The sequence below is a fragment of the Cherax quadricarinatus genome, chromosome 68 (genome assembly GCF_038502225.1).
Source record: "Cherax quadricarinatus isolate ZL_2023a chromosome 68, ASM3850222v1, whole genome shotgun sequence".
Classification (NCBI taxonomy): domain Eukaryota; kingdom Metazoa; phylum Arthropoda; class Malacostraca; order Decapoda; family Parastacidae; genus Cherax; species Cherax quadricarinatus.
Window position 1 is genome coordinate 7,529,276 of NC_091359.1, and position 260,258 is coordinate 7,789,533.

The following is a 260,258-nucleotide window of genomic DNA, read 5'->3' on the forward strand; positions in this document are numbered from 1 at the left end:
GTGATCATAAGTGAAAAGGCTAGGAAGTTGCATAAGGATTTAATTAAAAAAATGCCTGCAACTAGTGATGATGTGAGTGAATTTAAGGCCAGCAAATGTTGGTTTAAGAGATTTAAGAAGTGTAGTGGCATACATAGTGTGATAAGGCATGGTGAGGCTGCCAGTTTGGACCACAAAGCAGCTGAAAAATATGTGCAAGAATTCAAGGAGTACATAGACAGTGAAGGACTGAAACCTGAACAAGTGTTTAATTGTGATGAAACAGGCCTGTTTTGGAAGAAAATGCCAAGCAGGATCTACATTACTTAGGAGGAAAAGGCACTCCCAGGACATAAGCCTATGAAAGACAGGTTTACTCTTGTCATGTGTTCCAATGCTAGTGGTGATTGCAAAGTGAAGCCTTTATTAGTGTATCACTCTGAAACTCCCAGAGCGGCGCTCAGGCAAAAGAATATCCTCAAGGGTAATTTGTGTGTGCTGTGGAGGGCAAACAGTAAGGCATGGGTCACTAAGGACTTTTTCTATGACTGGTTACACCAAGCATTTGCCCCCATTGTGAAAAATTACCTAACTGAAAAGAAATTAGACCTTAAGTGCCTCCTGGTATTAGACAATGCCCCTGGTCATCCTACAGACGTGGCAGAGCGATTTTGTGGGGACATGAGCTTCCTTAAGGTGAAGTTTTTGCCTCCTAATACCACTCCTCTCCTGCAGCCCATGGACCAGCAGGTTATTGCAAACTTGAAAAAACTGTACACAAAAGCTCTGTTTGAAAGGTGCTTTGTAGTGACTTTAGAAACTCAATTGACTCTTAAGAGAGTTTTGGAGAGATCAATTTAATATCCTCAATTGTGTAAACCTTATAGGTAAGGCTTGGGAGGGAGTGACTAAGAGGACCTTGAACTCTACTTGGAAGAAACTGTGGCCAGAATGTGTAGACCAAAGGGATTTTGAAGGGTTTGAGGCTAACCATGGGAATCCTATGCCAGTTGAGGAATCCATTGTGGCATTGTGTTTGACGTATCTATATGCATAAATTCTAGCGGCTTCAAATCAAGCAGGAGAAAGCTGGTAGGCCCACATGTGAGAGAATGGGTCTCCATGGTTAGTGTGCAGCATATAAAAAAAATCGGGGAGCCAGTGGTGCATTGTGGGAATACCATTTCAGTCGTCCTTTTTCAGCATGTCTAGCGTTAGTTAGTTTAATATATTTATTATTCACCCCATACCCATCCTGTGTGCGGTAGTCAAAAGATTACAGAGGTACATAATTGGTCCAGGGACGACTCAAAAGTTTTGATAGCTGAGCAAGTTACAGAGGTAATGAATTTACAATTTACAAAGGTAATGAACTCACAAATTACAAAGGTAATGAACTCCGGGTAGGTCTAGTCACAATCATGACAAGTTACAAAGGTATTTACAGATTACAGAGGTGCGTAATGGATCCAGGGACTGGGCCCCAAAGTTTGGATGGCTGAATTAGGTACAAGGTAATGAACTCACAAGTTACAAAGGTAATGAATACTGTAAGAATGGTTACTTACGTTTATACATGGCTACAATCATGAACAAATTATAGTGTAGTGAGCAATTCACACTTCCACACCCGGTCATAACTGTAATGAGTTATTGGTGCAAATATTGATTGTTGAGTCACACACACACATGCACACATGTGGTAATACTTTATTTACAGCTAGCAAAGTCATGGTATTTCTCCAGAATGGTCTGCAATATACCACTGTGGATAAAATACTTTGCCATTTCTTGAACATTTCTGAGTGAGTTGTTTCTAAATTCATTAATTTTATCACACTCCAGTACATAATGACGCAGGGTGTGACAATAGTCCATCTGGCAAAGTTTACATTTCGTTTGGTCTACATCTGGTGGTGGTGATGATGATGATGATGATGATGATGATTTAACCTGCCAAAGATACTTGTAACCCAGCCGGAGCTGGGCAGTAGTGACATCCAAGAGTCTGCTTATTTTGTTGGATGCACCATAGACATGTGGCTCCTCCTGCATGATAGAGTGATGATAGATGGACTCACTGGTGTCAATCTCCCTGAGCCTTAAGTCCATAAAATTCAGTTGAAGTTCTTTTCGTATTATTGTTCTCAAACTACTACCTGACAAGCCAAGATTGTAATCTACTCCCTCTTTGAAAGCATACAGCTTAGCCAATTTATCAGTTGTATTATGCATCTGAAGACCAATGTGAGATGGAATCCACAGCATATGCACTCTGACTCCACTGTCCACAATCCTACCATACCTGTGTCTGGCTTCTGACACAAGCATGCCACAATTTATGCTTAATGAGTTGAGAGCATTTATGGATGACAGAGAATCAATTCCAATTAAACTGTCAATCTTTGATACATAGATGTATTTCAGTGCAAGGAGTATGGCAAACAGTTGTGTCTGAAGGGTAGAGGCCCAATTATTGATGCGTGCTTCAATTTCTTTAAGAGAGCCATCACTCTACGACAACAGCAGCAGCAGCAGCACTACCAGCTGCACCAGTGGATTGGTGAACAGAACCATCAGCGTAAATAATTTGCGAGAGTGTGTGTGTGTTGTGTGACTAAGTTATCAATACAGCTTAAGGCCTCATGTTTGGCTTCAAGGCGAAGTTTTGGTTATGATTTAAGAAGTAGTTAAGTGAGGAAATTGAGTGGTAAATACTCTCCTGACCCGGCTCCTGTTCTACGGGTCACTGGTGTTGATATAGCAAACCCTCTCGACGTTGCCATTGAACTTGGCACACATCTGGTCCGTATTTCCCGAGGGCTCCATCTATGCCCCTCGTTTCTTTCCTCAAAGTCTGCCAGAGAGTTAGTACCCTTGGACTTTTCTTCTCTCGGAGAAGAACAGTATAATGTGCCTTTTACACTTCAAGAACTGGAGGCAACGCTCTCAGCTTGCCGATCATCGGCAGCTGGGCCTGATGACATTCATATTCGTATGTTACAACATTTACATCGGTCAGCCCTTGTAGTCCTCTTACACCTCTTCAATCTTATTTGGGCACAAGGAGTTCTTCCCCAGCTGTGGAAATCTGCCATTGTTCTCCCTTTCCGCAAACCGGGTACTACAGGACATGATGCCTCCCACTATCGCCCCATCGCTCTTACAAGTGCAGTTTGCAAAGTGATGGAACGCCTCGTAAATCGACGTTTAATGTGGTATTTAGAGACTCACAACAGTCTCTCCGCTAGTCAATATGGCTTTCGTAAGGGTCGTTCTACCATAGACCCCTTACTACGCTTGGATACGTATGTTCGTAATGCCTTTGCGAATAATCACTCAGTTATTGCCATATTTTTTGACCTTGAGAAGGCATATGACACAACTTGGAGGTATAATATTTTGGCCCAGGCCCATTCCTTAGGCCTCCGAGGCAATCTACCATCCTTCCTTAAGAACTTTTTAACTGACAGACATTTCCGTGTTCGAGTCAATAATGTTCTTTCCCCGGACTTCGTCCAAGCTGAAGGTGTCCCTCAGGGATGTGTTCTAAGCACAACACTTTTTCTCCTTGCTATAAATGATTTGGCCTCTGTTCTTCCACCCAATATTTGGTCATCACTCTATGTTGATGACTTCGCTATTGCTTGTGCAGGCGCTGACTGTCACCTTATTGCAGTTTCTCTCCAGCATGCGGTCGACCGTGTTTCCACTTGGGCCACCACACATGGGTTTAAATTTTCAAGTACCAAAACTCACCAAATTACTTTCACTAGACGCTCTGTTATCTCCGATCATCCTTTGTATCTCTATGGCTCCCGTATCCCCGAACGTGATACAGTCAGGTTTCTAGGCCTTCTCTTTGACCGTCGGTTAACCTGGAAACCTCACATTACCTCTCTGAAGGCAACTTGTCACAGCCGGCTAAACCTTCTTAAAACCCTTGCTCATCTTTCCTGGGGAGCTGATCGTCGAACTCTGCTTCGCCTACATTCAGCCCTCGTTTTATCGAAACTCGATTATGGTGACCAGATTTATTCCGCGGCCTCTCCTGCTACTCTCTCTAGCCTTAACTCTATCCATCACCAAGGCTTACGTTTGTGCCTTGGTGCTTTTCGCTCTTCCCCTGTTGAGAGCCTCTATACAGAAGCAAATGTTCCATCCTTGTCTGATCGCCGTGATGCCCATTGCCTTCGTTACTATGTACGCTCTCACGATCTACACAATCCTTCCATTTATAGAATGGTCACCGATATTAGTAGACATTCTTTATTCGTTCGCCGCCCCTGTTTGCTCCGTCCCTTTTCTCTTCGCCTACATTCACTCTTGTCTTCCCTTCAGTTACCACCTTTATATGTTCATGTAGCATCTCACTTTTCCCTACCCCCCTGGGAAGTTCCAGCTGTTCGGGTCTGTTCTTTCTCACTCCCTTGCTCGAAAGCTCAACTGCCTACGGTGGCTTCCCGCTCTCTTTTTCTTGATCACTTCCACTCCCATTCTCATGCCACCGCTGTGTACACAGATGGCTCTAAGTCTTCAGACGGCGTCGGATTCGCAGCAGTGTTTCCGGACAGCGTCGTACGAGGGCATTTACTATCTTCAGCTAGCATTTTTACTGCTGAACTGTATGCCATTCTTGCAGCACTTATTCGTATCGCATCTATGCCTGTGTCATCATTTGTAGTAGTCTCAGACTCCCTTAGTGCTCTACAGGCTATATGAAACTTTGATACATCTCATCCCCTAGTTCTCCGTATCCAACTTTGGCTACGCCGTATCTCTACCAAACATAAAGATATTGTTTTTTGTTGGGTCCCTGGTCATGTCGACGTACAGGGCAATGAACAGGCAGACACTGCTGCGCGGTCAGCAGTATATGACCTACCAATTTCCTATCGAGGTGTTCCATTTCTGGACTATTTTGCTGCAATAGCTACCCACCTTCGCACCCGTTGGCAACAACGTTGGTCAACTCTGCTCGGTAACAAACTTCATTCTATTAAACCGAGCATAGGTTACTGGCCGTCTTCTTGTCATCAGTGCCGAAGTTGGGAGACCACTCTCTCCCGCCTTCGCATTGGCCACACTCGTCTTACTCATGGGTATCTCATGGAGAGGCACCCTGTTCCTGTCTGTGAGCAGTGTCAAGTTCCAGTATCGATTAGCCACATTCTGTTAGACTGCCCTCTCTATCAACGAGCACGCAGAATTTACCTCCAACGTCGTCTTCGTTCTACTACTCTCTCTTTACCTTCCCTTCTTGCTGATGGACCCTCCTTTAATCCTGACTCTCTCATTGACTTCTTGACAACGACTGATTTACTCCACAAACTCTGATGATACTTTTCGCACTCCCCTCAGCCCTTTCTGGTTCAGTCTCTTGCTGCCCTTTACCCTTTCACCATCCACTGCCCCGCTGTTATCCGTAACCTGTTGCTCATCCATCTCCCTTTTGCCACCTGATGCCCTCACTTCCTTCCTGCCCTGCAGCGCTGTATAGTCCTTGTGGCTTAGCGCTTCTTTTTGATTATAATAATAATAATTAAGAAGTAGTTTGGGGGGAAATGGAGGAATGGTAGTTTGGAATGGGGTAATATTCCATGGAGTGGAGAAGTGCCGCTGTTGCCTTACTTGACATAGATCATGTATCTGATTCATGCGGAGGTCGGTTCCAGTTTTTTCGATCCATCTGGAGGAGTGTTCACCAGTGCTGAGGAAAGTTTGGATGGCTTCTGTGCAGGGGTTTGAATGAGCTTGTCTGAGCATATTAATTAACCCCAATTAGGATATTTCTTTCAGTAACACGATCTCTGATGCTTTGAATATCAAGTTCTTTTTGCATATTTAAAATTTTGGCAGTACGAGGGCATCCTAAAATGATCCTCATTACTTCATTCTGCAGTTTTTCCAGCCCTCCAAGCCAGACACAAGAGCAAGTAGTGGCGCAGCATAATCAACCAATGATCTAATATAAGGAAGATACATCATTTTCACAATTTTAACATTAGCACCATACCTGGGGTGAAACCCAGCCACAACTCTAAGTGCTCTTAGTCTTTCTTTGTATTGGCGACAAAGTCTTGTTACAACAGGTCCAAGTAGTGGAACCTCAAAGCCTAGATACCTGTATCTGCTTACATATTCTAGAAGAGACCCATCATGCAACTTGATCTGACGAACTGTGCCTCTCTGTCGAGGAGGACGCCTATTGAGTATCTTTTTTTTTGTCAGTAGAGATTATCAACCCCAGGTCCTGACACGAGGCTAGTACATGATTAAGAATGTTTTGGGTATTGGAGAATTCGGTGGTGTGAATCATTATATCATCAGCAAAACTAATCATATAATGATGGGGCTGACTAGGCATAGCATTAAGTAATGCATTAATTAGAATATTGAACAGTGTGGGACTGAGCACACCTCCCTGTGGTGTTCCTAATTCAAAGTCTTTAGTTACACTTGTATGTCCCTGGAACAACACAGACGATTTTCTGTTTGACAGGTAGCTTTTAATCCAGTGGAGAAGCCATCCTCCAACATCCATTCTGGCAAGTTCACTAATGATTACATGTCGGTTGGCTACATCGAAAGCGGATTTAAGGTCAAGGAAGGTAGTATATGAGTTGTCAGTGTGCAGAGTGAGAAATGTGGCTATGCAATGATGCACGCTCCTTCCATACATGAAACCATGTAACCGGGGAGACAAAAATTATTTGATTCTGTACATAGGCGATTAAGAATCATTCTCTCAAATGTTTTACACAAGCAGCTAGTAAGAGATATTGGGCGAAATACATTTTATTGATTGGGCTTAGGAATTGGAATGATGAGGCTATTGGTCAAAGATTGAGGGAGCTCCCCAGTTACATAGCTCATGTTATATAATTCAAGTAATGGATTACCTGGTACTCGACACAGCAATCTGAGTATGTTGTAAGTAATACGATCCTCACCAGGCGACGTGGAGTTGCCCTTAGTGCTGCATCAAGTTCATAATTAGTGAAAGGAATGTTGCAATCATCTGCCTTGCTGAGCATAAAGCAAACAAGTCTCTCCCTTGCATCATATTTGTCATTTAATTTTGCCTGTGTGGTATTGTGAAGATTAACATAGCTAGATGTAGCAGCCCAAGCATTGACTAACTCATTCGCCCTATGTAAGGGATGAGGGTGCGCGATCTGCCCAGTTCTGTTACCCTTAATTCTATTTATGTCCCTCCATGCTCGGCTAAGTGGGGTGTGAGCATTAAGACCGTTGACAAATTTTTCCCAGTCTGTCTATCGGTAAGAAATATGTGACTCCCCAGCAAATCTGGGACTCTTCTCTTCCCATGTGATGCTCTAACATAGATGGAAGTGTCATTGAAGATCAATTTCATGATTTCGAGGAGTTTGAGACCAAAAGCAATGGAGGAGGAGGAGGAGGAAGGAAGAGGAAGAAGAGGAGGAGGAAAGGAGGAGGAGGAGGAGGAAGGAGGGAGGTGGAGGAAGGAGGGAGGTGGAGGAAGGAGGGAGGAGGAGGAGGAGGAGGAGGAGGAGGAGGAATAATAATAATAATATGTAATATGTTCCCTTGAGGCATGAAAACAGTTCACCCCATGACAGTGACAAGATAAGGGGAGATAACATTTGATAAGAGTTGACCTTTGATGAGCGTAAACGAGGGTGGAGGGAGGGAGGGAGGCAGCTGTCCATCTGTCAAGAGCCAGGAGGAGGAAGAGGAGAAGGAGAAGAAGGAGGAGGAGAAGGAAGAGAAGGAGGAGAAGACAACGACGAACAAACATTTGTCTGTCTGCCAAGCTCCCTGTCTATCCGTCTAGCTCTGTCTCAGAGAGCCATAAGACTGTGTCATCACGTTTACTCACATCATCAAGCAGAGTATAGCATTTTGTCAACATTGACAACATGCCTATGCACTCACCCCTAGGCCCAGACTCGTGGAACTCTGTTTTCATTAAGAACTGCAAGAAACCCCTATCGCGTGCCCTAAGTACACTATGGAGGAGGAGCTTGGAAATGGGTGAAATTCCACAGTCACTTAAAACAACGGATATAACTGCACTCCATAAAGGTGGCAGCAAAGCATTAGCTAAGAACTATAGACCAATAGCTCTGACGTCCCACATCATAAAAGTCTTTGAAAGAGTGCTACGAAGCAGGATTGCAAATCATCTGGATTCCCAAAATCTGCACAATCCAGGGCAACATGGGTTCAGGGCAGGTCGCTTCTGCCTCTCACAACTACTGGATCACTATGACATGGCCTTGGATGCACTGGAAGAAAATCAGAATGCAGATGTAATATACACAGACTTTGCAAAAGCATTTGACAAATGCGATCATGGCGTAATAGCCCATAAAATATGTGCTAAAGGAATATCTGGGAAAGTGGGGAGATAGATGGATCTTCAACTTCCTAACAAATCGAACACAAAGAGTAGTGGTCAACAGAGTTAAATCGGAGGCTGCCATAGTGAAGAGCTCTGTTCCACAAGGCACAGTACTCGCCCCCATCTTATTCCTTATCCTCATATCAGACATAAACAGAGATATACACCACAGCACCGTATCATCCTTTGCGGATGATACTAGGATCTGCATGAGGGTGTCATCTGCTGAGGACGCGGTTAACCTCCAAGAAGATATAAACAAAGTTTTCCAGTGGGCAACGGTAAACAATATGATGTTCAATGAGGACAAATTCCAACTACTCCGTTATGGAAAACTGGAGGAGATAATAACTAGAACAAAGTATACTACTGACTCCGGTCATACAATAGAGGGGAAAAATAATGTAAGGGACCTGGGAATAGTAATGTCTGAGGATCTCACTTTCAAGGATCACAACAGTGCCACGATTGCACGTGCAAAGAAAATGATAGGATGGATAATGAGAACTTTCAAAACGAGAGATGTCAAGCCCATGATGATCCTTTTCAAATCATTTGTTCTCTCTAGGCTAGAATACTGCTGTACATTAACATCTCCATACAAAGCAGGTGAAATCGCAGGTCTAGAGAGTGTACAGAGACCCTTTACTGCACGTATAAGTTCTGTCAAGTACCTTAACTACTGGGAACGCTTGGAAGGACTTGACTTGTACTCGTTGGAACGCAGGAGGGAGAGATATATCATAATCTACACTTTGAAAATCTTGGAAGGAATGGTCCCAAATCTGCACACATAAATCACTCCCTACGAAAGTAAAAGACTGGGCAGGTGATGCAAAATGCTGCCAGTAAAAAGTAGGGGCGCCATTGGTACACTAAGAGAAAACACCATGAGTGTCTGGGGCCCAAAAGTGTTCAACAGCCTCCCATCAAGCATTAGGGGAATTGCCAATAAACCCCTGGCTGCCTTCAAGAGAGAGCTGTACAGATACCTAAAGTCAGTGCCGGATCAGCTGGGATGTGGCTCGTATGTCAGACTGTGTGCGGCCAGCAGTAACAGTCTAGTTGATCAGGCCCTGATCCATTGGGAGGCCTGGTCATAGACCGGGCCGCGGGGGCGTTGATCCCTGGAATAACCTCCAAGTATCCTAGGTAATTTACACTATATATACTTGTATTTATGTGTACCTATGAGACAGAGATAGACAGAGAGAAAGAGAGAGAGAGAGAGATAGAATGTAGGGGAAGCAGCATCCGACCCCATTGTTTTGACAGGCGGGAGGGGGAGTGAGTAATGAGACAATATGTCATTTTGACAGCTACCGACTCCTGACTCAAAACAATTATAAGCCACATACTCACACACAAGACAAGCTTGCTGAATGGTGATAATAGCAATTTTATGAAAGTATTTAGTGACTATATATGTATATATATATATATTATAGAAATGAGAAGCAAGAAGGGAAGGCAGGAATGAAGGAAGGACTAGATGAAAGGAAGGAAAAAAGTAAAGAAGGACAGGTGGAATGCCCTCCAGGTAGCCTCCAGGTAGGAAAGGAATGAAGGAAATTAGAAAGGAAGGAATGATAACCCACGACCATTTACCTAGGATAACTACATAACACAACTGCCTGCTAATAATTTGAAGAAAACTTCTCAGACGAGGTGTTTTGTCTTTACACATAAAAAAAAACTTGCACAAAAATGCACACACACTGATTTTATGTGCGAGGAGTGTAAAACACCACTGTGTATGACACCATGTTTTATGTGTGAGGAGTGTAAAATACCACTGTGTATGACACCATGTTTTATGTGTGAGGAGTGTAAAACAGTACTGTGTATGACACCATGTTTCAAAGAGTTGCACAAGCTGCAGAATTTTTAGGAATATGTTCAGTGACTGTATATTGGTATATATATTATAGAACAATAGTAATAAACAATTTTTTGTATTGTTTGTTTTTGTAAACAAGTTTTGTAAACAATATGTTGATAATTACGTTTGTATGCTTATTGTGTTGTATACAACGAGTGTATATATGTACATTGCACCTTACTTTGTTCTCACAGGGCACATAAATTATGTGAAAAAATAAAATAGTGAAAAAAACAACAAACCTTCAAATACAAGTAAACCAAAGTTTACCGGGTGAGCGGCAGTCGCCGCTGTTGCCATACGCGGTTGATTTTCTGCAAACTTGATGCCTCTATATCTGGGTAAGTACTGATAGGAAAATTTTTTGTTTTGGGACTAAAACAATCAGAAAAATAATTTTAAACATTTTGATAAGAAAAAAGAATTTATTTTTTCGAATATTTTGCGACACCAGGAGACACTTGAGGATTGGGCCTTTCGACAGTCAAAGGGTTAATAATGATTATACGTGGTAGTGTTATGAACTTTGAATTGATTCCATGTCATAAATATGTAATTAGGTCATGTATTGTATAGTGAAGACTTGTATTAGTTGTGGAGTTATGATTTTGTGTAACTGATGTATTGTACATGAAGTTTTTAAATAAAATATAAGAAAGAAAATTTGAGTAGTTGGAGGGGGTCGAGTCAGAGTGGTTGGCACTGGTTCTTTACTGGTCACTACGAGGTGACTGTGATCCTGTTATTTATTAACATTATTATTCTGTTTTTGTTAATTTTAGTATTTTATATGTCGTTGTAATCGGTGTTTATATGATTATAATATAATCCCTAGCAGTGGCATAATTAATTTGATGGTAGTAAGTGGTTTGGCAGGGGTCTTTGATTTGTACTAGAGGCAGAGGTAGGAGTGTTGATGGTATGTATATATGTATGGATAGGTTTAGTGTTTTCCCCTTTATTATAATTAATATTTTTGTTTTGCTATCCATACCTATTGTGTGGGTGGTAATGAAAAATATTACAGAATGGTGGGGTTCAAAGTTTTCAACAAGTTAATTAGATAAGGTAATGAGTCATGTGCGAGATTATACACAGCTGTAATGTTGAAGAAATTACAAAGTAATGAGCTGTATAGCCCTTGTGGCTTGCTTAGCGTTTCTTTTTGATTATAATAATAATACAAAGTAATGAAACGTTTACATGTGCACACGTGGTCATAAGTAATTCAAAGAAAGATTAATTTGGTATTTTTTTGATATAGCAGTGGTATGTTATGAATCATTTGTCGAATAGTTGAGGGAATTGTTTTTGAAGTTATTAATTTTTTTACCATTGTAGTATGTAACGATTGAAAAGTATACATCTGGTGGTGATGATTTCATGGCCCTTAAGATAGTAACTGTTACGAAAGCAGAATCCTACTCTTTTTTTGCCATTTGATATCCCCGCTTCCTTCCTTGCTGCGCTGTATAGCCCTTGTGGTTTAGCGCTTCTTTTTTATTATAATAATAGGGAAGCAGAAAAGAGAATTGGGGAAGTCACTAAGTCACTGACTGACTGACTGACTGACTGACTGACTGACTGACTGATTACCTGCCAGAAACACCAAAGTAGACATTCAGCAATGCCCAGCGTGACGTCATTTTAGTTTATGTCGAGGCTGGTGAAGCAACCTCATCGAGTGTCTTTGTTTACCACATTTCACCGAGTGTATTGGCCTCGTTCATTTTATTTTAAAAAGTGTGTTATGTACAGGTCAGCGAAAGTTAAGACGTCATGCATAACGTGTATTTAGCATGACTTGAATTTGCTGGTAACGTCTCGTGTTGACAGGGAAAGTTTGCTGTTGGGAACATGGACTGTTTACTGATGGTAGTGATTAGATTTAGTTGGTTTGATGCTGGGAATGATTGTAATTTTATTGATGACACTGAATAATTTAGTTTCTTGCCGAGTGACTAATTTATTAGTTACGGAGTTTGATGTATATAGAGACAAGGGTTTAATGTGCTACAGGAGAGAAGGCGTGTTATAACAGTGTTACAATGGGGTCGTATATCATAGTTGTGACATTGGGGTTTGTGATGTGGTAATTGTGATAATTTTGGTTGTGAGAAAATGAAAGTAAAAAGAATATAATTTGCTGTTCTTTTATAATGCTTATATTGTATAATTTACTAATAAAGATTAAAAGTATTGCCTATATATTTGTAGTACCGGACGGATAATGTTAGTACAGTTTGGACGATGGGTAAAGATTATTATAATTAACAAGGTAGTTGAAGTTTTAGCCATCCAGATTGTAATAATTTATGACGTAGCGGGAGATGATGGGTAATATTGATATAGAAGAATTTATTTTGTTGGAAGCACTATAGATATGTGGCTTATTGTATACGACGAAGAATGAATGGATGGATGGATGGACCGACTGACTGACTGACGTCAATGTTTCAGAGTCTAAAGTTAATGGTGTCTATTTGAAGTTTGTTGAAATTAAGTAACAGAGCGAGTATCCAAGGGCGTAATGTATTAATGGGACTTTGAAAGAGTATATGTAGTTTCGTTGAATCAGTTTTAATATGCATGGGAGATTGAGTGGAGATTGTTATTATAATCAAAGTGTTTGTTATTATTATTATTATCAAGGGGGAAGCGCTAAACCCGGAGGATTATACAGCGCCTGGGGGGGGGGGGATGTGGAAAGCATTCAGGCTTAATTCGGGGAACTGGAACACAGATCCAATTCCCTAAATCAAGAGCCCCTCACCAACATAAAGGGACGTTCCTTGAGGGGCCAAAGAAAGTATTAAACTTATAAGGGTCCTACAGGGATGGAATATAGGAAGTGTGTGTTTTAGCGATTCCACTAGAGAATTTTATGATTTTTTTTTTTTTTTTTTGGGGGGGGGGGTCTATGACAATAGTGGTGATTAATAGTTTTAATTTACTGGTTCAAAAATGCTTCGCGTTTTTATTACAATTAGAGCTGTCTGGAAACAAACAAGCAGCCACAACTGTTGTTTCTGTCAAGCGTTTTTTATATGAACATGTATTACTCATTATTAAAGTACAGATGGGCTTGTAGACGTTTGCACATTTGTTTAAAAATATTAGACGAATTTTGAATATTGAGGAATGTCACAGAAACAACGTTAAACAGGATTATGCGCAAGTTTATTGGTGCATATACAAATATTTGCATACATTATGGTATATAGGAGCACGTGTATAGATGGAAGTCCTTTGATGACAAATTTTGACGAGTTAGTCAAAAGATTACAGACGTAATTAGATAATGGGTCTACGGAGTGGGTGTTAAACTTTTGATAGGTGAAGTAAATTGAAAATTAATGACTATTGAACACATTATAGAGTAAGGAGTCATTTACATGTCGAAGCTTGGTGAACTGTTTTAAACGTTAATTGTTTATTGGGTCTCACAGACACCAATAGGCGAGTATATATACACTTTGAGTATACATGGACGAGTAGAAGCACTCGCATATATAAGAGTACATAAAGTACAAATGCAAATATACATACAGAAGCACGCCTACACACTGACGTGGTAATGTTTTCTAGTAACAGATTCGCGACTAAAATAATGTCTTGAGGTAGACTAATGACAAGTTAATAATAGTGGTATTGCATGGCCGTGGTGGTAAGAGGTTCCTTTATGGTTTAGCGAGAGATTTTTGATACAAGGAATGTGATGTTAACCGCTTTGACGTAAAGTTATTCTGTCAGGTGGTGTATGAAGTGTAGTAATTGTAGTAGTAATTTGAGCAGAGGTTGGAAGGAAGCACCGGGATCACTTGTTTTTGTTGTGTGTAGCACTAGAATTGTTGAACTGAGCGTCGTCGGTGTGTTGGTGGTTGGCCATTACACCTTTGATTTGAGCTCTGGTGGTGATAGCACGAGTTAGTTTAGGTAACAAGCTAACTTCCAATATAGCGCATTAATATGATGAAGGATAATTAATGGCATTAGTCAGAAGTGTAATGTGGAAGGTGAAGGTGAGTTAGATTCAGTTGAAGAATTGCTTTTGTAGGGGGAATAAGTTATTTGTTTATGGTGTTTATACGATTTAATATTTGATTTTTTGGATATGTAAGTATTGTGTGGTAAATTAGTTTTAGCTATAAGAGCAGGGTTAAGTTTGACGTTTTCTTGCAGTGTGTAGGAGTTTGGTGAGTAAATTGTTCGAATTAACGGTGGGGTTTCGATGTGAGGAATTAGAGGTAGTTGCGTTTAGGAGTAGTATGATATTTAAAGTAAAGGAATTTAAACTGATAGATTATAGAGTTGTGGGTGTTTGTGGGAAACAATCAATCAATCAATCAATCAGGGTGCAGCATTGGGGTTAAAAAGAGCAGTTATTACCGGGAGACCTCAGTGATATATTTAAAAAACAATATTGAAAATGAAGTTGGTAGTAATTGTAAATGAATTGATGAACAAAGAGAGATAGAGGGCAACGAGTGACTATGTCGTTTAAGGTTTACTGCACAAATAGTAAGAGTTTAAGAAATGAGATGGACGAGGTAAGATTACTTTCAAGTAATATAGATATTATTATTATTATTATAAGAGAGACGTGGTTCAACTTGAAAGATAGAAAAATGCCTTCTGAATGCAACGTAGTTATAAAGTATTGCACAGTGATATGGTGAACAGGAAGGGTGGTGGAGTGGCAATATATGTCAGAGAGAATTGAAATTATCTTAGACATGATATAAGATTAGAAATATGGAACACAGAATCTTTCTGGCTACAGTTTATCGAGGGATTTGACAAATTAATTTTGGGTGAGATTTATAGGTCCCGCAAATATTGATAGGGAGTGCAGTTTTTATGGGACGAAATTCATAAGGCATCTAGATTTGAAAATGTTGTGATAATGTGAGATTTTAACTTGAGACAAATTGATTAGACCAATATGAGAGGAAATATTGAGTCTAGTGAGTGTTGACACGGTTCAGGATTACTTTTTATAACAGGTTATGACAACCAATTAGAGGAAAATGTGCTTTAGTTGATTTTTGCCAACAAAGATTCAGTAGTTAATAATGAAGTTATGGAAAGTGATGACAAATGTCTTAGTTTCAATATATCTTGGAATTACCCAGATAACTAACTAACTAACTAACTGCAATGAAATGTCTGTCCGTCCTAGAATTTCGCTTGGCCGACTTGCTACTTAAAAATGACTTTGGTGGGATAAATTGGGATGTCCTGACTATGGGTCAGGTAGGTGATGTTTGTTGCTAGTATGACTTTTTGAGCATAGTTGTAGGTGTCCAGACAATTTTTTTTGAGAGTAGGGAAATTAGATGTAACAAAAGTGATGGTAAATGGATGAACGATAGATTAAAACATGTTATTGGTCAAAAGAGGTGTATATAGGCGTATCCAAAGAGGGGATGGGCAGTTTAGAAATGAATATATTCAATTAAAGAGAAATAAAGGAATAAGAAAAGTAAAAAGGGATTTTGAGGCTAAGGTGGCAGGGGGGGATTCAAAGACTAACCCAAAAGGGTTGTTTCAGGTATACAGAAATAAGATTAGGGACAAGATTGGCTCACTTGAGAGTAACTAACTGGTCAGATGAGTGATAGTGATAAGGATATGTTTAAAATTATAAATAGCTACTTACTCGATGTTTTCACTTGTGAAAATACTAGTGATTGATATTCCTGAAATAATAATAATTATGTAGAACAGGATGATAAACCATGTACGATTGGGGTAACTAGTGACAGTCCTCAGACAAACTAAAACCTAACAAATGCCCAGGTCGTGATGAATTAAGTTTTTGCAAGGGTGTTAAAGGAATATAAAGAGGAACTTGGCCTACCTTTGGCTAACGTTTTTAACATATCATACAAACTGGCATAATGCGTTATAAGTAGAAAATGGCAAATATAATAATACCTATTTACAAGGCAGGTGAGAGGTCCTTGGGTTGGAAGTATAGACCAATAAGTGTTAGGTCCATAGTGGGGAAAATTTATGGAATCGATAATTGTTGAAGCAATTCGTAGACATCTTGATAGGCACAGATTGACTAATAAATTTCAATACTGTTTTAGAAAGGGGCGTTCCTGTTTTGTTAATTTCCTAACATTTTTCACTAGGTGTTTGTTTGTTTGAGGAGGTAGATCATGGTAATGAATATATTATTTATATAGACTTTGTTTTTGATAGTTGCACACCAGAGGCTATTGAGGAAACTTAAGGCACATGGAACAGGAGAAAATTTTTGCTTGGTAGAGGCATGGCTGATAAATAGGCAGCATAGAATTTTCATAAATGGGGAGAAATGAGAATTGGGGCACGTCGCAAGCGGTCAATGTTGGGCCCGTTGTTGTTTTTGTTGTTAACAATTTACGTAAAGGACATAGATGAGGAAAGAAATAGCGACATGAGCAATTTGGTGATGATACTATAATAGGCCATGCAATTTATTTTAATGATATTAGAGCACTCTATGATGATTTGAATAGACTGATGCAATGATCGGAGAAGTGGCAGATGCAGTTTAATATTGACACATGCAAAGTTGTAAATGTTTGAGAGTTGAATAACCATGCCACATATAAAGTAAATAATTTAGATGTTAATAGTATTGGTTTCGAAAATGATTTAAGAGTTGTGGTTAGTAGTAATGTAAAAGGAAGACAATAGTGCATTAGAGTTTGCAATAAAGGTAACAGAATTCTTGGCTTGATATCTAAAAGTATAAATAATAGAAGTCATCAATTTGTTGAACTCTGTATATCATTAGTTAGGCCTCTTTTAGACTATGCTGCTCAGTTCTGGTCACCGTATTACAGAATGGATATAAATGCTCTGGAAAACTTAGAGGAGGAGGATGACAAAGATGATCCCGTGTATTAGAAATATTTGGTGTGAGGGTAGACTGATGGCCCTGAATGCGCCCTCTTTAGAAAGGTGTAGAATTGGGCGGGGATACGATGTAGGTGTATAAATGGAAAACAGGAATAAATAAAGGGGATGTAAACAGCGTATTGAAAATTTACAGCCAAGACAGGACTCGTAGCAATGGTTTAAAGTGTGAAAAATTCAGAATTGGGAAGGATATAGGAAAGCAGTGGTTTGGTAATAGTCATGGATAAGTGGAACAAAGTGTCGAGTACTGTTATTGAGGCTAAAACGTCGTATAGTTTTAAAAATAGGTTAGATAAATAAGAGTGATTGATTGGGCATGGGTGGGTATGAGTTGGAGCTGGCTAACTTGTACTACTGGGTCTGGTGCCGTTCTTTATCCTTTAGTGGAGTTGACCAGACTGGGTGTGTCATTGGGTTTATGGGGGGGGGGGGATTGACCTGCTGTGCATGGGTCGGTAGGCTTGTAGTGCTCCTTATGTTCTTAAATTTAAGAACATAAGGAGCACTGTAACAGCCCCACTGACCCATGTTGAGGAGGTCCATGTCTAGCTCTCGTCCCCCATCTTCTTCCCCCTCCCCCGATTAGCCCAATGATGCACGCAGTCTCGTCACCTTTACTACAGAAAATAGCACGGTACTAGACCCAGCAGCACAAGCTAGTCAGGTCTGACTCTCGCCCACGTACGCTCACTTGTGTATTTATGAAACTTATTTTTTAAATTGTATAAAGTTTTAGCCATAATAATTGTACTTGTGAGTTTATTGCACTCATCCACAAGTGTATTACCCAAACAGTTGTTTCGTGTATTTTTCTTAAGTTTGAATTGTTACAATTTGAAAGCATTGTTGCAATTCCTGTCTTGGCTAGATATTTTCATCAGGGCATTTACAAGTTTTATTTATTCATGTTTTCCATTTGTAAAAGTGTATCATATCCCTTGTATTTATATGGCTTTAGAGAGTGCAAATTCAATGATCTGATTCTATCCTTATAGGGAGGGTTTGTGATGGTTTAGACACGTAAGCAAACACTGACATGTGCATATTAGAATTGATTAAGGCTCCAGGTCTGAAACGTTTTCTAATAAATATCAGTGTTTACGTGTATTTGTAAATTGGTATTTATTGCAAATGATTATACCAGGATTTGTGATACATGGGATCGGTGACCAGAACTGAGCAGCATAGTGTAAATGAGGCCTAACCAAGGATATATAGTTGAACAACCTGAAGATTTGTATTATTTATACTTTAGGTTAATGTTAAGCATAAATCGATATATTTTTTAGAAATTATTGTAATAAGATTTACATTTAGTTTGTGGTATGGTTATTTTTGTAGCTAAGAAACATTTAGGAATTTGTATTTCTGTCCAACTGCATGTGCTAATTGTCTGAGTATTACATCAGTTTATTTGAATCGTCGTGGAGTGCTCTAGTGTCTTTGTTAGAAATATTTTTAGGGCGTATTTTGGTTTCATGAGCAAATTTGATTATGTCGCTATTATCATGTGTGTCATTTATGTAAATTTTGAAAGAGTAAGAAGGGGCCCAACACTGAACCTTAAAGAATATTGCTTATGATGTGGCCGCATTCTGATTTGTTGTCATTTATGTAAGGTACCTGTTTCATATTTTTCTGTGATGCCTGTAACCAGGAAAAAATATATAGTGTTATTCTATGTTTTAAGTTTTCTCAATAGCCTCTGATGTGTAAGTGTATCGAAATATTATTTTTGATTTAAAACTAGGACTACACTAAATAAATAAAAGCATTGTCAGATATTTCGCATATAAGAATATCATAATGACAACAAAGTATGTGTTACACTGCCTTTAGAAAATTTTGTCTTGATATGACTGGGTACAACCCCCAAGACGTGTGAAAAAGATTACACAATATACCAGACATGAATGGATCAGATCATTTAAAGTTACAATAATATGTTGGTACACTGCATACACCTGATACATGTAAAATGACTTTACAGGTTTCCCTCAACATTAATGTTTTCAGCTTTTGTGGGCTTGACACATTTGTGAATTGCCAACCGCCAAATCATATTTAAGTTTCCCGCCACTTGTGAGTCTCTACTACTCTCCCACCGATCCCTGCAACTGGCAGCCAGCCAGCCACCCAGCCACCCAGCCAGCCAGCCAGCCAGCCAGCCAGCCAGCCAGCCAGCCAGCCACCCAGCCAGCCCTCCCACCACTCAGTGTGGTGAGTGTTTTATTTGTTCATTATTTACTATTAAAGTACAGTATAAATAATGTAAACAAACACATTCATGATTGCATATTAGAATGGCTATTTGAACAGGTATTGGACGGTGACATCATGTGTTTACTTGACTTAAGAAATCGTAATGACACGATTGCAAATAAACCATACCCCCGGCCGGGATTGAACCCGCGGTCATAGTCTCAAAACTCCAGCCCGTCGCGCTAGCCACTAGACCAGCCAGCCACAATAAGATTCATCCAACTAGGTATATTTCTACACCATAGGAAAGTTAGCACAGGCACCTCTGTGACCACAAATGCAAGTTTTTACAGACGAATCTCCAGCTAGCGTGGCCGTGGCGAACTCTAGCTCAAGCCCCTTCACAGAGGTGCCTGTGCTAACTTTCCTATGGTGTAGAAATATAACTAGTTGGATGAATCTTATTGTGGCTGGCTGGTCTAGTGGCTAGCGCGACGGGCTGGAGTTTTGAGACTCTATGACCGCGGGTTCAATCCCGGGCGGGGGTATGGTTTATTTGCAATCGTGTCATTACGATTTCTTAAGTCATGTTGACGGCAGTGAAGGGACTTGAGCTAGAGTTCGCCACGGCCACGCTAGCTGGAGATTCGTCTGTAAAAACTTGCATTTGTGGTCACAGAGGTGCCTGTGCTAACTTTCCTATGGTGTAGAAATATACCTAGTTGGATGAATCTTATTGTGGCTGGCTGGTCTAGTGGCTAGCGCGACGGGCTGGAGTTTTGAGACTCTATGACCGCGGGTTCAATCCCGGCCGGGGGTATGGTTTATGTGTTTACTCTTTAACACAGCAAAGAATCAAAATTTGTACTAATGCTAATAACGGTAGTAGTAATAATAATAATACTAATAATAATAATTAATGATAATATGATATAATTGAAGAAGGAAAATGTACAAAAATATGAGGGAGTGGTTAATACATTGTCAGTGTGGGTTTATTTATGCTTGAGTGAACATTAGTCTCCCTGCTTTTCCAAACATTTCACAAGAATTTATTTTTTGATACTTGTAGAGTGAGTGCGACTGCAATGGTAGAGGCAGTGATATTTACTAACATATATTATAAATAATAATAGTAAATTATGAATAATATTTATTATTATTATAAATGTTATTAATATTAACATATACGCATGTTATAAATAATAATAGTACATGTTAATAAATAGCACTGCCTCTATTACTTGTTCAACTGTTGAATTATTTTGAAATATTTGGAAGAGCAGGGAGACTAATGTTCACTCCAGCATAAACAAAGCCACATTTACTATATGTCAACCACTCCATTTTATTTTTGTACAATTTCCTTCTTCAATTATCTTATTATTATTATTATTATTATTACTACTATTGTTATTATTAGCAGTAGCAGAAATGTTTGATTATTTTTTGTGTTCAAGAGTAAACACATGTCAGCGTCCAATACCTGTTCAAATAGCTGTTCCAATATGCAGTCATGAATGTGTTTACATTATTTATACTATAGTTAAATAGCAAATAATGAACAAACAAAACACTCACCACGGAGGGAGGGTAGTAGGGACTCTCAGTAGTTAAGGCATTGGTGGAGTTTATGGTATTTAATAACATACATGTTATTAAAGCCAAACATGTATATATTTAGTACAACTTAGGACGTTTACATGTATTTGGTTGAAAAAGTTAAGGAAGTAGTATTGTATTATATTTCCCTACAATATAATGGGGCACCAAACATTCATAGTTTTTGAACATTTGCGAGGCTTGTGATCCCCTAACTCTCGCGAATATTGAGGGACACGTGTATACCAAAACAGAAGTGTGCAAGCAATACTAATTAAAAACAAATTTCACTTATGCTCTATCAATGATATTGACTAATTAAGTACATATAAGAAAATGTTTGAGCAGTACACTCACAACACCAAACCTCTGTCCCCTCTCCCCATTTTTTATCTCAAATCATACCATTATTCATTCGCTGCCTGACTACGGTGGAGTGCGGTTATGCCCAGCACCCCTCTGCTGTTTTTCAGGCGAGCTACCACAGTACATCAACAACCATTGAGTAGTGTGGATGTGCGCTGCTCATTTTGGGATATCAAAATGGCTGAACATACAGTACGGAGAGTAAATACTATCTGCATAGAGCTGGTTCGTGGTACATTAAGTGGAGATACGACGAACGTACTTGTCCCTAACATCATCAGGGACACGTACGGTATCCCCAACGAGGAATTATATGGCGTCGCTCTTAATGGTTTGACAAGAATCTTTGTGAAATTTCCGAGAGCCGGCTTCTACACAAGAATTGTCGAGCAGCACCAGGAACAACGCACGAGTGTGAATTCAGCGATGGATGTTGTGTTACATGACGTTTCTAAGTACTTGACGTGGGTGAAGGTACGGAATGTACCCTTCGAGGCTACGGCGTATGGACTACAGGATTTTTTTTGCAGTTATGGGACGGTGCATTCTGCAACCATGGGGGTATGGAGGGATGGTCTGTATGAAGGAATGCCGGAAGGTTCTTACACCCTTAAAATGTCTTTAACAAGGCCTATACCATCCTATGTAACAATGACCGGTTGTAGAACACAGGTTTATGTGTACTATGCGGGTCAGAGAAAAACATGTCGTCTGTGCAGCTCTTACGAGCACATGGCAGCCCAGTTTCCTAGGAGGCGGGCTCCTCGAATTCTGGAAATGCCGATTGTGATTCAACAGTCGTGCTGCGATTTGGTGCCTCGCTCCGTTGCCTCGGGGGGCCGGAGGCCCGATCTCTGGAGCAAGGAGGTCGACCGGGAGGTGGCGGAGGAGGAGACGTGCGTCACTATCCCAGGGGAGTCGGGGGAGTCGAAGGCGTTATCCGATGAGTCTTTAGTCCAGGAAGCTTCGACTCGGGAGGGTTTACTGGCAGATGTCATCAAGGATTTTTTGGATGGGGATGAGCCCGGTGCAGAAGGTGTCCTCAGTTTATGTGAAGTTGGAGAGCTGGAGGGACAAGAAATTGTGGAGAAAGACTCGAGTAAGAAAAGGCTGGAGCGTGTGGTGGCCGTGGAGGTACACCAGGAGGATTCGTCTGAGGGCGAGATGTGTGTAAGTGGAAGTTCTAGAAAAAGAACTACGGCATCAGAGATAGACGAGGTTATTACCCCGGGGCAGAGGCCGGGGGAGAAGTCACGGGCAGTGGTTGTGGAGCCGATGCCACGTAGTTGTAGAGGTGCGCCTGAGTTGCACAGTGGGAGAGGGAAGGGGGAGGCGACTGCACAGGATAACTCGAGTGGTAAGGGAATACGTAATGTGAAAAGTTCAGCGAGTAAATCCCAGCGGCATAGGGGAAAGCCGCCACTTGTATAATTTTCAGAAGTGTCACGCTTAATGTCAATGGACTTAAGACTGAGGTTAAGAAAGTTTTGTTGGAGTGGTTTTTACGGCGGTTTGATGTAGATATTTGCTTTTTGCAAGAGCATAATCATAGGGCTGGTTGTGTGTTGCTGTTAAAAGGATATTGGATGTATGTTGCCAGTGGTTTGCAATTGAAAGGTGGGGTAGCAGTGGCGATAAAGGAGACCAGCCCTTTGTGTGTCATCGGCTGGGAAGAGGGGGGGGGGTGGGAGGGTCATGAGGGTGGATGGTGTCTGGGGTGAGAGTGGAGCTAGTTTTGTAGGAGTTTACATGCCAACAACTAGCAATACCAGGGTAAAGTAGATTTTATCAGAGAGGTATTGCTGTATCACTTGAGAGGTTTGCCTGCTATAACAATAATAGGTGGTGATTGGAATTGTGTGATTAGGAGTCGTGATGTCGAACCGAGAGGGGCGGGTTGTGTGCCGAGTGTGCTGAGGGATGTATTGGGAGATATTGGGGTTGTTGATGTGGTGGGGAGGGGGGGATACCTAGTGGAGCACACGTTTGTCTGTAGGGGATATGAAGCGCGATTGGACAGAATTTATATTAAGCAGGGTATAGATGTTGTGAGGGTGCAATCCTTCGATGTGGGGTTTTCGGATCACAGGGCGGTAATAGCAGATTTGATGTGGGATGGAGTGGTGTGTATTTCTTCTGGGTACTGGAAATTAAATGTAAGGCTTCTTAAGGAGGAGGAGGAGGAGGAGGAGGAGGGGCCTTTTTTCAGTGATTGGTGGTTGTCTTTTTGGGAGGCTAGGGAAAGGGGGAGAGATCTGTTAGATTGGTGGGAAATGCAGGCAAAATCGGGAATAGCGAATTTTTTTAAGGTTAGGGGACGGGAAGAGGCGAGGTGGCGTTTTGGGTTGCAAAATTATCTGGAGGGACAGTTGCAAGATTGTTATGTTGGGGGAGGTGGTAGGAGGGACGACATGGACAGTCTGCGGAGCAGGATCGCTGAAATACACAATGATAGGTTTGATGCAATTAGGGTTAGGGCGGGGTTAGAGGATGTATTGTGGGGCGATAAGCCGTCTGGGTTTTATTTTACGTAAATTTAGGGACCGACAGAGTGTAACCACCATTCTACAATTGGAGACAAGCCCTGGGGTGGGAGGGTATCCAGTGGGTCGAGTCCTATCCAATACGGAAAGTACGAGTCTCTATGCCGATAGTTGGTTTAGGGAGAAATGGAGTTGGAGGGAGGGGGTTCCTGGGAGGGTATTTTTGAAGGGGGGTTCCATAGCGTTTTAAGTGAGCAGGATAGAGTGGGGGTTGGAGGTTGGTACAAGTGAGGTCGAGGTGGAAGAGGCAGTTTTCGGGACGAGTACCGGGAAAACACCAGGGATAGACGGTATATCAAATGATTTTTATAGAGCACATTGAGGGTGTATTAGGCAGTGCTTTGTTAGGCTATTGGATCATATGTTAACTAGTGGGAAGTTGGGCACATCGCAAAGTACGGGTGTCATAGTTTTGGTGCCAAAGAAGAGGGGGGGGAAGAGAGTCGAGTGTTTACCGAGCAATATCTTTGACGTGTGCAGACGAGAAGGTTTTTGCGAAAATTTTGGGTAATAGACTGAAGGTCATGGGGTCGGTGATACACGGGGGACAATTTGGTATCCCGGGGAGGAGTATGTGGGTAGGTCGTGGACGTATTCGGGATTTCCTCGAGGGTATTAGTAAGGGAGGTATTCTAGGTCTGGATTGGGAGAAAGCTTATGATTATGTGGATAGGGACTTTTTGTTTGAGAGTATGGTGATAATGGGTTTTGGAGGGAGGGTGGTTGGATGGGTGAGGACATTGTATGAGAATGCATCGATGAGAGTACAGGTAAATGGTAGGTTGGGTAGTTCAATAAGCATGGGGAGGGGTTTAAGGCAGGGGTGTCCACTCTCCCAAATACTCTTTGCATGTATGCAGAATCCTTTCTATGTTCTGCTTGATGGTGGGATGGGAAGGATGGGGGAGATAGGTGGATTTTATGGGAATATTGTTGGTTTTGTAGATGATACAATTGTTTTACTTAATGAGATAGAAGATTTAAGTAAAGTGGGAAGGGTAATTGAGATTTTTGGGAATGCTACTGGGATGAGAGTTAATAAGCAGAAATCACGGTTGCTGGAGGTAGGCAATTGGGTAGGAGGGACCTTGGGGGAGGAGTTTGGATGGATAACTGTAGATAGGCTAAATATTTGTGGGATTTCATATTTAGCAGATGTACAGGAGAGCAGGAGGGTTAATTCAGAAATGGTAATGGACAGAGCTTTGAGTAGGCTCAGGAGTCTAAGGGCCGGGGATGTAACCTTGCATCAAAGGGTTGCAGTGGTAAATACGCTGATTTATAGTAAGGTGTGGGGAGTGGCGGAAATTTACCCCTTAAGAAGTCAGGATATTATGGAATTACAAAGAAGAGCCTTAAGGTATGTGTGGGGTTTTGGGAGGGCGTGGTTGGGTAAAGATGTGGTAATGACTGTGGTAAGACAGGGAGGATTGGGATTGATGGCATTAGGGTCTAGGGTGAAGGCGCTATATGTGAAGCAGAGGTATATTCGGGCAGCGGGGGGAAAGGGGTCTTCGTGTGGGGGAGGCGATGGGGCATATCCGCAAATGGTGGGGTGGCAGGGAGTTAGTGGAGTGTGAAGATACGTTGCGGTTTATGTTAAAGGTACGCAATGTTAAAAAACTCAAGGTAAAACGGTCAGTGGGTGTGGGTCGTTGTCAGGAATCAATGCAAGGGATGGCAGTGTATCCCACATATGATTGGAGAGTGATACGGGTGGAATTTAGTAAATTAAGAATACCGGCAAGAGCGAGGGAATTAGTTTATAGATTTCTTACGGGGACGTTAGCATCGAAAGAGGTGCCAAGACGAATGGGTTTTGTGAGAGAGGCATGATGCGTTTTTTGTGGGGAAGTTGAAATGTCTTTTCATGTAGTATATTTTTGTTTTGTTTTGGAGGTGGTAAGATTGTGGTTGAAGAGGGTTTTGTTTTTATTGGGGGGGGGGACAGATATCAACCCTCAGGGCTTTAATGTTAGATATGGGAGGGGTACCCAAAGAGGTGGGGAGGGCTATCAGATACGTAATAGTTGATTACTTGCATGTTTCTTTGGGGATGAGGGAGGTGGAGGGAAACATTAGGATAAAAGCGTTGGCGGCGTGTTTTTATAGGACAGCCTGTAGGAACAAACAATTACATGGGGGAAGGTGGGTAATTAGTTTTCCGGAGGGATATTGTGAACTTACTGTTGAACGTCTACTCCGTTTGGTGACGGGGTGAGAGGCAAGGGGTTGGTCTCTTCAGTGGTGTGTCCTCTTGGAGTGATTGGAAGCCTGATGAGGAAGGTTGATTGGTTTGCAAGGTGGTAGATGTGGGTAAAGTATTTTTTCAGGGAGCCGTCGGGGGCTCTGGGGTATATAGAACTTTATGAATTTTGTAAAATCACAGAGTCAAAAGTAGTATGTGATTATCTGTTTTTTCTATTATTGTTATAAGAACCATTTTATATAGGGGGTTTCTATTTATATGTATATTGTGAGGATATGTTTTATATATTCGAATCTGATGTTAGATTCATCCTTGTCATATGTCTCTTTTTTTTTATCGTATTGAATGGGTACAAAATGACCTATGTACGAAAATATAAAAGTATTTGATGGGGTTTATATATACCCTTCATTTGACTGGAAGGTCATATTATATATTGAGTGTTAATTGGTGACATTAATTTTTATGTGTAGGTGTGTTTGTGGGAACCAATGTCTTAGGTATAGTTCTATCATTGGATGTAATATTTATTTATTTTATTTGGTGAAAAGTCATTTAGTTTTATTTCTATGTATGATCCAGTTTGTTTTGTACGAACAAATGCACATACACGTATGTGTGTATATGCATGCGTATATATATACCTATATATATGATTGTAGGACTCATTCCTACATGTTTTATAATGACTCTGACTGTTTGTTTGGAAGTCGGTTGGTTTGGTTATTTTAGTAGAATTTGTTATATCAATGTGTTACAATGTTTTTTGTGTGTACCTGACATTGTCTGCCACTTCTATTTAGGATGTTATATATTTAGTTTGTCTATTTTTTTTTTTTTTTTTTTAGTGATAATTTTTGTTTTTTTTGTTTGCTTTAGTATAATCCAGTCTGTTCTGTAAGAACATATGTGCGCATACATGTATGTGTATATGTGCATGTGTATGTATATACATATATACATGATTATAGGACTTATTCCTACATGTTTTATGACTCCGACGTTCTATTTTGTAGTCTGTATGTTTTTTTTTTTCCCGTAAACGGGTTGGGTTTCTTACGGTAGAATTTTGTTATATCAATATGTTAAAATTTTTTTCTTGTTTATTGTGTGTGTACTGACATTGTCTGTCACGGTTTTGGATTTGCTAATTGTCGGGTTGTATCATGTGTATGTTGTTTTTTAAATAAAATATAAAAAAAAAAAAATCATACCATTATTCATTGAATGCAGGAACGACTAAGGAAAATGAATTAAATCTTGAACATAGTACCTTGTTGACAATAAAAAATTTCATTTATTATAAGATGCATATTGTCAATATGACAAATGATATTTAGGAAAAAGAATATAAGATTATTATTATTATTATGACTATAACTGAAAACCATTTATATAATTATGGATGCCATTATCCATGAGACTATTACATGTGATACAGTCATGTACTCGCATATTACATATTCTCATATGTACAAAAGTTGATATGTAATATATGAATTGTGAAAATTAATATTCAAAGGAGTTATCAGTGCCATACATGCCCATTATCTTAAAGAAAAAAAAATACTGAATAAATCAGTTTATTAAGCCTCGTCACATTTTTATGTCCAATATACATATTAATTAAGGATATTTTTGTGCAGGTGAGCAATGGACTCCCTCCTCTGCCTACCCTATTTAACTCTGATGATCGTATTAGACATAGTTATAACATTGTTCATTGAACAGACAAATAAGCATCAATCATAATTTGACTTTAGGACATAGTATGTTGATGACCAAAAACATGTTTCCAATAGTGTAATATACATACTGTTATGCTTACATTATTTACTGATTTTATAAATGTTGTTATAGAGGTCATATTTCTTTTATTTATGAGGTTTATTGGAAGTTAAGGAGTTGTGACTTGCATTGTAAATAGGTATTACATTTTCCATTTTCAATTTGTCAGGAAGTCTTTCAGTTTTTGATATGTTGAATAGGTAAAGGTATGCAAATTTAGTTTTTGCATACTTTGAAGAACGTTGGAAAGAAATATTTGATTAGGGTTTGTTGATTTTTGTATTATTTTGTATATTTATATGAGGTCTATATCTGTGGTTATTGTAATATTGTATAGTTTATTATTATTGTGTTATACATATGTTATTTCATGAATATGGGTATTAATTTGTTTTGTTAAAATTGAGAATTAGTAGGTTTAGGAATTTTTTTATCAGTGTTAGTGATGTGAGCGGTTCTTATTGTTAACTGGGCTTGTGTATGTTTTTGGTAATGTTAGTTTTATATGTATATTTGAAAGCAATAATTTTTGTTAGTGTTTGTTTGAATACCTTGTGATGTTAGCGTGATATTTCCTTTTTTGTTTTTGTAATATTTTGTTTATCTGTTTACTTGAATACATTTAAGTGTCCATTCCCTCCTTTGATTGTGTATGTGTGTATATATATATATGTGTATATATATATATGTATATGTGTATATATATGTATGTTTATATGTATATATATATATGTGTATATATATATATATATATAATGTGTATATGTATGTTTATATATATATGTATGTATATATGTGTATATATGTGTATATGTGTATATATATATATATATATATATATATATATATATATATGTATTATAAATGTATACATACATATATATATATATATAAATATATACATATATATGTCGTGCTGAATATGTAAAACTGGTCAATTAGGAAGAACTACTTTAAAAAAGTTTTGTTTAAAATTGTGTTTTTTACGTTTAAAGATATATTTTTTCATTAATTTTAATGTAAAGAAAATTAAATTTTGCACCCAAAGAATCTTAGAAAACTTATTTAACCTTATTATAACAAGAACAATTTCTTTTATCCTAAGCCAAGTAAATATGTTTTATATTTATTTACAATAATTTAATAGTAAATCAACACATTTAAATTTAATATTTTTGTTAGGTTGAGAATGATTTTGGCGAGATTATTGCATACAAATTTTCACTTGTCCTATATGGCAAGATGAGTGTTACTATTTAAGCCAAGATCACAAGTTTTGCCTATTTGACATGACATACATACATATACATAATTATGAATTTTTATTTTAGTTCTATGTGTGAGTTTATTATTCAGTGTCATTTGTCCTGAGAGTTTCAAATAAACACTTTAGATAACAGGGATATCTTTTTTACTCTTACACTTTGGTCACACTTAAGAGATGCACATACATCTAGGTTTTTTTCCTTTTTCTAAATACCTCTTATTCTTCTTTATTTCTTATATTGACCATGTGGTAGTGGAAAAGAATCTTTTTTTCTGTAAGCCATGCGTGTCGTATGAGGCGACTAAAATGCTGGGAGCAATGAGCTAGTAACCCTTTCTCCTGTAGATATTTACTAAAAAAAGAGAAGAAAAACTTTATAAAAGTGGGATGGTTGAATGTGTGTTAATATAGTATTGATGACAAGAAAGAGACGATTACTGATGTTATGAATGAAAAGAAGTTGGATGTCCTGGGCCAAAGCGAAAAAAAGCTGAAGGGGGTGGGTAGGAAATAAATTGGATTAAATTTAGAGTATCTGAGAGAGTTAGAGCAAAGGAAAGGGTAGCAGTAATATTAAAGGATCAGTTATGGAAGAAGAAAGAATATGAATGTGTAAATTCAAGATTTATGTGGATTAAAGTAAAGGTTCGCTACGAAAAGTGGGTCATTATGAACGTGTATGCATGTGGAGAAAGAGAGAGAGATTTTGGGAGATGTTAAGTGAATGTATAGGAAGTTCTGAACCAATTGAGAGTAATTATGGTAGGGGATCTGAATGCTACAGTAGGAGAAAGTTTTAGAGAGGGTATGGTAGGTAGGTAGGTTTGGGGTGGCAGGTGTAAATGGTAATGGGAGCCCTTTGATTGAACTTTGTATAGAAAGTGGTTTAGTTATAGGTAATATATATTTTAAGAAAAAAAGGATAAATAATTATACAAGATATGATGTAGTGTGAAATAACAATAGTTTTAGGTTATGTATTGGTAGATAAAAGATTGTTGAGTAGACTTGAGGATGTACATGTTTATAGTGGGGCCACAGATATATCAGATGAGTTTCTAGTTATAGCTACAGTGAGAGTAAAAGGTAGTTGGGATACAAGGAGAATAGAAGCATCAGGGAAGAGAGGTGAAGCTTTATAAAGTAAAAGAGGAGGCAGTTAAGATATAAACGGCTATTGGAGGATAGATGGGCTAATGAGAGCATAGGCAATGGGGTCGAAGAGGTATGGAGTAGGTTTAAAAATGTAGTGTTAGTTTTCAGCAGAAGTTTGTGGTTACAGGAAAGTAGGTGTGGGAGGGAAGAGGAGAGATTGGTGGAATGATAATGTAAATAGTAATAAGGGAGATAAAGTTAGCATATGGGAAATTTTTACCAAGTAGAAGTGATGGAAGGAGGGAAGAGTATATGGAGAAAAAGAGAGGTTAAGAGAGTGGTGAAGCAAAGTAAAAATAGAGCAAATAAGAGTGGGTGAGATGTTACCAATAAATTGTTTTGAAAATAAGAAAAAGTTTTGGAGTGAGATTAACAAGTTAAGAAAGCCTAGAGAACAAATGGATTTATTAGTTAAAAATAGGAGAGGAGAGTTATTAAATGTTCAATTAGAGGTACTACTGGGAAGATGGAGGGAATATTCTGAGGAATAATTAAATGTTGATGAGGATAGGCAAGGTGTGATTTCATGTATAGGGCAAGGAGGAATAACATGTTGTAGGAGTGAGGAAGAGCTAGTTATGAGGCAGTAGGTAAAATGAAAGGGGGTAAGGCAGGTGGGATTGATGGGGTAAAGATAGAAATGTTAAAAGCATGTGGGGATATAGTTTTGGAGTGGTTGGTGCAATTATTTAATAAATGTATGGAAGGTGGTAAGATACCTATGGATTTGCAGAGAGCATGCATAATTTCTTTGTATAAAGGCAAAGGGGACAAAATAGTACAAAAATTATAGGGGGATAAGTCTGTTGAGTATACCTGTTAGTGTATGGTAGTTATTATTGAAAGAATTAAGATCAAGATGGAGAATAGGATAGCAGATGAACAAGGAGGTTTTAGGAAAGGTAGGGGTTGTGTGGACCAGGTGTTTACAATGAAAAATATAAGTGAATAGTATTTAGATAAGGCTAAAGAGATGTTTGTGGCATTTATTGATTTGGAAAAGGCGTATGACAGGGTGGATAGGGGGGCAATGTGGCAGATGTTTCAGGTGTATGGTGTAGGAGGTACGTTATTTGAAGCAGTGCAGAGTTTTTATGAGGATAGTGAGGCTTGAGTTAGAATATGTAGGGAAGAGGGAAATTATTTCCCAGTAAAAGTAGGCCTTAGACAAGGATATGTGATGTCAATGTGGTTATTTAATATATTTATAGATGAGGTTGTAAGAGAAGTAAATGTGAGGGTGTTTGCAAGATGTGTGGAGTTAAAAGATAAAGAATCACACCTAAAGTGAGAGTTGTCACAGTTACTCTTTGGTGATGAGTGTGTGCTCTTGGGAGAATCTGAAGAGAAGTTGCAGAGATTGGTGGATGAATTTGGTAGGGTGTGCCAAAGAAGAAAATTAAAAGTGAATATAGGAAAGAGTAAGGTTATGAGGATAACAAAAAGATTAGGTGATGAAAGATTGGATATGAGATTGGAGGGAGAGAGTATGGAGGAGGTGAGTGTATTCAGATATTTTGGAGTGGATGTGTCAGTGGATATGTCTATGAAAGATGAGGTGAATCGTAGAATTTGAGCGGAAAAAGGGTGAGTGGTGCACTTAGGAGTGTGTGGAGGCAAAGAATTTTATCTTTGGAGGCAAAGAGGGGAATTTATGAGAGTATAATTTTACCAATGGTCTTATATGGTTGTGATGAATGTTTGAGCAAGGAGAAGGGTGGAGTTAGTGGAGATGTCATTTCTGAGGGCAATGTGTGGTGTGAATATAATGCAGAGAATTTGTAGTTTGGAAGTTAGGAGTAGGTGTGGGATTACTAAAATTTTTATGCAGAGAGTTGAGGAAGGGTTATTGAGGTGGTTTGGAAGTGTAGTGAGAATGGAGCCAAACAGAGTGATTTGAAGAGTGTATTGGTCAGTGTTGGCCTAGGAAAGGTTGGGAGGGGGTAAAGGAGGTTGTGGGTGTGAGGTGCTTGTATTTTTAACAGGCATGCGTGAGTGTGTTTGATAGGAGTGAATGGAGACAAATGGTTTTTAATAGTTGTTGTGCTATTGAAGTGTGAGCAAAGTAACCTTTATGAAGGGGTTTAGGGAAAGTGACTGACAGGTTGGAGTTGAGTCGTGGAGATGGGAAGTACAGTGGCAGCACTCTGAAGGAGGAGTGTTAATATTTCAGTTTAAGAACTGTATTGTAGAGGACCCTTCTGGCAAGACAGTGATGGAGTGAATGATGTTTAGTTTTTATTTTGTTTGAGCCACCATTCGTTTGTGGGAATTGGCCAATGTGATAATAATAAATAATAGATATAAATGTATTAATTTGTTTAACTAATGAGATATTTGAAATTGTTTATGGATTTGGGATCGATTGTATTTAATTTAATTTTGCAACCGTGAATAAAAATTATCTGTGCAGGTAGAAGTATGGTTTGAAAAAAATGATATTGGCAAATGAGATGACGTGTGTATTTATGTATATGTATGTATGTATGTATGTATGTATGTATGTATGTATGTATTTGACCCGTATTCAGGACATGGTAAATTAACGTATGTAGGTAATTTTTGAGTCACATGAGGTGGATGAAGTGAAAATGTGGGATTGAGGGAGATTTGATTGAATTATTTTAGTTATTTTGGTAATTTCATAATACATTGAAAGAAATGTTATGGTTTGTGATCAATTGTATGTAGGTCATGATTAATTAATGTTAAGAATATGAATTTGTGATATTTTTTTTTTTGTTGGAGAGAAGCAAGTTAATCTGATTATTTCCTCTAGTTATTTGTTATTAGAATATTTGAAAAAACAATTGTTAAGAGTATAAATCAAATTATTTTTTTAGTAAAATTTGTTTGTATCGTGTGATAGTTTTAATTTTTGTAAATTGGAAAATATTTGATTTTGATGTGTAAATGAGTTATGAATTTCATCCTATAACAGATTAGTGCAGTATTGTGTATCAATCAAGGTTTAGGTGCCTATAAATGATATGGAAAATGAGTTTATCACGACTTTATCAAAAGTGTAGGGAAGTTGAATCTGTGTTTGATGTTTATAATGTTGTATCATGTGTAAGAAGAAATTAAATTTGAGAGATACATAGGTAATGAATCAATCTTGGTGTTTATACTGTAAGTGTGGAATATTTTATAACGATTTGTCTCATTCTAAAAGTTTTTTTATTTGAGGTTGAAGTAGGTGTTTGTTGTATTATTTATATTAGGTGAACTTGCAATTAATGTTAATTCATAAATTTTTTTTATTTTTTAGATTTATATTATTTTATAGTAGACATTGAGGGAGGAAGTCAGTCATTTGTGTCTATTAATATTTTGTTTTTTTATTGAGGAATTGATTGATTTTAAAATGTTAATTATTGTATTTAGAATATTATTTCAGATATCTCTGAGGTGTGTGTGTGTGTAATATCAAAGTTAATAAATTTTTTTTTTTAATTTTAATAATTCAGGTAGATTGAGTGATGTATTGTTTTGTAGAAATACGCATACGTGTATATTTTAAGTAGTGTGTTAATGGAATTGACTACTAGAATAATCGTATCTTTAGGGAGATGAAGGGATTATTTACATAAATATGTTGTTTTATTTATTAATGAATGGGATTGCAAGTTTTGTGAATTATTTGTCTAGTCAGCAATTATATGAATTACTGTAGACATGCATTAATTGGGTAATTAATTTATTTGGAAGGTGGTGCTATTACGTATGAATTTGATGGTTGTTTTTTAGGCGTATGTAAATATTTTTTTTTTTTGGTTTGTAGTTGGACAAGAAGTTTTAGTTGTTTTGCATGTTAATGTCATTATTTCCAATATTAAGATGAGGTTATTGTCATTATCAGACAATACTGAAGTTATTTCTGATTAAGTGTCTGAGTCAGTGACTGACTGACTGACTGACTGACTGACTGACTGACTGACTGACTGACTGAGTGATTGAGTGAGTTAGTGACCCAGAAGTGGTCATGGATTGGAGATGTAGTTTGCCTGTCTATTTGATAGAAAAAGGATATTTTATATGTTTATATGAGAATGTCGTGTTATTAAAATAATGCAAAGTAAGTAATTTGATTAGGATGGGAATGAGTGGTATGTTGAAGGTAATTATGCAGTGAAGTGCAGTCATCATTAAGACCAAATTGATTTTGTATGTTGACAATTTATTAATGCTCATTATATTTATTATTTGTGAAGTTTGAAGTACTTGCCAATTAAAGTGGATGCCATTATCATTTGTATTGAATATTTTTGTATTAATTTGAAATATAATAATTTTTTTGTTCATATAATTTGAGTATAATTGTCAAAAATTTGAAAAAAAAATTGAAGTTTTTTTATTCATGTTTTGTTTATTACAGGTTGATGAAAGTTTTGGAGGTGTATTAAGATGAGTAATGTTTGATGTTTTTGTAAATTAATTGATTGAAGTGTTTAATATATATATAGAGAGATGTTTATTAAGTCGTTTATTTTCGTTTTTTAGTTTTGTGAAGCGAGTTGATAGTAGAGTATGGATGGCTGAGTGAGTGGGGGATTTTGGCAGAGATGGCTATTGTGGAATGGTATTTATGTGGTATGTGTATTTTATTAATATTGTAAGTGATACTGTTTTAAATGTTTCAAAATGTTAAAATGAAATTTATTTTATTTCAGGTTGTTAAGGTATTTTACCGCGAAGAGTGAGGGATGGTTGTCTATTTGTGTGTTTAAGATGAGTAATATTTATTTTAGTATTGGTAAATAATTTATTGGAGAGTGTTAAAGGTTTGTAGGGGCAAGGTTTATTTTATGGTGAAGAAATTTTTTTATGAATGACGAAGTAAATGTTTATTGTATTAAGGCTTGAAAGAAAATAAACAATGAAGTTTGTATCCCAGACTTGTTTTTATTAATTTTGGAGCAAATGTATATATGTAATTTAGGAGTTGTGTATATGTTTGTGGTTTTTAAGGTGTTAATGTTTGGAGAGTAGTAGTAGTAGTAGTAGTAGTAGTAGTAGTTATTTTTTCAGATGTAATGTTTGGTGTTTATATAGTTTTAAAAAATATTAACAAACAGAAATGATTCTAGTGTTTAAGAAAGGTGATAGCACTGCAATAGATAATAATTTTTTATGCAATAGGAAATATTTGTGAGAAATTTATATATTTGAAATATTTTTGTACTGTTTTACAGGTTGGTGATGAATTAGTGACCGATTGTGATTGATGGAGTTTGTTATAGGAAGGAAGTGTGGGTGACTGCTGGTGCCGTGTATTAAGATAAGTAATATTTTATTTATTTGTTAAAATTTTTTAAGAACGTTAAAAGTATATAGGGAGAATGGTGTTGTGGGGGTGAAGATAATTTTTTAATTGAGATAAAAAGTAATTTTTGTGTATTAAGGCTTGAAACACAGACAAAATAATGAAGGTCATATCCTAGATTTGTCATTATTAGTTTTTGAACAAGTGTATATATAATGTGGGAGTTATGTATATATTTGTGGTATTTGAGGTCTTAATACTTTGAGAGGAGGAAGAGTAGTAATAGTTGTTATTTTGTTTTTGATGTAATGTCGGGTATGTATATAATTTGAAAAAAATTAATAAATAAATACCAAAATGATTGTAGTAGTATTTAAGATGATTGGACTAAAATAGATAATATTTATATATCGACAAGAAAATTTTTATTGAGAGAAATGTCAATGTATTTGAAGTGTTTTATTTTATTTGTGATTGAGTTTGGAAGCGGCGATGAGTGTAATGAATTCTTGTGGAAAGGTGTGTAATAATAGTTGTTATAAATGTGTGTTAATTTTATTTGATATATTTATTAAGAGATTTTAAATTTTTTTTAGGTTTATGATGAATTTATGGCGGAGTGTGAGTGAATGACGGACTTTATCAGAGGAAACAAATATGGGATGTTGATGATGGTGATTCATGTTAAGATAAGTAATGTTATTTTTACGTATATGTAAATTATTTATTTAGGAGCATTACAGGTATATAGGGAGAATGGTGTTCTGGGGGGGGTGAAGATAATTATGGGTTGAGGAGCAAGAAAGTAAGTAAAGTAAATTTTGAGTGTATTAAGGGTTTAAACATTGACTAAATAATGAAGGTTGCATCCTAGACTTGTCATTGTTTTATTTTTGAAGAAGTGTATGTATAATATGTGAGTTTTTTTATACATTTTAGGTGTTAATATGTGTAATATAGTTTTTTGTTTATAGTTGTATAATGGTGGTTATGTATATATTTTTGAAAAATTTTAATTTATTGTTTTATTAAATTTGATTAATAACAATAAAATAGATAATGATTATAAGTAGGTTTGATGTGAGAATATATTAATTTATATTTGATATGTTTAATAAGAAATTTAGTTTATTTCAGGTGATGAAGAATGTATGTGGTTTATTTACTGAGCGGTTGATGGATTTTAGGCGAGGCAGCAAGTGTGGATTGGTGGTTATACTACTTCTTATGTATTTGGTATGTATTTTATTGTTAATTTTTGAATTGACAATGTTTGAAGAAATATTGTTTTAATTGTATAACACAATAAATTTAATCTTTTAGATATTTGTTTGAGATTTTAGTGGGAAGATTGAGTGAGTTATATTATTTTTTAAGTTTTAATGAAGAGATTAGTTGAAATTATGTATGGAGAAGAATATTGATTTTTAGAAAAATTTTGTTTGAGGATCAAGAAATGTAGTTTTTGATGTATTAAGGCTTGAAACAAGGAGTAAATAATGAGGGTTGGATCGTAGAGTTATTTATAATTTTTGAACAAGTGTATATGTAATTTGGGAATTGTGTATACATTTGTGGTGTTTGAGGTCTTAATGTGTATTGGATTTTATATATGAAAATTGAGGGATTTGATGAGAGAAATGTGAAATTAATAATATTTTTTTATTTTATAGACTAATTGTTTTTATAGTCTATGTTGTTTATTAGTGGATATGTTTTATTTTTCAGGTTGGTAGAGGTTGTGGCTGAGTTTTGATTACTATCTGGCTGACTGATTGAATTTGGGAGAGGCAGTGAGTATAAGGAATTATTATTGAAAGGTGTGTTAACATTTATTTTGATTTTAATAATTAATTTTTTTATTGATAGGTTTATGTAGGTTGTGAAGAGTTAGCAGTTGAGTGAATGGGAGAAGGAGCGAATACAAGGAATTAATATTGAAAAGTGTATAATTGTTTTTACATGTTGAAAATTGTTATTTGTTGATATGTTTGGTAATAAATATTTTATTTTTTTATTTCAGATTTGTGAAGGTGCTTTATTAGTGGTTTATTGATTATGAGTGAATCAATGATGGAGTTGGAGTTGTGTAGTGATGGAATGTGCTGATATATTAGCGGGAAGACTGAGTGAAGGCTACTGTATGTATATGTTTTTTTATAAGTTGAGTAATATTTTTATATTTATGTAAGTTGTTTATTGAGTAGCCTTAAAGGGTATATGTAGGGAGAATATTGTTATTGAGAGGAAGATAATTTTAGAAGAAGTAAGAAAGTAAAGTAACTTTTTTTATATTTAGGATTGAAACAGAATAAATAATGATGGTCTTATCCCCGACTTATCATTATTAATTTTTGATCAAATGTATATGTAATGTGGGAGTTATGTATACATTTGTTTGATTTGAGGTATTAATAGTTGTGGAGTGGAAATAATTAATTGATTTGGAGATAATGGTGGGTATATATGTAGTGTGATTATTATTTATTAAAAATTTTAATTTCAATGTTTAAGAAAGATGATGGGTATTAATTTTTAGAGTTAAATGTTGGTAATGTATTTTAATAAATTATTGAGGTGTTTTATTGAAATATTTTTGACTATTAATAAGTATTTAATATTTATTTATTTTTATTTCAGATTGATTGATGGAGGATGAGAGCTTAGTATGGTGGTTGATTGGTAGTAATATTTAGCAGAGGGTGGGAATATGAGCAGCTAATAATGAAAAGTTAAGTATTGTTTAGTAATTTATATTTAAGTGGACTCAAGAAATTGTAATGACAAGATTTCAAACAAACCATATGCCTGGCTGGGATTGAAGGTGCTTTCATAGTCTCAAAACTGCATTGTGTTGTTAGCCACTAGACCAAGTAGCCACAATAAGATTCATTCAACTAGGTATATATGTACACCATAGGAAGGTTAGAAGAGGCATGACAATGATGACAAATGTAAGTTTTTAAAGAGTAATGTCCAAGTAGTGTGGCCGTGATGAAGTGTAAGTGAAGTCTCTGGATTGCTGTCAACACGTCGTTATCGGGTAATGCGACGGGCTGGAGTTTTGAGACTATAACTGTGGGTTGAATCCTGGCTGTGCTTATGGTTAGTTTAAGAAATAAACACTAAGTAAATGTACTTATTAATTTGAAGATGATAGAAGTTTGTAAGATGCTGAAGAGGCTTTTATGCCTAGCATTAATTGTAGTTTAAATAAGCAGTATGTTGAGTGTTAAACATTGTAGTAAAGATATGTTAAGAATGAATCACAGTGAATTATTTGAAAGATATTTTATGATGTTGAAAAATTTTACATTAATCTTAAAAATCAATATTAACAAATTAGTTTAATAAATAGATGAAATATTGATGAAAGTTTGAATATGTTATGTGAAATGTTAGAATTGATTATGTTTTTAATATTAGTTAAAACAAATTTATTATGGAGAAATGTATATTTAAAAATTTCAAAATGTAAAGTTTACTAAAATTTATTATTTTTTCGTAGGTTGTTGGAAGCGTGTTTGCGGAGGTTGCATTGATCAATATGTGATGTAGAGGTTTTATATGGAGTGAGTTAATGTGATGTTTAATATTTTAAGATAGTTAATTAATTATTAAATGCAAATTAGGTGTAATAGGTTTTGGTGAATTATTGAATGAGCATTGTAAAAGCCATAATGACTTTCTTCACTGAAAGAGTGAAGATACTGCTGGTGTCCAGACCAAGTTTTCACTAATGTCTACAAACGTACATTTAACAATGAAGGTTGCATCCCAGACTTTTCATTGTTAATATGACTGCATGTGTATATATAATGTGGGAGTTTTGTATATGTTTGTAGTGTTTGAGGCATTATGTGGAGACTTGCGTTTTGGAAATACCGGGTATTCATGTACTCTGGATGGGTTGATTTGTCGCTGTGAAATGGTTAGTAACATTGTTTGTGAAATATGATACCAATAAAGTTATTATAATGAAGGGGAATTTGTAAGTATTCAGTTTTAATTGTGGGAACTTGAGCATAGATTAAATTTTATAAATGAATAGCCAATCAGGAATATGAATATATTTTTTGAGTTTATATAGGGTTTGTTAATTATAATAAAATTGTAATATTTTATCCCTTATTGAAAGTTTGTGAAAAAATAATGTAATGATTGAAAGTTATTATTTTTTGAGGAAAATAAGATATGAAATGTTATTTGAATAATATTTACTTAGTTAGCTAATTAATATTTTACAGAAATGTTTGAGATTGATTTTTGTACAAGTATGTAATTATTGGTTTAAAGGAAAATATTTATATCCTGATTTGAATAGAATAGGGCAAGGATTGTAATAGTCAATGAAATTAGTAATAATGAAAATATATGAAAATGAATAATTATTTACATTTAAATAAAATGAGAAATGGTAATGTGTGAATATAGAAACCAGAAATGTTAATGAATTAATAAGACCACATGTGGAACAAATAAATTTGATAATTTTAAATATCTTCATAAGAAATGTTTGCAAGTCAGTTTGACAATGAAGCAAGCAGTGATTAATGATTTTTTACCAACGAAAAAAAAAAAAATTTATCTAACAGAGAATGCGTCACATAACTAAACATGTTCGTAATGAAAAATGTGGAAAAGTTTATCCCCCTAAAAAACAGATAAAGTGAAACTGAAATAAATTTTTTTGTCTGTACTATAGGTAAAGACCTTCCTAATTAAATTGGATACTACATCTAAATTCATTTTTTCTAACACTGAAAAAGAAGTAAAGTTGGTGTGAAAAGTTTATTTGGTGGGGGGGGGGGGGGGGTGGCTTAAATTGAGTTTTGTCTTTGTTTAGTTAATAGTTGTACAACAAGATGGGCATAAAAATTATGACAATCTCAATTTCAGAGCATGGTTAACATGACATTTTGAAGTTTTGTGATCCTCTAATCACAAGTTCTATTGTCACCACTGCGCTATATAGTCCTTGTGGCTTAGCGCTTCTTTTTTATTATAATAATATTGTCACGACTTGTATTGTTTGATAAAGTATTATGCAAGTAATCTCATTAAACAAAAATCTCCACTTCTCATAGTGCTAATAATGCCCTATTGAAAAATACTTGTTACATCAATTTATATACATTTTCCAATTAGACCCTTGTATACACTTGGCATTGTTTCATCTCTAAGGATATAAAACTGAAATTTGCAATTATATCCCCACCACCTTAGATACTGTCATACCTCCTAAATTACCTGAAATAATATTTTCAAATGTAATGTGCACCCATATTGCAATTATTCTTCAAATTCACACGGCATATGTAAAATTAATCCATTTGACTGCTAACCATAAAATAATCAAAGCAAATTGTTGTTAACTAGTAAGGTCATCACACTCCTATTCAACAACCTGAATACCAAGAATACGTCTTTAATAGCCTTGAGATTATAAGGTCACTTAGGGAATCTATCTCATATCCCACCATTATCGTGCAAGAGAGTGTGGCACATGTCCTTTTGCATAGTATACAAGTCCCTAGAAATTAATACCTTCCTTAAATTATTAAAGATGGCAAGGGTTAAACCAATACATAAAGGTGGTGATACTATACGCGAGATTTACACAAAACATACTCCACCACTTGCAATTTAGTTTCAAGGAAAATATAAGCACTAATGAAGCAAATAAAAAAAAAAATGTAGATCTACTTTACACATAATTGGAAAAAATCAACTATGAATTTGTATTGACATAAGAGACCATGGCAAGTATTTCATAAATTTGAGCATTATCATATAAAGAAAGAGGCCATGTGTACTTGCATATTTCAAATTTGACTTTACTAATTAGGTGTCAGTGATACTGGAACTATTTATAGCACTTGTCAGACAAATTTTTTTTTTAATAGTAATTTAAACATAGAGAGGTTACACAAATTAGTAGAGCAGCATGGCAAAGGCACTTTTTATGCTGTCTTAAAAATTAACTAACAAACATAATTAAAGAAATTTATTGTAAAGAGATAAAGAAAATAAAAGATTGATATACATTTTAATTGAAAATAGTATTTTTTATTGATTGTTGGAATATTCATAGGTATTTTATATAGTTTTATTATGCCGAACCCTGTCCCCATGAAAATCTTGTCATTCTACAAAAATGTTTTGTTAATAACTGATATTCCTCCCCAGAAGTTGTCCAAACAATGTTAAAACTCCTCTCCCTCCCTCCTCTCAGCTCCTCCAAACCCAACAAATTCAGTTTACAAAAGGAATTTTTCTTTCAAGAAAGTAAATGCTACAAAAAAGTCCAAGGTAGAGAGAGAGAGATTGGTGGGTAAATTAGCCAACAAAATTCCTTAGCCCCCAAAGCCTCTTCATCACATCAAGGAGCCCCCCCCCCCCTGTGCTGTTTTTGATGCATTACTTGCAACTTTTTTATAGCTCTGAAACCCAATTGTGGCCCCCCACCCGTCTTGTCAATTGTTTGCAATCGTGAACTTTCAATTTCATAATTTCTTCCTATTTTTCAACATTTTCTCATTTCACATTTAAAAATATATATATATATTCAAAATCAATCATATTCTTAACATGTCATTTCAGTAAATAGTCCGGCACTAACAAGTTTTATTATATATTACTTCCCCATTTTCCAGGACTCAAAAGTCCAAGCCCCCCCCCACCCCCTTATGCACAAAACCTCGTTTACCCCCTCTTTCTTCCCCCCCTGTCATTCTAGTTTGATCCATTCTCTCTCTAAATGACCAAACCACCTCAACAACCCTTCTGACTAATAAACTCCACACCTTATCCTAATTTCCACACTCCGATTTTTCTGCCCCTTAGACAGGACAGCTGTGTCAATTCCCATTTATGTAATCACACTCCCCTCTCCGGAACGGTATACCTCCCTGGCCAGTGCATGAAATTACCGCCTCCCTTTCTTCCTTAACATTTCAAAGTTCCTCAAAATATTCTCCCCATCTACTAACTCCCCTACTCTGTTTTCAACTGACAAATCCATACTTTCCCTAGGCTTTCTTAACTTGTTTAACTCAATCCAAAATTTTTTCTTATTTTCATTCAAATTTCTTGACAGTGCCTCTCCCACTGTTTCATCTGCTCTCCTTTTGCACTCTCTCACCACTCTCTTTACCTTTCTTTTACTCTCCATATACTCTGCTCTTCTTATAACACTTCTGCTTTGTAAAAACCTCTCATAAGCTACCTTTTTCTCTTTTATCACACCCTTTACTTCATCATTCCACCAATCACTCCTCTTTCCTCCTGCCCCCACCCTCCTATAACCACAAACTTCTGCCCCACATTCTAATACTGCATTTTTAAAACTATTCCAACCCTCTTCAACCCCCCCACTACTCATCTTTGCACTAGCCCACCTTTCTGTCAATAGTCGCTTATATCTCACCCGAACTTTCACCTCCCTCTTACTTGTTGTTGCCACCTTCCTCTTTTCCCATCTACCTCTTACTCTAACTGTAGCTACAACTAAATAATGATCCGATATATCAGTTGCCCCTCTATAAAACATGTACATCCTGGAGCCTACCCATCAACCTTTTATCCACCAATACATAATCTAACTTTCATTACGTGCTACATCATACCTTGTATATTTATTTATCCTCTTTTTCATAAAATATGTATTACTTATTACCAAATCTCTTTCTACACATAGCTCAATTAAAGGCTTCCCATTTACATTTACCCCTGGCACCCCAAATTTACCTACTACTCCCTCCATAACATTTTTACCCACTTTAGCATTGAAATCCCCAACCACCATTACTCTCACACTTGATTCAAAACTCCCCACGCATTCACTCAACATTTCCCAAAATCTCTCTCCTCTACACTTCTCTCTTCTCCAGGTGCATACACTCTTACTATAACCCACTTTTCATTTGTAGTCCCTCTTTTCCTGCCATAGCTTATCCTTCAACATTATTGCTACTACTCCTTTAGCTCTAACTCTATTTGAACCCCCTGATCTAATCGCATTTATTCCTCTCCATTGAAATTCTCCCACCCCCTTCAGCTTTGTTTCACTTAAAGCCAGGACATCCAGCTTCTTCTCATTCATAACATACACACATTCAGACTTTCCCACTCTTTTTAGTAATCTTTAAAGGAAAAGGGGGTTACTAGCCCATTGTTCCCGACATTTTAATTGACTTTTACAACACATGGCTTACGGAAGAAAGATTCTTATTCCACTTCCCCATGGATATGCCTAATATGTAAACAAGAAAACCTAAACCTATACTCATACACAGCCTGGGAATAAGAGGTATAACCAAGGTCTCACAGGATGAAATACAAACCTTATCTTATTCTGTTGTTTGTTTCACTTCTATCTATCTTAGGATTAAAAGACTAAATTATTTATATTCACTTAATAAACTATTTATGAAAATGTTTTCCCCTCTGAGTTCTGGGATCTACTATTCAACTAGTATTACTCCTGGGTCCTAAGACTCAATATTATTAGTCCAGAATCATACAACTACAGTACTCTTAATCCTGGATTTTAGGACTCGAGTACATTTCCTCCAGCATTGCTGCTCCTCACTTCTCTTACTCGAGCAGTGTTTATTACTAGTACAACTGCAACATGAACGGTAAAACTAACCTACGTGAGTACGCTCATGTTCTTTCCTTCACACGTTTTAAGATGGCAGACACTGGCATCTTCAAACATACATTATGAGTTGCAGAATAATCACTTAACTTTTCATGACACTATTTATAAAAACACTCTTTCCACCTGCCAGTCATATATATATACACATTCAACAAGTTGTGTATACCTTACGATGATGACATTGCATTGAGTAGTACAAATCTTGTCTCCAATCTTTGCCAACTTTATACTGAAATTGAAAAAAATTGGAATTATTCTCTATTTCCATTTATAATGAATAAACCCCATCAACTGTCAGTCAGTCATTGTCAATATTGCAAATTATTCATAAAATGTTCAAAGTATGAATTTGTCAATTATTTCCCCTCAAAACTTAATCATCTCTAAAAAATAATGTATAAAAAAATAACAAAGTACATTAGGTCCTCACTTAATGTCCTTTCGCTGTGACATCAATGACTGCCAGCAGATTCCCAGTCAGGGCCGCTGTCTGTGTGTACTACATTTTTTAACGGCCTCGTACCAGGTGCTGTTCCTTACAACTTCAACTCTGTAAACATTTATTCCTTGATTTAAACCTGTTGCACTAAGCATTAAGGTAAAAATGTACAACCGTCATGTTTATATATATCAATTATAATGTGCTAAAACCAATTTCATTACACATTAATCATTTCTCTTATACTTACAGTGTCTAAAAACCTAAATTAATAAATAATTTCACTATTATTACTCACTCCATCACTGTCTTATCAGATGCACACTCATACTACACAATTCAAAACTGCAATATCCACAATCTTCCTCCTTCACAATGTAAGTAAGTACAGTACATATATCTCACCACCAGAAAAAATTCAACATAAAAAGTTTCCCAGTCTCTTTCTAAATGTTACCTTCCTTACTCTCAAACTCATTTCACATCACAAAAACCACTTATCTCCACTCACTCCTATCTAACACTCACTCAATGTCTAAATCCCTTCTCATAACCTCCTCCTAACCTTTCCTAATAATAACCCCTCCCCTGCCTTTCCTCCACTAAAGATTTATACACCCTCGCAGTTATCCCGTTTGGTTCCATCCTGTCTTATCGTCCAAATCGACTCGACGACCCCTCTTCCTTCCTCTGCGTGACACTACGATGGAACCTCTTACTCAGACTTTAATCCATTCCGTGACCTTGCCAGTACATGGATTTGCTCGTTTGCAGATTCAATTTTCCTCTTTTACATTAATTGAAATGAAATCACTCCAGTGATGCAAGTGTGAGCTATATAAAATCACTCTTACTCTATGCAAAAACTCAAAAAGTAAAATTTTCTCAAACAAATTATTTTCACACACAAGGCTGTGTGCGCGTCTCCTGGAATATCTTGCAAGTAAATCATCGACCTATTTTGCACTGTATTACCGTCAATAAAAATAGATCGAGAGGAATTTCCCGGCAAATATAAAACTGAATGTTTCAATTTTGAGCAGTGACACTTTTCAAGTGTCAGTGAGGAATTCCTCAATTGAAGATAAATCATTGACCGATAGGGTCTTGTGACCTTGACTTTGCCGTTACTCAGTCATTAAGTGACGAGAAGTCGTATTAAAAATATGTACCAAACTTCTAACGTCAGAGTGCTTACTACCTGTAGAAATACAAAAAAAATGACTTGATATTTCTAGTTTCTTCTCACCTCTTCCCAACCTTGACAAATACCCCTAAAAGGTGGCTGGCTGGCTGCCTGCTTGACACTGTGGAAAGTGCAACAGTTACCGAGAAAAATGAAGATGCCTCGTTTTCTCTGTTGCCTTCCATACGCTCGTGTACGAACTTGTCTGAAAAAAATATGAAATCTTACAAACTACAACATCTATAATTAACATTATACAGTCAAGTAATTTTTCAACAAGAGCAAAAACTCAAAATTTGAGTTTCAAAGCATACATGGAGGAGTTATGGTTTGGATAGACATTCACACTGTCAAGTACCAGAGAGCCCCACGTATATATGAGGTTAGGTTCCAGGCTACCGCTGTAAAGCAAAAATACCTGTAAAATCAAACAGTCCTTTTTTTTTTTTTTAATTTAAATGCATATAAAATCTTGACAATATATCCATACTATCATATATTAAGTGATCAATAAAATTAAGCCTAAAAAAAATACATATAAAATACATACATTACTTACCTTCAAATATTTTCATCTTTACCTTAAAGTAAGTGATGAATATATTTATTGTAGTAAGTCTGAATAAATGAACAATAGTTAAAATTGAAAACCACTGTATTAGTGAAAGCACTGTAAATACTCTTCAGGTTACTTGTTCTATCTAGGCTGGAATATCCTGCACACTAATAGCACCTTTCAAGACAGGTGAAATTGCCAACCTAGAAAATGTAAAAACAACTTTCACAGTGTGCATAAAGGAGATAAAACACCTCAATTATTGGGAACGCTTGAGGTTCATAAACCTCTATTCCCTGGAACACTAGACAGAGAGATACATGATTATATATACCTGGAAAATCCTAGAGGGACTAGTACCAAACTTCCACAAGAAAATCACTCACTATAAAAGCAAAATACGTGGCAGACGATGCACCATCCCCCCAATGAAAAGCAAGGATGTCACTAGCACGTTAAGAGACCATACAATAAGTGTCAGGGGCCCAGACTCTTCAACTGCCTCCCAGCACACATAAAGGTGATTACCAACATACCCCTGGCAGTCTTCAACCTGGCACTCGACAAGCACCTAAAGTCAGTTCCTGATCAGCCAGGCTGTGGCTCATAAGTTGGTTTGCATACAGCAACATCCTGGTTGATCAGGCTCTGATCCACCACAAGGCCTGGTCACACACCAGGCCACACAGGCCTTGACCCCCAAAACTCTCTCCAGGTAAACTCCACAGCCCACCTGTATGCATTTTGGGTAAAACTACAACTAAGTAAGTAATTGATTCTTCAAATTATCCTCCAATTGTAACAAATAACACCGTACGATTAAAAAGTGTCGCTAGCACGTGCAGTGGTCCCTCGATAATCATAAGGCTCAACGGTCATAACTCTCGAAAGCCGTAACGTTATTCTTGTCGAAACATCGCCTTGCAAATCGTCGTCTGACTCGCAAACATTCCTTCATCTGGAACGCGGACCCGAGCTGCCTCAGATTCCGTTCCCGACCAGTGTGCCGTTCTTTATCGGTGAGTGAGGATGATCCCACAAGATCATACGATGCATTTCCTGATATTCCATTCCTTTTAGTGCTTGCAACCTCTAAATAAATAACCACAGCTCCAAAGAAAGCTTCTACTGCCACCCCTCTGGTAAAGAATACGAGAAACGCGTATAATTCAAAAAAGAAATTTGTACGAAATTACAAAGGTGGTGGTGGTGGTGATACGGTGCAAACAAGTGTAATAGTGGTACAGGATGGTAGTGGTTGTGATAGTAGTACAAGGTGCCTTCTTTACTGATTCAACAACTTACCAACTCCTCCAATATTGTTGGAGTTATATAGGGCTACAGAAAACACCGCCACCTCGGCTGCTACTTCACCGCCATTACAGACAGTTTACTCTTATACACCCAACAACAACAACAAAAACAACACAACACCTTTTGTATCATACATAAACACTTATTTTATTCATTCTAGAGTATATTCAACGTTTCTATGTTATTAATATTGTTTATTATGTCATATCAGTTCAATTGCAATATATAAATAAGCTTCAGACTTGATATTAGTGTCGTATTCTCCAACAATAAACTCACCTCCACTCCCTCTGCCATATACTAATACAAATCTTCAATAAAAGGTAAGTGTCATGTTAAATGTTCATTTATTCATTTTATTAGTGCTTAAATTTATTTTCTGCATGTAAAACTATATTTGACCCTTTGACTGTCACAACCCCCTTTCTCAAACTGTCATTTTATGACATAAAATTTTTGAAAAACAAAAAAAAAAAAATTTCTTATGAAATAATACAGATTCTTCTCTTAATGGTAATGACACCAAAAGTTCGAAATTTGGTCAAAAACTCACAAAATTACACTCCCGTGAAGTTAGCGGTCTGGGAGAAATATACATATCGGCAATTTGGCCGACTTTGAGCCCTGCTTTTAGCAAATTCCATTGTACCAGTTGACCAAAATCATAGCTTTTTCTTTACAACTCCATTTTATCTATCAGTTGAGTATAAGAAATTGCCCATTTACTGAACCCAATAAAGTGGTCAAAAATTGCCAATTTCAAACAAATACAAAAAGATGAACATTTCAAAATAGAGTCCACAATAAACAAGGTAAACATTCTTGGCACTAAAATAAAATATCCTCTCTTCATTAGTTACATCTCTAGGTCCCTTTTATATTACTATTTCTTTCTATTTCAATTTTTTATTCATACAAAAAAATAGAAAAATTTACTGGTATGCACACCAAAAATGGTATAAATAATATCAGTGCACTAATGAAAGAATATTAGACTCCCCAATTGACGTATATTGGACGTGTGGTGTGATTTGCTTACTCCTGAACATTGGTAAAAATCAGACATTTCCACTACTTTGAGCTCGGTTTCAAGGTCATTTTCATCGTCAAAGTAATGAAAATAATCTCTATTTCTGTAATATGATTTCCATTTTATCACCTAAAACCATGAAAATGAGAATAAAACAATAAATACTATAACAAAATACACCTCAAAGTCAGCATTTTAATCCAAAAAAAAAAAAACGCTCAGTTTTTTTCCTCATTACACACGGCACGATTTTTTTGATGTCCTGCACATTGACCGCATACACCCATTCTCGCACATGTGGGCTTACCAGGTTTATCCTGCTTGATTTGAAGCTGCTACAATTTATAAGTATATATACGTCACAAACAGTGGCACGTAACACGTATTTATACGGCATAAACAGTCAAAGGGTTAAGCTAGGGAAACGACCCCTGAAATGACCTACAATCTTTATGGACAGGGATTCCCCTTCCAAACAATAACCTCTCTTCCATCTCAACTCTTCCCTGTCTTCCATTTATCATCAACAATAACAACCTTCAATAAAGGTAACTGTCATGTTCAATGTTCACTGTCTTGTGTATTTAAATCTATCTTTAATATAAAATAAAAATTGTTGTTGATACTTCTGGGTGTCTGGAACAAATTAATTAGGCTGACATTCTTTCTTATAGGGAAAATGAATAAACAAAATTTCAATTCTGTTATCAAAATTGATAATACATTAATTACAAAAAACCAAGGGATGACTGTATATGCATTCTTCAACTTGGAATCTGTATATTACCTGTTCAGATTGTATTAGATATTTTCAATACCGCTCTACCTTTCATCACCCGTACTTCAGATTTCTAAACCAGAACAGATTATTACTAATGGTTACATACTGAACCTTAAATAAACATGAAATGTCTAAGAAATAAGAGGTAATTGGGTTTGACCAAAGGGAAGACTAACTGACTCCAATTCCTTGCATTAAGAGCCCCCTCATCAACATCTCATGACTCCACTCTATTGAAACATTTCAAAATATGTTATATAAAGGTGACAAAACAATTATGATTCTGAACAGTATGACTTTTTAATAAATCATATCAAATGAAAATTATATTCATTTATAAAAGTACTCACATAGATAAGCAAGAGAGTACATAAAATGTGCATAATTACATTATAAAGTCCTTATTACCCTCAATTTTCGCTTGTGATTTAATTCTATTTTCCCACAGTCAAACATATACGTGAACAGTATTTAGATAAACATAAAGAGATTTTTCTAGCATTTATGAATTAGAAAAAGGCATATCATAAGGTGTATACGGAGGCAGTTTGGCACATGTTACAAATTTACAAAATGAGTAGTACTTTATTGAAGACGGTCGAGAGTTTTTGCGAGGATCGTGAGGCTCACGGTAGTGTGTGTAGGAGGGAGGGACATTATTTCCCAGTAAAAATAACCCTTAGACAAGGATGTGTTATATCACTGTGGTTGTTCAATATATAGTGGAACCCTGACTTACGAGTTTAATCCGATTCGGGATCTAGCTCGTAACCCAATTTACTCGTATGTCAAATTAATTCTCCTCGTTTCAATTGAGTGAAAATCCATTAATTCGTTCCTGCACTCTGGAAAGACGAGAAGAAATACTTGAATGTGACGCTACAATCGACTGTACGGCTTATTTATCTATCACAATTCATGTAATATGACATAATAAATAATATAATTAGCATATAAACATGATATATACTCTAGAATGATTTAAATATGTCATAATATAGTGGCACACCCAGTGGAAACAGCAAAAGCAGTGCCATTTCTATCCCAATTTTACTTTAGTATCTTCCCGTGTTCTTACTGTAAGAGAAAACAGAGTATTTTTGAGGCTAAATACAGTACATCACTAGGACCCATGGTTACAACAAAGAAATTTCGCCAAATAACTGTATAAAAATAATAAAAACTACAAGAAAACTGCCACCAAAGGGATGTAAACATGTTTACTGCTTACCACCTGTGTTATCAACTGTGCCAATTAGCACAAGCAATCTGAACTATTACATATATAGTATGCATTATTCTTTCTTTCAACGTGCCAGCCGTATCCCACTGATATGGGCTGGCTCAAAGAGAAAAACAAAAATTTCTCCTTTTACATTTACTAATATATAAACGAGAAAGAGTTACTAGCCCCTTGCTCCCAGCATTTTACTTGACTCTTACAACACACTTGGCTTACAGAGGAAGAATTCTGTTCCACTTCCCCATAGAGATAAAAGGAAATAAACAAAAACAACAACCAGAAAGAAAATAACAAAAAACCCAGAGGGGTGTGTATATATATGCTTTTACATGTATGTGCGGTGTGACCTAAGTGTAAGTACAAGTACCAAGACATACCTGTAATCTTACATGTTTATGACACAGAAAAAAACAGTAGAAATTCTACCATCATGTAAAACAATTAGAGGCTTTCATTTTACACTCACTTGGCAGGACGATAGTACCTCCCTTATGCCTTATGGCTCGTATTGTGACTGTGCATTCTCTTGTAACTGTCGGGGAGTAGTTTTAGGGGGGGGGAGGGTTACAGTGGACTTTAAAGTTCTGTATATGTAGTAGGCATAATAATAATAATAGATGTTTTGTATATTTAGCAAGTTGAATCTTTTGAAAAGTGGTGGGGTATGCTGTCTACCACAGGAGCTATTTATTACCCACACAGCAGCTTTTTGTTGGATTAAGGGTCTAAGGTGTTTGGTAGTACTTGAGCCCCATGCACAGGTACCATACGTGACATAAAGATATATTACAGAGTGGTACAGGGTAAGGAGAGTCGTTTGTGGTACACAGAAGCGTATCTTGGAAAGGATTCCTACTGATTTGGAAATTTTCGTGGCTATGTGATGGGTATGGGACTGAAATTTAAGATTATAGTCAAGGACAAGACCTAGAAATTTGCCCTACGTGTGTCTTGATATAAGGGAACCATTTAACAGTCTGTTAAGTTGAATATTTCAGGCTCTGTTGCTAAACAGCATCAAGTATGTTTTGTCTATGTTCACAGTGAGTTTGTTGGTCATCATCCAAACATATATCTTTAGCAGTTCATTCTTTACAGTGTTTTCAAGCAAAGCTGCGTCTCAATGGGAGTACACATATGTATTGTCATCTGGGAATACAACTGGTATAACGAGTTGGGATGCACTGGGGACGTCATTGATGCAGATGAGAAAGAGGAATGGGCCTACAACACTACCTTAGGGTACTCCTGTACAGCTACGGGTTGGATAGCGGAGTTGACTCCACCGGTATGTACGTACTGGTGTCTGTCTTTAAGATATATAGGATTTTAGGTAGTCGAGAGAATGTCCTCTTATGCCGTAATGTTTCAGTCTGAAGTGCAACAGATTGTGGTCGATTGTGTCAAATGTCTCTCTTTGATCGATAAAGAGCCCCGGGGGATATTCATTTTTATCGAGAGCTGTGTATGTTAGGTCGAGCATTTGTATAAAAGCATCCTTTGTGCTTTTTTTTCATCTAAATCCAAACTGGCATGGGTTAAGTTTGTTGTTGGATGTAACGTACGAGTACAGTTGGTGGTGTATTATTTTTTCAAATATCTTGGACCGTAAGGGCAAGTTTGATATGGGTCTGTAATTCCTCAAGTCAGTTGAATCTCCACCTTTGTGGACTGGGGTAACCCTTGCTGTCTTGACTATGTATGGGAAAGTTAAGGAAGCTATATTATTATTATAATCAAAAAGAAGCGCTAAGCCACAAGGGCTATACAGCGCTGCAGGGTAGGGAAGGAAGCAAGGGAATTGGATGGCAGGAGGGAGGGGGGATGATCAGCAGGTTACAGAAAACAGCAGGGCAGGGGATAGTACGGGGGTAGAGGGTAGCAAGAGATACAAGTAGAAAGGGCTGAAAGTATCAGAATTTGTGAAGTAAGTCAGTCGTTGTCAAAAAGTCAATAAGACAGTCCGGATGAAAGGTGGGTCCATCAGCGAGAAGGGAAGGTAAAGAGAGAGCAGCGGGGCGAAGACGACGACAGAGGTAAATTCTGCGTGCTCGTTGATAAAGTGGGCAGTCCAACAGAATGTGGCTGACTGATAATGGAGCTTGGCAATTCTCACAGAGAGGAGCAAGACGCCTCTCCATGAGATATCCATGAGTAAGACGAGTATGGCCAATGCAAAGACGGGAGAGAGTAGTCTCCCAACCTCGACACTGGTGATAAGAAGACGGCCAGTAACCTATACTCGGTTTAATACACTGAAGTTTATTGCCGAGCATAGTAGACCAACGTTGTTGCCAACAGGTGTGAAGGTGGGAAGATATTACAGCAAAATAGTCCGTACATAGAATACCTCTATAAGAAACTGGTAGGTCATGTACTGCTGACCGCGCAGCAGTGTCTGCCTGTTCATTGCCCTGTACGTCAACATGACCAGGGACCCAACAAAAAACAATATCTTTATGCTTAGTAAAGATGCGGCGTAGCCAAAGTTGGATACGGAGGACTAAGGGGTGAGGTGTATCAAATTTTTGTATAGCCTGTAAAGCACTAAGGGAGTCTGAGACAACCACAAATGATGACACAGGCATAGATGCAATACGGATAAGTGCTGTAAGGATGGCATATAATTCAGCAGTAAAAATACTAGCTGAAGATAGTAAATGCCCTTGTACGACGCTGTCCGGAAACACTGCTGCGAATCCTACGCCGTTACAAGACTTAGAGCCATCTGTGTACACAGCAATGGCATGAGAATGAGAGTGAAAGTGGTCAAGAAAAAGAGAGCGGGAAGCGACCGTAGACAGTTGGGCTTTCGAGCAAGGGAGGGAGAAAGAACAGACTCGAACAGCTGGAACTTCCCAGGGGGGTAGGGAAAAGTGAGATGCTACATGTACATAGAAAGGTGGTAGTTGAAGAGAAGACAAGAGCGAATGAAGGCGAAGAGAGAAGGGACGGAGTAAGCAGGGGCGGCGAACAAATAAAGAATGTCTACTAATATCAGTGACCATTCTATAAATGGAAGGATTGCGGAGATCATGAGAGCGTACATAGTAGCGCAGGCAATGGGCATCACGGCGATCGGATAAGGATGGAACGTTCGCTTCTGCATAGAGGCTTTCGACAGGGGAAGAGCGAAAAGCACCAAGGCATAAACGTAATCCTTGGTGATGAATGGGGTTAAGGCTAGAGAGAGTAGCAGGAGATGCCGCTGAATAGATCTGGTCACCATAATCAAGTTTCGATAAAATAAGGGTGGAATGTAGGTGAAGGAGGGTTCGACGATCAGCTCCCCACGAAAGATGAGCAAGAGTTTTAAGAAGGTTCAGCCGGCTGTGACAAGTTGCCTTCAGAGAGGTAATGTGAGGTTTCCAGGATAACCTACGATCAAAGAGGAGGCCCAGAAACTTGACTGTATCACGTTCAGGGATACGTGAGCCATAGAGGTACAAAGGATGATCGGAGATGACAGAGCGTCTAGTGAAAGTGATTTGGTGGGTTTTAGTGCTGGAAAATTTAAACCCATGTGTGGTGGCCCAATTGGAAACACGGTCGACTGCATGCTGGAGAGAAACTGTAAGGAGGTGACAGTCAGCGCCTGCACAGGCAATAGCGAAGTCATCAACATAGAGTGATGACCAAATATTTGATGCAAGACTAGGGGCCAAATCATTAATAGCAAGGAGAAAAAGTGTTGTGCTCAGAACACATCCCTGGGGGACACCTTCAGCTTGGACAAAGTCCGGGGAGAGCACATTATTAACCCGAACACGGAAATGCCTGTCAGTTAAAAAGTTCTTAAGGAAGGATGGTAGATTGCCTCGAAGGCCTAAGGAGTGGGCTTGGGCTAAAATATTATACCTCCAAGTTGTGTCATATGCCTTCTCAAGGTCAAAAAATATGGCAATAACTAACTGAGTGGTTATTCGCAAAGGCATTACGAACATACGTATCCAAGCGCAGTAAGGGGTCTATGGTAGAACGTCCCTTACAAAAGCCATATTGACGAGTGGAGAGACTGTTGTGTGTCTCTAAATACCACACTAAACGTCTATTTACTAGACGTTCCATTACTTTGCAAACTGCACTGGTAAGAGCAATGGGACGATAGTGGGAGGTTTCATGTCCCGTAGTGCCTGGTTTGCGGAAAGGGAGAACAATGGCGGATTTCCACAGCTGTGGAAGAACTCCTTGTGACCAAATAAGATTGTAAAGGCGTAATAGGACTGCAAGGGCTGACTGATCTAAATGTTGTAGCATACGAATATGAATGTCGTCGGGCCCAGCTGCCGATGATCGACAAGCTGAGAGTGTTGCCTCCAGTTCTTGAAGTGTAAAAGGCACATTATACTGTTCTTCTCTGAGAGAAGAAAAGTCCAAGGGTGCTAACTCTCTGGCAGACTTTGAGGAAAGAAATGAGGGGCATAGATGGAGTCCCTGAGAAATACGGACCAGATGATTGCCAATTTCATTGGCAACATCTAGTGGGTTTGCTATATCAACACCGGCAACCCGCAGAACAGGAGCCGGGTCAGGAGAATATTTACCACTCAGTTTTCGTACTTTTTTCCAGACTGCACTCATAGAGGAAGCAGAGGTGATGGTGGAGATATAATCTCGCCAGCAAGTGCGTTTAGCGTCACGGATGACACGGCGAGCGATCGCACGCTTCTGTTTAAAATCAAGGAGTCGCTCTGTGGTTCTATTGTACCGGTACCTGCCCCATGCAGCGCGTTTCAAACGTACTGCACGAGCACAAGCAGGAGACCACCAAGGCACGCATTTCTGAGAATGCCTGCCCAAAGTTTGGGGTATAGAATGAGAAGCTGCGGTGAAAACGGAGGACGAGAAGAGGTGTAAAAGCTCATCGATGGAGGACGAAGAAGGAACCTCTTTAAAAACAGTCAGGTGTGAGTAAAGGTTCCAATTTGCCCGATTAAATTGCCAGCGTGGGGTGCGAAGAGGTGGCGAATATGAAGGGGAAGTAAGAATGATTGGGAAATGATCACTGTCATGTAAGTCCGGGAGAACAGACCAAGTAAAGTCTAATGCGGCGGAGGAAGAGCAAACTGAGAGATCGATGCAAGAGAGAGTATGAGTCCGAGGATCAAAATGGGTGTGAGTACCTGTATTTAAAACATGGAGGGGGTGGGTGGCAAGAAAAGCCTCTAACTGAATTCCACGGGAATCACAGTGAGACCCTCCCCAGAGGAAATGGTGGGCATTAAAATCACCAAGTAACAGAATCGGTGGCGGTAATGACGAAACAAGGAAGGCAAAATCCGGAATAGATAATGCCCGAGAAGGAGAGAGATATAAAGAACAGAGCGTATACCACCTATGTAAGTGGATACGGGCTGCTGTGTAATGCAGCGAAGTATGAACAAATAGCTGATGGTACGGAATATCAGTGCGGAGAAGAAGGGCACTTTCATTAAAGGTCCCATCAGGAAAAGGATCTGAAGAATACAATAAATTATAGCCTGAGATGTGAGAAATAACAGCAGAGTGTAATTTTGGTTCCTGTAAGCAAACACCAACAGGGGCAAACTGGGAGAGTAACATCTGAAGCTCACCCCGATTACCCCTGAGGCCGCGTATATTCCACTGTAAAAAGGCCATGATTGGCAATGATAAAGATACTTGAAATCCGCAGGTAAGGGTTCCTACGGACTAGAAGGGTTAGAAAAGTCCACATACGGAGGCAGTGGAAAATGTTCAAGCAGCGAAGGAACGGTGCGCTGTGAAGAAAGGAGTTGCGCAGATGGAGCAGAGGAGAGAGGAAGAGCGGAAGGTGGATCAGTGTCCATTGATGGTTTGGTCTCTGCAATATATTCAGAGATTGCTTCAAGTGTTTCGGAATTCAGATATGTCGTATGGGAGACAATATTGGGAATGGTAGGGGGAGGATGAGTAAAGATTGGAACTGTATTGGACTGTACCAAGGTAGGGGGGGGCGAAAGGGTGGAGGGAACTGGAGAAGCGTGGCAGGGGACAGAAGAGACAGGAACCTGGGAGGTGGCAGAAGAGGAAGAAACTTGGGAGGGAACAGGGGAGGAAGGTACATTACGAGGAGGAGGGTGAACCTCTGCACTTGTAACTGAGCCAGTGAGAGGGGAAGAACTAGGGACAGAGACAGGGAGGGTAAAATGAGGAGGTGGAAGATGGGTAGGAGGTGTTACCGGACCTTTTTTTGACTTTTGAGAAGTAGAGGGACGATTGGGAAGAGGTGTCGTACGAGGTCTCGTCGATACTGAGGCTTGTAAGAGAGAACGCGAAGAAGCGAGATTAGACTGAGGCGTTGAAGTAGGGACGTCTGAGCCGAGGACAGCAAAAGGATTAGATACAGGAGTGATTATGGGAGAGGTAACCACAGAGGTGGGTGTAGAAGATGGGATACCAGAAGTGGGGGGACGTTTTGAAACAGGGGAATAAGAAACACGTGGGAGTCTCCCTTGGAGGCGGAGATGAGAAACTGCCATGGCATAAGGGAGACCTTCTGTCTCTTTGAGGTAACGGATTTCCCGCTCGTTTAAATAGACCTGACAACGGCGAGAGTACGAAGGGTGAGCCTCATGACAGTTAAGGCAAGAGGGAGATCGATTGCAAGACGTATTAGAATGGTCATCGGCACCACAGACTGGGCATTCGGCGATAGATCTGCAATATTTCGCTGGATGGCCAAATCGCCAGCAATTTCTACACTGTTGTGGTGTAGGGATCACCTTTCGAACTTGTAACCGATGTCCTGCTATATAAACGGAGGATGGGAGTTCTCGGCTGTCAAAAGTTAAACGAGCCACATTGCTAGGGTATCGTCTCCGCCCACGGGCAGGAAGAACCTAAGTGTCTACCTTGAGGATTGGGAGATCTTGGAGTTCCAGCTGTTCTAGAATGTCGGTGCCACATGTCTGGAAATTTTGTTGAACTATGGTATGGGGCAGAATAACGGTACCACTACAAGAATTGAGGGAATGATGTTTTTCAAGGGTGACAGGAACAGTATCTATATGGGAAAGACGAGAGAGCTCACGAGCCTGGGTAGCATTCTGTACGGTAATGATGCGCGTACCGCTCTTAAGAGCATGAAAAGAAATATCTTTACCAACATGGCGTAGGAGTGCCTTGCCAATACTATGGTCAGAAAGATAGGCAGTAGAGGAAGTTGGTCGTAAAGTGAAGAATTTAGTCCACTGTTCAATCTGAAACTGAGCGTGGAAAGGTAGTGAAGGACGTGTCGATCGTTTCTGAGAAGAACGAGAAGGTGAAGGTGGAGAAGTATCATCAGCAGGTAATTGTCGTTGACGTTTAGGCGTGGGACCAGAGTTGGTCGGCGATTTGAAAATTGCCGCACCGTAGAGGGAGAGGCCGGAAGCATAGTCAGAGGAGAGCGAAGGTCTGATAAATCGAAGGAGTCAGTCGAGGCCTCAGTACCTGAAGCGGGTGAGGAAACAGCACCGGCAATAGGTACAGAGGCATGAGGAATGTCTGAAGAGTGGTCCAAAGACGAGGCGGGGTCAGAACGGGGTGCGGTATCAAGAAGGGGCCCGGGGGTACCAGGTTCATGGACTAGGGCTGCCATGGTTAGGTTACTTCTTTCTTTTTGTTTTTAAGAAAAAAAAAGAAAGAAGAAAAGAAAATAAAAATAAAAAAAAAGAAAAAAAAAGGGGGGACCGGGGAGGGATAGTTCCTAGGAGGGATGAAAGGGCCAGAAATCTCCCTCCGCGCCCAAGAGGACTCGACACCGCTAGTAGCGCAGATGCAGCATGGAACCCGTGCCATACCCTACCCTTCATGCCAGTAAACCAGCAATCTGGGATAGCAACCTCACATCTGCCGAGCTACCTCGGTGGACAAGAGAGAGGGCGGCCGGATATCCGCCACAAAGCATACCTCCTTCAGCCACCACCCCCGGAATCCGAAAGGTGGCTTCCAGAGCTACACCCGTCGCCCAAAAGACACCCAAAGCTACTCCGGGATACCGGAGAGGGATCGGGACATCCCTAGGCAATCCAGATTCCACGGCAAACTACGCCACCGCCAAGAAACCTCAACGGAATGGGATGGACCCCGGTGTCCTTTCTCCTACCCAGGAACTAGCGCGCCTGTGGGAGAAATCCCAAAGGACAAAAAGAGGAAGGGCAAAAGGGAGGAGTGGGGAGGAGGAGGAGGAAAGGAAAAAGGGGAGGGTGGGGAGGATGGGATAGGGGAGGGGAGATTGGGGGGTAATTAGGTTCGGTCTGAGGAAGAAGACCGATAGGTCTAATTCCTCAGACCAAGAGCCTCTTCACCACGCCAAGGAGCCCCCCTTGAAGAGGAAGGAAGCTATAGATTTGTTAAACATTGTTCCAATAATGGGCAACAGTTCTGGTGCAGCTTTTTTATATATGAATGGCACTAAGTTATCTACATCACCTGATTTGTTTTTTAATGATTTAATGATAACCAAGACTTCAGTGGGATTAGTTGGAGCTAGGAATAGAGTATTTGCATAGTTGCCAGTGAGGTACTCGCTCGGATGGGTATTTAAGCTGTGAATTTGAATAGCTAACTTTGATCCTATAGTAGAGAAGAAGACATTAAATTTGTCGGCAGTGTCTATGTACGACTGTACAGAGTGGAGAGTTATGCTGTGACCCTACTGGGCTGAGGTGGATGGTAGAGGTACTAGTACTGAACTCAATGGTTGTACTGCAGTGTGCATAAACTTCATTATACAAATGACAATAATACATCACCTGCTCTAGACACCGTTTCGAGGAATGAATTGTAAAGGACCTGCCTAGTATGAGCCAACAGGTCTGCTTCAATGTTCCTCCTTTCTTATGTTCTTAAGAACACAAGACTCAGTCAACACTGGTGTCATGAAAAGGATCAATATTATAAATGCTCATTTCACAATATATTGTATTATGCCCAGTGACAACTTCAACTGACTCCTTGCTTCCTTGCTCACAATGTTCCCACAAAAACTCACAACACACATGATTCTATTAATCATTCATTTCTCTACCTTTAATACTAGTTCAAGACTCATTTCAACTAACATCAACACATTCACTTGATCTACCTTCTTTTAACACGTCAGCTGCTTCCCACTGAGGAAGGACAACCCAAAAAACAAAAAACAATAATGAATCACTCCATCACTGTATTGCCAGAGGCATGCCAATACACCCACTGTCCGACTTACGACCTGCTCGACGTACGTCCACTCGACTTACGACCGTGCATCTGGTAGATAGGCTGGGCCGGCTGACGCACACCGCTGTAAAATATTTGACAATACTCGTGGCAGAAATGCCTCGTGAAGGCAGCGTCAGTCTGAGTAACCCTGCCCTATCACCAGCATCATACTGTATTAACTGTACTAACTGGACAACAAATTTCACCATGGCACCTAAGATGAACTCTGAATCTTGCACTGGAGATTTTGGCAAGAAAGGCTCTTACTCTCAAACTCTGTTTGTTTCCATTGTTGCACATAAACCTGTCTGTATCTGTCTGCCTGTATATCTGTGTCTGTCTGTCTGTCTTTCTTCTACTTGTGTGTGTGTCTGTCTTTATGTCTACCTGTGTGTGTCTTTCTGTCTACTTGTGTGTCTGTCTTTGTCTACCTATGTGTGTGTGTCTGTCTGTCTGTCTTTCTGTCTACCTGTGTCTGTCTGCTTGTCTGTCTCAGAGCCACTCATTAAGAGTGTAATTGGTCTTGAAGACACCATATTAATAATGATAATAAAACAATAATAATCACCGAGGCACATTAAATGTGTATAAAACATTAATATTGACATTCTGCTTAATCCATCTATGATTTTTTTTTTCAAAATTATATAATAAACATGTTACATAACATATAAACATATAAATTAACAAATATGAGATTTTTTTCTGGTTGCCTTGCAGAGTGAAAATAAACCATTCATGTCTGGACTGTTAACAACAACGTTTCTTTAAATAATTCATGAACCTTCTACCCTCTCATTCTCTCTATTGTTTATTCATTTAATCTTGTTTACTAACCTCTCATTCTACATTAAGACTAAAGATATTTCAAGGTAGTAATGAGTGGACACGATTATTATATTATAGTGTAATAATGTATTATTATTACTACATATGTATTATTGATTACTAAAATTGTTGTCCAGAGGGCTGAGTAAGGGTTCTTGAGGCGGTTCAGACATGTAGAGTGAATGGAGCAAAACAGAGTGACTTCAACAGTGTATCAGTCTGTAGTGGAAGAAAAGCGGGGTAGGGGTCAGCCTAGGAAAGGTTGGAGGGAGGGGGTAAAAGAAGTTTTGTGTGCAAGGGGCTTGGACTTCCAGCAGGCATGCATGAGCGTGTTTGATAGGACTGAATGGAGACAAATAATTTTTAATACTTGACGTGCTGTTGGAGTGTGAGCAAAGTAACATTTATGAAGGGGTTCAAGGAAAATGGCAGGCCGGACTTGAGTCCTGGAGATGGGAAGTACAGTGCCTGCACTCTGAAGGAGGGGTACTAATGTTGCAGTTTCAAAACTGTAGTGTAAAGCACACTTCTGGCAAGACAGTGATGGAGTGAATGATGGTCAAACTTTTTCTTTTTCGGCCCACCCTGCCTTGGTGGGAATCATCCAGTGTGATAAAAAAAAATATATATATATACAGAGATATATGCAAGGAATTCGCAAAAGCATGCGAAATATACACAAACACTTATCTCTGGCTGAAGGAGACTCGAACCTACGAACCTTAGGACAAGGTACGCAGTGCTTTACCAATCTACCCACACTGGACCAATACCTTAGCGTGTAGCATCCGCTACACGTTTGGTCCAAGGCAGCCAGCTTTCAGGGAGAACACTTACAGCTTTTCATCTCATCCCCTGCATGCATCAGCCTTACTAGAGATTTGAACAATGCAAGGAATTCACGAGATCATACGAAATATACAAAAAACACTCATCTCTGGCTGAGATCAGTGTTTGTGTATATTTCACATGCCCTCACAAATTCCTTGCACAGATATATATATATATAGAGATATATATAGAGAGAGAGATATAGAGATACAGAGAGAGAGAGAGAGAGAGAGAGAGTCACATTCAGTCAGCCAGCCAGCCAGCCAGCCAGCCACCCACCCACCCACCCACCCATCCGGCCACCCACCCAGATACATATTACACATGTTCCAGAGTTGTTTCTCTTTACTTAGGGTATAGGTTATACTACATTCTGGCAGGATGACACTACCAGTGGTATTCTCCCATTCCACTGTGTCGACAATACATATAGATAACAGTAACACATGATACTGTATGTAATGTAAAATTTACAATACAGTTCACTACCATGTATACATTATATATAGTACATAAATAATTAAAATATAACAATACAAGTAAATTATGGTAAAAAGAATCAAATAATGATTATACATTACATTACAGTACTATGTAGGTACTTCATATAGGAAAAGTTTGACATTGTGCCCTACCCAGTATGTCGGCAATTTTCAAAGGTTCGACTTACGTCCATTTTGACTTACGATCGGTTGGTCGGAACCACACTTGGTCCTGAGTTGGATGGTAAGTGTACTTACTATGTTTCAGAAAATGCAACCCATCAGAGTGCAGCCACTGTATTTCCCACCTCCACGACTCAAACCTGACTCGTCAATCTTCACCCATCAGTCAGAGTGCAAGCACTGAGTACTTCCCACCTCCTTTATTGACAACGTTTCACCCACACAGTGGGCTATATCATCAAGTCACAAATACATCTACCTGGGTGAAACATACCTGAGTATTTATAGGATTGGAATGCTGGGTCAGGTGGAGAATGCCGCATGTGACAATCTTCAAAGTAGGGTCGCAGAGTCTAGAGCCTTAGGCAGCTCTAAGAAGAGACTGGATGAGTATACGAGTAGACCTTCTGCGGCATTCCTCGATTCTTATGTGGGATAGCAATGAACGAGTTTCTTGGCAAGGGGTTCAGATATGTTATAGAAGCCATTTTGCTGGTTCAAATTGTCAGATGTATAGATAAGTGATGATTCCAGGATTATTCAGTATTGAGTGTTATCTTCTCTGGCAATAAGTCTTGTGTTTCTGTACTTGATTAAATGGGTGTATGAATTTCAACGTTGAATACGGGTATTCCTCGGAAGATTGTCACGTGCAGCATACTCCACCTGACCCGGCATTCTCATCCTATAAATACTCACGTAGGTTTCACCTTGATGATAAAACTCACTGTGTGGGTGAAATGTTGTCAATAAAGGATCACATTATACTGCTAAAATGTTTATATTTCCATTGTGTCAGTATTTTATACCATTTATTTCCAGTGACTCATCAATATTCACCCATCAGTCACAGTGCAGGCACTGTAGTAGTAGTACTTCTCACCTCCAGGACTCAAACTTGACTCATCAAATCCCTTGTTCAAAAAATAAATTAATAAAACATTCAATATCCATAAAAATAAATAATGGATACAATAAACTTTTCATTTTAAAATTATAATTTGCACTGTACCTTGGAATCCAACAAAGTACGTACAGCGAGTGTTTGGGTCGTCCTCCAGTAATGCCGACGCAAAGTTCGTGAGTGAATGGGGAATATAAATAGGGAACATAAATAGGTTTTAAAGTTTCACCACCTACTCTAACAGACACCATTATCAGAACTGACCTCCAATTGTCACACTGCACGTGCTTCCTTCAAATGTCCGCTCCCTAATTTCTTCTCTTCGTCTGTACTCGATTTATCGTGCGTGTCGCTTAACGTCTCTTTCTGGGACTCCTTCGTGCTCTTCCTCCCACTTATCAACACTTCATCACCACTACCTCCATCATCTTCTTGTCCTGGTTTTTCATTACAGTTGTACTTTGCTTCACTTGCTTTGGTGTCTTTTGTTAATGTGTGTGAAGGTGGAAGATCCATGGCTGCCAGTGATCGTTCATCAGGATACAGACTACTGCTGCTGCTGCTGCTATCTGGTTTGAGGTGAATATCTTTGGCCAACTTGATCACATTGCCTCTGTTGCACACACATGAAGTAAAGAAAAGATCCAACACACCTTGAATATAAACTGTAAAAAAAGACACTGTGTAAAAAACATTGAGAAATGCTTCTTGAATCAAATAACAACATTTACCAACTAGTACCATACACTAAAGCTACTACATTCACAGTTGAAACTTACCATCAAACTTAGGAGAATTTCCTAAACTCTCAGGGACTAGTGGCCTGCTACATTCAGGGACTAGTGGCCTACTGCTATATTCGCGGGCTAGTGGCCTACTGCTATATTCGGGGGCTAGTGGCCTACTGCTATATACTCAGACAACAAACTAAAAAATTACTGAATACTTTCAAACTAATAAAATTTAGATAAATGGTCCAAAGACCTAACAAGCTGATAAATCAGACACGTAAAACACTCGGGTATTTATAGCGAAAGTGTTTCGCCGCACAGTGGCTTCGTCAAATACAGAGAATGGTGAAGATCAGAAAGGAGGAGGAGGAGGAGGAGGAGTTTCAAGTAATCAGTACTTCAGTCTGGATTCAATGTAATAAATCAATTATAGCAACTCACACCCAGGGACAGATTAACTCTCTTTGATCTTCACTATTCTCTGTACTGGATGGATGAAACCACTGTGTGGTAAAACATTTCCACAATAAAGATACCAAAGTATTGCACACGTGTGTAATTTATCTGCCAAGAATGCTTCACATAACAAAGGTGTTTTCTTCACAACATACAATGTGTTATGGTCTCACAACTATGTCATATCTGTAAACAAATTTTTAACCCATTCACCCTAATTTACTTGACTGAATTAACACAAACAATATTCCTAAAGAAACTGCAAACTTCTACAACAAGCAATGACTTTTAAAAATGAAACAGGACACACCAAATATCCATCATCCTCACAGTCAGTCATTCAGACAAAACACAAACTGGTGTTAGTACCCAAAAAGTTAGTTAGATAACACATATAATACATCAACATTCACCTACCTAATATATAACATATAAAACATCAGAATTAGGCTAATAAACTCAAACAAGTAAAATGAAGTATAATTAAAAAAAAAAATACTTTAAAATATTGAGATATAATGTTCACTAGCATTAAAAATTTGTACCCAGTAAACAAAATTAACTTCCCATCCAAAGTTATAACACACCAATAAATAACTAACTTCTTGACATTACAAACCTAGATAGCAAAATGCAAACTTCCATCCCAAAATCAAAGATAACCTCAATCATATATACCCAACCTCTACCTTTACTTTTTTTTTTATTTTAGCACACTGGCCATTTCCTACCAACACAGGGTCACCCAAAAAAGAAATACTATCACCATCATTCACACTATCACTGTCTTGCCAGAGGTGCATAGATATAACAGTTTAAGTGTCACTATCAATAGCAAATATCCCAGATCCCTCCTTCAGAGTGCAGGCATTGTATGTCTCACCTCCAGGACTCAAGTCCGGATAAATAACTGCTATTCCTGTATCCCTTCACAAAATATCACCACCATGCTAACACTCCAACAGCCATCCAAGCCAATTCTTCTATTCAGCTAACTAAAATAATACATTGCGTCAAAAACAAATCCTATAATACATTTGCTTCCAAAAAAGCAAATACATCACTATTTATAACAAGTCGACAAAAGCTGCACCAACATTACACTCATCTAAACAGTCCTACTAATATAATGTTTACACACAGGCCTAGTAATACAGAATCAGAGCTCTCAGTCTATGAGGATAGACTGAGGGCCCTGAATCTGCACTCTCTACAAAGGTATACAATTAGGGGTGATGTGATTGATGTATATAAATGGAAAACGGGAATAAATCAATGGATTATAAATCTTTCTTTCTTTCAACATACCAGCCGTTTCCCACCGAGGTGCTGTGACCCAAGAGGAAAAATGAAAGTTTCTCCTTTAACACTTAGTAATATATACAGGAGAAGGGGTTACTAGCCCCTTGCTCCCGGCATTTTAGTCGCCTCTTACGACACGCATAGCTTACGGAGGAAGAATTCTGTTCCACTTCCCCATGGACATAAGAGGAAATAAACAAGAACAAGAACCAGAAAGAAAATACAAGAAACCCCAGAGAGGTATGTATATATATGCTTGTATATGTATGTGTAGTGTGACCTAAGTGTAAATACAAGTAGCAAGATGTACCTGAAATCTTGCATGTTTATAAGATAAAAAAGATACCAGCAATCCTACCATCATGTAAAACAATTACAAACTTCCATTTTACACTCACTTGGCAGGATGGTAGTACCTCCCTGGGCGGTTACTGTCTACCAACCTACTACCTAGGGGAATATAAATAGCATGCTAAAAATATCTAGCCAAGACAGGACTCGCAGCAATGGCTTCAAGTTTAAAAAATTCAAATTCAGAAAGGCTATAGGAAAGTACTGGTTTGGTAATGGAGTTGTGGTCCAAACGTATATATACGTTTTTTCAGCATTTGAAAGTATGTAAAAAATGTAAATCTTTTTGTTTTTCTACATTTGAAAATGTGTAAAAAACTTTGATCTACTTTTTTTTTGGTTATATTTGAAAATATGTAAAAAAATTTACATCTACTTTTGTAGCACTACACATGTGAACGTAGATCTGCTTGGACCGTTTACGGGTTAAACTATTTCGGTAATTAATCACTCGATTAATTTGTCTGTCAAATCCAGTAAACAGACCGAATAATTAGTTTACCTCTGGTGAGAAAGTGTCGGATGAGAGAATGAGCCAGCATCGTCTGTGCTGTCCTTAACATACAACCCCAGTCACAGTCAATGGTCAGGGAGGAGTCTTGCAACGTTGTAAACTGTCGCTGGCATGTGCACCACACTAGAATGTGCAAGTGCTCCTTGAAGGCCTCCATACCATGCCTCTCAATCTCTACAATCAAAACATTAATAAGACAAAATGGTCAATTCCTAACATTTTGCTATTTTAGATTTTCAGGGACATTATATTCCACATAGCTATCATAACCTACTTATGAATAAATGATCACTTTTTAAATTAGACACATGTGCCACTATATATACTTGTTTCATAGTTATCTCCGTACTAGACTGAAAAAGACACTCATAGCTAAACATTTCCTCTAATAAACTGTACATTTTTCACACTACACCACTCAGCTATCATAACTTACAAATAAATGATCTATATCACAATTTATATTATTCTTCGACAACAAAAATGTTACATTACCTTCCTCTGAATTATCTTCATCTTCACCTAAACATTTATGATAGAAATATCCCAGCAGGTACACGGGAGAAATTTGTTTTGAGATTAACCGCCCAACCTGAAAAAATCCAGACTGTAATCTCCTGTTTATCATTGCTAACCACAGTAATCCTACAAATTTAAGCTGACAGAGCAACACAGCCAGACAGTCAGTCAGTCAGTCAGTCAGTCAGTCAGTCAGTCAGTCAGTCAGTCAGTCAGTCAGTCAGTCATTCATTTTGCCAATTAAGCACAGTGAATTTTTTTTTTAACTAATCGATACCCAAAAATCTATCAACATAAAATTCTAATTGATACAGGATATGAAGCACCACAAGTAAACAAAAATATTAATTTTAAACTAACAAAAATGTATTAGTAATTTGCAAGTCAAAACTAATAAACTAATGAAGATATCTATATCATTCAAATAATCTTTCATAAACTATTTCAATATATGTACACCTAACATGATGCAAATGTTGATTTTTCAGTTATGATTTCTATATATATAAGCTCAACTTTTAACTAATTGTTGCTATGATACTACATTAAAAACAATTACAATTGAAATCTTTTATAATTCCACTAGCTTTTTTATTATAAAAGAAAGACTGGTAAACAAATCTGTTAAGATCTGCTGGACATCAAAGTATATTGGAAAAAGACTTCAAAACACTTCCTGACCTTTAACTGATAGTTAAACACTGTATGCATCACAGATATACTGTTCAAACATCAACTATTTCATCATTCAAGGCAATTTTACACCTTGCAAACATTGCAAAATTGTACTAGCAATCTTGTTTCCCACCTCCACCACAAGACAAACACAGTCCATGGCAAACAATGTAATAACGAGCATTTTTGGCCGGCATGTTAATTACGCCCTTTTATTTACCCCCACCTCGTATCAATGATGTTATTAACATTAAATTATTTGAACCTGACCCAAGATAACTTTTGCTGGATTAAACTTACGTTCACATTACAAGCTTTAGGAAATGTGTCCCATTTATGATGCAAAATAAAAACGTACACCATTTTAACTGAGAAATACATAGTAGACCGTCAGATACTGCACCGTCCGTTAACGCATTTTGAAAAATTGCGCCATATTTTCGGAGCAAGTGCCATAAACGTCGCTTAACGCGGTCGAGTACACGTAGGGGGAATATGGCATGTGCCACAATCTTTTCCCTCTGCCTCATAGTGAACCTACAGCCCGGTCCATTGTCTTGTATGATAGAGGGTGGTAGAAAGCAAGCTACTGGGTGGGAGTGGGCAAACTACTGGATGGGAGTGAGCAAGCTACTGGGTGGGAGTGAGAAAGTTACTGGGTAGGAGTGAGCAACCTACTGGGTGAGAGAGGGCAACCTACTGGGTGGGAGAGGCCAAGCTACTAGGTGGGAGTTAGTGAGTAAGGATAAAGTACTAGGTGAAGAAGGGTGAGTGAAAGTATGAACAAAGGGTTGAAAGTGGCTCTTGCTGCTATCCCGTGTTTTCTTCACACACTGCATGCCGTGTGGCACTGCAACGTACACCCACTGGTGTAAATGTCGGTACAGACAGGTGGGTGAGGATATGACCTTGATAATATGCAGGTGTTTGGCAGAGAGGTGGGTGCAAGCATGGTGCGGGGTGTGGGTTGAGGGCACCTGTGGGAGATGGGCAAAAGCCTGATGTTGGGTGAAGGTGTCACTCCAGAGCCATCCTGCTCTCTGACATATGGCCAGGAGGAGGTTGAGGACATGTGTTACGAGGTGGGTGAAGGTCAATGAGAGGTTAAAATACACAGGCAAAAGCATGTGAAAAACAGGCACTAGCTTTGGACATTGTGTGTCAGGGCCTGCTAAAATTACTACAACACCATAACCCACCAATAAGCATTCTTGGCAATGCTTTATAACCAAGATATAAAAATAACATTTATTTTTGGTGTGAGGATTGACTGAAAATGTACAACAAGTGTTATAAAGCCTCTCCTCACTTAGTGATGTGCTACTTCTTTACCGACGACTCAGACTTACGACGGGCTCTCTGACCGGCATGCATACGTGTATATTAGAGCCAATTTCCGCTATTCTGTTTATTACAATATACAGTAAACTACTGTATAAACATTTAAAAATATACCACAAATGTTGTAAATGGTACAAAGGTGATATTAAACCAATATCAAATATGGTTGACACAAACTCATTATCATCACGGTAAGCTTCTCGCCGAGCGATGAATTTGTTTACCCGACGGAACTCCGTCGTTAAGTGAGGAGAGGCTGTATATTAGAGACGTGCGGATGTAATGAGAGAGGAAACAAAGTTACTGTAGTAACTGCAATGTCTATACTTGATGTTTTTGACTTTCACAAATTTAAATTTTTGAAAATTTGTGTAAAAGTGATTAAACTACCAACCCCTTAGTACTTAACAGGGTAGTTCCCATGGCAAATGATCAGTTTCTCGTGACTAATGCACTGTACACGAGATATATCAGAAAAATAGCTGACCACTGCATGGAATTCAATACAGGAATAAGCCGAAAACTGAACTCAAAGTGCTCCCGAACTTCAACATTTGTGCCTGCATAAATCTCTATTACAGGAAACTTTACATTTCAGTGTCACTATCTTTAACAAAAGATTCTCTATCATTTTTTTACAAGCTTTTTCTTGATAAATACTGGTAAGAAAGACAGCTTTTTATCTGTAGGTTGCAAACCCTTGAAGCATTAATTTACTATCACTTATTACATTAAATTAGTTAATATATAAAATCAGTTACTTTTTAAACATTACTCTCAGTGTATTCACTTAATGTAGAAACAAATACATGCATTATTACTATTAAGGTGCCCTCTAGCAGGGTTGGTAGCGCACTCACCTCACACATAGACGTGCTGGGTTCAATCCCCTGTACAGCTGGAAACATTAGCACATGTTTCCTTAAGACACCTGCTGTCCCTGTTCATATAGCACTAAGTAGGTACCTGGGTGTTACTGGACTGGTGCAAGTCACTTCCAGGGGACAAATTTAACCTCATTTCCAGGAAATGCTCTGTATAAACAGGGACTTTCTATATACAGTGGTCCCTCGTTTATCGTCGTTAATCCGTTCCTGGAAGCGTGACGACTATCAAAATAGACAATTTTCGAATCGATTTTCCCCATAACAAATAATGTAAATACAATTAATCCGTTCCTGACATCCAGAAGTATTAAAACAAAAAATTTGTTTACATGAAATATACATGTAGTACATAAATAATACAATGGGACAAGATGAATGAAACATTAAAAGTATAACACTTACCTTTATTGGTGATTCTTCTTAGTGTATGCAAGACTGGACGAGGAGAGAGATTGGATTAGTTACTGTTTAGAAGGGGAATCCCCTCCCCTCAACACCTCAGGTACCAAATCCTTTTCTGGGGTTACATATTTCTCTTCTCTGTTTCTTAATGACACTAGGACTAGCTTGAGAGTCACTCGAGTCGTGTCTCGCAAAAAAAGTGTCCAGAGAGCTCTGTTTCTGGCGTCTCTTTAAAACTTCCCTAAAATGGGCCAAGACTCTGTCGCTCTACAAGCTGCCGATATGGCTTGCAACATCCTTCTCAGGGTGATGTTTCGCCATAAATTTTTCCATCCTACCCCACATTTCAAAAATCTCCTTAATAATTTCTGAAGAAGGCAACTTCTTCTTCCATCTCTCTTCCTCCTCCTCTGCAGCAAGATTCTGAGCTGCAATCTGTTGCTCTTCCTGCTGAAGCTCTTGCAGCTCCTCAGTGGCTAGCTCTTTGTTGTGGTCCTCCACCAACTCTTCCACATCCTCCAAACTCACATCCAACCCCATGGAACAAATCAATGCCACAATAGATTTCACAACTGACATAGGCTCATCAGGGTCAGCCACAAACCCTTCAAATTCCCTCTTGTGGACACAATCGGGCCAAAATTTCCTCCAAGCAACAACAGCTTCATTGATTTTCTTTTTCTTTGCCACAATGGAAGATATGGTTGTATGACATTTGTTATACATCCTGGCCAGTTTGGCCACACGTACGCCACTTTCATATTGTTCAATGATGTTTTTATTAAATTCAAACATATTTCTCACCTTCTTTACCAAAGACTTGGCACTAGGAGTTTTCTTTGGAGCCAAGGTACCTTATTTAGCACTTGCAAGCACTAAAATGAATGGAATACATATGAAATACAGTGGACCCCCAGTATTCGATATTAATCCGTTCCTGAGAGCTCATCGAATACCGATAATATCGAAAACCGAATCGATTTTCCTCGTGAGAAATAATGAAAATCAAATTAATCCGTGCAAGACACCCAAAAGTACGAAAAAAAAAATTTTACTACGTGAAATATTAAGTTTAATGCAATAGAATAATTACAATAACAATAAAATAATTGACACTTACCTTTAATAAAGATCTGGTGATGATTGATGGGATGGAAGGAGGGAAGAGGTGTTAGTGTTTAGGACTTGAGGTAGCAAGTCCTTTTCCAGGGTTACTTCCCTTCTTCTTTTAATGCCACTAGGACCAGCTTGAGAGTCACTGGACCTCTGTCACAAAACAAATCTGTCCATAGAGCTCTGTACCTCCCGTTCCTTTACGATTTGTCTAAAATGGGCCACAACATTGTCATTGTAATAGCTGTGTTAGGGTAATTTTCATCCATAAAGGTTTGCACTTCAACTCACTGTGCACACATTTCCTTAATTTTTGAAATAGGCACAATGTATTCCACAACCGGTATAGGCTTCTCAGGGTTAGCCCCAAACCCTTCAAAATCTTTCTTAATTTCCATACTAATTCTCACCCTTTTTACCACAGGGTTGGCACTAGAAGCTTTCTTGGGGCCCATGGTCACTTACTTTGCAGAAACAAGCACCAAACACAGTGATAATGTGGATAATACGGAATGTACCGAATGTATCCTTAGATGCGCGCACACTGGCACACAATGGGCAGTTCAGGCCACGTGTGCACAGGTCTCGTACGAATCGTATCGAATGCCGGGTTTTCAATCGAATACCGAGGAAAATTTTTTGTGATGTAATGCATCGAATACCGGATTTATCGAATGCCGATGCCGTCGAATACCGGGGGTCGACTGCATTTCGTATGAACGAGTGAGGGAACGGTCGCTCGCTGTTAAACAATGGCACACTGGCTGGGAAGGGAGGACGAGGGGGCTCAGAGCCGTGAGTACGCGTCCGGGATGAACGACGATTAGCGAGTCGACCGACCGTTTGCGAGCCAACGTTTGGACGAAAATAACGTGATGATTTACGAAAAGGACGACTGTCGAGCCTGACGATTATCGAGGGACCGCTTTAGTACATTATCATTTATGTCACTAAGTCAAATATAATAACTCAAACATTATGATCCATATACATGTACTCATCATTACCAGTCACCATTATGCTCCACCATTACAACTCACCATTACCACTCACCATATCTGACATTATTCCACAAACCCAACATTTTTGTTTTGATGGACGTTTCACTCTCTGGAGCCGAACCAGCTCTTTTTGATTGTTTTTCAGGACCAGAGCTGAAATATGACTTGATAAAAGAAGCAGACATTGCTAATGTGATGGCAGATTTCTTACTTTGGTGCTGCTAGAGCTCTTGTTCCCATCCCCAGGCATACTAGTTTCACCTCTACCACCTATCAGTTCCACACTGATTGGTAAGTAACTGTTGGTGTGAATTGTCCAGCTCTTAGTGGCAGGCATTCTGACTGCCACATCACTGTTCTCCAGAGTTCCATCTTCAAGTTGTGGTGCAGGAAGAAACGTCTTCAAATTAACTGGCAGATTTCCCCGTGTTTGTTTATGCTCTGCTTCGGGTACTGAGAGACACGTGCCTCCTGCTGTTCCCACAAAATATTTATTACACTCGTGGTTACAAGTAGGAGATTTACACAGCTAAACTCTTGCTAGTTTGCTACTCGGGCCTGTCGGTAGGCCCGGCTGTTCGCCGACATGCCTCGAGGTAGGTTCCTCAAAATAATTTGCCACGTAGACGGAGTCACGAGGCCATCTTGGAGCCTCGGTACATTCCTGAGCCATGTGGATGGGTAGCACAGTCTGGTTCCTTAAATCCTGACTGCCACCTGAGGCACTTCTGTGTTGATGCCGGGAACTTGCATGTTTAACAGCTACACACTGCAAGCACACAAAAAGTGTCAGGGGCTCAAGATTGTTTGACAGCCTCCCAGTACACATAAGGGAGATTACCAATAGACCCCTGGCTGTCTCTGAGAGGGAACTGGACAGATACTAAAGTCAGTATCTGACCAGTCAGGCTGTGATTCCTATGCTGGATTGCATGCAGCCAGCAGTTACAACCTATTTGATCAGGCCCTAATCCACCACAAAGCCTGGTCATGGACTGGGCCGTGGGGGAGTTGACCCCCGAAACACCCTCCAGGTAAATATACAATCACTGGAGTTATTAAAGAAGATACCAAAAAACCAATAATTCTGCATTAGGTTCATAACCATACTGTCTGGTTCTCTTCTGAATCACTCAATTAATTCTGAAGATATAAAAAAAAAAAACAAAGGAATGGATGGGGTTGAACATGTAATAACCACTGGGCATGTTTTCTTAAGACATCTGCTGTCCTTGTTCACCTAGCAGTAAGTAGATACCTGGGTATTAGTGGACTGGTGTGGGTGGCATCCTGGGGACAAAACTGACCTAAGTTGTAGGAAATACTCTGCATAACCAGGAACTTTCTATATAGTATGTCACTGATGTCAGTTATGGTCTGTATAAGTTGTATCGTGTACAGCCTCTCCTCACTTAGCGACGTACTCGTTTACGGGCTCTCTGACCAGTATGCATACCTAAATTGTGTATATTAGAGCTGATTTCCTCTATTCTGTTTATTACAATATACAGTACACTACTATATAAACATTTAAAAGTATACCAGAAATGTTATAAGTGGTGCAAAAGTCACATTAAAACAATATCAAAGATGGCTGACACAAACTCACTGCTATTATGGTATGCTCCTCACTTAGCGACAAATTCGTTTAACCACACGGTCTCAGGAATGCAACTCCGTCGTTAAGTGAGGAGACTAAAAGAAACACTACCTGTTTATAAATTCAAGTCTCTTCTCAAACATCACTTACTCACCCAAAACCAAATAAATACTGAATAACTGAACCTAATAAATTGTATATCCTAAATGTTACTCACAATTATATCACATAAATGTTAAACCTAGGACCCAATATAACTTTGTTATTTTTTAAATACACTACACAACAGAATACTCCATTCTACTGAATGTACAGCAATGCATGCAACCATATGACCTGTCTTTGTAATACTCATTTGTGCTTTATAGTTATCTGTTTACAATAATGTCTTATCACTGATTTCATCATTGCTTAGTTAATCTTAAGTTAATTTTAAGCCAGCCCGTAATGCTATGCATATAAGTGGCTTTGGCATGCTGCTCTTACCTGTATTTTTTGGTACCTCTGTATGTATGTTAAAATTACTAAATAAATAAATAAATAAATAAGAGGCTGTACTTGTACAAGATTATTATTATTATTACGCATATAAGCCACTTATTTTGAAATTAATTTCAAGCAAACAAATCCTAAAACAAAAATATTACTTACACTTTAGGCATGGAAAATTAAGTACATGCTCTTATGCAGTAAAATACAATCATAAGCACAATAATAAAGGCAGTTAATGAACAAATGGTACCATTAATACAATATTACTTATTAAAAATTATTCAATGTTCTTTAGTTTTGCAGAGTGATTGAGTAAATGGTGATTATTATAATCATAACCAAGCACTAAACCTGTAAGGGTCTTACAGCACTGCTGAAATGATAGTGAAGATACAGCAATGTATTTTTGTTACAACAGAAACAGAATAGGACAAAATGTGTTAGCAATTATATGTGTGAGTTGAAGGATGGATAGATAGATGGATGCAAAAAGAACAGGAACAGAACAGGATGAAAACTGGTTGTGTTTAATATAGTGTAGTATTGCTGTCTTAATTATGTAGGATGATTATCCTAGAGAGAGATTATCCCAGATAAAGTATGCTACATAAAATCTCTCTCTGGTATATAGACATATTCCACTTTATGTCATTTTGTGTCATTTTATGTCATCAGAGTTTGTGGAGTAAGTCAGTTGTTGTCAAGTCAATGAGAGAGTCAGGATTAAAGGAGGGTCCATCAGCAAGAAGGGAAGGTAAAGAGAGAGTAGCAGAGCGGAGACGACGTTGGAGGTAAATTCTGTGTACACGCTCGTTGATAGAGTGAAAAGTCTAACAGAATGTGGTTGACTGGAGCCTGACAATTCCCACAGAGAGGAACAGGGTGCCTCTCCATGAGATACCCACGACTAGGACGAGTGTGGCCAATGCGAAGACGGGAGAGAGTAGTCTCCCAACCTCGACACTGATGACAAGACGGCCAGTAACCTACACTTGGTTTAATAGTCAAGTTTATTACCGAGTAGATTAGAGCAACGCTGTTGCCAACGGGTGTGAAGGTGGGTAGCTATTACAGCAAAATAGTCCGTAAATGGAACACCTCTATGTGAAACTGGTAGGTCGTGTACTGCTGACCGAGCAGCAGTGTCTGCCTGTTCATTGCTCTGTACGTCAACATGACCAGGGACCTAACAAAAAACAATATCTTCATGCTTGGTAGAGATATTGCATAGCTAAAGTTGAATACGGAGGACTAGGGGGTGAGGTGTATCAAATTTTCATATAGCCTGTAGAGCACTAAGGGAGTCTGAGACAACCACAAATGATGACACAGGCATAGATGCAATATGGATAAGTGCTGCAAAAATGGCATACAATTCAGCTGTATAAATGCTAGCCGAGGATAGTAAATGTCCTCTCGCGACGCTGTCCAGAAATGCTGCTGCGAATCCGACGCCATCACAAGACTTAGAGCCATCTGTGTACACTGCCATGGCATGAGAATGAGAGCAGAAGTGGTCAAGAAAAAGAGAGCGGGAAGCTACTCTAGGCAGTTGGGCTTTTGTGCAAGTGAGTGAGAAAGAACAGACTCGAACAGCTGGAACCTCCCAGAGGGGCAGGGAAAAGTGAGATGCTACATGAACATAGAAAGGTGGTAACTAAAGGGAAGAGAAGAGCGAATGTAGTCGAAGAGAAAAGGGATTCAATTCAATTCAATTCAAAGTTTATTCTCTATAAAGATTACAAAGTTCAATTTACAGAATTTGGTTGTTGTGTGGTTTACATGTATTTAAATAATGATTACAGAGTGTATCACTAGAACGCCTAGCATGGCTAGGCATTTTGGGCAGACTTACTTAGTTTAATTCTTTATTTTAAAATATTAAAAATTATGAGGTAAGTTGGTATTATGGCTAAGTGACTAAATACGTACTAGTTTGTGAGTTTTGGCACAGTACACAGTTTCAGTATTGGGGTATCATAGGATTCATTATTTTAAAATTGAGATTAATATTTCTGTTTATGGTCAAATGGGTGAGTGAGTGTAAGTGTGAACCACCAGGTGGTATTCCTGTAGTTAGTTGATGGGGTTTATCAGGGAGATAAGATGTTTTCTAATGGTAGTTTTGAAGGTGATGAATGTGTCTGCTGCAGTTCTAGAGTTCTCAGGTAGGGTGCTCCAGATTTTAGGGCCTTTGACATACATTGAATTTTTGTAAAGGTTTAGTCGGACATGGGGAATGTCGAAGAGATGTTTGTGTCTAGTGTTAGGCCTGTGGGTTCTGTCACAACTATCAAGAAAGCATTTTAGATCAAGGTTGATATTGGAGTTTAAGGTCCTGTAGATGTAGATTGCACAGTAGTAAGTGTGGATGTACTGAACAGGGAGTAAGTTTATATCTATGAAGGGTGGGGGGGTGTGTTGCCAGGGATGGGATTTAGTGATTATTCTTACTGCACCTTTTTGTTGGGTTATTATTGGCTTTAAGTGTGTTGCTGCAGTTGATCCCCAAGCACAAATAGCATAGATGAGGTATGGAAAAATAAGTGAGTGGTATAGCGTGAGAAGGGCATTTTGCGGCAAGTAGTATAGTATCTTGGAGAGGATCCCAACTGTTTTGGATACTTTTTGGGTTATGTGTTGGATATGGGTGCTGAAATTTAGGTTGTTGTCAAGGTATAGGCCTAGGAATTTGCCCTCATTATGTCTGGTAATTAGAGTGTTGTCGATCTTAATGTTAATTTGTGCATCTCCTGCTCTGCTACCAAACATAATATAGTAGGTTTTGTCAGTGTTAAGCATAAGTTTATTGGCTGTCATCCAAGTCGATATTTTGATCAGCTCCTCGTTAACAATGGTGTTGAGGGTGGCAAGATTAGGGTGAGATATGACATAAGTCGTGTCGTCAGCAAAGAGAATGGGTTTCAGGTGTTGGGATACGTTTGGAAGATCATTGATGTATATGAGGAAGAGCAGGGGACCAAGGACACTTCCCTGCGGAACTCCAGTATCAAGTGCCCGTGTTGTTGATGCTGTGTCTTTAATGGTAACATACTGATACCTATTAGTAAGGTAAGATTTGAAATAAGCAAGCCCATGGCCTCTTATACCGTAATGGTCAAGTTTGTGGAGTAGGATGTCGTGGTCTACTGTGTCAAAAGCTTTTCTTAGGTCAATAAAAATTCCTAGTGGATATTCCTTATTTTCCAATGCTGTGTAAAGCAGATCTAGCATTTTTATGATTGCATCATTAGTGCTTTTATTTTTCCGAAATCCAAATTGGCAGGGGTTGAGTATGTTTTGTGCTGTTATAAATGAATATAGTAGTCTCCGGTGCACGAGTTTCTCAAAGATTTTGGATAGCAATGGTAAGTTTGATATTGGCCTATAGTTGTTTAAGTCTGTTGGGTCACCACCTTTATGTATTGGTGTAACCCTTGCCATCTTGAGTAGTTTCGGGAAGGTGCTAGTTTCTAGTGACTTGTTAAAAAGTAATGAAATAGCATGCGAAAGGATATGGGCCGCTCGCTTGTACAGTAATGGTGGGACATTAGACAGATTCCCTGAGTTGTTTTTAAGTGACTTTATAATCTCGGTGACTTCCGAGGGCTCAGTTGGTGCAAGATAGAAGGAATTTGGGTGGATGGAGCAAACAGGGCCGACAAACAAATAAAGAACGTCTACTAACATTGGTGACTATTCTATACATGGAAGGATTGCAGAGATCGTGAGAGCGAACATAGTAGCAAAGGCAATGGGCATCAATTTTGCACATTTTCCCGATTTTTTCATTGCTTCAGGTATTTTTGAAAAATTTATGAAACATTCAAAATTATTTCCGATTTTCATCAAAATTTTATGGGCTTTTTGAGAAATATGATCGGACAAGGATGGGATATTCACTTCTGCAAAGAGGCTCTCGACAGGGGAAGAGCGAAAAGCATCAAGGCACAAACATAATCCCTGGTGATGGATGGGATTAAGGCTCGAGAGAGTAGTAGGAGAGGCCGCTGAATAGATCTGATCGCCATAATCGAGTTTCGATAAAATGAGGGCTGAATGTAGGCAAAGGAGAGTTCGACGATCAGCTCCCCATGAAAGATGAGCAAGGGTTTTAAGAAGGTTCAGCCAGTTGCAACAAGTTGCCTTCAGAGAGGCAATGTGAGGTTTCCAGGACAACCTATGGTCAAAGAGAAGGCCTAGAAACCTGACTGTATCACGTTCAGGGACACGCGAGCCATAGAATTACTAAGGATGATCGGAGTTGACAGAGCGTCTAGTTAAAGTAATTTGGTGAGTTCTGGTACTGGAAAATTTAAACCCATGCGTGGTGGCCCAATTGGAAACACAGGCGACCGCATGCTGGAGAGAAACTGTAATGAGGCGACAGTCAGCACCTGCACAAGTTATAGCAAAGTCATCAACATAGAGTGATGACCAAATATTGGATGGAAGACTAGAGGTCAAATCATTTATAGCAAGGAGAAAAAGTGTTGTGCTCAGAACATATCCCTGAGGGACACCCTCAGCTTGGACAAAGTCCAGAGAAAGCACATTATTAACCTGAACACAGAAATGTCTGTCAGTTCAAAAGTTTTTAACCCGTAAACGGTCCAACCAGATCTACGTTCACATGTGTAGTGCTACAAAAGTAGATCTACGTTTTTTTTACTTATTTTCAAATATAACAAAAAAAAAAGGAGATCAAAGTTTTTTACACATTTTCAAATGTAAAAAAACAAAAAGATCTACTTTTTTTACATACTTTCAAATGTTGAAAAAACGTATATATACATTTGGACCATTTACGGGTTAAGGAAGGATGGTAGATTGCCTCAGAGGCCTAAGGAGTGGGCTTGGGCCAAAATATTATACCTCCAAGTTGTATCACATGCCTTCTCAAGGTCAAAAAATATGGCAATAACTGAGTGGTTATTCGCGAAGGCATTACGAACATATGTATCCAAGCGTAGTAAGGGGTCTTTGGTAGATCGGCCCTTACGAAAGCCATATTGACTAGTGGAGAGACTGTTGTGTGTCTCTAAATGCCACATTAAACGTCGATTTACCAGACGTTCCATCGCTTTGCAAACTGCACTGGTAAGAGCAATGGGACGATAGTGGGAGGCATCATGTCTTGTAGTACCCGGTTTGCGGAAAGGGAGAACAATTGCAGATTTCCACAGCTGGGGAAGAACTCCTTGTGACCAAATAAGATTGAAGAGGTGTAAGAGAACTACAAGGGCTGATTGTAAATGTTGTAACGTCCGAATGTGAATGTCGTCGGGCCCAGGTGCCGATGATCGGCAAGCTGAGAGTGTCGCCTCCAGTTCCTGAAGTGTAAAAGGCACATTATACGGTTCTTCAATGAGAGAAGAAAAGTCCAAGGGTGCTAACTCTCTGGCAGACTTTGAGGAAAGAAACGTAGGGCACAGATGGAGCCCCTGAGAAATACGGACCAGATGATTGCCAATTTCAATGGCAATGTCAAGAGGATTTGCTATATCAACACTGGAAACCTGCAGAACAGGAGTCGGGTCAGGAGAGTATTTACCACTCAGTTTCCGTACTTTTTTCCAGACTGCACTCGTAGGGGAAGCCGAGGTGATGGTGGAAACGTAATCTCACCGGCAAGTGCGTTTAGCGTCACGGATGACACGGCGAGCAACCGCTCGCTTCTGCTTAAAATCAACAACTCTCTCGTCGGTTCTATTGTACCGGTACCTGCCCCATACAGCGCGTTTCAAACGTACTGCCCGAGCACAAGCAAGACACCACCATGGCACACACTTCTGAGAATGCCTGCCTGAGGTTTGGGGATAGAATGAGAAGCTGCAGTTAAAACTGATGTCAAGAAAAGGTGTAAAAGCTCATCAATGGAGGATGAAGAAGGAACCTCACTAAAAGCAGTTAGTTGTGAGTAAAGGTCCCAATTTGCTCGATCAAATTGCCAGCGTGGGCTACGAAGAGGTGGTGAACATGAAGGAGAAGTAAGAATGATTGCAAAGTGATCGCTGTCATGCAAGTTCGATAGAACAGACCAGGCGAAGTCTAGTGCAGTGGAGGAAGAGCAGACCGAGAGATCGATGCAAGAGAGAGTGTGAGTACGAGGATCAAAATGGGTGGGAGTACCCGTATTTGAAACATGGAGGGGGTGAGAAGCGAGAAAAGCCTCCAACTGAATGCCACGTGAGTCACAATGAGAACCCCCCAGAGGAAATGGTGGGCATTAAAATCGCCAAGTAACAGAAGTGGTGGCGGTAAGGATGAAACAAGAAAAGTAAAATCTGGGATAGGTAATGCCCAAGAAGGAGAGAGATACAAAGAATATATTGTAAACCACTTATTCAAGTGGATACAGGCTGCAGTGTAATGCAGCGAGGTATGAACAAACAATCGACGGTACGGAATATCACTGCATAGAAGAAGGATCCGAAAGGATCCGAAGAATACAATAAATTATAGGCTGAGATGGGTTGGAAAACAGCCGAGTGTAATTTTGGTTCTTGTAAGCAAACACCAACAGGGGAAAACTGGGAAAGCTGCATCTGAAGCTCACTCCGATTACTCCAGAGGCCGCCGATATTCCACTGTAAGTAGGCCATGATTGGCAACGAGGAAACTACCAGGAATCCACAGGTAAGGGCACCTACGGACTATAGGGGTTAGAAAAGTTTACGTGTGGTGGCATCGGAAAATGTTCAAGCAGCGAAGGAACGGAGCGTTGCGAAGAATGGAGTTGTGGAGGTGGAGGAGAGGGAAGAAAAGGAACAGGAGGTGGATCAGTGTCCATTCAAGTTTTAGTCTCTGCAATATATTCTGAAATAGCTTCAAGTGTTTCAGAATTCAAAGACATTGTATGGGAGACAATATTGGAGATACAAGGAGGAGGGTGAGTAAAGATTGGGACAGTAAACGACTGTACTAAAATAGGGGGGGATGAATGCATGTTGGGAACTGGAGAAGAAGTGTGGGAGGGGACAGAAGAGGCAGAAACCTGGAAGACTGCAGAAGAGGGAGAAACTTGGGAGAGGACAGGGAAGGCAGGCACAGAACGAGGAAGAGGGTGAACCTCCACACTTGTAATAGAGCCAGTGAGAGGGGAAGAACCAGGTACAGAGACTGGAAAGGTAAAATGTGGAGGGAGAAGAAGGGAAGGAGGGGGCAAAGAAGATTTGAGCAAAGGGGGTTTTTTGGACTTCTGAGAAGTAGAGGGGCGATTGGTAGAAGGTGTCGTACGAGGTCTTGTAGATACCGGGGCTTGTGAGGGAGAACTAGATGTCAGAACAGACTGAGGTGTTCAAGTAGGGATGTCTGAGCCCAGGACAGCAAAAGAATTAGATACAGGAGTGACTATGGGAGGGGTAACCACAGAGGAGGCTGCAGAAGATAGGACCCCAGAAGTGAGGGGACGTTTTGAAACACGAGAATAAGAAACACAGGGTAGTCTCCCTTGGAGGCGTAGATGAGAAACTGCCATAGCATATGAGAGACCTTCTGCCTCTTTGAGGAAACAGATTTCACACTTATTTAAGTAGACCTGGCAACAGCGAGAGTACGAAGGGTAAGCCTCGTGACAATTAAGGCAAGAGGGAGGTCGACTGCAAGACGTATTAGAATGGTCATCGGCACCACAGACTGGGCATTTGGTTGTAGATCTGCAATATTTCACTGGGTGACCAAACCGCCGGCAATTTCTACACTGTTGTGGTGTAGGGATCACCTTTCAAACTTGTAATCGATGTCCTGATACATAAACAGAGGACGGGAGTTCACGGCTGTCAAAAGTTAATCGAGCCACATTGCAAGGGTATCGTCTCCGCCTGCGGGCAGGAAGGACATAAGTGTCTACCTTGAGGATTGGGAGATCTTGGAGTTCCAGCTATTCAAGAATGTCATTGCCACATGTCAAAAAATTCTGTTGGACTATGGTATAGGCAGAATGACAGTACCACTACAAGAATTGAGGGAATGATGTTTTTCGATAGCAACAGGAATAGTATCGATATGTGAAAGAAGAGAAAGATCATGAGCTTTGGTAGTATTCTGGACAGTGATGATGTACGTACCACTCTTCAGAGCATGAAAAGAAATATCTCTACCAACATGGCAGAGGAGCGCCTTGCCAATACTATGGTCGGAAAGATAGGCAATAGAGGAAGTCGGTCATAAAGTAAAGAATTTAGTCCATTGTGCATTCCAAAACTGAGCATGGAAAGGGAGTGCTTGACGTGTTGATCTTTTTTGACAAGGAGGAGGTGGTGGTGAGGTATCATCATCAGGCAATTGTCGTTGGCATTTAAGAGTAAGACCAGAGTTGGTCCGACGTGAAACGGGCTGGCAATTCAAAAATTGCCGCATCATAGAGGGAGAGGCCGGAAGCATAGTCAAAGGAGAGCGGAGGTCAGACAAATCGAAGGAGTCAGTCGAAACCCCGGTACCTGCAGCGAGGCAGGGTCAGAATGAGGTGCGGTATCAAGAAGGGGCCCAGGGGTAGTAGGTTCATAGATTGGGTTCTCCATGGTTAGTTTACTTCTTTTCTTTTTGTTAAGAAAAAAAAAGAAAAGAAAATTAAAAAAAGAACAAAAAAAAGGGGGGACCGGGGAGGGATAGTTCCTAGGAGGAATAAAGGGCCAGAAATCTCCCTCCGCGCCCAAGAGGACCTCAGCACCGCAAGTAACGCAGATGCAGCATGGAACCCGTGCCATACCCTACCCTTCATGCCAGTAAACCAGCAATCCGGGATAGCAACCTCACATCCGCCGAGCTACCTCGGTGGACAAGAGAGAGGGCAGCCGGATATCCGCCACAAAGCATGCCTCCTTTGGCCACCGCCCCCGGAATCTGAAAGGCAGCCTCCAGAGATACACCTGTTGCCCGAAAGACGCCCAAAGCCACCCTCCGGGTTACTGGAGAGGGACTGAGACATCCCCAGGCAATCCAGATTCCACGGCAAACTACACCACCGCCAAGAACCTCAACGGAATGGGATGCACCCCGGTACGCTTCTCTCTACCTAGGAACTAGCGTGCCTGTGGGAATCCTACAGGCCAAAAACAGGAAGGGAATAAGGAAGGGATGGGGAGGAGGAAAGGGAAAAGGGAGTATGGGGAGGATGGGATAGGGAAGGGGGGATTGGGGGGGTAATTAGGTTCGGTCTGAGGAAAGAGACCAACAGGTCTAATTCCTCAGACCAAGAGCCTTTTCACCATGCATGGCTAGGCATTTCAGGCAGACTTAGATTAGTTCTTAAATTTAAAATATTACAAGGACTATATACTAGTTTGTGAGTTTAGCAAAGTGAATGCTTTTGTTTAGCACAATACATAGTTTCAGTATTGGAATATCACAGGCCAAAATGATTTCTCCCCCCCCCCCTGGGATACTCAATAAAGTATCCCAGATAAATGATCTCTTGAAGAGATAAATGAGTATCCCAGATAAATGATCTCTCTGGGATACTTAATAAAGTATCCCAGATAAATGATCTCTCTGGGATACTCAATAAAGTATCCCAGATAAATGATCTCTCTGGAATACTCAATAAAGTACCCCAGATAAATTATCTCTCTGGGATACTTAATAAAGTATCCTAGATAAATCTCTATGGGATACTTAATAAAGTATCCCAGATAAATGATCTCTCTGGGATACTCAATAAAGTATCCCAGATAAATGATCTCTCTGGGATACTCAATAAAGTATCACAGATAAATGATCTCTCGGGGATACTCAATAAAGTATCCCAATTCAATTAAAATTCAAAGTTTATTCTCTATAAGGATTACAATGCTGAGTTTACAAAATTTGGTTATTGTGTGGTTTACATGTAGTAAAATAATAATTACAGAGTGTACCACTAGAACACCTAGCATGGCTAGGCATTTCAGGCAGACTTAGATTAGTTCTTAAATTTAAAATATTACAAATTATGAGGTAAGTTGGTATTATGGCTAAGTGACTATATACTAGTTTGTGAGTTTAGCAAAGTGAATGCTTTTGTTTAGGCACAATACATAGTTTCAGTATTGGAATATCACAGGCCAAAATGATTTCTCTGGGATACTTAATGAAGTATCCCAGATAAATGATCTCTCTGGGATACTCAATAAAGTATCCCAGATAAATGATCTCTCTGGGATACTCAATAAAGTATCCCAGATAAATGATCTCTCTGGGATACTCAATAAAGTATCCCAGATAAATGATCTCTCTGGGATACTCAATAAATTATCCCAGATAAATGATCTCTCTGGGATACTCAATAGAGTATCCCAGATAAATGATCTATCTGGGATACTTAAAGTATTCCTTGAAAAGCATCCTAGAATATTCTAGATAATATCTTTGGGATACTCAATAAAGTATCCCAGGGAGATTTTTTTTTTTTATTATCACACTGGCCGATTCCCACCAGGGCAGGGTGGCCCAACAAAGAAAAACTTTAACCATCATTCACTCCATCACTGTCTTGCCAGAAGGGTGCTTTACATTACAGTTTTTAAACTGCAACATTAACACCCCTCCTTCAGAGTGCAGGCACTGTACTTCCCATCTCCAGGACTCAAATCCAGCCTGCCGGTTTCCCTGAACCCCTTCATAAATGTTACTTTGCCCACACTCCAACAGCACGTCAAGTATTAAAAACCATTCATCTCCTTTCACTCCTATCAAACACGCTCACGTACGCCTGATGGAAGTCCAAGCCCCTCGCACACAAAACCTCCTTTACCCCCTCCCTCCAACCTTTCCTAGGCCGACCCCTACCCTGCCTTCCTTCCACTACAGACTGATATACTCTTGAAGTCACTCTGTTTCGCTCCATTCTCTCTACATGTCCGAACCACCTCAACAACCCTTCCTCAGCCCTCTGGACAACACTTTTGGTAATCCCGCACCTCCTCCTAACTTCCAAACTACGAATTCTCTGCATTATATTCACACCACACATTGCCCTCAGACATGACATCTCCACTGCCTCCAGCCTTCTCCTCGCTGCAACATTCATCACCCATGCTTCACACCCATATAAGAGCGTTGGTAAAACTATACTCTCATACATTCCCCTCTTTGCCTCCAAGGACAAAGTTCTTTGTCTCCACAGACTCCTAAGTGCACCACTCACCCTTTTCCCCTCATCAATTCTATGATTCACCTCATCCTTCATAGACCCATCCGCTGACACGTCCACTCCCAAATATCTGAATACATTCACCTCCTCCATACTCTCTCCCTCCAATCTGATATCCAATCTTTCATCACCTAATCTTTTTGTTATCCTCATAACCTTACTCTTTCCTGTATTCACTTTTAATTTTCTTCTTTTGCACACCCTACCAAATTCATCCACCAATCTCTGCAACTTCTCTTCAGAATCTCCCAAGAGCACAGTGTCATCAGCAAAGAGCAACTGTGACAACTCCCACTTTGTGTGTGATTCTTTATCTTTTAACTCCACGCCTCTTGTCAAGACCCTCGCATTTACTTCTCTTACAACCCCATCTATAAATATATTAAACAACCACGGTGACATCACACATCCTTGTCTATGGCCTACTTTTACTGGGAAATAATTTCCCTCTTTCCTACACACTCTAACTTGAGCCTCGCTATCCTCGTAAAAACTCTTCACTGCTTTCAGTAACCTACCTCCTACACCATACACCTGCAACATCTGCCACATTGCCCCCCTATCCACCCTGTCATACACCTTTTCCAAATCCATAAATGCCACAAAGACCTCTTTAGCCTTATCTAAATACTGTTCACTTATATTTTTCACTGTAAACACCTGGTCCACACACCTCCTACCTTTCCTAAAGCCTCCTTGTTCATCTGCTATCCTATTCTCCGTCTTACTCTTCTTTCAATAATAACTCTACCATACACTTTACCAGGTATATTCAACAGACTTATCCCCCTATAATTTTTGCACTCTCTTTTGTCCCCTTTGCCTTTATACAAAGGAACTATGCATGCTCTCTGCCAATCCCTAGGTACCTTACCCTCTTCCATACATTTATTAAATAATTGCACCAACCACTCCAAAACTATATCCCCACCTGCTTTTAACATTTCTATCTTTATCCCATCAATCCCGGCTGCCTTACCCCCTTTCATTTTATCTACTGCCTCACGAACTTCCCCCACACTCACAACTGGCTCTTCCTCACTCCTACAAGATGTTATTCCTCCTTGCCCTATACATGATTATATACACCTGGAAAATCCTAGAGGGACTAGTACCGAACTTGCACACGAAAATCACTCACTACGAAAGCAAAAGACTTGGCAGACGATGCACCATCCCCCCAATGAAAAGCAGGGGTGTCACTAGCACGTTAAGAGACCATACAATAAGTGTCAGGGGCCCGAGACTGTTCAACTGCCTCCCAGCACACATAAGGGGGATTACCAACAGACCCCTGGCAGTCTTCAAGCTGGCACTGGACAAGCACCTAAAGTCAGTTCCTGATCAGCCGGGCTGTGGCTCGTACGTTGGTTTGCGTGCAGCCAGCAGCAACAGCCTGGTTGATCAGGCGCTGATCCACCAGGAGGCCTGGTCACAGACCGGGCCGCGGGGGCGTTGACCCCCGAAACTCTCTCCAGGTAAACACGAAATCACAGCTTCCCTATCTTCATCAACATTTAACAATTCCTCAAAATATTCCCTCCATCTTCCCAATACCTCTAACTCTCCTCTCCTATTTTTAACTGACAAATCCATTTGTTCTCTAGGCGAGATTATCATATAAAAAGTATCCCTGTGAGAGTATCCCTCAGCCTTCACCGGAGGTGACTAACATCTGCGTCTCATCACTCACTTTCCCCTTATTAGCCCTCATTACCCAACTCTCTCACACTCCCTAGATCAAGAGCTAATCCCTGACCTATCTAGTGAGGTATACTCACCTGGATAACGCGCCATAACAGCAGAAAACACCAGTGTTAAGGAGACGCCATTACTACCACTGTGTTGTTGAGGCTTCGTAGGGCCACTGATGGTCACACCGTATTACCTACCTCAGTACCTACTTACTTAGCTGGTTATTTAGTTAGGAGGATATTTAGGTTACTTAGGAGGTTACTGAGTTAGGAGGTTACTGAGTTAGGAGGTTACTTAGAAAGTTACTTACTTAGAAGGTTCTTAGGTTAGGTAGGAGGGTTAGTCAGTCTGTAGGCTAGGCTAGGCTAGGCTAGGCAGGGCAGGGTAGGTTAAGTTAGGTTAGGTTAGGTTAGGTAGGTTGGTAGGTTGGTAGGTAGGTTGGTTGGTAGGTAGGTAGGTAGGTAGGTAGGTAGGTAGGTAGGTAGGTAGGTAGGTAGGTAGGTAGGTAGGTAGGTAGGTAGGTAGGTAGGTAGGTTGGTAGGTTGGTAGGTTGGTAGGTTGGTAGGTAGGTAGGTAGGTTGGTAGGTAGGTTGGTAGGTAGGTAGGTAGGTAGGTAGGTAGGTAGGTAGGTAGGTAGGTAGGTAGGTAGGTAGGTTGGTAGGTAGGTAGGTTGGTAGGTAGGTAGGTAGGTAGGTTGGTAGGTAGGTTGGTAGGTAGGTAGGTTGGTAGGTAGGTAGGTTGGTAGGTAGGTAGGTTGGTAGGTAGGTTAGTAAGTTAGTAAGCTAGCTATGTAGGTTAGGGTAGGTAGGTTAGGCTAGTTAGTAACCTAGGTTGCTTAGGCTAGGTAGGTAGGTTAGTAGGCTAGGTAGGTAGGTTAGTAGGCTAGATAAGTAGGTAGGTAGGTTAGTTAGTAGGCTACGTAAGTAGGTAGGTACGTTAGTTAGTAGGCTAGGTAAGTAGGTAGGTAGGCAGGCTAGGTAGATAGGTTAGTTAGTAGGCTAGGTAGGTAGGCTAGCTAGTAGGCTAGGTAGGTAGGTAGGCTAGGTAGGTAGGCAGGCTAGCAGGCTAGGTAGGTAGGTTAGTAGGTTAGCTAGGTAGGTTAGGGTAGGTAGGTAGGCTAGTTAGTAGGCTAGATAGATTAGTATGCTAGGCAGGTTACTTAGGCTAGGTTGGTTAGGCTAGGTAGGTAGGTAGGTTAGTTAGTAGGCTAGGTAGGTAGGTTAGTTAGTAGGCAAGGTAGGTAGGTAGGGTAGTTAGTAGGCTAGGTAGGTAGGTAGGCTAGTTAGTAGGCTAAAAGATAAAGATGTTTAATTTGACAAATTACATGGTTGTACAGAGGAATGTAATAGTTGGGTGTACATGCCAAAAGCCCCTTTTTATTTAGAGCATTTTGGCCAAACTTAAAGATTAACCAAAGATTAGTAAGTGAATAATACATAGTTGATATGTTCATTAGATGAGTTAGAGTGAGTACAGTACAATTGTACATTATATCAGGTGATGCTACATGGTTTTGATTAGTAGAGACTAATTACACTATCAAATTAGTTAACAAAGATTACAGTATTACAATGTAACACTATAAAACAATTAACATTATCATGTATTACAGTCTACTACTACTTAAAATAATGAATAAATAGACATCGTAATTTAGAAGCAGTAAGTGCTAGAGCAATCATTAGCACAATGTGAGTAACTCTTGAGAAACTGGAAGTGGTTAGTTACGGTTTGTCTGGTTAAGTTTAGGTGATGAGGCGATTTATTATTAGGGCCTTAAATGATTTGATAGGTACGTACGTAGGTAGCTTAGTTTGTACGCTAGGTAGGTACGTAGGTAGGTTAGGCCAGGTAGGTACGTAGTAGGTTAGTTTGTAGGCTAGGTAGGTAGATTAGTTAGTAGACTAGGGAGGGAGGGCAGTTAGTAGGCTAGGTAGGTAGGTTAGGAAGCTAGGTAGGTAGGTTAGTTGGCATGTTAGGTAATTAGTTAGTAGGTTAGTATATTAGTTCAGTGGAGCAAAACCTAAGCCAGAGCACCACACTTCTTCCAAGTCAGTAACCGACTTTATCAATGCCAGAGAAATCAGCAGTGTGACCCACACATTAGGACTTTCCAACATGAATCACACATGTAGGACTTACCAACATGAACCACACATGTAGGACTTGCCAACATGAACCACACATGTAGGACTTGCCAACATGAACCAGACATGTTGGACTTGCCAACATGAACCACACATGTAGGACGTGCCAACATGAACCACACATGTAGGACTTGCCAACATGAACCACACATGTAGGACGTGCCAACATGAACCACACATGTAGGACTTGCCAACATGAACCACACATGTAGGACTTGCCAACATGAACCACACATGTAGGACTTGCCAACATGAACCACACATGTAGGACTTGCCAACATGAACCAGACATGTTGGACTTGCCAATATGAACCACACATGTAGGACTTGCCAACATGAACCACACATGTAGGACTTGCCAACATGAACCACACATGTAGGACGTGCCAACATGAACCACACATGTAGGACTTGCCAACATGAACCACACATGTAGGACTTGCCAACATGAACCACACATGTAGGACTTGCCAACATGAACCACACATGTAGGACTTGCCAACATGAACCACACATGTAGGACTTGCCAACATGAACCACACATGTAGGACTTGCCAACATGAACCATACATGTAGGACTTGCCAAACATGAACCACACATGTAGGACTTGCCAAACATGAACCACACATGTAGGACTTGTCAACATGAACCACACATGTAGGACTTGCCAACATGAACCACATATGTAAGACTTGCCAACATGAACCACACGTGCCAACATGAACCACACGTGCCAACATGAACCACACATATAGGGCTTGCCAACATGAACCACACGTGCCAACATGAACCTGGCCAGTATTATGTGGATAAAATATAACTCCCACATCACCCTGAGGTCAAACAATCATCACTGACGGTGCGGTCAACACGTCTCCAGTCATCACATTATAAGGACATCAGTGGCGATGGAAATAAATCACTGACTTCAGAGAGTTATCCTACGTAATTTACACTATTTAGGCACAGGAGCTGTGACTCAACCCCTGCAACCACAGACAGGCGAGTACATAAGTACAATTATCATACATGGCCTGGAGTAAACATTCTACAGGTAAACTACAGGCAATATATGATAATTGTACTTGTTTACTCATCTATTTGTGGTTGCAGGGGTCGAGTGACAGCTCCTGTGCCTAAGTAAACCTCCAGTTCTGACTGACACACTGTATTAACTCAAGTGTTGGACTCACCCTTGTTTGTGTCATGATTTACTCCACTGCAACATTATCTTGTCTGGTATTAACGTCTATACATCCGTCTCTAAACTGATTGAATGTTAGGTTAGTGTGGCCACAATGTTCTTCATCTTATGTGTTAGTGTAGCCACAATGTTCTTCATCTTATGTGTTAGTGTGACCACAATGTTCTTCATCTTATGTGTTAGTGTACCCACAATGTCCTTCATCTTATGTGTTAGTGTAGCCACAATGTTCTTCATCTTATGTGTTAGTGTGACCACAATGTTCTTCATCTTATGTGTTAGTGTAGCCACAATGTCCTTCATCTTATGTGTTAGTATAGCCACAATGTCCTTCATCTTATGTGTTAGTGTAGCCACAATGTTCTTCATCTTATGTGTTAGTGTAGCCACAATGTTCATCTTATGTGTTAGTGTAGCCACAATGTCCTTCATCTTATGTGTTAGTGTAGCCACAATGTCCTTCATCATATGTGTAATCACCTAATTATGTTTGCAGGGGTCGAGACTCGGCTCCTGGCCCAGCCTCTTCACCGAGTACTACTAGGTCCTCTCTCTCCCTGCTCCATCAGCTTTATCATACCTCATCTTAATGCTATGTATGGTTCCTGTCTCCACTTCCTCACTTGCTAGGCTATTCCACTTCCTGACAACTCTATGACTGAAGAAATACTTCCTAACATCCCTTTGACTCATCTGGGTCTTCAACTTCCAATTGTGACCCCGTGTTGCTTTGTCCCCTCACTGGAACATCCTGTCTCTGTCCACCTTGTCTATTCCACGCAGTATTTTGTATGTCGTTATCATGTCTCCCCTAACTCTCCTGTCCTCCAATGTCGTCAGGCCGATTTCCCTTAACCTTTCTTCATAGGACATTTCCCTTAGCTCTGGAACTAACCTTGTCGCTAACCTTTGCACTTTCTCTAATTTCTTAACGTGCTTCATCAAGTGTGGGTTCCAAACAGGTGCTGCATACTCCAGTATGGGCCTGACGTACACGGTGTACATTGTCTTGAACGATTCCTTACTGAGGTATCGGAACGCTGTTCTCAAGTTTGCCAAGTGCCCATATGCTGCAGCAGTTATCTGGTTGACGTGTGCTTCCAGAGACATGCTCGGTGTTATACTCACCCCAAGATCTTTCTCCTTGAGCGAGGTTTGCAGTCTTTGTCCACCTAGCCTATACTCTGTCTGCGGTCTTCTATGCCCTTCCCCAATCTTCATGATTTTGCATTTGGCAGGGTTAAATTCGAGAAACCAGTTACTGGACCACGTGTCCAGCCTGTCCAGGTCTCTCTGTAGTCTTGCCTGATCCTCATCTGATTTAATTCTCCTCAACTTCACATCATCTGCGAACAGTGACACTTCTGAGTCTAACCCAGTACTGGAGGTGGGAAGTACAGTGCCTGTACTCTGAGGGATGAGTGAGGATGTTACAGTACTGAAGGTGGTAAGTACAGTACCTATACTCTGAAGGATGGGTGAGGATATTACAGTTCTGGATGTGGGAATTACAGTACCTGTACTCTGAAGGATGAGTGAGGATGTTACAGTACTGGAGGTGGAAAGTACAGTACCTGTACTCTGAAGGATGAGTGAGGATGTTACAGTACTGGAGGTGGGAAGTACAGTACCTGTACTCTGAAGGATGAGTGAGGATGTTACAATACTGGTGGTGGGAAGTACAGTACCTGTACTCTGAAGGATGGGTGAGGATGTTACAGTACTGGAGGTGGGAAGTACAGTACCTGTACTCTGAAGGATGGGTGAGGATGTTACAGTACTGGAGGTGGGAAGTACAGTACCTGTACTCTGAAGGATGAGTGAGGATGTTACAATACTGGTGGTGGGAAGTACAGTACCTGTACTCTGAAGGATGGGTGAGGATGTTACAGTACTGGAGGTGGGAAGTACAGTACCTGCACTCTGAAGGATGGGTGAGGATGTTACAGCACTGGAGGTGGGAAGTACAGTACCTGTACTCTGAAGGATGGGTGAGGATGTTACAGTACTGGAGGTGGGAAGTACAGTACTTACACTGAAGTACAAGTAACAATAATGTACTACAAAGACTTACACCACCTTAACTCTCCAGTCAACACACTTCTAGCAAGACAGAGTGACTGACCGAACAACGATAACACTGCTTCTTCTTCCCCAGATCTCACAATAACACAGATATCACCAACATAATTAATCAAATTAATCGTCCTTTTATCCACCATTCCATTACTCTAACAAATCACTAAAACGTTTCCCACCATCACTCAAAATAGCATACACCAATGCACAAAACTAAAGACCCGGCAGATATATACTATAGGCCAATAGTAAATTTTCCTTTACTTTCCAAAATCTTTGAACCTTGTATACACAGTTTATACTCCTTAATTACCTTACAAAGCATCCTCAACCCCTGCCAGTTTGGCTTCAGGAGAAACAAAAGCACAAATGATACAATAAAAAAAACACTAAACCTACTTTACACACCACTTGAAAAAACATACCTGCTTGGACTCTTTCAGCCTTTAAGAAAGCATTTGATACAGTAGACCACAGCATCCTGCTCAAGCTTTATCATTATGGTATAAGAGACCATGCACTTACATTTATCAAATTTTACCTTACTAATAAAAAGCAATATACATACCTCTATCAAGGACACCACATCCTCAAAATCCCTGGACATTGGTGTACCACAGGGAAGCATTCTTGGCCCCCTTCTTCCTTTTATACATAAATGATCTTCCAAGTGTATCACAACTCATGCCTATTCTTTAACACTACCTTTGTCATCTTCCACCCTAATCTAGCTTTGCTCAGCACTCTTAATGAAGAGCTTGCAAATAATAGCAACCTGTCAATAAACTTGCTTAATAACAACAACCTTCTACATTGTTTGGGTGTATAGCAAGTATGGTCCAACTAAACATGCTTAACATCCTTATTGCTAAATATGAGGGAAAATTCCTGGGTCTGCACTTAACAACTTTAAACACCGATATCCAACACATTAAAAAAAAGTATCCAAAACAGTTGGCATCCTCAGATACATTGCTGTGTACCACAAACAGCACTGCTTGCACTATACTATTCACTGATCTACTCCTATTTCATATGTAATTTGTGCCTGGGGTTCCACAATGACAAATCACAAAGTCAATAACTCAACAAAAAGCTGCAGTGCAAAAGCTTGCACAATTCACTGCTAATCCCCCCACCCCCCTTCAATCTTCAGACCTAAATCTACTCACTGTACAAAACATTCACTTGTACCACTGTGCAACCTACATTTACAGAACAATCAATTCTAATAAATCCTGACCCAAAGTGCTCTCTTGACAGTTGCAATAAGATCCATAGACAGAATACTAGGCACAAAAATCTGACATTCCCAATGTCAGGCTAATCTTTACAAAAACTCAGTTTATATAAAAGGGTCAAAAATCTGGAACTCTACCAGAACCACTGACTTGACTAGCATTTTTCTCATTAACCTATCCCAGCCCATCATAAATAAATGTAAAAACTATACATGCATTTGCTCATTATGTTTTACCTATATTCAAGATAATTAATAAATACTTACTATCTGTAATCATTCCATTGTCTGCCTTAGGTTAATCAAAACTGTAAGTCCTCTCTACCAAACTTGTTAAGGTCATATAGTGTCGACTAATAATTATTCAATTCTTGTATTCACTGTAAACTCTCCTAATGACCATATACAAAATTACTGCACTGCTTTTGCTTTATTAATCTTAAGTTACTCTTAAGTTTGCCAGAAATGCTCTGCATATTCAGGGGCACTCTGCATGCACACGTAAATGTCATTCACCTCTATACATTGTATCATGCTGAAATAAAGTATCTTTTCTAAGACAACAGCCCTGACCTAATGAGCTGTTCGAACCAACAAAGAGGAAGGAAGGAAGGAACCACAAAGTAGACAACCCTGGCTATAAGTTGTCTTTGTGAGCACTTGACTAGCACAATCAACCACTTTACCTTGGGTACCTACCTACTCTTCTCAAGATCTTCACACGACTCCTTATCCTCTGAGAAGCTTGAGACTATTTCAGTTCTCCTTGGATGTCACTCTTCTCTGGAATTTCTTCTAGCCATGAGTTGCTCAAACTTGTCATCTTCTCCTTTGCTGAATTGCTTCTTTGACCAATATAGGCAGGTGAGGGTACTGAATGGTGAAAGGATGGTGGTTGTTCCTAGAAGCAAGGCCAGTCCTGGTGCACCATAGATTTTCACTATGTAAATGCCTGTAAATGTAAATGCCTGTTGTTTTGAGAACATTCATCATACTGTGAAGGTACAGTACTGCCATATCCCCATGAGTCATAGTCCTGCTTCACATGCATACATGAGGTTCAATTACGCTATCAAGGGAGTCACAAAGAAATATATTTAAACTTCACCCTGCTCTGTGATGCCAGGTTTGCTGTCATTTAGTACAGGTGTGAATTCCTTGAGACATGCAGCAATAATGGAATAATGCTACAGCCTGAGAAGTTCAAGTTTTGCCAGCAAGTGGTGGAGTTCGTTAGTTTCCACCTAGAATGGGAGGGATATCATCCCACATAAAGCAGATTGGTTGTCATCAAGAACTTCCCTATGCTAAGTAAACCAACCACCACTGACATTAGGTCATGGCATGGGCTGGTCAACCAGCCAAGAGGACAATGCTAGGAGAGAAAGCAGTCTGCTGACTGACAGTTTCTAAGGCTCTCCTGGAGTACCTCAAACTCCTGAAAGCCCTAGGGGGCACAGATAAGTCACCTGCAGTCGGCCACTGGAAGACAGCAGCTATGTGACTGTGTCTGCGCCCAGGCAGTACCCCAGGGTAGACCAGCACTGATGGACTGCATCACGGAGGTCGAGAAATATGATTGTGGTCCCCAGCAGATATCCACTCTCCTTGTGGGGAATGACCTAAAGATAAGACCCCACTACCAGGTTGTAGAACAGAACAGGTGTTTCTATTTTAAACCAAGCACAAGGTCAGAGTTTTGCTTAACCCATCATGAACCACATGTGGCAGGATTCTTTTTATACCGTGTACATTCACTACATAGACTCATTCTCTCATATTTTTTTTTTTTTTTATCACACTGGCCGATTCCCACCAAGGCAGGGTGGCCCGAAAAAGAAAAACTTTCACCATCATTCACTCCATCACTGTCTTGCCAGAAGGGTGCTCTACACTACAGTTTTTAAACTGCAACATTAACACCCCTCCTTCAGAGTGCAGGCACTGTACTTCCCATCTCCAGGACTCAAGTCCAGCCTGCCGGTTTCCCTGAACCCCTTCATAAATGTTACTTTGCTCACACTCCAACAGCACGTCAAGTATTAAAAACCATTTGTCTCCATTCACTCCTATCAAACACGCTCACGCATGCCTGCTGGAAGTCCAAGCCCCTCGCACACAAAACCTCCTTTACCCCCTCTCTCCAACCTTTCCTAGGCCGACCCCTACCCCACCTTCCTTCCACTACAGACTGATACACTCTTGAAGTCATTCTATTTCGCTCCATTCTCTCTACATGTCCGAACCACCTCAACAACCCTTCCTCAGCCCTCTGGACAACAGTTTTGGTAATCCCGCACCTCCTCCTAACTTCCAAACTACGAATTCTCTGCATTACATTCACACCACACATTGCCCTCAGACATGACATCTCCACTGCCTCCAGCCTTCTCCTCGCTGCAACATTCATCACCCATGCTTCACACCCATATAAGAGCGTTGGTAAAACTATACTCTCATACATTCCCCTCTTTGCCTCCAAGGACAAAGTTCTTTGTCTCCACAGACTCCTAAGTGCACCACTCACTCTTTTCCCCTCATCAATTCTATGATTCACCTCATCTTTCATAGACCCATCCGCTGACACGTCCACTCCCAAATATCTGAATACATTCACCTACTCCATACTCTCTCCCTCCAATCTGATATTCAATCTTTCATCACCTAATCTTTTTGTTATCCTCATAACCTTACACTTTCCTGTATTCACCTTTAATTTTCTTCTTTTGAACACCCTACCAAATTCATCCACCAATCTCTGCAACTTCTCTTCAGAATCTCCCAAGAGCACAGTGTCATCAGCAAAGAGCAGCTGTGACAACTCCCACTTTGTGTGTGATTCTTTATCTTTTAACTCCACGCCTCTTGCCAAGACCCTCGCATTTACTTCTCTCACAACCCCATCTATAAATATATTAAACAACCACGGTGACATCACACATCCTTGTCTAAGGCCTACTTTTACTGGGAAAAAATTTCCCTCTTTCCTACATACTCTAACTTGAGCCTCACTATCCTCGTAAAAACTCTTCACTGCTTTCAGTAACCTACCTCCTACACCATACACTTGCAACATCTGCCACATTGCCCCCCTATCCACCCTGTCATACGCCTTTTCCAAATCCATAAATGCCACAAAGACCTCTTTAGCCTTATCTAAATACTGTTCACTTATATGTTTCACTGTAAACACCTGGTCCACACACCCCCTACCTTTCCTAAAGCATCCTTGTTCATCTGCTATCCTATTCTCCGTCTTACTCTTAATTCTTTCAATAATAACTCTACCATACACTTTACCAAGTATACTCAGCAGACTTATCCCCCTATAATTTTTGCACTCTCTTTTATCCCCTTTGCCTTTATACAAAGGAACTATGCATGCTCTCTGCCAATCCCTAGGTACCTTACCCTCTTCCATACATTTATTAAATAATTGCACCAACCACTCCAAAATTATATCCCCACCTGCTTTTAACATTTCTATCTTTATCCCATCAATCCCGGCTGCCTTACCCCCTTTCATTTTACCTACTGCCTCACGAACTTCCCCCCACACTCACAACTGGCTCTTCCTCACTCCTACAAGATGTTATTCCTCCTTGTCCTATACACGAAATAACAGCTTCCCTATCTTCATCAACATTTAACAATTCCTCAAAATATTCCCTCCATCTTCCCAATACCTCTAACTCTCCATTTAATAACTCTCCTCTCCTATTTTTAACTGACAAATCCATTTGTTCTCTAGGCTTTCTTAACTTGTTAATCTCACTCCAAAACTTTTTCTTATTTTCTCTCATATCTTGGCTAAAATTTACCCCTCACAGCTTATTTGGGAAAGCTGTGCTCAAAATGCAGATCTACATGATGGCCACTAAAAAGGTTAGGAAACCATTCCTTTGGTACCTATTTAGGTCATTAAGCAGGGTCCACTGTATATAGTATGGAGGAATATGCTGTGTAGTTAAAGGGCTCCACCAGTTCCCACAGTATGGTTTAAACAAGAATAAAACTGAAGGCTCTCTGGATTGAAATGGTATACTGTCAATAATAATGAAGGAAAGATATGTTGCAGAACAAGCTTTATCAAGACACTTTTTTGCTCTGTTAGAAATTCATAGTAGAGAAATATTCCAATAAAAGCTTGTGATTTTTCTGTTTTTGCAAATAATTTAACTCTTAGTCCCAAAAGATGAGCCCGAGTTCACTACGACTCAATCATGTAATCCATTTTTCACCATTTATCCATGCCAATATCAATTATAATAAATAAGGGAGCAATGAGCTAGTAACCCCTTCTCCTGTAGACATTTACTAAAAAAGAGAAGAAGAAAAACTTTATAAAACTGGGATGCTTGAATGTGCATGGATGTAGTGCGGATGACAAGAAACAGATGATTGCTGATGTTATGAATGAAAAGAAGTTGGATGTCCTGGCCCTAAGCGAAACAAAGCTGAAGGGGGTAGGGGAGTTTCGGTGGGGGGAAATAAATGGGATTAAATCTGGAGTATCTGAGAGAGTTAGAGCAAAGGAAGGGGTAGCAGTAATGTTGAAGGATCAGTTATGGAAGGAGAAAAGAGAATATGAATGTGTAAATTCAAGAATTATGCGGATTAAAGTAAAGGTTGGATGCGAAGTGGGTCATAATAAGCGTGTATGCACCTGGAGAAGAGAGGAATGTAGAGGAGAGAGAGAGATTTTGGGAGATGTTAAGTGAATGTATAGGAGCCTTTGAACCAAGTGAGAGAGTAATTGTGGTAGGGGACCTGAATGCTAAAGTAAGAGAAACTTTTAGAGAGGGTGTGGTAGGTAAGTTTGGGATGCCAGGTGTAAATGATAATGGGAGCCCTTTGATTGAACTTTGTATAGAAAGGGGTTTAGTTATAGGTAATACATATTTTAAGAAAAAGAGGATAAATAAGTATACAAGATATGATGAAGGGCGAAATGACAGTAGTTTGTTGGATTATGTATTGGTAGATAAAAGACTGTTGAGTAGACTTCAGGATGTACATATTTATAGAGGGGCCACAGATATATCAGATCACTTTCTAGTTGTAGCTACACTGAGAGTAAAAGGTAGATGGGATACAAGGAGAATAGAAGCATCAGGGAAGAGAGAGGTGAAGGTTTATAAACTAAAAGAGGAGGCAGTTAGGGTAAGATATAAACAGCTATTGGAGGATAGATGGGCTAATGAGAGCATAGGCAATGGGGTCGAAGAGGTATGGGGTAGGTTTAAAAATGTAGTGTTAGAGTGTTCAGCAGAAGTTTGTGGTTACAGGAAAGTGGGTGCGGCAGGGAAGAGGAGCGATTGGTGGAATGATGATGTAGAGAGAGTAGTAAGGGAGAAAAAGTTAGCATATGAGAAGTTTTTACAAAGTAGAAGTGATGCAAGAAGGGAAGAGTATATGGAGAAAAAGAGAGAGGTTAAGAGAGTGATGAAGCAATGTAAAAAGAGAGCAAATGAGAGAGTGGGTGAGATGTTATCATCAAATTTTGTTGAAAATAAGAAAAAGTTTTGGAGTGAGATTAACAAGTTAAGGAAGCCTAGAGAACAAATGGATTTGTCAGTTAAAAATAGGAGAGGAGAGTTATTAAATGGAGAGTTAGAGGTATTGGGAAGATGGAGGGAATATTTTGAGGAATTGTTAAATGTTGATGAAGACAGGGAAGCTGTGATTTCGTGTATAGGGCAAGGAGAAATAACATCTTGTAGGAGTGAGGAAGAGCCAGTTGTGAGTGTGGGGGAAGTTCGTGAGGCAGTAGGTAAAATGAAAGGGGGTAAGGCAGCCGGGATTGATGGGATAAAGACAGAAATGTTAAAAGTAGGTGGGGATATAGTTTTGGAGTGGTTGGTGCAATTATTTAATAAATGTATGGAAGAGGGTAAGGTACCTAGGGATTGGCAGAGAGCATGCATAGTTCCTTTGTATAAAGGCAAAGGGGACAAAAGGGAGTGCAAAAATTATAGGGGGATAAGTCTGTTGAGTATACCTGGTAAAGTGTATGGTAGAGTTATTATTGAAAGAATTAAGAGTAAGACGGAGGTAGGGGGTGTGTGGACCAGGTGTTTACAGTGAAACATATAAGTGAACAGTATTTAGATAAGGCTAAAGAGGTCTTTGTGGCATTTATGGATTTGGAAAAGGCGTATGACAGGGTGGATAGGGGGGCAATGTGGCAGATGTTGCAGGTGTATGGTGTAGGAGGTAGGTTACTGAAAGCAGTGAAGAGTTTTTACGAGGATAGTGAGGCTCAAGTTAGAGTATGTAGGAAAGAGGGAAATTATTTCCCAGTAAAAGTAGGCCTTAGACAAGGATGTGTGATGTCACCATGGTTGTTTAATATATTTATCAATGGAGTTGTAAGAGAAGTAAATGCGAGGGTCTTGGCAAGAGGCGTGGAGTTAAAAGATAAAGAATCACACATAAAGTGGGAGTTGTCACAGTTGCTCTTTGCTGATGACACTGTGCTCTTGGGAGATTCTGAAGAGAAGTTGCAGAGAAAGGTTGGAGGGAGGGGGTAAAGAAGGTTTTGTGTGCGAGGGGCTTGGACTTCCAGCAGGCATGCGTGAGCGTGTTTGATAGGAGTGAATGGAGACAAATGGTTTTTAATACTTGACGTGCTGTTGGAGTGTGAGCAAAGTAACATTTATGAAGGGGTTCAGGGAAACCGGCAGGCCGGACTTGAGTCCTGGAGATGGGAAGTACAGTGCCTACACTCTGAAGGAGGGGTGTTAATGTTGCAGTTTAAAAACTGTAGTGTAAAGCACCCTTCTGGCAAGATAGTGATGGAGTGAATGATGGTGAAAGTTTTTCTTTTTCGGGCCACCCTGCCTTAGTGGGAATCGGCCAGTGTGTTAATAATAAAAATAAAAGGGACTTACCATTAACCCAGGATTTCAAACATGATTAAGAGTATTCTGAATCTCTAATGGGTGTATGAAACAAATTTACTGTTCAATTTTTTTTTATATTTTTCATGAAACATTTTATCTGGGTTCTTAATCTTAACTAGCAGGTACAGCAGTGTAAAACAAATAAATCTTCCTTACATTTTGAAAACAATGGGCAAAAAAATAAGACGAGTGTATTATCATTGCTGATAAATGTGTCATCTGACAATATCACAGTAAAGTTCTTACCACAGTCCATCTGTTTCAATTCCATTCTGGACTAATTGAAAGCTTTTCAGTAAAAGTTAATGATGAAATGTTCCACAGAAATTCATATGCAAAATGTGATACATGTATTTTCTTTCTCTAGTTTCAATTTATTCCAAATCTTGCAAGGTTATATACAGTAAACCTTCGATATAATGATTTTTTGAAATATGGGGGAAAATCCACGAAGTAGAGGGTACTTTTAATTAATTTCTTTTGAATGTTTATTGAAGAACAACTATAAATTGTGTACAGTACTATATTAGATACAGGGTAATTTTTTTTTTTTTGCTACTTTTAAATATTCCAATTTAATGGACATTCAGACAATTCTCTTCCCCCTATTAGTCCGTTATATTGAAAGTTTACAGTACACTCCATGAAAGATGTGTATATCTGAGTTTAATCCCTACTTTAAGGATTCCAGTATCCTTATCTGGTGGTATACAGGTGTTATGTGGCCTTAATGACCCTTGTGTAGTCCACAGGCCTTAACCCCTAAACGGTCCAAACGTATATATACGTTCTCTCGCCCAGTGCCCCGAATATTTTGAAAAAATAAAAAAAAATCTTTTTTTTTTTCATTGAAATAAAGAGAATTTTTTTCTAAGTGTTACAGTAAAGTGTTGCCGATATACCATTTTTTCTCATTTTTATATTATTTTATATAATTTTTATGTTCTGATAATTACAATTTATTGTAGTTCTTGTCATTTCATAATCAATCGTTGTTCTGACACTAATATTAGGTACTGAAATTATACTCAAATTGTCACAAACACATTGACAAGTGGACATGTACACCTGCCTTGGTCATTTACTATTGTCTAGGAATATATACAAAGTATTTATAGGTCCCAGCAATGTTTTGGATACACGGGAGTATAGAAGAAGAAGAAGGAAGACGTTCCCTTGAAGCAATGTGTTACTAAGACAAGTGTCAGTGACAAGCATCCGGGAGGGCAGTGACAAGATAAGATAAGGGATGACATTTGATGGGCGCCAGTGAGGGTGCTCGTATCTCTGTCTCTGATTATCTGTATCTCTGTCTGCTTGTCTCTTTCCATCTCTCTGCTTGTCTCTCTCTCTCTCTGTCTCGGAGAGAGCCACTGTGAACCAACAGGTATTCTTGTGCATTATATCTACAAGCACAGTATAGCACTTCGGATTTTTTAGGTTATCCTAGGTAATTTACACTATGTATAATTGTATTTGTGTGTACCTGTGAGACAGATAAAAAGAGATAGAGACAGAGACAGATAGACAAAGACACATAGACAGACACAGACAGAGAGAGACAGATAGACAGACCCTAAACTTGGGGTTAACATCACTTTCCTCTTAAAAGGGAAGTGTTAATATGACATTACATCAGTGAATCCTTGGTGTTTGCTCTAGCTGGCATTCCCATAAGGTACTAAGTGGTCCCAGATTTTTTTAATATGGTGCATACTGAGTGTTAAGACCCATTCTATGCTGACCAGGCATCTCAGGCCAATCATGCCAAATTTGGAGGCAGGAAAAATAAAACGTATATATACGTTTGGGGCGCTAGCGGTAAAAACGTATATATACATTTGGACCGTTTAGGGGTTAAATCATATAATCCAACTTTGCAAAATGGAAAAGTATGTACAGTACCTAAGAAATGAAAGTATGACTGCTCTGAGACTTCAGTACATTTATGCTACACATTACAAATGTTATCCTATAATACAAACATGTAAATCCTACTTACCTCGCTTTAATTAATTAATCTAATATTTACTGTCATTGTAAGGAAACATTCATTTTGTTTAACATACAATAAATATGAAACATTTAGTTGTCCTCGCTGATATCTGGTTACAATATATAAACATACATCTGACCTATGGCAATGGAAACTGCAACCCTGTGAACATTATGAGAGTAATTTTACAACATTCAAGGCAAGGCATCAGCTGATACTAACAACGGGAAACATAAGACAATAAATACAGGTTAAAAAGTATTCCTTCAGGGCATATTTACAGACTTTTAACATGTAAATACCTCATATATATTCAAGACAAGATTTTATATTTATTTTAGGCTAAGTAATGTGATATTATTTAGTAAGACCTATATTGTGAAAAAGCAAACATTGTATATTACTAAATGGCAAAGATTAAGAGCAAAATGCCCAGTGAAATATAGTCAGTTCTCTTATAAAGCTTCTATTTACAGTGTGATTTGTTGCAAACGCAACTATAACAGAACAGTCAGAATTGAAAAGCCACACACACGCCTTTCATTTCTGAATCCTCTTTTTCAACCACATTTACAAAAAAATAGCTCTATATATGTAGAAGAGCTTTATAAGAGAGCTTAATAAATATTCAGCAATTAAAGATGTACAGTAATATATGATTACAGACTGCAGAAGTTTATATTATTTTCTCAAAATCATAGTTATATTTTTCTGTAACATTAATACTATTTAAGATAAGGTTTTAAGTGTAATATACCAGGAGCAATTTTAGTTAGAGAATACATAAATGTTAATTAATCCTTCACTATTATGTAATTGATCCTTTTCATTTTTTAACGTGTCTTTGGAATGGTGGTTCATTCACGTTGATGCTGACAGTTGTTAACCAAAGTAGTTTAACTGCTGGCAGGTCAGTGAAATAACAAAGCTTAATGAAACTCATCTGAAACTTCCTTTCTGACACCATGTATGGCTCTGCTCAGTCCTATCATAACAATCTACACATACACCTCCCATTAAACATGAAGCAAGTGACAAATATACACTGTATAATATTAGTAGAGAATTGTTAAATACCTTACTTGATTAAGCACAGATAGCAAAAAATATGTGCCCAGGTTTCAAAGCATCACAGAACCTGCTTATTAAGAATATACTGAAAGTACACATTGCCATTATTTCATGCTGGTTACAAGGTAGAGGGTGAAAATATACTGTTTGTAAAATACCGTTCTGGAAAAATGTGACAAATTGTGTATGGCAATCACGTGGATTTATAGGAAGACTGATTTTTTCATCTATTAAACCTTTGTGAAGACAGGAATGCTCAAAATTTCCACTATATTAAATAATCCAAACCAATTCATACTCTAACACATACCAATAACTGTATATGCAAGTATGTGTAGTATATATATACACGTTTGTGTGTGTGTATACATACAGTATGGTGTATATTTTTTAAACTCAAAACCGTTTCCTAATGGCAGGGTGACACACCCCCTCAAAAAAATAAAGGTACATACATTCAACATCTATCATTCAACAGATGTCTTGCCAGAAGTGTTTAGACATCACAGTTCAAAATGACCTTCCAAACTGCAACATGCTCACCCATCCTTCAGAGTGCAGACACCGTACTTCTCACCTCCGGGACCCAAGTACGGCTAACCAGCATCCTTGAATCCCTTCATGAATGTTACACTGCTTACACTAACAGTACATCAAGCCATATAAACCACTTGTCTCCACTTACTCTAACCTAATACAGTCTGAAAAGCCTGTTGGATTCACAAATAATGCACACTAAGAAAAGAAGCATTATGCCAATGTTTTGGTCTATCCTCTACTACTGACTTCACAAGATTCCTCATCTGAGTACAGCTTATCTGTGAATTGTTCAGGCCATGGTATTGTGACTATTCTTTCCAACTCTTCCTGATGACTCCTGCACCTCCTTCCTTCCACCCCAAATTTATCCTTTCTCTTCATCATTTTATTCTGTTTCTCCCCCTCTAAATGTCCAAATCATTTATATTTTTTTTTTCAACAAACTGGCCGTATCCCACCAAGGCAGGGTGGCCCAAAAAGAAAAACGAAAGTTTCTCTTTTTAAATTTAGTAATTTATATGGGAGAAGGGGTTACTAGTCCCTTGCTCCCGGCATTTTAGTCGCCTCTTACAACACGCATGGCTTACGGAGGAAGAATTCTGTTCCACTTCCCCATGGAGATAAGAGGAAATAAACAAGAACAAGAACTAGAAAGAAAATAGAAGAAAACCCAAAGGGGTGTGCTTGTACATGTACGTGTAGTGTGACCTAAGTGTAAGTAGAAGTAGCAAGACGTACCTGAAATCTTGCATGTTTATGAGACAGACAAAAGACACCAGCAATCCTACCATCATGTAAAACAATTACAGGCTTTCGTTTTACACTCACTTGGCAGGACGGTAGTACCTCCCTGGGCGGTTGCTGTCTACCAACCTACTACCTATAAAATCATTTATATATTTACATATATATGATTCAAGAAATTGTAAGGACATGATTGTAAACAACTCAATGAACAGAGGAGTGGGGTTCAAACCTATGGTGAGTCAGTCACAAAACTAATAACCCAATGCACTATCCACAGTATCATACCTACCCAATAACATTTAGCCAATTAAGTGGATTTCTTTACATTACAAAGGTCAGCAGAGGCCCCACTGCTAGCTTTCCTGGTGTATAGAAATACACAAAGGTAATCAGAATAAGGGCAATGCTTGATCTCACTCTTGAGATCAAGAGTGAGATCAAGCATTGCCCTTAGTCTATAATGTGTGTGCTTCCTATACCTTACTCAGTCATGTGATACATAATCAATTTTCAACCTTTGTACCAGCCCATCTAATCTCTGAGGGGTATTAACTGGGCCACCCAAGAGGGAGGACAGTGATGCTATAGGTGCCAAAAAGAATAACCATGAAAGTTCAAGTTTTAAAAAAAATGAGTTCTTAAATAGTATGCTTAACCCTTACACTGTCAGAAGCCCCAAATTAAATGCCCCTTCTGTATAGGAAATTTATAAAAAAAACTTCTAAAATAGTCGAGAATGATTTTTCTAAAGGTAATCACATCAAAAATACAAAAACTGCTGAAATACTTGCAGAATTACGAGGCACAAATTTAAAGATCACGGAGAATTTTATGCAACAGCAATTTTGTCCACTTTGATGCCTATTGTAGGTCTATTCCAGTGATCAAATTGACCCTGTTCTCTTCTCTTTTGCTAGTATTCCTGCCATAGAATCCACCGATTGCAAAAAAAATGCCATCAGAATCACCCTATTCAGCAACCACAGGTTAGTTACTTAGTCAATTTCACATTATTTTTAAAATCAAAAATAAAAACTGCAGGCATTCCAGTTACTAAAAACCTTTGCCTATTTCTCAGCTAATAAATCATGACCAAGAATGGTTAGTCATGTTTAGGCAGTCTCAATAATTAAAAGTTAATCTGGTAAAAAATCCAAAAACTGAGGGAAGGAGGCAGTTGGAGAACACAAGCCCAGGAAAATCACCCAAAATCTACCATTTCTCAAAGATTTTATGCCTATTTTGAGCCACTTTTGATTATATACTGACCAAAATTTGCCCATTTCACTAGAATGTCTTCCAGTCTATCTATTGGCACGAAGAAACAGCCAATAAAACCACAAAAACCATCCTAGAAAATGCCCCTAAATTGTTATTTTCATTCAAACATAGGGTCATAAGTTATAGATGTTCCCATCATGGGACACATCCACAGTGTAGATGAATTTTCTTATGTGTAGGTCAACATTTGCTGCTCCTGGATAATCTGAAGGTGCTGTAACAAATGATAACTTACTAGTATGTCACAGACATACATCCTGTGGACATACTAACATGTAACAGGCAGCTTCGGTGCTAAAAGTGGAGTATGTGTGATTTTCCCTGCCATGTTTTTGGCCCAGTGTTCACATCAACCATTTTCACACACTTCTGCAGAAATAAGCAGGAACAACAAGGAATTTAGGATAGGATAACATTCTTTCTTGTCACTGTTTAACCTATTTTACACAAGAAGATTGCATCATAAAAGTTATGAATGCACGTCAGTTGATCACAGCCACAAAAAAATTCCTGCTATTTGAGGACCAGTATATCTACATCAACCATGTCCATAAACTTCTATAGCAACAAGCAAGAGGAACAAAGAACTTTAGGCTGGATGAAACTGTCACTCTCTAGTATATCTTAAAAAGAAAAAAATATGTAATGAAGTTATGATCATCACTTGTGCAACTGTTGTTGGTTTGAAGGGCCACTACAGCTGCACTGTACCAAGCCCTGCCCATTTTCTTTGTAAGGAGTACACACTACATTGAGTCCACAACTGAATTCCCTCAGGCCTTTGAAATGATACTGCCTACCAGATGTTTCTACAGGTATCTTACAAGGCTACAATCCATCTGCACACAGAAATACCATCATTCCTAGTCCTGCATATAGTTGTATATAAGAAAATCTTAGCTTAGTTTCACATAATTATTTTATGTATTTAATTTTTCATGTTTTGTTTCAGCTAGAAAATTTTCATGTTTTAAGTGTTTTATACTTAAATAAATTATTTTTGCATACTTTTTTTATGACTGATTATTCTTACATGTTATTGTTAATTTTTCTATTTTCTTTTCATAAGAAGGAAGGGTCCTTTCAAATACCCTTTGAGGATTGAAAGGGTGTCTATACCTTCACATGTCTCCTTCACTGACTGACTACTGGACATGGACAAATACCCAATGAATCAGATTAGTCCACTGTATTGAAAGACTAAAAGACATACTAAGAATAAATGAAGTACAATATTACAATACAGCACTGTACAATACAGCTGTATCTGTACCTGAAAAGAAAATTTACAGTATAGATGAGTTTACAGGTGTACAGTATTCCCATGTGGTCTAGTGGTCTAAGTCAGAATAGCTGTAAAGCTCCAGCAGTAATATCACACGTTTGGTGGCAGACTACACTATGTACTTAACAGTCAAGATCACAAGCTTCCTGACACCATCACTTGCTTTAGATACTTTAATAAAGTCAGGGAAACCACTGAAAATCCAGGGAAAACTGGAGACAAAACAATGGTATATGAGTACGTACAAGCACAGACAATAACAAACTGATGCAGTCTGAGTCACTGGCCTCACTGCCCAAGAATAATAAAAAATGAAAGCATCCAGGATGAACCCTGGACCAAACAAACTTGTTATTAACCCTTTGACTGTTTTGGTCGTAAATATATGTCTTACCTAGGTAGTAGGTTGGTAGACAGCAACTGCCCAGGGAGGTACTACCGCCCTGCCAAGTGAGTGTAAAACAAAAGCCTGTAATTGTTTTACATGATGGTAGGATTGCTGGTGTCTTTTGTCTGTCTCATAAACATGCAAGATTTCAGGTATGTCTTGCTACTTCTACTTACACTTAGGTCACACTACACATACATGTACAAGCATATACAGTGGACCCCCGCTTAACGATCACCTCCAAATGCGACCAATTATGTAAGTGTATTTATGTAACTGCGTGTGTACGTGTATGTTTGGGGGTCTGAAATGGACTAATCTACTTCACAATATTCCCGGTCAGTAATGGCACCTGAACATACTACTGGAATGAAAAAAGTTCGTTAACCGGGGGTCCACTGTATATATACACACCCCTCTGGGTTTTTTGCTATTTTCTTTCTAGTTCTTGTTCTTGTTTATTTCCTTTTCTCTCCATGGGGAAGTGGAACAGAATTCTTCCTCCGTAAGTCATGCGTGTCGTTAAGAGGCGACTGAAATGCCGAGAACAAGGGGCTAGTAACCCCTTCTCCTGTATATATTACTAAATTTGAAAGGAGAAACTTTCGTTTTTCCATTTGGGCCACCCCACCTCGGTGGGATACGGCCGGTGTGTTGAAAGAAAGAAGAAAGAAATATACGTCTTACGAGCCACCATGTTTGACGTATATATACTCATAAATTCTAGCGGCTTCAAATCAAGCAGGAGAAAGCTGGTAGGCCCACATGTGAGAGAATGGGTTTGTGTGGTCAGTGTGCACCATATAAAAAAAAATCCTGCAGCACGCAGTGCATAATTAGAAAAAAACTCCGACCGTTTTTTTTTTTAATTTAAACACCGATTTTGTGGTCTATTTTTGTATAGTATTTATGGTTGTATTCTCGTTTTCTTGATTTCATTTGATAGAATGGAAAACATATTATAGAAATAGAGGTGATTTTTATTGGTTTTACTATGAAAAGAACCATGAAATGGAGCTCAAAGTAGGGGAAATGTTTGATTTTTGCCGATGTTCAAAAGTAAAGAAATGATGTCGTTGTCCAATACATGTCCATCTAGCCATTCTAATATGCAGTCATGAATGGGTTGACATTATTTATACAATTATTACAATATTGCAGTAGTCTGTAGAACAGTAAATCTTCTATTTTTTGTTTGAATAAAAATTCAATATAGAAACCAAGAGTAATATCAGTAATTTTAGAGCCAGGAATGTCTGCATTGTTCATTCTGGACCCTATTTTGAAATTGGCATATTTTTTAATTTGCGTGAAACTGGCCAAATTGCAAATTTCTGACCACGTTATTAGGTAGTTAAAATCAGTAAATGGGCAGTTTCTTGTACTCAGTCGATAGAAAAAATGGAGTTCTAAAGAAATAGCTATGAGTTTGGCTGACTGGAACAATGGAATTAGCCGAAAATAGGGCTCAAAGTGGGCAAAATCGCCGATTTGTAAATATCGCCGAGGTCGCTAACTTCGCGAGAGTGTAATTCCGTAAGTTTTCCATCAAATTTCGTTTGTTTGGTGTCATTACCATTGGGAAAAGACATTTTTTTTTTTTTTCAAAAATTTTTCAACACCAGGAGACACCTCAGGATTTGGGGTTTCAACAGTCAAAGGGTTAATTGGACTTGGCCCACTATATTGACAGTAACATTATACTGTATATCAATGGACAGCAATGCAATATAGCAAATTTGGTCAGCTGCACTGCTATTTTTATTGGATATCCCGTTAGGCAGACATGTTGAGCCTTTGTCCGACCAGAATATTTTGTCCATTTTAGCCAATATCCACTTTATAGAGGCTTTATTGTATGCTTTCTTGGTTAGCTACCAAATTCATTCACACTTCGTGGATGTTTGTTTGTTTGGTAGAAACAGATGAAGAACCATAAATTTAATATTTATAAATTTCTTAAAGCTGAATTTCAGATTTTTCTCAGTATTTTACCAAATAAATCCCAGTTGACAATACTCACTAAAACATACCATAATTAACAAAGTAACATGTGAAAAATTGCATTTGTGACTATTTAAAATTAAGTCCTGAAATTATGGAAAATAAATTCACCTCAAAATACCAAATGTATTTAAAATATCATAAACTATGTACAATTCTGATATTTTCACTTGCTACTTTTCATTAGTGCTAATTGTTCACAGACTCCAAATTCTGAAATTAATTTTTCATACCTTACACAACCCTAGGATTTTACTTAAGGCTGGGCTTTCAAATAAGCTGAGGAGAATATCAGCTCCTAGCCTGTAAAACTGATCTGTGTAAAAAAATAGTCACACCAAACACTGTAAATCCAGGGAGAATTGGAGACTGAAAGACAAGTGTGTGTGTGTATGCAGACAATAAACTGGCATGAGTGGTCTGTGACTTAAAGAACAATGAAAATAGGCAGGTCCTGGATGGAAGTGGCTGATCTAGCCTGTGTGGGATAAATGTTAGAATCACTCTAATTCCAGACAAAATCTGGAATTAGAGACTCTTTTTCATTTTGTCCGATGATTCCAGGACAGCACAAGCTCACGCTACACCCGTCACACAATTATCCTCGCCAACTAGCTTACCATTCTGTATACCCAGACACCTACATACCATAACACTGATGGAATGGTAAGTTTATGTAAAGAGTCTTGAGCTACAGGTGCTGCAAAGAGAGGATAGGAATAGGGGAATGACAAAAAGGAGACAATCCAGTTGCTGCCTGCCCCCAACATATTAGTACCACACTGCACAGTGTACTCTACTGTGACTCTGTTCTGTTTAATTAACATATACAGTGTATATATTACTTAATATATATTACCAGGAAAAATGTATGGTAGGGTTATTAAAGAAAGAATTAGAGGCAAGACAGAACGTAGGATTGCGGATGAGCAAGGAGGTTTTAGAGTGGGTAGAAGACATGTAGATCAAGTGTTTACATTGAAGCATATGTGTGAACAGTATTTAGATAAAGGTAGGGAAGTTTTCATTGCATTTATGGATTTAGAAAAGGCATATGATAGAGTGGATAGGGGAGCAATGTGGCAGATGTTGCAAGTACTATATGAAATAGGCAGTAAGTTACTAAATGCTGTAAAGAGTTTTTATGAGGATAGTGAGGCTCAGGTTAGGGTGTGTAGAAGATAGGGAGACTACTTCCCGGTAAAAGTGGGTCTTAGACAGGGATGTGTAATGTCACCATGGTTGTTTAATATATTTAAAGATGGGGTTGTAAAAGAAGTAAATGTGCAGTGCAGTGCCTGCACTTTGAAGGAGGGGTGCTAATGTTGCAGTTTAAAAACTGTAGTGTAAAGCACCCTTCTGGCAAGACAGTGATGGAGTGAATGATGGTGAAAGTTTTTCTTTTTCGGCCCACCCTGCCTTGGTGGGAATCGGCCAGTGTGTTAATAATAAAAAAAAAAAATACTTTTTACTAATGATTATGTGCTTATGGGAGATTCTAAAGAAAAGTTGCAAAGGTTAGTGGATGAATTTTGGAGTGTGTGTAAAGGTAGAAAGTTGAAAGTCAACTTAGAAAAGAGTAAGGTGATGAGGGTATCAAATGATTTAGATAAAGAAAAACTGGATATCAAATTGGCAAGGAGGAGTATGGAAGAAGTGAATTTTTTCAGATATTTGGGAGTTGACGTGTCAGTGGATGGATGTATGAAGGATGAGGTTAACCACAGAATTGATGAAGGAAAAAAGATGAGTGGTGCATTGAGCTATATGTGGAGACAAAAAACATTATCTATGGAGGTAAAGAAGGGAATGTATGAAAGTATAGTGGTACCAACACTCTTATATGGGTGTGAAGCTTGGGTTGTAAATGCTGCAGCGAGGAGGCGGTGGAGATGTCCTGTCTAAGGGCAATGTGTGGTGTAAATATTATGAAGAAAATTCAGAGTGTGGAAATTAGGAGAAGGTGTGGAGTTAATAAAAGTACTAGTCAGTGGGCTGAAGAGCAGTTGTTGAGGTGGTTTGGTCATTTAGAGAACGAATCACAGTAGAATGACATGGAGAGCGTATAAATCTGTAGGGGAAGGAAGGCGGGATAGGGGTCGTTCTTGAAAAGGTTGGAGGGAGGGGATATAGGAGGTTTTGTGGGCAAGGGGCTTGGACTTCCAGCAAGCATGCATGGGCGTGTTAGATAGGAGTGAATGGAGACGAGTGGTATTTGGGACCTGGCGAGCTGTTGGAGTGTAAGCAGGGTAATATTTAGTGAAGGGATTCAGGGAAACCGGTTATTTTTATATAGCCAGACTTGAGTAATGGAAATGGGAAGTACAATGCCTGCACTTTAAAGGAGGGGTTTGGAATATTGGCAGTTTGGATGGATATGTTGTATATCTTTATACGTATATGCTTCTAAACTGTTGTGTTCTGGGCACCTCTGCATAAACAGTGATTATGTATGAGTGAGGAGAAAGTGTTGAATGATGATGAAAGTATTTTCTTTTGGGGGATTTTCTTTCTTTTTGGGTCACCCTGCCTCGGTGGGAGACGGCCAACTTGTTAAAAAAAAAAAAATTACTTGATGCTTAATACTATTTGTAAGTGACAAGGAAGAGTACAGAATGCAAAAGTACAGTATACCAACGATTTATCAGAAGTGTCCGATATTGTTACGCTTACAACAAAACAATCTCATCTCTATCCATCACAATCGTCATTCCCAGCCTTTCACTACTTTCTTCCCTTATCAGTCAGCTATATTGAGGATTAAATGTACTAGGTAAATATTCTTAAGTAAATATAAAACTTAAATTAGATATGGAATTTTGTGGATTGAGAATTCATCTCAGGTTATAATACAGGTGTCTATGGGGAAAATAGGATCTAAACAACTGACTTAGGAAGAATTTTCAGGTACACAATGAAGTAATAAGTGGGAGATGTGACCTACTGTATGTGGTAAGTTCCCCCCCCACCAAAAAAAAAATAATAATAAGCAAACCTCTGATAGGAAATTGTGCACCATACAAAACAGATGATGGGGACCGAGGAAAAAAAACGTGAAAAAGAGGAACGTGAGTTATGGTTCAATCATACATAGTTCCGAGTTGTGTGACAAGGGTTTACTGGCAAATTATTAAAGGCGTTGTTACCTTTAGTCTATATTCTCTCATAAGTGGACTATACAACCATTCCACATTCATACTGGTGTAAACATTTCCACTTTGTGACTACAGCCTGTTTCTACATGACTCTCATACTTCATTATTTTTACGCAGACATCATCCCGACATTCTCTTTTTTATTTGCACTGCTTAATACAAATCAGTTAGTGTACTACAGTATATCTGATTTACATTCTACACCTCCAAAGCTGTTTCCCTGAAAATACACAATTTAATTCTAAAACAACACTGACAGCTAAGCTTAAAGATATAGAAAAATCTAGTGCTACTTTCAAATGACAGACTTTAATTATAAAATAACAAAAACTCCCTTCAAAATACTACATAATTATAATATCTTACAACTCTGGTGTTACTTTTTATACACATTACTGCATCCCATTTCCTTATAGACCCATGTATCATTAGTAAAAATATGAGTGCTTAGCTTTATAAGTACTAAAGTGGAAAACATGGAAAATGTATTTACTAATTATTTACAATTCTCAATAAGGTTGCAACAGAAAGACATTTGCAGTATAATACAGATAAATAAACGTATTAGGAATTTTCACTTTGGAATCAATCTGGGCCAATATTTAAATAAAGGCTACTTTTAACAACAAATCCACAAAACAGAGATAAATCTGTGGGTTTGTTGTTAATTGTTCCAGCCATGGTGTTTTGATTGATTCTGTTCAATTCTAGTTTGTTCATATTTGAAGGTATACTCTTCAAATCACTTATGGGTAATTTTTATACACAGAATAATGCGTTAACATTGATTTTCATTAGCACCATCAATCATAGAACTTAAATAATAAAATGAATTGAGATAATACAATGCACCAAACTATTAATCTCTTAGTGCCTTATATTACATCAGTATTACAAAAATACAGCTGTTTTTATATCATGAGAAGATATTTTAATATAGATGATCTCAATTTGTTATGGATGCAATAAATCCCTAATTACAGCTCTTAAGAATGTATGAGTATTAATAATTAATTATAGCACAAGTGAAAATAAACCTATCAGTGCAAAAATATCACTTGTTTTCTGTTACTAGTGAATTTGCAGAAAAAACAAAAACAAAGCTAAAAAATAAAATATGGTGCAAAAAGTTGTTCTAAATAAATACTGTTAGTTTCTCTGAAGAAAGAGGTACAACTTAAGAAGTATACAGTAGTCCCCCCATATCCATGGGGGATACCTTCCAAGATCTACCATGGATATCCAAAACTGTTCATAGTAGCGAGCCCTATATACAAGCCATTTTTTGTTTACGTACATACCTATGATAAAGTTTAACTGATGTTATGCACAATAAGTCATGAATTAGCGCTTTTTCACTGATGGGCAGCACTTCACGGCTTCTCTTAGGCTTTGAAGAGCTGCCAGCATCACTACTTTCGCACTTCAAGGCCATAATTAAGCAAAATTAAGGGTTATTTTCGGGCTAGGCTAAACTATGAATACGTAAGTGAAACCGCAGAAACTGAATCCACGGATATGGGGGTTCTACTGTACTTTAACCCTGTCACATGTAACTCACTACTCAGGGAAGTGGGATGACACCTACCCCAACTCCACCCTCATGTGCACACATGGATGTGATGAACTCCCACTGATCTTGTTCAGGATTGTACACTTCAACTGTGGACAGGTTAGAAACCCCATCATAACCCCCAATCGCATATAAGCGACCCATGTTCGCTACTAGTGCTACTCGACTACGTGTTACACTCATAGGGGCAATGAATGACCATCTGGAAAGAGACAATTATCACAATCAACACATGGCTTAGTAGCAGTGCACATGGCTTTCTATAATGGCTAATACAATAAACCTGGAAATAAAACAGGTTAAAAATGTGAATGAATGCTGTCAGTAAATGAAAGGAAAGACATACAGATTGACAGACACATACACAGAGGCAGAGACTGACAGACAGATGCAGAGACAGACACATACAGGCAGATACAGATACAGACAGACACAGATACAGACAAAGAGAGAGACATAGACAGGCATGAACACACAAGCACACAAACTATATCTTTAATACAAGGTTTACAGGTTACTGAAAAATAAACATTTATTAGCCCCTGAACTGTAAACAGTATTTTAAAAAATAAACTAATCTTTTCTTGTACAATTAGAGCATCAAAACACTTCTATTATTAATACCAGAATCAACAATTTCTGACTTTCAGTTTTATTCATCGTTTCTCTCACCATCCCCACAATCAATCACTATTGTATAACTGACAACCATATTCATGTATGCAGAAAAGTTCTTAGAAGTGCATGAAGCTGAGGAGACAGTTATATCTCACACTAAATGATTTGTAAAAAGGACAGTATGGCATAGTCAAAACTGAGATAATGTATCGCTTGGAAACCAAGTTTTTTCAATTCAACAACCTTCCCTCCCATTAGATGGCTTCTACTTTCACTCTTACAGATTCCTTAGTTCTGTGGAATTCATCAAAATTGTCTTTACCAAAATTGTCTTTACCATAATTTACCATAATTGCACCACTGTCTCTCTCTGATATCAATATCTCTAAGAATATAGTATGTAGTACCCTGATTTCACACATTAGAAGAATTTTTAATGAGGATTATTAAAAATTTCCTACACTACTGAATTTTTTAGGTGAACATTTTGAATAGCACTGCAACCAAATCACACAATGCAAAACTGTGCTGTAATATCTTTGTGCAGCCTGAGAGATGTATCCCTGTATCCTACAGCCCCAAGCTAAAGTACTTCAAGGTAAGCAAAGTGCACAGTAGCTGTACCTCAATCTCATCAAGTGACAGATGAGCAGCAGTTCAACTCCTTGGAGAGACCCAGGAGCTATAACAGAACCGTGCCAAGAGGTCCAACAGCTAGAGACCAACATCTTCAAGAGGCCCATGGGTTTTAGCTCAACTAACTCAATAAGGCAAGCACTCTCAAAAGGCCCTACTCTGTAGATCAATACCATCAAGAGGTGCAAGAGTGATAGTCCAACACTTAAATAGACCCAGGAGCTGGAATTCAACAAAGTCAAACCACTGAAAATACACAATAAATCAAACAAAACGAGGTTTGCAATATCTGTTAAGCTTTTGCTACAATACACAGGACACTGTCAAGGCAAGTAGACAATGGTCGTCAGGAATGTCAGCCTGGCTGTCATATTCTTGAAACCAAAAGGATGATCTTTTAAAATTGCACCAGTTTGTCTGCTATGCCAGGGAATATGCTGGGGCATAACATTGTAAAACATAATAATTAAAGTTTTGAATTAAGCTCAACTGAATTTGTTGTAATAAGATAAAAATTTATATTCTCCTAAATGCCTAATGACAATTATGTTCAAAATATGATGGCATGACATTCTGCTAAATTTTTGAGCCCCTTTTTATGTGTGCTCCAGAAGTGAAAGATGCCACCAAATTTTTTAATTAAATTGAAAAACTAGTACCTAAAATGGCCAATAAGAAAACAAACCTCCTACTAAGTAAGGTATATCGGTATTTTAAATTTGAGGCCTACCAGAAAAGGCATTCTCAGTTACTGCACGGAAATCAATAACCTAATCTTACATAACCCAATAATACTGTGAATTTTCCTTAATGCAAAATACACCAGTATTGCAAATTTGAAGTTGATCAGAAAAGTCATTTTCAAGTTATTGCACATAAATCAATAACTCTATTTTTTTTTATTTATTTACAAATTTGAACCTCTACATCCCAAAACTTTCCTGAATGTTATCTCGGGTTAGATACATAAGAATTTTAAATTTGAAGTTGCTCAAGAGGCATACTCAATTCTTTTTTTTAACATGCTGCCAGTCTCCCACCAAAGCAGGGTGACCTGAAAAAGAAGAAACACTTTTTTCTTCTTTTTTACATTTAGTAATTTACACAGAAGGGGTTACTGACCCCTTGCTCCTAGCATTTTAGTCGCCTCTTACAACATGCATGGCTTACAGAGGAAGGATTTTTCTCCAATTCCCTGTGGAGGATATACTCAAGTTATTTATTTTATTTTTTATTTTATTAACACATCGGCTGATTACCACCAAGGCAAGGTGGCCCAAAAATAAGCTTTCATCATCATTCACTCCATCACTGTCTTGCCAGAGGCATGCTTACACTACAGTTATAACACTGTAACATTAACACCCCTCCTTCAGAGTGCAGACACTGTACATCCCATCTCCAGGACTCAAGTCTGGCTTGCTGGATACGTATCTAATTATTATACATTAAGCTAACTGGCACCAACAGAGTTCAATAATTTGAATCTTCCTTTATGCAGGATCCACCAGTAATAAAAGATTGAGGCCAATCAGGAAAGTCAGTAGTGCTAAGAGTTTGAAGCCCATCAGACAAGTCATTCTCAAGTTATCACACCAATAATCACAAAGGAAGGACAAAATCTAACCACCACTACAGGTATCCCCCTTTTGGAGGATACCTAATGAAACTGTACTGCTTAAGTGTTGTTAGGTACAAGGACACACATGCAATTAATATTCTCTCCAGGAGCTTTGTTAAGCTCCAGGCAAAACATTACCATAATAAAATGTCACATTAGTTGCGTGTGTCCTTTTACCTAACATCTTGTCAGTTATTCTACCATTATTACTGCTTTAGAGTTATTGATGCCTCCTCTATAAACAGTATGTGACAGTGAAATATATACAACACTTCAGTTTCAGTATAAAATAAATTTCCTGCTGCTAAAGTTTCTGACAATTGAAAGTGAGAATATGATTTTTTATCTTCAGTACTTGTGAACTCTTTTTGCAGATGCAAAAACTGATGTAATATGAGATATGGTAATCACAGTAGAAAAGAAGTATCTGAATAGCTTACCTACTGGTGATAGGATCATAAACTTCTACTGTCCTCAAAAAGGTCGAGCCATCATAGCCCCCACATACATACAACTTCCCATCCAGCGTAGCTGCACCAAGACGACATCGCTTGCTCAGCATCGGAGTAACGGGAGTCCACTGACCCGTTGTTGGATCGTATCGCTCCACCTAACAAACAGATATAAAAAACATTAAGTCATATTTACAAGTCATGTAGAAACAAACACACAAAATATACCATACCCCCGGCCAGGATTGAACCCGCGGTCATAGAGTCTCAAAACTCCAGCCCGTCGCGTTAGCCACTAGACCAGCTAGCCACAATAAGATTCATCCAACTAGGTATATTTCTACACCATGTTGACGGCACTGAAGGGACTTGAGCTAGAGTTCGTCACGGCCACGCTAGCTGGAGATTCGTCTGTAAAAACTTGCATTTGTGGTCACAGTGGTGCCTGTGCTAACTTTCCTATGGTGTAGAAATATACCTAGTTGGATGAATCTTATTGTGGCTAGCTGGTCTAGTGGCTAACGCGACGGGCTGGAGTTTTGAGACTCTATGACCGCGGGTTCAATCCCGGCCGGGAGTATGGTTTGTTTGCAATCGTGTCATTACGATTTCTTAAGACACAAAATATACTTTAATAAACTGAATTCCAACAGAGTAGATCCCTTGATTACTATGTTAACACATTCCTGAAGGTTTCTCACAAGTCGACTGTTTAGAATTCAGAATCTGTTTTCCACTTCATGGCTATTTTAATCGGACATGTTGAGCCTTTGTCCAGCCAGATTTTTTGTCCATTTTAACCAACATTCACTTTATGTGGAACTGTTTCATCAAACTTTTTCTGTATATACATATGGAAGAAATTACAATAATTGTGACTGCACATACATAAAAATACCACAATGAAATGCCGGGAACAAAGGGCTAGTAACCCCTTCTCCTGTATAAATTACTAAATTTAAAAAGAGAAACTTTTGGTTTTCTTTTTGGGCCACCCTGCCTTGGTGGGATATGGCCGGTTTGTTGAAAAAAAAAACAAAAAAAAAACAATGAAAATAGGAAAAACACATGAGAACTTTCATTTGCTTACACACACATCCTCAGGTGTTTTTCCTATTTTCACTGTAATAAGAATAATAATAAAAATAATCTTTACATCTACAAGTACACATACAAAATCGGATGACTTGGAGAGTGCATAAATTTACAGTGGAGAAGAGGAAGGGTAGAAGTATTCCTAGGAAAGAATGGTAGGAGGGGGTAAAGGAGGTTTTGTGTGCAAGGGGCTTAGACATAGCAGGCATAAGTGGACATGTTAGATAGGAGTGAGTGGAGACAAATGGTTTTTGAAACTTGACGAGCTATTGGAGTGTGAGCTGGGTAATATTTGTGAAGGGATTCAGGGAAATTGGTTACCTGGACTTGAGTCCTGGAGGTGGGAAGTATAGTGCCTCAACTCTAAAGGAGGGGCCTGGGAAATTTGCTGTTTAGAATGACATCTAAACTGTTGTATCTGCCCACCTTTGGCAAGACAGTGATAGTTTGAGTGATGATAAAAGTTTCTTTTTTTGGGTCGGTCACCCTGCCTCGGTGGGAGACGGCCAGCATGTTAAAAAAAAAAATCTGTTTGAGCCCTCTTATAAAGCAACACCCCGTAATACAATTTTGCATGTCATTATAAACAGGACCAAAGGAGCAAATTACCACATAGGGTCACATGCTGGATGACAACACAGAATAATGTTGGTAACTATCAATTCTTAATAACTGGTGAATGGAAACAAACACTGGTAATCCTTTAACCATTGTTTGTTTGTTTGTTTAATGGCCTGGAGAATGTCAAGACAATAACTGCTGAAGGATCGAAGCATCACATAATCTGGCTCAAATAAAGGCATTAAGCTTCAGAGTAGATTAACCCTTAAACTGTCCAAGCAGATCTATGTTCACATGCATAGTGCTCCAAAAGTAGATCTACGTTTTTTTTTACATATTTTCAAATATGTAGAGATTGGTGGATGAATTTGGTAGGGTGTGCAAAAGAAGAAAATTAAAGGTGAATACAGGAAAGAGTAAGGTTATGAGGATAACAAAAAGATTAGGTGATGAAAGATTGAATATCAGATTGGAGGGAGAGAGTATGGAGGAGGTGAATGTATTCAGATATTTGGGAGTGGACATGTCAGCAGATGGGTCTATGAAAGATGAGGTGAATCATAGAATTGATGAGGGAAAAAGAGTGAGTGGTGCACTTAGGAGTCTGTGGAGACAAAGAACTTTGTCCTTGGAGGCAAAGAGGGGAATGTATGAGAGTATAGTTTTACCAACGCTCTTATATGGGTGTGAAGCATGGGTGATGAATGTTGCAGCGAGGAGAAGGCTGGAGGCAGTGGAGATGTCATGTCTGAGGGCAATGTGTGGTGTGAATATAATGCAGAGAATTCGTAGTTTGGAAGTTAGGAGGAGGTGCGGGATTACCAAAACTGTTGTCCACAGGGCTGAGGAAGGGTTGTTGAGGTGGTTCGGACATGTAGAGAGAATGGAGCGAAACAGAATGACTTCAAGAGTGTATCAGTCTGTAGTGGAAGGAAGGCGGGGTAGGGGTCGGCCTAGGAAAGGTTGGAGGGAGGGGGTAAAGGAGGTTTTGTGTGCGAGGGGCTTGGACTTCCAGCAGGCATGCGTGAGCGTGTTTGATAGGAGTGAATGGAGACAAATGGTTTTTAATACTTGACGTGCTGTTGGAGTGTGAGCAAAGTAACATTTATGAAGGGATTCAGGGAAACCGGCAGGCCGGACTTGAGTCCTGGAGATGGGAAGTACAGTGCCTGCACTCTGAAGGAGGGGTGTTAATGTTGCAGTTTAAAAACTGTAGTGTAAAGCACCCTTCTGGCAAGACAGTGGTGGAGTGAATGATGGTGAAAGTTTTTCTTTTTCGGGCCACCCTGCCTTGGTGGGAATCGGCCGCGGGGGCGTTGACCCCCGGAACTCTCTCCAGGTAATAACAAAAAAAAAAATGTAGATCAAAGTTTTTTTTACATGTTTTCAAATGTAAAAAAAGAAAAGAAGATCTACTTTTTTTAAATACTTTCAAATGTTGAAAAAAAAATGTAGATCTATGTTTGGACAGTTTAAGGGTTAATACATACAAAAAGGTACTTACTCTGAACTAGTAAATGTGGCTGGCACCCTCGACCTCTGTGACAAGTATACACCTTCTCTTTCATGTTTTGTACACTCAAAAATTGAACTGCTTATTTCTTGCAACATCAGTTTCATTCAATACAGTATCAGTTTAGAGATAAATGGTAAGAAAAACACAATTGCAGAGGAGAACTTTACCAAGACATTTCTTCTGTGGAATGATCTTCAGTTGATGTACATGGATACACAACAACCACTAACCTGACTATACTTTTATAAATTTGCTTGTTGTGCATCCCTGTATACTGAGTGAAGAAGCCTGTTCCACATGTGAAACATCTCAATGAAGTTCCTCTCTGTAATTCTGTCTTTTCACTACAATATAAGTTAGGCAGACTAAGACATATATTGTAAAATAAACTTGTACTGGGATAATGTTTCACTATGAAGAGTTTCATCACATCATCATGACTTGATAAGCTCTACACTGAGCAAAATGTCCCAGTTAAAGTTTATTCTGAACTCTGTCTCTGTCTGTGTGCTTGTTGATAGTATGCCATGTCAGCCACAGTGTAAGTTTTCACCCACTAAAGTGAAACTGCCACTAACAATAATAAACCCTGCACTTTTTAACAGCAAAATGGGGAAGACATATATTCCTATCTAAAAGAAAAGAGAACCTGAGCATTTGACTCCTCATTGGCACGAACAAACACCAATGAGTGAGCTCAGCTGGTCGGGTGCAAGGCCAAGAGAAACTAGACAGCAACAATTTTGGCATATCATATTAAACCTATACCAGTATGGAGCAGTAATGTTCTCACAGTGGGACACTGCTTTACACAAGAATTTCAAGACATGACATAAACCCTTATAAAAAATTCATTTTACAGAGCTAGTTATATTTACCGAATCAAATATAGAAAGGCCATCATGACCTCCAATAGCATATACGTGGCCGTCAAAAGCAACTACTCCTGCTGCACTTCGATGCTTGGTCATTGATGTGACCATGACCCATTTGTTTGTTTCACTGTTGTAGCACTCCACTGTGTTGAGAGATGCGACCCCATCATAGCCTCCACACACATATAAGTGATCATTTAGAACTGCAGCACCAACAGCACTGGAAATGAAGGTGTTCCATAAAAATAACTAACATATGTATTCAGTATGGCAAAAATTACAAATTCCATCACTATGCTGGTTGACAATGGTGTATTAATGATCCATTGACAAATGTGGAGTCATGTGATCAACAAAACTAAACAAGATGAGAATTACATTGTGAAAATAAATAATATGCAGAAATGATGAAATCTGTCAGCCTGAGCTCTGAGACTTCAGTAAGGTAATAAAAATACAGTTAAATATTCCACTGTCTTCAGTAGCTATAGAAGCTTCAAAGGTTTTGTTTAACATGGCTGGATCTTCTACGTTACTACTTAGGAATTACCAGCTTAGGGCTGTCTGTCTCCCAAACATGAGAAAGAAATTGATAAGGATTTCACCAGAGAAGGGAATGAGTGACCCTAGTGTTTGTATTCAATCAATATTTAGTTGTAGCTACAGTTGGAGTAAGAGGTAGATGGGACAAGAGGAAAATGGCAACAAGTAAGAGAGAGGTGAAAGTGTATAAACTAAGGGAGGAGGAAGTTCGGGTGAGATATAAGCAACTATTGGCAGAAAGGTGGGCTAGTGCAAGTATGAGTAGTGTGGGAGGGGGGGGTTGAAGAGGGTTGGAATAGTTTTAAAAATGCAGTATTAGAATGTGGGGCAGAAGTTTGTGGCTATAGGAGGGTGGGTGCAGGAGGAAAGAGGAGTGATTGGTGGAATGATGAAGTAAAGGGTGTGATAAAAGAGAAAAAGGTACCTTATGAGAGGTTTTTACAAAGCAGAAGTGTTATAAGAAGAGCAGAGTATATGGAGAGTAAAAGAAAGGTGAAGAGAGTGGTGAGAGAGTGCAAAAGGAGAGCAGATGATAGAGTGGGAGAGGCACTGTCAAGAAATTTTGATGAAAATAAGAAAAAATTTTGGAGTTAACCAAGTTAAGAAAGCCTAGGGAATGAATGGATTTGTCAGCTAAAAACAGAATAGGGGAGTTAGTAGATGGGGAGATGGAGGTATTGAGTAGATGGCGGGAATATTTTGAGGAACTTTTAAATGTCAATAAAGAAAGGGAGGCGGAAATTTCATGCATTGGCCAGAGAGGTATACCATCTTTTAGGAGTGAAGAAGAGCAGGATGTGAGTGTGGGGGGAGGTGCATGAGGCATTATGTAGAATGAAAGGGGGTAAAGCAGCTGGAACTGATGGGATTATGACAGAAATATTAAAAGCAGGAGGGGATATAGTGTTAGAGTGGTTGGTATTTTTGTTTAATAAATGTATGACGGAGGGGAAGGTATCTAGGGATTGGCAGAGAGCATGTATAGTTCCTTTAGATAAAGGGAAGGGGGACAAAGATTGTAAAAATTATAGAGGAATTAGTTTACTGAGTATACCAGGAAAAGTGTACGGTAGGGTTATTATTGAAAGAATTAGAGGTAAGACAGAATGTAGGACTGCGGATAAGCAAGGAGGTTTTAGAGTGGGTAGGGGATGTGTAGATCAAGTGTTTACATTGAAGCATATATGCGAACAGTATTTAGATAACGGTAGAGAAGTTTTCGTTGCATTTATGGATTTAGAAAAGGCATATGACAGAGTGGATTGGGGAGCAATGTGGCAGATACTGCAAGTGTATGGAATAGGTAGTAAGTTACTAAATGCTGTAAAGAGTTTTTATGAGGATAGTGAGACTCAGGTTAGGGTGTGTAGAAGAGAGAGAGACTACTTCCCAGTAAAAGTAGGTCTTAGACAGGGATGTGTAATGTCACCATGGTTGTTTAATATATTTATAGATGGGGTTGTAAAAGAAGTAAATGCTAGAGTGTTGGGGAGAGGGGTGGGATTAAATTATGGGGAATCAAATACAAAATGGGAATTGACACAGTTACTTTTTGCTGACGATACTGTGCTTATGGGAGATTCTAAAGAAAAACTGCAAAAGTTAGTGGACGAGTTTGGGAGTGTGTGTAATGGTAGAGAGTTGAAAGTCAACATAGAAAAGAGTAAGGTGATGAGGGTATCAAATGATTTACATAAAGAAAAATTGAATATCAAATTGGAGAGAAGGAGTATGGAAGAAGTGAACGTTTTCAGATATTTGGGAGTTGACGTGTCAGCGGATGGATTTATAAGGGATGAGGTTAACCATAGAATTGATGAAGAAAAAAAGGTGGGTGGTGTGTTGAGGTATATGTGGAGACAAAAAAAACATTATCTATGGAGGCAAAGAAGGGAATGTATGAAAGTATAGTGGTACCAACACTCTTATATGGGTGTGAAGCTTGGATTGTAAATGCTGCAGTGAGGGGATGGTTGGAGGCAGTGGAGATGTCCTGTCTAAGGGCAATGTGTGGTGTAAATATTATGAAGAAAATTCGGAGTGTGGAAATTAGGAGGTGTGGAGTTAAAAAAAGTATTAGTCAGAGGGTTGAAGAGGGGTTGTTGAGGTGATTTGGTCATTTAGAGAAAGTGGATCAAAGTAGAATGACATGGAGAGTGTTTAAATCTGCAGGGGAAGGAAGGCGGGGTAGGGGTCGTCCTCGAAAAGGTTGGAGGGAGGGGGTAAAGGAGGCTTTGTGGGCGAGGGGCTTGGACTTCCAGCAAGCGTGCGTAAGCATGTTAGATAGGAGTGAATGGAGACGAATGATATTTGGGACCTAACGAGGTGTTGGAGTGTGAGCAGGGTAATATTTAGTGAAGGGATTCAGGGAAACCGGTTATTTTTATATAGCTGGACTTGAGACCTGGAAATGGGAGGTACAATGCCTGCACTTTAAAGGAGGGGTTTGGGATATTGGCAATTTGGAGGGATATGTTGTGTATCTTTATACCTATATGCTTCTAAACTGTTGTATTCTGAGCACCTCTGCAAAAACAGTGATTATGTATGAGTGAGGTGAAAGTGTTGAATGATGATGAAAGTATTTTCTTTTTGGGGATTTTTTCTTTCTTTTTGGGTCACCCTGTCTCGGTGGGAGTCGGCTGACTTGTTAAAAAAAAAAAAATGAGAAATGGAATATAGAGCTTCTTGGTGCATTTATGGATTAAGGAAAAAAAGAATATAACAGTGTGGACAAAGGAGAAACATGACAGTTGTAGCAAATGTATAAAATAGGTGATAGGTTATTAAACAAATATGCCACAAACATCAAAACTATATCGTCATCTACTTTAACATTTGTATCCTGCTACTTTTTATACTTTCAACCTATCCACCTCCTCCATACACATCTCTGGCTCTTCTCTCCTAGAAAATCTTATACCTCCTTGCCTCATTCACAAAATCCCTTTCCTTAACATTTAACCCTTAAACTGTCCAAATGTAGATCTATGTTCACGTGAGTAGCGCTCCGACCTTTATTTTTCCATTTGAAAGCATGTAAAAAAAACATAAGATCTACTTTCGGAGCACTACGCACGTGAACGTAGATCTACGTTTGGACAGTTTAAGGGTTAATCATGCCTTAACCCTTTCAGGGTCCATCCCGTAGATCTACGGCTTTGCGTTCAGTGTCCAAACCGTAGATCTACGTCATGAGCTCAGCTCACTCTGATAAACTGTGAGTGGTACACTTGGGCCTAGATATGAGAGAATACATCTATGTGGTATGTGTGCACCACATAAAACAAATCCTGCAGCACACTGTGTATAATGAGAGAAAAAAACTGAAACCAAGATTTTCGATTAAAACAGCAACTTTGCAGTGTTTTTTCGTATGTTTTTTATAGTTGTATTTGCAATTTCTTGGTCTCATTTGATAGAATGGAGGACATATTACAGAAATAGAGATGATTTTGATTGGTTTTAGCACCGGAAATGGCTTGAAACTGAGCTCAAAGTAGCAGAAATGTTAAATTTTTGTCGATGTTCAAGAGTAAACAAACGACCTCACACGTCTAATACACGCCAGCTGGTGGATCTAATACACATTCACAAATGTGGTGATGATATTTATACAATTATTACAATATTGCATAACAGTAAATCTTCTATTTTTTGGTGTGAATAAAAATTCATTATGTAAATAAAAAATAAAAATGGGATTTATTTGTAAAGCCTCAAAACATAACTAATGAACCGAGGAAATGTTAGTTTAGTGCCAGGAATGCCTACATTGTTTATTCTGGATGCTATTTTGAAATTGGAATATTTTGAACTTTGTGTTAAATTGGCCAAATTACCAATTTCCGATCACTTTATTTTGTAGTTGAAACAGTTGACTTGGTGATTTCTTGTGCTCAATCGATAGAATAGAAGTAATACTAGTAAAATAGCTAAGAATTTGGTCGACTGGAATGATATAATTGGCCTAAAATGGAAGTCAAAGTCGGCAAAATCGCAGATTCGTAAATATCGCTGACACATCAAAATTCGCGAGAGCATAATTTCGTCAATTTTCCATCAAATTTCGTACTTTTTGTTTTATTACCTTCGCAAAAAGATTCTCTACCATTTCATAAGAAAAAATAACAAATTTTTTGGGGGGAAAATTCTTGGACACTGGGGCACCACTTCAGATTTGGGCCTTGGACCCTGAAAAGGTTAATATTCAGTTTTTTAATGCACAATAAACTTGATATAATGGACTAATGGGAGGACTGTCTGGGTGTCCGTTAAATCTGAATATTAAAAAAAGCAGCAAAGCATGCACTGAAGTACTCTAATGTACACCTAATATAACACTATACACAAATATATTGCAATAAACATTCAAAATGAATGAGTTAAAAGAACACTTTACCCAATGGATTTTTGCCCATAATTTTATAAGTCTGCTATATCATGGTCTGTTACACTGATTGTTTACTTTATCTCCACCTCTCCTAACAATACTACTTTTATTCTTAGCCTCCAAGTGAAGCATTCCATCCAAGAAACATCTGTTTTTTGTTTTTAAAGCATCAGCTGTCTCCCACCGAGGCAGGGTGACCCAATGTAAGGTAAAAGGATACAAGTGCAACTAATGTTTCGCTCTCCAGGAGCTTTGTCAAGCCATTACAAACAGTACATGGACACAGAGGGTATGTATAGGCTCAGAGTGAGGTGCAATACTAGTGGTAGTAGTAGTAGTAGTGATATAAGTTGTAGTAGTAGCAGTAGTAGTAATACAACATGTTAGAACAATTAACTCGCACATGAGTAAAAGGATATAAAAGCTATTACCTGGGTAACATAAAAATAGGTTAGACAAATGTTTCTATTGGAAGCTGGTGTGAATTAATTGTTCTAACATATTGTATTACTACTACTACAACTTATATCACTACTACTACTACCACTAGTATTGCACCTCACTCGGAGCCTATATATACCCTCTGTGTCCATGTACTGTTTGTAACGGCTTGACAAAGCTCCTGGAGAGCGAAACGGTGCCACAATAAAAATGTCACATTAGTTGCACTTGTGTCCTTTTACTTTACATTTTTTTTTTTTCAACAAGTCGGCCGTCTCCCACCGAGGCAGGGTGACCCAAAAAAGAAAGAAAATACCCCCCCAAAAAAACACTTTCATCATCATTCAACACTTTCACCACACTCACACACTATCACTGTTTTTGCAGAGGTGCTCAGAACACAACAGTTTAGAAGCATATACGTACAAAGATACACAACATATCCCTCCAAACCGCCAATATCCCAAACCCCTCCTTTAAAGTGCAGGCATTGTACTTCCCATTTCCAGGACTCAAGTCCGACTATATGAAAATAACCGTTTTCCCCGAATCCCGTCACTAAACATTACCCTGCTCACACTCCAACAGATCGTCAGGTCCCAAGTATCATTCGTCTCCATTCACTCCTATCTAATACACTCATGCACGCTTGATGGAAGTCCAAGCCCCTTGCCCACAAAACCTCCTTTACCCCCTCTTTCGAACCCTTTCGAGGACGACCCCTACCCCTCCTTCCTTCCCCTATAGATTTATATGCTTTCCATGTCATTCTACTTTGATCCATTCTCTCTAAATGACCAAACCACCTCAACAACCCCTCTTCTGCCCTCTGACTAATGCTTTTATTAACTCCACACCTTCTCCTAATTTCCACACTCCGAATTTTCTGCATAATATTTACACCACACATTGCCCTTAGACAGGACATCTCCACTGCCTCCAACCGTCTCCTCGCTGCTGCATTTACCACCCAAGCTTCACATCCATATAAGAGTGTTGGTACTACTATACTTTCATACATTCCGTTCTTTGCCTCCATAGATAACGTTTTTTGACTCCACATATACCTCAACGCACCACTCACCTTTTTTCCCTCATCAATTCTATGATTAAATTCATCCTTCATAAATCCATCCGCCGACACGTCAACTCCCAAGTATCTGAAAACATTCACTTCTTCCATACTCCTCCTCCTCAATTTGATATCCAATTTTTCTTTATCTAAATCATTTGATACAGTCATCACCTTACTCTTTTCTATGTTCACTTTCAACTTTCTACCTTTACACACATTCTCAAACTTTCTATTTTTCTTTATAATCTCCCATAAGCACAGTACACACATTCTCAAACTCATCCACTAACCTTTGCAATTTTTCTTTATAATCTCCCATAAGCACAGTATCATCAGCAAAAAGTAACTGTGTCAATTCCCTTTTTGAATTTGATTCCCCATAATTTAACCCCACCCTTCTCCCGAACACCCTAGCATTTACTTCTTTTACAACCCCATCTATAACTATATTAAACAACCATGGTGACATTACACATCCCTGTCTAAGACCTACTTTTACCGGGAAGTATTCTCCCTCTCTTCTACACACCCTAACCTGAGCCTCACTATCCTCATAAAAACTCTTAACAGCATTTTGTAACTTACCACCTATTCCATATACTTGCAACATCTACCACATTACTCCTCTATCCACTCTATCATATGCCTTTTCTAAATCCATAAATGCAATAAAAACTTCCCTAACTTTATCTAAATATTTTTTTTTTTTTTTTATTATCACACCGGCCGATTCCCACCAAGGCAGGGTGGCCCGAAAAAGAAAAACTTTCACCATCATTCACTCCATCACTGTCTTGCCAGAAGGGTGCTTTACACTACAGTTTTTAAACTGCAACATTAACACCCCTCCTTCAGAGTGCAGGCACTGTACTTCCCATCTCCAGGACTCAAGTCCGGCCTGCCGGTTTCCCTGAATCCCTTCATAAATGTTACTTTGCTCACACTCCAACAGCACGTCAAGTATTAAAAACCATTTGTCTCCATTCACTCCTATCAAACACGCTCACGCATGCCTGCTGGAAGTCCAAGCCCCTCGCACACAAAACCTCCTTTACCCCCTCCCTCCAACCCTTCCTAGGCCGACCCCTACCCCGCCTTCCTTCCACTACAGACTGATACACTCTTGAAGTCATTCTGTTTCGCTCCATTCTCTCTACATGTCCGAACCACCTCAACAACCCTTCCTCAGCCCTCTGGACAACAGTTTTGGTAATCCCGCACCTCCTCCTAACTTCCAAACTACGAATTCTCTGCATTATATTCACACCACACATTGCCCTCAGACATGACATCTCCACTGCCTCCAGCCTTCTCCTCGCTGCAACATTCATCACCCACGCTTCACACCCATATAAGAGCGTTGGTAAAACTATACTCTCATACATTCCCCTCTTTGCCTCCAAGGACAAAGTTCTTTGTCTCCACAGACTCCTAAGTGCACCACTCACTCTTTTTCCCTCATCAATTCTATGATTCACCTCATCTTTCATAGACCCATCCGCTGACACGTCCACTCCCAAATATCTGAATACGTTCACCTCCTCCATACTCTCTCCCTCCAATCTGATATTCAATCTTTCATCACCTAATCTTTTTGTTATCCTCATAACCTTACTCTTTCCTGTATTCACCTTTAATTTTCTTCTTTTGCACACCCTACCAAATTCATCCACCAATCTCTGCAACTTCTCTTCAGAATCTCCCAAGAGCACAGTGTCATCAGCAAAGAGCAGCTGTGACAACTCCCACTTTGTGTGTGATTCTTTATCTTTTAACTCCACGCCTCTTGCCAAGACCCTTGCATTTACTTCTCTTACAACCCCATCTATAAATATATTAAACAACCACGGTGACATCACACATCCTTGTCTAAGGCCTACTTTTACTGGGAAAAAATTTCCCTCTTTCCTACATACTCTAACTTGAGCCTCACTATCCTCGTAAAAACTCTTCACTGCTTTCAGTAACCTACCTCTACACCATACACTTGCAACATCTGCCACATTGCCCCCCTATCCACCCTGTCATACGCCTTTTCCAAATCCATAAATGCCACAAAGACCTCTTTAGCCTTATCTAAATACTGTTCACTTATATGTTTCACTGTAAACACCTGGTCCACACACCCCCTACCTTTCCTAAAGCCTCCTTGTTCATCTGCTATCCTATTCTCCGTCTTACTCTTAATTCTTTCAATTATAACTCTACCATACACTTTACCAGGTACACTCAACAGACTTATCCCCCTATAATTTTTGCACTCTCTTTTATCCCCTTTGCCTTTATACAAAGGAACTATGCATGCTCTCTGCCAATCCCTAGGTACCTTACCCTCTTCCATACATTTATTAAATAATTGCACCAACCACTCCAAAACTATATCCCCACCTGCTTTTAACATTTCTATCTTTATCCCATCAATCCCGGCTGCCTTACCCCCTTTCATTTTACCTACTGCCTCACGAACTTCCCCCACACTCACAACTGGCTCTTCCTCACTCCTACAAGATGTTATTCCTCCTTGCCCTATACACGAAATCACAGCTTCCCTATCTTCATCAACATTTAACAATTCCTCAAAATATTCCCTCCATCTTCCCAATACCTCTAACTCTCCATTTAATAACTCTCCTCTCCTATTTTTAACGGACAAATCCATTTGTTCTCTAGGCTTTCTTAACTTGTTAATCTACTCCAAAACTTTTTCTTATTTTCAACAAAATTTGTTGATAACATCTCACCCACTCTTCATTTGCTCTCTTTTTACATTGCTTCACCACTCTCTTAACTTCTCTCTTTTTCTCCATATACTCTTCCCTCCTTGCATCACTTCTACTTTGTAAAAACTTCTCATATGCTAACTTTTTCTCCCTTACTACTCTCTTTACATCATCATTCCACCAATCGCTCCTCTTCCCTCCTGCACCCACTTTCCTGTAACCACAAACTTCTGCTGAACACTCTAACACTACATTTTTAAACCTACCCCATACCTCTTCGACCCCATGCCTATGCTCTCATTAGCCCATCTATCCTCCAATAGTTGTTTATATCTTACCCTAACTGCCTCCTCGTTTAGTTTATAAACCTTCATCCCTGATGCTTCTATTCTCCTTGTATCCCATCTACCTTTTACTCTCAGTGTAGCTACAACTAGAAAGTGATCTATATCTGTGGCCCCTCTATAAACATGTACATCCTGAAGTCTACTCAACAGTCTTTTATCTACCAATACATAATCCAACAAACTACTGTCATTTCGCCCTACATCATATCGTGTATACTTATTTATCCTCTTTTTCTTAAAATATGTATTACCTATAACTAAACCCCTTTCTATACAAAGTTCAATCAAAGGGCTCCCATTATCATTTACACCTGGCACCCCAAACTTACCTACCACACCCTCTCTAAAAATTTCTCCTACTTTAGCATTCAAGTCCCCTACCACAATTACTCTCTCACTTGGTTCAAAGGCTCCTATACATTCACTTAACACTAAATACTGTTCACATATATGCTTCAATGTAAACACTTGATCTACACATCCCCTACCCACTCTGAAGCCTCCCTGCTCATCCGCAATCCTACATTCTGTCTTACCTCTAATTCTTTCAATTATAACCCTACCGTATACTTTTCCTGGTATACTCAGTAAACTTATTCCTCTATAATTTTTACAATCTCTTTTGTCCCCTTTCCCTTTATATAAAGGGACTATACATGCTCTCTGCCAATCCCTAGGTACCTTCCCCTCTTTCATACATTTATTAAACAAAAGTACCAACCACTCCAACACTATATATATTGTTGGTACTTCTACCAACTTTATTACATTATGACCCAAAAAAGAAAGAAACACTTTCACCATCATTCAACACTTTCACCACCATTCACACATAATCACTGTCTTTGCAGAGGTGCCCAGATATGCATTTAAAAGTCACTCCAAACAGCCAATATCCCAAACCCCTCATTTAAGGTGCAGGCATTGTACTTCCCACCTCCAGAACTCAAGTCTGGCTAACTGGTTTCCCTGAATCCCTTCACAAAATATTACCCTGCTCACACTCCAACAGCTCATCTGGTCCCAAAAACTATTCATCTCCATTCACTCCTACCTAACATGCTCACTATACTCACTCTTATTTAATGTACAACTACATATCTAATAACAGTAATTATATAATTATATTCAATATCGATTAGGAAAATAACTTTTATTACCAATGCACGAAGAACATGCAGATGTGTAAAGCGCAATAATTCTAGAAGAATAAAAAGGCACAATACCGTGACTGGAACAATACCCAAATAACCAGCACATAGGAGAGAGAAACTTATGACGACGTTTCAGTTAGACTTGGACCAGTGTGACTAGTTAATGTTGTCATAAGTTTCTTTCTCCTATATGTGGGTTATTTGCATATAATTCTAGAAGACAATGCCTGACTAATCGTTCTCTAACTGTAGTGGCAATGAGCTCTTAAAAAGAGCAAAATGCTAATAGGTACAAATAAAATTTACCTTCGCTTGCAGTTCATAGGGCATACTTTGCTCCAACATTTGCTAATTGGATCAAAGACTTCTACTGTAGCTAGTCTATCTAGGCCATTATAGCCACCAATGGCATACAGTTTCTTCTTCATTACAACAACCCCTACTCGAGATCGAAGCATAGACATGCTCTCTGCCATCTGCCATCTGCCAACAATGGGATCATACACTTCAACTGTGCTCAAGGAGTCACCTGAAATTAAAAACGAAGGTTAAACCCATCTGGAACATTAGAAACATTGACTCAGGGTATAATAAAATACTTTGAAAATGGTATAAAACACCAATAAGTTGATGATTAAGTAACATGTGCAACAGTTGGGTCTCTTTATTGTTGAAAAGTTTCACCTACATGATAGGTTTAATCAGTCAAATGGAGAATGTATTGCAGACAGCAGGAATGGTGGTGAGGTTGAGATGTAATCAGTCCATCAATCTTGGAGATATAGTTTGAGGTGGTCAATCCCTCAGCCTGGAGAAGAATTCAGCTCTATGGTCTGGAATATCATACTAGACCACTATTACTGCTGCCTACAATATATTCTTCTCTGTATTTTGATTGCTGCCTACAATACATTCTTCTCTGCATTTAACTGATAAAGATACCCAACTGTTGCAAATGTATCTTAATCATCAATAAAATATTTCTACTGATAATCTATTCTCTAAATAAATAAATAAATAAATAAATAAATAAATGCATAACTACTAGAGAAAAAGCATATTAATTTACATACTCTAGTATATAACAAGATATTTAATACCTCGAAGAACTGTAGCTTAATCAACATAAGATGCATTTATAATAATACTGAATAACCTAACACTAAGAATGAGACATAAAAATTACTAGATTAAGAGAAGGAATGATGCAAGCTAGTTTATAATAGAATAAAACACAAGGAAGTTTGGATTTAAAGTCAGTTTGTTTAATAAAACCTGGGCCAAAGATGCAAAGAACAATAACCAAATTAGCATGAAGAACACTTAAAAACATACGCTCGGAAGTTTAACTTAATTTCATTCTCAGTACAAGAACTAGGTGGAGATGAGAATCACAGTGCCTGCACTCTGAGGCAAGAGTGAGGATATTATATTTTGGAGGAGTATCTGAACTGTAATATCGGCACTCCTCTACTCCTCTGGCAAGATAGTGATGGAGTGTGTGATTGTGAAAATGTTTCTTCATTTTCAGAATGCGTTACATCGGTGGGAGACAGCCAATGTATTAAAAATAAAAAAAAAAAAAGTACACCTATTTGCAGTCATTTTTAGTGATGCTTTGTTTTTCAGATAATTTTTAATGGTTTCCACATTTGCAATGCAAAAATATCTCTTCAATCCTAGCCAAGAAGTCCACCACTCTGGAAAAAAAAAAAAAAAAAAAAAAAAAAAAAAAAAAAAGATATTCAAGGTCTGTCATGGCTGCCACCTATGAGCATTTTCACAGTAAATGGCTGTAGTTCCAGCAGCCCAACGATGCTTGCAAATAATAATTATTACCATTGAAGTTTAACCCTTTGAGGGTTTTGGCCGTACTAGTACGGCTTACGACCCAGGGTTTTTGACGTACTAGTACACCTAAATTCTAGCACCCTCAAATCTAGTGGGAGAAAGCTGGTAGGCCTACATATGAAAGAATGGGTCTATGTGGTCAGTGTGCACAGTATAAAAAAAATCCTGCAGCACACAGTGCATAATGAGAAAAAAAAAACTCTGACCGTTTTTTTGGAATAAAACAGCGACTTTGCACTGTATTTTCGTATGGTATTTATTGTTGTATTCTAGTTTTCTTGGTCTTATTTTATAGAATGGAAGACATATTACAGAAATTGAGATGATTTTGACTGGTTTTACAATGAAAAGTACCTTGAAATTGAGCTCAAAGTAGCAGAAATGTTCAATTTTTACCAAAGTTCAAAAGTAAACAAATCATGCCAAGCGTCCAATACACGTCTACTGGTGAGTCTAATATTCTTTTGCAAGTGCGCCAATATTATTTATACCATTTTTTACACTAATGCAGTAGTCTGCATAACAGTAAATCTTCTATTTTTTGTGAGAATAAAAATTCAAAGTGGAAAGCAAAAGAATGTAAGAGGGGCTTTGAGACGTGACTAATGAACAGAGGAAATGTCATTTTAGTGCCAGGAATGTCTTTCTTGTTTATTCTGGACCCTATTCGGAAATTGGCATCTTTTGAAATTTGTGTGAAATTGGCAAAATTGCTAAATTCTGACCACTGTACTGGATAGTTGAAATACTACCAAAACCATGTGCCCTTCAATATTTTCTTTTATGTATTCATATATGTATATGTATAAGGTTTGTGCATTAAAGAAAAAAATACACACACACACATACATACATTGTTAATATTTATATAAAAAACATGAGTAGCAGACACAAAGCAGGCATATATGCTAAGAGCAAAATATATGGAGGCCAAACAAACATGCACCATGAGGCATGCAGAGGTGTATCTGGAGCATAGGAGACAGCGCAGAGAAATAATGAACGTGTGAAGAAATCACAAGCCAAAATTAAGCAAATGACAGACACAGGGACCCTAAGTTCAGCAGATGGTTGATTTCAGTCTTATTTGAGTTGCTCTTCAAGTCTGTATTAAGAATTGTAATTATGTACTGTGTTTGTAGAATAAGGACCAGAATACAAGCTCATGGTAATGCATCTTCAGTATTTAATGTACCACATAATTATTAAGTTGTCAGTGCTTATAGTACTTACTGCCTGCTGTAACCCCACCTTACTCTTCTACCACTTTGTTTATGTTGAACTTTCTAGGATCATTTCAGCATCTTTACCTCCTTACTCGCTAGCTATGGCTACTTGCTCTTCTTATTGGCATCATTAGATAATCTTTATTACTTTCATGTAGTTTTCCTCCTATTAGCAAATTAGAGCATGTTCAATGCCTGAAGCTTTTCTTTGTAACATTTGTGAAAGTGGGAGTTGTCATAGTTGCTCTTTGCTGATGACATTGTGCTTTTAGGAGATTCTGAAAAGTTGCAGAGGTTGGTTGATGAGTTTGGTAGGGTATGTAAAAGAAGGAAATTAAAAGTGAACATAAGAAAAAGTAAGGTGATGAGGATAAAAAAATTAGGTAATGGAAGATTGGATATCAGATTGGAGGGAGAGAGTATGGAGGACGTGAACATGTTCAAATATTTGGGAGTGGACGTGTCAGCAGATGGGTCTATGAAGGATGAAGTGAATCATAGAATTGACAAGGGGAAACAAATGAGTGTTGCACTGAGGAGTCTGTGGAGACAAGAACTTTATCCATAAAAGTAAAGAGGGGAATGTATGAGAGTATAGCTATACGAATACTCATATATGGGTGTGGAGCATGGGTGGTGAATGTTGCAACAAGGAGAAGGGTGGAGGTAGGAGAGATGCAAACTCTCTGCTGCCTATTTATCAACCATGCCTCTACCCAGGAAAATTTTTTTCCTCCTCTTCCATGTGCCTTAAGTTTCCTCAATAGCCTCTGATGTGGAACTCTATCAAAATCCTTACTGAAGTCCATATACACAATATCATATTCAATACCATGATCTACCTCCTCAAATACCTTAGTGAAGAAAGTTAGTAAATTCCTAAGACAGGAAAGTCCCTTTGTAAAACCGTGCCGAGATTCATTAATCAATTTATGCCTTTCAAGATGGCTACGAACTGCTTCAGCAATTATTGATTCCATAAATTTTCCCACTATGGAGGTAAGGCCTATAGTTCAAAGCTAAGGATCTGTCACCTGCCTTGTAAATAGATATTACATTTGCCATTTTCCACTTGTCAGGCACTATGCCAGTTTGTAGTGATATATTGAAAAGATTAGCCAAAAGTATGCTTAGTTCCCCTTTACATTCCTTAAAACCCTTGCAAACAGTTGATCAGGGCCTGGGGATTTGTTAGGTTTTAATTTCTCTATTTGTTTGAGGACCATGTCACTAGTTACCACAATCATGCATAGTTTATCGTCCTGTTCTACATAATTTATTATTTCTGGAATTTCGCTAGTATCTTCCAGAGTAAAAACTGAGAGGAAGTAGGTGTTGAAAATCACACATATCCTCATCACTGTCAGTGATCTGACCTGAGTTACTCTTAAGTGGGCCTATCTTGTCCCTAATCTTACTTCTGTACACCTGAAAGAAGCCTTTTGGGTTAGTCTTCAAATCCCTTGTGACTTTAGCCTCATAATCCCTTTTTGCTTTTTTTTATTCCTTTTTTCATTTCTCTCTTTAATTGAATATATTGATTTCTTAACTGCCCTTCTCCTCTTTTGATATGCCTATATGTTCCTCTCTTTTGACCAATGAGATGTTTTAATCTATTGTTTATCCATTTGGGATCATTTTTGTTAGATCTAATTTCCCTACTCGGAACAAAATTTGTCTGGGCAGCTAGCACCATGCTCTGAAACACGTCATACTGGCAGTCAACACTGCCTACTTGACCCATAGTCAGGTCATCCCAATTTAGCCCACCCAGGTAATTTCTGTCCCATGAAGTCGGCCAAGTGGAAGTCTGGAACAAAGGCTTGATTGCAGTTATCTGGGTAATTCCATATGATGAAACTAAGTGATTTGTGATCACTTTTCCCAAGCTCATCAGTAACCTCAAGATTATTAACTAGTGATTCTTTGTTGGCAAAAACCAAGTCGAGCAGGTTGTTTCTTCTAGTTGGCTCTGTCATAAACTGTTTTAAAAAGCAATCCTGAACCGTATTTCAAAAGTCACTAGACTCAAGATTTCCTGTCAGTGTTCCAATCAACTGTTCTAAAGTTAAAATCTCCTATTAACACAACATTTTCGTATCTAGAGGCCTTATGAATTTCATCCTATAACAGCCTACCGCACTCCCTATAAAGGTTTGGGGGCCTATAAATCACACCCAAAATTAATTTTTCACAACCTTCGAGAAACTAGCCAAACAGATTCTGTGTCCGATGTTTCTAATCTTATATCTTGTCTAACACAACAATTTAAATTATCTCTGACATACATCACCACTCCACCACCCTTCCTGTTGACCCTATCAGTGTGGAGGTCTCCGTTATAGGAATAATACCTATATTACCTGCACTTGCAAGCAATCTTAGCTCATCCATCTTATTTCTTAGACTCCTACTAGTTGTATAATAAACCTTAAGGGAGCTAGTCACTCATTGCTCATTGTCACAACTGTCAATCATTGTCACAATTGCTTTGCCTTTACTAGCAACTCTATTTTGAATATTGCTTGCCTTTTAAACATATCCCTGGGTTATTCTGGTAATATTTACTGTTTTCAACCCTAGTACTGCAGCCTGACTGTTTCCCACAACCATACCTCTATAATCTATCAGTTTAAAGTCCTAGACAAGTCATCAATGACCCCCTCAATCGACTTGGGGGGGATGTCATTGCTCTAGACATCCATTCAGTGCCCATTCCCTTTCTAGGCAAAATGCTACATATGATTGGGATGGTTTGGACATGTAGAGAGGCTGGAACAAAACAGAAAGACTTCGAGAGTGTATAAATCTGTAATGGAGGGAAGGCGGGGTAGGGGTCGGCCTAGGAAAGGTTGGAGGGAGGGAGTAAAGGAGGTTTTGTGTGCGAAACGTTTGGACTTCCAGCGTGCATGAGCGTGTTAGATAGGAGCGAATGGAGACCAATGGTTTTTAGGACTTGACGTGCTGTTGGAGTGTAAGCAAGGTAACATTCATGAAGGGATTCAGGGAAACCGGCAGGCCGGACTTGATTCCTGGAGATGGAAAGTACAATGCCGGCACTCTGAAGGAGGGGTGTTAATGTTGCAGTTTTATAACTGTAGTGTAAGCATGCCTCTGGCAAGACAGTGATGGAGTGAATGATGATGAAAGTTTTTCTTTTTTGGGCCACCCTGCCTTGGTGGCAAACGGCTGATGTGTTAATAAAAAAAAATATTTGTATAATTTTTTTTTGCTCTGTGAATCCTTTAGTAACTAATTTTTGTACATGAGATCAAACCTCCTGGTTGACTATCTGGTCAACTTGGTTGTTGCTGCCACTGGGAATACGCAAATTTACATAGATCCATGTATCAAAATCTGGCTAATGAGGCACTTTGTGGAAGTTAGTGAGCCCAGTTTCCTCTGGAATACTTTAATTGTTCCAGCAATATTTCTTACATCTATTGAGTAGAACTGTCTTGATTCATGGATGTTGAAACAGTGTTCTCTAATTATGTCTATGGCAACCCTGCTCTTCACTGACTTTACAGGAGGGCCTCGCTATACAGCACTTCATGTTACAGCGTTTTGCTAATTCAGAGGGCTTCAATTATACCCATTCTTCATTTGTTCAGCCCTCCTACAATAAATATATTCACCACTCACTATAAGGTAAAGACAAAAATATTTTACGGCAATGTGTGTACATGCTGTATATGCATTTTTAGGCCTAGCTATATTGCTCACTTAATATATAAAATTGTAAACATGCTATCAGGCTTTTATATGCATTTAAAAGTGGAAAAAAAAGCTATGATTGACTTTACAGAGATTTTTGCTTTATAGCAGTAGCCCAGAACCTAACCTGCTGTATAAGCGCGGCTCGCCTATATTTTACACTTCCTTTATGTTCCTCATCAAAGAAACTTATTCAACTCTAAATCAGGGTCAACACTTTTCATTTTCATTTAACTGACAGCAGCAGCAGGCACCCAAAAGATAGAATGGTTATATTCCTGTGAAAGCATTAAACCCACATAGCACCATGTAGCAGAGGTGAGAAAGACGGCAAAGAGGGGACACATACGAGGTGTTTAGAAGGGGACAGAGAACAGAAAAGGAATTTGAAGGGGAGGAATGGGTAATTTGATGGGGAGGGATGGGTAATTGATGGGGAGGGATGGGAAGTTTGATGAGGAAGAATGAGGAATTTGATGGGGAGGAATGGGGAATTTGATGGGGATGAATGGGGAATTTGATGGGGAAGAATGAGGGATGGGGAATTTGATGGGGAAGAATGAGGGATGGGGAATTTGATGGGGAAGAATGAGGGATGGGGAATTTGATGGGGAAGAATGAGGGATGGGGAATTTGATGCAGAGGAATGGGGAATTTGATGCAGAAGAATGGGAAATTTGATGGGAGGGATGGAAATTTGATAGGGAGGGATGGAAATTTGGAGAGGGCTGGGGAATTTGATGGAGAGGGATGGGTAATTTGTTGGGGAAGGATGGGAATTTGATGGGGAGAGATGGAAATTTGATGGAGAGGGATGGAAATTGATGAGGAGGGATTGGAATCTGATAGGAGGGATGGGAATTTGTTGAGGAGGGATGGGGAATTTGTTGAGGAGGGATGGGGAATTTGATGGGGAGGGATGGAGTATACCTGAGGGAGCTCTGGGGGGGGAGGTCAACAGCCCATAACCAGGCCTCACTGTGGATTAGGGTCTGATCAACTAGGCTGTTACTGCCGGCCACACACAAGGAAACGCATGAACCACAACCTGGGTGGTCAGGAACTGACTCTAGGTGTCTGTTCAGCTGCTCCTTGAAGACAGTCAGGGAGGGAGGGAGGGATGGAGGGAGGGATGGGGGTCACAGGTGATGTAGCAAAAATACAATAGTCTGCACTCTAAGTGGAACTATCAAAAAGTATTCTATAAGAACAGCAGCAGCAGTTGCTGAGGCATCAACAACAGTAGCATCAACAACAACAGTAGCATCAACAACAGTAGCATCAACAACAGTAGCATCAACAACAACAGTAGCATCAACAACAGTAGTAGTATCAGAGGAAACAGTAGCATAAGCAACAACAGTAGCATCAACAACAGTAGTAGTATCAGAGGAAACAGTAGCATAAGCAACAACAGTAGTATTGGCAACAACAGTAGTATCAGCAACAACAGTAGTATCAGCAACAACAGTAGCACAAGCAACAATGGTAGCATAAGCAATAACAGTAACGTCAGCAATAACAGCATCAATAATAGCAGCATCAGCAATGTCAGTAGTAGTATCAGCAATTACAGTAATATCAGCAAGAACAGTAGTATCATCAACAAGAGTAGCATCAGCAACAACAGTAGTATCAGCAACATCAGTGATATTACCAACAACAGAAGCATCAGCAACAAAAGTATGAGCAACAGTAGTAGTATCAGCAACATTATCAGTGGTATCAGCAACAGTAGCATCAGCAACAGCAGCAACAAAAGTATGAGAAAACAGAAGTATCAGAAATAGCAACATCAGTGGTATCAGCAACAACTGCTGCAACAGTGGCTGCATCATCATTAACCCTTTCAGGGTCCACAGGCCCTCTCAGAGACTTGTTCTCAGGGTCCCCCCAAATTTAAAAAAAAAAAAAAATTATTTTTTTCTTATGAAAAGATAGAGAATCTTTTCCCGATCATAATGACACCAAAAGTATGAAATTTGATGGAAAACTTATGGAATTATGCTCTCGCGAAGTTAGCGGTCTTGACGATGTTTATGCATCGGCGATTTTGCCCACTTTGAGCCCTATTTTCAGCCAATTCCAATGTACTAGTCGACAAAAATCATAACTATTTCGCTAGAACTTCATTTTTTCTATCGAATGAGTACAAGAAACCACTAATTTACCGATTTCAACTATCCAATACAGTGGTCAGAATTTAGCAATTTTGCCAATTTCACACAAATTTCAAAAAATGCCAATTTCCAGATAGGGTCCAGAATAAACAAGAAAGACATTCTTGGCACTAAAATAACATTTCCTCTGTTCATTAGTCACATCCCCAGGCCCCTCTTACATTTCTTTTGCTTTCCACTTTGAATTTTTCTCTCTCTCAAAAAAAAAATAATAAGATTTACTGTTATGCAGACTACTGCATTAGTGTAGAAATGGTATAAATAATATCGGCGCACTTTTGAAAGAATATTAGACTCACCAGTTGACGTGTATTGGATGGTTAGCATGATTTGTTTACTTTTGAACTTTGGTAAAAATCGAACATTTCTGCTACTTTGAGCTCAATTTCAAGGTACTTTTTACTGTAAAACCAGTCAAAATCATCTCAATTTCTGTAATATGTCTTCCATTCTATACAATGAGACCAGGAAAACTAGAATACAACAATAAACACCATATGAAAATATAGTGCAAAGTCGCTGTTTTAATCCAAAAACACGGTCAAAGTTTTTTTTCTCATTATGCACTGTGTGCTGCAGGATTTTTTTATACTGTGCACACTGACCACATAGACCCATTCTTTCATATGTAGGCCTACCAGTTTTCTCTCACTAGATTTGAAGGCGCTAGAATTTGTGTGTACTATTACGTCATGGACACTGGCGCGTAAGCCGTACTAGTACGGCCAAAACCCTGAAAGGGTTAATTGTGATGGTATCAGTATTATCAGTTCCTAGAATAATGTCTTCCCTCTCTTCACTTGTTTCACTTATTAATGAGGTACTTTACTGTGCACATAGTTCACTGTTTAATGGTAAACTTATGCTAATCCTTGAATTTCATAAGTCACTTCAATCTGATTTTCAATTTCAGCACTGACTACACTTGCAAAATGCTCAGTCTCTATATTCTTTTATAATTAGCATTTGTATGTTCAGAACACAGTTCAATGCAGCATTTTTCCAGGACAGTGACTCCTATTTTGTTGCATGTCCTTTATCTTGTAGGCTTTTCCAGCCTTGTAAATAAATAAATATTTAAGTATTTAAGCTCATTCCTTAAAAAAATCAAATACATGTTTCCTTGCTTGCCTGGATATAATTTTCCTTTTCAGTCTTGCCTTGAAAATGCTTACTATCATTTCTCGACAATTAAATTGACTACTGTATCTAGTAATGTTGTTCGGACATTTAGAGGATGGAACAAAATAGAATGGCTTGGAGAGTGTATAAATCTGTAGCGGAAGGAAGGCAGGGTAGGGGGTCTTCCTAAGAAAGGTTGGAGGGAGAGGGTAAAGGAGGGTTTGTGTGCGAAGGGGATGAACTTCCAGCAAGCATGCGTGAGTGTGTCAGATAGGAATGAGTGGAGACAAATGGTTTTTATGACTTAACATGCTGTTAAGAGTAAGGTAAAACTTATGTAGGGATTCAGGGAAACCGGCAAGCTGAACTTGAGTCCTTGAAGTGGGAAGTACAGTGCCTGTGCTCTGAAGGAGGGGTGTTGATGCTGCAGTTTTTTATCTGGAGTGTAGATGTGCCTCTGGCAAGACAGTGATGGAATGAATGATGATGAAAGTGTTTCTTCCCTTTCGGGTCACCCTGCCTTGGTGGGAAATGACCGATGTGTTAATAAAAAATAAAAATCTAGTAATGTATAATACAATGCAGTACAAACACAAGGAGTAATTTCTATTAAATTATCACACTGCTGTATTATATTCACGATGTACTAAACCTCTTCGAGTATATTCATGGGGGGAAGCGTTATGCCCATAGATGTTACAAGAGGTCATACAGCACCTAAGAAATGGGAGGTAACCAAGTCTAATCTGAGGAAGGTGAGGTTAGCTCCAGTTACTTGGATCAAGAACCCTTCATCATTGAGGTACCCCATTACTGAGGCTAACTCATCAGATATTCCTCCAATGTATAACTTCCACACTTTCCTCTGTTATAAAGGCATAACTTTCTTTAGTCTTTTTGTGTTTCTCAATTTCTCTTTAAATCCTTTCCTAATTTTTCCTTATATTTTTACAAGTTTTTACCATAACATTGTAGTTACTGCACGTTCAGTGCCTTCATCCTATATGTATAACAAATTTCTTGCAAAGTTTTCTAAAGTTCATTCAATTTTTATTTTATTACTGAAACTTCATAGCTGGGTCAGTTATTAAGTTCTCTGGTCTCACATGGCTTGTTTCTGGTCACATTCTTGCCAATAACTTATGCATCTCTGATTTTCTATTGTTCAAACCTGCAAAACCTTGAACTTCTATCCATTTGAATCATTACCTTATTTGAACCTCAAGAGATCAATTTGTGTGTCAGTTTCTTTCCTATATTAAGCCTTGTAAAATCACTGGAGTACTGTACAGTGGAACCTTGGTTTTCGTTTGCCCTGGCTTTCATCGAATTCAATTTTCGATGGCGTTTTTCATCAAAATACTGTCCCAGTTTTCATTCATCACCTAGGTTTTCGTCCGCCGTATAAAACATGTAGGTTTGCCCACGCCCACACAAAGCATCCCATGCACACATTCTGAGTCAGTCTGGATTTGTTTCTTGTTGAATGGACATAACCCTGCTCATTCATACAAAACATTTTGCAATAATCCATTGTTTATTGTGCTTGTTTATTGAGTGCAACTGCTAAATAAGCCACCATGGGGCCAAAGAAAGTTCCGAGTGCCAGCCCATTGATAAAGAGGGCAAGAAACACGATAGAATTCAAAGGTAGTAGAAGGTGGTAGTGATGGTGGTAGAGGGTGGTAGTGGTTGTGATGGTGGTAGTGATTGTGGTAGGGGGTGGTAGTGATGGTGGTAGAGATAGCCTCTCTTCCCTCTTCCCTCCTTGCCATCTTCAATATGCAAACAAGAATCTTCAATAAAGGTAAAAGTGATTTAAATGTTCATTTATCAATTTCATTAGTGCTTTATATTTATTTCTCATTGTGTTCTGTAAGTAAAACTATAGTTATTCTTTATAAAATGTATTTTTTGTTAATATTTTTGGGTGTCTGGAACGGATGACTGTAATTGGATTTACATTATTTCTTATGGGAAATATTGCTTCAGTTTTCGTCGAATTCAGTTTTCATCAGACCCTCTGGAACAAATTAAATATGAAAACTGAGGTTCCACTGTACTTGAATAGTGCTCCATACCCCATCAAATTACTACAGTGGTCCTGTTACTTGCCTACCCTTTGAGAGTTTCAAGTTCCAACTCCTGGGATATCCCTCTTAACCAGTAACTGAGCAATGTATTGTAACCATACACTTTAGGTTTTGCTAAATTTACAGGTCTCCATTCCACTGCCATGATGCTGAAATATAGTAGTTCCTCCTTATATTTCGTTGTCTCATCTGGCTGTACTGTTTCTATTTGTTACCTCTCATACTAGTCCTACATCTATCAAATAGGATCACCAGACTTTTAGCCTTTCTCCTTTGCTATCTCATCTCAAGCTTTTTTTTATGAAAGAACTAACCAGATGGAACACCTCTGGAGCTTTTCAAGCTTCCTCACACACCTTAAATGTGCTTGTACTAGATGCTCAAATATTGCTCACTGGTGTGCCACACACAAACCTTGTCGAGTCTTGAAATCCGTTCTCATACAGTACTATATTTGTTGATATTGTGTATACAGACGACCAAGAGTAAGTGTTATGCTCGCTCTACGTCCTCTTTCCCTCTATAATACTAGCAACTGCTTTCCTCTCTGCTGGTATCATACAATAGTACTAATAATCTACAATCTTGTCACCTTGCATATATCCATGTTAAACTACATTACTGTACCTACAGCAGGAATTGTAAATATGCATGCGCCTAAGTACACTTTTAACAGACCATTTGCCTGACATTTTGGAAATGTGTCAGAGCAACCTTTTATATGGAAAACAGTGCTCCCTGTCATACTGCTGAAGATATAAATGAGTGGCTAAATGATTGTCAAATTCCATACGATTGGGCTGGTAACCCATCATTCTTAAATCCGACAGAGAACATTTGGAACCTTATTAACCATAAGCTTCATGACGTGGATACCTCCTCTAGCCCCAAACTCTCAAGTGCCATTAAGCAAGTGTGGGAGGGTACTGACTCAGTGCCCAAAGTAATTTTATGAAATACTAGTTTAGACAAGAAACCCAGAAATATTTCAAACATTGAATTTTTTTTAAACAGTAGTTATAACGAGCATTCTCATTATCTGTGATCTGTTTGTGTATGTGCATATTTATGAAGCCTACTGTACTTACTGGGCCAACCCTCTACTGTACTCTGACAGCTTTTGAACGTCTTTTCAATTTATTTATCACAGTGAAGTTATTGATCTCTAGCGGTAAAAAACTTCTATATATATCAAGACAACTGAAAGTTCTTGTTACTTTCATCCAACCTGACTTTTGTCTGGCAGTTCATCATCCAGTAGGGTAACGCTTCTCATACACCAACTCTCTTTTCCCATCTGTAAATTGACTGCCTATGAGGAACTGTATTATAGTCCTTTCCAGGGACCTAGGGGTGGCAATCTGGTTGGGGAAAGTAGCTAGGGCACTTGTCTTGAAGTGTTACTTTTATTTGGAAGGTTCAGACCCCCCCCCCCCCCATTGCCACCTGGTTCTTCTGACAGTTCAAGATTGTACAGACCATTACCTTCTTTTCCTATCTTGTCATCCTACCATACAAGTCTATTAAGTATGGGGAGCATGATTTCCACTCCCTAAACCCATGCTGGTCTTCTGTAAAGCTTTTGTTATCCAGGTGATTCATCCTCATTAAGATCTTTATCACCTTACAGGGTACAGATGTGAGGGATACTTGTCTGTAGTTTAGGGCTACCTATCTGTCTCAATTCTGTAACACTGATAATACAGTAACCATTTTTAAGGTGTCTAGTATTACTTTCATCTCCAATGCAGTACTATACTGTAGATCTTCGATAATGACGTGTCCAGAGTATCAGCCAAATCCATCAGTATCTATGACAATATTCTAAGCTAATTAACCTTTAAACTGGTAGCAATGTAGAAATGTATATATAAGTCTGGATGGCTAACCAGAAATGACATATCTACTACATACACAAACATCATAGATTCTTCACAATTTTAAATGTCAATGTACCATTCAAGGCCTATGCAGTGTATCAATGAGGTCAAGTCCAGTACTACAGTGTATCAATGAGGCCAAGTTCAGTACTACAGTGTATCAATGAGGTCAAGTCCAGTACTACAGTGTATCAATGAGGCCAAGTCCAGTACTACAGTGTATCAATGAGGCCAAGTCCAATACTACAGTGTATCAATGAGGCCAAGTCCAGTACTACAGTGTATCAATGAGGCCAAGTCCAGTACTACAGTGTATCAATGAGGCCAAGTCCAGTACTACAGTATATCAATGAGGCCAAATTTGGTACTACAGTGTATCAATGAGGCCAAGTCCAGTACTACATCTGGCACCATGGCAAAGAGACACGATTATTTAAGAGTTCATTAAATCAAGAGGGTTCTTAAACACAGACATATCAGTAGCAGGAGTTATCGATAATACAGGGTGGGAGGAAGAAAGCTGATTTTTTCAAACTGGCTTATGGAAGGAAAAGTTAAGTGTAGGGGAAGAAAATTGTTTGCAAGGAAAGGGGAAAATGACTTTAGCAGATGGGAAAGTATTAGTTGGTGGAGAAGGAGATATAGTGTTTGGCAGGAAAACATTTACTTATTTGTCAATTGATGGATGAATAGATCACTGTCCCTATGGTATGGTCAGAGACCAGGGCTCATTATTGAAGACCAGATCAGTCAGGCTGTTAGTGCCTGCATGCTGAAGGAGGGAGTGGGGATATTGCAATTCTGAGGCCCATCTGAACTGCAATGTCAGCATGTTTCTAGCAAGACAGTACCTGAATGAATGATGGTGAAAGTTTTTATTTTATTTTATTTTTGGGGCACCCTACCTAGCTGGGAGATGGCCATTGTGTTAAAAAAATACAGTATATCATATAAATAACTGTTTTTGATAAGTCATGGCAAGAAAATGACACTACTAGTGGAATTACTGGTAGTGACTCACTTCTTGGCTGAGACCTCTTGATGCCAGTGAGGGGGATGAGGGTTTTGATCCAAGAAATCAGACTCATCTTCCTTTACCTTGGATCAAAACCAAATGCCTCCTATTCACCCCCAGGTGCTGTTTGATCCCTATGGGTAATAATTTTCAGCTGGGTGAGGAGGCACTGGGAGAGTAAAAAAAAAAAAAAAAAAAAAAAAAAAAAAAGGGTATGGAAGAGGGAGGCCAATTTCTCACGAGTATGTGCATAGGTATGAATTCCTGCCCTCTCCCCCCTCCCTTCCCGAAAAAAAAAGAATAAGATATGGAATGTCATTATTTCAGTCCTATCTTAAAGTGTAAAGTGAACTTGTATGGTAAAAATGCAGTCCCCATCTAGGACATTAGGTAGTATCAACTGTACCCTATGTACCAGTTTATTAATAAAAACAAAAATAATATTAATTACAACATTCAACTACTGCACTCTATCTTTAATATTAAACAGAGCATATAGGTGGTAGGTTGGTAGACAGCAACCACCCAGAGAGGTACTACCGTCCTGCCAAATAACTGTCTTACACTATGGTACAACTGCTGGTGTTTTTCCTTTCCATCTCAAAAACCCACAAGATGACAGATGCATCATGCTACTTCTACTTACACTTAGGACACACTACACATGCATGTACAGGGTGTCCACAAAAACACTCCCTGATTTCAAACATGTATAACATGTAACTTTATTGTAATAATCTTTCATAGTTAGTAGCTTCAGATGCAGAATTTCATTCAGTTTCATGTGTTATAGGGTAGCATTAATGGCACTCAATGTGTGCCCCTCTGGTTGCTCAGCAAACATTGATGTGATAGTCCAGTTCGGTCCAGACGCTCTGCAGCATATCTGGTGTTATCGTGCAAGTGGCCTGCGAGATCACCAGACTTAACTGTCTGTGACTTCTTTCTTTGGGGATACATGAAGAGCACAGTTTACATACCACCACTACCTGCAACCCTGGAGGAGATGAAAATTTTGATCACTGAAGCAGTTCACATGATAACACCAGATATGCTGCAGAGCATCTGAACCAAACTGGACTATTGCATCAATGTTTGCCGTGTTATACCTGTTTGAAATCAGGGAGTGTTTTTTGTGGACACCCTGTACATTTATGTGTATACACCCATGTGAGTTTTTTCTTAATAGTTGTTGTTCTTATTTATTTCCAATCTTCTCTATGGGGAGGTGAAGAAGAATTCTTCCTCTGTAAGCCATGCATATTGTAAAATTTGAATAAAATGCTGTGAGCAAGGGGCTAGTAACCCTCTTCTCCTGTATTTGATTAATAAATTTAAATAGAATATTTTGTAATTTTATAGTGTATAGGGCAAGGAGGAATAACATCTTGTAGGAGTGAGGAAGAGCCAGTTGTGAGTGTGGGGGAAGTTCGTGAGGCAGTAGGTAAAATGAAAGGGGGTAAGTCAGCCGGGATTGATGGGATAAAGATAGAAATGTTAAAAGCAGGTGGGGATATAGTTTTGGAGTGGTTGGTGCAATTATTTAATAAATGTATGGAAGAGGGTAAGGTACCTAGGGATTGGCAGAGAGCATGCATAGTTCCTTTGTATAAAGGAAAAGGGGATAAAAGAGAGTGCAAAAATTATAGGGGGATAAGTCTGTTGAGTATACCTGGTAAAGTGTATGGTAGAGTTATTATTGAAAGATTAAGAGTAAGACGGAGAATAGGATAGCAGATGAACAAGGAGGTTTTAGGAAAGGTAGGGGATGTGTGGACCAGGTGTTTACAGTGAAACATATAAGTGAACAGTATTTAGATAAGGCTAAAGAGGTCTATGTGGCATTTATGGATTTGGAAAAGGCGTATGACAGGGTGGATAGGGGAGCAATGTGGCAGATGTTGCAGGTGTATGGTGTAGGAGGTAGGTTACTGAAAGCAGTGAAGAGTTTTTATGAGGATAGTGAGGCTCAAGTTAGAGTATGTGGGAAAGAGGGAAATTATCTCCCAGTAAAAGTAGGCCTTAGACAAGGATGTGTGATGTCACCGTGGTTGTTTAATATATTTATAGATGGGGTTGTAAGAGAAGTAAATGCGAGGGTCTTGGCAAGAGGTGTGTAGTTAAAAGATAAAGAATCACTCATAAAGTGAGAGTTGTCACAGTTGCTCTTTGCTGATGACACTGTGCTCTTGGGAGATTCTGAAGAGAAGTTGCAGAGATTGGTGGATGAATTTGGTAGGGTGTGCAAAAGAAGAAAATTAAAAGTGAATACAGGAAAGAGTAAGGTTATGAGGATAACAAAAAGATTAGGTGATGAAAGATTGGATATCAGATTGGAGGGAGAGAGTATGGAGGAGATGAATGTATTCAGATATTTGGGAGTGGACGTGTCAGCGGATGGGTCTATGAAAGATGAGGTGAATCATAGAATTGATGAGGGGAAAAGGGTGAGCGGTGCACTTAGGAGTCTGTGGAGACAAAGAACTTTGTCCTTGGAGGCAAAGAGGGAAATGTATGAGAGTATAGTTTTACCAACGCTCTTATATGGGTGTGAAGCATGGGTGATGAATGTTGCAGCGAGGAGAAGGCTGGAGGCAGTGGAGATGTCATGTCTGAGGGCAATGTGTGGTGTGAATATAATGCAGAGAATTCGTAGTTTGAAAGTTAGGAGGAGGTGCGGGATTACCAAAACTGTTGTCCAGAGGGCTGAAGAAGGGTTGTTGAGGTGGTTCGGACATGTAGAGAGAATGGAGCGAAACAGAGTGACTTCAAGAGTATATCAGTCTGTAGTGGAAGGAAGGCGGGGTAGGGGTCGGCCTAGGAAAGGTTGGAGGGAGGGGGTAAAGGAGGTTTTGTGTGCGAGGGGCTTGGACTTCCAGCAGGCATGCGTGAGCATGTTTGATAGGAGTCAATGGAGACAAATGGTTTTTAATACTTGACGTGCTGTTGGAGTTTGAGCAAAGTAACATTTATGAAGGGGTTCAGGGAAACCGGCAGGCCGGACTTGAGTCCTGAAGATGGGAAGTACAGTGCCTGCACTCTGAAGGAGGGGTGTTAATGTTGCAGTTTAAAAACTGTAGTGTAAAGCACCCTTCTGGCAAGACAGTGATGGAGTGAATGATGGTGAAAGTTTTTCTTTTTCGGGCCACCCTGCCTTGGTGGGAATCGGCCAGTGTGATAAAAAAAAAAAAAATTGTAATTGAGATGTATGAATGTGTGTGGAGGTAATACACATGAAAGAAGTGTGTTTGTGAATGTTATAAGTGAAAAGCTGAATGTCCTAACTCTAAGCGAAACAAAACTGAAGGGGGTATGAGAGTTTCGGTGGGGAGAAATAAATGGGATTAGGTCAGGTGTATTGGTGAGAATTAGAGCTAAGAAAGTAGTAGTGGTAATGTTGAATAATCAGGAATGGAAGGAAAAGAGGGAATATATATGTTTAAATTCAAAGATTATATCAATTAAAATAAGGGTGGGATGCGAAAAGTGGGTTATAATAAGTGTTTCTGCACCTGGAGGAAGAGAGGTGTGGTAACAGAGCTACAGATGTCCCTCTTAACATAATGATAAATGGATCACCTATCACAAAGCTAACAGAGGGAAAATTCTTAGGAATCCACCTTGATAATAGATTCAAATTTCATACACATATACAACAAATTTCTAAAAAAATTTCCAAGACTGTAGGCATACTATCGAAGATACTTTACTATGCTCCACAGTCAGCCCTCCTGGCCCTATATCACTCTCTTATTTACCCCTATCTCACCTATGGAATTTGTGCATGGGGCTCAACAACAATTAACCATCTCAGACCACTAATTACCCAACAAAAGGCTGCAGTTAGAATGATAACAAATTCTCACTACAGGCAGCACACTCCACCAATATTCAATACACTAATCCTACTCACCATACAAAACATCCATACTTATTACTGCACCTATTACATACATAGAACACTTAACTCTGATATTAACCCTCCCCTCAAACATCTCCTTGCCAACCTCAACAGAACACATGACCATAACACAAGGCACAGATCACTCTTTGATGTTCCTCGTGTCCATCTCACACTATGCAAAAACTCAATGCACATAAAAGGCCCTAAAATCTGGAATTCATTACCTGTAAATATAAAAGAAACACTACCTGTTTATAAATTCAAGTCTCTTCTCAAAGATCACTTACTCACCCAAAACCAAATAAATACTGAATAACTGAACCTTATAAATTGTATATCTTAATTATATCACATAAATTATATCACATAAATGTTAAACCTAAAACCCAATCTAACTTTACTATTTTTTAAATACACTACCTAACAGAATTCTCCATACGACTGAATGTACAACAATGCATGCAACCATATGACCTGTCTTTGTAATACTCACATGTGCTTTATAGTAATCTGTTTACATTAATGTTTTAGCACTGATTTCATCATTGCTTAGTTAATCTTAAGTTAATTTTAAGCTAGCCCGTAATGCTATGCATAGTATAAGTGGCTTTGGCATGCTGCTCTTATCTGTATTTTTTTGTACCTCTGTATGTGTGCTCAAATTGTAAATAAATAAAATAAATAAATAAATAGAGTTGAAATAGAGATTCTGAGAGATGCTAAGCAAGTGTTTGGGGAGTTTTGAACTACGTGAGAAAATAATTCTTATGAAGTACCTAAATGCTGAAGTGGGAGAAATAAGTGCAGAGGGCATAGTAAGTTTGGCCCTTTTTCCTTTGTATAAAGAAAGAGGGGGGGTAAAAGAGAGTGTAAGAATTATAAAGGTATAACTCGCTGCAGCAAGGAGGAGGTTGGAGGCAGTAGAGATGTCCTGTCTAAGGGCAATGTGTGGTGTAAATATTATGCAGAAAATTCGGAGTGTGGAAATTAGGAGAAGGTGTGGAGTTAATAAAATTATTAGTCAGAGGGCTGAAGAGGGGTTGTTGAGGTGGTTTGGTCATATAGAGAGAATGGATCAAAGTAGAATGACATGGAGAGCATATAAATCTGTAGGGGAAGGAAGGCGGGGTAGAGGTCGTCCTTGAAAAGATTGGAAGGAAGGGGCAAAGAAGGTTGTGTGGGCTTGGATTTCCAGCAAGCGTGCGTGAGCGTGTTCAATAGGAGTGAATGGAGACGAATGGTATCTGGGACCTGACGAGCTGTTGGAGTGTGAGCAGGGTAATATGTAGTGAAGGGATTCAGGGAAACCGGTTATTTTATATAGCCGGACTTGAGTCCTGGAAATAAGAAGTACAATGCCTGCACTCTAAAGGAGGGGTTCGGGATATTGGCAGTTTGGAGGGATATGTGTATCTTTATACAAATATGCTTCTGAGCTGTTGTATTCTGGGCACCTCTGCAAAAACAGTGATTATGTGTGAGTGAGGTGAAAGTGTTGAATGATGATGAAAGTATTTTCTTTTTGGAGATTTTCTTTCTTTTTGGGTTACCCTGCCTCGGTGAGAGACGGCCAACTTGTTACAAAAAAAAAAAAAAGTTTCTTATAAAGGAATAACCCTGTTAAGTATACCAGGTAAAGTGTATAGTAGAGTTATCACTGAAAGAATTAAGGGTATGAAGAGCAGGATGCAGATGAACAAGGAGGTTTTAAGGGTAGGGGATGTGTAGACCAAGTGTTGACATCTAAACATAAATAAACAACATTTAGATAAAGATAAGGAAGTTTTTGTTACATTTATGGATTTAGAAAAGGCATATATGATAGGGTGGATAGAGAAGCAATGTGGTAGATGTTGTAAGTGTATGGAATAGGTAGTAGGTTACTTAAAGATGTTAAGAGTTTTTATGAGAATAGTGAGGATAAGGTATATAGGAGAGAGAGAATTATTTTCCAGACTTACAGAGATGTGTGATGTCACCATGGTTGTTGAACATATTTATAGATGGGGTTGTACAAGAAGTAAATGTTAGGGTGTTGGAGAGAGGTTTTTTTTATTATTATCACACTGGCCGATTCCCACCAAGGCAGGGTGGCCCGAAAAAGAAAAACTTTCACCATCATTCACTCCATCACTGTCTTGCCAGAAGAGTGCTTCACACTACAGTTCTTAAACTGCAACATTAACACCCCTCCTTCAGAGTGCAGGCACTGTACTTCCCATCTCCAGGACTCAAGTCCGGCCTGCCGGTTTCCCTGAACCCCTTCATAAATGTTACTTTGCTCACACTCCAATAGCACGTCAAGTATTAAAAACCATTTGTCTCCATTCACTCCTATCAAACACGCTCACGCATGCCTGCTGGAAGTCCAAGCCCCTCGCACACAAAACCTCCTTTACCCCCTCCCTCCAGCCTTTCCTAGACCGACCCCTACCCCGCCTTCCTTCCACTAACGACTGATACACTCTTGAAGTCACTCTGTTTCGCTCCATTCTCTCTACATGTCCAAACCACCTCAACAACCCTTCCTCAGCCCTCTGGACAACAGTTTTTGTAATCCCGCACCTCCTCCTAACTTCCAAACTACGAATTCTCTGCATTATATTCACACCACACATTGCCCTCAGACATGACATCTCCACTGCCTCCAGCCTTCTCCTCGCTGCAACATTCATCACCCATGCTTCACACCCATATAAGAGCATTTTTAAAACTATACTCTCATAAATTCCCCTCTTTGCCTCCAAGGACAAAGTTCTTTGTCTCCACAGACTCCTAAGTGCACCACTCACCCTTTTCCCCTCATCAATTCTATGATTCACCTCATCTTTCATAGACCCATCCACTGACACGTCCACTTCCAAATATCTGAATACATTCACCTCCTCCATACTCTCTCCCTCCAATCTGATATCCAATCTTTCATCACCTAATCTTTTTGTTATCCTCATAACCTTACTCTTTCCTGTATTCACTTTTAATTTTCTTCTTTTGCACACCCTACCAAATTCATCCACCAATCTCTGCAACTTCTCTTCAGAATCTCCCAAGAGCACAGTGTCATCAGCAAAGAGCAACTGTGACAACTCCCACTTTGTGTGATTCTTTATCTTTTAACTCCACGCCTCTTGCCAAAACCCTCGCATTTACTTCTCTTACAACCCCATCTATAAATATATTGAACAACCACGGTGACATCACACATCCTTGTCTAAGGCCTACTTTTACTGGGAAATAATTTCCCTCTTTCCCACATACTCTAACTTGAGCCTCACTATCCTCATAAAAACTCTTCACTGCTTTCAATAACCTACCTCCTACACCATACACCTGCAACATCTGCCACATTACCCCCCTATCCACCCTGTCATATGCCTTTTCCAAATCCATAAATGCCACAAAGACCTCTTTAGCCTTATCTAAATACTGTTCACTTATATGTTTCACTGTAAACACCTGGTCTACACCCCCTACCTTTCCTAAAGCCTCCTTGTTCATCTGCTATCCTATTCTCCGTCTTACTCTTAATTCTTTCAATAATAACTCTACCATACACTTTACCAGGTATACTCAACAGACTTATCCCCTATAATTTTTGCACTCTCTTTTGTCCCCATTGCCTTTATACAAAGGAACTATGCATGCTCTCTGCCAATCCCTCGGTACCTTACCCTCTTCCATACATTTATTAAATAATTGCACCAACCACTCCAAAACTATATCCCCATCTGCTTTTAACATTTCTATCTTTATCCCATCAATCCCGGCTGCCTTACCCCCTTTCATTTTACCTACTGCCTCACGAACTTCCCCCACACTCACAACTGGCTCTTCCTCACTCCTACAAGATGTTATTCCTCCTTGCCCTATACATGAAATCACAGCTTCCCTATCTTCATCAACATTTAACAATTCCTCAAAATATTCCCTCCATCTTCCCAATACCTCTAACTCTCCATTTAATAACTCTCCTCTCCTATTTTTAACTGACAAATCCATTTGTTCTCTAGGCTTCCTTAACTTGTTAATCTCACTCCAAAACTTTTTCTTATTTTCGACAAAATTTGTTGGTAACATCTCACCCACTCTCTCATTTGCTCTCTTTTTACATTGCTTCACCACTCTCTTAACCTCTCTCTTTTTCTCCATATACTCTTCCCTCCTTTCATCGCTTCTACTTTGTAAAAACTTCTCATATGCTAACTTTTTCTCCCTTACTACTCTCTTTACATCATCATTCCACCAATCGCTCCTCTTCCCTCCCGCACCCACTTTCCTGTAACCACAAACTTCTGCTGAACACTCTAACACTACATTTTTAAACCTACCCCATACCTCTTCGACCCCATTGCCTATGCTCTCATTAGCCCATCTATCCTCCAATAGCTGTTTATATCTTACCCTAACTGCCTCTTCTTTTAGTTTATAAACCTTCACCTCTCTCTTCCCTGATGCTTCTATTCTCCTTGTATCCCATCTACCTTTTACTTTCAGTGTAGCTACAACTAGAAAGTGATCTGATATATCTGTGGCCCCTCTATAAACATGTACATCCTGAAGTCTACTCAACAGTCTTTTATCTACCAATACATAATCCAACAAACTACTGTCATTTCGCCCTACATCATATCTTGTATACTTATTTATCCTCTTTTTCTTAAAATATGTATTACCTATAACTAAACCCCTTTCTATACAAAGTTCAATCAAAGGGCTCCCATTATCATTTACACCTGGCACCCCAAACTTACCTACCACACCCTCTCTAAAAGTTTCTCCTACTTTAGCATTCAGATCCCCTACCACAATTACTCTCTCACTTGGTTCAAAGGCTCCTATACATTCACTTAACATCTCCCAAAATCTCTCTCTCTCCTCTACATTCCTCTCTTCTCCAGGTGCATACACACATATTATGACCCATACACAAATAACCCGCACATAAAAGAGAGAAGCTTACGACGACGTTTCGGTCCGACTTGGACCACTGACAAAGTCACACAGTGTGACTTTGTCAATGGTCCAAGTCGGACCGAAACGTCGTCGTAAGCTTCTCTCTTTTATGTGCAGGTTATTTGTGTATCGTTCCAGTCACGGTATTGTGCCTTTTTTGTTATTTATTATGACCCACTTTTCGCATCCAACGTTTACTTTAATTCACATAATTCTTGAATTTACACATTCATATTCTCTTTTCTCCTTCCATAACTGATCCTTCAACATTACTGCTACCCCTTCCTTTGCTCTAACTCTCTCAGATACTCCAGATTTAATCCCATTTCTTTCCCCCCACCGAAACTCCCCTACCCCCTTCAGCTTTGTTTCGCTTAGGGCCAGGACATCCAACTTCTTTTCATTCATAACATCAGCAATCATCTGTTTCTTGTCATCCGCACTACATCCACGCACATTCAAGCATCCCAGTTTTATAAAGGTTTTCTTCTTCTCTTTTTTAGTAAATGTCCACAGGAGAAGGGGTTACTAGCCCTAGCCCATTGCTCCCGGCATTTTAGTCGCCTCACATGACACGCATGGCTTACGGAGGAAAGATTCTTTTCCACTTCCCCATGGACAATAGAAGAAATAAAGAAGAACAAGAGCTATTTAGAAAAAGGAGAAAACCCTAGATGTATGTATATATATATATGCATGTGCATGTCTGTGAAGTGTGACCAATGTGTAAGTAGGAGTAGCAAGATATCCCTGTTATCTAGCGTGTTTATGAGACAGAAAAAGAAACCAGCAATCCTACCATCATGCAAAACAGTTACAGGTTTCTGTTTCATAGAGAGGTGTGGGATTAAAATATAAAGACCCTCATACTAAGTTGTCACAGTTGCTTTCTGACCATGATATAGTGCTTTTGAGAGATTCTGAAAATAAGTTGCAAAGGTTGGTAGATGAATTTGGAAGGGCACATAAAAGAAGGAAATTAAAAGTGAACATAGGAAAGAGCAAGGTGATGAGAGTGACAAAAAATTTAGGCAATGGAAGACTGGATATCAGATTAGGAGAAGGGAGTATGGAGGAAGTGAATGCATTCAGATATTTGGGAGTGGACTTGTTGGCAGACCAATATATGAAGATAAGGTGACCCATAAAATTGGGTAGTGAAGTGAGGCCTTTGTGGAGACAAACAATGTTATGCATGGAGGCAAAAAGGGAAGTGTATGAGAGGAAGTAGGAGGCAGTGGAAATGCATCTGAGGGCAATGCGTGGTGAGAATATTTTGTAGAATTCGTAGTTTGGAGATAGGAGGTGAGCAGTTAATAAAAGTATTAGCCAGAGGGCTGAGGAGGGGGTACTGAGGTGGTTCGAACATTTTGAGAGGATGGAGTAAAACAGGATGACTTAGAGAATGTATAAATCTGTAGCAGAGGGAAAAAGGGATAGGGGTATCTTAGGAAAGGATGGAGGGAGAGAGTAAAGGATTGTTTGTATGCAAGGAGCTTTCACATCCAACAGGCATATGTGAGCATGTTAAACTGGAGTGGAGGCAAGTGGTTTTTATGACTTGACTTGCTCTTGGAGTGTGAGCAAAGTAGCATTTATGAAGGTATTCAGGAAAACAGGTTAGCCGGACTCAAGTCCTGGAAGTGAGAAGTACAGAACAGTGCCTGCACTCTCAAGAAGGGGTGGGGTGTTGCAGTTTGGAGGGGCATCTGAGCTGTGATGTCAGCACACCTCTGGAAGACAGTGATGGAGTGAGCAATGATGAAAGTGTTTCTTTCTTTATAGGTCACCCTACTTCAGTGAGAGACAGCCAGGTTAAAAAAAAATTAAATAATCCCTCCAAGTTCTGACTCCTAAATTCATGTACAGCATTTTAACAATTCACACAATCTTATGAGTGTTCCACATAATAAATTTAATTTAACATTTGCCTGTTTGCCAGCCAGGTTGGAAGTTAAAGTCACAGATGAGCCACAGGGATGTTAGGGAGCATTTCTTCAGCCTCAAGAGTGGTCGGGAGGTGAAATGGTCTTGGTGAGAAAGTAGTGGGGGCAGGATCCATACACAGTTCTGAGAGCAGGTATGATGGGGATCACGAGGCTAAGAGGAAGTGACTCTGAAGAGTGTCAAGTTAAGAGGCAGGGCCAGGATCTGAGAAGTACAAATAGGTGAGTACATACTCGTACATTTACACACACTCCCTCTTTCATCCTGCCATTCATATAATACAAAAAATACAAATTATTTCTTTCCTGCAGTATACAGGCAACGTAGTTTATATGTAATATTGTTAGGCACAAAAGAAAGCCGCTAGCATGCATGCAATGTTGGGAAAGAGTAGAACGCACAGTGATAACATAAAAGGTAAAATTGTTACACAATTCCTCCTCTGCTATTTCCTTTCCTTCCTCACTCAGTGGCTTCCCCACCCATCTGTATGCACAGCAATATCCTTTTGTAATACCAGTGTTTTTAGTTATAATCAGAATTTTTTAATTAGCTCGGACCTACAGGAACACACCAACAAATATGGCTGGATTATTGTACATTAGTACATATTACATTTATCTGTATTATCTACACTGGATTATACTTGCACAAAACTATTGGTAAGAGCACAAAGCACAGTGTTTAAAGTTTGCAACAAGGAGAGGATTGGAAGATATAGACATGCCTTATCTGAAACCTGTGTGTGTTGATTTTATTCTGCAAAAAATAACTAATAAAGAAATTAGAAAAGAGTGTTGGTATAAAGTTTTAATTCAGAAAGCAGAAGAGGATCTGTTGAGATGGTTTGTTTATACAGAAATAATGGAGCAAGATACGAGGTGTATGAACCTGTTTATATGTGCGTGTGTGTGTCTATCTATCTATGCCTGCCTGCCTACCCATGTGTAATATCCAAACAAATGGAGATATAGTCTTCAAGATCTGAGGTGGTGTTTGTGAGCACTATAGTATCACTGAAGGGGTTCAGGGAAAACTGCTAACCAGGTTTTTGAAGGTTGAACAGCATAGCTCCAGATGTTTATCATTTTAAAACAGCAGTTTGAGACTGTAGATAGTTAATATGTTTTCTTCTTGAGGTCACCGTACCTTCGTTGGAAGCACCAGATGTGTTAAAAATGTAGCTTACACAATGCTTTAAATGTCTCTTTGAAGGGAGAAAAACAGAGCACATTTAAATACAGATATGAAGAAACAGATAGCAAAGAGTTGTCAACAAGAACATGAGATTAAAATATAGAGAAAAAAGTAGAAAATATCATTTTAAAACAGAAAAGATACTGTAGTGTATGTTACAACCAAATAAAATGGGAAAAAAAAACTAAAAAAAAAAAACATGCATGAAATTACTTAAAAAAGTTGGGTGATTACAAGCATAGCTCAGTACCTTTAACTGTAAATAGTAATTACACATAAATATATACATATGCAATAAGATCACAGTAAACAGGTGATTTCAGAATATGCAAAACAACCACTGTGAAAGAATGGAGGAATTCCAAGCGCCCTCGTGACTACTCAAGGATAATGTGAGTAGTCACGAGGGCGCTTGGAATTTCTCTATTCTTTCACAGTGGTTGTTTTGCATACATACATATATACAAAACACACAGACAGACACAGACAGACAGACAGACAGACAGACAGACAGACAGACAGACAGACAGACAGACAGACAGACAGACAGACAGACAGACAGACAGACACACAGACACACACACACACACACACACACACACACACACACACACACACACACACACACACACACCAAGACTAGTGTCTAATGGACATGTGCCTAGGACAAAATGGTAACACACACAAAGTGAGGAAGGATGGAGGAAAGATCACAAGAAATGACCGCAAAGTATGTGAGGAACTCAACAAAAGATTCAAAGAAGTGTTCACAGAGGAGACAGAAGGGACTCCAGAAAGATGGAGAGGTGGGGTACACCATCAAGTGTTGGACACAATACATACAACCAAGGAAGAAGTGAAGAGGCTGCTAAGTGAGTTAGATACCTGTTACGCAGTGAAATGCAGAAAAAATATTTTATATAACATAGTTCTGAGATTGAACTGAAAGCAAACACGTTTTATTTCTGTCAGTCAGGCAGTGGCCAGGACAGGAGCAGCTGAGAGGGGTGTTTAGTTCGGTACATGTAGGAAGGCGGCTGGATGAAGTTGTTATGGGTTGGTGTTCGTTTGAGTAGGTAATTTTGGTAAGTTTTTTAGTGTATACCATAGATGTTTGTGTTTAAGTGCTCTCATTCATATGTAAGGCCCTTGTATGCAGAGGCCTGTTTATGCGAGAGTACTGTATGGTGTTTTGTCTGCCGGTAACTAGTCTACCAGGGAGAAGTGAAAAGGGGGGTGTGTATGTCATGGAGCCTCCCTGATGATTTATTTTGTATAACTCAGGCATTAAGAGTAAGACAGAGAATAGGATAGCAGATGAACAAGGAGGCTTTAGGAAAGGTAGGGGGGTGTGTGGACCAGGTGTTTACAGTGAAACATATAAGTGAACAGTATTTAGATAAGGCTAAAGAGGTCTTTGTGGCATTTATGGATTTGGAAAAGGCGTATGACAGGGTGGATAGGGATACAATGTGGCAGATGTTGCAAGTGTATGGTGTAGGAGGTAGGTTACTGAAAGCAGTGAAGAGTTTTTACGTGGATAGTGAGGCTCAAGTTAGAGTATGTAGGAAAGAGGGAAATTATTTCCCAGTAAAAGTAGGCCTTAGACAAGGATGTGTGATGTCACCGTGGTTGTTTAATATATTTATAGATGGGGTTGTAAGAGAAGTAAATGCGAGGGTCTTGGCAAGAGGCGTGGAGTTAAAAGATAAAGAATCACACACAAAGTGGGAGTTGTCACAGCTGCTCTTTGCTGATGACACTGTGCTCTTGGGAGATTCTGAAGAGAAGTTGCAGAGATTGGTGGATGAATTTGGTAGGGTGTGCAAAAGAAGAAAATTAAAGGTGAATACAGGAAAGAGTAAGGTTATGAGGATAACAAAAAGATTAGGTGATGAAAGATTGAATATCAGATTGGAGGGAGAGAGTATGGAGGAGGTGAATGTATTCAAATATTTGGGAGTGGATGTGTCAGCGGATGGGTCTATGAAAGATGAGGTGAATCATAGAATTGATGAGGGGAAAAGAGTGAGTGGTGCACTTAGGAGTCTGTGGAGACAAAGAACTTTGTCCTTGGAGGCAAAGAGGGAAATGTATGAGAGTATAGTTTTACCAATGCTCTTATATGGGTGTGAAGCATGGGTGATGAATGTTGCAGCGAGGAGAAGGCTGGAGGCAGTGGAGATGTCATGTCTGAGGGCAATGTGTGGTGTGAATATAATGCAGAGAATTCGTAGTTTGGAAGTTAGGAGGAGGTGCGGGATTACCAAAACTGTTGTCCAGAGGGCTGAAGAAGGGTTGTTGAGGTGGTTCGGACATGTAGAGAGAATGGAGCGAAACAGAATGACTTCAAGAGTGTACCAGTCTGTAGTGGAAGGAAGGCGGGGTAGGGGTTGGCCTAGGAAAGGTTGGAGAGAGGGGGTAAAGGAGGTTTTGTGTGCGAGGGGCTTGGACTTCCAGCAGGCATGCGTGAGCGTGTTTGATAGGAGTGAATGGAGACAAATGGTTTTTAATACTTGACGTGCTGTTGGAGTGTGAGCAAAGTAACATTTATGAAGGGGTTCAGGGAAACCGGCAGGCCGGACTTGAGTCCTGGAGATGGGAAGTACAGTGCCTGCATTCTGGAGGGGTGTTAATGTTGCAGTTTAAAAACTGTAGTGTAAAGCACCCTTCTGGCAAGACAGTGATGGAGTGAATGATGGTGAAAGTTTTTCTTTTTCGGGCCACCCTGCCTTGGTGGGAATCGGCCAGTGTGATAATAAAAAAAAAAAACTCAGGCAGCAGTTTGCTAGTGAGCTAATGTGAACTGGAATGTGGTGTTTTTTTGTAGTAGTTATAAGTTGTATATAAGTTACTATTAATATAGATATATTTTTATATAGGTGAGTTTTTTCTCCATGGGGAAGTGGAACAGAATTCTTCCTCCGTAAGCCATGCGTGTTGTAAGAGGCGACTAAAATGCCGGGAGAAAGGGGCTAGTAACCCCTTCTCCCGTACAAATTACTAAATTTAAAAAAGAGAAAGTTTTGTTTTTCTTTTTGGGCCACCCTGCCTTGGTGGGATATGGCCGGTTTGTTGAAAAAAAAAAAGGTGAGTTTTTGTCCTTCCTTCCTAATAATAATTAATATTGTTTAATATATGAGTACATGCTGGCCCAAAAGTTGCTGTGTTTCTCAGTATAATTTTATAACCCCTAGACAGGAGTGTGAGCAGCCTTTAGGAGCCAGGACCATTTTATTTAAGTTATGACATCAAAATTGTAACAATACCTCAAAGGCGATGGGGCCAGATAACATCTCTCCACGGGTCCTGAGAGAGGGAACAGAGGCACTATGTGTACCCCTAACAACAATATTTAACCCTTTCAGGGTCCGTCCCGTAGATCTACGGCTGGTCGGTGAGTGTCCAAACCGTAGATCTACGCCAAAATTCTAGCGCCGTCAAATTTAGCGCGAAAGCGCTCATAGGCCTACATATGAGAGAATGGGTCTGCGCGGTGGGTGTGCGCCATAAACAAAAAATCTAGGCGCCTGCATAGCATTGTGGGAACGCCGGCTCAGTTTCCCTTGTTCACCATGTCTCGTCGCAAGTCAGCTCTCACTCCCCGGAAAATTGGGACTCTCCTCTTCCTGTCTGATAGTTCTGACACTGATGGAAGTGGAAATGAAGACGAATTCTACGGCTTTGATGAGTTAGTGACCGAAAATAATGACCAGGATATCGATAATAGTGCAGAAAACCCCGACGATCCTCGACCTTCTACCTCTGGTGTGGGCACTCGTGACTCACGGTCGGTTGTTCCTAAACGTAAGAGAAAACTAATATTTTCCCGTGGCCTGGCCTCTGACTTCAGTAATGACGATGATTCTGACGTGGATTGTGATTTTATTGCGCTCGACGATCATTCGAGTAGTGATAGTGAGGAAACATATTCACCAGTGAAGCGTCGGTATGTGCGCCGCCGCATGCGCTCGGGTAGTGTACCCTATGCTATGCCCAGGGGACGGAGTACATCCCGTAGTACATCCCGGAGTACATCCCGTGGCCCTACACCCGTTTTAGGTAGTGATAGTGAGGATGATGTGGCTACACTTGGCATGGATGGGCCACAGACATCAGTGGATGGTGTTAGTGGGGCTGGTGGTGGTAGTGGCACCGCCATGCGTGACTCGCTGTGCCACGCGGGAACCCACGCTGCTGACTCGTCAGTTCAAGGACAAAGCGGAGCGTCACCCACCAGCCCGCCACAACCACCCGTACAACCAGCCTATGATGTCCAGTATCCACCAGCAAACCGTATCTGGGATTGGCAGCAAAATCCCAATTTTGTTCCCAGCCCTCACCACTTTGATGACTCGCAAAGTGGAATTCTACCTACCTGTCCCCTTGGAACCACGGCCAATGAACTGGAATTCTTTGAATTATTCTTTGACCAGCCATTGATGGAAACTATTGTCAGGGAAAGTAATAAGTATTTTCAGTACACCATGGCAAATACGATCTTATCACCACAGTCAAGACTACACAGGTGGAAAGAGACGACTGTTGCAGAAATGTATTTGCTTTTTGCAACAATAATGCTTATGCCTCACGTCTATAAGCATAATATAAAAGCATACTGGTCCACAGATCGGCTAATTTGTACCCCATCCTTCAGTGAAATAATACCAGTGAACAGGTTTATCTTACTCTTACGTATGTTGCACTTCTCTGACAAAACCAGGCCTGACAGAAGTGACAGGTTATACAAGATTAGAAATGTTTTCATGTATCTCAAACAAAAGTTCAGGATGTACTTTTATCCATTCAAGAATCTTGTAATTGACGAGTCTTTGATTTTGTTCAAAGGTAGACTGTCATTCAAGCAGTATATACCGAGCAAGAGGAACCGCTTTGGTATAAAATTGTTTGTACTCTGTGATTGTGACAGTGGCCTGGTGTTGGATATTGTTGTATACACGGGTAGTAAAACATTGAAAGATACCAAGATGTTATTGGGTATATCAGGTGACGTAGTGAGAAACATGATGGCACCTTATCTTGGTAAGGGCCATACATTATATACCGATAACTGGTACACAAGCCCATTACTCAGTGATTTCATGCGAGTGAACAAGACAGATGTGTGTGGCACAGTGCGTTCTAATCGTAAACATATGCCCAGGCTCAACGCAGGTGTTCGTGGTGATGACGTGCAGGTGTTTACTGCCAATGACATCATGGCATTACGGTGGCATGACAAACGAGATGTCACATTGTTGACAACCATTCACCGTAATGAAATGCAAGACAGTGGCAAAGTTGATCGAGTGACTAATGAACGTATTCGAAAACCAGTGACAGTGATTGATTATACACAAAACATGCGCTTGGTTGACAAGTGTGACATGCAGATTGGTTTTGTTGACTGTGTTCGTAAGAGTTACAAGTGGTACATGAAACTTTTCTTCCATCTCATGGACATTTCAATGCTGAATGCATATAATATGTACCAAATAAAGACTGGTAACAGACCACCGTATGGTGAATTTTGTTTGTCTGTTGTCAGACAACTCATAATGAAGTACCAGGTAACAACACCTGCAATACAACATGGTCCTCGAATTCATCACAATATACCCAAGCGTTTGAGAAGAGAAGGTGATCATTTCATAATACAGCTTCCTTCAACTCAAAAGAAATTTGCTCAGAAGAGATGCATTGTCTGTGCACAAACAAAACGACGGCAACAAAGACGCAAAGACACTCGGTTTATGTGTGAGGAATGTAAGGTGCCTCTGTGCATGGTGCCTTGTTTCAAGGAGTTCCACAAGCTCCAGCAGTTCTAAAACCATGTCCAGTGATTGTAAATATGTAAATATATGATAGAACATTAGTATTATACAATATTTGTGCATGTTTATTGTAATAAACAACAGTGGTAAACAATAATATGATAATAACTTTAGTGCGGTTATTGTGTTCAATACAGTGAGTTTATATATATAAATTATATACAGTATTGGTCTCTCAGGCCCCAAATGTTAGTAGGAATAGAAAAAAATTGGAAAAGAAAAGAAAAAACAACTAAAACAACAAAATAATCTAATACGCGTATGTGGAATTCGTCGATGTTGCCACCACCACATCATTTTCTACAAACTTCTTGGCACTGTATCTCGGTAAGTACTGATCAGATTCTAATTTTTTTTGTTTTATTACCTTCACAAAAATATGCTCTTTAATTCTGTAAGAAAAAATAATTTTTTTTTTTTTCAAAATTTCTTGGACACTGGTGCGTGACTTCAGATTTTGGCCTTGGACCCTGAAAGGGTTAACACATCTATCGAAACAGGGTGACTACCTGAGGTATGGAAGAGTTAATGTGGTCCCAATTTTTAAAAAAGGAGACAGACACGAAGCATTAAACTACAGACCAGTGTCACTGACATGTACAGTATGCAAAGTCATGGAGAAGATTATCAGGAGAAGAGTGGTGGAACACCTAAAAAGGAATGAGCTTTTCAATGACAACAGGCATGGTTTCAGGGATGGGAAATCTTGTTACAAACCTACTGGAGTTCTATGACAGGGTGACAGCAGTAAGATAAGAGAGAGGGGTGGGTAGACTGCATTTTCTTGGACTGTAAGAAGGCATTTGACACAGTTCCACACAAGAGATTAATACAAAAGCTGGAAGACCAGGCAGGGATAACAGGGAAGGCACTACAATGGATCAGGGAATACCCATCAGGAAGACAACAGCGAGTTATGGTACGTGGTGAGGTGTCAGAGTGGGTGTCTGTGACGAATGGGGTTCCACAGGGGTCAGTCCTAGGACCGGTGCTGTTTCTGGTATTTGTGAATGACATGACAGAAGGAATAGACTCCGAAGTGTTCCTATCTGCAGATGATGTGAAGTTGATGAGAAGAATCCAATCGAACGAGGACCAGGCAGAACTACAAAGGAATCTGGACAGACTGCAGGCCTGGTCCAACAACTGGCTCCGGGAGTTCATTCCCACCAAGTGCAAAGTCATGAAGACTAGGGAAGGGCAAAGACCACAGACAGAGTACAGTGACTACAAACCTCACTAAAGGAAAAAGATCTTGGGGTGAGTATAACACCAAGCACATCTCCTGAGGTCCACATTAACCAAATAACTGCTGCAGCATACGGACATCTAGCAAACCTAAGAACAGCATTCTGACATCTTAATAAGGAATCGTTCAGGACCCTGTACACCGTGCATGTTAGGCCCATACTGGAGTATGCAGCAAAAGTTTGGAACCCACACGTATCCATGCACGTAAGGAAACTAGAGAAAGTGCAATGGTCTGCAACAAGACTAGTCCCGAACATACCCCTTAGGGTATGTCCTACAAGAAGAGGTTAAGGGAAATCGACCTGATGACACTGGAAGGCATTAAAGATAGAGGGGATGTGATAACATCATATACAATGCTGAGAGGAATCGACAAGGTGGACAGAGATTGAATGTTCTAGAAATGGGACACAGCAACAAGGAGTCACAGTTGGAAGTTGAAGACTCAGATGAATCACAGGGATGTTAGTAAGTATTTCTTCAGTCACAGAGTTGTCAGAAAGTAGAATAGTCTGAGAAGTGATGTAGTGGAGGCAGGATCCATGCATAGCTTTAAGAAGAGGCACGATAAAGCTCATGGAGCACGAAGAGTGACCCAGTAGCGGCAAGTGAAGAAGCAAAGCCAGGAACTGTGACTCGACCCCTGCAACCACAACTAGGTGAGTACATACACACACACAAACACACCACACAAACAAACAAACATACACACACACACACACATATACAAACAGAATCCTCAGAGGTTTCCAGAGTGCAAAAGTATAAAATATTTACACAGAAAAACATGCACAACCTATTCAGTATTCCACACATTAACAAGAGTTGCACACACAGAGAAAACATGCAAAAGATATATGTATGAAAAATAAGGCACTACACAACCATACAAATAAATGAAAAAAAAAAAAAAGCTTAATGCTCTAATATGCAGAGTGGAATGAATACCATGATTTAAACAAGCATTAATGCACAAGTAAGAATGAGAACCAGGTGAACTATACTGTACAAGGCTATAATGTCTCAACAGTTGAAACAAAGACTGCCACTAATGAAAGAGTATAATAAGCAAATAAGCAAGATTTTCAAATTCACCAAGGGTGAACAAAATTTAAAAAAATATATGAAGTTCTTCAACTATGTGACAGCCATAGATTCATTCTTCAACACCCAACAAGATTTGAGGATACAAATGAAGTGAGTTTTCCCATTTTGATTTATACAATTTTTATTTACTGTTAACTTTATGTGAGCTGCTATGTCATGAGATCTTACTCAACCTCTTTCTTGCTATAGTAAATAGCATGAGCGTAAAGCTGACACAGATTAAAGAGTGACTCACATTATCAATCAATAAGTACAATGTGAATTAACAATTAAAAAGAAACAGAGCAATAAACATTTTTTGAGAAAAAAATTTGATGAATGTACATACTAAAGCATTACTAATTAATGATAAGCAAAAATATCTCATGATTACTAACTTCAAACATTTAAGCAATCTTCTCTTAAAAATAAAATTATACGAGATCAATATTGCAAAAAAAAAAAATTAATAATAATTACAGTATCTTCAGTCATATAAGTCAATTTTTCCCCAGAAACCAGTCCTTCTCGCCCCCCACAAAAAAATAAATAAAAAGGAGTCATGTAACTCATATAAAAAAAAAATGCATTTGAATCCATTTTATATTCATGGAGAAGCACTAATCCAATGAGAGTCTTACAGAGCCAGGGAAATGGGAAGGGTTCGGAGTAATCAAATTTGATCCAAGGAATGAAAAAGTTGCTTCAATTTAAAGCCATGAAAGACTTTTGCTACTATTTACAACTGTTGGTGATTATTGTTGGGAATAAAGAGTGCCAACAACCAGAGGGTCACATGAACCAGGTGCTGTAGTTGTTGGTTTAAGAGTCACAATGGGCCAAGGGATCACCGTGTTGCTCCGTGAACAACAAAACCAACAATATATTCCTGTAGCTACTGCATTTTTTTTACACCATATGTAACCACTATACCCAGTTGTTTCAGCAATATTTAACACAGGTATGCTGCATATGATATCACTTTGTCAATATAATATTTGTGCGAGCTGTACCACCAATAGTGGGTTGAGTTTATTATACAACCTGCCAGCTCGGGACATGACATACTTATCAATGATCCCATCTCACACCCTTATTGCATGCACTAGAAGCTTTCTTGGGGCCCATGGTCACTACTGTAATAATACCCGATTGTATGCTTGGATGCCCTCACTACAGTACTCGATGCATCAAAATTTTTATATGACGAAATAATCGCTAAATCGTTACGGGGGTAATCAGACACCACCCTTTCCCACTACATGTATGTACTCAATGATATAACGTATAAAAGTTTTCATTATGGATCATTTGATCAATAATATGTTCACAAAAGAAGAATATACTACATGCAGCCATTTAATCGATACTGACTACAGCTTTTTTCTAATTTAGAGACATTTTTTACAATCTGCCAAAAATCAAAGTTACTGTACATGGGTGTCAAGATGTAGACTATCTACTAAGCTCTCTGGGTACAATACGGAACAAGAGCTACCTCCCTTATGTAACTAAAATACCACATCACTAACTGCAAGAGAAGAAAATAGTAAAGGCAACTACTGTACATAAATAAAACTAGATAACATGATAATATATCACAAAAATACATTCAACCCCTTTGGGTCATTCACTGCTAAGACTTAAAAATAAAAATATTCATTAACAAAACTTGTTAGCAAAGAAGCAAAATATTGAAGGGTGTTTTGGAAGTCAAGGCACAAGCATGCAGAAACATTAAAGTAAAATATGTAAAGGTTTAGTAAGAGCAAATGAGAAGGATGTGAACTGAAACTGATGTTGACGATTACAGAATTGTAGATTTTCTCTGACTTTTGACACACATATTAATCTTGATCTGGTTTCACCCCTTGATGTTTCAGGTCCACTCAAGAGAATTCTTGATCTTACTTCATGGCACCAACCTTGAATTTCATCCATCTGTTTTGTTAAAATCATATTCAATCTCTTGTGTTATTTTAAAGAAGCTAGACATTTTCTTATCATATGTATTTCTCATCAGCACAGCGACAATCTTCTTACCTGATTTTGTAAGCCCACCAACAGCATAAATAAGTCCAACAATATCATTACAGCACCGTGGTCTTGTTCGAAAGCTCTGGAGGAGGGGTCGCCTTTCTGGCATTAGGTGATAATCTTTAGCCTCGTCTAACAAATCTCTGGAGAAGAAATAAACCTTGCTACTCTATACACCAATTAAACACACCAGCAATATACACCTACCATCCGACTTACGACTGAGTTCGGTTCCAAGAAACCGGTCGTAAGTCGAAATGGTCGTAAGTCGAATTTTACTACTGAATATCAACAAAACATTTTTGTAATGACTTTATTTTATTGTTTTATTTGTTATTTCATGTTTTACTTTACTTTTTATGCTGTTAGTACTGTATTTTATACTGTATGGTTTAGGATAAACACTGTGTACAACACACATAGTTGTTTATTTCCCAGAAATTTGGCATAAAAAACACGGTCGTAAGTCGAGCAGGTTGTAAGTCGAATGATAGGTGTATACTAAAAATAATTAATTAGTATTATCATCATAGGGAAGTACAAAACCCTAAGGGGTCATACAGTGCATGAAAATGGCTTGTAATCAGATCTGATCCTAAGAAAAGGAGGCTATCTCTAATTCCTTATACATATACAAGACCCTTTGCCAACATCGAGGCACCTCTGGTGAAAGGTCAAAAAAATCAATAACTACATACCTGCATTCATGTGATGATCTGATTAAGTTTTCAGTAGCAACACGGTCTGTCAGGTACTGTGGGGTTAGCAATGGCATGCGGACTTTTGTTAACAACTCAGGCAAGTTGTGACCTCGTTGGTCTAGGTCTCGCTTTGTCCACGCCATGACAGACTCGAATACCTGTTAAAATTTATTTTCTCTGTTATGTGTGTTTAAGAAAGTTTATAAAAGAGATTTAGTTCAACACTGAAAATCTAACAGGATTGAGGACAAGACTTCTCTGAAATATTACAAATTCTCAGTAAAAAAAAAATAACACAACTTATGGTATAAATAGGATAATCATCAAATGCTGAATGTGGTGTTATGTTGAATATTTTCCTATTTACATTTTGTACACCTGTTTACACCTCTAGACATCAGTACTATTTTAAAATACCAATAACTAGAGAGCACACCAAGATTCCAACCGCAAGAATATAGATGTCTGTACATTCAGTATCTTCTAATTTTACATGCATATCTCCAACACCTACTACAAGCACTGAGGCAGGAAGTAGTAACATCACAGACAACTCATCTGTGCGAACTCTCACACTCATGAATCTATCTCTTAAGTTACCTGCATCATTTGTTGGTTAATTATGTATGATGTATTTTGTATAAAAGATACTATAGCATTACAACTGGAAATTAAATAAGCTCTTATTCAGTACTACCTTGGTCTGCACAAATGTATGTTTTGGCATGCACCAAAAAAAAACAAAAAAAAAAAAACAGTTTTGATAAAGAGCAGAAATTTTCAAAGTGCCCACCATATGGCTGGGCAGCTGCATAGTGCTGTAGATGCTAGCTCAGTGCACTGAAAAGTGACTACTTCTGTCCACACAAATTTTATTCAACGTTTTCTCTGAGTTTTGACAGAACCTGAATATTTCAAATATTCCTGAATATTTCAAATATTCCTGAATATTTCAAATATTCCTGAATATTTCAAAAATTAGTTAGCCTGTCTACTACTGATGGGATTATCCATAAGCTACAGGAGGAAATTCAAACTCAAGGTGTCATGTCTTTGGTATTTAATCTATTGTAAAGTTTTTAAAGTTTAGATTGGCTGTAGAATTTTCACCTCTTGTACAGCTAGTCTTTTGAACACAAAATGAAGGCTTTGGTCTTGTAGGTGCTACCCAGAGTTTAAACCAGAGGTTCTTAACCTTTTTATGATCAGACACACCCAATGGATTGTCCAATGTCCCCATACCCCTTTCCCAGACTGTCGAAATCATCTTCACCATCACCAGTCCTATTAGGTACCAGCATGACTTCAAAAGATGTCAACAGCTTGGTTTCACTTAACATATGGATAACTAGGAAAATAACAGCTAATAGTTTATTCTCTTCTAACAACAACTTTTCTTAAAAACTGTTTAGAAATGCTAAAATCACTAGGTTTAAGGTACCCATCTGCTCTCGCATTCATCCTTTTAATTACCTATATACACTGTATTCAGATTTTCAACAATAAATAATGCAGTACTGTACAAGATTTTTTACAACTTATTTGACTGATATTCATCAGTCTTATGGTGATATCACCATGATTAACACATTTAAAGATGGGGTTATAAAATCAATGAATGTTTGGGTGCTGAGGAGAGGTGTGGGATTAAAAGATAATAAATCTGGGAGTTGTCACAGTTCCTCTTTGCTTATGACAAGGTTCTTTTGGGAGATTCTGAAGAGAAGTTGCAATGGTTAGTGGGTGTTGGAAGGGTATGTAAAAGAAGGAAATTAAAAGTGAATATATCAAAGAGCAAGGCAATGAGACTAACAAAAACTCAAGGAAGGGAAAGATTGGATATTGGATTGAAAGGAGGGAGTATGGAAGAAGTAAATGTATTCAGATACTGTGTTTGGGAGTGGAAACATCAGTAGAAGAGTCCATGAAAGGTGCAGTGAACCACAGAACAGATGAGGGGAGGGGGAGGAGGGAAAGTACAATAGATGGATGCTGAGGCATCTGCAGAAAGAAATAAGTTTATCCATGGTGGCAAAAAAGGAGAGTATACCAGAGAATAATGATACCAACACTTTCACTTGGGTGTGAGCCATGGGCTTCAAATGCTGCAACAAGAAACAAGCTGGAGGCAGTGACGCTGTCAAGTTTGAAAGCAGTGTGTGGTGAGTATATTATGGTGAGAATAAGGAGTATGGAGGTTAAAACATGGTGTATAGCTACCAATAATATACCGTATTTCGCGGCTTATTAGACACGTTTTTTCCATAAAACATCTCCAAAAACCACCCTGTGTCCTATAAACTGAAGTCAGTGATGAGAACTATAAGTTTGGGGTGTGGGGTGGGTTGTTCTCCCAGTTATGTCCGATGCCGAGTCATTGAAATTAAAACAAGTCTTATAAGCCATGAAATACGGTAATTCAGAGCTGAGAAGGGATTGTCGAGGTGATTTTGGCATATAGGGAAGATAAAGCATAACAGGGTGACTAAGATGGTACATAAATCTGGGATTAAAGGAAGGAGGAGAAAGAAATTGTTCTAGGAGGGGTTGGAGGAAGGGGGTAGAGGAGGCTTTGAGCACTGGGGGTTTGAACATCCAACAGGCTTATGCGAGAATGTTAGACTGAAATGAGTGAAGACGAGTGGCTTTTTATAACTTAATATGCTGCTACAGTGCAAACAAGGTAACATTTATGAAGGGATTTAGGAAAACCAGTTAGCCAAACTTTCCCAAACCCCTGGCAATATAAACACAAATGCAGTATAATGTGATCCTTTATTGACTACGTTTCGCCCACACAGTGGGCTTTTTCAAGTCACAAACAGAACTACCTGGGGTGGAAGGAACGCGAGTATTTATAGTCCGGCTGAGGTCAGGTGAAGAATGCTGCATCTGATGATGTACCGAGTTGGGTTGTAGAGTCTAAAAACTTGGGTAGCTTGGAAAGGAGACTGGACAAGTTTGTGAGCAGACCTTCTACAGTGTTCTTATGTGGGATAGCGATGAAGAAGTTTCTTGGCAAGTGGTTCAGCTATGTTATAGAAGCCACTATTCTGGTTGAAGTTGTCGGATATAGAAATAAGTGATGATTCCAGGATTCTTCGGTATTGAGTGTTGTCTTCTGTGGCGATAAGTCTTGAGTTTCTGTAGTTTATCAAGTGGTTGTGTGAATTACGGTGTTGTACGCAGGCATTCCTTGTGTCGTCAGACCTGCTTGCGTATTGGTGTTCTGAAATACGTGTTTGGAGGTCCCTTGATGTTTCGCCCACGTATAACTTGTTGCAGTCATTACAAGGGATTATGTATACCCCTGCAGAGGATGGAGGCTTGTCCTGCCTACTACTGGTGATGTCCTTGATGGTCGTGGTTGTGGAGGTAGATACTTGGAATGATGTTTTGGCAAAGATGTTGGAAACATGTTTGGCAATGGAGTTGGTGGGAAGGACTATGTATCTCTTCTCGGCAGTGTCTTCTCTGGGTGTGTTGAAGATGTTTAGTGCTCGCCGTCTGCAGTCTCTGATGAAGTGACGAGGATAGTGGAGTTTGGAAAATACCTGTTCAATTATAGTGCATTCTTCCTCAAGGAACTCGTTGCTGCAGATTCTGAGTGCACGCAGGAAGAAGCCTATAATTACACCACGTTTGGTTTTGGTGTCGTGGTGAGAGTAGAAGTGGAGAAGATCGTTTTGGTTGGTGGGTTTTCGATAGACTTTAAAACGAAGTTCGTGGTCAGCTTTGCAGAGTAGAACATCAAGGAAAGGAAGAGTGTTGTCGACCTCTTCTTCAAGTGTGAACTGGATTGAAGGCTCGACCTGGTTGAGCTTGTCTTGGAGAGCTTGAACGTTGAAGCGTTTAGGAGTTATGAGGAGAATGTCGTCAACATAACGGAGCCAGGTGACAGACGAAGGAATAATGGTGGAGAAACGTTCGGCTTCTAGATGTTCCATGTATAGGTTCGCTAGGACTGCACTGAGTGGCGAACCCATGGGTAGTCCAAAAGTCTGCTGAAAGAGGTGATTTTCAAAAGAGAAACACGTAAAGCCAACACATAGTTCAACCAGGTCGATGAAGTCGCTGGCTGGAATGGGAAGATCAAGTGAATCGTCAATTTTCTTGCGCAAGAGATCGATGGCTTGTTTAGTAGGTACTTTAGTGAATAGGGAAGTCACGTCAAGGCTGGAAAGTTTCTTGTTCCTGATGTTGATGTTGCGAATGCGATTGAGAAGATCACCTGAGTGTTTGAGATGTGCTGGACTGATAGTGCCCAAGAGTTTCGAGAGGTGTTTGGCGAGAATTCCTGAGAGCTTGTGGGGAGCACTGCCTATTCCCGAGGATATGGGCCTCAGTGGGATACCAGGCTTGTGAGTCTTTGGCAGGCCGTACATTCTGGCAGGTCTGGGGTTGCTGGGCATGGTGTGCAGAAGTTTCTTCCCTTGTTCTGAGCTCCTCAGAATGCGGCGAGTCCTTTGAAGAAAAGTTTTAGTAAGGTTGTCCACTTGGTTAGTTGTGAGAGGTTTGTAGGTATCTGGGTCATTAAGTAGATTGAGCATTTTGTTCCTGTAATCGTCAGTGTTCATGATAACAACACCACCTCCTTTATCAGCGGTGGTGACCCTGATGGTCGTGTCTTCTGCTAAACCTTTGAGTGCATTGATGTAACGTCGGGGTATGACTGGGGAGCTGCGTGTTGAGATGGCTGCTGAGATGATGCCTTGAAGATAGCCTTTTTGGAAGTCGGAGTCATTGTGTCTGTAGTTTTTGGCGATGAAATTGAGGTCTTGTTTTGGTTTCGTAATTCCTGTTGCGAATTTGAGGCCTAAGCTGAGGGCTTCAGTTTCTGTGGTTGACAGTGGACGAGATGAAAGATTTTGAATAATTTCAGGTCTTCCTAAACTTTTCCAATTACTATTATCGCAGAGTGTTTGTAGTTTCCTAGTAAGTCTGATCTTCTGTTGAACGTTCGCTGTGGCTGCGAATGATTTCGGCGGTGCGTCTGTTCATGTTGCCCCGGAGTGTTGTGCCTAGTGTTCTGGCTTGGAGAAAAGCTTCCTTTGTAGCATTGTTTAAGTCATCTGCACACTCTTCAAGGTAGGTCCGAGCTGTAGCGGAGAAAGGTGGTTTGATGTTGGCAATTTGAGGAGGGTGCGTCTTGGATGTCAGGAACAAAACACCAATCTACTTAATGACCCAGATACCTACAAACCTCTCACAACTAACCAAGTGGACAACCTTACTAAAACTTTTCTTCAAAGGACTCGCCGCATTCTGAGGAGCTCAGAACAAGGGAAGAAACTTCTGCACACCATGCCCAGCAACCCCAGACCTGCCAGAATGTACGGCCTGCCAAAGACTCACAAGCCTGGTATCCCACTGAGGCCCATATCCTCGGGAATAGGCAGTGCTCCCCACAAGCTCTCAGGAATTCTCGCCAAACACCTCTCGAAACTCTTGGGCACTATCAGTCCAGCACATCTCAAACACTCAGGTGATCTTCTCAATCGCATTCGCAACATCAACATCAGGAACAAGAAACTTTCCAGCCTTGACGTGACTTCCCTATTCACTAAAGTACCTACTAAACAAGCCATCGATCTCTTGCGCAAGAAAATTGACGATTCACTTGATCTTCCCATTCCAGCCAGCGACTTCATCGACCTGGTTGAACTATGTGTTGGCTTTACGTGTTTCTCTTTTGAAAATCACCTCTTTCAGCAGACTTTTGGACTACCCATGGGTTCGCCACTCAGTGCAGTCCTAGCGAACCTATACATGGAACATCTAGAAGCCGAACGTTTCTCCACCATTATTCCTTCGTCTGTCACCTGGCTCCGTTATGTTGACGACATTCTCCTCATAACTCCTAAACGCTTCAACGTTCAAGCTCTCCAAGACAAGCTCAACCAGGTCGAGCCTTCAATCCAGTTCACACTTGAAGAAGAGGTCGACAACACTCTTCCTTTCCTTGATGTTCTACTCTGCAAAGCTGACCACGAACTTCGTTTTAAAGTCTATCGAAAACCCACCAACCAAAACGATCTTCTCCACTTCTACTCTCACCACGACACCAAAACCAAACGTGGTGTAATTATAGGCTTCTTCCTGCGTGCACTCAGAATCTGCAGCAACGAGTTCCTTGAGGAAGAATGCACTATAATTGAACAGGTATTTTCCAAACTCCACTATCCTCGTCACTTCATCAGAGACTGCAGACGGCGAGCACTAAACATCTTCAACACACCCAGAGAAGACACTGCCGAGAAGAGATACATAGTCCTTCCCACCAACTCCATTGCCAAACATGTTTCCAACATCTTTGCCAAAACATCATTCCAAGTATCTACCTCCACAACCACGACCATCAAGGACATCACCAGTAGTAGGCAGGACAAGCCTCCATCCTCTGCAGGGGTATACATAATCCCTTGTAATGACTGCAACAAGTTATACGTGGGCGAAACATCAAGGGACCTCCAAACACGTATTTCAGAACACCAATACGCAAGCAGGTCTGACGACACAAGGAATGCCTGCGTACAACACCGTAATTCACACAACCACTTGATAAACTACAGAAACTCAAGACTTATCGCCACAGAAGACAACACTCAATACCGAAGAATCCTGGAATCATCACTTATTTCTATATCCGACAACTTCAACCAGAATAGTGGCTTCTATAACATAGCTGAACCACTTGCCAAGAAACTTCTTCATCGCTATCCCACATAAGAACACTGTAGAAGGTCTGCTCACAAACTTGTCCAGTCTCCTTTCCAAGCTACCCAAGTTTTTAGACTCTACAACCCAACTCGGTACATCATCAGATGCAGCATTCTTCACCTGACCTCAGCCGGACTATAAATACTCGCGTTCCTTCCACCCCAGGTAGTTCTGTTTGTGACTTGAAAAAGCCCACTGTGTGGGCGAAACGTAGTCAATAAAGGATCACATTATACTGCATTTGTGTTTATATTGCCATCGTCTCCTCACTGCTGCATTTACCACCCAAGCTTCACATCCATATAAGAGTGTTGGTACTACTATACTTTCATACATTCCCTTCTTTGCCTCCATAGATAACGTTTTTTGACTCCACATATACCTCAATGCACCACTCACCTTTTTTCCCTCATCAATTCTATGATTAACCTCATCCTTCATAAATCCATCCGCCGACACGTCAACTCCCAAGTATCTGAAAACATTCACTTCTTCCATACTCCTCCTCCCCAATTTGATATCCAATTTTTCTTTATCTAAATCATTTGATACCCTCATCACCTTACTCTTTTCTATGTTCACTTTCAACTTTCTACCTTTACACACATTCTCAAACTCATCCACTAACCTTTGCAATTTTTCTTTAGAATCTCCCATAAGCACAGTATCATCAGCAAAAAGTAACTGTGTCAATTCCCATTTTGAATTTGATTCCCCATAATTTAACCCCACCCCTCTCCCGAACACCCTAGCATTTACTTCTTTTACAACCCCATCTATAAATATATTAAACAACCATGGTGACATTACACATCCCTGTCTAAGACCTACTTTTACCGGGAAGTATTTTCCCTCTCTTCTACACACCCTAACCTGAGCCTCACTATCCTCATAAAAACTCTTAACAGCATTTAGTAACTTACCACCTATTCCATATACCTGCAACATCTGCCACATTGCTCCTCTATCCACTCTATCATATGCCTTTTCTAAATCCATAAATGCAATAAAAACTTCCCTACCTTTATCTATGCTTCAATGTAAACACTTGATCTACACATCCCCTACCCACTCTGAAGCCTCCCTGCTCATCCGCAATCCTACATTCTGTCTTACCTCTAATTCTTTCAATTATAACCCTACCGTATACTTTTCCTGGTATACTCAATAAACTTATTCCTCTATAATTTTTACAATCTCTTTTGTCCCCTTTCCCTTTATATAAAGGGACTATACATGCTCTCTGCCAATCCCTAGGTACTTTCCCCTCTTTCATACATTTATTAAACAAAAGTACCAACCACTCCAACACTATATCCCCCCCTGCTTTTAACATTTCTGTCATGATCCCATCAGTTCTAGCTGCTTTACCCCCTTTCATTCTACGTAATGCCTCACGTACTTCCACCACACTTACATTCTGCTCTTCTTCACTCCTAAAAGATGGTATACCTCCCTGGCCAGTGCATGAAATTACCACCTCCCTTTCTTCCTCAACATTTAAAAGTTCCTCAAAATATTCTCGCCATCTACCTAATACCTCCCTTTCCCCATCTACTAATTCCCCTACTCTGTTTTTAACTGACAAATCCATACTTTCCCTAGGCTTTCTTAACTTGTTTAACTCACTCCAAAAATTTTTTCTTATTTTCATTAAAATTTCTTGACAGTGCCTCTCCCACTCTATCATCTGCTCTCCTTTTGCACTCTCTCACCACTCTCTTCACCTTTCTTTTACTCTCCATATACTCTGCTCTTCTTATAACACTTCTGCTTTGTAAAAACCTCTCATAAGCTACCTTTTTCTCTCTTATCACACCCTTTACTTCATTCCACCAGTCACTCCTCTTTCCTCCTGCCCCCTCCCTCCTATAACCACAAACTTCTGCCCCACATTCTAATACTGCATTTTTAAAACTATTCCAACCCCCCCACTACTCATCTTTGGATTGATATACATAATTTTTAATTACTTTCAAGACACGAATTACTTTCAACATTAGTTCCATGTTTTCATGACTTTCTATTATTATTGAACCATTTTATTTGCTTCTTTGTTTTTAACTGCTTCATTAATTTGTTATATATGCTCCAGAACTTATGAAATTACCTACACCAATTCATATGACATACAGCAACTACAATTGCTCTAATCATTTCTGAATGATTTTCATTTTCCTTCTTTTGTATTTTTCAGGATTTAAGGATATAAATTAGTAATGTGATTCAAGCAAGTATTCATGTGGAGCGGCTGATACTGATTACCTTAAAAGCTCAGAAATACAAAAAAATATTTAAATGAATTGAAAAGGATGGCATAATCAAAGCAAAACACATTAAAAAAGTATAAGTACGTAAAGAGTTATTATATGGAGAACAGAGGAAAAACCAACACCAAAAAAGTTCTTTTATGCATCATCATTTATCTTTTTGATAACATCATAAATTTAGCTAAATGTCTGCTGATTTGGCAGTATAAAGAAATGGATACTTACACTTTCTTCACTTTGCACATTAAGTTCATCACGGGAGATAATTTCTCTTACATCTGAAAAGGATAGATTCAGGAACTCCTCAGATACAGAGACTTCAACGAAGTGTTTTTGAAGATAACGATTACTGGCTTCCACTAATGACCAGCAAGCCAATGTGTCGGCAAATGTTCTAATTCCTAAAACATTGTGTGGGTGTAACCTGTAACAATACAAAATAAAAATTGTAACAAAACTAATAGAGCTAATATGAATTATAACAGATTCTCCTAAGAAAAGCTAACAGAAAAATTAAAGAATGTAATACAAATTAGTAGGAAAAGTAATGTGTAGCATCTAGAAAAGACGAGGTGAAGCAAAAACCATCCCATATGTGCTTGCTTTATATAAGAGTAGTGTATGGCGGGATTTACATGCATATTCACAAAGCTATTATCTCAGGTTATGATTTTCCAAAGAAATACTTATTTTCCCATGATCTCAAAACAGCCTGGGTCACAATTCATGACCTATAGGTCAGAATGAGCTGACATAAGATGAGATCAGAGCATATGATAACCTTGGATTACAGACATAAGGTCAGAGCATAGGATAACCTTGAACAACAAATTGTAAGAGATTTCAAGATGGGAGGATGCTAAATCACAAAACTTTTCGTTATCTTGTTCTAGAACTCCCCGGTCACTAGCCATAAGCGTTAAGCAACACTTGGGAGTGGAAAGGAATCAGGTTTGATCCAAGGAAAGGAAGGGTAACTCCAATTAGATCAAGAGCTCTTCACCATCATCAAGACACCCTTTCATGAAGGTTTCAGTATCTTATAACTTAGAGGGGTCAACTGGTTTTCTCCTCATATGGTTTGAAATGTTAAGGTGACACTAGGAATAATTCTATAAAGATTGTCCCTGCATATTAATACACCCCTCAAAAGATATTTAATTCAAAAACTAAAAATTCATCCCCCAAAAAAATCACCTAAAAGTACTTATGCATAATTCAGGTCTCAAGAAATGTGCATTCCAATTTGAAGGAAAAAATTATTGATTCATTACTACAATGTTGTTCCAGAAGTGATCCAAAGATGAAAAAATAAAATTCTCTAACATCAGCCAAGGCATCATTGGAAGGAACAGTGCAAAACAATATGCTTAAACTTGAAGGAACTTGGATAAGGTCTTTCCAAGAGATCCAGTAGTAATAACCCAGAGATCCAGTAGTAATATCCAAGAGATCCAGTAGTAACAACCAAGAGATTCAGTAGTAATAACCAAGAGATCCAGTAGTAATTACCAAGAAATCTAGTAGTAATTACCAAAAGATGCAGGAGTAATTACCAAGAGATCCAGTAGTAATTACCAAGAGATCCAGTAGTAATTACCAAGAGATCCAGTAGTAATTACCAAGAAATCTAGTAGTAATTACCAAAAGATGCAGGAGTAATTACCAAGAGATCCAGTAGTAATTACCAAGAGATCCAGTAGTAATTACCAAGAGATCCAATAGTAATTACCAAGAAATCTAGTAGTAATTACCAAGAGATCCAGAAGTAATTACCAAGAAATCTAGTAGTAATTACCAAGAGATCCAGAAGTAATTACCAAGAGATCCAGTAGTAATTACCAAGAAATCTAGTAGTAATTACCAAGAGATCCAGTAGTAATTACCAAGAGATCCAGTAGTAATTACCAAGAGATCCAGTAGTAATTACCAAAAAATCTAGTAGTAATTACCAAGAGATCCAGAAGTAATTACCAAGAAATCTAGTAGTAATTACCAAGAGATCCAGAAGTAATTACCAAGAGATCCAGTAGTAATTACCAAGAAATCTAGTAGTAATTACCAAGAGATCCAGAAGTAATTACCAAGAGATCCAGTAGTAATTACCAAGAAATCTAGTAGTAATTACCAAGAGATCCAGTAGTAATTACCAAGAAATCTAGTAGTAATTACCAAGAGATCCAGTAGTAATTACCAAGAAATCTAGTAGTAATTACCAAGAGATCCAGTAGTAATTACCAAGAAATCTAGTAGTAATTACCAAGAGATCCAGAAGTAATAAGTACATATTAATACAAAAAAATTAATATTAAATAGCATGATAAAAAATTTATATATATGGCAGTTTGGAGGGATATGTTGTGTATCTTTATATGTGTATGCTTCTAATCTGTTGTATTCTGAGCACCTCTGCAAAAACAGTGATAATGTGCGAGTGTGGTGAAAGTGTTGAATGATGATGAAAGTATTTTCTTTTTTGGGGATTTTCTTTCTTTTTTGGGTCACCCTGCCTCGGTGGGAAACGGCCAACTTGTTTAAAAAAAAAAAAAAAAAAAACAGAAATAAGAGGGATACAAACTATAAAGAATAAGATTACATTGCTGTACAATATTCACTGACAAAAAAAAATGATGTGCAAAAATAAAGCACAACTACCAATAAGTTTATTCATAATGAAATATACTGTAAAATATATGGTGTATAAACACAGCAATGTCAGTCTTTAGCAGTTAATGTAATAATCAATGCTACACCAGATACACACTACAAACATTAAAAAATTTTGTTCAGATGCATTACAAGTATATATAGTACAGTCTAGGTAGTAGGTTGGTAGACAGCAACCGCCCAGGGAGGTACTACCGTCCTGCCAAGTGAGTGTAAAACAAAAACCTGTAACTGTTTTACATGATGGTAGGATTGCTGGTGTCATTTTTTCTGTCTCATAAACATGCAAGATTTCAGGTATGTCTTGCTACTTCTACTTACACTTAGGTCACACTACACATACATGTACAAATATATATATATACATATATATACACACCCCTCTGGGTTTTCTTCTATTTTCTTTCTAGTTCTTGTTCTTGTTTATTTCCTCTTATCTCCATGGGAAAGTGGAACAGAATTCTTCCTCCGTAAGCCATGCGTGTTGTAAGAGGCAACTAAAATGCCGGGAGCAAGGGGCTAGTAACCCCTTCTCCTGTATATATTACTAAATGTAAAAGGAGAAACTTCGTTTTTCCTTTTGGGCCACCCCGCCTCGGTGGGATACGGCCGGTGTGTTGAAAGAAAGATTTGTAGCTTTCTGGTACAACATGGCATTTTAGGCTAATTCACTTTAAGTGAATTTATTATGGTAGTTATCAAAGGACATGGTTCATAATAAGTACATACAATATAAGGAAACGGGTTGTTAACTGGAAAACAAAAAATCATTGACTAATCTGAAGTACATTAACTCCAAATGTCTTTTAGAAGTTTTGTTTTATTTCCTGAGGACTTATTAGAACTTAGAATCCTAGAATTTGAGAGTACATTTTTCAAGTACAGTAATTTTAAAGTTTTCTTTTATTTATTTATTTTTGTTCGAGTTATAGGCTTGTGTGTACCCTTTAACCCTCTGACTGTCGCGGCCATATATATACGTCTTACGAGGTACCGTGTTTGACGTATATATACTCATAAATTCTAACGGCTTCAAATCAAGCAGGAGAAAGCTGGTAGGCCCACATGTGAGAGAATGGGTCTGTGTGGTCAGTGTGCACCATATAAAAAAAATCCTGGAGCACGCAGTGCATAATGAGAAAAAAAAAACTCCGACCGTTTTTTTTTTAATTAAAATGCTGACTTTGTGGTCTATTTTCGTATAGTATTTATGGTTGTATTCTCGTTTTCTTGGTCTCATTTGATAGAATGGAAAACATATTACAGAAATAGAGGTGATTTTGATTGATTTTACTATAAAAAGAACCTAGAAATGGAGCTCAAAGTAGGGGAAATGTTTGATTTTTGCCAATGTTCAAAAGTAAACAAATGATGCCTTGTCCAATAAATGTCCAACTAGCCATTCTAATATGCAGTCATGAATGGGTTTATGTTATTTATACAAATATTACAGTATTCCAGTAGTCTGCATAATAGTAAGTCTTCTATTTTTTGTTTGAATAAAAATTCAAAATAGAAAGCAAGAGTAATATCAGAGGGGCCTGGAGATGTGACTGATGAACAAAGAAAATGTTATTTTAGAGCCAGGAATGTCTGCATTGTTCATTCTAGACCTTATTTTGAAATTGTCATATTTTCATGAAATTGGCAAATTGCAAATTTCTGACCACATTATTAGGTAGTTGAAATCGGTAAATGGGCAGTTTCTTGTACTCAGTTGATAGAAAAAATGGAGTTCTAAATAAATAGCTATGAGTTTGGGCGACTGGAACAATGGAATTAGCCGAAAAAAGGGCTCAAAGTGGGCGAAATCGCCGATTTGTAAACAGCGCCGAGGTCGCTAACTTCACGAGAGCATAATTCCGTCAGTTTTCCATCAAATTTCGTTTTTTTGGTGTCATTACAATCGGGAAAAGGTTCTCTATCATTTCATAAGAAAAAATCATTTTTTTTTTTTTTAAATTTTGCGACACCAGGAGACACCTCAGGATTGGGGGTTGCGACAGTCAAAGGGTTAATTATATTGATCAATTCTGCACTTTCTCTCCTTAATATTTAGAAAATTTAAGTGAGCCAAGATCTTTAACTTTTCCAGTGATTTGCTTGGCTATCAATTTTATTGCAAAAGTTTTGGGCCTTCTACTAAAAGCTGGTCTTTCCTGTACTCATGTTCTTTATATTGTATAGTTTGTTTATCAGTTTATAATTCTTACTGCTATGGTAATATTTACTGAGGATTTATTGTAAACTTTTTCTTTAATTCTTGATTCTAATGGTGCTTTTAAAAGCATTGGAAATAAGGTAGGATAGTGGTCAATTTTGAAGTGTGAACATAACTAGAAAATAGAACCACAGAATAAAGTACTTCCTGAGTAGTAAAAGCTAACCTGTGTTACTTCCTTTAACTGACCTCATAACCTAGCTTCATTGAATAACAAAGTGGCAATCTTTCACAAAACAAATGACCAAAATCAACATTGCTCACCTGTGTTTGAGAAAGTCTGCACATGCTTCTCGTACTTTAGAGAGCTGAAGGAATGATGCCCCTACCAATAAACTTTGTACATTAGCACCATCAATCTTGACTTTTCCAGAATAGGCAAAATTGATTAGAGATTCCAGGGCACTGTAAATACAAATATTATGAATAAATTTCATATATGAACAGAGGTTTAAATAAATCATCATCATCATTACAGTGTTCCTCTACTTCAAGGGACAAAGTTATATTCTTCAGAGAATAAAAAAATGATTTTAAGATGATTAAATATTCACTTGGACCCTGCTGTTACCACACTGCAACTTAAAAATCAGTAAATTTATTTTTTTCAATTTGATTCTCCAGGGATGTGGACATGAATGTTATACAGCAACATCATGGAATCTTGGTACAACCTTCTTGCCTACTCCTGGCCCCTTCCTTGGGTATGACCTACTTCCACTGGGAAATCCCACCTACCAGTGAAAATGCCTTCACCTGCTGTGCCTCCCTTATCTTATGCCAGTACATAAGTGCCAATCTTCCTGCCCGTGCTTCAGATTCTTCAAGACTATGGTACTCGTTACCAACTCCAAGGCTGAGAGACTGATTACCTCATCTTTTGTATATAGTTCGTCTTCACATAATGTCCTTGAAATGTAGTGATAAAGCCACTGGATGGCAAAAAAAATCTACAAATAAAGATACCCAAATGTTGTATGTGTGTCTAAGTCTTCATTCTCTAGGGGTTATGTATAGCTCAGCCTAAGCACCATGATCTGAGGGATGACAAAACACACACATTTTCTGGATGGCTACCAGATCTCTTAAGATAAGAAAAGATATTTTATTTGTACAGAGGTCAATGACATTTCATACCACGGGCGGGATTTGAACCCACGGTCAGAGAGTCTCAAAACTCCCGACCATCGCATTAGCCACTGGACCAGTGAGTCAATGACATTTAAATGTGCATGTAGAAAGCCCCTTAATATGCAGAGTATTTTGAGTAAACTTAAAACTTGAAATTAATAAGGAAATGACAAACTTGAGTATTTTTATATACATTTAGAAGTTACAATGAATACAAGAAAATTAAATATCCTATTAGTACAGATTCACATCCCTTTATCCAAAATTCTGAAATTCAATAAGTTCCGAAAACTGAAGTTATTTCATGGAGTGTGGAGCGCCAGTCATCTCCATGCTGGGTCATGCCACCATGTGGTGGCATTGAGAATCATTGTGAAATTCAAAAAAGTCTGAAATTTGAAACAATACAGGCCTCACAGGTTCCATATAAAGGGATGTGCACCGGTACATGCTATATGTGTTTTATCAAGTTTAACTGCTTGTAGAATTACAGGTTTGATTATGATCACAAGTAATGAGGATTCTAGCATATTAGCATAATGGGGACACAATGTTTTAATGGTTGTGAGGATTACAGATATTAAGAATAAGATTATACAGTTTTTCAATATGTCTGTGACAATGAGAATATGGATATATAGTTGTCACATATTTAGCTGATGTTATAATATGTTAGGGAGAGGTGTTTTTGAATGGTAGTTTTGAAGATGCCAGCCGAGATGATGGCTTTGGAGATTTCCGGCAGTTTTTTCCAGATTTTGGGCCCTTTTATGTACAATGAATTTTTAGGGATTTAGCCACCAGTTTTCCCCACTGCCACCTTGCTGACAAAAAGTTTGCTGACATTATGCAGATATGCCCTCTCTTGATCCAGTATCAATTCTACACAGTTTATGCCTGTGACTGAGATAGAAGTCACACATGTAAAAGGTGTAAGAAAAAGCCCTAAGCCACTAATCACTGAACCTTATCTATTAATATCAGTTAAGGGTTACAAGGATCACTTTCTCTATAACCTGGTCTCAGACCAGACCTAAATTAGAGAAAATATTACAGCGACAAGTGTATGTGGGATATGAAATTTATCCGGTTTTAAAATTTTAGATCATTATTATTTCCTTAATAATCCACCAAGTTATTAAACAAAGTTTTTTTTGAACCAGATCAATCTGACTAGGTCACACAAGCTGTCCCTACCTGCCAGCCAGTGTTCAGTCACATCATGTGTCATATTGATGATGCATGGGTAATGAGAGCCTTTCACAACTTCTTGAAGAGGTGGGGTATGGGAGAGTTATTTTGACAGGTCTAGGGTGGAGAAAACATAGAAGCAAAGTCTATATAAAGGGGCACAAGCATGTAGCTCGCCCTACTTAGCTGATGGTCTCATTGGCCTCATGACTTAGGCATGGCTCTGGAATTCAGAGTAAGACTGCTGTTTGTAGGCCTTTAGTACCTGACCTCTATATTTTGCCTGTTCTGATAAGGTTTATTACTAAAGTGCTGGTGTGTGTGTTCCTATAATTGGCATACTTATTTTTTAATAATAATGACATGAAAAAGACCTTGTATTCATTTTCTTCCCCTCCTATAACATTCCTAAAATGTGTATGTCTTCAGAAACAACATGGGTCTAAACATTTTGAGGTAGCTTTAAAGAAGTAAGAAAGGTTCTGGCCCTCTAGACCAACCCTAGAGGTGGCAGTCTTTGTAACTAAAATTAGAAGCATGACCATATGGTGTTAGAGGTGTGTGGTCTTAGCTACACTTACAGGTAGGTAGAGAGGCATTTTTGAGATTTGAGGAGTGTTTTGACCTGGTTATCACTTAGTGTTCTTGGCAACAAAATACAGCAAGTCTATGAACATCTAAGGTAAAATTAACAATATAAAAAACTACTAGTGTGAATAAAACAAACACAAATAAATACACCAGAGGTCAGAATTCACTGCTGACTATCTGATCAACCAGGTTTTTGTTGCCAGCAGCCCAGATCTACATTGCTATCACAGCCTGACTACTCCAACACTGCAAGTAGTCTACCTTCCTCTTAAAAACTTCTACTTTTGTTCTGTTACTATTACTTTAAAGCATCTGCAAGAACTAGAAGTTTGAGGTCTCTTGAACAACATATGCCGACATAGAATTCTCTATTTGTACTTAACCCTTAAACCGTCCAAACAGATCTATGTTCACATGAGTAGTGCTCCAAAAGTAGATCTACGTTTTTTTACATATTTTCAAATATAACAAAAAAAACGTAGATCAAAGTTTTTTACACGTTTTCAAATGTAAAAAAACAAAAAGAAGCTTTACGTTTTTTAACATACTTTCCAATGTTGAAAAAACGTAGATCTACGTTTGGACAGTTTAAGGGTTAAGGTATACAGTCTTGCTTTTCGCTGGGTTTATACCTGTAAGTGGACATTGAACTGCAAGATCTGGAAAATGTGACTAGTAGTACATCAGGTGACAAGCTTGATACCTGTATTTCCATGGCTGTATAATTGACATTCACTCAGATATATTCTACTTCAACACCAGACGACACTGAAATACTCTACATTATATGTATTTATGTAAACAGCAAGGGGGTTAAAAGAGCAACTACAGTATGTATTGCCAAATACTATACCTATTATTTTTTATGTGCAGTACCAATCTGTATATTACAGACAGTTTGGTATTTCTTCATTTTAATGTGGGGGCAAGTGCTAAACTGTAGGGGCTATATAGTGTTTGGGAAATGGGAGGCATTAAAGTTCCACCCAAGGAAGGGGACCAATTGATGCCCCTCACCAGCATCAAGGCACCTCCCTTGAGGGGACAGTTTGGTAGATTCAGAGTTCCTGGCCTCAACATATCCAAATCAGAGGGGATGCAGTGTGAAAGAATTACATACAGACATTCCTACACTAATGAACATGTTGGGTTCCTGAAGTTTTTATGCATGTAGCTCAGCTGTTCAGAACTCAGAACCTGGCATACTCTTACATTTACATGAAAATATTAATGTTTACCCTGCATTTAACAATTGATATTCAATATGTATAAATGTACAGGACATGTAATTGCCAATTACATTTAGAGTTGCAGCATCATCAACATAAGCAAAATATGTAATTCTGTGCAAGTACAGGTGCTGGATTAGTCTGCACTTGGTCTTGATGCATTAAAAATAAGTAAATACTGACTGCCTTCACACACAACATACCTGAACCTAGAGTAGGAGCGTTCAAATATTTTGAAGGTTTGGAAACCTCATTTTAGAATATATTACTATACTAATATAATGCAGAGAATTCATAGTTTGGAAGTTAGGAGGAGGTGCGGGATTACCAAAACTGTTGTCCAGAGGGCTGAGGAAGGGTTGTTGAGGTGGTTCGGACATGTAGAGAGAATGGAGCGAAACAGAATGACTTCAAGAGTGTATCAGTCTGTAGTGGAAGGAAGGCGGGGTAGGGGTCGGCCTAGGAAAGGTTGGAGGGAGGGGGTAAAGGAGGTTTTGTGTGGGAGGGCTTGGACTTCCAGCAGGCGTGCGTGAGCGTGTTTGATAGGAGTGAACGGAGACGAATGGTTTTTAATACTTGACGTGCTGTTGGAGTGTGAGCAAAGTAACATTTATGAAGGGGTTCAGGGAAATCGGCAGGCCGGACTTGAGTCCTGGAGATGGGAAGTACAGTGCCTGCACTCTGAAGGAGGGGTGTTAATGTTGCAGTTTAAAAACTGTAGTGTAAAGCACCCTTCTGGCAAGACAGTGATGGAGTGAATGATGGTGAAAGTTTTTCTTTTTCGGGCCACCCTGCCTTGGTGGGAATCGGCCAGTGATAATAAAATAAAATAATAAATACTATACTAAAGCTTATCCAAGAAGTAAAGCATTAATGATACAGTGGAACCTCGGTTTTCGTTTGCCCTGGTTTTCGTCGAATTCGGTTTTCAACGGCTTTTTTCGTCAAAATTTTGTCCCAGTTTTCATTCATCACCTCGGTTTTTGTCGAGTTGACAGTGGCCTGCTGTACCGAATGTGTCCGCCCACGCCCACACAAAGCATCCTACACGTTCTGAGTCAGTCTGGCTTTGTTTCTCGTCGGTAGAGGGTGGTAGTGATGGTGGTAGTGAGGGTGGTAGTGATTGTGGTAGAGGGTGGTAGTGAATGTGGTAGAGGGTGGTAGTGATAGTGGTAGAGATAACCTCTCCTCCTTCTCCCCTCCTTGCTGTCTTCCATACACCAACAAGTCTTCAGTAAAGGTAAAGTGATGTTAAATGTTCATTTATCCATTTCATTAGTTCTTTATATTTATTTCTCATTATTTTCTGTATGTAAAACTATAGTTATTCTCTATAAAATGTAATTTTTGTTAATACTTTTGGGTGTCTGGAACAGATTATTTGGATTTACATTACTTCTTAAGGGAAATATTGCTTCAGTTTTCGTCGAATTTGGTTTTCGTCAGACTTTCTGGAATGAATTATTGACAAAAACCAAGGTTCCACTGTACAAGACAAATGGTAAAAATGCAAAACTTGTACTCACTTCAATTTTTACATAAAAATTATTATTCACATTAAAATATAAATACTGTATGTCTCAAGGACCTTCAGCCATGCCTTTTTCTATACTGTCAGTCACTCCCATTAGAAAAAACAAATAAATCAAATGAAGACTAGACAAATAATCTCGCCTCTCTCTTTCTCCGTGTCTCATGAAAGATCACACGGACAACTAACAAGCTTATGGAGAAACCTTAGGGTTCTGCTGATAACTCCTGACCTAGGCATTTAGCAACTGCCATTCTATTTATTTGTTAGTAAAGACAAAGAGGGTGCATGTGTAAATAACCCTATTGTAATTCAAAAATTCTTAATATATCCCTTAACAATTAAACCCAAAGGAAAACTCAAATACAACACATCAAATTCATGCCCCTCTACACAGGTACTGGTACTGGTACTGCTGCTGCTGCTGCTGCTGCTGCTGCTGCTGTTACTACTACTACTACTACATGCATTATTTAAATAACATCCTCCATTCAACAGAAAAAATGCAAAGCCATATGCAAATCATTTAATATTTGACAATGAAAATTTTTATTTCTAGATACATACTTACCTAGGATCTATTCCTTGCATAGTTATTTCCTTTTGTTTACTCTCAGCCATGTCATGAGTAAACATGGCATTGAAGTAAGGTATGACAGCAGCCAAAACTATTCTGTGAGCTGAAAAACACTGGTCATCTACCTGAAAATATGCAATTACAGATGGTTATCATAACCTTTCAAAAAAAGAAATGGAATAAAACACACAAATAACCCGTACATAGGAGAAACTTAAGATAACGTTTTGGTCCAACTTGGACCACTAACTAGTCACACACTAACACACAAAGGTAAGGAAGCCAATATATATGCTGTTAGTTATAAATTTCTTTTCCCTGTGTACATATTATTTGTGTATTGTTGCTGTCATGGTATTGTGCCTTTTTGATTATAAGAAAACAGTTTTCATCAGCTCTAGGCAAGATCTAAGGAAGAAGTTATTTAAACATTATTAAAGAGAACAGACATAACAAAAAATACATAGCAATTAGAATGATTTATTAAGACATGAAAACAAGAGATATTAATTATGAATGAAGAGAGGACAGCAACTCTTTAGTTCATATTTATATGAACCATCATTTTTATTTAACTCCATTGATAGTGGCTGTGATTATGGCAGTGACTATGGTTTTGGTGGATATAGCTGTCATCAGAGTGGTAGTGACTGCAGTTACATGATGCTTGTGACCAATTGTGATAGTGGCTGTGAATATGGTGCTAATGATTGTAGTAATGGTGGTAGTGGCTGTGGATGATAGTAGTGGCATAAAAACGTATACCTAGCTGGATGAATATTATTGTAGCCAGCTGGCCCAGTGGCTAACTCATCGGTCTGAGAGTTTTACGATTCTCTAACCATGAGTAGTGGCATGAGTTTCCTGATACTTGTTGCCCCTATTCACCTAGCAGTAAACAGATACCTAGGAATTTATCAACTGATGTGGGTCACATCAGAGATCCCAAGAGAAAAAAGCCATAGTGCTCTGCTTTCTTGTGTTATCCTTGGTTAATAATCTGGTATACTTGACAATCTACATATCACTTAAAAATAATGAATATCCATCAGGCCTATTTCTATTATTATATTCATGGAGATGCACTAAACCTGTGCGAGTCATACAGCACTTGGGGAATGGAAGGTAATCAGGTTTGATCCAAGAGGGTAAAAGCTCCAATTCCTTCGACTAAAGGGTCATATAGCACCTATGTTCATTTGTTAGACTAATAAAGAAAAATATCCCATGATTATTAATTAGTAGAAGTATATTCACAGTGAAGCACTAAACTCAGAGGCCATGTAGTATCTGGTGAAAGGGAGGTAATCAGGTTCAATCCAAAGGGGATGGCAGGTCCAATTCCTTGGATCAAGAGCCCCTTACCAGCCAGCATCAAGGAACCTCCCTAGAAGGGATTAATCAGGAAAAAAATATCAATGAGAATTAAAAATTAGTAGAACATCCATGGGGGAAGCACTAAACCCACAGGGTCCTCCAGTTCCTGGTGAATGGAAGACAATCAGGTTCAATCCAAAGAGGATGGCAGGTCCAATTCCTTGGATCAAGAGCCCCTCACCAGCATTAAGGAACCTCCCTAGAGATCAACAAGGAAAAATATCCATGGAACACTATTAGTAGCATATTCATAGGGGTAAAGCCCTAAACCTATAGGGTCCTACACCACCTGTCATTGTAATAATGTTTGTAGAATTACCGACAATATGTAAAGTAAAAGGACACAAGTGCAACTAATGTGACATTTTATTGTGGCAACGTTTCGCTCTCCAGGAGCTTTATCAAGCCGCCTGTCATCCTTTGCTAGACAAGGAAAAATATCCAAGGATTATTAATTAGTAGAAGTATATTCATGGTATATTCATAAGGGTCCTACAGTGCCTGGTTAATGAGAGATAATCAGGTCTGATCCACGGGAATGTACATAATATTCCTTGGATCAAGAGCCCTCCAGAAGAACTGTGACCTTCCTTCAGGGTCATTGATCCATATTCAAAATTTCCGTCAGCCTGACAACCGTCACCAGTCACTGGTTACTCTCTCTAAATTAACTGTCGTGTATTTGCCGATATAGAATATACATCTACTTGTATAGAAGTTGGTAACTTAAACACACATCTGCCTATTTGCTGATACGAAATATACATGAAACTGTATAGTAACTGGTAACGAAATTTAAACATATTTCGGCCCCGGAGGCGGCCACCTGGGCCGACCTCACCTGAAATTCAGGTTAAAAATCATCAGAAATTAACAAATAATGGAACAGTTCACCAATATTTTGTGCAATACTAGCTAAAATATAAACAAAACCTAATTGCCATGATGATGTGTTAAGGTGAGGTGGGCAGGAGGAGGGCAGGTGAGGTGGGCAGCAGCAGCAGTAGGCATCACCTAGCTCACCTTGAGGGTCACATCACACAGCTTCCCCTTCCTTCTGATGTCCTCCATCACCTGGAAGCCTCCCACGGGGAGATCATCTTGGTTAAATATGGTAAAGTCATCGCTCTCCACTATGCTCTCTAACTCCATTTCAAACTTGATGTGTTCCTCCTCCTCCATGGTTGACACAATGGCCGCGACTGCTGTTTATAAACATGGGTTGCCTCCTAACTCCCTATTGGCCGCTACCTTCACTTCCTCGGCTAATCAGATTCGGGCTTAGTGCAGACTCGAAGGCAGGCTTTGTTTTCATTGGTCGGTGCTGGTGCGGGGCTCTTGTAAACGACCGCTTGTCAGGGGAGTGTATACAGTATCAGGTGTGCCCATGCTGGGGACGGGCGCGCCTGTACCGGGGACGGACGGGCGCGCCTGTACCGGGGACGGACGGGCGCGCCTGTACCGGGGACGGACGGGCGCCCCTGTACCGGGGACGGGCGGGCGCCCCTGTACCGGGGACGGGCGGGCGCCCCTGTACCGGGGACGGACGGGCGCGCCTGTACCGGGGACGGACGGGCGCGCCGTACTGGGGACGGACATGCGCGCTCCCGTACTAGGGATGGACGGGCGCGTCTGCGCTGGGGACGGACAGGCAGCCCGTACTGGGGATGGAAGGGCACGCCTGTGCTGGGGACGGATGCGCCCGTGCTGGGGGTGGAAGGGCGCGCCCGAGCTGGGAACGGATGCGCCCGTGCTGGGGATAGATGGGTGCGTATTAGGGACGGATGTGTCCGTGCTGGGGATAGATTGGGCGCGTACTAGGGACGGATGCGTCCGTGCTGGGGATAGATGGGCGTGTACTAGGGACGGATGCGTCCGTGCTGGGGATAGTTGGGCGTGTACTAGGGACGGATGCGTCCGTGCTGGGGATAGATGGACGCGTCTGTAATGGGGACGGATGCGCCCGTGCTGGGGGTGGAAGGGCGCGCCCGAGCTGGGGACGGATGCGCCCGTGCTGGGGAAAGATGGGCGCGCACTAGGGACGGATGCGCCCGTGCTGGGGAAAGATGGGCGCGTACTAGGGACGTATGCGTCCGTGCTGGGGATAGATGGGCGCGTCTGTAATGGGGACGGATGCGCCCGTGCTGGGGGTGGAAGGGCGCGCCCGAGCTGGGGACGGATGCGCCCGTGCTGGGGAAAGATGGGCGTGTACTAGGGACGGATGCGTCCGTGCTGGGGAAAGATGGGCGTGTACTAGGGACGGATGCGCCCGTGCTGGGGAAAGATGGGCGTGTACTAGGGACGGATGCGCCCGTGCTGGGGAAAGATGGGCGTGTACTAGGGACGGATGCGCCCGTGCTGGGGAAAGATGGGCGTGTACTAGGGACGGATGCGTCCGTGCTGGGGAAAGATGGGCGTGTACTAGGGACGGATGCGTCCGTGCTGGGGAAAGATGAGCGTGTACTATGTGTCCGTGCTGGGGGACGGACTGACGGATGCGTCCGTGCTGGGGAAAGCTGGGCGCGTACTAGGGACGGATGCGCCCGTGCTGGGGAAAGATGGGCGCGTACTAGGGACGGATGCGTCCGTGCTGGGGAAAGATGGGCGTGTACTAGGGACGGATGCGTCCGTGCTGGGGAAAGATGAGCGTGTACTAGGGACGGATGCGCCCGTGCTGGGGAAAGATGGGCGTGTACTAGGGACGGATGCGCCCGTGCTGGGGAAAGATGGGCGTGTACTAGGGACGGATGCGTCCGTGCTGGGGACGAGTATGCTGGTCCCAAGAATGAGACGATCACTTCGAGTACGTGACGTACAAATAGGAAGCACGTCCCTCTGGCGATTAGCAGACGGAGGATCGAGCCTCCACCACGCCTTGCGCTGAATGACCCACGTGAATTTAGCGCTCTGTGCCTGTGATGGCCTCTTGATCAAAAAAAAAAAAAACAACCTATCCTACCTTACCATGAGTTAGTAGGTTTAAATTATTTAGGCAGAGGTCAGCGCTGTATGACCCTTACGGATTTAGCGCTTAGATATGATTATACTAATTACGCACAGGTACATTTAGGTACAATTTTCATAGTGTAAATTACTTAGGATCACATTGGGGTCGAACCTATTTGCCTGACCTTCCCCGAGGCGCTGTATGGCCCTATCCTACGGGTTTAGTGCTTCCCCTTTGATTATAATAATGTATGGCCCTACGAATTTAGCGCTCCCGATCTTCCCTAAATAAAAGTAATTAGGCCTAACACTAATTAATACATTGCTGTATGACCCTGGTGGGTTTAGCGCTTAGTTTTGATTATAATAATAATACACTGCAAGCTGTTAATCATACAATTTGGCCGATTATAATTATAATCATGGGGAGCGCTAAACCCGTAGGATTGTACAGCGCATGTGGGGGGGGGATGGAAGGTATACAGGTTCAATTCAGGGAACTGGAGCACAGATCCAATTCCCTAGATCAAGAGCCCCTCACCAGCATCAAGGAACCTCCCTTGAGGGGACAATTTGGCTGAAATACTGAGCATACTTCTCGAAGTATTAAACTGTATTTATATTATGAAAAACGTCAAGTGCAATCTAAGCTGCTATATATACCACTCGAAAGGAGGATGACAAAGTTGATCCCATGTATCAGAAACCTTCCCTATGAGGATAGACTAAGAGCCCTGAATCTGCACTCTCTAGAAAGACGTAGAATTAGGGGAGATATGATTGAGGTGTATAAATTGTTTACCTGGAGTTTACCTGGAGAGAGTTCCGGGGGTCAACGCCCCCGCGGCCCGGTCTGTGACCAGGCCTCCTGGTGGATCAGAGCCTGATCAACCAGGCTGTTGCTGCTGGCTGCACGCAAACCAACGTACGAGCCACAGCCCGGCTGGTCAGGAACCGACTTTAGGTGCTTGTCCAGTGCTAGCTTGAAGACTGCCAGGGGTCTGTTGGTAATCCCCCTTATGTATGCTGGGAGGCAGTTGAACAGTCTCGGGCCCCTGACACTTACTGTATGGTCTCTTAACATGCTAGTGACACCCCTGCTTTTCATTGGGGGGATGTTGCATCGTCTGCCAAGTCTTTTGCTTTCGTAATGAGTGATTTTCGTGTGGAAAACAGGAATAAATAAAGGGAATGTAAATAGTGTGCTGAAAATATCTAACCTAGACAGGACTCGCAGCAATGGTTTTAAGTTGGAAAAATTCAGATTCAGGAAGGATATAGGAAAGTACTGGTTTGGTAATAGAGTTGTGGATGAGTGGAACAAACTCCTAAGTACAGTTATAGAGGCCAGAACGTTGTGTAGCTTTAAAAATAGGTTGGATAAATACATGAGTGGATGTGGGTGGGTGTGAGTTGGACCTGATAGCTTGTGCTACCAGGTCGGTTGCCGTATTCCTCCCTTAAGTCAATGTGACCTGACCTGACTAGGTTGGGTGCATTGGCTTAAGCCGGTAGAAGACTTGGACCTGCCTCGCATGGGCCAGTAGGCCTGCTGCAGTGTTCCTTCGTTCTTATGTTCTTAAATAATTTTCGAAACTGTAATGATACGATCGTAAAAACCTCATTGCCCACGTTAAGAATATTACCAATAAACCCCTGACAGGTCTCCAAGAGGGAGCTGGACAAGCACCTAAGTCAGTACCTGTCCAGCCGGGCTGTGGTTCGTACGACGATTCGCTTGTGGCCAGCAGTAACAGCCTGGTTGATCAGGTCCTGATCCACCACGAGGCCTGATCATGGACTGGGTCGCGGGGGCGTTGACCCCCAGAATACCTTTTCTTTGTTAATGACCATATTACTTTGTGTGTTATTACCCTAGTATTCACTTCTTTTACAGCCTCAGTACGTATGTTAAACAATCATGGTCACATGACGGTCACATAGTCACATCATGGTCACATCAGTCTCATCATGGTAACATAGTCACATCACGGTCACAGTCACATCATACCTGGAGGTTATTCCGGGGATCAACGCCCCCGCGGCCCGGTCCATGACCAGGCCTCCCGGTGGATCAGGGCCTGATCAACCAGGCTGTTACTGCTGGCCGCACGCAGTCCAACGTACAAACCACAGCCCGGCTGGTCACATCACGGTCACATCATGGTCACATCACGGTCACATGATCACATCACGGTCACATCATGGTCACATCACGGTCACATCATGGTCACATCACGGTCACATCTAAGGGTCTATTTCAGTTGGAAAATGGTGCCCCTTACCTACCTACACTAAGCCTCACTCTTTACTTTTTAATAGCTTACTACCGATTTTATACATTTACAGCATCTGCCAATGCTTTATCATGTCTTTTCTAATTTAATATCTCTGTGGGCGGTATTAAAAAAGATTACAGAGATAAATAACAGGTCCAAGGACTGGGCCCCAATTTTGATAGTTTGTCTGGTGACAGCCATAATGAGTTGCTTATGCAGACAAATTCAGTCAAAAATATTAGTGTAGCTTACAGTATATGAACTTTTTTTTAATTATTTATATTACCTTATAATTTAGCAAGGTATGGTTGAATTTAATCAAGTTTAAGGAGCTGTGAGTTATTTACAATAGACAAAGTCGGGGGATTTTCGAAAATGAATGGTAATATGCTATAGTCACAGTATAGTGGATAAGTACCTTGACATTTTTTGAACGTATGATTGAGTCGTCTCTGAATTAATTTTATTGCATTCTAGCACATAATAACACAGGGTGTGACAATAGTCCATCTGGCAGAGTTTACATTTAGTTATGTCTACACTAGGTAGTGATGCAACCTCCCAGAAATACTTGTAGCCCAACCGGAGCTGGGCGGTAGTGATATCCAAGAGTCTGCTGATATTGTTGGCTGCACCATAGACATGTGGCTCCTCCTGCATGATGGAATAACTGTTTTGACTGGTAATCTCCCTGCCTTCACTAACTACATTAGAAGAAACAGTTATTGACTCTTATAAAAGTATTGTTTACTTATGTGCTTCAATGTAAATACTTGATTTACAAAATCCCTACTCTTCCTCAATCCTTATTGTTCCTCTGCAAGCCTATTGTCTAACCCCAAACTTTTTCAATAATATACTTTTGAGGCTTGTTTCCCTATATTTTTTACACTTTCTCATTTTTCCATCTTCCTTTATACAGTGCAACTATGCATGCTGTCAACCCTTAGATACCTTCCCTTCTTTCATGAACACACAACAAATAGCACTTCAAATTATATTTGGAAGTTCTAAACCCGTGGGGATTATACAGAGCTTGTGGGGGGGATGGAAAGCAGGCTTAATTAACTCTGACAATTGGAGCACAAATCCAATTCCCTAGATCAAAAGCCCCTTACCAGCATTGAGGAGCCTCCCTTGAGGGTGCAGCACTTCAGAACTCTATTCCCAACTACTTTTTAATATCTTATTCCACCTGTCCCACCTACTTCACCCCTTTTCGTTCTACTTAGTCTTATTTGTTTTAAGTCCGTTTGTTGTCCCAATAAACAGCAAATATGTTTTACTTGTCACTTCGTATTGAGTGTGTGCCGATGTATAAGAAAAAGATAAACAAGAACTAAAAGGATGATAAAGACAAAGGCTGAAACATTACCCTGGCTAGTCGTAAGTGTGGTGGAGTGCGGGAGGGGAGGCTCTCAGGAACACAAGTAGTAGGTTGTTGCAACACTTCCATCACGGCATCCACTCTTAACTTGCTGAGCTGACAGTGTTGGCTCCCCCAGTCCCTAGACTCTTACATCTGTATTATTATTATTATAATAAAAAAGAAGCGCTAAGCCACAAGGGCTATACAGCCGTACATCTGTAATATTTTGGCTACAGCCCACAGGATGGGAACGGAGCGACTGCCGCCCACAGGTCAAGATTTTGTGTATATTAAAACACCCGATGCTTAATTTGACTGCTAGGCGAGCAAGGAGTGTAAGAAGACTTACATTTTTCACAGGGTCAGGAGAACGAACCCCCAACCGTTTTAAACCTCGGAATGGGCGGGGATTGAACTCATGGCAAGTGAGTGGTATACACGCAGGCCAGTGCACTGGCCTGCGTGTTTTAAGATTCACTCACCAGGGGTTCAATCACCACTCGTTCAGTGGTTTGTTTGCATTAGTATTATTACGATTCCGTGAGTCACAGTGGTAGTTTTTTTTTTCAAACTGTATTCCATACTGTACTGTGTACAACTATTTGAGGTAACTGTAAATGTGAAATGACTAATATTCCTTTCTTGTTATGTAACAATGGGGGTCAAACGAAAACCCATTGTGACTTTTTTTTTTTTTGCGCTACTGCTCACAGGATGAGCATGGGACGCCTAAGCGGCACACCTAAACTTAGAGAAAGTTAGGAATCGAAAAAGAGCTTATGTAGGATAACAATTCACCTGCCACTACAGTCTTACTCTCCCTCTTTCTTGAACACTTTGGTTTCATTCTTATGTTATAGCCGTATACTCTGATGGTTCTACATCCCTAGATAGTATCGGGTATACCTGAAGGGTTTTCCAGGGACCAACGCCCCCGCTGTCCGGTCCATGACCAGGCCTCGCGGTGGATCAGGGTCTGATCATTTATTGTTGCTTCCGACTGTCCTAAGTCAGTCACAAGCTATCTAAAAATTCGACTTCCCTTATCCCATCACCGACGTTCAGGGCATGAACAAGCAGACTGTGCCGCTTAGTCAGCTATTCAAGATCTCACAACCTAATACCTACCTCACAACTTCCCGCAAGTGGGTATTCCTTTCTTGGACGTATTTTTCAGTACTACGAAACTCCTGACAACAATGCAGGTCCAAGTTAGAAAGCAATCAACTGTTTTCTATCAAACCATGAATGGGATTATGGCTATCTTCTTCCCACAACTGTCAAGTTTGGAAAACTGCACTCACGATTATGAATCAGACGAACGTGGTTTACTCACACGGAGAAATGACCATAACTATTCTGAAGATTGCCGCGTCACATAATCAGTTCACTATTATCTTAATAGATTGTTCTGTATATTAGCGAGCACGCAGGGTTCACTTCGACATCTAGAACCCCTAACACGCGACCTCCATGCTGAATGTCCCACCCTCATCACATTCTGGCTTTTTTTTTTTTTTAACGAAAAGTAGCCTATTGCACTATGATTTCAATTTCGCATTCCCACTCACTCCCCCTACCTACCCTTACCCTTCGTCCATCCCTACCCACAGCTCTGTATTGTATGGGCCGTACAGTTTAGTGCATAAATTGGATGTATATTATTATTATACTGACTCAACAGTGTTTTAGCTTCCACCCATGCCCACTCACCTGTACCTCTCAATTTAGCTGTGTCGCCTGAGTGGCTAGTTTACTGTGCACCTGCAACTCATCCTGTGAGCGACAGCACGAAAATAGGGATTAGAGAGTTCACAATGGGTCTTCGTCAGACCCCACTGAGCATCGTTACATCACTAGAAAGAAATATTAGTCATTTAATATTTTACAATTACTTCATATAGTTGTAAAGAACACAAATCTAAAATAAATATCTTATTACCACTAAAAAAGGCATTGGTCATAATTAGGTGATTTCTCCATAAAAACCGTTCATTCATCTAGTGACATTCTAGTCGATGCAAAATGTGGATACAACCTCAAGATTTTAGATATCATTGATAATGAAGTGTTTTGCCATATCTTGTAAAGTTTGCATGGAGGTGTAACTGAAAGGTTGTATGCTTGAACTCTAAGATGCAATGTTCAAGTGTATGGTCTGTCTTTGTTCATATTTCATTATATGTCAGTGACATCCATACAAACTGTACTGCAGAGATTTTATAGCCTAGCCTTAGTCTAGCAGTAACCATATATTTTCTACTGACCTGTTTACTTTCTCCGTATTATTATTATTATTATAATCAAGGGGAAGCGCTAAACCCGGAGGATTATACAGCGCCTGGGGGGGGGGGGATGTGGAAGGCATTCAGGCTTAATTCGGGGAACTGGAGCACAGATCCAATTCCCTAAATCAAGAGTCCCTCACCAACATCAAGGAACCTTCCTTGAGGGGTACTTTCTCCGTAGATATCTTGAACTTTACACATTTCATTATGATGGACAATGGATCCGCTAGTTTCTATCTGTACTGTTTTACTGTCTTCAAGCTCGTTTGTTAGTGTCTGTCTGGTAATATTTCGTTAACTTGTTGGGATACAAATCATACTCGTATTCTCTTTATTTAAATACTGTTTAACTAATTAGTCAACTTTGTCACTCTCCTGGAGGCCTATGTGAAGAGGAATCCACGAAAATTTAATTGTAATCCCTTTCTTAGTATATCTGTGCCTAGTTTCATACACACGCATGCTACATTCAGGTCTCGGGCTATTTAAAGCATGTAACGAGGATAGTTATTTACAATTAAACTGTGTGAAGTCGTAATTTCTACTAGCCTGAGAGCGACAAGTATGACAAACAGTTTAGTTTGTAAGGTGGAAACCCAATGATTAATTCTAATACACCTCTGTATAATAGTACCGTCAGGCTGGTTAACGATAACAGCAACAGTAATCGAAGCTGAGAATGTACCCTTGACTTTAATCTATTCCTGTCAAAATATGTGCAAAAATACCCCTCACTTTGGTCTATTCCTGTCTCAATATGGGCACTTTTGTCTAATCCTCCGAATATTTTACGAAGCCCTATTATAACTTCCCATTATTATAATAAAAAAGAAGCGCTAAACCACAAGGGCTATAACTTCCCAGGATCCTCTATTCCAAAACTGTCAGGTTCAACTTTGTGGCAATCCTTATAGTTCAATTTCCAAACCCTTCAAAATGGCGAACCTCCGGACCTGGTCTAGGTTTTCGGCACGCTTGGTGAACATCGTTTGTATGAAGTACTGAAGGTGAATAACATATACAAGTAATACATAATAAATATTTATTTCCAAATTCACAATAGAAATATACATCATACCCTGTCATATGGTATGTCCAAAATAAGCTCAGTTCCTTCCAACACACTCATGCACAAACTGGGGTTGTATGTACACATGGCTTGTGTAGACATACTGGGGTATGTATACATGGCTTGTGCACTCATTCTAGGGTTGTACGTATACCTGGCTTGAGAGCACATACTCAGGTTGTACATACACCTGTGCACATGACCTGTGTGCACATCCTGGGATTGTATGTTAACACGGCTGTGTGCATATAATAAAAGTTGTACATATAAGTCTTGTGTGCACATAGAGGATTATACATACACAGCTTGCTCGTACAAACTGAAGGGCGACGCACACACAGTTGAGTGCACAATTTTGGCTTTTACGTAAATAGCTTTGAGTGGGTTGTGTGCACACAGCTTGTGGGTACACACAAGTGTTGTACCGCGTACACAAAGCGTGTGCGGAAACTTGGACATTGTGTACACCCTGAGCCTCCTGTCACACAGTAATGCAAGAAAGCAATCAGGTACACACCGTGCACACACCTTGGGGTCTGTGCTTACACTGAGAGGTGTATGTGTGTGTGTACGGCAGGAATATTCCAACATGCACACGGATGGCGTGTAGACACAAGATGTACGTTAATACGCTGTGGACATGTACGTCCCGGCGCTGGCAGCACGGGGATCGTCTCCAAAACATGAAGTGCGCACATACTGGAGATCATGCATACACGAGGTATGTAAATGGACAGAGATGTGCACAGGAGTCTGGGGGCGTGTGCACAGGAGTGTGCTGCGGGGTGGGGAAGGGGGGGTGCACAGGGTTGAGGAGGCCCTAGCGAGGTGCGAGGGAAAAAGGGTATGTCACCCTTCATGGCCCTTGTGAAGGACGGAGGTTGTGCCTCGCCTGTACCCCCGCCATTTACAACATTCCACACAATGGGGGTAGGGGTGGGGGTTACTGCCGTTTGGTTTAAAATAGAAAAAAAAAACTAATATAACCATAAATAAAATATAGGACACCTATATACGACAATACATAAAAAACTAATAGATTAAAAACCACAATTTTTTTTTCTAAAACAAGCCTCGCGTCTTAAAAAGAAATATACTAGCTTTCATGAATTTCTGCGGAATCCAAAGTGGCAGCAACACAAGGCGTGTCAGTGAATACAAGCCATTAACTGTTGAAATCAGCCGATGTTTTTTCTTCTTGCCTGATTTCAGTAGTGCGGTCAGGAAGGGGCGAAAGTATTATCAATTTTCGCACACTTGGAAATTTCTAAGATTTCAAAAGCTTTCATACCATCTCGCGCACGAGAAACATTTCTTTTTTTTATTATTTTAGTATCCCTGAAGCAGATGTCTTGTATGCTCGAGTGGAAACTAAAGCCGACACTGAGCTACCTGTCAAGGACACGGACTGCAGTGTGACACTGAGTCACCCGTCAAGGACACGAGCCTTAGTGTGTCCTTTTTTTCCCAGAGATAAAAGTACGTACCGCGATTTAAAAAAAAAAAGTTACACTGAAATCCATACTTGGGCAAGTCGACCAATTTTCCATCAGAAAGGCTACTGTCGTTTCACAGTTAATGGGGAAACATCAATAATAGTCAACATCTAGATTAACAACATCAATATGTTGTATCAATCACATTAAGTAACATTTATGTAAGGCATTTAATACGTTGAGTACATAGTGATCCCATAAGGGACAGTATAACATGATGGAATCCACACATCAACAACAATTACAAACTCGTTTACAAGGCATATTGTGGACATAACCGTGTATTGGAGCGTTCACCCAAAGTCACAGTTATGACCTCGGTCAGGCAGTAGTTATAAGGAACCGCACTCCTTCCTAGTTATACATTATTGCAACTAATCTCAAACTAGTTTCTGTACATCTAACTTTCAAAATAAATAAATTACAAATTATGTATACACTTTGTTTGAGAGGAATGTTCACGTTAAGCCTTTTTTTGGAACATGGAATGTTAGGTAAGTACAGTGGTACTGTACCACAGTAAGCATTGGGCTATACCACCTTTTTGTATAATCTTTAAGGGAATTCTAAGTTTATAGCATATGAAGTATATAAAAAAGGTAAAAAATAAACGGGCCTCCAAAAACCATCAACAAACAGGAAGATCATTTTTTTAGAGTTCAACTTAAAAGGGATAAAAAAAAATAATGGAACTTCCAATATTTCTCTAAAGAGGGAAAATCTGACAATTTACATAAGACAGGTTAAAAAAATCTAACCAAGATCAAACCAAATTAAGTGGTAATAGAGAAACAAAGATTAAACTTGAAAAGTGTCAGATTTGAAATGGAGAAGAGAGAACAGTAGATAAATGGATCAGAAAACCGACAAATCGATGACCTGTGCAACACTTGGGTATCTTGATGCAAGTGTTGCACAAGGAGAGAGAGAACATTCACCGCGTCAATCATTCTGGGAAGTTATCATTCATATCCACACACACACACCCAAGTTACCTTCAAGCATCACCGAAACTTTCTAGTTCAAAATTTTGTATCACCTGATTCACTCGTATCGTAACACACAATTATCCGGAGTGCCAAAAAAAATCGAAACTGCTTTTGCAGGAATGTAAACCTACTCAGAAATTAATCTAAAAAAAAAAATTAAGTTTCGATACTTATTAAAATATCAAGACTCGATAATGGAGGAATGAGAGAGAGAAAGAGAAGGGGAACAATCAGAATTTTATTTAAGACCTTTAAATAACGTTTGCGTATTTCCATGTTTGGCAATTTGCGCCATTTCTACCAGACCGAGACAAAAACCATTCAAATATCGGTATATACACTCTATACTATTTTTCCCTTTAAATACACTTAATCTTCAAAACAATGAAGTTGTCAGCCTGACCCTGGGCACAAGGTAGCAGCAGCAACATTCACTTACTGTACCACTACTGTACCGTTGGTGGTACAGTAATGAATGTTGGTGGAATGCTCTCTACTGTACCACTGATGGTACAGTAATGCATGTTAGTTGAATGCTCATTACTGCACCACTGATGGTACAGTAATGCATGTTAATTGAATGTTCATTACTGCACCACTGATGGTACAGCAATGCATGTTAGTTGAATACTCATTACTGTACCATTGATGGTACAGTAATGAATGGTTGAATGCTCACTACTGTACCACTGGTGGTACAGTAATGAATGGTTGAATGTTCACTACTGTCCCATTGATGGTACATTAATGAATGTTGGTTGAATGCTCACTACTGTACCATTTTAATACAGTAATGAATGGTGTTGGAATAACAAACATTACTGTACCAAGGATGGTACAGTAAGGAATGGTGGTGGAACACCCACCACTGTACCAAGGATGGTACAGTAATGAATGGTTGTGGAACAACACCCACTACTGTAGGAAGGATGGCAGACTCATCCATCGTTCAACAGTATTACACTTGAAGGTGCTCGCCAAATGCTCACCTATCACAAAACAACAACACTGTTATATTATTCTACAAGACTAGAGCATATCACAAATCACATTAACACATGTTCAATGACTTGATCTGAGGACCACATGTTTTTACTGCCTGTTGGTGAATCGTCGTAGTGATAAAAATATTATTTTTGCTCTACTTGTCATTACTTCGGATGTAAGAAAATGTAATACGTTGGTTGAATTTCAGACAATATGTTAGGTAAAAGGACACAAGTTCAACTAATGGGACATTTTATTGCGGCAACGTTTCGCTTTCCAGGAGTTTTGACATGCCGTAACAGTTTTGACAAGCCGTTACGGCTTGACAAAGCTCCTGAAGAGCGCAACATTGCCACAATGTCGCATTAGTTCCACTTGTGTCCGTTCACATATTTTCTCTAGCTAAAGTAATGACAAGTAGAGCAGAAATAAGACTTCATCGCTACGACGTTTGACCAACACGGGGCTTTATCAAGTAACATCTCGTGTAGGCGAAACGTTGTACTGATGAAGGCCTTTTGAGCCGTCTCTCATTAAGTACCTATTTTCTACATCTGTGGCCACCAGCACCGGGTCTTGAGTTCTCACTTACGTCCATTCTCACAAAAAAAAAAAAATGAGAATTTGGTCTCAAGTCATGTTTGGCGGAGGTGTGCTGCGTTACTGAGTTTAAATCCTATCGACTACGCAATGGTAAGGAACCCTAGAGGGTTATACCGCTTAAGAAATATTCCTCCATTATACCCGGGTACACCGTGGGTCAAAAGCACCTGTCGATATACACTTGGCCTAGGGTGGATGGGCGCACGTATTTACCAGTATGTTGTTGCAGGGGTCGAGTCTTGGCTCCACCCCATAACCTACCACTTGCCAGACTCACTCCTATCCTCTGGGGCCCTGTCATACATACTCTTAAAAACTACGCATGAAACCTCCCTCCACTACTACTACAACCTCGTCATTTCACTTCCAAACTACCCTGAGGCTGAATAAATACTTCCCAACATCCACATGACTCATTTGTCTAACTGTCCAACTGTGTGGTGGTGTGCATGATTCCCACTTACAAACGTATATTATTGTCTGCAGTATCATTTCCCTGAGTCAGGCTTCAGCTTGCCCAAAACGTTCTGCATAACCATGGACTTTCTACACGCATTATCAACAGTCACTCATTTCTATATAAACAATGTATCATGTTGGAATGAATTTTGAATCTGAGTATTTTGCATGTTATCATATCTCTATGGTGTACGCTGGGAGGTGCAGAATGTTAAAAGTTTTATGTTTCAATATTCACAAGAAATACCGGGCCGTGTTTCTTTATGTCCCTGTTTACCTATCAGTAAAATGGGTACCCGGGTGTTAGTTGACTGGTGTGGGTCACATCCTGGGGACAAAATTGACCTAATTTGCCCGAAATGCTCTGCATAACCAGGCTTTCTATGTAGTAACATGTCGCTGATGTCAGCTATACTCTCTATAAGTTGTATCATGTACTTGTAGAAATAAAGATTATTATTATCACATAAATGCCCACAAAGACACACCCCTTCACCAGACTCGACTCTTACTATCTCTTATTGTATGCTTCTATATTAATAAATTTATCCCTTGTAAGACCGGATAAAAAAAATCAACTCAACCAGCCTACTGGTTATGTGTATTTCGCCTCAGGCACAGTCATTAATCAAAATGACACTCAGAAAAGTCATTGAGAACACTACTGGCAATCACTGTAGTGCCAACAGGGGCCACCAAATTCAGCTAACTACTGCTGCGTGTTCATAACTCTAACTCCAAGGCAACTGTGTCATCAATAGTTAAATGTGACTGCTAACAGAGTAGTTATTAATGGCTCAATTTGTTGACAGTCTTGCTCTGTGACACTCCAGTGCGTGTATTCTCTCTTATACCCACATTAAGGCGTAACCTCATACTTGCTACATAAGAAATTCTACTATTTCTACATCAAACCATTCCAATATCTCTACATCAAACCATTCCAATATCTCTACATCAAACCATTCCAATATCTCTACATCAAACCATTCCAGCATCTCTACATCAAACCATTCCAGCATCTCTACATCAAACCATTCCAGCATCTCTACATCAAACCATTACAGCATCTCTACCTCTATTTATTCTACCATCCCTACGTCCAACCATTCTACCATTCCCTATCACAGCAACATTTAGTAATGTATATACAGTTCTTAAAAACTTCACTCTAATCGTTTATCCTATTCCCCATTCTTAAAAAAAAAATACACATGCTGAGGGAACAAAGGTAATATTTATTTCTATCTAGCTCTTCTTATCTATACAAACTTGGGCTTATTAAAATGGAAAATTTTTGTCTCTGAAATATTACTGTACTGTGTACTTCAGTGTATTGTACTTCTCTGTCGGAACCAAGGAGAAGACACCCAGTTAAATAAGAGAGCAATAACTCAAGATTCAAGTTAAGTTCCCTAGACCTCCTCCCTTCCAGCAAGACTGCCACCTCTGAGTCCCTCTACAGAAATTCTGGAGCTGCCTCTAACTGTGGAGATAAAAGGTATAAAATACCGAAAAGATGGAAAAATAAACACAAATGCCCACACAGTGGGCTTTATCAAGTCACAAACAGGGTGAAAAGGTACAGGTAGGTTCACTAAAATAACCTAACCCGGGTCTTCTTCATGTGGTGACCCGGCGGTAACTCCCCATAGGTTGAGACACCCTGGGTAACTGATGGATTGATTCCTCAGGAACTGCGTCCTGGCCCGGGTCTTCTCCATTTGGTGACGCGACCATCCTGGGTGTGAAAATTTGTGTGGACTGCCTCCAAGTGAGTCGCCTACCCTGGCAAACTCTGTTGACACCGAGCTCTGAGGTGGGTACCTCAGCCTCACAAGTGGCTTATAGGACAGATTTTCACAAATGATTGATGTTGCAAGAAACTCGCCTGCATGCACGTATAAAGGACTAACTTACTTGGTGTTGCAGCATATATCCTGATCTTCAACTTCCCTAAGCTTAGCCTTAGCCCCTTTGGACTTCCACTCAGAAACCACATTCTCTACCTGACTCTCCACACTATATATACTCATGTACTCTTTACCCAGGATGGTCGCGTCACCAAATGGAGAAGACCCGGGCCAGGATGTCCTGGTGAACCTACCTGTTTACCCAAGTACTGTTTGTGATCTGATAAACCCACTATGTGGGCGAAACGTAGTCAATAAAGGATCGCATTATACTCCATTTGTGTTCATTTTGCCCCCTAACTGTACTGTACTTTTGTGTACTGTACATCTGCACTCATCCTTTTAATTTTTTCATTAGTCATAAGGTTGGCGAAGTCTTTGTAACAAATGTTTATGTGATAAATGCTTTAGAAATCCTACAAGCTGAAGAATGAGACACTTGTGTAACTTCTGGAAAAAGTACTTTTCTCAAGACTGATGGACTGAACATATCGACTCCAGGCTGAGGGACTGATTACCTCAAATTTCTCATCTTCGACCGTTTTTCTTTGTATTGGACTGAAAAAGCCACTGGCTGGCTTAAAGTTTCCTCAATAAAGATACCCAAGTGCTGCACAAATTTCTCATTCAACAAACCTGTACCTTCACAACACTCACACTCCCCAGTACTCAAACCTTCATTTATAAACACACATTCTTGTCCTTCATCCCACAGTATTTTAAATAATAAAAAATACTTACTTTAAATGAATAAACAATACAAAATAAAGAAGTAAGAGAGGAAACAGATGGTACTCTGGAGCCCTCAAAATGCACACACATAGGAAAACGATCTTGGCTTCATAAATAAATAGGAAAAATAATCTGATGTGAATCTATAACCTAAACAATGATATGCTATGGCAGATTATCGTATTTTCCAGCATATAAGGCACACGACATAAGTATCATAATGGTAAATTAGTAATCATATTCAAGGGCTAATTACCCTCTTATCTTACGCTAAAGCGTAACACAAAGCCTACCCTTGACCCTGACCTTGAGCATATAAGGCGCAGGCTGATTTTCCAAGACGGAGGGGAGGGAGGGAAGCGCGCCTTATATGCCGGGAAATACGGTATATTACAAACTAGTAATTTGGCACAGTGATACAATATAATTATTATACTTTCTTTATCTACAAGTCTACTGTCCCAATGATATTCTTGTACATATTTAATACTAGATATATGGCTGACCAGGTAGTTTTAGATAAATATAATTGTCTAAAGTTCAACAGCAGGTACTCAGGTCCAGGTGAAAATACTCATTCAGATATCAAAGATTTTCTATTGCGAGTAATACGAAAATATAGTTTATAGAGGCATCAGTAGAGATATTTATCAGAGGTGTTACAATGTGAGCCAATATTACACCAAAGTTCACTAAGAATGCACTGACAAGATTTAGTGGTAAGAAAAAAATCACATTTTCTAAACACGACACCTGAATTTATTCGCGAAAAATTCGCACATCGGAAAGGAACCTTGAAGCGACTTTTCAGTCTGTGGTAGTCACTTTGACCTTTTTGGGGGGATTATCCTGGGTAATTTATACGTATGTTGGTATGTGATAATCGCGACCAAGCGAAACAACCAAGAGGGGGGGGGGAGTTGAAAGGCAGCTCTAGGGTCTCGTGTTGCAATTACAACAACATCAGGAGCTTGCAGTGTTGTAGCAATGAGTAGGAAGTCCAGGTAGGTTCGTTCAAAGGAACGACTCTAGCTACCTGGAATTCCTACTCATTTCTGCAACACTGCAAGCTCCTGATTATGTGTTGATTGCAACACAAGAGCACTAGAGCTATCGTTCAACTCTCCCATGTTTTTTTTTTTTGTATATTTTACTCTGTATGATAATTTGTGTAACTGTATTTGTGTGTACCTGTACTAAACTAAATGTACACTGTGATCTAGGACGACCACAACAGTGGTCCAAGATGACCATAACGTCGTCACGAGGTTCCCCTCCTCAGTGTGGATCTTTGGTGAATTATTCCAGCCACGGTATTGTGACCTTTTTATTTTTTCTAATTCTCCCTGAATCTATATTTCCATACACAGATCCAGCGGTGACCATCTATAATTTAGAAAAAATGTACAAAGTGAACACTTAAAGATGACAATATATTTTGATGATGATCCCACTGGCGCTCCTCTCTACACACCCATACTGTTACATATTTCAGTTTCGTTATGCTACCACAATTAGATAAAAATGCCAGTGTTATTAAATAACTGAACCACAAGAAACTGAGATGAGATAGAAGAGAAAAAAAGGGAAATGAGTTGGAAGACATAATAAATATGCTGACCTGGAGGCCAACAGCTGACCTGGAAGACAGCAGCTGACCTGAAAGACAGCAGCTGACCTGGAAGACAGCAGCTGACCTGGAAGACAGCAGCTGACCTGGAAGACAGCAGCTGACCTGAAAGACAGCAGCTGACCTGAAAGACAGCAGCTGACCTGGAAGACAGCAGTTGATCTGGAAGAGCTCAAGATCTTTCACACATCTCCATACATCATCAGGGGCTATACAAATGCTGCAAGAGTAGCAACAAGTGGAATGAGAGGAAGTTTTCTCAGAGTTAATGTGGTCAGCATCACCATGCTATCTTACTCTGAGAGGAACTGGCTGGTGTCACCACGCTACCTTACTCCGAGAAAACTTCCTCTTATTCCATTTGTTGCTACTCTTGCAACGTTTGCATAGCACCTGATGATGCACAGACATGTGAAAGATCCTGAGCTGGCTTGCATTCATGATAGTGTTAAACCCATGTGGCTCACTCTCTGCTTGTAAAATTGGAATATACCTTGTAGCACTGATGGCACTGTTTTATACAGTGTTGAATGATACAGAATAACACAGGCTTTGAATTACACAAGGTTGGAGTCAGGTCTTCCAAACAAGTGGGGCTGGATCTTTGCAAATGCTGAGAAATCATACCTTACTGCATGAGACATATTCATACTTCCAAATACTATATTAGAATTTTATTTTTAAGATATCATTGATTCAGAATTTAATTATTTTTACCACCTATCTCTATTTGCAATTTGTTTGGTAGTTCAGTGTGAAATAAATAACGAATGGAACATTAGTAAGTTGAAAACAGATAAATGGTTCAGAGAACAGACAAGTTGATAAGCCACATGTGCAACACTTGGGTATCTTTATGGAAAAGTTTTGCCAGTGGCTTCATCAGTCTACTACAAAGAAGAATAGTGATGCTTGGAAGGAGCTTGAGGTAATCAGTCCCTCAGCCTGGAGTCGATGTAATCAGTCCATCAATCTTGATAAGAATACAGCGTATGTGCGAAGAAGGGGCTTATATAATCCCCTTCTTTATGCATATGCTGCATTCTTATCAATCTTGATGAACTAATTGCATAGATTCCATGGACTAATTATCTCAAACTCCTTCTGATCTTCACCAATCTTCTTTGTATAGGACTGATGAAGCCACTGTGTGGCGAAATATTTCAACAATAAAGATACTCAAGTGTTGCGCATGTGTCTAACTCATTACTAAACTGAAATATATAGCAGGAAGTACTGGGTATTTTTACACATCACCACAAGATACTTTGTGGACGAAGATCCAGCTAGCTGGCAAAACAGCGAGCATTTTTTTCCCTATATCCATCCATATTAAGTAAATTAATACTGAGATCTAGTTTTTATACTGTACTGCTTACTTACCTACGTATGCTGAAAATTCGTAAATTCGTAATAAACGAATGTAACAATTCAGTGGAGTGATTGAGCCTTCATTTCATGGTGTGGCTGTCTTAATACTACCAGCTCATTGCTTTACCACTACACCATCAGGGTTGAGAATTCTTCTACCATCTGTGGTTCACTGGTTAGACTACAAAGTTCTGATAACTGAACAAGTTACAATGGTAATGTACTATGTAAACAGTTCATTACCACTGTTAACTTTAGTTATTAGACCTTTGCAGCCCAGTCTCTGGACCCATTATGTACCTCTGTAATCTTTTGACTACCACCCACACCATGGGTATAGTGTTACTACCACCCACATCATGGGTATGGCATGACTACCACCCACACCATGGGTATGGTGTGACTACCACCCACATCATGGGTATGGCATGACTACCACCCACACCATGGGTATGGTGTGGCTACCACCCACACCATGGGTATGGTGTGGCTACCACCCACACCATGGGTATGGCATGACTACCACCCACAACATGGGTATGGTGTGACTACCACCCACAACATGGGTATGGTGTGACTTCCACCCACACCATGGGAATGGTGTGCATAATAAAGATATTAAACTGGTTAAGTGATGGACTTTTACTCTCAGTACTGCCAAACCACCTGCTCAAGGCTCCATCGCTTCACAGAAAACATACATACATGCTTAATGATACTCTATATACCTTGTAGTATAGAAAGACAAGCTGGAAGATTCATATTTGGCAATGTGACGTAATAATTTGGCCAGATGTGATGGGAACAAGTGCTGTCCCCTCGTTCTCGCAACACTCACTCACCTACAATTAACACATTACGAGATCACATTCACTGCATTACGACAATGAAAGATTTAATACAAAACCCTGACAAACCTTTTTTTTTTTTACAAATGTTGGTAATTAAAACTTACATAATGAAAATAAGTGATAATTTCTAAAACATTTTGAATGGCAAATCCTGTACATAAATAGCACAGTACAGTAGTTAAGGAACGTGAGGGTGTGGGGGAGGGGGGTTATAAAAAAGAAAACTTTGAGAGTGTGGATGCTGGTAACATGAACATTTTCATATGTCAAATGGTTTTTTCTACAGTAACAGAGACAAAGCCACTGCACACCTACATCAATATATACAAACACACACATAACACTGGTTTAAGTATCTTTATAACCTCCATAAGAGGTACCCAATTAATGACTAAAATTATGAAGATTCATTTCAAAGACAGACGTATACACATTGAGCAGTCCGCAGGTGGCCGCTCATTGGCTAGCGGAGATGTATCACTCGACCCAGCCAATCAAAGACCAGTAAATGATCATGAAAAAATTCATAAAAATAAAACGATACTACATAATTCCAGCCAATTATTTTCGTATATGTTAAGCAACATGAAAACACTACAGTAGCCGTATAACTATACACACGGGGACGGGAGGAGGCTTAACAATACCTACAATTCTCATTCATCAAATACGGTACTCCGGAAGTGATGCATTTGGTCGATTTCATTGAACAATACAGAGGTGGGCACATAACCTGTGCTCTGTCTGGATGTACAGATAGCCACAAATGTTTTGATTGGATGATGACAGTTGTCAGTAAGTAAGCTACACAACACACTTTACAGATCCTTACTGTCTCATCTCACTTCCGCAATTTCTTGTTTTCGGGCAATAACAAAATCCTGAAAATGTTTGTACCCGAATTGAAGCTAGTCAAGAGAACCTTAAGTAGCTTTGTCACACATTATATACAAAATACATATATTATTGACATTAAATTACGTTCAGGTAAATTGGGATACAACAGAGTAAACACACTCTTGGTAATCGAAGTATAGAGCCTGGATAAGACAATCACCAGTTAAGTACCACCAACAGTCCATCACCAACGTATCCTCCATCGTCCAATCTCTAGAGAGTTCCAGAGTTCCAATCCCACAAGTATGGAACAATAATTGCACTTATGGAGTAGTTCATTGTACCCTGTTGAATTCCTTGTCAGATTGTCACAGAAGTATGGCATCTCAACATGGCAAGAAGAACCTATATATGAAGGCGGATCCTTTGGGCAGTTTATTTGGTATCCACAAATGCCTCTGTTCTCTTACTGGTGTTTGACTCACTGAAAAAAAGGTTTAGAACCCCAGTGTTCCTACATGTCACAATTAGAACCTCATTGATCTGAATATTATCAACGTAAGAGTCTCAAACATGAGGACAAGTAGCTATGTTCTGAACATCAATGTTCTTAACATCAATGTTCTGAATATCATTGTTCTGAACATCAATGTTCCTAACATCAATGTTATTAATGCCAGTGTTCCGAAGATAAGTTAGAACCTCAGTGTTGCAAACACTGATTAAGTAAATTCATCATTCTGAACATTATTAGAGTAATACATCATTATTCTCAACATTAGCGTTGCAAACACAGTTCAAACCCCTCAACATTTAACACAGTGTTCAGATCTCTAGTAGTATTATGAACAGTTCTAAACAGAATGCTCCTATCTCATTTACCCTAAGTAAATTATACACCTGCTCGTACATATCTGCTGATACACAATAACAATAACAAACAATTCTCCATGGGGAAGTGGAAAAGAATTCTTCTTCCATAAGCCATGGGTGTCGTAAGAGGCAACTAAGATGCCGAGAGCAAGGGACTAGTAACCCCTTCTCCTGTTTACATTACTAAATGTAAAATGAAAAACTTTCATTTCTTCTTTTTCAGGCTACCCTGCCTTGGTGGGAGACAGCTAGCGAGTTAAAATAATAATAAAAATAATCATAAGAACTGGAAAATGCGAGTTACTAATACGTATCAGATTTGATCCAGAGGGATGGCATCTCCAATTCCTTGGATCAAAAGCTCTTCACCAGCCTCCAGATACCTCCTTTCCCCTCACTTTCTTTAAAGGATCCACAAAATTATTCAAATAATTATTCCTAATTCTCATTTATTCATTAAGAGATTATAATAACGAAGGCTATTTACCAAAACGATCGACTCTATTTAACGCACATTTTTGTAAATGCAAATGAAAGCTCGAAATACACTTTTTCTTAAAGGGGTGGAGGGGTAAGCCAGTGGAAGGCCTCAGTCAGATGACCAAAAGCTCCAGCCGTGGGTCATCTAAAACCCACATCAGGAAACACTTACCCTGCTTCCTGATAAACCATACCTTGCCTAACCTTACCTAACCTAACCTTATCTGACTGAATTTACAAGAAATGCTAGAGAGATTTTACACAAGCAAATTTTCATTACAGAATTGTTAACTAGTCATAAAAAGAGTCTACAAAAAAAATTTTGGCCTGTACCAATAATTTTTTTTACAATACTATCAATAATACCTTCCATGCTGCACCATTGTTTCAAGAATCAACTAATTCATACTGAGGTTAGACACACAATAGGCAGATATTATGTGGATACACTGTATAATAAAGTGTAACATGGATTAAAGATTCTTTTTTTAATAAAAATGTGTCTAATCACACCTAGGTAGTAGGTTGGTAGACAGCAACCGCCCAGGGAGGTACTACCGTCCTGTCAAGTGAGTGTAAAACGAAAGCCTGTAATTGTTTTACATGATGGTAGGATTGCTGGTGTCTTTTGTCTGTCTCATAAACATGCAAGATTTCAGGTACGTCTTGCTACTTCTACTTACACTTAGGTCACACTACACATAGATGTACAAGCATATATATACACACCCCTCTGGGTTTTCTGCTATTTTCTTTCTAGTTCTTGTTCTTGTTTATTTCCTCTTATCTCCATGGGGAAGTGGAACAGAATTCTTCCTCCGTAAGCCATGCGTGTTGTAAAAGGTGACTGAAATGCCGAGAGCAAGAGGCTAGTAACCCCTTCTCCTGTATATATTACTAAATTTGAAAGGAGAAACTTGGTACATTGAAAGAAGAAGAAGAGTGTCTGATCACACTGCATTGTTGCCCTGGTCTATGTGAAAATTTAGGCCTAGTTTTGAACGATTGGATCGAGCCTATCCTGTGTAGGCAATATTAAGAGAGATCTACTGTAAATATTAAGAGATCTACTGTAAATATTAAGAGATCTACTGTAAATATTACGAGAGATCTACTGAAAATATTACGAGAGATCTACTGTAAATATTGAGAGAGACCTACTGTAAATATTATATGTATTGCACACTGAAGGGCAGTATCTTTCACACTAGTTGAAGAAGAACTTTGCATCCACAACTTACACTCATTGTCCCACTTTAACCCTTTGAGGGTCGACAGGCCCTCTCCGAGACTCGTTCTCAGGGTCGGCCAAATTTAAAAAAAAAAAATAATTTTCTCTTATGAAAAGATAGAGAATCTTTTCCCGATCATAATGACACCAAAAGTTTGAAATTTGATGGAAAACTTACGGAATTATGCTCTCGCGAAGTTAGCGGTCTCGGCGATGTTTATGCATCGGCAATCTTGCCCACTTTGAGCCCCATTTTCGGCCAATTCCACTGTACTAGTTGACAAAAAACATGAATATTTCGCTAGAACTCCATTTTTTCTATCGAATGAGTGCAAGAAACCACCCATTTATCAATTTCAACTATCCAGTACAGTGGTCAGAATTTAGCAATTTTGCCAATTTCACACAAATTTCAAAAAATGCCAATTTCCGAATAGGGTCCAGAATAAACAAGAAAGACATTCTTGGCACTAAAATGACATTTTCTCTGTTCATTAGTCACGTCTCAAGGCCCCTCCTACATTCTTTTGCTTTCCACTTTGAATTTTTATTCTCACAAAAAATAGAAGATTTACTGTTATGCAGACTACTGCAGTAGTGTAAAAACTGGTATAAATAATATTGGCGTACTTGCGAAAGAATATTAGACTCACCAGTTGACGTGTATTGGACGCTTGGCATGATTTGTTTACTTTTGAACTTTGGTAAAAATTGAACATTTCTGCTACTTTGAGCTCAATTTCAAGGTACTTTTCATTGTAAAACCAGTCAAAATCATCTCTATTTCTGTAATATGTCTTCCATTCTATAAAATGAGACCAAGAAAACTAGAATACAACAATAAATACCATACGAAAATACAGTGCAAAGTCGCTGTTTTATTAAAAAAAACGGTCAAAGTTTTTTTTTCTCATTATGCACTGCCTGCTGCAGGATTTTTTTTTATACTGTGCACACTGACCACATAGACCCCTTCTTTCATATGTAGGCCTACCAGCTTTCTCCCACTAGATTTGAGGGCGCTAGAATTTAGGCGTACTAGTACGTCAAAAACCCTGGGTCGTAAGCCGTACTAGTACGGCCGAAACCCTCAAAGGGTTAATTATTTATACAAAAAGTAACTTTTTTTTTAGACGAGTCTTCCAGGAGAAGCCATGACAGGCGATTTTAAAAAATGAACAATGACAAATAGTAAACCAACTGTAGAAGAAATGAGTGAAAAAAATGGAGTGAAAAATATCATCAGACTTTATAATTAATAAAAACACATATTTAACAGATAAGAATACAAGTCCTAGGTAGTAGGTTGGTAGACAGCAACCACCCAGGGAGGTACTACCATCCTGCCAAGTGAGCGTAAAACAGAAACCTGCAATTGTTTTACATAACGGTAGGATTGCTGGTGTCTTTTTTCTGTCTCATAAACATGCAAGATTTCAGGTATGTCTTGCTACTTCTTCTTACACTTAGGTCACACTAAAAATACATGTACAAGCATATATATATATCTTTCTTTCTTTCAACACACCGGCCGTATCCCACCGAGGCGGGGTGGCCCAAAAGGAAAAACGAAAGTTTCTCCTTTTACATTTAGTAATATATACAGGAGAAGAGGTTACTAGCCCCTTGCTCCCGGCATTTTAGTTGCCTCTTACAACACGCATGGCTTACGGAGGAAGAATTCTGTTCCACTTCCCCATGGAGATAAGAGGAAATAAACAAGAATAAGAACTAGAAAGAAAATAGAAGAAAACCCAGAGGGGTGTGTATATATGTGCTTGTACATGTATGTGTAGTGTGACCTAAGTGTAAGTAGAAGTAGCAAGACGTACCTGAAATCTTGCATGTTCATGAGACAGAAAAAGGGACACCAGCAATCCTACCATCATGTAAAACAATTACAGGCTTTCGTTTTACACTCACTTGGCAGGACGGTAGTACCTCCCTGGGCGGTTGCTGTCTACCAACCTACTACCTATAATATATATATATATATATATATATATACACACACACCCCTCTGGGTTTTCTTCTATTTTCTTACTAGTTCTTGTTCTTGTTTATTTCCTGTTATCTCCATGGGGAAGTGGATCAGAATTCTTCCTCCATAAGCCATGCGTGTTGTAAGAGGCGACTAAAATGCCAGGAGTAAGGGGCTAGTAACCCCTTCTCCTGTATATATTACTAAATGTAAAGGAGAAACTTTCGTTTTTCCTTTTGGGCCACCCTACCTCAGTGGGATACGCCGATGTATTGAAAGAAAAAGAGAAGAATACAAGTGACTTACATGCATTTTTCAATGTGAAATGAAATTTAATTGTAATAGTAAGTTAGATTAGTCTCAGATATGTACAAGCAGAGTCTGATGATAATAATAATAATAAACTCTAGAATCAATATCCTAAATTATATACTCAACATTTTTTAAATACGTATTAACATATTTGTTTATGTCGTGGTGTTCTGCCAGACACACACACACCAGCACACCTTCTTTGGATACCAAGGCAATGGGGACAAAAGGAAATGATCAGTAATGGGTGGAAATAACACTGAGACAGAGTTGAAGCCATGGCTTCAAACCCCACCTGTACCATGGTTTGAAGCCAAAATTTGGATCCGCCTCCATTAACCACAGTGACAACAGCTGCTTACATTACATAGAGGTGCCATGTATCACACTGAGATTGGAGTCTCCATATACTATTAAGGATAATCAAAATATTACTGAATATTGGATTGTAGGTACAAGTAGGTCAGGATATATCACTGGTTCATGAGCATTGCCGTGAGCTGGATCCCAGTACCGTACTCCTGACAACAGTGGAACACAAGACACACGTTTCGGAAGAAGCTCTTATCAGAATAATATTTTGCTTTCTGTAGAGTTTTGTCAAGATATGATAAGGCTCTACATAGAGCAAAACATTCTCCCAACAAAAACTTGTAGGTAAAAGACACGTGCGAGCTGATCAAGACATTAAGGAAATGTTTCCTTAATAAATGTCTTGATCAGTGCAAACCTCTCTTTTATTTACAACCTGGACAGTACCACCACACCAGTTCCACTAAACACAAACTTCATCTGCTAATAAGACACACAAGGTGGTTTATGGCATTTTGTTGTTAAAAGATGTTTTGTCCACTTTGTTGGTTATGGCATTTTACTGAGAAAACGTTTCATACACCAGAGACTATCAACTGATAAAGTCCCTGGTGAATAAAACGTCTCAACAAAATACCACAAACTGCAGATTTTCTCTCTAATGAACAGTATTTGTTGGTATACAGACAAACAAAAACTTGTTCTGCAATGTATGTCTTGTGCACCACTGCCATGAGCAGCGTACAAAGGACAGTGTCTAAACATATGCTCTAACAAGGCAGGCCAACACCACCATCACTACCAAGACAATTCATCAGTGACTGCCAGAACAATTCACAGCCATAAATGAATCATCTCAACTGTATTAGAAAGCTCTGTTATAATTTATTTGGCTGGACATTGGTGGTGACCTAATACTGTACACCTCACAGGGATAAACTTACAATGGTGACAGTAAAAAAACAGTAGGATATTCATAATGACATTCACTATGAACGATTTTCATGCGTCTGATTTGTTTTTTGAGAGATGTTACTGGAAAAATAGCAACATTTATACATAATTGTACTTAATATGGTTACATTGTACCTCATATGCTGTTTTTTATTGTCTATTCAAATATGTTCTTCCCTGTAGAGAAACAACGAGTTGGTAATATATTCTAGCTTACTACATTAAGACGAAGGTTAGAGCAATGGAACAGGTCTGAATAATTTTTTCAGCCCTTAAAAAACCCCAGTATTATATATACTGTATATCATCACCATTGGGAAACTATAATGACAAAATAGAAATACCTCTTATGCTATTAAATACTTCTACATGGACGGGTTTGGAGGCTATTTGAAGCATATCAGAATATGAGAACCCGGATTCCAAAGCGTCTTTTTTTAAAATGAGCCGGATCACCATGGCACATTATGAACCAAAACAGATGATCTGATTGGTTGCTGAGTGGTTCATCGTCACTACAGGTTATCTTCCTGTAGCAGTTCAGAAAAGGGACTCTTAAGTGTCATGACCTATCGAGTTGACCTTCATGCTGACATTACAGTAGAAGGAGCAATATCGTCTGCTCTCACAGCAGGAGCAGCAATATCATCTGCCCTCACAGCAGAAGCAGCAATATCATCTGCCCTTACAGTATAAGAAGCAATATCGTCTGCTCTAACAGTAGAAGCAGCAATATCGTCTGCACTCACAGTAGAAGCAGTAATATTGTCTGCCCTCACAGTAGGAGCAATATCATCGAGGTTGTCTGCAAGCAACTAGAGCCTAAACTGGCCTCGAACCATGTCATAAAATTTCATATATTTTTTTCCTATTGTTTGATATGGGCTTAAGTTACTAATAAATCTCAATATCGCCAAATACTGACCCTTTATCACATCCAGTAGCTACTGGCTTAACACCCATTACCCCCACACTAGAGGTTGCACTATGTTGTTCCCACAATGCTCATTTTACTCTCTCATTAATTCATCTCCACAGAAAACCTCAAAAGAGCAGTGTGTGTTCAGCAATAATCACGTCATCTAGATTAAGTACAGTACCGTATAATGACAATAAATTTATGTATAGTGTTGAAACCACTTGACTGGAGTGTACGTTATACAATCAAAAGGTCCCCTATCCACCACTTGACTGGAATGTACATGATACAATCAAAACATCTGACTGGAATGTACGTGATACAATCGAAAGGTAACCTATCTGCCGCTCGATTCAGGGCTATTGTTAATAAAACACCCTCTCCCTCATTTCTGTATAAAGATTGTATCATGTGGAAATAATCTTTGATCTCACTAATGTAACCAAAACAGCCATACAGTGTGTCAAACAAAACCAGCCCATCCAACTCTGTCCCTTTTCTTCTTCTTCCAGTCTTCCTTAAACTCCCATAGAAAACTGATTAACATCTTACCCCTTCATATTTCTACTGTAATTAACTAACTTGCTGTATCTTCACTATCTCTATTCAGTTACTCCACAAAACATAAGATCATTGAGTTAGTTCAATAAAAGTCACACTTTTGAAATTGTACAATTTGTTCATTAGCTGCCTGTCTTATTGCACATATGATTGTAAAGAACAAAAAGGCACCGTACTGTGACTGGAACAATACACAAAAAAACCCTCACATAGGAGAGAGAGAAACTCATGATGACATTTCGATCAAACTTGGATCACTTACAAAGTCACAGTGTGACTTTGTAAATGATCCAAGTAGGACCGAAATGTCATCTCAAGCTTCTCTCTCTCTCATGAATAGGATATCTGTGTACATATGATGTAGTTAACATCATAAGAAATCCTACTTAACAGTAAGTCTTCAAGCATTAGGATTAGTTCACCTGGAATGATTTGCATACTAGTGACTTCCTTTTATAACTACCAATGTTTTATTTCATGTAAACTACATTATTTTGTACTGCATAAAATAAGAATTTATATTTGTATTCTATTATTTTTTACTAATTTGCCATTGTTTCAGCAAGTGATGACAGTCACCAGACAAGCTCTAACTACATTCTGGAAGACCAGGAAACCAGCCATTACCAGCTCATTGGTAATATTAAAATTTATATATACTGATAACTTCCTTATAGCTAATCAACTCAGAATGAAAAGCCTTTGTGTAATTTAAAATTTCTGCGACATTTTACAGACAAGTAACTAAAGAGGAGAATGTAATGCACTTCAACCATATTTCCTAGGTAATTTACTTGGTATTTTAGCATACTATATGATCTTAACTTATAAGTGATTTTTAATGGCTTGAGAAAACTTTGGATAATGTCGTTCAGAATAAAGTATTTCATAAAATGATCTAATACTGTACATACTATACTGTACTTAATCTTCCATTTACTAATTTAATCCATAAATGATAAAATAAGTAATGAAAATTTTTTATGTATTAATATTTGATAAATGATGCAATAAGGATTGATCAAGAAAATTCTACTCTACTAAAAATTCTATTTAAGATTTTTAAGAGGAAATTTTTGTATTAATTTTCCAAAGGCCAAAAAAAAAAAAAAAATTCTTCATAGAATGAGCCTTGATATGGCTGACTTGTTATTGCTTACACATGTGCATCTTTTCCAGAGGCAAATTCATTCAGCATTTTGTGAGAATGTTGAGCATTCTTGACCTTCAGAAACCTCCGTATGGGTCTCACTGACAGGATATACCCCAGGCAACTCGATACATTGTGGCAATCTTCCAACACATCGAGTTTCCATCTAAAAATTCCACTAAATTTCTCTTCGATTTATGGAATAATTGATATATGGGCAGATTGTCTTTTTTTTTAAAGATTAGAAAATATAAAATTAAGCATGAATTACCATGAGTAACATTAAAAGCGTCAATGGCTCTTTCTCACGATTTTAAAGAAATAGAATATTTACTTGTATTCATTATGAATAAGATAAGGTCGGTTATTCACAACTGAAATAACCAACAACGACAAGATCAGCACACATGAAAAATAAAAGGAATCATATATGAAGTATCAGAAAAATATATAGAAATGGTGAACTTAGCTGACACAGCCGAGTTTATAATGATTATCATCATATATTCCCATTTCTAGTTACCAAACTGATTAAAGCAATATTAGTAACAAAAAATAGAAATTGAACTATTATCCTAAATTACTATGTCATATATGTCTCAATCGTGGGCAGGTGGCACAGGTGCTGCTAGGTAGACTGTCTCACGGCTGATCTGCAGCTACAGGAGTGGGGTGGTGGGCGGCACCCTTCACTAATGGCAGTGGAAGGATATCAACTTCTGGGCTGGAAATGTCCCTGTGGGAATTCCTGGGGGAAGGACGTTTTTGAAGCGCTGCAGCTAAAGTGCTACGAGCTGCCAGAGCGGGGAAGGAGTAGAGGGTGTTGAAGGCCATGAAGCCCTGAGGTTGTATCAGTGGGGGTGTGGAAGCATCTTCTACCCTCTGCTGGTTCTGCTGCTCCACCACCAAGCCTTTGGTCAGACTCAGAAGGCTGGATGAAACTTGCCACGAGGTGTCACTACTTGGAAGGGGACTATTACTGCTACTGTTGCTGCTACTGGTGGTTGTCTTATTAGTAAGAGTTGTTTTCCCCCTAAGAAGGGCATCTAGAACACTCCCTTGATAGGGGGGGGTGACTGAGGGTTCCTTGGTCTGAGTGTTAAGTGCAGGTGAGATGGAACGCTCATGACTGGGTGGTGAGAGGGAACTGACACTACCGTGACTCTTCACCGCCGCCTCTTGGAACCGCCGAATCATCTGGGATGCATAGAAAGGGTCTTGCTGGTATGTGGAGAGAAAAGGTGGGACCATGGAGGCTCCATTCCAAAGACTGAATGGACTGGCTAAAATAGGAGTGGATGATATAGGGGATGGGGTGACTGAAGTGGAGGAGAGAGTGGTGGATGACAGGGGCGGGTAACCTGGATACGCCGTTGTATCCCCATCAACTCGCGCTTTCTTCATGACAGGTCGAATGGTAATGTTTTCTTCACTCTTAGAGCTTTCATCTCCTGTTAGATCAATAGCTGAGGTGGTATCTGCTTGGTTCCTAATTATGTCTGCTGTCTTTGTAGTGTCTGCAGGATTCCTTACAGGCTCTGCTGAATTTCTAGTATTTTCTTTCTTAACTTTATCCAGTGGAGAGGAGCAGCCAGAAGATATGTTCAGTTCCTTCTTATTCTTACCACGAGTGAGATGTCTTTCTTTCACTTTATATTCGAGGGTCGAGTGTGGTACGCCATAAAAGCTTCCAGCTCGGTGTACACTCATTTCACCACTTTGTACAGCTTGGACTGCTTTCAGAAGATTATCTCGGTCATAGTTTCTATACTTCCCTCGTTTTGGCCTCGAACCTTTACCCCCTGAAGGTGAAGAAGTGGATGAGCCTTTCTTTGCTGGGTCCCGTTTCTCTCCATTAAGTTTGGTATTGGAGTCCCCCTGCGAAGAGAATAACAAGGACTGCTGTAACTTCCTGCCAGAACCATTCCCAGATACTGTTTCTTTACCAAGTGGGAGATCACATCCTAATTTTTGCCCTATCATTTGAGCAATCATTTCTTTAAGGTTTGGACTGGGTAAAGAGGAGATCAGTGGCTGACTAGAATGGTTAGAATCTGTGGCTGTTGGTTCCGATTCTCCCTTCACGAGGCCATTACACGAGGGAGAGTAGGACGGGATAGTAAGGTCACAATTTTCACCCTTTAAACCATTTACAGCATGAATATCAACCGATCCATTTAATCTGGATTTGCTTCTTTGTAGTTCTTCGTTGTACCGTTCTTCAACTACCTTCTTTATAAAATCACTTAACTGGGGATAGAAAGAAATGCTACTAAGAATCTCAGTGGATACCTCCTTGTTGTCTTTATTGAGAGCAAGTTTGGGAATGTTCTCCATCAGATACTTGAGTGCAGACTCCACCACCTTCTTGTTGTCACCAGTACCCAGGCCTTTCCGACTCATTTCCTCCAGTTTCTCAGCCATCTTGTTTTTAAGGAGTGTCCTGAAGCACTCTGGTGATGCACTGATCTCATTGTCCGGGCTGGTTCCACTCTCACTGATCCCGTTGTGGAACTCTGAGAATGTCTTCGTGTCTGGCAGTATGGTGGAATTACTCTGTTCTGCCAGTTTTTTGTTTCGCTCCCGCTCCATTGCTAGTTTATAAACCTGAAAAAATAGGTCAATTTCTTTTATTCTAAATATACTGCAAATAAAATTATGATGACAAAGGTGAAAACAATTCTGGATTGTTTATAACAGTGAAGTTTTTAATATATCTATGCCAGTGAAATTATAATCTGATATAATCTAATATTTAACCCAGAGAAAATATAATCTAATATTTGATATAACTTTAACTATTCTGTCAATTATTTGTAAAGGTTTGTATAATCTTAGATCTGCTCAAAGTACTTGGTATAACTTTGGGGCTTCTCCATGCATGACAAAATCTATGCTGATCAGACTATGTTAAAGATCTGTATTCATCTCAAAAAATAAAACTGCCTGTTATGTCTGTTTTTACAAAAGAATACAACAAACTCACGTTGAAGAAGAGAGAGTTGCAGTGCAACAAGTTCTTGTTGTGATGTTGCCATCTATGTAGCATGAAAAAGTTGTCAAAATGAAAGGTTCTTCTATGCCTCTCTCTCTTGTCCTACATTTGTCTCTTGTCCTACACCTGTCCCTATTGTTCTATACCTACCCATCTTGTTGTATACCTGTCTCTTATTCTACACCTGTCTCTCGTTTTATACCTGTCTCTCTTGTTGTATACCTGTCTCTTGTTCTACACCTGTCTCTTGTTCTACAAATGTTTCTCTTATTCTACACCTATCTCTCTTCTTCTACAACTATCTCTCTTGTTCTACAACTGTTTCTCTTATTCTACACCTATCTCTCTTCTTCTACAACTATCTCTCTTGTTCTACAACTGTTTCTCTTATTCTACATGTCTCTCTTGTCCTACAACTCTTGTTATACAAGTCTCTTGTTTTACAAATGTTTCTCTTGTTCTACACCTGTCTCTCTTGTTCTACACTGTCTCTCCTGTGCTAAACTTATCTTGTTCTACACTCTCTCTTGTGCTACACCTGTCTCTTGTTTACACCTGTCTCGTACTATACTTCTCTCCCTTGTTCTACACCTGTCTCTCTTCTTCAATAACGTCTGCATTACACTCTGGTATCTACAGCAAACTGGTATCTCAATTACTTTGTTCCTGAGGGTGGAGCGAGGAATACCATAAATAACAGCAGCTCTCCTTGTTCCCAGCTTCCCACTCTGTATATCCCGCAGTGCTGCTTGAAGTTCCTCTTCCGTATACGACCGCTTGCTCATGTCACCCCGTCGCCGCCCTCTGCAAATCATGCCATCGTATAGGGTATGAAACACCGGTAAATTGATGAGTAGACACATGTGCAACACTGTGGTGTTGGGTAGCTTCCAATATAGGTTAGATTATTACACGAGTGAGACAGGGTAGGATCTGAGTGGGACTTGCATATGAGTAAGATATATGTGCAATACTGAGATATGATAAATGGTTTAAAAAACCGACAAACTGAAGAATGAAACATGCAACACGTGTTGCGCATTTCAATCTTCAACTTGTCGCTTTTCATAACCATTTATCACATCTGTCAGATACTGCAAAATGATGGGATCTTGATACAGAAACTCTTCAATACTTGTCCAACCTTTTGACGAAGGCCTACTTATATTAGTGGATGGTTCTACTGTGACCGCCGCCTCCTGCTTCCACTCATCTGACTACAGTATATAAGCCACTTCTCCCACCATATGCTGCACTTTCAAGAGTGATGGACTGAATACATCGATTCAAGGCTGAGGGACTGATTACCTCAAACTCCCCCTCTTCTCTTTACACCGTTCTTTGTATTGGACAGATGAAGCCACGGTGTGGCGAAACGTTTCTTCAGTAAAGACTGCCAAATGTCGCAGAATTGTCTCATTTTCAACTTGTCGTTTTCCAAACCACTTATTAGAACTGTTCTAAGAGGTTCAAGGGGTGACATTTTGATCATGTGTAGTAGTAGTTAGTTGTTAATAGTAGTTAGTAGTAGCAGCACCAGCACCAGCACCAGCAGCAGCAGCAGCAGCAGCAGCAGTAGTAGTAGTAGTAGTAGTAGTGGTGGTAGGGGTGGTGGTAGTAGTAGTAGTAGTGGTAGTAGTAGTAGTGGTAATAGTAGTAGTAGTAGTAGTAATAGTAGTAGTAATAGTAGTAGTAATAGTAGTAGTAATAGTAGTATAGTAGTAGTAATAGTAGTAGTAGTAGTGGTAGGGGTGGTGGTAGTAGTAGTAGTAGTGGTAGTAGTAGTAGTGGTAGTAGTAGTAGTAGTAGTAGTAGTAGTAGTAGTAGTAGTAGTAGTAGTAGTAGTAGTAGTAGTAGTAGTAGTAGTAGTGGTAGTAGTAGCAGTAGTAATAGTAGTAGTAGTAATAGTAGTGGTGGTAGGGGTGGTGGTAGTAGTAGTAGTAGTGGTAGTAGTAGTAGTGGTAACAGTAGTGGTGGTGGTGGTAGTAGTAGTGGTGGTGGTGGTAGTAGTAGTAGTAGTAGTAGTAGTAGTAGTAGTAGTAGTAGTAGTAGTAGTAGTAGTAGTAGTAGTAGTAGTAGTAGTAGTAGTAGTAGTACAAACAACTAATTACTTCCCAGATTACTAATTTTACTATTTTCATCAAGTTTTCAAATAACTGCTTACTAAAAACAAGTGAACATTCTAAACAGTGAGCAAAAGATCACTGATGTTCTTTTGTATACACTGTTTTGATTCCCTTCTTATTAAAGTTACGACTGAAGGTAACTATGAACCACAATACATTTACCAAGGTTAAAATATTTTTATACATTACATCCACACTAATAGCTAAGTGAATGATTTAATTAACAATAAAGATTACATCTCCACTAAAAGTTAGGTGTCCCGTAGCTCGACTGGTAGCGCACTCAGTTCACACAACAAGGTCCGTGTTTCGATCCCCTGTACGGGTGGAAACATTAGGACCTGTTTCTTTAAGACACCTGCTGTGCCTGTTCACCTGGCAGTAAAATACGTACCTGGGTGTTAGTCGACTGGTGTGGGTCGCATCCTGGGGATAAAACTGACCTAATTTGCCCGAAATGCTCTGCATAACAAGGGGCTTTTTAAGATAAGTGTGTATCACTGATGTCAGCTATGACTGTATATGTTGCATATATAAGTGTAAAAAAATATTATTATTATTAAGTAAATGATTTAATTAATATTTATAATTTCAATACCATCAATAAGAAAGTCAAGCTTCTACTGAATATAATTAACTGTTAGGGAAGATAAGTGACCAATAAAAGTTAAGTGTAAAGTCTTGATTACGAGAAGTACATTACCTGGTTGATGTGATCTTGGTATCAAGGGTTGTGAGAGGCTTGACTGTGTCATAGTGGAAGAGCGGACTGCTGCTGGTATTGGTGGTGTCAGCCATGGTTCCCAACTCGGGCTTGACCACACTTGTCACTTGAGATTTGGCACTCAGGTCCAGTGGCTGCTGCTCCTTATCCTCTGGCGTCATGTCTGGTTGCTCCTGCTGCTCCTGATGGCGTGTTTAAGCGCTTAGTTATGATTATAATAATGCTCCTGATGGGCGATATTACTGGTCAAACACATATGCCTATTTAAAACTGATCTCCTATGCTACTTGCTTTAAGAATTTATTAAGTACAGTGTATTCATCAAAGAGAAAATGGTAAACCTGTAGGGGTCATTCAGGACACATTACAGGATTACGACCCAATGGAAGTCAGTCTGACTTTTATCTTGGGTTGTCCTACTAGGTAATTTACACTGAGGATTAAGACACATGTGCAACAGCGTTTGGCCTACACAGTAGGCTTCTTCAGTCAAATTCAGAGACAGCAGTAATAGTAGTGAAATAAACATAATGTAATCAGTCCATCAACCTTGGAGAAAAAATATTTGAGGTGGTCAGTCCCTCAGCCTGACGAAGAGTTCGACTCCATGGTCTGGGACGATACCGTTCCAGACTATGGAGCTGAGCCTCTCTCCAGGCTGAGGGACTGACCACCTCATATCTTCAGAGTTGATGGACTGATAACATTATCTTCATTTCACTACTACACCTGCAGCCTCTGTATTAGGACTAAAGAAGCCTATTGTGTAGGCGAAACTTTTCAACAATAGATACCCAACTGCTGCACATGTGTCTTAATCATCAAACAAATTTCTGCCCAGGGTGAAATGTGCATGAAGACCACCAGAACAATATTTGTGCGAAACGAAGAAGGTTGGAGCCTTCTGCTGGTTACTGACCCGTTGTCTCCTCCTAGACAAATACAAAATATTACTTTGTGTGGTACAAAATAATGTAGTTTACATGTAATGAAATACTGATAGGCACAAAAATTTCGTTTTAGTATAGAGAATAAAAAGTTATTACAATATCGTGAGTGGAACAATGCCATGACTGGAACAATACCATGACTGGAACAATACCATGACTGGAACAATACACAAATAACCCGCACATGGAGAGAAAAGCTTATGACGACGTTTCGGTCCGACTTGGACCATTTACAAAGTCACACTGGCAGAAACGTGTACACAGTTACAGGTAGGTTGGGTAGGATCCGTCCTGGCCAACCTTACTGTACCAGGGTACCCTTTTCTGTCAGTGTGACTTTGTAAATGGTCAAAGTTGGACCGAAACGTCGTCGTAAGCTCCTCTCTCCATGTGAGGGTTATTTGTGCTAGAGGCGGGTGACCTTTAAATACGTCACTGCCTTTTTTCGGGTTATCCTAGATAATATATACTGTGCATGCTAATTGCACTTAAGAGTACCTGTGCCTAAATAAAATTATGAACTGAGATTCTAAAATGATAGTGAAGGGGAATGGGGAGGAGAGATGGTAGGGGGAGAGATGGTATGGGGAGAGAAGGGATGGGGAGGGGAGGAGAGTGGGTAGAAGGAAGGAAGGATAGAATTTAAAAGAGTAATCACTAACCTGATGTACTCTGGCTAGTTGATGGAGATGCGAGGAGACGATCCAAGGGAGGAGATGCGGGGGGAAATTCGCGGTGTATAGATCGAGGGGAAGGCGGGGGGCGACCTCCCCCCCGAGGACCCCCAGGGCACCGACACCCCTCACCACACCCCCCATGTATGGTCTGGCCACACAACCCCCGGAGACTGCTGACGAGGTGGGAGTGGACGGAGGGCGCGGGGTGGAGAGGTCCAGGGTGGTCTCTGTTGCCTCCTCGTCAGTGTGGTGGAGGTTGTGGGGTGTGTCAAGCCTGGGGTCCTCCAGTGGGGGTGCTGGTGTCACTGACCGTCTTGCTGGAGAACTTTCTGGCTGTGTCAGAGGCGTGTCCGCCTCCACTGATCCTTCCTCCTGTACAAATGTCAATCATCACATTACTACTACTGCTGCTAAAATATTTTATAATATAATTATATATATATATATATATATATATATATATATATATATATATATATATATATATATATATATATATATATATATATATATATATATATACACACACACACACACACACACACACACACACACACACACACACACACACACACACACACACACACACACACACACATAAATCTAATGCAAATGGACGATTGCGTTAATCAAAGCGTTAAGACCGTGTGGGTCATCATGGTCAAGGAATGGAGGCTCGATCCTCCATCTAGCAACAGCGACACAAACTGCTGAAGTAACCAGGCTTCCTGGTACCAATAAAGCTCGAGTCAACTTTATTTATTTAGTTTTCCCTTTCTGCTATACAAGAAATATTCTTTGAAAATTAGAGCAGAAGTGTGTCAGGCTTCAAGAATGTAGTTCAGTGTGGATAACCGTGAAGGTTCTTAGGTTTACATATATTGGGTAAATGGTTACTAATAATAATAATCTTTATCTGTACACGTACATGATACAACTTATACAGACCATAGCTCACATCAATGACATACTACTATATAAAAATCCCCTTGTTTTGCAGAGCATTTCGGGCAAATTAATTCAAATTTTCAGGTCAGCTCTGTGGATCTGAACTCTTCTCCAGGCTGAGGGACTGATCATCTCAAATACTTTTTCTCCAAGGTTGATGGACTGATTACATCATCTTTATTTCATTACTTCTTCCTTTATATTTGACTGACGAAGCCTACTGTGTAGGCGAAACGTTTCATAAATAAAGATACCCAACTGCTGCACATGTGTCTTAATCTTCAACATCAGGTTTAATAACAATCATCTCAGCTAAGTCAACCAATAGAGAGATGACAAAGAAAACTTCCAGCCTGTACCTACTATAAATATGGTTGACCTCACAGAGACCAGAGGCCTAGCTTCTCCCTACGAGCCCCATGAGGGCAGGGAATGGGGCTAGGCCTGGGGACAGTTGGTCCCGGATGATGAGGAGGTACTTGTACCTCCTCCCATGGCAGACATAGGCCTCAAGACACTCCCAAGACAGGGAGCCAGGGCCGGGTCACCATCTGGAAAAGACCCAGGCCGAGATGATACGGTCGCTGGCAAAACAAGAAGGTTCCTGGATTCTAGGGAATAATAACCAAATAAAATATCTCGTCCAATAACTCGCTATCATGTACAGAGATCAATGAACATTTACAATGCCATATTGGCATCAGGCTATATCCCAGTACTCCTCAAAACAACAAAAATGGTTCTTGACACACTCAACGAAGAACACGAAGCCACTATCGGACCATCTTTCTCCTAGAAATCACTAGATTGGTTTTTTTGTTGTTACTAGATTGGTTGGTAGCGTACTCTGCAAACAAATTTAGTGTCCGTGGTTCGATCCCCCGGTAAGGATTGTAACACTGGCCGTGTTTCCTTAAGATACCTGCTGGCCCTGTTCACCGAGCAGTAAGTAGGTACCCGAGTGTTATCTGACTGCTGTGGGTCGCATCCTGGGGGAGGGGACAAGATGACCCTAAGTTGCCAGAGTTGCCTATAGTTACAGTATGTCACTGATGTCAGCTATGGTTTGTATAAGTTGTATCATGTACCTGCAGAAATAAAGATTATATTATTATTTTTATTATCACACTGGCCGATTCTCACCAAGGCAGGGTGGCCCGAAAAAGAAAAACTTTCACCATCATTCACTCCATCACTGTCTTGATTACATTAATATCATTATTATATACCGACAACTAACGACTTATCCTTCTCCTAGAAATCACTAGACATATTTATTTTATATTCTTATCCAAGTTCCTGAGTTCCACCATCTTCTCACCCAACAGCAGTTTGATTTTAGAAAGCAAAGAGCAACCCAACACACAAGCAACATTATTCACGAGGTAAAGAGACATAGGTAAACACTTAGCACACTTTATTATGTTAGGTAAGACACATATGCAACAGTTAGGTATCTTTATTATGAAACGTTTCGCCTACACAGTAGGCTTCAACTTTTCTGTACTTGACTGAAGAAGCCTACTGTGTAGGCGAAACGTTTCATAATAAAGATACCTAACTGTTGCATATGTGTCTTACCTAACAACCTGTCGGTATTTTATACCATTTTAATGTTCACACTTTATTATGAACACTTTTCGGTCCTTTCTCACACGAGTCGTGATAAAACACAGGCTTATACAAGGAATGACACGTGTATTACTTCCTCTATGAACCTGATTTTACACTCCAGGTTTTCACCGTCTTTAATACTGTTGATAACCTAGGCAAGCAGGATAATCTTACAGATATTGTGTAGGATTACATATATATATTACACGTGCAAAACAATCACAGGGGAAGTTGAATGATAGCTCTAGGCCTTTCGTGTTGAAATCAATACATCAGGAGGTTGCATTGTTGCAGAAAAGAGAAGATCCAAGCAAATTCGATCACAAGGAACGCTCTTGCCGGAGTGTGTGGCCTACAGCTATCATTCAACTCCCCCCCCCTCCCCCGTTTTTTTTCCAGTTTCTATCTCTTGTTCGCGATATTTGCGCAACATACTATACGTATACTTGTATATACTGTATATGTATACATTCGGCAGTGTCTAGCATGATGGCCTTATGTTCAAACTAGCTGACCTTCCCGACCACAAATGAACATTCCTGAGTGATGTACCATTTCCTGAACAACAGAAGCATCGTAACTTTCCTGAAGTACAAAACAGTGGACGAGCTCACATCTACAGCTGGAGTACCCCAGGACTTTTTCCTGAATCCATTACCGTTCATACCTACAGCTGGATTACCCCAGGACTCTTGCCTGAGTCCATTACTGTTCAACATCTATGCTAGCAACCTCCCCAAAATGAGCTCCGGGATAATATAACACTTTGCTGACGACATAATATATGCAGTGGTCTTCAATTCAGCAGATAACGAAAGCTAATCCGAGAAGATTATTGGGAAAAAAAAAACATGAAAGAGTAACTGCAGAAGACTGCTAAGTAGGAAACGAAATGGAGAATTACCACCAACCCTGATAAAGTACAAACGAGCAAAATCAATTCTTAACCAACGATGATTAAAAAGAATGAAAGAATAAGAATCAGATTCTTCAAGACTATGGCGCTCATCACTGGCTCCTAGGCTGAAGGACTGATTCCTCATCTTCCACCAGCTGCTGTATATATTTATATTATGTCCATGTATGGTGTTGATAAAGCCACTGGATGGTGAAACGTCTACATGTAAAGACACCCAGATGTTGCACATGTGTCTAATTCATCAATAACGATCATACTCTTAACAACTAGAGTACCAACATCGTCTTGGGTTAAGAAGGTGACAGACTACTGAAGTCCACCAACCACGTCACTGACAAAAGTCCGTCTCTACCTACTACATTGATCAACACAGGTCCCAACCTACATCAAGAAGCATCTCCATAAGATGATTATTCACGTATTTAATATCAACGTATACCCCTGTTATTGACAACAAAATATATCATGTTCAAACTGCAGTCTCTCCACTACCTGCCTGAATTAGTCAGACTGGAGGACCTTCAATTATAAACACCATTAACGTCAGACTCAGTAAGATCAAGAAGAGCCACAGTATGACCGATGATGTAAACCTTGGTAATTAATACCGACAAATTGGTAAAGTACCACCTACCTAACACAGGTAATGGACATGTGTCTAGGACAAAATGGTAACTAACAGGAATCACACGACTTCATTGTTCACCTGACCTCGTCTCAAATGTCATTTGTCAGGTCACTAGGCGTCAATCACACCCCACTCTCCTATATATACCGTCATTTCAATCATTGGTATATGGAGAGACTGCTAGCGCACTCAGCTCACAAACTGTGGTCGTTGGGTTGATCCCCGGTACGGCTGGAAACATTAGGACGTGTTTCCTTAAGACACCTGTTGTCCCTGTTCACTCATCAGTAAAATAGATATTTGGGTGTTAGTAGACTGGTGTGAGTCGCATCCTGGGACAAAACTGACCTAATTTGCCTGAAATGCTCTACATAACAAGCGGCTGTCTATATAGTAGTATGTCATTGATGTCAGCTAGGACTGTATACGTTGTACATGTACTTGTAGAAATAAAGATTATTATCATTACTATTATCTATGTAAAAAGTGATCAAGGTCCCAGGACCGAAGCGTTTTCTAATAAATACGTCCTAGAATTTGTTCACGTGTCTTCTTATACCAGAAAGAACGATCTCCGCATTTACCTGACAGAGAAAACTCACCCCAGATGACTAACAACGTCAACTGCACACACCCTTCGAGAGAGAGAGAGAGAGAGAGAGAGAGAGAGAGAGAGAGAGAGAGAGAGAGAGAGAGAGAGAGAGAGAGAGAGAGAGAGAGAGAGAGAGAGAGAGAGAGAGAGAGAGCTGATGTAGGTAACAGCTCTTAGCTTGCCAATAAAGTTAGGAATCCTTAACCTGTAAATAGCTTGTCAATAAAGCTAAGGATCCTTAACCTTGTCAAACCCTGTGTAAAGAGAGAGAGAGAGAGAGAGAGAGAGAGAGAGAGAGAGAGAGAGAGAGAGAGAGACGGTATATTCACAAGGATGAGTTCCCACGCCAAGGATACATAGTTGTTTACCAGGAAAGACTAAGAACTCTTGATGGCTCATCCAGTCCACGTAAAAAAAAAATTATAAATCCATCACTGTCGTGATACCTTCGAACACCAGAACGTTACGAAGAACAACGAGTGCAGAACACCAAGTTGTGAACCACCTGTGAACCCTCACCAAGCTGTGAACCACCTGTGTACCCCACCAAATAGTGAACCACCTGTGAACCCTCACCAAGTAGCGAACCATCTTTGTACCCCGCCAAGTAGTGAACCATCTGTGTACCCTCACAACTCTACTAAAGAGAGAGTACTTGCGTATTTGTGGCTGCAGGGGTCGATTCACAGCTCCTGGCCCTGCCTCTTTCCTGGTTTTGTGTGTGTGTGTGTGTAATCACCTATTTGTAGTTGCAAGGGTCGAGTCATAGCTCCTGCCCCCGCCTGTTCACTGATTGCTACTAGGTCCTCTCTCTCCCTGCTCCATGAGCTTTACCAAACCTCGTCTTAAAACTATGTATGGTTCCCGCTTCCACTACGTCACTTTCTAGGTTATTCCACTGCCTGACAACTCTATGACTGAAGAAATACTTCCTATCATCCCTTAGACTCATCTGAGTCTTCAACTTCCAATTGTGACCTCTTGTTTCTGTGTCCCATCTCTGGAACATCCTGTCTTTGCCCACCTTGTCTATTCCGCGCAGTATTTTATGAGTTATAATGTCCTCCAGTGTAGTCAGGCCAATTTCCCTTAACCTTTCATTATTGGGCAATTTCCTTAGCTCTGGGACTAGTCTTGTTGCAAACCTTTGCACTTTCTCTAATTTACTGACGTGCTTGACCAGGTGTGTGTATACCGTATGTGTGTGTATGTGCACACACATTCCCACATACAGGTGTACGTGATCTGAGTCCACACCTTATATAGCACATTTTCACGTCAACTATAAAGCACACGTACGCTATCACGGATGTGTCAAAAGTGGATGGACCCGTCTTCCTCTCTACCCAAAGCTACACAGACCCTATCCATGCTTATCCTTCACGGTGCCAACGCCATCTAAGACGCCTCAGTGCTGGAAATTTCATACACTTCAAATATACATTTATCTGAAGTGTTCTGACTTACTGCCTCTGTTTTAAAGTGACTGACAACCTTCTATCAAGGCTAAGGGACTGATTACCTTAAAATTACCCGTCCAATTCGATCCCAAAACCGATACGTCTTTAATAATGGTGTTCTGTGTGTGCATTTGTGTTTGTTTCCCTCTACATTTCATTCACTATTTTGCAGTGTGTTGCAATAAAAAAATACTGTATAAAGAATGCTGAATAGTTCCGGGAACCAACCAGTGGAACGTTACTGCAGCATGAGACAGAGACGGCCATGTCTGGGGACACAGCTCAGTGCCGTCTCCCGAAATTTTTAATTTAACCCTTAAACGGTCCAAACAGATCGACGTTCAAATTCGTATTGCTACAAAAGTAGATCTACTTTTTTTATATATTTTCAAATATAACAAAAAAAATGTAGATAAAAGTTTTTTTACACGTTTTCAAATGTAAAACAAAAAAGAAGATTTACATACGTTCAGATGTTGAAAAAACGTATATATACGTTTGGACCATTTAAGGGTTAATATGTTTATTATGTACCCCATACCCATCCTGTGGGCGGTAGTCAAAGAATTACAGAGGTACATAATGGGTCCAGGGACTGGGCCCCAAAGTTTCGATAGCTGAACAAATTACAAAGTAATGAACTCCAGGTAGATGCCTTTCCCCAAACAAGTAAGGTTTAATTAGAGGTTCGGTAAGTTGGGGAAGGAAGTAGGTAGAGATGGAATGTGGAGGAGGGGGTAGATGGGGGTGAGAAGAGGAGGTAAAAAAAAAAGGTAAGTGTCCCAGCTACTTTGACGTATGTTAATATAAATCTGTGTGTGTACTGTGTTATGCATAATAATCAGATGATCGTGTATACTACACCATCAGAGATACACTTGTATACGAGATTCTATGACAGTGAATTGGTGATGGTAGGTATATTTGAATGAATAGAATGAGGAGTGAGAATCAGTGTGGACACATACTACCACACGTGATGAATTAAACACCTGTGCAACGCCTGGGTATCTTTATTATGGAAACGTTTCGCCAGGCAGTGGCTTTTTTCAGTCCAGTGCAGAGAGAGAAAGTCACTGGCTGGCGAAACGTCTCCACAATAAAGATACCCAAGCGTAGCACAAAGGTCTAATTCATCAACCTGTCGATTCTCTGAGCCATTTGTCTACACTCCCACACGTCTACAACACCCACTAAGTTACAGCAGAGGTACTTGAAGTGTGGGTGCATGCACCACACAGGTTACAGCAAGGGTACACGAAGTGTGGGTGCATGCTCCACACAGATTATAGTAGGGGTACACGAATTGTGGGTGCATGCTCCACACAGGTTACAGCAGGGGTACACGAAGTGTGGGTGCATGCTCCACACAGATTACAGTAGGGGTACACGAAGTGTGGGTGCATGCTCCACACAGGTTTCAGTAGGGGTACACGAAGTGTGGGTGCATGCTCCACACAGGTTACAGCAGGGGTACACGAAGTGTGGGTGCATGCTCCACACAGGTTACAGCAGGGGTACACGAAGTGTGGGTGCATGCTCCACACAGATTACAGTAGGGGTACACGAAGTGTGGGTGCATGCTCCACACAGGTTTCAGTAGGGGTACACGAAGTGTGGGTGCATGCTCCACACAGGTTACAGCAGGGGTACACGAAGTGTGGGTGCATGCTCCACACAGGTTACAGCAGGGGTACACAAAGTGTGGGTGCATACTCCACACAGATTACAGTAGGGGTACACGAAGTGTGGGTGCATGCTCCACACAGGTTACAGCAGGGGTACACGAAGTGTGGGTGCATGCTCCACACAGATTACAGTAGGGGTACACGAAGTGTGGGTGCATGCTCCACACAGGTTACAGCAGGGGTACACGAAGTGTGGGTGCATGCTCCACACAGGTTACAGCAGGGGTACACGAAGTGTGGGTGCAGGCACCACACAGGTTACAGAAGAGGCAATGAGGATGCTACGTCTAAATGATTCTGGGAATTATCATCCCCGCGAATCTGACACACCGGACCTCCCAGAATTTAAAACTAATAACAAGCACGTAATACGCTGAATATAAGTTTAAGTTTGTAAGACTTTTGGTATTCGGAAAAAAAAAAGTCACAGACAATAAGTCACAATTTTGGCTGGAAAAAAAGTCACATTTTATTTAGGTTAGGTTAGGTTGTGACTTTTTTCCTCTGACTTTTTTTATCCTGGATCCGAATATACGTAGTCGTTTGTAAGATTTACATCTCATCTTACGTGTTTACGAGACAGAAAGAAGAGACGGTCAATCCTGCCAGAGTGCAAAATACAGGATTGTAGATGAATGGTTCGGAGAACCAACAAGTTGATAACTTAGACACATGTGCAACACTTGAGTATCTTTATTGAGGAAATGTTTCGCCACACAGTGGCTTCATCAGTAGAGTACAAAGAAGAATGGCTGCAGATCAGAAGTTTGAGGTAATCAGTCCCTCAGCCTGGAGACGACTTCATCGCGTACATCAACTCCAAGACGAGTCGAACCTTAACCATTCTTCTTCGTTTTGGACTGATACAGCCACTGTGTGGCGAAACGTTTCCACAATAAAAATACCCAAGTGTTGCACATGTGTCTAATTTATCAAAATAAAGGATTTTGAGGTTTCCATTTCAATATGAAAGTAGGACAGTAGCTCTCTGGATGCTGCCTCTCTAACATCCTACCAACTTACACAGCACACGTACTATGTACTACACTCTGTACACGAGGAGTGTACCCTCACACCACCTCATTTAAATACCTCAGAAAATAAAGGAATTTATACACATTATTGCTAGTATATAGTAATAAGGTTAATGAGGGGACAAGTGAGGAGGGTTTAATGCCTATCAACTAGGCTAAGATCATTAAGGATGCACCTGACCTTTTCACCACCAGACAAGAATACTTTAATCCCCTGAGACAGAGTTTAAAATATACTTGGTATTTAAACGCTTATGAGAAATACACCTGTGTTATATATATATATATATATATATATATATATATATATATATATATATATATATATATATATATATATATATATATATATATACACACACACACACACACACACACACACACACACACACACACACACACACACACACACACACACACACACACAAAACAACCAAGGGGGAGTTGAATGATACTTCTAGGCCTTTCGTGTTGCAATCAACACATCAGGAGCTTGCTATGTTGCAGAAAGTAGGAGAAGGTCCAAGTAGATACGATCACAAGGAACGACCTTCCAACTTGACAACTTTGGCAATTTTGAAAAAAATAATGGCGTTGAAAGTTCTAAATTTCGTATATTTTCAAAACGAAAAGTGGCTGGGTACTGGTAGGTAAGTGGCTGGGGAGAGGCAAGTGACTGGGGAATGGAAGGTAAGTGGCTGGGGAATGAGTAAGTGGTTAGGGAATAGGAGGAAAGTTGGTGGAGAATGGGTAGTATTAACAGGTAAGTGGCTGGGCAATGGGTACTCAGTGGCTGGGTAATGGTTAATGACTGAGTAATGAGTACCTGGGGAATAGGAAGTATTAACAGGTAAGTGGTTGGAGAGTGGGAGGCAAGTGGCTGGGTACTGGGTAGTAACAGAGTAAAGCACCAGAAGTGTGACATACCAGGGTGGTTGTGGCGGTGGTGGTGGTGTGGCTGGCTCCCTGGCAGACGAAGCAGGGGGTGGCAGGGTCCCAGTCGTGAGGGTGGTCATGTTGCTGCAGGGACCCTGCACCTGATGGGCTCCCGGGGTCGGGGTACAGGTCTGATCGCACCTTCAGCCACGCAGACTCACCCATCAGTTCCTCCAAGACACGTTCCAGACCTGTAATATGTGCAACACAACTGAATCAAACACCTGTACTGCACACGTGCAAGGAAATACACGTGACTTGTTTACATCCCCCTTCCCCGTCCCTAGGGTTCCAGACTTAATGAATGACACCCTGTATGATTCCAGACTTAATGAATGGCACCCTGTATGAATCCAGACTTAATGAATGACACCCTGTATGATTCCAGACTTAATGAATGACACCCTGTATGATTCCAGACTTAATGTACACACTGTACGATACTCTATTAAGGCACGGGTTCACACAAGTACAATTATCACATATAGCAACACGTGAGGGCCTTGTAGAAGCAAAACAGTGAAGAGAAACGTTCCAAAAACAGGCTTTCACTGGGACAATATTTTGCCCTTCTCCTACCAGAACTTGACATCGTCAGCGAGAACCTCAATAACAGAGGGCGTTGAGAAGCAGTCCTGGTTACGACTATGGATACAATTACCCAGAGGAATAATAACAGCCATCAGACTATCACTAGAATAGTAACAACTATCAGATTATCAGTAGAATGGTAACATAAGACTATCACTAGAATAGTAACAACTATCAGACTAACATGCTAGTACATATCAGCCTTCATGTCCCCAGGTCCTGAGTTAGGTTAAGTTAGATTAGGCTAAGTTAGGTGAGGACAGGCTAGTTGAGGCTAGGTTAGGTTACATTATGTGAGGTTAGGTTAGGTACACCTCACCAGGGTATTGCTGGTATTGATGGTGGTTGTTGATCAACCAGGGTATTGCTGGTAGTGATGGTGGTTGTTGATCAACCAGGGTATTGCTGGTAGTGATGGTGGTTGTTGATCAACCAGGGTATTGCTGGTAGTGATGGTGGTTGTTAATCAACCAGGGTATTGCTGGTAGTGATGGTGGTTGTTGATCAACCAGGGTATTGCTGGTAGTGATGGTGGGTGTTGATCAACCAGAGTATTGCTGGTAGTGATGGTGGTTGTTGATCAACCAGGGTATTGCTGGTAGTGATGGTGGTTGTTGATCAACCAGGGTATTGCTGGTAGTGATGGTGGTTGTTGATCAATCAGGGTGTTGCTGGTAGTGCCTATATCCTGAAATATCTGCAGTGTAAACACAGGGGGGAGGGTAATACCCCTATTACTTGCGATGGAGGGGGAGGGGTGCAAAGGGAAGTGGTGAGGGGCCAAAGAAGCTAGAGGGGAAGGGGGGTGTTAGGTGTTGTGGGGTTAAGGGGGTGTCAAAGGTAGGGGGGAAACGGGAGTTAGGAGTTGTCGGGGTAGGGGGTGTCAAAGGTAGAGGGGGAAGGGGTGTTAGGTGTTGTGGGGTGAAGGGAGGGGGGGTCGGCCAGGGCCAGAGGCCGTGGTTGCTACGGGAATGATGCCTGTCAATACTACACATCCTGTGCTCCCCCTCCCCCTCTTTCACCCCTCCTCGTCCCCTATCACCCCATCCCCCGCTTCCCCCTCCCCCTTCCCTATAAGATTCGCCAGACAAGTCCCAGTCCAGGGTCATGTCCATGAGGTGACCCAGCCTAGTCCATCAACATTCCACCCCCCCATCATTCCTCACCCCCTCCCTCCAATATCACATCACAAAACCCTCCACTAAATCTCCCCTCATCCATTAGCAAAGCTCCCCCTCCCTCTCCATCCCCGCTCTTATCCCTATTTCCTCCCTTCCCTTTCCATCCCTCCCTTCCCATTCCCCTCTCTTCCCTTAACATTCCCATCCCCTCTCCCATCTAATCCCACCCTTTCCCTTCCCATCTCATCCCCGCTCTCCCACACCCAACCATTACCCACCCGCTTCCTACACAACCACCCCCACCCCTCACTCCCCCCTCCCCTCGGAAAAGTCCCTACCCAACCCGCCATTTCCCCATCCCCTCTCCACGGCCCTACCCGTGGACAAACCCCTTAAACAGAACAACCCCCACCTCCCACTCACCCTTCCAAAATAAGATGAGACCCAGGGAGAGGGAGCCAGGGAGAGGGAACCAGGGAGAGGGAACCAGGGAGAGGGAGCCAGGGAGAGGGAGGCGGGGAGAGGGAGCCAGGGAGAGGGAGCCAGGGAGAGGGAGCCAGGGAGAGGGAACCAGGGGAGAGGGAACCAGGGGAGAGGGAACCAGGGGAGAGGGAACCAGGGGAGAGGGAACCAGGGGAGAGGGAACCAGGGGAGAGGGAACCAGGGGAGAGGGAACCAGGAGAGAGGGAACTAGGGAGAGGGAGCCAGGGAGAGGGAACTAGGGAGAGGGAGCCAGGGAGAGGGAACCAGGGAGAGGGAGCCAGGGAGAGGGAACCAGGGAGAGGGAGCCAGGGAGAGGGAGCCAGGGAGAGGGAGCCAGGGAGAGGGAACTAGGGAGAGGGAGCCAGGGAGAGGGAACTAGGGAGAGGGAGCCAGGGAGAGGGAACCAGGGAGAGGGAGCCAGGGAGAGGGGGCCAGGGAGAGGGAACCAGGGAGAGGGAGTCTGGTAGCCAGGGAGAGTGGCACTGTTAGTGCTACTCTGCTTGTGATTCTCTGACCCAGACTATCTGAAGCCTCTATCACCCTCTCTCCCCTCACCTGTTGGACCCCTCACCCTCTCTCCCCTCACCTGCTGGACCTCTCATTCTCTCTCCCCTCAACCTACTGGACCCCTCACCTGCTGGACCTCTCATTCTCTCTCCCCTCAACCTGCTGGACCCCTCACCTGCTGGACCCCTCACCCTCTCTCCCCTCAACCTGCTGGACCCCTCACTCTCCCCTCACCTGCTGGAACCCTCACTCTCTCTCCCCTCAACCTGCTGGACCCCTCACCCTCTCTCCCCTCACCTGCTGGACCCCTCACTCTCTCTCCCCTCAACCTACTGTACCCCTCACTCTCTCTCCCCTCAACCTACTGTATCCCTCACCTGCTGGACCCCTCACTCTCCCCTCAATCTGCTGGACCCCTCACCTGCTGGACCCCTCACCCTCTCTCCCCTCAACCTGCTGGACCTCTCACCCTCTCTCCCCTCAACCTGCTGGACCCCTCACCTGTTGGACCCCTCACTCTCTCTCCCCTCAACCTGCTGGACTCCTCACCTGCTGGACCCCTAACTCTCTCTCCCCTCACCTGCTGGACCCCTCACTCTCTCTCCCCTCACCTGCTGGACCCCTCACTCTCTCTCCCCTCAATCTGGTGGACCCCTCACTCCCTCCCCTCACCTGCTGGACCCCTAACTCTCTCTCCCCTCACCTGCTGGACCCCTAACTCTCTCTCCCCTGACCTGCTGGACCCCTAACTCTCTCTCCCCTCACCTGCTGGACCCCTAACTCTCTCTCCCCTCACCTGCTGGACCCCTAACTCTCTCTCCCCTCACCTGCTGGACCCCTAACTCTCTCTCCCCTCACCTGCTGGACCCCTCACTCTCTCTCCCCTCACCTGCTGGACCCCTCACTCTCTCTCCCCTAAACCTGCTGAACCACTCACTCCCTCCCCTCACCTGCTGGACCCCTAACTCTCTCTCCCCTCACCTGCTGGACCCCTAACTCTCTCTCCCCTCACCTGCTGGACCCCTAACTCTCTCTCCCCTCACCTGCTGGACCCCTAACTCTCCCTCCCCTCACCTGATGGACCCCCTAATTCTCTTTCCTCACCTGGCCCAGGGGGTAGGAAAACCTAGCCCAGGGGGGTAGGAAAACCTGACCCGGGGGTAGGAAAACCTGACCCAGGGGGTAGGAAAACCTGACCCAGGGGGTAGGAAAACCTGGCCCAGGGGGTAGGAAAACCTGGCCCAGGGGTAGGAAAACCTGGCCCAGGGGGTAGGAAAACCTGACCCAGGGGGTAGGAAAACCTGGCCCAGGGGGTAGGAAAACCTGGCCCAGGGGTAGGAAAACCTGGCCCAGGGGGTAGGAAAACCTGACCCAGGGGGTAGGAAAACCTGACCCAGGGGGTAGGAAAACCTGACCCAGGGGATAGGAAAACCTGACCCAGGGGATAGGAAAACCTGACCCTGGGGGTAAGAAAACCTGACCCAGGGGGTATGAAAACCTGACCCTGGGGGTAAGAAAACCTGACCCAGGGGATAGGAAAACCTGACCCAGGGGATAGGAAAACCTGACCCAGGGGATAGGAAAACCTGACCCTGGGGGTAAGAAAACCAGGGGATAAGAAAACCTGACCCAGGGGGTATGAAAACCTGACCCTGGGGGTAAGAAAACCTGACCCAGGGGGTAGGAAAACCTGACCCAGGGGGTAGGAAAACCTGACCCAGGGGGTAGGAAAACCTGGCCCAGGGGGTAGGAAAACCTGACCCAGGGGGTAGGAAAACCTGGTCCAGGGGGTAGGAAAACCTGACCCAGGGGGTAGGAAAACCTGACCCTGGGGGTAAGAAAACCTGACCCAGGGGGTAGGAAAATCTGACTCAGGGGGTAGGAAAACTCTGTTCACCTGACACATGTTGCACACCCTAGAATTTGCAAAGAAATTCCACAGATGTTCAATGGAACACAAGGGGTATTTGTTTCAGTGTTGCCAGTGTGATCTGTTACAATATTCCAGGAAGTGTGTTTGGGTTTCAATGAGCATTACAGAGCAGTCTTCTAAATACTAATAAGTGCTGTCTACTACTGGTTGATGTTTCTGAGTCCTGTCTACTGTTGGCTGATGTTTCTGAGTCCTGTCTACTGTTGGCTGATGTTTCTGAGTCCTGTCTACTGTTGGCTGATGTTTCTGAGTCCTGTCTACTGTTGGCTGATGTTTCTGAGTCCTGTCTACTGTTGGCTGATGTTTCTGAGTCCTGTCTACTGTTGGCTGATGTTTCTGAGTTCCGTCTACTGTTGGCTGATGTCTGGTTGATGTTTCTGAGTCCTGTCTGTTGGTTGTTTCTAAGTGCCGTCTACTTTTGTCGTCAACGCTGATGCCAGGCATAAATCCCACATGTGAGGTATGGGTTATATGAGAGAAAAATAATTTATAGATTGATGGAACGTAAGAGTGAAGTTTTTAGTCTCGTCAGTCTTGTATATTTCTTCTAACGTGCTCAGACAGCCACGTTAAATTTAAATTTATTATAATAACAGGAATTCCCCCCCCCCCTTTTTTATATCCTTTCAGATTCATTGATCCTAATTCCCAATTATTGGCAATATTTTTTTTCACCCAAAGATTATTTTTTTGTCAATATTAAGGAGGGGGGGATTGGTAATCGTCCAGATGGATCATAGTTAACCATGAAGTTGGAATGATCCATCTGAACGATTACCAGTAAACTCACCCTTAACAATGACAGAGAGTGGCGGTTTCCAGATGTGCAATGTTAACCAGGTCACTGATAGAAATGAAGAGGTAAAAAAAACGAGTACCCAGAATGCTATCACAGGAGGGCCTCTAAATTCACTGGCAGGACACTACAATTGTCATCTATGGTTACATGTTAGTCTGTTACCGTGGTGTGACATGCGTATGATCTCTGAGTCCACTGCTGCTACTACTACTACTACTACTGTTGCTACTACCTGCAACGATTATACCCTGCACCACACTAATACCTATATATACTCTGTGTCCATGTATTATCTGTAACGGCTCTACGAAGCTCCTGGAGAGCGAAACGTTGCCACAATACAATGTCAGATCAGCTGCACTCGTGTCGTTTTACCTAATATATTGTCGGTAATTCTACCAAGATTATTACACCGTGATTAAGTCTGAGTACGAGACTACTGTACTCCACAGTATCAAAAGCCTTTCTCAAAACAATAAAAAGTCCAATAGGATACATGTCTTTCAAGTGTTGAATAAACCAAAGTCAAGCATTTTTATTAATGCATCACTGTGCGTGTTTTGTCAGTGTCCAAATTGACACTGAGTAAACATACCGTGTTTGGTTAAGTGTACACAGCTGATGCTTGTGCGTTACTTTCTCGTAGATTTTTTATGGTACTGGCAACTCAGAAACTGATCTGTAGTTAACATCTGTTGGATCACTACATCATGGATGGGGTTATCCTGACTGGGGTTGTCTTGTCCAATAGATATAAATAGGCAATACCTTATATACTACACAAGTATTGTACCACTGACCTTTTGACCAACAATTATCTTACCCACTCCTACTTAGCTACTAATATCTCCTCAGAAAAAACTTCAGTAATACAGTGATTTAAAAATACAGCAAGTTGATGATTAAGACACATAGGCAACAGTTAGATATCTTTAGTGTAAAAACTTTTCGCCTACACAGTAGGTTTCTTCAGTCAAATACAGAGGGGAAAAGTTCATTAAATAAGAGTGAAAGACTGAATGAGTGGTGGTGGCAGTATGGATGGTAGTCTGACTGTTCTGAAAGGGGTTCCGTCAAGGAAAGTTCCTTGACGCTGGTGAGGGGCTCTTGATCTAAGGAACTGGTTCTGTGCTCCAGTTCCCCGAATTAAGCCTGAATACCTTCCACATCTCCCCCCCCCCCAACACAGGCGCTGTATAATCCTACGGTCTTAGCGCTTCCCCCTTGATTATAATAATAATCTGAAAAGGGTATGTGAGCCGTTACCTTCACCCCCCTTCCCTTTCTCCACCCGGTGGGAGTTAACAAGGGTCCCTTGTTGACGGAGGAAAGTCACTTGGCTTCCTGCTCTCATAAAGTCTAAGTATGGAGTTCGACTCTTGGTTAATTATCTCGTATCAGGATTTTTGCAGACAAGAGTTCTACTCTTGTTGGAATTTTAATTTCTTTACCCGGACTTGATTATACTAACGTAATATTTCTGATTATCAGCATTTTTTTATCGCCTTTAGCCTATCATGTGGATGACTTCTTATCCGGTTTGTAATTTCTTTCTTCTCAGCCTTGCTGTATGGTTGCAGTCACCCGACACGAGCTGCATGATCTAGAATTGGAAACATGATAATTCTTCATCCTAGGCATGGTCACAGACCGGGCCGCGGGGACGTTGACCCCCGAAACTCTCTCCAGGTATCTCCAGGTAGGAACCCCGTTGTTCCCCCACCTTTGGTTTAGGTCTACACGTTTAGGTCATCATTCATAAAAATCTATTTACTACTGATTTGCAAGTCAACCATCTAAAGTCCTCATTGCTAGAATTTTGCTTTTCTCATACTACCAGGACTAAGCTACTACTTACTCCATTAATTACACTGCTAGCTATGTATCTTCACTGGCGTTGTTACCTTCTGGAGCTGGACTTCACAAGTCAGGACCACCTGTGACCACCGAATCATTTGCTTCAGTTAGGACGAGTTCATATTTTTTTTAAATCTTAGAGATTTGCTATTTAATAAAAAAATTCTGATTGCATTTATTCTTGTTTTTCTCATGATTGGCGTTCCTTCAAATGCTCTTCAAGAGTCTGAAAGGACCTTTTAAACCTTCACAGGGAGCAGTTAACACTAAGATGTAATCAGTCCATCAACCTTGGAGGGAAATGTATACGAGGTGGTCAGTCCCTCAGCCTAGCTGAGGGACTGAATCTGTATTTCAACAATCTGTTACACAAATTTTAATCATCATTGCAACATAAGCAAAAATGCTTTTACAAATTCACCTGCCCAACATGTCCACAACCAAATATCAGAATATATTCACTGCCTCTGTGCTCCCTCCCTCCATTTTTATCTCCAGTCTTTCATTTCCATTACTGTCTCTTACATCTTGCTCTTTTCTGTTCCCTTCTAATTTCCTTCTTTAAAACGCATTACCAAATTCCTTCATTAACCATTTCTCTTTTGAATCTCCCGTAAGATTAGATTGTGACGCCGAAGTGGCTACTATGTACCTTGCAGCACAAGAGCAAATAGATACAAAAGGCCTAGTAACTAGGCCCCAAGAGTACATCTGGATTTCTATCTACAGTTCACTCATCTGCTATAAGCAAATTTAGAAAATTTGCTTAATGTCTATCTTATTTTCATAAAAATATCTTGACATATCTCTATATTCCTTAATGAATGGACAATAAGGCACAGCTCAAGAAAGTGACCACAGGGCTGGTCATATTCTGCATCTGGTGTGATCATGTGGAGTGTCACCTATAGAAATATTGTAAGCAGAATTTATAGCACACTGCACATCAGGTATAACTTCATCCCAAGTTTCACTGTTGGGATTGATAGTGGCTCTCAAGACATCAAGTACTTTCTTATTGGTACGTTCCGCTAACCCATTGCTGGCAGGATGATGAGGAACAATGGTGGATTTAGAGATCTTGTACAAGGTACACAAATTTTCAAGAATCTCATTACAGAATTCACCTCCATTATCTGTTACTAGGGACTTAGGGGTGGTATGCCTGCAGATAATGCGTTCTTTAAACGCTTTAGCTACTGTCTCGGCAGTCTTATCTGCAATAGGAACTAACTCACAATATCTGGTGAAATGATCTACCATAACACACAGATGTTTGTTGCCCTGGAGGGAACATTGGAAATTAGTTAACAAATTTAGCGCAACTCTTTCCCACGGTTTGCTAGTCGTTGGATATACTTGGATTGGATTAGGACCATTAGCATTACCTTTATGTTGCATGCAGACACTACATTTCTTAACATACTCAAAAATATCAGTTGCCATACGAGGCCAAAAGTATTTCAATCTGGCTTGTTTTACTGAATGATCCATACCAGGGTGCGCAACACCTGGTACATCGTGAACTAGCTGTAAGGCTACATTCACTAGTGACTGTGGAATTACTAACTGGTATACTCTTCTGCTAGGAGTACCCAACTCGGCTGTTCGATACAGTAATTCTTGGTTCATGACAAAGTCACTGATGGGTGCTGGTGGCTTCACAGTCAGAATAAGATCTTCCTGGAGCAGGAATCGAATCACACCAGACCACATGGGATCTGTTCGTTGAGCATTCTTTACATCTTCAGCACTAAATGGAGGGTCTGCAGTTACTATACTAACATGTCGCGATAAGGCATCTGCGACTACATTTGACTTGCCAGGTAAGTGTTCAAAGGTCGGATTGAACTCTTGGATAGTCAAGGTCCATCTGGCTAACCTTCCAGTAGGTTGTTTGTTCTGGAATAAAGGTATCAGTGGAGCGTGGTCTGTCAAGACATGAACAGAGTACTGATAAATAATGTCTCGGAAGTGCTTTAAAGACCATACTATTGCTAAAGCTTCTTGCTCAGTTACTGTATAATTACGTTCAGCCTTCGTAAGGACTCGGCTAGCAAACTGTCTGCCAGATGTTGCTCCACAAACTTACCTACGTCCATGTTATCATTGTAGGTTATACCTTTACTCAAGCTTCTAACTACATTTCTATAACATTGTTTTATTTACTTCTCTTAACATTATTAATGCTAGATGTATCCACCGATGTTATATTGTACATTTTCCTTTAGGGTAATTTTTGGCTACCATATATTTTATGAAGAAAAGAAACTAATGTATAACGGAATCCATAACAATTTTCCCGGACTTTTAATATCTCCATTAGGCTTCTCTAATGAATATGTAAAGAGTAATTATGCGAGTCAAGAGGCTTCCGTGATGACATAAAATCAGTAATATTAGAGTCAAGCACTGTGTCGTAAGTTTATTTTAGCGCCATCGGGATGACAAAGAATTCATTTTGCAGTATAGACGACCAGGTGTTAAATCTTGTCTAACTCAATATTGCTGCTAGAGTTTTAATTAGGGAGGGGGCAAGAAGGGCAGGTGAAACCCTGCCAGTTGACTCCCATCGGCCAAAAAAAAAAAAAAAGCTACTGTGACAACTTCCATTTTGTATCAGATGGATTATCAATTAATCCCACACGTCTCCAGCAACCCCCGAGCCTTCACTCTGTACATCCTAATGGCGGCTCACTTGCCATGAGTTCGATCCCACATCCGTACCGTGGTTTTTTAAACCCCATCCATAAATGTTAGACAACCATAGTGGCCTCACACATACCTCTCTAAGTAGCCCAATGTTAATAGAGAAATGACCTCTCTCTCTCTCTCTCTCTCTCTCTCTCTCTCTCTCTCTCTCTCTCTCTCTCTCCCCTACATAACGTAACCTGACTTTTTACTCTCCACATAAAATGTACTTTTAGTAACTTATCACATATTCCAAACATTTGCAATGTCTGCCACAATACTTCCCTATATACCCTGTCATATACCTTTTCTAAATATATACAAAGTAAACAAAGAGTAATTTAACCATATCGAACTATTACTCGTATGCTTCATTGTAGACACATTTTGTTTACACATCCTCAACCCCAAGTAAAACCTTGCTGCTATACAACCCTACATTCTTACACTAACTCTTTACATTATATATATATATATATATATATATATATATATATATATATATATATATATATATATATATATTATTCAACAAGTCGGCCGTCTCCCACCGAGGCAGGGTGACCCAAAAAGAAAGAAAATCCCCAAAAAGAAAATACTTTCATCATTCAACACTTTCACCTCACTCTCACATAATCACTGTTTTTGTAGAGGTGCTCAGAACACAACAGTTTAGAAGCATGTACGTATAAAGATACACAACATATCCCTCCAAACTGCCAATATCCCGAATTCCTCCTTTAAAGTGCAGGCATTGTACTTCCCATTTCCAGGACTCAAGTCCGGCTATATAAAAATAACCGGTTTTCCTGACCTCCCTTCGCTAAATATTACCCTGCTCACACTCCAACAGATCGTCAGGTCCCAAAAACCATTCGTCTCCATTCACGCTCACGCACGCTTGCTGGAAGTTTAAGCTCATCGCCCACAAAGCCTTCTTTACCCTCTTCCTCCAAACTTTTCGAGGACGACCCCTACCCCGCCTTCCTTCCCCTACAAATTTATACGCTCTCCAAGTCAATCTACTTTGATCCATTCTCTCTAAATGACCAAACCACCTCAACAAACCCTTTTCAGCCCCCTGTCTAATACTTTTAACTCCACACCTCCTAATTTCCACAATCCGAATTTTCTGCATAATATTTAGACCACACATTGCCCTTAGACAGGACATCTCCACTGCCTCCAACCGTCTCCTCGCTGCTGCATTTACCACCCAAGCTTCACATCCATATAAGAGTGTTGATACTACTATACTTTCATACATTCCCTTCTTTGCCTCCACAGATAACGTTCTTTGTCTCCACATATATCTTAACGCACCACTCGCCTCTTTTCCCTCATCAATTCTATGGTTAACCTCATCCTTCATAAATTCATCCGCCGACACGTCAACTCCCAAATATCTGAAAACATTCACTTCTATACACCTTCTCTCCAATGTGGTATCCAATTTTTCTTTATCTAAATCATTGTGTATTCACAATTTAACAATCAATTCACAGGTCCTCTACACAAACACACACACCCCGCCCCGCCTCAGTGAAGAGGCGGGGCCAGGAGCTATGAATCGACCCCTGCAACCAAAAATAGGTGAGTACACACACACACACACACACAATACAACATTCAACACACGAATACATCCTGTATAGGCCTCAACCACATCCAAACCAAAGAAAAAAATATCTAAGTATTGACACGTGACAGCCGGCGGGAGAGCAACATGAATAAATCACGTAATGTACACTTAACAAGAGGGGTGAAAAAAAATTACTCTCGTCCCCAGGCATTTAAGCTTTCAGCTGACACTCGCTCAGGCTTTTAGTAAAAATTTTAATTACGCGGCAATCAAATTTAAAAAAAAAAATGAGGGGAAGTATTTAAATACAGAGACGGTGAAATGAACGTTTGTTTTAGTTCGTACGCTTTTTACGTTCTTTTTTTTAATCTTTCGTTTTTTTTGTTATGTTATTTGTTCTTTTAGGTCTGCAGAAGTGAACGTCACTACAGCTGCTGTACCTGCTGTCATACTGGGAACGTCACACCTGCTGTACCTGCTGTCATACTGGGAACGTCACACCTGCTGTACCTGCTGTCATACTGGGAACGTCACACCTGCTGTACCTGCTGTCATACTGGGAACGTCACACCTGCTGTCATACTGGGAACGTCACACCTGCTGTACCTGCTGTCATACTGGGAACGTCACACCTGCTGTACCTGCTGTCATACTGGGAACGTCACACCTGCTGTACCTGCTGTCATACTGGGAACGTCACACCTGCTGTACCTGCTGTCATACTGGGAACGTCACACCTGCTGTACCTGCTGTCATACTGGGAACGTCACACCTGCTGTACCTGCTGGCATACTGGGAACGTCGCACCTACTGTACCTGCTGTCATACTGGGAACGTCACACCTGCTGTACCTGCTGTCATACTGGGAACGTCACACCTGCTGTACCTGCTGTCATACTGGGAACGTCACACCTGCTGTCATACTGGGAACGTCACACCTGCTGTACCTGCTGTCATACTGGGAACGTCACACCTGCTGTACCTGCTGTCATACTGGGAACGTCACACCTGCTGTACCTGCTGGCATACTGGGAACGTCACACCTGCTGTACCTGCTGGCATACTGGGAACGTCGCACCTACTGTACCTGCTGTCATACTGGGAACGTCACACCTGCTGTACCTGCTGTCATACTGGGAACGTCACACCTGCTGTACCTGCTGTCATACTGGGAACGTCACACCTGCTGTACCTGCTGGCATACTGGGAACGTCACACCTGCTGTACCTGCTGTCATACTGGGAACGTCACACCTGCTGTACCTGCTGTCATACTGGGAACGTCACACCTGCTGTACCTGCTGGCATACTGGGAACGTCGCACCTACTGTACCTGCTGTCATACTGGGAACGTCACACCTGCTGTACCTGCTGTCATACTGGGAACGTCACACCTGCTGTACCTGCTGTCATACTGGGAACGTCACACCTGCTGTACCTGCTGGTATACTGGGAACGTCGCACCTACTGTACCTGCTGTCATACTGGGAACGTCACACCTGCTGTACCTGCTGTCATACTGGGAACGTCACACCTGCTGTACCTGCTGGCATACTGGGAACGTCGCACCTACTGTACCTGCTGTCATACTGGGAACGTCACACCTGCTGTACCTGCTGTCATACTGGGAACGTCACACCTGCTGTACCTGCTGTCATACTGGGAACGTCACACCTGCTGTACCTGCTGGCATACTGGGAACGTCGCACCTACTGTACCTGCTGTCATACTGGGAACGTCACACCTGCTGTACCTGCTGTCATACTGGGAACGTCACACCTGCTGTACCTGCTGTCATACTGGGAACGTCACACCTGCTGTACCTGCTGGCATACTGGGAACGTCGCACCTACTGTAGCTGCTGTCATACTGGGAACGTCACACCTGCTGTACCTGCTGTCATACTGGGAACGTCACACCTGCTGTACCTGCTGTCATACTGGGAACGTCACACCTGCTGTCATACTGGGAACGTCACACCTGCTGTACCTGCTGTCATACTGGGAACGTCACACCTGCTGTACCTGCTGTCATACTGGGAACGTCGCACCTACTGTACCTGCTGTCATACTGGGAACGTCGCACCTACTGTACCTGCTGTCATACTGGGAACGTCGCACCTACTGTACCTGCTGTCATACTGGGAACGTCACACCTGCTGTCATACTTAGAACGTCACACCTGCTGTACCTGCTGTCATACTGGGAACGTCACACCTGCTGTACCTGCTGTCATACTGGGAACGTCACACCTGCTGTACCTGCTGTCATACTGGGAACGTCACACCTGCTGTACCTGCTGTCATACTGGGAACGTCACACCTGCTGTACCTGCTGTCATACTGGGAACGTCACACCTGCTGTCATACTGGGAACGTCACACCTGCTGTACCTGCTGTCATACTGGGAACGTCACACCTGCTGTCATACTGGGAACGTCGCACCTACTGTACCTGCTGTCATACTGGGAACGTCGCACCTACTGTACCTGCTGTCATACTGGGAACGTCACACCTGCTGTACCTGCTGTCATACTGGGAACGTCACACCTACTGTACCTGCTGTCATACTGGGAACGTCACACCTGTACCTGCTGTCATACTGGGAACGTCACACCTGCTGTACCTGCTGTCATACTGGGAACATCACACCTGCTGTACCTGCTGTCATACTGGGAACGTCACACCTGCTGTACCTGCTGTCATACTGGGAACGTCACACCTGCTGTACCTGCTGGCATACTGGGAACGTCGCACCTACTGTACCTGCTGTCATACTGGGAACGTCACACCTGCTGTACCTGCTGTCATACTGGGAACGTCACACCTGCTGTACCTGCTGTCATACTGGGAACGTCACACCTGCTGTACCTGCTGTCATACTGGGAACGTCACACCTGCTGTCATACTGGGAACGTCACACCTGCTGTACCTGCTGTCATACTGGGAACGTCGCACCTACTGTACCTGCTGTCATACTGGGAACGTCACACCTGCTGTACCTGCTGTCATACTGGGAACGTCACACCTGCTGTACATGCTGTCATACTGGGAACGTCACACCTGTACCTGCTGTCATACTGGGAACGTCACACCTGCTGTACCTGCTGTCATACTGGGAACGTCACACCTGCTGTCATACTTGGAACGTCTCACATGCTGTACCTGCTGTCATACTGGGAACGTCACTACACCTGCTGTACCTGCTGTCATAATGGGAACGTCACTACACCTGCTGTACCTGCTGTCATACTGGGAACGTCACTACACCCGCTGTACCTGTTGTCATACTGGGAACGTCACTATAAGGAGGCCTGGTCACAGACCGGGCCGCGGGGGCGTTGACCCCCGAAACTCTCTCCAGGTAAATACCCGCTGTACCTGCTGTCATACAGGAACGTCACCACATCTGCTGTACCTGCTGTCATACAGGAACGTCACTACACCTGCTGTCATACAGGAACGTCTCTACACCTGCTGTCATACTGGAAACGTCACCACACCTGCTGTACCTCCTGTTATACATGAACGTCACTACACCTGCTGTCATACTTGGAACGTCACTACACCTGCTGTATCTGTCATACAGGGAACGCCACTACACCTGCTATACCTGCTGTCATACTGGGAACGTCACTACACCTGCTGTCATACTGGGAACGTCACGACACCTACTGTACCTGCTGTCATACAGGAACGTCACTACACCTGCTGTCATACTAGGAGCGTCACCACACCTGCTGTCATACAGAAACGTCACTACACCTGCTGTCATACTGGGAACGTCACTACACCTGCTGTACCTGCTGTCATACTGGGAACATCTCTACACCTGCTGCCATACTAGGAACGTCACTACACCTGCTGTACCTGCTGTCATACTGGGAACGTCACCACACCTGCTGTACCTATCATACTGGGAACGTCAGTACACCTGCTGTACCTGCTGTCACACTGGGAATGTCACTACACTTGCTGTACCTGTCATACTGGGAACGTCACTGCACTTGCTGTATCTGCTGTCTTATTGGGAACGTCACTACATCTGCTGTACCTGCTGTCATACAAGGAACGTCACTACATCTGCTGTACCTGCTGTCATACAAGGAACGTCACTACACCTGCTGTACCTGGTGTCATACTGGGAACGTCACTACACCTGCTGTACCTGTCATACTGGGAACGTCATTACATTTGCTGTCATACAGGGACGTCACATCTGCTGTATATGTTGTCATACAGGAACGTCACTACACCTGTCATACTGGGAACGTCACTACACCTGCTGTACCTGCTGTCATACAAGGAACGTCACTACACCTGCTGTACCTGGTGTCATACTGGGAACGTCACTACACCTGCTGTACCTGTCATACTGGGAACGTCATTACATTTGCTGTCATACAGGGACGTCACATCTGCTGTATATGTTGTCATACAGGAACGTCACTACACCTGTCATACTGGGAACGTCACTACACCTGCTGTACCTGCTGTCATACAAGGAACGTCACTACACCTGCTGTACCTGCTGTCATACAAGGAACGTCACTACACCTGCTGTACCTGCTGTCATACAAGGAACATCACTACACCTGCTGTACCTGCTGTCATACAAGGAACGTCACTACACCTGCTGTACCTGCTGTCATAAAAGGAACATCACTACACCTGCTGTACCTGCTGTCATACTCTAGGTTTGGGATTCAAAACGATGTGCTCTTGGCATCATAAACTGTTTCATTAACGTACTTATCTACGTTCATGTTATCACAATGGGTTATAGATCTACTCAGACTTCCAACTGTATTCCTATAACATTGTTTCACGATTTACTTCTCTCCTATTGTTATTAATGCTAGACACAGATACACCAAAGTTACTTTCTACATTTCCCTTCAGGGTAATTTTCTTGGCTGACGTATCAATTTTATCCAAAGCAACTGCACATTAATTCATATTCCAGGATTTTTTTTAATATCTACATCTGGCTTCTCTAATGAATGTGTTGTTAAGAGTTATTACGTGAGTCAAGAGCCTTCAGTGATGACATGAAAATCAGTAATAATCAAGGAGTCAAGCTCTGTTTCATAGGTTTATTTTAGCGCCATCAGGATGGCAAACAATTCATCTTGCAGTGTAGACTCCCAGTTGTTAATTCTTGTGTCTAACTCAACATAGCTGCTAGAGTTCTTAACTAGGGAGGTGACAACAAGAGCAGGTGCAGCCCTGCTAGTAGACTCCTGCTTAGATCCATCACTGTTTAACTTGTGATACATCATGGCTAACAGCTAAGTGAGAGCTTTCTTGAGCAGTTGTTGACCCCTCACCGTACTTGCTGTTATATTGTGAACGTCACCGTACTTGCTGTTATAGTGTGAACGTCACCGTACTTGCTGTTATATTGTGAACGTCACCGTACTTGCTGTTATATTGTGAAAGTCACCGTACTTGCTGTTATAGTGTGAACGTCACCGTACTTGCTGTTATACTGTGAACGTCACCGTACTTGCTGTTATATTGTGAACGTCACCGTACTTGCTGTTATACTGTGAACGTCACCGTACTTGCTGTTATATTGTGAACGTCACCGTACTTGCTGTTATATTGTGAACGTCACCGTACTTGCTGTTATATTGTGAACGTCACCGTACTTGCTGTTATATTGTGAACGTCACCGTACCTACTGTTACACAATGAACGTCTACACACCTACTGTTATACAAATGGCATTACACCTGTAAGATTAACCAATAATACAGAAAAAACATACCATACAATCATACAGCAACTGCACAAGGAAGGGGTAGAGTTAGAGCAAAGGAAGGGGTAGCAGTAATGTTGAAGAATCAGTTACGGAAGGAGAAAAGAGAATATGAATGTGTAAATTCAAGAATTATGTGGATTAAAGTAAAGGTTGGATGCGAGAAGTGGGTCATAATAAGCGTGTATGCACCTGGAGAAGAGAGGAATGCAGAGGAGAGAGAGAGATTTTGGGAGATGTTAAGTGAATGTATAGGAGCCTTTGAACCAAGTGAGAGAGTAATTGTGGTAGGGGACCTGAATGATAAAGTAGGAGAAACTTTTAGAGAGGGTGTGGTAGGTAAGTTTGGGGTGCCAGGTGTAAATGATAATGGGAGCCCTTTGATTGAACTTTGTATAGAAAGGGGTTTAGTTACAGGTAATACATATTTTAAGAAAAAGAGGATAAATAAGTATACAAGATATGATGCAGGGCGAAATGACAGTAGTTTGTTGGATTATGTATTGGAAGATAAAAGACTGTTGAGTAGACTTCAGGATGTACATGTTTATAGAGGGGCCACAGATATATCAGATCACTTTCTAGTTGTAGCTACACTGAGAGTAAAAGGTAGATGGGATACAAGGAGAATAGAAGCATCAGGGAAGAGAGAGGTGGAGGTTTATAAACTAAAAGAGGAGGCAGTTAGGGAAAGATATAAACAGCTATTGGAGGATAGATGGGCTAATGGGAGCATAGGCAATAGGGTCGAAGAGGTATGGGGTAGGTTTAAAAATGTAGTGTTAGAGTGTTTAGCAGAAGTTTGTGGTTACAGGAAAGTGGGTGCGGGAGGGAAGAGCGATTGGTGGAATGATGATGTAAAGAGAGCAGTAAGGGAGAAAAAGTTAGCATATGAGAAGTTTTTACAAAGTGGAAGTGATGCAAGGAGGGAAGAGTATATGGAGAAAAAGAGAGAGGTTAAGAGAGTGGTGAAGCAATGTAAAAAGAGAGCAAATGAGAGAGTGGGTGAGATGTTATCAACAAATTTTGCTGAAAATAAGATAAAGTTTTGGAGTGAGATTAACAAGTTAAGGAAGCCTAGAGAACAAATGGATTTGTCAGCTAAAAATAGAAGAGGAGAGTTAATAAATGGAGAGTTACAGTTATGTATTGGGAAGATGGAGGGAATATTTTGAGGAATTGTTAAATGTTGATGAAGATAGGGAAGCTGTGATTTCGTGTATAGGGCAAGGAGGAATAACATCTTGTAGGAGTGAGGAAGAGCCAGTTGTGAGTGTGGGGGAAGTTCGTGAGGCAGTAGGTAAAATGAAAGGGGGTAAGGCAGCCGGGATTGATGGGATAAAGATAGAAATGTTAAAAGCAGGTGTGGATATAGTTTTGGAGTAGTTGGTGCAAATATTTAATAAATGTATGGAAGAGGGTAATGTACCTAGGGATTGGCAGAGAGCATGCATAGTTCCTTTGTATAAAGGCAAAGGGGACAAAAGAGAGTGCAAAAATTATAGGGGGATAAGTCTGTTGAGTATACCTGGTAAAGTGTATGGTAGAGTTATTATTGAAAGATTAAGAGTAAGACGGAGAATAGGATAGCAGATGAACAAGGAGGCTTTAGGAAAGGTAGGGGGTGTGTGGACCAGGTGTTTACAGTGAAACATATAAGTGAACAGTATTTATATAAGGCTAAAGAGGTCTTTGTGGCATTTATGGATTTGGAAAAGGCGTATGACAGGGTGGATAGGGGGGCAATGTGGCAGATGTTGCAGGTGTATTGTGTAGAAGGTAGGTTACTGAAAGCAGTGAAGAGTTTTTATGAGGATAGTGAGGCTCAAGTTAGAGTATGTAGGAAAGAGTGAAATTATTTCCCAGTAAAAGTAGGCCTTAGACAAGGATGTGTGATGTCACCATGGTTGTTTAATATATTTATAGATGGAGTTGTAAGAGAAGTAAATGCGAGGGTCTTGGCAAAAGGCGTGGAGTTAAAAGATAAAGAATCACACATAAAGTGGGAGTTGTCACAGTTGCTCTTTGCTGATGACACTGTGCTCTTGGGAGATTCTGAAGAGAAGTTGCAGAGATTGGTGGATGAATTTGGTAGGGTGTGCAAAAGAAGAAAATTAAAAGTGAATACAGGAAAGAGTAAGGTTATGAGGATAACAAAAAGATTAGGTGATGAAAGACTGGATATCAGATTGGAGGGAGAGAGTATGGAGGAGGTGAATGTATTCAGATATTTGGGAGTGGACGTGTCAGCGGATGGGTCTATGAAAGATGAGGTGAATCATAGAATTGATGAGGGGCAAAGGGTGAGTGGTGCACTTAGGAGTCTGTGGAGACAAAGAACTTTGTCCTTGCAGGCAAAGAGGGGAATGTATGAGAGTATAGTTTTACCAATGCTCTTATATGGGTGTGAAGCATGGGTGATGAATGTTGCAGCGAGGAGAAGGCTGGAGGCAGTGGAGATGGCATGTCTGAGGGCAATGTGTGGTG

General features: G+C 40.0%; 3 protein-coding genes, 1 long non-coding RNA gene and 1 pseudogene across 9 annotated transcripts in view; 1 reads left to right on the forward strand and 4 right to left on the reverse strand.

Moving 5' to 3' along the window:
- The window catches only part of LOC128697775 (uncharacterized), a 65,972-nt gene extending 26,465 nt beyond the window's left edge, over positions 1-39,507 (forward strand). The window contains exons 1-7 of one of the 6 annotated variants that reach the window (XR_011393933.1): positions 17,640-19,388; positions 34,679-35,550; positions 36,163-36,802; positions 37,295-37,386; positions 37,590-37,707; positions 38,207-38,297; positions 39,075-39,507. This is a non-coding gene — a long non-coding RNA (uncharacterized lncRNA). Of the gene's footprint in view, positions 1-11,900; positions 12,009-17,639; positions 19,389-34,678; positions 35,551-36,162; positions 36,803-37,294; positions 37,387-37,589; positions 37,730-38,206; positions 38,298-39,074 lie in introns of those variants that run through there. The other 5 variants (XR_011393935.1, XR_011393931.1, XR_011393932.1 and 2 more) reach the window with 5 other exon arrangements.
- Positions 1-67,936, reverse strand: part of LOC128697777 (uncharacterized) — a 111,934-nt gene extending 43,998 nt beyond the window's left edge. Inside the window, 5 exon segments of the mRNA XM_070099482.1 lie at positions 45,920-46,061; positions 66,534-66,719; positions 67,041-67,108; positions 67,110-67,137; positions 67,873-67,936. Coding sequence (XP_069955583.1) covers positions 45,920-46,061; positions 66,534-66,719; positions 67,041-67,108; positions 67,110-67,137; positions 67,873-67,936 — 488 coding nt within the window.
- Positions 67,937-70,194: 2,258 nt separating this feature from the next.
- LOC128697774 (uncharacterized) lies at positions 70,195-74,782 on the reverse strand (annotated as a pseudogene).
- A 35,619-nt stretch (positions 74,783-110,401) lies between these two features.
- On the reverse strand, positions 110,402-193,899 carry KLHL18 (Kelch like family member 18). Its single transcript, XM_053789677.2, has 10 exons — positions 193,587-193,899; positions 191,181-191,311; positions 185,201-185,341; positions 180,274-180,472; positions 171,056-171,216; positions 170,364-170,500; positions 133,371-133,593; positions 122,395-122,611; positions 118,333-118,502; positions 110,402-115,219 (listed from the first exon to the last, which is right to left on the reverse strand). Exons 1-10 carry the CDS (start codon positions 193,743-193,745, stop codon positions 115,009-115,011), a joined length of 1,749 nt encoding a protein of 582 aa, XP_053645652.1. The 5' UTR covers positions 193,746-193,899; the 3' UTR covers positions 110,402-115,008.
- An 8,571-nt stretch (positions 193,900-202,470) lies between these two features.
- Eip93F (Ecdysone-induced protein 93F) lies at positions 202,471-241,017 on the reverse strand. The gene is made up of 5 exons (XM_053789676.2): positions 240,438-241,017; positions 230,613-230,999; positions 228,980-229,182; positions 226,810-226,954; positions 202,471-225,762 (listed from the first exon to the last, which is right to left on the reverse strand). Exons 1-5 carry the CDS (start codon positions 240,609-240,611, stop codon positions 223,798-223,800), a joined length of 2,874 nt encoding a protein of 957 aa, XP_053645651.2. The 5' UTR covers positions 240,612-241,017; the 3' UTR covers positions 202,471-223,797.
- Positions 241,018-260,258: the final 19,241 nt, after the last annotated feature.

Excerpts from the sequence above, each read along its gene's own strand:
- Eip93F (XM_053789676.2), bottom strand. The coding sequence starts at position 240,611 with ATGGGTGAGTCTGCGTGGCTGAAGGTGCGATCAGACCTGTACCCCGAC. Across the intron at positions 231,000-240,437 it reads CCACCGCCACAACCACCCTG|GAGGAAGGATCAGTGGAGGC; the intron begins GTATGTCACACT and ends ACATTTGTACAG. Across the intron at positions 225,763-226,809 it reads GCTCCACCCTCAGGAACAAA|GTTTATAAACTAGCAATGGA; the intron begins GTAATTGAGATA and ends CTATTTTTTCAG.
- KLHL18 (XM_053789677.2), bottom strand. The coding sequence starts at position 193,745 with ATGGAGGAGGAGGAACACATCAAGTTTGAAATGGAGTTAGAGAGCATA. Across the intron at positions 185,342-191,180 it reads ATGCAAGGAATAGATCCTAG|TGCCCTGGAATCTCTAATCA; the intron begins GTAAGTATGTAT and ends TTGTATTTACAG. Across the intron at positions 115,220-118,332 it reads TATGATCCTATCACCAGTAG|ATGGTCATTCATTGCCCCTA; the intron begins GTAAGCTATTCA and ends GTCTCTTTCCAG.